This window comes from Chlorocebus sabaeus, chromosome 21 (assembly GCF_047675955.1).
Source record: "Chlorocebus sabaeus isolate Y175 chromosome 21, mChlSab1.0.hap1, whole genome shotgun sequence".
In the NCBI taxonomy this organism is placed as follows: domain Eukaryota; kingdom Metazoa; phylum Chordata; class Mammalia; order Primates; family Cercopithecidae; genus Chlorocebus; species Chlorocebus sabaeus.
The window spans coordinates 29,106,903-29,344,377 of NC_132924.1; the positions used below are offsets into that span (position 1 = coordinate 29,106,903).

General features: G+C 40.4%; 3 protein-coding genes and 3 pseudogenes across 14 annotated transcripts; 3 read left to right on the plus strand and 3 right to left on the minus strand.

Moving 5' to 3' along the window:
• Positions 1–230: 230 nt before the first annotated feature.
• On the plus strand, positions 231–1,860 carry LOC140709644 (protein C-mannosyl-transferase DPY19L1-like; annotated as a pseudogene).
• A 66-nt stretch (positions 1,861–1,926) lies between these two features.
• LOC103226253 (protein C-mannosyl-transferase DPY19L1) lies at positions 1,927–106,828 on the plus strand. Of its 10 annotated transcripts, XM_073008982.1 has the most exons (15): positions 1,927–13,330; positions 14,053–14,077; positions 14,658–14,745; positions 21,655–21,792; positions 23,876–23,996; positions 39,449–39,491; positions 53,827–53,918; positions 57,391–57,490; positions 70,137–70,212; positions 72,366–72,425; positions 72,956–73,036; positions 83,543–83,627; positions 85,641–85,837; positions 90,858–90,982; positions 106,725–106,828. In XM_073008982.1, exons 10-14 carry the CDS (start codon positions 72,378–72,380, stop codon positions 90,918–90,920), a joined length of 474 nt encoding a protein of 157 aa, XP_072865083.1. In that variant the 5' UTR covers positions 1,927–13,330; positions 14,053–14,077; positions 14,658–14,745; positions 21,655–21,792; positions 23,876–23,996; positions 39,449–39,491; positions 53,827–53,918; positions 57,391–57,490; positions 70,137–70,212; positions 72,366–72,377; the 3' UTR covers positions 90,921–90,982; positions 106,725–106,828. The 10 variants fall into 10 exon arrangements, with proteins under 10 accessions (XP_072865083.1, XP_072865090.1, XP_072865081.1 ...); XM_073008989.1 differs by lacking the exon at positions 90,858–90,982 and having other exon boundaries at positions 85,668–85,837; XM_073008980.1 differs by lacking the exon at positions 21,655–21,792.
• On the minus strand, positions 20,716–21,309 carry LOC103226254 (succinate dehydrogenase [ubiquinone] cytochrome b small subunit, mitochondrial pseudogene; annotated as a pseudogene).
• AVL9 (AVL9 cell migration associated) lies at positions 104,168–199,802 on the minus strand. 3 transcript variants are annotated; one of them, XM_038004802.2, is made up of 16 exons: positions 199,472–199,802; positions 148,604–148,724; positions 147,072–147,157; positions 142,882–142,953; positions 140,295–140,384; positions 139,434–139,500; positions 137,919–137,959; positions 137,098–137,136; positions 133,806–133,875; positions 132,965–133,500; positions 122,284–122,430; positions 119,654–119,873; positions 116,998–117,115; positions 112,562–112,615; positions 111,956–112,044; positions 104,168–109,038 (listed from the first exon to the last, which is right to left on the minus strand). In XM_038004802.2, exons 1-16 carry the CDS (start codon positions 199,562–199,564, stop codon positions 108,923–108,925), a joined length of 1,959 nt encoding a protein of 652 aa, XP_037860730.1. In that variant the 5' UTR covers positions 199,565–199,802; the 3' UTR covers positions 104,168–108,922. The 3 variants fall into 3 exon arrangements, with proteins under 3 accessions (XP_037860730.1, XP_007979849.1, XP_072865080.1); XM_007981658.3 differs by having other exon boundaries at positions 122,296–122,430; positions 199,472–199,800; XM_073008979.1 differs by lacking the exon at positions 122,284–122,430.
• A 5,225-nt stretch (positions 199,803–205,027) lies between these two features.
• Positions 205,028–208,415, plus strand: LSM5 (LSM5 homolog, U6 small nuclear RNA and mRNA degradation associated). The gene is made up of 5 exons (XM_007981666.3): positions 205,028–205,147; positions 206,105–206,200; positions 206,791–206,818; positions 207,692–207,764; positions 208,156–208,415. The coding sequence occupies exons 1-5, from the start codon at positions 205,102–205,104 to the stop codon at positions 208,186–208,188; spliced, it is 276 nt and encodes a 91-aa protein (XP_007979857.1). The 5' UTR covers positions 205,028–205,101; the 3' UTR covers positions 208,189–208,415.
• A 16,479-nt stretch (positions 208,416–224,894) lies between these two features.
• LOC103226256 (ADP/ATP translocase 2 pseudogene) lies at positions 224,895–226,207 on the minus strand (annotated as a pseudogene).
• Positions 226,208–237,475: the final 11,268 nt, after the last annotated feature.

Sequence of the window (237,475 nt, forward strand, 5' to 3'; positions counted from 1 at the left end):
TTGCCCGGCCGAGCCCCGCGCGGGCCCCGAAGAGGTGCGGGTAGCCAAGCGTCAGCTAGGTGGGCTCTTCCCGCGCCGGAAGTCCGCGCGTGCGCGCTGGCCGGCCTGGAGCGCGCGTCGGGCGCAGAGGGGCGGCGGGGGCGGGGCCGCGGCCGCTCGCAGGGTGTCCCCTTCCCCGCCCCCCGGCGTTGGGCGGTCGCCGTGACAACCGGAGCCGCTGCAACGGCGGCGGGCTAGCGAGTCACGCGTTGCCTCCAGGCGGTACTTCCAGGCCGGCAGCAGCCGCCCAGCCTCAGCGATCTCCCCGCCTCCCGGCCCGCTGGGAGGGGCTGACCTGCCCTCCGCCCGCCCGCTGGAGAGTGAGCGGCGCCCGGCCGCCCAGCCAGCCCGCCGTTCTCCGGCCGCCGTTCGGGCGCGCGCAGGGAGCGGGCGCGACTATGCCAAGATGGTCCTGCAGACGCAGAACAAGCACCGGGAGGCGGCCCGAAGCCGCCCCAGCAGCCCTGCATCTCGCAGTCGCCGCTGAGGGGGGCGCGGGACGTCGGCGCCGGGGAACCCGGGCCCGAGCGCGCGCCGCCGTCCGCAGGGCGCAAGGGCGCCGCGGGCAGTAAGGGGCCCCGCGCCGAGCCCGTCGCACCGCCCGCTAGGGGCGCCCTCGGGGGGCGCCTGGCCGCCCGGCTGCGCTGGGCTCTGGGCCTGCGGCGCGCGGGGCGCGGCCGGACCTGGACCACGCTCCTGTTAGGTGAGCAGCCCGATCGCAGGCGAAGCCGGGATGCGGAACTTTGAGGTGCGGGCCCCCTCCCCTCGCCTTGGTTCCCCTCCTCTGCTTCAGCCGCGTCGAGCCCCGCCGGCCGGACGAGCCAGTTTGCAGCCCTCTCCGACTTTTTCTCTGGGACGTTCTTACCTTCTCCTTCCCCCAATTCCCTGGCTCAGCTCTCCTCGCATGCTTCCCACCCGCGCTCTGCCTGGGCTTTAAAAGAATGGCCCGGGGATCAACAGCTGCCTGGCCTGGCCGCAGGCGGCAGGTCTTAGCTAACGAGACTTGGGCGCTGCTGATTGGCATGACCGGCCGCCTTCCCCGTTATCTCAGCCTCTGACCGCCAGGATGGTTTGCTTTGGCTTCGAAACGATTCCGTGGAGCTCAAAGCAAACGCACTTTCCATGTCCTAGAGAGTTGCTTAAACTTATAATTAAATTTTAGCGTGCTTTTTTCTTCTTGGCCGCAAACGCCGCTGGTGGCGCTTTATTTGTGATTCCCCTCCACAGGTCACTTTCTAGGTTGTGTTGTGTTTGGGGCGCCCGAGCCTTAATCCTCCCTGCTGGCCTGGGAACCTTTAGTGAGGAGGGCCCTCCTCCCCTCCGTCTGCCGTGCACCAAATGGATAATGTGTAATGATGTGCTGAAAAAAATAAAGTTGAAGCATTCGTTATGTTTCGGACTGACTTCAGGTTTCCTTTGTTTCCTGTTTGACATTTCGATAAGGCAAGTTATAGCAGTTTGGATAACAGGCCTAATTTTTATAAGTCAGCTAGTGAAATGCTGTAACATTGCTTTTCTATATTCCTCATTGGGCTTTTGGCTACTGAACTATTTATTTACTGTTGCTTTATCCCTTAGTATATTTTCAAATTACCTTGGTGACCCAAAGTTCCCTTAGCCAGGAGTTGGAGTACAGACGTATAAGTCAAGGAATAGGACACAGCAAATTGGCTTCCCCTGAGATCACAGCCACCACTAAAAGCCACTCAATCATAAAAAGCTAGTCATCTCTGTGTGTATGTTTTAATGGGCTCAAGAAGGTTGTTTTTAGGGTAGTTTTTTTTCCCTATTGCAGATTCAAGCCTAGAAAAACTGAGGTTTTTTTTCCCTAGCAAGTCCCCGCCCCCCCCCCCCCCTTTTTTTTTTTTTTCTCAGTAGTGAGCTTGAAAAGCTGGCTAGTGTGCAGGTTAGAAAAGCTCACCTTGGGGAGGCAGCACGTTACGGTGGATGAGGCAGAGCTTTCAGATCTAGTACACAGCGGTTCAGTTTGGTTTAAGTTTCAGGTTCCTGCCTTTGTGAATCTTCTCTGCTAGTCGGGGGTTATCACATGGCGAATTTACTCCACAGGGATCCACAGGGATCTGCTAAGGATCATAACTAAAAGGGGTGGGTGATACATGGGAAGATACTTTGTGTTTAGAGCACTTGACACATTGTAGTTGTTGTAATAAAAGCAAATATGTGATGCTGATTTGAGATCTGATGACAGGATGGAGTTGCATTTTTATTGAATGACTAGTATAAACATTAACCACTTTGTAGTAAAATATAGAATAGCATTGCTTCTTCAGGGATGGTACGGTAACAAATCTTAGAATAATGATATTTATTGCTATTTTCTGCATATTTTCCTTTTTGATTGCATTTCCTTTGTGTCTTCTTTGGATGGATGCATGACTTATATTTGGATGACTTATCTTTGGATTTAGTAATGCCCATACCTAAATACAGTTTTGTATTAATGTAACAGTATAGCACGTTGCTTGACTTGCCCCTTTGAGCATTGAAAGGAGGTACAGTGAATGTGGTAGACCGTATTCTTGGGTGTACCCTGGACCATGATCATCAGATGTGTGGAAGCTGGATGAACAGACCTAGGTCTAGAGACTTACTGTCCTTGTTAACCCTCTGCATGAGGCCCCAGGGCACCTTGAGAGATGATTCTGCTGAATGATTGGGCCTGGGTTGCTTCTTTCTCTGGCTCTGTACCCTCATAGACTGATGTCAGACCTGTTTCTTCCCCACGATTATGCCCTGCCACAGCATCAAAAAACCACTCAGATCCTGCAGAGAGGAGCAGAGTTTGGACATTTTTGAAAGCTGCCTTATTTCCTGTTTCCTTCCCGCCTCCCAGGGTGAGTGAGAGTTGAGCTGACATTATACAGTATTTCAGTGTGGGACTTTAAAATAGCTGTTTGGTTTTCCACATTGCATTGCATATTCTTTTGTTCATCAAGAGTTCATTTGTAACTGATCCAAAAAAGAACAGTTACAACAACTAAATATTAAGCTAGACAGAAATGGATTCATTTCTATTTAGAAAGTAATTTTGTAACTTGAAGCTCCATGATAGAGACACACATTTTTAAGAGTTAGAAACTGACTGGGGCTTTCCTCCATAGGTTCTAATCACTGATGAGGAACTCACTGCCTACCAACATGGTCTTTCCACTGTTGGGCAGTGTTAAGCATTGTTGCAAAGTCTGTTTTAATAACTATATGTTTTTCTGATTTTGGGGCATTATTTGCTACTTACTTAGTGGTAACATTTGTAAAGAGGGGTTCTTGACATGTATATTTTTAGAAGTTTCAACCTGATAGCTTCCTCATGCAGAGGCAGCTGTGACATAGTAAGAACCTTAACAATGTTTCCCAAACTTTTTTGACCACAGCCCACATTATAAACAATACAGTTTATATTAAACCTGTTCACACTTCCAAAATGCAACTCAGTACATATATGCATAAGTCTGTATGTTTGTTGATCTATTTATGTATGCCAGTGCTCCGTCAGGAAACAATGGAGTATTTTCAGAAGTGTGGGCAGGTTTAAAGAACCCACAAAGGATATTGAATCACCACCCAAGGATTGTCACCAACAGGAAGGTGCTACCACCTCTGGGTCTGAAGGGAAAGGGGAGCTTTATCAGAGGCTGCACTCAGTGAGAGCTGTGCTGGGGGAGCGAAGTCACTCCAGAAGAGTGACCTCAAGCACTTTCCCTGCACCCTCTGGTCTCCCTCTAGTGTCTCTCCCTGGCTGAAGCTAGTAGAAACCCTTGGGCAAGGGGCACAGCTGAAACACTCTGTAGGGTTAGCCTCTTGGGGCTGAGAACAGGGTAGAGAAGGGACAAGAATGGATTTGAAGAGGTAAATGGAGACTAACCAGCACTTATATGCATATATTTAAGACAAAAGTTTCATGTCACGATGTATATATTTTCTAATCTGGAGCTGTATCTATTTATTTATTATTATACTTTAAGTTCTAGGGTACATGTGCACAACGTGCAGGTTTGTTACATATGTATACATGTGCCATGTTGGTGTGCTGCACCCATTAACTCGTCATTTACATTAGGTATATCTCCTAATGCTATCCCTCCCCCCTTCCCCCACTCCATGACAGGCCCCAGTGTGTGATGTTCCCCTTCCTGTGTCCAAGTGTTCTCATTGTTCATTTCCCATCTATGAGTGAGAACATGCGGTGTTTGATTTTCTATCCTTGCGATAGTTTACTCAGAATGATCGTTTCCAGCTTCATCCATGTTCCTGCAAAGGACATGAACTCATCCTTTTTTATGGCTGTATAGTATTCCATGGTGTATATGTGCCACATTTTCTTAATCCAGTCTATCATTGATGAGCATTTGAGTTGGTTCCAAGTCTTTGCTATTGTGAATAGTGCCGCAGTAAACATACATGTGCATGTGTCTTTATAGCAGCATGGTTTATAAATCCTTTGGGTATATACCCAGTAATGGGATTGCTGGGTCAAATGGTATTTCTAGTTCTAGATCCTTGAAGAATCGCCACACTGTCTTCCACAATGGTTGAACTAGTTTACCCTCCTACCAACAGTGTAAAAGTGTTCCTGTTTCTCCACATCCTCTCCAGCACCTGTTTTTTCCTGACTTTTTAATGATCGCCATTCTAGCTGGTGTGAGATGGTATCTCATTGTGGTTTTGATTTGCATTTCTCTGATGGCCAGTGATGATGAGCATTTTTTCATGCATGTTATGATATTTAACCCTATAATGTATAGTACATTCTGATTTTCTATTCTTTTTAAAAAAATATTATTTTTAAGCCATTAAATTGATTTCATGATCCCGTGTTGTGACCCACAGTTTGAAAACACAGGAACTAGTTTCAGGTTCCATAACCTGTTTTAAATTAGTTAGGTGCCTGAGCAAAGCATTTAGTTTTCTGAGCCTCAGATTTGTACACATATAAAAGGAAAGACCTGGACCAGAACAGGGCTTCTCAGTCTTAGCTGTGTATTAGAGTCACTTGGAAACTTTAATACAGTTTGGTATCCAAGCCAACATCAAACCAGTTAAATCTGAATCTGGGATGGGGAGGGTAGTGGCAGCGGTGGCGGCGGTGGAGGCGGCGGTGGTGGTGGTGAAGGGAAGCATCAGTAGTTTTTAAAAGTTAATGTCCTGCCTCTTTTTGATAGTAGGCGTCTAGCATCAGTGAGCTGATGTTCCTACATGGCAACAATCTGCGAGAACTATGAATCTCCGTCCCCCCTTTCCCCCCATGAGGACATGACACAGACAGGCCAGTTTGCCACAGCTTCTCCTGATCTCTACAGTTTCCCCAAAACTGGGGCTGTTATTTGCCATTTATCACCTGATTAGGCCGTTATTTTAATTAGAGTTAAGAGAAGAGTGACGTATTTTTTTATACCCGTGTCCTTTATGAAAAGAGAAGACAAAAGGGTAGCTTTAGAAGGCTCTGTGTTTCAAGTGAAGATGGCAAGGGTGCTTTTCTTTGTGGTAGTAAAAGGTATACCCATTAGACATGCAAACAAAGCATCTGTGGTGAAAGACTCACATGAGATACGATTTACAAAACAATAAAAAAAGAACCTGAGTATGGAAAAAGTGGATGATAAAAACTACCTTTACCCCGCTTTGCATCAGTCCTGTTTGACTCATTCCCATTACCCACCTGGTTCCTGTGGTCAATGGCAAGGGTACCCCTGCTCTAACCTGGTTCTTTATTGACAAGGCTTTGCAGCCTCAGCATTGTGGCATTTTGGGTGGGATAATTTTTTTGTCATGGGGGCTGTCCTGTGCACTGCAGGATTTTAGCAGCTTCTTTGGCTTCCACCTACAAGATACCATTAGTACCTCCCCAGTAGTGACAACGAAAATGTCTCCAGATGCTGGCCATTATACCCTGGGAGGCAAAATTGCCTCATTTAGGACCACTGCTTTTATTCTCCACAGCTTATGAGAGGCTTGAAGCCCATATGATAGGAAACACTTGTGACTTCTTAGAGGCAGAAGTGGTCAGAAACTGGGTGGACGCAGAGAGTTGAATCTAGCTGTTGGGGACTAGATGGGGGGAGCAATGTGGTGTGGTGGAGGCAGCATAGCCATTTCAACACTGGCCTGCATTTGAATCCTGTTCCTGCACTCCCTTTGATATTTCTCACCCTTAGTTGGCTTGTCTTTAAAATGGGGATAATAAATGCTTTGTCTGATTATGGTAAAGAATAAATGAGATAATACATGTAAAATAGCACAGTAAGTTCATTCATAGTCAATCATACCATATCATTGAGTGTCTACTAAGCCAGATGCTAGTTGGTGGGGCTAAAATGTAGAAAGAGACTCTGTCACCCCTACCTTCACGGAACTTACATTCTAGAAAGGGGGATGGTAAATAAATGAATATAATTACACATTGTGAGTGACTGCACTGCGGGAAAGAAACAAGCTGAGACAGAAAAAAAATAAAAGGAAATACCCAGTTTAAGTAGCGTCAGGAAAGGCCTCTGGGGAGGTAGCCTTAAAGCTGAGACTGATAGAAAGAAAAGATGTCAGCTGAACAGAAGAAGAGAGAGTATTGTGAATAGCATGTGCTAAACGTAGGACAGAGCTTAGCATGTTGAAAGAAGAGAGGGCGGAGGTGCATCAAAGTGAGATGGGCATGGGCCAGATCTTGAAAAGGAGCTTGGGTTTTATTCTCAGTGCAAAAGGAAGCCATTGAGGAATGCTAAACAGGAGGAGAGTGACATGATTAAATTTTCACTTTGAGAAATCTGCTCTTGGGGAAATGGGTGGTTGCATTACAAGGACAAAAGCAGAGAGACCCATGAGGTGGCTGTTCAGGGACCTTGCAAGAGGGTTGCTGGCCTGGATGAAGGCAGTGACTGTGGAGATGGAGAGAAGTTGGTCGATTTGAGATGTGTTTTGGAGGTGAAAATGATAGGACTTATGAATTGGGCTTGGATTGAGGGAAAGGGAAGAGTTATGAATACTTTGTACATTTTTGGCTTCTCTAATTGGGTAAATAATGCTGGCATTCACCAAGATAGTGAAGACTGAAGACTAGGGGTATGGATGAGGGAATGGGTTTGAAGGAAAAGGTCAAGAATTTTATCTTGGACATGTTACTTTTGGGACACCTGTGAGATGTCCAAGTAGAAATGCCAATCAGTGGTGGGATATGAGAGAAAAGGTCTGAGTGGAGACATACTACAGGGAGTCATCAGCAAATTGGTTTTCACATTAAGGGGAATTGAATTCGTATTCCCATTGAACTTCTATTTCCATGCTTATGGGAACAATAGCATCTTATACTGATAGGGGGCTTACTCTTTACCAGGCTTTGTTCGAAGTGCTTTAGAAGAACTCATTTAACTGTTAACTCAGTCCTCACCGTGACTCTATGATTACTGTGCTTGTTTTAGCACGTGGGGGGAATCTGAGGCACACAGATGTTAAGTAACTTGTCCAAGGTCACCCCTAGAATGTAGAAGGGCCGGGATTTGACCCAGGCAATGTGTTTCCTAAGTTCATGCTATGTTTCGTCTCCTCTAGGGGGACAGTACAGCAAAAGCAATGAAGCCCTAGAGTCCAATTCTGAGAAACCCTAACATTTTGTGCTCAATGCATGTTAGTTTTCTTGTTTCTTCCTTCTCCAGGAAAAAGAAGGAAAAGAGGGTCATACTTAGAGATACAGGAACAAGAAGTAGAAAGAGCGTATTAGGGGTGGCATAAGGGCCAAGAAAAGCCAAGTAAGCATGAGGCCCAGGGACACAAGCCATCTTGGTGTGCTTGCTGTCAAACAGACACGTAGACCCACTGAGCACCAACTGTGAGAGTGTGTTTTTGTTAATTCGCAGAGGTCATGCCAGTGGGAATTTGGGATTTTAAAGAATTTCTTTAATGTTTCTAGCCACTTTTTTCTTTCTAAAATAGACTTCTCGCTAACTCTAAAGAATGTTTATAATCACCTAAACATATTTTATTATTAAAAGATGCAGTTAGAAGGTTTCTGAATACGTGATGCTCATTAGCATCCAAATAACAAATTTGGTGAGTTTAGTTTATATAAATATAAGCATATGTTATCTATTTGTGATTGATTTTTGGCCAATAATATGGCATCAATACTGAGAGCACATACAATTTTATGTACATATGGGTATTTGGATGTTGCTAATATATGAACAGTGGCTGCTTTGCATTGTAAATACTTATCCTATTAGGCTGTATTAATTTCTCTTAGTGTATTAGGTATATTAATGTTTCTTAAAGTTCATGCTAATGAGGCACAGTTGTTCCTTCGTATCCCTGAGGGATTGGTTCAAAGACCTCCCTCTGATATCAAAATCTGCAGATGCTCAAGTCCCTAGTATAAAATGGCATAGTATTTGCCTATAATGTACACACATACTCCTGGATACTTTAAATCATCTCTACATTACTTAGAATACCTAATAGAATGTAAATGTTACGTATATATTTGTTATACTGTATTGTTTAGGGAATAATATCTGTGTGTGTTCAGTACAGATGGATGTTTGCCCCCTACTATTTTCAGTCTGAGGTTGGCTGAATCCACGGATGTGGAACTGACAGATATGGAGGACTGACTAAATCTACATTGTCATGGAGACCATAAACCTGTGTACATACTTCCAAATGGGGTAGCTTTAGGCTTTATTATTCATATGTTTAATCCTAAATTCCTGTTTTGCTAGTTCTTTTGCCATCAGCTTGTACATTAGCCAAACCATTGGGACATTACTCTTCCAGGGGAAGAGGCTGCTAGTTTTATTTAGTTACTATTAGAACCATTTAGTTCTAATGGTTACCAGTCATCAAAGCTAGTAAAAATTACGTCTGTATCTAGGTCCAGATGTTGTTTAATCTCATAAAGGGCAGTCTTGTTTCACAGGGAAGATCAGTTCTCCATGGAGGACCTTTCGTAGTTCAATCAAGAATCATTGAATATAAATACATTTAAAAAGCGGAATAATTTATCTTCAGAATACATAAATCTACAACTATTGTAGCATGTTTTTGTGCTTTAATACTGCTTTCTATTTTCTCAGCATTCTCACTATTATTTTTGTCCTGAGGGCTCTTAAATGAATAGCTGTTTCTGTTTTTCTGGCATCTTTCTCTATATTTGTAGCTGATTGTCAGGTGTGTTTTTCAGCACGATCACTATCACCTAAAGAATGTTTGGATGGCACTTTGTAATTTTAACTTTATTATAGCAGCAAGTGTTAACATAATAGCGTAGCTGTCACCAAGACCACTTACAGAAGTTCTAGCGTGGTTTATTGTACTGATCATGAACGCGTGTGATTTTATCTACTAGTTTACAGTAGCACTAATTGTAAACACAGATTCTAAGTCACTTGACCAGTTACTTTTGAAAACTTGTTATCTAGACAAATTATTAGTTTAGGGAGATTGTTGTAATTGAGAAGAGTGAGGCTTTATCCATAGTTTTAATACTAAAATCTGCCCAAAGTGCTACTACTATGCCCTTCGGGCAAATACGTTTCCTATTTCCTAACAGTAATTACTACTTTTTATAATACAGCTTTTCAGTCCTGGAGTTGTCAACAGCAGAATCTTCTTCTGCAGGTTTTCATATTAATCATAAAGTTCTTATATAATTGTTTTCCACTAAGTTTAAAAAGTTGTTGTTTTTTGAAAATGAGACCTTATTTCTCACTCTTTTCTCATCTTTCATATCCATGGGAATATTATAAAAATGTAGAACTTAAAGGTTACCTCCTAGACTTTTCCTGTTGAGAAAACTAAAGTAGGGCCAGGTGAATGGCCCAGTATCATTATTGAGTTCAGCAGGTGAAATTTAGGATTGAAGTTGAGGTCTCTTGGCTTTGTTAATTACATCTGTGTAAAGTTGTAGGTTTCAGATCTAAAGTCTAAGGCATCTGTCAGAGGCACATTAGTGGGAGGTTGACCTCATGTGTCCCAAGACCCTATGGCTCTTTTGGCAAGAGCACTGCTTTGGCTTCTGGTTATTTGGGGGAATCACTCTTTTATATCTTTATGGTCAACCTGTCAGTCTCTTTTTTCTTTTTCGTAATTATTTTTGAAAACTAATCTGACTTTTTTTTATTGGTTTGTTGGTTTGGCAATGACATAACAACACAGTAAAATAGTAAAAACTATCACAGTTTTCTTAGTCACTTAAATTAAGAGATAATCAAGATTCGTGGTACCCAAGGGAAGCTTGCAATTTGAGGGGAATGCATATCTTACCATTGGAATGGGTTATCAGTTAATGAACTTGTTAAATCTCTTGCTGAATATGATGGGCCTGGGTGTGTGTTGTTTGTGTGTGTGTGGTTCTCTTTTTACTGTAGTGGAGAGATGCAGCTTCTACACTTTTTCCATTAGGTTTATTAAAGTTTTACAGCTTCTCTATGCATGCTCAGAAGCAGATCATATCATCTTGGTTGTGTATCTTATCCAGCTATTTGTTCTTAAAACAGTAAAATACATATTTTTTCAATAAGGAGAAAGTTAATGTATGAAAATTACTAGTGTAGATATTACTGTTTGATTTTGAAATGTTTGTGTCAGTGTCATTTGAATCAGAGCAACTCCATTTCGAATGGAGGCTGGGTAAAATAAGGCTGAGACCCACCAGGCTGCATTACCAGAAGGTTAGGCATCCTAAGTCACAGGATAAGATGGGAGGTCAGCAAAAGGTATAGGTCACAAAGACCCTGATGATAAAACAGCATGTGGTAAAGAAGCCAGCTGAAACCCACCGAAACCAAGATGGCGACAAACGTGATCTCTTGTTCTCACTGCTCATTATACACTAACTATACTACATTAGCATGCTAAAAGACACTCCTACCAGTGCCATGACAGTTTACAAATGCCATGGCAATGTCAGGAAGTTAGGCTTTATGGTCTAAAAAGGGGAGGAACCCTCAGTTCCAGGAGTTGTCCATACCTTTTCCAGAAAACTCATGAATAATCTACCCCTTGTTTAGCATATAATCAAAAAATAACTATAAGTATCCTTGGTTCAGTAGCCCAAACTGCTGTTCAGCCTAGGGAGTAGTCATTCTGTATTCCTTTACTGAATGAACTTGCTTTGGACTCGCCCAGATTTCTTTCTTGCGCAAGGTCTAAGAACCCTGTCTTGGAGTCTGGATCAGGACCCTTTTCTGGTAACATCTGTATTCATATTATGTGAGAATAAGACTTTTAAGGGAAATTAGAATTTATTGTCTTCAAAACACTTATGTTGAACAGTTGTTGTATTAAGTATTGCCTACTGTAATATCTGTACATATATACATATTTAAAATATGTGAATGTTTACTTAGTGTATTTCTCTGTTTAGAAGCCTAATTATATTCCGCTTTGGGATGGTGATGTATACTTTCCATGCTCTCCTGTTTTCATATACTGTATTCACTTTAAAATAAACGGTTTTGTCCTTGATGCTTTTGTGATTTCTAAGGCATTTCCTCCTGTGTGCCAGTGCATCCTCTTCGTTGAATGTGCTTAACATCTTCAAGCCTGAACTTGGAGTCAGAGAAACCCAGTTTTCCTCCAGGCCTAGCTGCATCCCAGTCATGTGCCCCTGAGCCTCATGGGAAAATGTGACCCGTATCTGCCTCAAAGGCACCCCTGGATCATTTTTGCTTAATATGTGAAAGGGCTCTCTCAACTGCAACTGACAAACAGATGTTAGACATTTTCATTGTAATTAAGTTTTCTAATTTTTTCTTAACTGTTGGAAAGCACAGTTTTGCTTAATGCAAAATATATGGAGGAGATTCTGATTAGCTGAAGTTGTCCTTAAAACTATCATCACGTAGACCACTGGTTTCTAGATCTTAGTAGGAGCAGTAGTTTCTTCAAATCATGACTGAATTTTATTTTATTTTTATTTATTTATTTATTGAGATGGAGTTTTGCTCTTGTTGCCCAGGCTGGAGTGCAATGGCGTGATTTTGGCTCACTGCAACCTCCATCTTCCAAGTTCAAGAAATTCTCCTGCCTCACCTTCCCAAATGGCTGGGATTACAGACATGTGCCACCGTGTCCGACTAATTTTGTAATTTTTTTTTTTTTTTTTTTTTTGAGACGGAGTCTTGCTCTGTCGCCCAGGTTGGAGTGCAGTGGCGCGATCTCGGCTCACTGCAAGCTCCGCCCCCGGGTTCACGCCATTCTCCTGCCTCGGCCTCCCAAGTAGCTGGGACTACAGGCGCCCACCACCACGCCCGGCTAGTTTTTTGTATTTTTTTAGTAGAGACGGGGTTTCACGGTGTTAGCCAGGATGGTCTCGATCTCCTGACCTTGTGATCCGCCCGCCTCGGCCTCCCAAAGTGCTGGGATTACAGGCTTGAGCCACCGCGCCCGGCTTTTTTTTTTTTTTTTTTAACGTAGAGATGGGGTTTCGCCATGTTGGCCAGGATGGTTTCGAACCCTTGACCTCAGGTGATCCACCTGCCTTGGCCTCCCAAAGTGCTGGGATTACAGGCATGAGTCACCAAGCCCGGCCTTTATGACTGAATTTTAAAAACAATCTTGCTTCTCCCTTCGAAACTCAGTATCTCTATTTAATAGAATGCATTCCTTCTTTTGCTATTCAAAATAGATTTCTTTCCCTATTCAAAATAGAAAACAAATTAAAACTGCCAAACCTAGCAAGGCTTTGTAGTTCGAAGAGCAGGAAAATCAAAATGAAAACAGAAAATTGTCAGAAAATAGCTGTGCAGTCACCTTGGAGGGTACAAAGTCCAGTGTGTTGGTGATAATAGCTGTAGGTAGCTACTGAAGGTCGTTAAGTGCTAGGGATGGAGATGACCAAAGAGAAACCCCTCATTTTTTTTTTTTTTGAGACGGAGTTTTGCTCTTGTTGCCCAGGCTGGAGTGCAATGGTGCAATCTCGGCTCACTGCAACCTCTGCCTTCTGGATCCAAGTGATTCTCCTGCCTCAGCCTCCTGAGTATTGAGTAGCTGGGATTACAGGCGCCTGCCACCACGCCCAGCTAACTTTTTGTGCATTTGTAGTAGAGACGGGGTTTCATCATGTTGGCCAGGCTGTCTTGAACTCCCACTTTTTTCCTCCTCCTCCTTTTTATCTTTCCTTTTTTTTTTTTTTTTTTTGTTTTTTGAGAAACAGAGTCTCACTATGTTGCCCAGGCTAGAGCGCAGTGGCTGTTAACAGTCACAGTCATAGCACACTGCTGCAGCCTTGAATTCCGGGGCTCAAGAGATGATGCTGCTTCTGCTTCCCCAGTAATGGATACGACAGGTATGTGCCACTGTACCTGGCTTGGGTTTCATATGTAGGAGTATTTTCATAGTTTGATTCCTTAGTTAAGAGTTATTTAATCAGAAGCCTGCCATCAGCTGTATCTTGTGATATAAGAAAATTGAATGGTGTCTTTCAGGTTCATCTTAGTATGTTCTTTCTACTTGGACAGATAGCAAGGTATTGATTCTCGTATGAGACTGATTTTATTTCTAGCTTGTTTTCTCTCTCTTACCTTTTCTTTTTTTCTCCTTTACTCGATTCCTTTTAAATTTGTTTAAAAACACAGGTAAGATTTGTCATAAAATTTCAGGCATTGCAGCAGTATATCAGAAGTGGTAGTTCCTTTTTTTCTCCCACCCCCAATCCTGTGCCCCTAAGCTACCATATTTCTTTATTCTAAGTTATCTTTACCTGTTGATTCCATTCCTCTCTCAGTTCTGTTAGCGATAGTTTCCATCTAATGGTTTCTGTCTATTAGCGGATATTAGGCCCTCATATATTTTGTTGAATGAGTGAGTGAATGAAAATGGTGGCTGTATGCTTAATTCCCTTATGAGCCAATCAATCACAATTTTAAATGTAGCCCTGGGGCTTTTCTTGAAGAGCCAGTATTCTTTTTTACACATTTCAGTATTTGAAATGCTTATCTTTGAAATGACTTTTCTGTAAGATGAACATGTTTATGCTAAAATTCTAATTTAAATTTCTTTTTCTTACAGCTGCTTTTGCCCAGTGTTGACACTGGTAAGATTGTTTTTTTCTCCTACGGTATTTTATGCAGATGTTTATAACTGACTAAAGCTATTTCCCACACATTTAAAGGAATAATTTCAGCATGATTAGTATGAATATGTATTACATGTAACATAGTAGTATAAAGAGCTAGTTTAATTGATAAATCAGGGTCAGAATAATTGTTTAATAAAAAAGAGAGGCTATATTTGAGACTCCACTCAACATTAATATGTTCATGGTGAGAGAGAGATTAATTTTTTTAATCTTCTAGATAGAAATATGAATTTCATTAGGTGTTTCTAAAATGGTAACCCAATGACATTTACAGTTTATACTTTTATTGTGCTTCACTTAAAATATTCTGGTTCATTTTAATTTTAAAATCTAATTTGATTTTTTATAGAGGGAAATTTTAGTATAAATGCAATATATACTGAGTGGAAAACAAATGTAGATACTATTGTATTTGAGTTTTATTACAAAATTATCTGCAAGTTAGTCGATACTTTTATTTTTGCTTTTAGCTTACTTTAAAAAATAATGTTTACAGTGTAAGTTTTAACACTGTTGCTTTGTTTTCTTTTTCCAGGAGCCATATAACAAACCTCTTTGAAAATGACCATCATTTTTCTCACCTCTCAACATTGGAAAGGGAGATGGCTTTTCACACTGAAATGGTTAGTTTTTATTTGGTGTTTCATCATAGTACTTTAGGAATTTAAAAACATTTCAGATTTTTTATTATGGAAAATTTGAAGATGTTCCAAAGTAGAAAGAGTGGATGCTCTAGCTTCTATAGCTGACAGCCACAGCCGGTTTTCCTTCGTCTACACCCCCACTCACTATGTCTTTTTATTTTTTTATTTTTATTTATTATTATATATATTTTTTGAGACAGAGTCTCGCTCTGTTGCCCAGGCTGGAATGCAGTGGCGCCATCTCGGCTCACTGCAAGCTCCGCCTCCCAGGTTCACATCATTCTCCTGCCTCAGCCTCCTGAGTAGCTGAGACTACAAGTGCCTGCCACCACTCCCAGCTAATTTTGTTTTTGTATTTTTAGTAGAGACGCGGTTTCACCATGTTAGCCAGGATGGTCTTGATCTCCTGACCTCGTGATCTGCCTGCCTCGGCCTCCCAAAGTGCTGGGATTACAGGCGTGAGCCACCGTGCCCAGCCAACTATCTCTTTTTAAAGGGAATCCTAGACATTGTATCATTTCATGCTTTCATACTTTCATAAGTGTCTCTAAAGATAAGAATTGTTTTAACTGTGACACAAAACCATGGCACAAGAGGTACTGGAAAACGTTTAACAATATCCTTAATATCATCAAATATAAATCACTATTTAAATATCCTGTTTGGCACCTTTAAAAAAAAAAAAGAAAAACAGTTGATATGTTTGAATAGGATCCAAACGGTGCCTACAGATTGCATGTAGTTGATGTGTATCTTAAGTCTTTTAATATGTGAATTCCTTTGCCTGTTTTTGTTTTGTTTTCCTGCCATTCGTTTGTTGAGAAATCCAGGCGATTTGTCCTATACCCACAATAATCCACATTCTTCAATTATGTTCCTGTATCCCAAGTTTCCTGAACATTTATGGATTAGAAGTTTTTTTTTTTTTTTTTTTTGAGACGGAGTCTCGCTCTCTCGCCCAGGCTGGAGTGCAGTGGCCCCATCTCGTCTCACTGCAAGCTCCGCCTCCCGGGTTTACGCCATTCTCCTGCCTCAGCCTCCCAAGTAGCTGGGACTACAGACGCCCGCCACCTCGCCCGGCTATTTTTTTGTAGTTTTTACTAGAGACGGGGTTTCACCGGGTTAGCCAGGATGGTCTTGATCTCCTGACCTCATGATCCGCCCGTCTCAGCCTCCCAAAGTGCTGGGATTACAGGCTTGAGCCACCGCGCCCGGCGGGATTAGAAGATTTGACTTATTTTCTGGCAGGAATACTTCCTAGGTGATGCTGTATACTTCTATTGTATCAGGCCAAGAGGCACATCGTATCTGGTTGTCTCACTTTCTGTGATGTTGAGATTGATCACTGGCTTCCGGTATTGTGATGCTGATTCCTCCTATAGCCTAGCCATCAGCCTAGGTTAGTTATTTCATTATCCTTCTCAAACTGTGATATCTAGTCTATCATTTTTTCCCCTGCACTTATTAGCTATAATTCTTCTATTAAGAACTTTCACACAATACCTTTTGATTTCTCTCTGAGGTATACTTCATAGAGGAAAGACAGGAAAATGCTTTATTCTTTCTTTTTATTTACCAATTTGCAGAAAAATGAGTAGCTTCCCTAGCATCTTCTAGTAGTGATCAATGGAGTACCTTCTTTTGGAGTATCATTATGACATGATGGATTTTAACATATTTTGTAAACCTTCTTGTGTTTAGCAAGTAAAGCCCTTGCAGTGAGAGACAGGACTAGCTGACTAAGAATCCCTAAGCCTAGCTGGGAAGGTGACCGCATCCACCTTTAAACACGGGGCTTGCAACTTAGCCCACACCCAACCAATCAGAGAGCTCACTAAAATGCTAATTAGGCAAAAACAGGAGGTAAAGGAATAGCCAATCATCTATTGCCTGAGAGCGCAGTGGGAGGGACAAGGATCAGGATATAAACCCAGGCATTCCAGCCGGCAAGGCAACCCTCTTTGGGTCCCCTCCCCTTATATGGGAGCTCTGTTTTCACTCTATTAAATCTTGCAACTGCACTCTTCTGGTCGGTGTTTTGTTAGGGCTCAAGCTGAGCTTTCACTCACTGTCCACTGCAGCTGTTGCGACTTCCATCCCTCCGGATCCAGCAGGGTGTCTGCTGTGCTCCTAATCCAGTGAGGTGCCTATTGCCACTCCCGATTGGGCTAAAGGGTTGCCATTGTTCCTGCATGGCTAAGTGCCTGGGTTTGCCCTAATTGAGCTGAACACTAGTCACTGGGTTCCACGGTTCTCTTCCATGACCCACAGCTTCTAATAGAGCTATAACACTCACCAGGCGGGCCAAGAGTCCATTGCTTGGAATCTGTGAGGCTGAGAACCCCGGGTCAGAGAACATGAGGCTTGCCACCATCTTGGAAGCGGCCTGCCACCATTTTGGAAGCAGCCTGCCACCATCTTGAGAGCTCTGGGAGCAAGGGCCCCAGTAACAACGGCTCTCCCTGTTTGCCCTTGATATGACCTCACTAGTATCCATAGGTTCCTTACTTTCAGGTACTACAAGGCATTTTCTTCTCAGACCTGGCATCAGCCAGTTTTCCAATGAGCCACCATTCCTGTCAGTGGCAGATGCTCGTTGCTAGTAGATTGGCCATTGTATTTTGGCCTTTTTACTGAACAGAATTAGGCTACAAAAATTTTTTTTTAAAGAGAAGATAGATCATGAATTTATATTAATTTTTAAAATGGAAACAAGTTTAATTTTTTTTACTTATTTGATATTAATCTTTTAGTTTGAGAATCTTGGTTTCAAATTATTGATTTGTTAGGAATAAAAGTACCAAAGATATAATTAAAAATATGATTACTGAAAAGAGTTTAAGATTTTCTTGCAGTTTGGTTCTTCACAGGGCAACCCCCAGAACTGGGTCTCAGCGCAGGAGGCCATGTGGGTTCTTGGCTTTGGGCAGGAAGGAATTCAAGAATGTGCCAACAGAGTAAAGTGAAAATGAGTTTATCTTAACAAAGTAAAGGGATGAAAGGGTGGCTACTCCACAGGCAGAGCAGCTGTGAGGGCTGCTGGATCATTGTTTTTAAGGTTGTTTCTTCATCATATGCTAAACAAGAGGTGGATTATTCATGAGTTTTCTGGGAACAAGGAGGGGAATTCCTGGAACTGAGGGTTCCTCCCTCTTTCAGACCATAGAGGGTAACTTCCAGAGGTTGCTATGGCATATGTAAACTGTCATACTGCTGGTGGGAGTTTCCTTTAGTATGCTAATGTATTATAATGAGCAATAAGGATGACCAGAGGTCACTTTAGTTGCCATCTTGGTTTTGGCAGGTTTTGGCCGGCTTCTTTACCGCATCCTGTATTATTAGCAGGGTCTTTGTGACCTGTAACTTGTGAAACCAGTCCTGCCAAATTCTTGGGCTCCATTTTAACCTTAGGATATAGTCCACTAGGGATATACAGTAAAAGTACAATATCTTACTGTTACTTGAAATCTTCTCCCAAGTTGATAAATAGTTCATTCCTTTCTTTCATTTTTATTTTGATATTTAGGGATTTTTAAATTTTTGATATGTTTCCAAAATCAAACCTACAAAAGAAGGAAGATATAGTTTCCTAGGGCTGTCATAAAGAAGTACAACAAGCTAGGTGGCTTAAAACAGCAGAAATGTATTTTCTCACAGTTCCAGAGACTAGCAGTGGGACGTTAAGGTGTTGATGGGCCTCTTGTCTCTGAAGGCTGGAGGGGAGAGTCCTTCTTTGCCTCTTGTCAGCCTCTGGTGGTTGTTGGCCATCCTTGGAATTCCTTGGCATGCTGATGCCTCACCCCAATCTCTGATCCATCTTCACACGGCCTTTTCCCCTGTGTGCCTGTAGCTTTGAGGCCACGTATTCCTCTTTATTTAGATTTACCAGTTGTGTTGGGTTTAGAGTCCACCTTAATCCAATATGACCTCATCTTAACTTGATCACGTCTGCAGGAATCCTATTTCCAAATAAGATTGAAAGGACACAAAAACACAAAGACTTACCTACCCCCTTGCTCCCTATGGTTACACCCTTTGTTCTGCTTCTGCTTTCTTATCTCTGCACATACCAGAGGTTTCGAAAGTTCTGTAAGTACCTGTTTTCTTCCCGGGGGTTAAGTCACAAGACATGTTTAAGTAAGATAAACCCCTGCTGCCATAAACTGGTTGTGCAACCTGACGCAATATGATTAACTGCCTTTGTGTAGAAACTGCTCTTCCGTCTCAGATGTTGAACTGAAATACCCAAAATGGCGGGAACCAATCATAACTAGCCAAATCGCCTTGTTTAAATACCAACCAATCATACATCTGATCTGTATAGTGATTCAATGACCACTTTTCTTAGACTATATAATACTGTGTAAAACTCTGGGAGGGAACTCTCTCTCTCTCTCTGGACCCTCTCATGCCAAGAGTGAGTGGGAGTTCTGGGTTCGAACCTGTAATAAAGATCCTTGCTGCTTAGCTTTGACTCTGGACTCTGGTGGTCTTCTTCGGGGAATAAACGGTCTGGGCATAACAAGATCACATCCACAGGGTCTGGTGGACATGAAATTTTAGGGGACACTATCCAAATCAGTACACAAGGAAACATAATTTTAAAAATAGTGATATCAGAGCTAATACATCAGACTATCAAGACCGTTTTTTTTCTTTTTCAATAAATTTCTGGGTAGGCATATCACTTTTGTGTTTATGAGTCTTAAACCCAGTTTAAACTTTGGCAGCTACTGGTACTGGCTACCAGGGCAGCTCCAGGCAAAACTGAAGATGCAAATACAAGACATAGATTTATCTTGTGTTTCTCTGTCTTCCCTCATACTGCCACTTAGACTCCCCGTTAGGCTTCTAGTATTTTCTTGTTTTTTTTGTCTCATATATTATTCCACCCTTGCTATCTTTCCAAAGTAGTGTGCCAAGCTAAAAAACTACCTCTTTTCTTCAAAATAGGACCACTTCCCACCCTCATCCCCAGTCCCACAGGGTTCTTACCTTATGCTGACTTGATAGGAGGGAAAGTAATCTGTAAAATTAGGTGGCACCTGAGTGAAATTCATCAGTGTGTAACCTTCTCAACAGTGTGTGTAACCTTCTCAACACATTTGCATTTTTGCATGTAAATCCGGAGGAAAAATGACTGATAGTGTCATTTTGGGGATTAAAATAAGCAGTTAGAGGAGCATTTTTGGCTTGAGATTTCTTGGTTCATGATAAATTTTAGTTCCATAATAAACCACTCACTCTTTTCATAAGATAGCATTTTTTTATTATACAACATTTTATTTAAAAAAAATTATCTTCATAGAATACATTTTCACAGTAGAGATTCCCATTGTGCGAAAATAACAATTTATTACTTATAGTTTTATATTTGTTTTAGAACAAGTAGAACACATTTGAGAATTAAATCTCAGTTTAGAATTGGAAATATTTTGATACATCTACAAGGGGAAACTTGCCCTTAAATGGAACTTCTCTATATTCAGAAGCATTCCAAGCATTTCTTCCTAGGATTTAGAAATTTATAATGTGAGATGTCAGCATTTCCTAATTTTAAAATTTCCCTAGTATATGTAACCATCAGTAGGTGGTATCTACTGACTAGAGAGGGAAGTTTTCAAAAATTAAACACTGTCTAATTTTCTGCAAAGTTTTTATTCATGAATTAAGAGTATTTCCCTTTGTCCATTATTGCCAGGGCAAATTGATCATCTACTAATAGTAATAAAGCTAGATTATCTTCAAGAGATTGATAAATTAAAAGGCAAAAGCTCATATATCATGTTTAGTTATACTGTGAGTCTTATGAGAAGCTGGGAGGCAACCCCATTAACTCACCAGAATACAGAACTCAGTCTCACAATTTCTTAGACACAATTCCTCTCAAACCTTTTCCTCAAAGATTAAATTCTGAAAATAAGATTAAGATTATTAAGAGAAAAAGGCTGTCCACAAATGGACTTATCTGTTATTTCTTCCTTATTGTGAGCTGAATGGCATGACAAAGCAGAGGCAAAGAGGCATACATCAATTCTTCAAAGTATGAAGTCAAAAAGCTCAGAGCTTCCACAGCATGGCAACAGCTTTGCAGATGCCCACGTCGTGATAGTTGAAATAGCAAAGCCCAGCAAAGGTTAAAGCTGAAAGTGCCAAAAACCCTGCCTTGGCAACTTTCTGTGAGGCATCCCCATGAACATAGTAACAACTTGTCCAAGGCCCCAGTGACCATGAAGAGTGAGGGCTGCAGCCAGGGAATAGTCCATCGCAGAACAAGGATTCAAATAAGCAGCCGGAAGCAGACCCAGGAGCAAAACACTGACAACCCTCTCGCTAGTCCAGTGGAGAGATGCAGCCTTGGAACCAGAATGGTGCCTGGGTGACAAGTGAATGTGCTGCACTCCACACCATTCTGGGATAGGTCGGTCCTGAAGAAATGCTGAGATATGAGCAGGTCTGACCACTGGGGTTCGCAGCAACAGAGCTCGGCCTCCTTGGGCACCGCAAAGGGCACTCAGCCTCCAGACAACCGCCATCTCGTTCCTGAGGATAAGATAGCATTTTCTAACCCATTTTCTAACCCATATTGGTATGGGTAATAGGATTTTCTAAGTTGAAGTATGCTGAGTCGTGTTATTTTTTAAATGCTGCAACTATTTTTGAAGCTATTTTGCATTCAGTTATTTCAATTAAGACAAGTTTATGTGAAAATACATAGTTTTTTTGCAACTTTAGGATTTATCAGTGATCAGAAACCTGTGAAATTCATTGTATTAATAGCTATTACGTGCTTAATTGCTTTGTTTTTCAAAAACAGTGTATTTACTTAGAAGAGGCATCATAATTATGTGCCTTTTGTTATTTTAACTGAGCATATCCTTATTTCAGGGACTATATTATTCCTATTTCAAGACTATTGTGGAAGCACCCTCATTTTTGAATGGCGTATGGGTGATTATGAATGATAAACTGACTGAATACCCCCTTGTTATTAATACATTAAAAAGGTTCAGTCTTTACCCTGAGGTAAGGCACTTTTTCCAATTGTGATTTTTTCACTTTTGTAAAACTTTTTTGTATTAAATGCTGATCCTAAATCTAAGATATAATTCAACATATTAAATTGTATTTCATTTTTTAAAAGAAAATATGTATCCTGGGGAGGAATATATAAAAAAGGTCATTATTGATTTTGAGGAGCATTGTTTAGAAAATACAAAAACTAGATTTGGTGTGCTTGTAGGGATTATACTAAGGGAGCTCTGTTACTTTTACATGTCATTTGTTAAATGTTTTCTTCCTTATCGTCATTTAATTAAGTGCACTTTCTTGAGTGGGGGTGGAGGGAAGGTGAGCCCAGTTCAGCAAGTGGAGATGACATTTGGCCTCTCCTTTATCCTCCTTGCAAAACTATAAATTTGTTGATGTGGAACTCTTTCATTCAATAGAATATATACTTTAATGATTTTGTCGAAAGGCCTTCCAGATAGATATTGAACTATCCACCAGCAGTGTCTTCGAAACTATTTATTTACCTGCATCTTTGTTAATTGGATAGACAAAGAAATTGAAGTCACATGAATGTGCGAATATTTCATTCGTTGATTTTATATATATTTCAGTGTTCTCTATGTATATATAACACATACATATACATATAATGCATTTTTACTTTTAAAATTAATGGCCAATTTTTGCCTTTTATCTATATTTCTATTAAAATTTTCTAAGAACTCATTTATTATATACTGGATATTAATATAATGCTATATAATGAAACATTTTCCCCAGTTGTTTGCCCTTCAACTTTGTGTATGTCTATGTATTTTTTTCTATACAGAAATATATCTATGAATCTTTTTGTCTTTTATACATACATGTAAAAAACTTCATTTTTATACTCATTATAATTATTTTTTTAAATTTACATTTTTAGTTTATCTGGAATTGGTTTTGATGCATAGCGTGGGGTAGGAACCTAACCTTGAATTTTTCTTTGAAAATGGTATTGTGTGTAACCCAACACTGATGAGGTGTCCATCCTCTCTCCACTGATTTGAAGCTAGCTAGCTTCTTTATACGCAAAATTATTATACCTACATGCTTGCATGTGTTTCTGGATTTTGTGCTCAGTATTGCCTTAGGTTGAGGTCATGGGAAGTGGACTTTGAGATGGAGATTTACATGCAGGAAGTAGTTGAGGGAGTGTCCTTAGGGTCAACACCTGAAGGGGGATGAATGAAGCAGATTGAGGCAGGAGGAAGAGGAGAGCTTTGATGCAGCCACCGTGAAGGCCTCATGCAGTCCCTGGCAGCTCTGGATCTGGGATGGCCTTGCAGAGTTGTCCTACCTTGACAGAAGGGCCTCTAGTATCTTTCCCTATTGACTAGTCAGTCATTGGATGCAGATTGCCCTTGGGTAGGGGGTGTCACTTTGAGTGAATTTACTTTCTTCAGCCACAGGCAGTTCCCGGGGAGGGACACAGCTTCGAGCTCTCAGGCACCAGTCTTCCAACCAGCTGGAGGAATGAGTGCCCCGGCCCAGAAGAGGGAATCTGGGGTGGCTTACCACCACCTGTACCATGGCTACATTGATCTGTCTAGCCATTCTTGTGCCAGGATCACACTATTTTAATTATTAAAGGTGATAAGACTTATATCTGTTAAAACATTCCCTTTAGTTTTCTTGTTTTCTAGATACATTTTAGGCACATGGAATTTTGATTAGAATTATTTTATGTTTATGAATTAATTTGAGGGAGAATTCATATGTTAAATAATTTGGTCCATTCCAGTAGGCCTAGTATCTTTTCCTTGTGCAAATCCTCTTTTTTGTCTCTTAGTAGAGTTGTATAGTTTTTGAAAAACATAAATTTAGCACTTTTTTTGGTCCCATATTTTGTCCTTACCCATGGATGAACAACTGAAAACTGACCAGTGAAGAATCTGCCTAGGAGATTCTGAGCCTCGTTTTACTAGATTTAAAGGGAGCCAAGTGAATGGTATAGAAAGGGAAAATATGATAATTGTCAAAATATCTCAAAAGTATTCTAGTAATGAAAATTGTTTAGTATATTTTCTCAAGATGCTGCTATATTTTTTAAAAATAGGTAATTTTGGCCAGCTGGTACTGGATTTATACCAAAATAATGGACTTGATTGGTATTCAAACCAAGATATGTCGGACGGTTACCAGAGGAGAAGGACTCAGTCCTACTGAAAGCTGCGAAGGTAAGTTTCTTTCTATAGTATTGTCCAGTTATCTGTTGTAAAATAATAAACTTATCCAGCATAATAAACTTACACTGTAAACTTAGTGGTAAAAACAACACCCATTTTATTATGCATATGGATTTTGCAGGTCCAGAATTTGGGCAGACTTTAGCAGGGCTGGCTTATCTCCATGATTTCAGGGACCTCTGCTAGTAAGACGCGAACATCTGGGAAGACTGGAATTAACTGAGAGGCTGCATTGCTCACATTTTGACTCGTGGGCGTGGAGGACTGTGAGGCTGAGCTCAGCTGGAACTGTCAGCTGGGACACCTACCTGTGGCCTTTCTGGGTGACTTGGGCTTTTTGATAGCAAAGTACCTCAGAGTAGTAGTAAGGATTTTCCTACGGCAGCTGAAGGTTCCAAGGCGGACGCTGCATGGCCTCTTATGACCTAGTCTCAGAAGTCACATGGTGTTGTTCTGCCGTACTCTGTTGAAAGAGTCACAAGCCCAATGAAACTAAAAAATGGGGTCTGTAGACCCCATACCTCCAGAGGAGGCGTATCTGTGAATTTGCAGCCCTGTTTTAAAATCACCATTGCTCATTACCCTGATCGCATTTATGTTCCGCAGTAGTGTTATGTTTTCATGTGGGAACCAAGGCAACTATTGAATATATCTGGCCACCATTTTCAAAATGAACACAATTTAATATAAATTGCTAGACACATAAGGTAATTTGGGTTAATGTGGTTAGAGCATATGTTTTGTTTATTTTTAAAAGATTGGGAGATCCTGCTTGCTTTTATGTTGCTGTAATTTTTATTTTAAATGGACTAATGATGGCATTATTTTTCATATATGGCACATATTTAAGGTAAGATAATATTTTAGCATGTGTTTATAAGATATACTAAAATAAAATAGTTGATTAGTTAATAATTAATCGTTGATTAATTTATAGTTCAGTTTTATGAAAATGTCCTAAAAAATCTTATTATCATAAAATCATTCATTATTTGCATACTTTTACCACTGCCATGGCCCATCACACTTAAGATAGTTTCAGAGGTATAAACAGAGTTGGGGATACTTGATAAATTTAATTATTATTATTTTTTGAGACAGGGTCTCACTCTGTCACCCAGGCTGGAGTGCAGTAGTGTAATCTCTGCTCACTGCAGCCTCTGCCTTCTGGGTTCAAGCGATCCTCCCACTTCAGCCTCCTGAGTAGCTGGGACTATAGGTGCACGCCACCAAACTCAGCTAATTTTTTGTATTTTTTGTAGAGACAGGGTTTTGCTATGTTGCCCAGACTAGTCTCAACTTCCTGGGCTCGCGTGATCTGCCTATCTCAGCCTCCCAAAGTACTGGGAGTACAGGCATGAGCCACAGTGCCTAAATTTTAAATATTCATAGGCATTTGAGCATAAACAATATATATTCCACAAATGGTTATGGAATATCTAATATATTGTTATAGAACAATATATTCCATTTGCTGTATGTATGTGTATATGTGTGTGTGCTGAGATGTGTGAAGTCCTACTTCTTACTATAGTTTTGGTGTAAAAAAAAGTCTGTAGACTACTGCTTAAGGTAGCATGAGGGAGCAGCGTTTACCTTAGAGCATTTGGGTCTTTCCAGATGGCTGACTCCAGTTCTTCTTCCAATGTCAATGGCTGTAGATTGTTTCCGCTCCTTCCAGTATATATTGTTTACATAATATATAAGGGAAAAGACCACTCATTATCAAATGATATTACTAATGTTAAAATAGAAGTATCTTCTATGCAATATTTAGAAATGTGTTCTATGCAGTATTTAATATCTGATCTGATTTAGTTTGTAGTTGAGCAGCATTCCTAAAACTAAAAGACTACTGTTTTAAGGCTTTTTATGTTTACTTTTCTCTTTCTTATTTTTTTGCCAATTTATTATACTCTATATATGTTTGAAGTATTTTACCTTGAGATTATCTTTTGAATTTTCTTCCCTGCTGCTTATTAATTCTTTGTAGTACAGAATTATGAGAATTGTATATGATTTTCAATTCGGGATAATGAGTTTGAATGTGCTATTATCCCATTATCTCCCTTCCTTTGGAAGTGTGGCATTTTCAGTTTAGTACCTCAAAGATTTGTTGAGTTTCTAGCCCACTCTTTGAGTATCTAGCAGTTACTTGATAAGCATTTGTCAAACGAGGAAGCTGTTAGAAGATCAATGTAAAATATATTTGCATATGGATTTAAGACACTTTGATGTTAATATTTCTGACTTAGGTCTAAGAAAATTCTTTTGTTTAATTGGGGAGACTAAAATAAAAATGCATAATTAAAAGGTGATGTGAAAGATTTTGTTTTTGAAACAAGACACAGGGAAGTAAGTTAAACCAAAAGACTATGGTAATGAGAAAAGGGGGCTGACTTGAGGGAAAGTGGGCCTGTGTGCTTGCATCCTAATGAGCCAGAGGGAGAGAAACTTGGTGGTGTCTATTCATTTTGCTAAGTACTGCCCATCTGTCTATGGGTAGCTTTATTACATTTGGGGGATTAGATTTTAAATAAGAGAAGTTAAAATATGAAACATGGCATGTTTGCTAAGCTGCTAATCTACACTTATGCTACCTTTTTTTAAAAAAAAATATGGGGTCTTGCTTTATTGTTGCCCAGGCTGGAGTCCAGTGACTGTTCACAGACGTGGTCACAGTGCGCTACAGCCTCAAACCACTGGCTTCAAGCAATCCTCCTGCCTCAGCCTCCCAAGTAGCTGGAACTACAAGTGTGTGCCACCATGCCTGGCTACTTTTTTAATTGAAAGAAGAATTTATACACAATTGTTAAATCATTCATATTTTCTTGTAATGCTTGTTATAACTGTTTTTTCAAAGGCAGAAGGTACAACATCTACTGAAGAGAATAGAAGTTTCTGGTTTCGGTTGAGGGGTTCTTGGTGGTTTTGGTCCTGACCTGACCTTTCTCAGTCTTTAACCCCTGTGGTGCCTGGTAGGCAGTTTTCTGTCTACATGGGAGATGCATATTCAGTTGTTCAGTCAACACATGCAATTCATACCAAGTAGTTTCTTAAGGCTGTTTAGGCTCTGAGAGCATGGGAGTGCGGCAGGGTGTGTGTGAGTGGAAGATAGACACGAAGGAAGGATAAAGTCTTTAGAACTCCAAAGGCAGGAGAAATTTGTTTTGCATGGAGGGGTTACTTCAGTGTGACCTTATAGAGTCAGAGGTATTTGGATAGGTGGAAATAAACCATGAGGATAAAAGCATACCAGGGAGAGGCAAAGGCCAAAATCTAGTATGTGGAAAGCAGGTAATAAGCAGATCAGTTTTGCTGGGATGCATGTTCTTCAGGGAGTGTTGTGGAGGATTCAGATGGGAACAGTGGTTGTGCTGGATGATGAAAGGCCTGGGTAACTGACTGGGTTGAAACCTATTCCAAAGCAAGTGAAATAAATACAAAAATTAACCAGTATGAAAACAGGATTCAAGCTGAAGTACGACCTCATGGAACACTTGACTTTCCCCATTCCTCAAAGTCAAGCAGTGACTACTTCAGCACGGTGTTTGTCAAATTGCAGGGCATCACTTATTAGAGAGTTTTACAATTGATTCAGTGGGTTGAGCCCATTTCATTTTAGATTAAAAAAAAAAACTACAAAATAAATAATATCATCTACCACACTAATAAAGATAGATACTATTTAGAGAAACTTCCATTTGCTGTATATATATGTCACTAGGCTAGGTCATGAGCTAGTCCTGGGATAAATGTGGGACTCAGTAGGTAGGGATATCTGACAGAAATGTAGTGGCCAGGTACTGCATATCCAGCAGAAATATCATGAGGGGAAGAGCTGTTCCCTCTTTCTAAATTCACCACTGTTTACCCTGGCTCTGTGGAGCATATCAAAGCAGAACAACTTCTGTCAGTGACATAAGTGTCTTTAACTGATGCCAGCAGTAAAGCATGTGGAGCCAAGATAAAATATGGGCAAGAATCTGGTCCAGGCTCATCCAGGCTCACACTAATAAAATGTAGAGATTTTGGGCCTGAGTCAGTACTTGGTTCTGGACTGGCCACCTTCCCTCGTGTGTGTACATCTGTCCTCTTGGCATCCCATTGGGATTTCCTTGACTGCTCTCCCCTGTTGAATCTCCTGTGCCCTTATCCTGTTTGTTCCTATTTCTTGGTTTATTTTCTCATTTTGGTAGACCTCATCTTCTGGTAACTAGGTCTTGAGAGTAGAGACCTGGGAGGTAAACATTTATGAAACTTTGCATATTTGAAAATGTCTTTATTTGCTTTCATATTTGGTTCACTGTTTGGCCAAGTATTGAACTCTAGACTTGAAAACATTGTTAGTTGCTTCAGATGGTGCTATTCAGATGTTCGTAAGTTATACGGATTTCTGAACCTTTGTATGTGACCTTTGCTTCCCCTTCCTCTCTCTGGAAGATTGTAGAATATCTTCCTTGTCTCTATGGTTCTGAAATTTCAGAGCAGTATGTCTCAGTGTAGATCTGCTTTCATGTGTTCTCTTGTACCCCTGATGGGTTGTTTCAATCTTGTAACTCATGCTTTTGATTTCTGGGAATTTTCTTGGATTATATCTTTACTTATTTTATTCCCTTTGTCTTCTGATTCAGAACTTTTATTGTTTGGATGTTCGTAGTTCCCAGTCCTCTAATTTTCTTTTCTTTTTTCCCATTTTTAAGCTCTTTGGCTTTGTTCTACATTCTAGAACATTTTATCAGCCTTATTTTTCCAACCCTCCTACTGAGTTTTTATTTTTGATTATCATGCTTTTTTTTTTTTTTGAGATGGAGTCTTGCTCTGTTACCAGGCTAGAGTGCAATCGCATGATCTCGGCTCACTGCAACCTTCGCTTCTTGGGTTCAAGCAATTTTCTCTTGCCTCAGCCTCCCAAGTAGCTGGGACTACAGGCACACACCACCACGCCTAGCCAATGTTTGTATTTTCTAGTTGAGATGGGGTTTCATCATGTTGGCCAGGACTGTCTCGATCTCTTGACCTGGTGATCCGCCTGCCTCAGCCTCCCAAAGTGCTGGGATTACAGGCATGAGCCTAGGTGATTACGTGCCTGGCCTAGCTTGTTTTTTTAAACATCTTTTGGTCTCTACCTTCCATGTTAGGTGCTTTCCTTAGATGTCTGGTAAACTTAGGCTGTCATGATTAAGGCTAGAAGATCAAAAAAGCTGTATAGAAGCTCTAAATTGTGGTTGGAATCTATTAAGGTTGATTTTTTTGTATAGTTTGAATAAATGATGTGAGCAGAACTTAGAGTGACTGCCAGTTCTTTGGTTTGCCTTTAAATGTAAAGGAAAATATAAAGTAACAGATGTCTTTTAGGATTGTAAAAGGGAGGTGCGATGTTTTATTAGGTTAACTAAAATGGAAGAGTATAGAAGATTTTTAAAGAAGTGATTGAGTAGAGGGGAGAATACCTAAATGAGTTTAAGAGACTGTCTTCTATGTGGAATGGAATAAGGTAGTGTTTGCAAAGGACCCAGAGGAATGCTTGCCTTCCAAAATATTTTTTGATTGAATAAATGAATAATTAATAAAATATTGAAAGAAAAACTTAGCTTATGGTTGCCATATGTGAAAGGCACAATAGAAATATATTATCTATCACATAAGCTTTACTAGCATTTACCAATTTAGCAAGTATTTTTCCAGTGGACTCATTCTGAAACTTTCCTTCTGCAGATTCCAGTCTTCCCTGAAGACTGTTTTTGATTGGAGAAATTCAGTACATTTGTGACACTTATGTGAGGTTCTAGTCTAAGCTCTTTACAATCAGAAACTCATTTAATCCATATAGTTACCTAATGAGATAGGTAAACCACTTTATAGATGAGGAAACTGAGATACAAGGATATTAAATAACTTTGCCAAGGTCACAGAGCTAGTTATTGGCAGAGTAGGGCTTTGAGTACTGACAATGGCTCCAGAGTGTGTGCTCTACTGTCTTTTTTTTTTTTTTTTTTGAAACAGAGTCTCGCTCTGTCGCCCAGTCTGGAGTGCAGTGGTGTGATCTAGGCTTATTGCAAGCTCCACCTCCCGGGTTTACTTAGGCCATTCTCCTGCCTCAGCCTCCCAAGTAGCTGGGACTACAGGTGCCTGCCACCACACCAGGCTAACATTTTGTATTCTTAGTAGAGACAGGGTTTCACCGTGTTAACCAGGATGGTCTCGATCTCCTGACCTTGCGATCCGTCCGCCTCGGCCTCCCATAGTGCTGGGATTACAGGCGTGAGCCACCATGCCCGGCCTACTGTCTTTGAGAATACATTTTAAGTATTCTTTCTACAGCAATTAATTTGTCTGCAGCTTTAGTTAATTTTTGTTTAAAGATCCTGCATAATGAAGAAAAAAGTGTTTATTCCATTTCCAAAGTGAGTAGTATTTATATTTCATAAAAAGTTTTACTTAAAATATTAAAATGTTTCAAAGATACATGATATTAACAAGGATCTAGACTTGCCATTCTCTTTTCTGTTCTCATGTTCCAGAATATTACCGTTCTGTAATAGTTCATTTCCGAAGGATTCTGAGGTCCCAGGATTTTGCTGTTCTTCAGCTGATATTTCTGTACCCATTGTTTTGGTTTGATAGGTGGAAGTTTACTCTTTCTAATATTGTCATTTTTCAGGATCCTATTTTGCTCCATTTTTAGCTGTTATACATGTAATTTTATATTTATTCTAATAGTTTCTTCAGTTAATTTTACTTAGAATCATTTATTGAACTAACGACACATTGGAGGGAAAGGTAACATACTGCGTGTTGGGGGGCGGATTCTTAAATGTCTGCTTTTGCGATTACACATTTCCCCAACTCCTCATCCTCTAGGTAAGATGACTGTAACTCTATACCTTTGCATGGTCTGGTAGTTTGTAGTTGGTAATTTCAGTATGGAAAGTTTCTCTTTTTTTGGAAGGTTTTTCTTTAATGGTTTTCAAGCCAAGGTTAAAATATACTGTATTATTTCTTTGGTGGTGACTACGAACATCTATTTTAATGTTATCTGGAACATTTTTATGATTTGTTCCTTATATAAGTATTTTTTGGCAAATATCAAGAGGTCTCCAAATAAGTTAATTGAACAACTTTCTTTCTATTAATGTGTCCTACAATGGGTATGTTACTTATTAGTATGTTTTTAAACTGAATTTTCACTGCTTTGTATATATATGCATATCTTTTGGCATTATTCAACTTTTTATAATCAAGTACATCAGTGGTCCCTTGCCCCATCTGTCTTCCCGACCCCACTGATCCCTTTGTCTAGGGAAAGCCGCTTTCAGCTCTTTGAAACCTCAGCAATTCTAATACGTAAAACCATGGTCCACAGTTACATTATTATGACTGTAAAAATGTTGCTCATGGCCGGGCGCAGTGGCTCACGCCTGTAATCCCAGCACTTTGGGCGGCCGAGATGGGCAGATCATGAGGTGAGGAGATCGAGACCATCCTGGCTAACACAGTGAAACCCCGTCTCTACTAAAAATAAAAAAAATTAGCCAGGCGCGGTGGCGGGCGCCTGTAGTCCCAGCTACTTGGGAGGCTGAGGCAGGAGAATGGTGTGAACCCAGGAGGCGGAGCTTGCAGTGAGCTGAGATTGCGCCACTACACTCCAGCCTGGGCGACAGAGCGAGACTCTGTCTCAAAACACACACACACACACACACACACACACACACACACACACACACACAAAAACCCAGAAAATATTGCTTATTGCTGAATTAAGTAGTATAAATAATTGTTTATTTAGTAACTGAAAAATTTTCCTGTGGTTAATTATTGCTAATACTGTGTTTTCCTTGGTGTTCTGTATGCTGATTAATTCCTTTCCAGATCTACAACTGAACTGTAAACACTTATTTTATACTTTGTCAAATGTATAAAATCCATTATTTCAATTTGCCCACTCCTGTTCCCTGGGGCCTCCCTCCTGGAGCCTCTGTCTCTGGTTCCATCCTAGACCCATCCTTCCCTGGGCTTCCGTATAGCGATTCCCTGGGAGTTTTGTTTGCCACCATCCTGAGAATTCCCCTTTCCTCTCTTGCGTTGGATTCATTGTGTTTTGGACCCCAAGTTGGTCTCCTTCTGGTCTGTTTCATCCTTTTGAGGATCATATCCTCAGGTAATTTCCAAGAGAGTCACAGAGATGATTTTTAAATACATTTTGTTTGGCATGTTTGAATATTTCCTTTTTTATTTTTATACTTAATTACTGGTTTGCCTGGTTGTTGATTTTAATTTTTCCTCAGACTTTTAAAGGCTTTGTTCGACTGTCTTCTAAGATGGAGTGTAGCTTTCAAAAGTCTGGTGCTATTCTACCATTAGTTCCTTTTGTGTGTGGCTAGTTTTTTTCCTCTGGCAGCTTTTGGGTTCATCTTTCTCTCTTTAGTCCCCTAAAAGGTCATGATGTGGCAGACATTATTTCATCCTTCTCATCGCATACTTTGTGTGCTCTATCAATCTGGGCATTTACTTTCTTCACTTTGGAGGAAAACTTTTTTTAGTATTATTTCCCTAATGACTTTCTCTTTTCCATTTTTTTTTCTTGTTTTCTTGAAAGTTATTGATTGGATATTGGACGTCTTGAAGTCGAATTTTCTCAGGGTTTTTTCTCCCTTATTTTATTTTTACATTTTATTGTCATTTCTGTTAGATTTCCAACTTAAAGAATCTTGAGTTTGAAAATTTCTCTGCCTGTTGCATTGTCTTTGTTACCTCTAGGTCCCCCTTCAATTTGTATTAGTTTCTATTTTTCACATTGGAAACTTCCATCCCCACAGCCTGGTGATTCCTAGCTTGACATTTGTATCTAAGAATGAGGAGCTGGTTAGAAGGTTGCAAAGTGGATGGGTCTTAACTGACTAGTGGCTTTTATTACAGCATGAGCAGATTGGAAACTGCTTTGTTTGGGGAGACCCAGGCTCCTTTCAACTTGTTGCTTTTTCATTTACCAGCCTCAACTGCCTCTACCTGTGGCCGGAGTCCAGGAGGCATATCTGATTCTTCACCTCAGTGCAGAAGTGACACCCAGTGCCAGTGACTCCTCCTCCCCCTCCCCCCCACTCATATGCAGACACTTATGCATGAGGGCTGAGCACACACTCACTGAAGCAGGGTCAGTGTTCCCTTTGCCTCACTTCCATCCCCTCTCTGGCAATGAGGTCGCTTTTTGAAGAGAACTTAAATAATAGTTTTCATGAACTTCTCTACATTTAATGAGGGCTGTCCAGAGTCCCTGGGTCCCCTCTGATCTGTTCCTGATCTCCTCCCCCTCTTTTGAACATTTACCCTTGTCTCTACCCAGTTCTCCATTGTTTCTGAGCTCTTGTGAGAAAAGCCTGGACATCCTTTTGTAGACATAAGTAGTCAGCAGAAAACGCCTTTTCTCCCACATAAGGAACCAGCTAGTCAGAGGACAATACCTTCATCTTCCGCTTTTCTGTTCTCTGTTATCTTCTTTGGTCGTTGGAGGTTCAGAGTTTTTCTTTGATACCTGACTTTTTTAAGCTGCTTTATTTCTAGACATTTTCCAGAAGCCCTGAGGGCCTGGAAGATTAGTCTGTATGTCAAAGCCCTTTTTAATTTTGCTTGATGTCCCCTTTTACATCTGAAGTGAATAGTCATCACTAACACAGTTAATTTTCCTACTGTCTCTTCCCATGATCCAACCAAGTTACCTATGAAGTGCTCAGTATTCTTAGGTTCTGTAGCAGAATGGAAGAACGTTTTGTATTAATTTTCCACTCTTCCACTGCCCTCCACCTGTTTTAAGGAAAAGTTGAATTTCTTAAATTTCATGCCAGTTTTGCTTCCATTGTTTTACATGATATTTTCTTATTCTTTATTTTCAAAAAATCAAGCATTTACTACTCATACAGGCTGGATTTTTGGCTGAAAACACGTCTTAAATAGGCTGTGAATTCCACCATCTCAAACTTTTCCAGCTATATATATATATTTTTAATATACTATTAACTTGGCTTGCTAACGCATCTTTAATCAAACCCATTTGATCTAACAGTTGTGTATGAATATTTAAAAGATAAGTATTTTTATTTAGTATGCATAAATTGATGAAAGTTATTGGTTGGCACTATTGGTATCTTTTCTCCAAAACCTTCCTCTTTTTATGTCTTCATTCTCTCAGCAAATGGCACTTCTGTCTACTCTAATGTCCAGTCTGACCTCTAAGAGATAGCCATGACTTTCCTCTTTCCTCTGTAATCCAAGGAGACACAAAATCCTATTATTATTGTCCTGCTTCAGAATATCTCTGGCGTCCTTCCATTTCTGTGCCAGCCCATCACCCTGGGATGACTCTGCATCAGCTCATGGGGCTCTGCTCCCCACTGGTCTTGCTCCCATGCTGCTCTGCACACTCCTGTCAGTGTGGTCTTATCATTTGAGGAACTGTAACCGAGGACAGTGCAGCTGGAGAACAGAGTGTGGGCAGGAGGAAGAATAGTGAAAGGAGTCGAGGTGTATGCAGGGGCCAGATCCTGCAAGGCATTTTGGACATGTTTTGGTGTTTGGGTTTGACCTTGTAGGCAGTGGGATGCCACACAGCAGAAGGGCTGTGTGGATGGAGTGGAATTGGGTCTATTCATTGTTAAAGACAACACACTCTGCAGCATAGAGGGAGCAGGCTTTGGGTGGGGGGTGTCGGAGGCTGTAGCAGCCCAGGGGAAGAGGATGGGAGCCTGGGCTGGTATGGCGGTGGTGGGATGGAGGGAAATGGACAGACTCTGGGATACTAGGAGGCAGAATTGTAGGGGAGGCTCCAGGGGAAGCATTTGTTCAGAGGAGAGTGATATTTCCGGGCAGGGGAGGGAGGAAGCATTTGGGAAGAGGCTGCAGGTGTTGGATAGGTAATTGTTCACCATGGAATGAAGGCCCTGAAGCACACAGTGGAGAGGTCTGCATAGGAGTTGAGGGTGTGGTGGTTGGGTCAGAGCAGAGGCTCACCTGAACACATGGCCCTGCCTGGTGTGACATGAGGTGTGGTGTGTTTGGCTGCAAGCTTTCAAAAAAAGGAATGCCAGCAGTCTTTTGATTGAATAGTTCTGTTTTCAGATACCCTTTCACCCTCTTTCATGGACAAGGCTTGGTCCTTGGTCCTTGGCACCATGGGTGAATTGAGGAGTTCACAATCTAATAAATGAAAACTTCTTTTAGAACTGGCAGATAGAGAGTTAAAGGCATTAATGACTTGCTTGAAACAGACTGGAAAGGACCAAGCTGAGAACTTTTCTCACCCTTCCTAATTCTTATCCTCATTCCTCATCTTTCTTTCCTTTTTCTTTCCTTAGTAACCAGTGAATGCCCTCTCCCCCTGCCACCGTGAGTATAGGGGAAGGTTCTCAGCTCTGAACCAGGCCTGCTTGGCATTTCTTCATTGGGCTAGGAAGGTGCCCAAGCCTTCAATCTCCAACTTAAGATTGGAAATTATCTTAATTTGGTTATTTCCAAATTTTTCTCCATTTTCTCTTTCTTAAGCATTTATACAACAATAAGAAAACTTACTCGTAAGAGTTATTTAATATAGTTTTGAATTAACTCTGCTTTTTTCTTTTCAAAACTTTAACTTTGGGTGGTTCATCATTTTTGTAAATAGAGATAAAAATGTCAATCATTAATAAAATCTATTAAAACTTGCTAATTGATTTAAATCTATACAACTGTAGCAGGTAAGAAAGAAGAGAATTATAGAATTCTTAAATTTTAGAACTGGAAAGTAATTTTAGGTCCTTCTTAGCTTTATTTTTTATTATCCCCTCATTTTATGTCTAAGAAAAATCAAGGTTTAGATGAATGAGATGTATGAGTAAATGTGGTAAATGTTTAACAAGCTTAGAATGTTTTAAAATTTGCATAATAGGAACTTTCATATTTTCTGACAGTAATATTACAGAAGAAACTTTTTTTTTTTTTAACCACTAGGGAATGCTAAAATATCAACTGATCAACTATAATGGGAATTTTTTTTTTTTTAATTTTAGGTATTCTGATTGCTGCATCTTTTCTGTTTAGCAAATTAAAAGGACTTACTTAGTATCCTCTATGGATTGGGGTGTGAGGGTGGACATCGAGAACACTATTTTAGATTTGTTTCAAGTCACATCATTTCACAGTGATTCTAACTCAGAACATTCCTTGTAGATAAACAAATTTTATTCTCTTCCTCTAGTTTTGCAGTTCTCAGAAATGTACTAGAAAAAAATCTGCCTCTTTTGTTAGTTAAGCAAAGCTGAGCCCATATTCATGTAAGGTGTTGGACCATAACCTGTATTTTAGTAATTTGGTGAAAAAGGAATGTTGTCACAGTGGCTCTGCTCTCAGGAAATTGTCCAACCTCAGAGCCTCCCAGGTTGTATGGCAACTGAGTGAGGGTATGCGACTTCTTAGGCAAACCTCATCCTGAGATTTGGTCAGGGAATTGGATTTGTGAGTCTTTTGTTCTTTCTCTACCTTTATTCTGCCATTTAGAAAATTAAAGTTATTACATTTTCATTTTGATTCCTCGTTGTTCCAGGGAATTTTTAAAAGGAAATTTTACATTAAATTCCTCAAGTGTCATTTTTTAAAAAACTCATCTTTCTTGTGACATAAGACAATGATGTGTAATCTCTGTATAGTCATAACACTGAGCTTGTTGATTGTCTCCTTCAAATCCCTAGTATGTTTCCTTTAGCTTACTTGACCTGTCAGATTATGAAAGAATTAAAATTTTCCACTGTGATCACATTTTATCATGTTCTGTTTGTATTTCTAGAAGTTTTAACTTGGTATTTGACTCTTACATTGGTTGTCCAAAATAAACTTTATTATTTTTGAGACAGTTTCACCCAGGCTGGAGTGCTGTGGCGCAATGTCAGCTTATTGTAGCCTCCGCCTTCCCGGTTCAAAGGGTTCTTGACTGTCATCCTCCTGAGTAGCTGGGACTAGTCATGCGCCACCACATGGCTAAATTTTTTTTTTTTTTTTTCCGTAGAGGCGGTGTTTCATCATGTTGCGCAGGCTGGTCTTGAACTCCTGGCCTCAAGTGATCCACCTGCCTTGGCCTCCCAAAGTGCTGGGATTACAGGCATGAGCCACCGTGCCTGCCCCAAAAATTTTTATTTGAAGGAATACAATTAGAATTGAGTAAATGGAAGGAGATATACTGTGCAACTGAATGGCCATCATATAAATGACAGCCCTTCCCAACCCAAATTATATATAAATTTAATGTCATTCTGATCAGAAGCCTGACAATTTTTTCTTGGGTAGGGGAGCAGGGTTGGGAGACTGGTTCAGATGTTATATGTAAGAATAAGTTGGTAAGAATTACCTAAATCTTAAAAATAAATGTAGTTGGGGGTGGGGAGCTTTTTAAAATCATGTGTTAAAATTACCATAATGCTACAGTAATAAAAATAGTGTGATACAAAAAAAAGAAACACACACACACACACACAGAATTAAGTCAGTTGCAGTTGAATGAAATAGAACAGAGTCTAGCATTGTAAGAAATTAGTATAAGAATTGACTGAATTTCGTTTCACTGGTAAAAGGGATGTTTACTTGATAAAATGATGTAATATAATTGGCTTGTTCAAGGAGAACAAAATTAGGGTGAAAGAGCTAAGTGGAAAATGCAATTAATAATATTAGAAGACATTTTAGGAGACTATAGTTCTGAGGTGCGGAAGGCCTTCAGAGACAAGACAGGAAGTGCAGAAGAAATAAAGGAAAATATCAACATATTTAAATGCGTAAAAGTTTAAAAATTCTTTCTGACAGAATACACCACAAATTATATCAAAATACTCTGTCATACATATGTGTTAACTTAAAATAATCAAAAGGATCAGAATCTAAAGAGCGTTTATTCAAGCACAAAATGTGAGGGTGGACCACTCAGGGACACCAACTCCAAAGGAATGAAGTCAGCCTTTGGAGGTAGGGAAGTTCAGGTTTCATTTATAGAGGCAGAGAGATATTTTTAGCAGGCATACAACATTGTTCATACGAATTGGCACGTAGTCACAGCAGTTTGATTGGTTATAGGTGGTATTTCTTTTGGGGAAGGGTACATTTAACTTTTTTTTTTTTTAGCAGAGGGTATAATAATGATGGATTTTCTATAGTTTGATGTAAGCAAAGTAAAACAACACGGGGAACATTAATCTATAACAGGGGTTATTAACTACAAAGGTAGGCTCAAACCTTTAATGCTGCCGTTGTTTCTCTCTAGCAGCAAGTGGCTTTGTCTTCTGCTCTGTGGGGAACATGGAAACTCCACAAAGTACTTGCCACTAAATATGCAATCTTCCTCCTCTTTCGCCAAGGCAAACAGGCCACCTGTGCTGGGTCGCAGCCCTACCTGTCTCCTTCTGGATACTCCCTACGTGGATTATCCCTGCTGGCCATTGCATCTCTTCCTCTTTTCCTCATTCATACATCACGAGAGTAAATACAGGGCCTTTGATGCCTATACCATCTCATTCTTTGTTTCCTCTCTGACCTCTCTGTGATATACCTATACTTATAGATAGAGAAAAAGAAGGAAGGATATTTGGGTAGAATAATGAGAAAGCAGCATGAGCTAAAACAAGTAAGAAGACCTCAAGAGTAAAGATGCAGAACATGATGAAATAAACCTAAATAAAGCCTTATGTCCCCTACCCAGACTTCGGGTATAGTAGGGAACATATTTCACTCTTATCTGAGCAAATGAAGGTTAATTGTTAGAACTACTGGATTATACCATCATAATTTCTTACATAGAGTTATAAGCCTGATTGTCATACTTTAATATTTATGTTCTCTTCCAGTTTTTGAAAACAAATGAAACATAAAACTTCATCTATAAACTGATATTCCTCAAGTGTATTCTGCAGAAAAGTAGCTTGGGGATGGGATTTGGGAAATATGAAATTAAATCTTTAATGTGTGGAAGTGCCTTGTGAATTTCTAGGAGCAGGTAGGCAGTGTGGGGTTTTCCATCCTCATGACCATGGATCCCTTTCCTTGTACATCTTTCTCACTCTTTTTCCTAATGTATATCATCTGTCCCAAGGAAAGCAGTTTGAGAAATGTTGAAGGATGTAAATAAATATGAGGTTATAAAGAAAAAAGAAAAATCAGGTTGTATGATGTACAGTAATATGACTAGTAAGAATTTTTTATTCCCTTTCAGTTTGCGTGCTTTTCTGAGTCTATACATATTGAAGATAGCAAATGATTTCTTAAAAATGAAAAAAGATTATTTTGACTAATGAAACTTTGGAGGAAATAAACTATTTTGTAAATAGGAGAGTTCTAGTGTGACTAAAATCTTTTATAATACCAGAGGTTATGATCTTGTGTATTTTAAGGTTTTTCTTAGGATTGACCTGAATTTTTGTTTTGTTCTTTTCCAGTGGCAGCCGATTAGGAAATATCCTTCCTTCATTTTCTCTGTCTGTAAGTATAGGTATACCACAGAGAGGTCGGAGAGCAAACAAAGAACCAGATGGTATAGGCATCAAAGGCCTTGTATTTTTTGATTGTTAGAAATTCTTTTTTTGTGAAATAGGATTGTTTAGCTTTTTCATAGTAAGATTTAAAAAAAACTATTACCAAGCATGATTGATTCTGTTTTATGTAAAACATAATTGCATATATAAAGATGTGCACATATGAAGAGGAAATTTCTTACTATTTTTTAAAAATAAATACTTTTTAAAAAAGTAATTCAAAGTGAATGAAAGGATTGCCTTGGGGTTCATATCTAATTAACCCATTTTTAGGACCCACAACATATTTCTGACCCATAGTTCTTAAATATTTTTGCACTGAACTGAGACTAAACTATAAACGTACATGTTCCTAATTACTTATTGACATAGTTATGCCATTTATATAAGATTTGGAAAAGAATTCTTGGAACACTTTGAAAACAATCTCATTAATCCTTATAATATTCCTATATGGTAGATTCCTAGTAAATATCCCAATATCATAAAAATGGAAGCAATAAAACATTAAGTGATTGGCTCAAGGTTACCCAGCAGGGAGATGATTTTATTTGTATTTTTAAAAAATTATTTATTTTAACTTACAAATAATAGTTGTAGATATTAATGGGCTACAATGTGATGTTTTGATTTATGTGTACATTGTAGAAAGAGTCAATCAAGCAAATTAACGTATCTATTCCCTCACCAACTTAGCTTTTTTTGTGGTGAGAATGCTAAAAATCTATTCTTTTAGCAATTTTGTAATATGCAATACATTGTTGTTAACTGTAGTCACCAGGCGGAGCAATAGATCATTAAAACTTATTCCTCCTGCCCAACTGAAACTTTATATCCTTGGATCATCTCCCCATTACCCATCTCTCCCCTGAGCCTCTGGTAACTACCTTTCTGTTCTGTTTCTATGAGAATGACTCTTAGATTCCGCATATAATTAATATCATACAATATTTGACTTCCTGTGCTTGGTTTATTTCACTTAGCATAGTATCTTTCAGTTCCATTCATAGTGTCTCAAATGACATAATTTCCTTCTTTTTGTAAGGCTGTGTCATATTCCGTTGAGTATGTATAGCACATTTTCCTTATTAATCTCTTTTTGGACACTTAAGGTTGCTTCCATATCTTGGCTATTGTGAATAATGCTGAAATAACCATGGGAGTGGAGATATCTCTGACGTACTGATTTCAGTTCCTTTGGATATATACTCTGAAGTGAGATTGCCAATTCTACTTTTAGTGTTTTTGAGGAAACTTACATGGCTTTCTAGAATGACTGTATGAATTTACATTCCCACCAACAATGTGCAGGAGTTTCCTTTTCTCCACATCCTCTCCAACACTTATCATTTGTGTTTTTTGATAATAGCCATTCTAACAGGTGTAAGTATCTCATTTTGGTTTTAATTTGAATTTCCCCTGTGATTTGAGAAGCTGAACACTTTTTTTTTCATGTATCTGTTGGCCATTTGTATCTTTCCTTTTGAGAAATGACTTCAGATTCTTTGCCCATTTTAAAAATTGAGGTGTTTTCTTGCTGTTGAGTTATTTGAATACCTTATATATTTTGAATATTGACCCCTTATCAGAGGCATGGTTTGCAGATATTTTCTGCCAATCCTCGGGTTGCCTTTACACTCCGTTCATTATTTCCTTTGTTGTACAGAAGCGTTTTAGTTTGATGCAAACCTATTTGACTATTTTTGCTTTCCTTGCCGGTGCTTTTGCAGTCTTATCCAAGAAATTATTGCCCAGATCAATATTGCACGTCTTTTTGCAGCGAGAGGATTACAAGTTTCTTGATTCCCCATTTGTCTCTCCAAACATGAAACTCTTCAGTAGGGGAGTAGCATTTCAAAGAAGACATCACTATAATTTATCTTTTACAAATGAAAGGTGCAGAGACCTTTTCTTGCCAATTTGTGGACCTCTTACTTCATTTTTCTTTCATTCTTTCTTCCTTTCTTTCCAGTGTTGGTAAGTTTTTGGCCTGTACACCAGGTACTTTTTGATGATTGAGTTATGTAAGTAAAACAAAGACTCCTATCCTTGTGGACAATCATGTAAACGTGGGATAATCTTCTACCTTAAAGCAGGAGAATAACTGGCTTATTTGGGCAGTAGCAAGGAGGAGCAGAGAGTGATAGAGGATGAGGTCAGACAGTTAATAATTGGAGGTAGGATAGAGTGAGAGCAGATTTCTGTAGGTCATTGTAGGGTCTATTTGGAGTGGATGGAATGCCTCTAGAGGATGATGACTAGTAGAATGACATGATTTAAATTATGTTTTACATGAATTTGGGAAACTGTGTAAGTACAAGATGTATAATTTTATAAAGGCTATTCACTGGTATGTCTATGGATTTGTGAACTTATATTAAACTTATAGTAACTTCAAAAGTTCAATAAAAACAGAGTGTGTTAATCTTAGCAGCATATCTGCTGATGTAAATTTGAAAAGCAGTTTACAATAGAAAAGTGGCCTACAACATTTTTTATGACCTTGCCCCAGCTGGATTTCTGGTTTTGTCTCACATCACTCTTCAGGCTATTTTTGTTTGTTTTGCTTCAGCCCTATTGGCCCTTCTTTCTCCAGTTCCCGGAAAGGACTATTCCTTTTTCTTCCTCAGGGCCTTTGCACACGCTGTTTCCTATGCTTTGTATATGCCTCTGCACCCCCTCATCTTGATCTGTGCCTAATTAACTCCTAGTCATCTTTCACAACTGGGCATTTCAGTTTGCATCTCAGTAGTGTCCTTAATTTCTTCCTGCAGATCTGGATTTCCATCTGACATAATTTCTCTTTAGTTTTAATTATTTTATTTAGCATTGTGATAAAGATCTGCCAATAAGTCCCTTAGTTTTTGTCTGTCTAAAAATGTTATCTTGCCTTCATTTTTGAAGTGTATGTTTGCTGAATAAGAATTATAGGTTGAGGCCGGGCGTGGTGGCTCAAGCCTGTAATCCCAGCACTTTGGGAGGCCGAGATGGGCGGATCACGAGGTCAGGAGATCGAGACCATCCTGGCTAACACGGTGAAACCCCGTCTCTACTAAAAAAATACAAAAAAACTAGCCGGGCGAGGTAGCGGGCGCCTGTAGTCCCAGCTACACGGGAGGCTGAGGCAGGAGAATGGTGTGAACCCGGGAGGCGGAGCTTGCAGTGAGCCGAGATCCCGCCACTGCACTCCAGCCTGGGCGACAGAGCAAGACTCCGTCTCAAAAAAAAAAAAAAAAAAAAAAGAATTATAGGTTGATAGCTTTACCTTTCAGCACTTTAAAGATGCCATTCCGTTAACTTCTGGCTTCCATTTAAGAAGTCAGCTATAATTTTTATTGTTGTTCCTCTGAATGTGATGTGTCTTTTCTCTGTTGTTTGAAGATTTTCGTTATGTATTTGTTTTTTATTGGTTGATGGTGGTGAACCTAGACGTGCTTTGTTCATTGAACGCTTTTGTTTTGTGGGTTGGTTTTTATTTTTAATCAGTTTTGGAAAATTTCTGGCCAAAATCTTCTTTTTAAATACTTTATTTTCTCCATTCTTTCTCTCTTCTCCTTTGGGGATTCTAATTACATGTATGTTCAACTTTTTAAAAATACTATCTCACGGATTTTTGACATTCTGGTTTTTTTCCCCTTTTTTTTTTCCTCTCTATTCCTCCCTTTGGGTGTTTTCTCTTGCCATGTCTGGGAGTTGATGGATGCTTTATTCTGATGCATGCAGTCTGCTATTATCACTGTCTGGTAAATTCCCTCCCTCCCTCTCTGCCTTCCTCCCTTCTTGCCTTCTTTCTTCCTTTGTTCCTTCTTAGGATTTCCATTTTTTTCCCCTAGAGTCTCCATTTTTCTGTTGAAATTTCCTATCTCTTCATTCATCTCACTAATATTTTTCTATACATTTTAAAATCTAATTATTGTAGTTATTTTAAAGTCTGTCTTCTAATGCCAACACTTACATTATCTGGGAATTTAACTCCATTGACTGTTCTTTTTCTCTTGATTGTGGATCGTGTTTTCCTGCTACTTTGCATGTCTCATAGCTTTTTACTTTATGGAAGACAATTTCTGTAAAATAATGATAAAGGTTGAACTAGATAATAATTTTTGCCTCAATTTCCCTAGAAAGGGAACATCTTCTTTTATGTCAAGCACCTGGGAAGACAGACTGAGAATCTGAGATCCCACATGAAGCCCTGCCAAACAGGGCAGTAGTATAGTTTTAATTTGTTTTAGTTTACTTCCAGTTTCAAATGAACTACAGCGGTCTCTTTTTTCTTTGTCTCAGTCTCCAACTTTCCAGGTGCTCAACTCAGGGGACGATTCCTTTGATCTCACCACTCTTTAAACTGGGAAGGGATTAGTTTTCAGCTTTTTAGTTAATTTTAATCCATCTCCAGATTCAGCCGTGGCAAGGCCCTGGAACCTAAGCGCTGTGTGTAAGATTGTGAGCTCACTGGGTTCTGACTCTCCCCAACTCCTTTGCCTGCCAGGTTCACGTGTGTGTATGTCTATGTGTGTCCCAGGTTGAGGGAGGGGTGGCTGTCACAACAAATACTCATTTTTGTGTTTGTAGCTTTTTCGGATTCTTGTTTATATGGTTAGAAGTTGTTTGGTTCCAGCAAAGACTCTCTGCCTATGGCAGATCCGTACCTAAATTATGCAGTTGTTCCCAGGTGTGACGGTAGAGCCAACAGCTGTTCTATATCTTCACTTGGGCTATGTCTAGTTCCACTGTAAATCTTGTACTAAAAAGGCAGTACAAGAAAATTGCATTTTTCTCTGTTTTTTCTCCAGCTTTTTATTTTGAACAAATTGAAACTTATAGAAATGCTCTAGATTCACTTTCATTTACCAGTTTTAATATTTTAACACATATGCTGTCTCTCTTATATGAACACCGGCAGACATTTTTCTAATCCATTTGAAAATGAGTTGGAGATATGATATCTCACCCCTAAATACTTCAGAATATATTGTCTAAAAGCAAGACATTTTCCTACATAATCACAATACTGTTATCATACTTGAGAAATTTAACACTAATAATTATACAATAATATCTTAATATAACCCATATTCTCATTTACATAGTTTATTCCCATAAATTATTTGATGCTTTTATTTTGGATCCAGAATCTGATTAAGGATCGTACATTGCATTTAGTTGTCATTTTGTTTAGAAAAGTTTATCTCAGTTTTTTTTCTTTTTATTTAATGGCCTTAACATTTTTGAGGAGTCTGAACTAATTATTTTGTAGAGGTCTGATAATTTGTACTTGCCTGATTGTTTCCTCATTAAAAGCTTCAGATTAGACCACTTTATTTTATTTTATTTTGAGATAGGGTTTCACTCTGTTGCCCAGGCTGGAGTGCAGTGTCACAATTTTTGCTCACTGTAGCCTCTCCCTTTCTGGTTCAAGTGATTCTCGTGCCTCAGCCTCCTGAGTAGCTGGGATTACAGGCATGTGCCACCATGCCCAGCTAATTTTTATACTTTCATTAGAGACAGGGTTTCGCCATGTTGGCCAGGCTGGTCTTGAACTCCTGGCCTGAAATAATCTGCCTGCCTCGGCCTGCCAAAGTGTTGGGATTACAGGTGTGAGCTACCACGCCCAGCCAGATTAGACATTTTAATGAAGAATGTGGCACATACGACGTTGTGTCCTTTTCTTTGCATTACATCTGGAGGCATACAAAACCAATTTGTTCCATAATCAGATTTACTAAGTTAAATCACACAGTTAAGGTGGTGTCTGTCATATTTCTCTATTATAAAAATGCGCTTTTCCTTTTAATAAGTGAAATGTGGGATGATACTTTGAGACACCAATACCCTCTTCCTCTATAACATTTACCAACTGATTATGCATCCGTTGATGATCTTTGCCTGAATTAATTATTACATTAGCCGTTGCAAATGGTAATTTTCTAATTCTAATTTCATCTGCATTTAATGGTGTTCTGTAAAGACAAATCCCCTGTCCTGCTGTTTTCTTTTACTGTATATGCATAGTTTTTAAAAAATTTATTCAATGTTTCATAATCCATCGCAAATCTTTTTGATGTTCTCATTGTCACACATTTGGCTGGTAATAGTCTCCCCACATTTTAATTATATATAATTTTCATACATTAAGATTTGCATGTTTTAACTATTCAGTGGATCTTTACATATGTATACAATCTTGTATCCAGGAACTAGATCAATGTATAGACTATTTCCCCAAGCAGGCTCACCTCTGTTCCTGTCCCATCTGTATCTTTCCCCATCCTTCAAAACAGGTAGCTACTCTTCTATCTCTATCACTATTGATTAGTTTTGCCTGTTTGGGGGTTTCGTATAGTGGAATCATACTTTCTTATGTCTTATGTCTTTCTCTCAGTGTGTGTCTGTGATATATTTCCACATTGTTTTCTAAAGTGATTGTGCCAGGTTTTACCCCCATTGGCAATGTATGAGAATTCCAGTTTCTTTTATCAATACATCCTTGTCAGTGCTTGGCATTGGCAGTCCACTTAATTATAGTCATTCTGATGAGTGAAATGGTACCTTATTATGGGTTTTGTTTGCATTTTCCTGATGAATAATGATATTGAGCACCTTTTAATATGGCTTATCTGATTTAGAACTTCTCTTTTCTTTAATACCTAAGTCTTCACCCATTAAAAAATACTTGGGTTATTTTATTCATATATGAGAACTCATTGTCAATTCCGTGGAGTTCTTTGTGGAATATATGTTCTGCAAGTACCCTCTCACCACTTATGACCTGCCTTTTCATCTTTTCAGATTTTGTGATTTTTATCTTTGTGTACACAGATCTTTTTGGGGTTTTTTGATGAAGTTCTTAATTTTCATGAAGTTCCATTTATCAATCTCTTATGTTCAGTCCTTTTTGTGTCTAATTAAAAACTCTTTGCCTACTGTAGGTCATAAAGATTTTCTTGTATTTTCTTTTAGAAGCTTAAAGAAAATATAAGGGAAAATCTTGGTGTAGCTTTCACATTTTGGTTTATAATCTGTCTAGAATCTTGTATAGAATATGAAATAGGTTCGAGATTCCTTCCTCCCCTACACCACCCCAAATAGGATGTCCAGTTAACCTAGTACCATTTGTTAAAAAGAAAATTCTTTCCCCGCTGAATTGTAGTGGGCCTTGTGTCATAAATAAAGTGACTATATATTTTTGGATTTATTTCAACACTCTCCATTATGTTCTATTTGTCCATTTATCTTCAAGCCAGTATCACATTGCCTTAAATATTGTAGTTTGTAAGTTCAATATCTGATAGTAAAGATCTCTAACCTTGTTTTTCGTCAATATTGCCATAGCTGTTCCAGGTCCTTTGTGTTTCTATACAAATTTTAGAATCAACTTGTCACTACTCCCCTGTCTTTCAACACATACACAACCTGTTGGTTGTGTATTGGATCTCTAGATTAATTTCGAATGGACATTGCTGAATATACTAAATCTTCCAATCCATAAACATAGATTTATATTCATCTCCTTTAATTTCTCTCAGCAATGTTTTATGTTTTGCACATATTTTATTAATCTCTAGATATTTTATGATTTTGGCACTATTTTCTGCCCTTTTGATATATCTCATTGGTGTGTGAACACTTCCTTTCAAACACAAAAAGATTCCAGAAACAAACACAAAATGGTTTCAGAGTTACTACACTAATGTCATTACCAATAACAAACCTACCAAGTATGGTTCAGTATTTCTCTACTTATTTTTCTCCTAAGAGTATATTCTACTAAGGAGGTCTAGTCAGAGTATAAAAGTTAAACAATTCAGAAGCAACCTGAATTGTTTTTATTTCTCCACGTTGTATTATCATTTTGATAGTGCAGTTTGAATCATTTGTTTCTGTTTCTATTTATATTGCCTTTATGCCTTGGCTAATGCTTTCATTTTGTAGTCAGAATTTTGGTTATGTTGATAACCTTGAGCAGTGTAGTTTATAACCACATGATAAAGGTGGTAGAGCCGATACTGATAACATCTTGCCAGATATATTTTCTATTTTAGATGAATAAGTAGTGGTCAAGTTCGAGTCATTGCAACAATGGGTGGAAACGTGGAGGTGTACTCACTGCTTTTTCAACAAAGTTGACTGCTTTCACAGAGGTTTTTTGTAAATTTAGGATAGGATATACTGATATCTTAGATTTTCAGACACAAAAAGATTCATGTTTTTTGTTATACAACCAGCTGAAATTCTTTATAAAGACAGTAAAGTTTAAAATAGCTTTTACATATCACTGACACATTAAACCCTCTATGAGCCAAAATTGTATTATAAGTTCAGATTGAAATATATAACTGGTTAATTGAGCAGCTTATCAGTACAGGCTGTGCATCTGTAATCTGAAAATCTGAAGTCTGAAATACTCCAAAAGTCCAAAACTTTTTGAATGCCAACATGACTCTCAAAGGAAATTCTCATTGGAGCATTTCAGATTTTGTTTTTTTGGATTAGAGATGCTCAGTCAGTAGGGAAAATGCAAATATTGCAAAATTTAAAAAACTCTGAAATCCAAAACACTTCTGGTCCCAGCATTTTGGATAAGAAATACTCAACCCGTGGATGGTACAAAAATAGACCAAAACTCCAAGAAAGCAACCAGGCTTACTTATTATCAAGATGCAGTGCCCTGAGACGCAAAAAGCCTACTCCAAACTAAGGGTCTTCCTAAATAATGGGACTGCCCTAAGAGCATCAAACAAGAGATAATCAAGCCATGTCTCTTAAACCTAGCATTTTTATGTTTGCTATGTGGATAGCAGGATTCTTAACACCTATAACATTTTCTGAAGAGAGGTAGCATAACCTTCATGGTGCCAGCAGTCTTTTAAGGAAGCACTGATAAACATAATGTTTAAAGCATTATTATAGTTAATATTAAGCAATATGAAGAAATAGTATAATCAATATAGAAAAGCAGCAGTCAGAGGTGGGTAATTTGTTTTAAACCTAAACTTTATAGTAACAAGTTAGGATTGATACAGCAAATAGCAACTCTAGTAAAAACTCTTGGAATAAATCTTAAACATGATCTGTTTGATACTAATACTGACCACAATTTATAACTCACTAGTCAGTTGTTCTTCTATTATTTTGAAGTTATGAAGATAAATCAATTAGATCATGCTGTATTTCCAATATTATAAGTTAATAGTTTGAAAATAGAGATTGGAAAATTAAGCTATTTTTGAGATTCCTTAGTTATTGATTCTTGAGTGAATGATTAAAAATTACATGGTGAAACCCCGTCTCTAATAAAAATACAAAAAACATTAGCCGGGCATGGTGGCAGGCGCCTGTAGTCCCAGCTACTTGGGAGGCTGAGGCAGGAGAATGGCGTGAAGCCGGGAGGCCGAGTTTGCAGCGAGCCGACAGCGATTGCGCCACTGCACTCCAGCCTGGGTGACAGAGTGAGACTCCGTCTCAAAAAAAAAATTATTAGGCGGAAAATAAAAGCCTGTTGTTAATATCTACACAGTATTATGTTGCAATATAATCAGTGTTATGAAATGTGTGCTAAAACTTATATACTAGATGATAGCAGTTTGTGCAATGTAAGATTTTTATTGAATTTATTTTCACAATAAATGGATTTCTTATACTTAGAGACGACATACATTTGTATAACCCTTTTTTGAAGCAGTTTACATTTATATTTCCTTTAATTCTCAAATTTCAAAATAATGCCTTTAAAAAGCATTGGCATTTTAAACTGTCACACTATTTTTATTTTACATTTAAAATTAGTGATAAAAAATATTTATTTGTTGAAACGTAAGGCATGACTAAACTAAATCTCTTCAGTATTTTCAAAGTATATGGGGTCATCTGGAATGGCAATTATGTTTGTACCAGATCTAGTAAAGCACGTTGTGTTACTAGAGAAACATAGAAAGCACTTTCATGGACATTTGATTTCATGCAGTCAGAATTTTGGAAGGAGAAGACCTTGCCCTTCATTACAGTCCTATAATTGGGTTTTCTTGTCCGTACTTTCAGAGAATGTAATTCAGTTTTGGTGAACTGAGTGACTTCAGCTATTAAATGAGTTTTGGAGAAATGATAACGTCATTGAATGTGGGTAACAAATGTGGGGGAACCGTCTGTATGAAGAAAATTCTCAAATTGTACATTGCATAGTTTGAATACTTGTTTGAATATTTGTTTTTGTACAGAGACTGATGACTTTACAAATTTTGATCATACAGGCATACTTCAGAGATATGCAGGGTTAGGACCAGACCGGGGCAATAAAGTGAATGTTGTAATAAATCAAGTCATACAAATTTTTTGGTTTTCCAGTGCACATAAAAGTTATGTTCACACTGTACTGTAGTCTGTTAAGTGTGAAATAGCATTATGTCTAAAAAACAATGTACATACCTTAATTTAAAAATCAGTCGCTAATCCCAGCACTTTGGGAGGCTGAGGCAGGCAGATCACCTGAAGTCAGGAGTTCGAGACCAGCCTGGTCAACATGGTGAAACCCTTTCTCTATTAAAAATACAAAAAAAAAATTAGCTGGGTGTGATGGTGGGTGCCTATAGTCCCAGCTACTTGGGAGGCTGAGGCAGGAGAATCGCTTGAACCCAGGAGGCAGAAGCTACAGTGAGCTGAAATTGTGCAGCTGCACTCCAGCCTGGGCGGCAGAATGAAACTCCATCTCTAAACAAACAAACAAACAAACTACCAATGATCATGTGAACCTTCAGCAAGTTGTTCAGATGGAGGGTCTTACCTTGATGTTGACAGCTGCTGACAGAGGAGTTGCTGAAGATTGGGAGAGCTGTGGCAATTTCTTAAGATAACAATGAAATTTGCTGTGTTGGTTGATTCTTCCTTTCACGAAAGATTCCTCTGTAGCATGTGATGCTGTTTGATAGCATTTTACCCACAGTAGAACTTTCAAAATTGAAGTCAGTCCTCTCAAACCCTGCCACTGCTTTAGCAACTACATTTATGTCATATTCTAAATCCTTTGTTGTAATTTCAACAATGTTTATAGTATCTTCACCAGTAGTAGATCCCATTTCAAGAAACCACTCTTCTTTGCTCATTTAAGAAGCAACTCCTTATCCTTTAAGTTTTATCATGATATTACAGCAGTTCAGTCACATCTTCAGGCTCCACTTCTAGTTATCTTGCCATTTCCACCACATCTGCAGTTACTTCCTCCACTGAAGTCTTGAGCCCATCTAAGTCTCCCATGAGGGTTGAAATAAACTTCTTCCAAAGTCCTATTAATGATGGTATTTTGACATCTTCCCATGAATCAGGATGATTTTAATGGTATCTGAAATAGTTAATCCATTCCAGATTTAAATTTCATTTTCCCAGACTCATCAGAGGAATCACTGTGGCAGTTAGAGCTTTATGAAACATATCTCTTAAATAATAAGACTTGAAAGTTGAAATGACTCCTTGCTTCATGGGCTGCAGAATAGATGCTGTGTTAGCAGGCATGAAACCAACATTAATCACTTCATCCGTCTCCACCCAAGCACTTGTGTAACCAAGTGCATTGTCAATGAGCAATTTGAAAAGAATTGTTTTTCCTGAGCAGTAGGTCTCAAGAATGGGTTTAAAATATCCAGTCAATCATGCTAAAACAGATGTGCTGTCATCTAGGCTTGTTGCTCCATTTGTAGATCACGTGCAGAGTAGATTTAGTGTAATTCTTAAGGGTCCTAGGATATTTAGAATGGTCAATGAATATTGGCTTCAAGTTAGTCACTGGTTGCGTTAGGTCCTAACAAGAGAGTCAACCTGACCTTTGATGTTTTGAAGCCAGCCATTGACTCCTCTCTGACTAGGAAAGTCCTAGGTGACATCTTCTTCCAATAGAAGGCTTTTTCATCTGCACTGAAAATCTGTTGTTTAGTGCAGGCACCTGCCTCAGTTATGTTAGCTAGATCTCCTGGATAACTTGGAGCTTCTACATCAGCATTGCTGTTTTACCTTGTACTTTTATCTTATGGAGATGGCTTCTTTCCTGAAACCTCATGAACCAACCTTTGCTAGTTCAGACTTTTCTTCTGCAGCTTCCTCACCTCTCTCAGCCTTCATAGAATTGAAGAGAGTTAGGATCTTGTTCTGGATTAGGCTTTGACTTAAGGAAATGTGGCTGGTTTGATCTTCCATCTAGTACATTAAAACTGTCTGCATATCAGCAATAAGGTGGTTTCACTTTTAATTTCCTTCAATAATTTTTCTTTTGCATTCCAGACTGTTAGGCATAAGAGGCCTAGCTTTTGGCCTCTCTCAGATTTTGGCGTGCCTTCTTCACTAAGTTCAATCCTTTCTAGCCTTTGACTTAAAGTGAGAGATGAACAACTCTTTCTATTAATTGAACACTTAGAGGCCCTTGTAGGCTTATTAATTTTCCTAATTTTAATATTGTTGCGTCTCAGGGAATTTGGAGGCCTGATGGGAGGGAGAGAGATGGGAGAGTGGCTGATCGGTGGAGCAGTTAGAACACACACATTTATCCATTAAGTTGGCCATCTTATTGGGCATGGTTCAAGGCACCTAAAGCAATTACAATAGTAATATCAGAGATTACTGATCACAGATCACCATAGCAGATATAGTAATAATGAAAAAGGTTGAAATAGGCCGGGCGTGGTGGCTCATGCCTGTAATCCCAGCACTTTAGGAGGCCGAGGTGGGCAGATCACGAGGTCAGGAGATCAAGACCATTCTGGCTAACACAGTGAAACCTGTCTCTACTAAAAAAATATACAAAAAAAAAAAATTAGCTGGATGAGGTGGCAGGCACCTGTAGTCCCAGCTACTCAGGAGGCCGAGGCAGGAGAATGGCTTGAGTCTGGGAGGCGGAGCTTGCAGTTAGCCAAGATTGTGCCACTGCACTCCAGCCTGGGTGACAGAGCGAGACTCTGTCTCAAAAAAAAAAAAAAAAAAAAAAAAAAAAAGAAAAGAAAATGTTGAAATATTATGAAAATTACCAAAACGTGACACAGAGACGTGACGTGACCACATGCTATTGGAAAAATGGCACTGATAGACTTGCTTGAGGCAGGGTTGCCACAAACCTTCAATTTGTGACAGACATTATCTGCGAAGCATAGTAAAGGGCAATGAAATGTGTTTTGCCCCTGTATCTTACTGTCAATCCTACTGAACTCTCCAGTTAATCCAATAAACTAACAACTTTTAAAAATTGCATTCTGGTTACAACAGTATACATTATCAACAGACATTCAGTAATATTCAGTAACGACGGTATACATTATCAACAGATCTTTTCAGCATTCCCTTGTGTGAGTAGTTCATTCACAAATAGATATGTATATCATTTTCATAGAGGATGGTGAGCTTGGTAGAAAAGAGGAGTGAATTGACTCAGTCTTTCTATAGCAGTATTAGAAATATTCAGTGGTCTGAGGTAGAGCTAAAATATAGGAAACACTTATTTCTGACATGGTCTTTGCCATTCTGTGGAGTCTTTGTCATCCCTGCTTGCACTGAAAGACATCATAATTTATTTTAGTGTGACTTAATAATATCAGATTGCTTGCATTTAATTCTATGTGGTTTTCTGTTGATGGAAGGATGAACTTACTAATATGTTTAGCATATATACAGAAAAATGACATTATTACAACCACGATAGTACATTGCTTAATTATGTCCAAAGTGAGCTTTTCAGAAAGGTTTATACTTAAAAATTTTAGGACTTTTGTTACTTAATTTGATTCTACCACCTACTTTTAAATATTTTGCAACCCAGGGTAGCTTGGGCAAAGAAGTAAAACCAAAAATGGAATATTCTTTTGTAGCAGCACTGAATGAAAATACTAAAATTGATGATTACAAAGAATTCTCAAGTACTGGTTATGGATAGTTTTGCTGAAATTCATGGGAAAGAAGACAAACAATAGATAAATAATCAACTCAAAATATTCTAAAATTTGGCAGAACGTTTTCTTGCTGGTACTTTCCTCCCTTTTAAGATGTAGTTGCATCTTTTTTGGTATTTTCTTGCTGACAATTGATGATACTGATGCTTTACCTGATCTTAAGCCACATGCTTCTGTCAGTCATATTTCTCACACGCTAGTTTTGCTGTCTGTGGAATAAAGCCCAGTAGTTCGTTTTACAACACGCCATTTAAATGATTTGTTAAAAATAATTTTATTTTATTTATAAATAGCAATTTTTCCTTGGAATGTCTGTCTGAGTAAATTTAGCAAGTGTACTATACTATGAAATTTTTTTTTCAGTGTACCCGTGTAATGTGGACACCACCTCTCCGTGAAAGCTTCTCATATCCGTTTCTTGTTCTTCAAATGTTGCTAGTGACTCATATTCTCAGGTAACTTTGACTTAACCTTATTTCCTTTTGCATTAAATAATTTAAACTAGAATTTCTTAAGCTTCCATAATAAAGTCAACGTAATAAAATAATTAACCAATATGATGCTGTTATTAGTAAAAATATTTTAAGAGTATAACTTAAAAATAGTACCAAAACTATTTCCTCTATCAGCCTTCTGTTCCTCTTCCTTTTTCTTTGTGGTCCACAGTGACTGCTTGAGAAGGAGCAAATTTGCTTTCACTTCTCCTGTGATTTCCACTTTCTCAGGTCTTCTTCTGTTACCACTATAGCCTCCTGAAAATGAGCAGAAAGAAGGTGAAGGCTGGTTATGCTATAGTGTATCCTGTAAGATACAGTCCTTTGGGGCAAAGTGTAATTCACAGAATTCACACTTCTCTCCCTTTCTGCTGACAAATATTGACCTGCCTTGCTTCAGAGGGTAAAAATGAAACCAAATGGGGGCTATGGAAAAATGGAACAAAGCATGATAAAAATCTGAAGATGACTCAGACTGATAACTCCCTTCAGTGATCCTCCAAATTCAGAAGAACTTTGTTGAAGTCTGTTATGCCAAACGCTTTGGGCAATCTGTTTCCCTCTGAATGTTACAGCAAGCATAGAACCCTCACGTGGCTTTTAGTCTCCTACGTAGTAGTGTCTTTAGACAGACCTTTCATAGAACATGGGATGAGTAATGTTTTTGCATTAGCTTTTTAAAGTCTGTGTAGCTCCAGCTTTATTGCTGTCCCCTAAACTCTTTTGTAGGGTTTAATTCTTTGGCACCTTCAAATAAGGTGAACCTCTATGAATTCATAACCTTTAGCTGTGCCCTGTTGGTTCTGAGGCATGTTGAGCAACGGTCCCTTCTCAAACATCTCTGTAAGAAGTGTCGTGCTATAAGAGTCTTTGATTCACCACCACAGATGCTGTTTTTCCACATTCACATTCTTGACCATGGCTTTTTTCTCCAGTGTAGTGCAGACAGCAGACTGCCTATCAGTCTCTAGTTCCTTCCTGCTTTTCTACCTCTGCTCCTGTCTTAAATCCAGTGAAGGCAAACCTTTGAATCTTCTTTCACTCACTGATCTGATCTGTCCCTGAGTAGCTGTGCGGATGCTGCTCCGGGGACTGAGCGCTGCTTCCTTTAGTCCATCTGCACCATGGAAGGTAGTGTTAGTTTCCTGTTGCTGTGTAGCCAGTCACCACATACTGGGATCTACTGTCTTGGAGTTCTCTAGCTCCGAAGTTTTACAATCAGGGTATTGGAGGTGCTACACTCTTCCGGAGGGCGCAGAGTGGGAGGGGAGAGAATCAATTTTCTTGCCTTTTCTAGCTTCTAGAGGCTGCCTGCATTTCTTGGGAGACCACCTGCCTTTCTTAAGAGGCTGCCTGCATTTCTTGGGAGACTGCCTGCCTTTCTTAAGAGGCTACCTGCATTTCTTGGGAGACCGCCTGCATTTCTTGGCTTGTGGCTCCTTCATCTTTAAAACCAGCAATGGTGGATTGGGTCCTTCTTTGTCAGTTCACTCCAACCTTCTCTTCAGCCTGTCTTCCACTTTTATGTACACTGTGGTTACATCAGGCCCACCTGGATAATCCAGGATACATTCCCTACTGTTGAGGTCACATGATTAGTCATCTTCATTCCGTCTGCAGCCCTAGTTCCCCTTTGCCATGCAACATGACATGTTCACAGGTTCCAGGGATTAGGGCACAGATATTTTTGGAGGCCATTATTCTGCCTTCCAGGATGGGGCCTCTCCAGTTGCTGTTTCCTGCCTTCAAGGGCTGCCTTCTGTTGGGTCCTTCTCTGTTTTTGGCTCCAGGTGCTTCTGTGACAAGCTTTTTATGTCTTCTTTAGCCTCTTATCATTGTCATTTTCAGCCTTACCCACCTCTTCATACCTGTCTTTACTTTTTGCTGAAAAGTTTTAGAAACTTTCCTTTCTTTAGAGCCTTCTTCATTGTCTCTGTTTATATTCTGGTTGACATTTCTCTTCTCATATTCCTGGCCATCTGAAGCTGAATCAGGGGCTGCTTTCACCACTCCTGGTTCAGATCCATCCCATCTTGATCTTCCTCGCCATCTTCATTGGCAGCTTGTCACTTCTGATTGTGATGGCTTTCCTGGTTATGCTCCTTAGTTGGTGTGGCTCCCTGCTTGCCTGGTGTGGCTGTGACTGCTTGCTTGGAAGTGTGGGCTTTCATTTTGCTTTCCTGGACACTGCAGTCTTTCTAGGAGGGAAAACCTGCTAACCCTCCTTTCTTGAAGTTTTGGCAGACATCTTGCCTTTTTTCTGAAGGATAGCAACATTCTCTCTATTGGCCATCTTCGTCTTTGGATATTTCATCCTTCTTACTGACATTGTCTCCTTTGGAAGAGCAGCCATTTCCTTTATTTCTTGGTTTCTACCTGTAGTTGACATATTGTGACATGAGAGGGAGGTGGTGGGTGGTGATGGCTTGGGGGAGCCAAGAAGAAGCTGAGCAGTGTTGATGCAGGCTGCAGTGCTGAGGATACTGTTATAAAACTGGAAAAGAGACTATTCGTTAATGCTAAGAATCATTTATAAGTAAGGTTAGAGGTATATTTTAACAAATTGGTTTTTGTCCAGTTTTGAATTTTAAGCATTTTTAGAAATTCAGTTTATATAATCACCTAATACTAGCACAGCTAAGCTTTTTCTTGATTGTTTTTAGCTTTTTTTTAAAATTATTCTTGGCAATATTTATGTTTCCATTTCTGTTGTCTTGGGTCAGAGCTATTTTGATCACCAATTGGATTTTCTTTGTATTCTGTTCATTCCTATCTCCCCATAGTGCATTCTTTACCCAACTGCCAGATTGGTATTAAATTCTGCTCAGAAATCTTAATGTCTCTTATTACCCATAAAATGAAAATCCTATTTAGTATTCAAAAGCAGTAGAGAAATGCTTTATTTTAGACAGTGGCTTTCAAACTTTGTAAGAAATAATACGTTTTATACTGTGGCTTAGTATACACATACATGTATGCACACAACTGAAACAAAAGTTTCACAGAATAGAACCCCTCGTAAGTAGTTGCACTAGTTGTCTGCGTAATATTTAGCACTTAGAATATACTGCTGTCATCTTTTCATAGGCATCTCCTGCCTTTCTAACTAATGAATCTGTTGAATCCATATTTTTAAATATTCAGACATGGATTCACCAAAATATAATTTGAAAAAAATGTTCATGGATATACTGACCCAGCCACCCTCCTTCCCTCTGTGTTATTATTAGCAATAATGGGTATTTACCTTTCAAAGAAAATGGTTGTAATTGAGTATCAGGAGGTATAATTTCTAACCCATTGGTTCATTTTATGTTTATGTTGTGTTATAACCAGATCATATATATTTAGAGATTCTAATCTGCAGCAGTTTGGAGCCAATGCTAGACTATTTTGTGTTTGAACTTACTAATGCTTATTTTATCTTTTCAAGGGCTACAAAACTTTACAGAGGAAGTGTGATTGCACTCTGCATTTCCAGTGTATTTTTCATGCTTCCTTGGCAGTTTGCTCAATTTGTGCTTCTTACTCAGGTGAGCTGATTATATTTTAAGCTGTTTTAAGCTTAGCATTTTTGACTATGTCAACTCATTTGCATAAAATTATAACTGAGATGTTCTATGATTCTAAGTCCTAAAACATTTTCTAGGAATGTTGAACAAAAGAAAGTTCAGGGTAGAGAAATATGTAGGATTATTTATTAATGATTGTTAATTATTTACTTCCTAACATAATGCATTTATTGAACTCAAATTTGTAAGAATGCTTATCTTTGTTATTCAGTATTGTTAATGTGCTTAAAAGAGGACTAGTGCTATAACTTTAAGTATTTCTCTTAAGTTATCTATAGTATTTCTCTTACGTAAAATGTTTCTTTTATGAATAGTTGTGTACATTCTTGCACGTAGAATAAAGACACATAGGATTACAGGATAAATAGTTAACCAATTCATCTCTTATAAAATTCTCTCTGTCTGGAAATTTATCTATTGTCTTTCCATGTACTCTTGCCCACTATAAATGGAGGTCGTTTGTTGAGAGAGGGAGTGAATTACATACTCATTTTTTTCCCTGCCTACTGTTTTTTTTATTGTACCTGGTATATTTGTATAAAGCAGTTGAAGAGTTGCTTTTTTATTTTTATTTTTTCTGAGATGGAGTCTTGCTCTGTCACCCAGGCTTGAGTGCAGTGGCATAATCTCAGCTCACTGCAACCCCTACCTCTTGGGTTCAAGCGTTTCTCCTGCCTCAGCCTCCCAAGTAGCTGGGACTACAGGTGCGTACCACCACACCCGGCTAATTATTTGTATTTTTAGTCGAGATAGGGTTCACTGTGTTAGCTAGAATGGTTTTGATCTCCTGACCTTGTGATCTGCCCACTTAGGCCTCCCAGAGTGCTGGGATTACAGGTGTGAGCCACCGCGCCTGGCTGCTTTTTAATATTTTTTAGAACGTCTTGCTTGGAAATGAAGTTAGACTTGGATTTGAGTCCTAATTCTATTCAGTAACCTCTTAATTTGGATAAAATAGTTAACTTTTCTTAGTTTAGATTTTCTCATTTCTGAAATAGAGATAATAAAAGAACCTACTTTATAGGGTTGCGGATAGGACCAGATGAAGTAATGTATATGATTCTTAACACGGTACCTGGTACTCAGTAGGTGTCAGTAAAGTTAGTTGGTTTTATCATTATTTTAAAAAATAGGCTTTATTTGTACTTACTTTTTATTTTGATCTTGTCTTGTAGACTCGTTTGTGTAACTTAGTTTGATGACATTTTCAATCAGTTTCTGGTTTAAAATTGTCTCTGAGATTCTGTCTTTAAAATTCCACCCTGTAAATGTACTGTGTGTTGCTTAGCCCTTGGGGTGAAAAGGGAGCATTCTCATTGCTTCCTGATAGTGGACACCGCCTGCTTTTCTGTGGAGGTGAAGGTCCCTGTGGGGCTTATGTTGAATAATAACACACACTTCCCCACAGTTGTTATGTCATATCAGGCACCCCAAGAAATGCAGTATTCTCCATGGGTAACTCTGAATAAAGGGAAACTGTTGTTTTTCTCACTAATGGAAAAATTTGTTGTGGATTGCTTTAGAGATAAAAAACTTGATGAATGAAACTTAAGTTATACGTTTAAGTATTCAGCTACTTTGCAATCTGTTTATGCTATGCTTTTGTAGTAGGACAGGGAGAGTTTAATTTGAGTTGCTTTCTCTATGAGGAAGGGTGTAGAGGCATTGTCTGACATATTACCTCTGTGTAAGAGGTACTGTATAATCATTTAATCAATTAATTCATCTAAATAATTCCAGTACTCTTAGAATTAGTGATATATAACATACAGTTTTCTTTCAAATAGAAAAGAAAGTTAAAAATACCTTTGCAACAAAAGTACTCTTGATATGAAATTGATAAATTTGATTATAACTAACTCTTGGATATTTGTATTAATGAAAGAACGCTAATAGAGATACTTGTAAAGAGCTAATAGAGACTAGCAAGGAGAAATTAAAGTATTTTTATGCACACATGCATTGCATAATTATTTTTCAGTTTAAGGTACCTTCCCCAATTATGTATTAGTTATCATATTATAATTACATTTTCTTATTTTTGATTGGACAAAGCACTTTTTAATTGTACGTATTGACAGTAGGGTTGACCTGAAATTAAAATGAGTATTGTTTTGGATGATCGACAAAGTAGACAATTCACATGATTGAGAGAGCTGTGTATCAGAGAGAAAAATCAACCAATATTTTCTATACTAATATATTGACTATATTTAATAATAAATTGGCAGATAAAAGGAAGACAAAAGAACTTGTATATATAAATCAGTTGAAACAACAATAAATATATTCTTCATTCTTGTAGCTATTCATTTTATCTTTTTTACTTTTAATTTCTTTTTAAATTTCAGATTGCATCATTATTTGCAGTGTATGTTGTCGGGTACATTGATATATGTAAATTACGGAAGGTCATTTATATACACATGATAATAATTTTTTATTGTTCTCTTCCATTTTTTGCCCTTAAACTCCTTATTAATATTTGATTTATTCATGGTTGAAACTAGTTGTAACAATTTCATGACTAAAACAAATGTTGTTCAAACATTGTGATATAATCAACAGACCTTGTTTTGATAGACCACTCACAAAAATTTAATTTGGGTCATATCATCTGATTGAAGTTGTGCCCAACTTAATGCATTATCAGTAAAAGAAATAATTTATGAAACAGAAACATGGGATTGATATATTATCTAGGAGCTGTCTGTTAAAATGAAGTAGAAGGGCCCAACATGGTGGCTCACGCCTGTAATCCCAACACTTTTGAGAGGCCAAGGTGGGGTTCACTTGAGGCCAGGAGTTTGAAACCAGCCTGGGCAACAGAGCCAGAGCTCATCTCTACAAAAATACAATAAAATTAGCCTAGCATGGTGACACATGCCTGTAGTACTAACTGTTTAGGAAGCTGATGTGGGAGGATTGCATTAACCCAGGAGGTTGAGACTGCAGTGAGCTATGATCATGCCACCGCACTCCAGCCTGGGCAACATAGCAAGACCATGTCTCTACAAAAAAGAAAAAAAGTTCATTTACTGAGTGTCAACTATCCAGGCATGTGGAACAAACCAGCATTCATATTACTACATTCTGACAGCATGGGGGAAGGAGGGAAGACAGAAGATAAATAATAAACATAGTAAATGGGTAAATTTATGTAGGATGTTAGAAGGTGATAAGGATTTTAGGCCAGGCATGGTGGCCTGGGGAAGTTGAGGCAAGAGGACATTTGAGCCCAGGAGTTTAAGACCAGTCTGGGTGAGACCCCATTTCTATAAAAAAATGCAAAAAAAGATTTTAGAAGAAAGAAAAGGTCAGGGTAAGGCAAATAAGGAGCACCAGAATCAGGGGGTAGGAGATGGAAAAATCAAATGAGGTGGTCAGGGCAGGTCTTCTTGAGAAGGGGGAGTAGAACAGAGATTGGAAGAAGGAGAAGGAGTTAACCGAGTAGATATGAAAGAAACTGATCTCTAGGTTGGTGGAACAGCTAGAACAAAGACCCTAAAGCCGGTTGGTTGATGTTCTTGAATGGTTATCCTTTAAAAACAAACATTTGTCCTCTCTTTCATTAGTTTTTATAATTTTGATGTTTTCTTTTCCTGATAATTTTACAGTTGTCATAATATCCCATTTTCATTTTCTTAATAATTTATACATATAAAAGAACATTTATAATGTGTAAGGAAGTTATAAACACAATCATAAAATAAACAACTGGGAGCCTATTCTCCAAATGGAAAATAGAACCTTATCGTTACTTTTAAGTCCTGTATGCCCTGAGCTCATCCCCTCACTGCTCCTAGAGGTAACCACTACTCTGACTTTTTGAATTGTAATCAATTTGCTTTTCTTTATAAGTTTACCATATGTGGATTACTAAATAATATATATTTTTATTAAATGTTCACATTCTTTGTAAAGTTTATACAAATGGCATTATTTTATAAATACTATTTTTTCACTCAGATTTCTGCTACTTATATGTAGCTAGAATTCAAATATTTTCACTGCTTTATAGTTTCCATCATATAAATAAAGGATAATTCATTTATTCATTTTCTTGTTGAAGGACATTTAGGTTCTCTCCTCTCCCCCCCAACTTCTTTTTTTAGTTACAAATAATTCTGTACATTCTTCACGTATCTCCTAGGGCACATACGTTGAGAGTATCTCTAGGTTGTTTTACCTAGTAGTAAACTTGTTGGGTGGTAAATTATGTCCATGTTCCACTTTATAAATACCAAGTTGTTTTTCTAAAATGATTGGACTACTTCCAAAAGCAATGTGTCATTCAAATAGCAGCTTATGTTATTCTACATCCTTTTTTATTTTATCAGTCTTGTTCGTGTAAAATGGTATCTTGTGACCTTAATTTGCATTTTCTCTGATTCATAATGAAGCTGAGCATCTTTTGGTATGTTTATACGCCCTTCATGTTTCCATTGTTGTAAATTCCTATTCAGATCTTTTACCAGTTTGTCTTGTGTCCAAAAGAAAACGACATCTATTTTAGTCAGTACAGTGTAATACATTATTTTTGTTATTTATGTTGATGCTCAAATTGTTCCACACTTGTCCAACTATTCAAGCTGACTTCTCTTTCCTTTTGACATGTCCTCATCATGCTTTGAGCACTTTTAAAAAGAAATGAATAAATGTTAAATTTCATGAAATGCTTTTCTATATCTGTTTAGATGATTCTATGTATTTCCCCCTACTTTAATCTGTTACTGTAATGAATTAACATTAATTAATTTTCTAGCATTAAATAAACTTGCTTTTCTGGGTTAAACACAATTTTTGCATGTTGCTGGATTCAGTTTGCTGTTATTTTTATGGATTTTTACATCCTTGTTCATGAATGAGTTAGACAGTAATTATATATTTTTTAGACTTGGCTTATTTTTTCCCAAACTATTTAAAATAGTTTTTTTATTTTGTAGTATAAATCAGATATTTAAAATGTTAAGCCTTTGGAGTTGGCTGGTCACATAGGCAACTATGGCTGAGGGCGTTGACTCAAAGTTATAGTTATAAAATTGTAAAATTACCCAGTGTAGTTTGTAGTAAAACCTACCTTGGGTAAATGATACATACTTTATTATATGACTTAGTATTTTCTGTCAGCTTCCATTATCACTTTATAAATTCCTAAATTCATATAGTAATAAAAAGAAAAATATAGAATTATTTCCAAAAAATTATTTTTCCATTTTTTATTGTGGTAAAATACGTGTAACTTAAAATTTACCACCTTAAGCATTTTTAATTATACAGTTCAGTGATATTAAGTACATTCACATTGTTTTACAGCCATCACCACCATCTATTTCCAGAACATTTTTCATCTTGCAAAACTGAAACTCTATACCCATTAAAGTCCTTATTCTTTCGTCTTCCCAGCTGCTGGAAACGACCATTCTACTTTCTGTCTTTGTGATTTTGACTACTTTATGTATGTCATGTAAGTGAAATCATACAGGTTTTGGCTTTTTGTGACTGCCCTACTTCAATTAGCCTACTGTCTCCAAGTTTCTTCTATGTTGAAGCATGTCAGAATTTCCTTCCTTTTTTAACGCTAAAAAATAATCCATTGTGTGTGTGCGCGCCGCACACACACACACACACACACACACACACACACACTAGATCTTGCTTATCCATTCAACCTGTCCATGAATACTTGGATTCCATTGTGTGTATACACACACACACACACACACACACACACACACACGATTTTGCTTATCTATTCAGTCTGTCCACGGATACTTGGGTTACTTCGATGTTTCAGCTATAGTAAATAATGCTGCTATGAACAAATATTTTTTGAGATCTTGTTTTCAATTATTTTGAGTATGTACCCAGAAGTGGAATTGCTGGACTGATCATATAGTAAATCTGTTTTCATTTTTTTAAGGAACTGCCAAACTTTTCCATAGTAGCTGTATATTTTACACTCCTATGAACAGTGCACGAGGTTCTATTTTCTCCCTGTAATCACCAACATTTATTTTCTGCTCTTGTGATGGTAGCCATCATAATAGGTATAAGGTGATATCTTTCTGTGGTTTTTGTTTCTTAATTAAAAATCTTTATTTTTCAGAGAAGTTTTAGGTTTATAGCAAAATTTTTTTTTTTTGGGAACGGATCTCACTCTGTCGCCCAGGCTGGAGTGCAGTGGCACGATCTCAGCTCACTGCAACCTCTGCCTCCCAGGTTCAAGCTATTCTCCTGCCTCAGTCTTCTGAGTAACTGGGATTACAGGCACGTGCCACCACACTCGGCTAATTTTGTATTTTTAACAGAGATGGAGTTTCACCATGTTGGCCAGGCTGGTCTCAAACTCCTGACCTCATATGATCTGCCCACCTCGGCCTCCCAAAGTGCTGGGATTAAAGACATGAGCCACCGCACCCAGCCAGATTTATAGCAAAATTAAGCAGAAAGTACAGAGTTCCCATATACCCCCTGCCCCCCAACCATGCACAACCTAGCCCTCTATTGACATCCCGCACCAGAGTGGTACATTTGTTACAATTGATAAACCTACATCACACATCATAATCACCCAAAGTATGTAGTTTACGTTAGGCCTCACTTTTCTATGGGTGGTTGTTGTTTTTTGTTTTTTGAGACAGGGTCTTACTCTGTTACCCAGGCTGGAGTTCAGTGGTGCAAGCATGGCTCACCATAGCCTCGACCTCCTGGGCTCAAGGGATCTTTCTTCCTTGGCCTCCCAAAGTGCTAGGATTGCAGATGTGAGCCACCACAATCGGCCTGGGTTTTGACAAATGTATAATGACATCTGTCAACCATGTAGTATCTTGTAGAACAGTTTCACAGCCATAAAGTTCCTCTGTGCTCCACCTGTTCATCCCTCCTTCCCCCTAACCATGGCAACCCCTGATCTATTTACTGTCTCCGTAGTTTTGCCTTTTGTTTAGTGTCCTGTGTTTGAAACCATACAGTATGTAGCCTTTCCATATTGGCTTCTTTCACTTAGTAAAAAGCAAATAAGTTTCCTCCAAGTCTTTTCATGGCTTGATAGCTCATTTCGATCTTGATTATTGTTAACATTATATGGATGTACCACTGTTTATTTTTTCACCTATTGAAGGACGTGTTGGTTAACTCCAAGTTTGGGCAATTATGAATAAAGCTGCTGTAAACATCTGTGTGTGGGTTTTTACGTGAATGTTTTAGTTCATTTCAGTAAATACCAAGGAAAGGGATATTTGGATGGTATGGTGAGAGTATGCTTAGTTTTTAGGAAATTGCCAAACTGTCTTCCAAAGTGGCCAAACCATTTTGCATTACCACCAGCAATAAATGAGAGTTCCTGCTGCTCCATATCCTTGTCAGCATTTGATGGTGTCACAGTGGGTTTTGGCCATTTTAATAGATATGTAATGGTATCTCATTGTTTTAATTTGGTTGAACATCTTTTAATATGCTTTTTTGGCCATTTTAATAGATGTGTATTGGCATCTCATTGTTTTAATTTGGTTGAACATCTTTTAATATGCTGTTTTTGGCCATCTGTGTATCTTTTTTGGTGAAGTGTCTATTAAGATCTTTTGCTCATATTTCCTTGGGTTGTTCATTTTCTTATTGTCGAGTTTTAAGAATTCTTCATATATTTTAGATAACAGTCCCTTATCAGATGTGTCTTTTGCAAATACCTTCTCTCAATCATTGTCCTGTCTTTCACAGAGCACAAGTTTGTAATTTTAATGAAGTTCAGCTTATCAGTCATTTCTTTCATAAATTGTACCTTTGTTGTTTTATGTAAGAAGTCATCACCATACCTAAGGTCATCTAGGTTTCCTCCAATGTTATCTTCTAGGAGCTTTATAGTTTTGCAATGTGCATTTAGATCTATGGTCTGTTTTGAGTTCATTTTCGTGGAGGGTGTAAAGTCTATATCTAGATTTATTTTTTTGTATGTGGATCTCTAATTGTTCCAGCACCATTTGTTGAAAGGACTATTTTTGCTCCACTGTATTGCCTTTGCTCCTTTGTCAAATATCAGTTGATGATATATGTGAGTCTATTTCTGGGCTCTATATTTTGTTCCCTTGATCTGTTCGTGTCTTCTTTCACCAATACCACACTGTCTTGTTTACAGTAGCTTTATAGTAAGTCTTGAAGTGGGGTAGTATCAGTCCTCTGACTTTGCTCTTCTTCAGTATTGAGTTGGCTCTGTACTGGGTTTTTTATATCTCTGTATAAACTTCAGAATCACTTTATTGATAACTTGCTAGGCTCATGATTGGGATTGTGCTGAATCCATAGATCAAGTTGGGAAAAACTGACATCTTGACACTATGGAATCTTCCTGTACATGGAATAACTCTCCATGTATTTATAAAGTTCTTTGATTACTTTCATTGAAGTTTTGTAGTTTCGCTCAGATAGATTTTTTTATATAAATTTGTATCTAAGTGCCTCATTCCAGGAATGTAGGAATGTGTTCATATTAGAAATTCTATTAATATTTATCACATTGAGAAGTTTAAAAAAATCTATAATAGGCCGGGCGCGATGGCTCCCGCCTGTAATCCCAGCACTTTGGGAGGCTGAGGCAGGTGGATCACGAGGTCAGGAAATCGAGACCATCCTGGCTAACATGGTGAAACCCTATCTCTACTAGAAATACAAACAATTAGCCAGGCGTGGTGGTGGGCACCTGTAGTCCCAGCTACTCTTTGGGAGTAGTCCCAGCTACTTTGGGAGGCTGAGGCAGGAGAATGGCGTGAACCCGGGAGGCAGAGCTTGAAGTGAGCCAAGATTGCACCACTGCACTCTAGCCTGGGTGACAGAGCGAGACTCCGTCTCAAAGAAAAAAAAAGAAAATCCATAATATAATAATTGCCTTTGATACTATAAAGGTATTTGATAAAAATCAACATCTATTTTTGGTGTTTAAGACCATAATCAAGTAAAAATAGATGGATATTTCATTGAAAATTTAAGATACCCACACCTCAAAACAAAAACTAGTATCACATAAAATGATGAAGCAATAGAACAATTTCCTATTTCCAATAATGCCAGAAGCATGATAAATATGCCTACTGCCTCTCTTATTACTTAACATTGTTGCAGAAATGTCAGCTAATACAGTTGACTAAAAAATAATTCAAAGGAAGATGTAAAAATATCATTGTTTGTAGTTGATATCATTTTTGAATACTTGAAAAATCCAAATAAACTACTACTAGAAACAAATCATATTCATTGATGCATATTTAATATAATTTTTCTATATACAATCAGAAAATATGAAGATTCTTGATACAACAGCAGCAAAAATTATATACTTTAGAATAAACTCAAAATATGCAGGATCTATGTAAAGAAAACTGTACTTGCTAATGCGTGTCAAAGAAGATTTAAAGAAATGGAAGGAACATGTATTGCTTTGGAATCTAAAGATTCAGTGTTGAGCAGATATAACTATAAATAACATACGTTATTGAATAAAGTAATTTTAATAAAAATTTTAGTTTTTGAAGCTTAATAAGCTGATTCTGAAATTCACATGGAAATTGATATATATGGATCAAAAATAAAACTTCTAGAAGAAAATATGGATTATTTTATTTTTAGTGCCTTTTTAAATGACATAAATCCAAAGACCTAAAGGAAATGAAGGATAAATTTGCTAACATAAAGATTTAGAAAATAACCATAATACAAAAAATACTACAAAGGTCAAAAATGAACTGAGAAAAATATTTACAATATGTTTACTTGATAAGGGGCTAGGTTCTTTTATATATATTATATATACATATATATATATGGGGAAAAGAAAGATCAGACTGTTACTGTGTCTATATAGAAAGAAGTAGACATAAGAGACTCCATTTTGTTCTATATTTGAGATGCTGTTAATCTGTGACCCTACCCCCAACCTTGTCGTTGCAAGAGACATGTGCTGTGGTGACTCAAGGTTTAATGGATTTTGGGCTGTGCAGAGTGTGCTTTGTTAAACAAGTGCCTGAAGGCAGTATGCTTGTGAAAAGTAATCACCATTCTCTTAATGTCAAGTACCCAGGGACGTGTACACTGCCAAAGGTCGCAGGGACCTCTGCCTAGGAAAGCTATGTATTGTCCAAGGTTTCTCCCCTTGTGATAGTCTGAAATATGGCCTCGTGGGAAGGGAAAGACCTGATTATCCCCCAGCCTGACACCCGTGAAGGGTCTGTGCTGAGGAGGACTGGTGTAAGAGGAAAGAAGCCTCTTGGCAGTTGAGATAGAGAAAAGCATCTGTCTCCTGCCCCTCCCTGGGCAATGGAACATCTCGGTGTAAAACCCGATTGTATGTTCTGTTTACTGAGAAAGGAGAAAACCGCCTTAGGTGGAAAGTTGGGACTTGCTAGCGCAATGCTGCTCTTTATGCACTAAAGAGGTTTATGGAGATGTTTACATATGCATATCAAGGCACAGCACTTTTCCTTAAACTTAAGTCACAGAGATCTTTATTCATATGTCTTACTGCTGACCTTCTCCCTATGATGATCCTATTATCCTGTCATTTCCCTTTTTCTAAGATGGTAAAGATGATGATCAATAAATACTGAGGAAACTCAGAGACTGGTGCCGATGTGGGTCCTCTGTATGCTGAGCACCGGTCCCCTGGGCCCACTTTCTCTTTCTCTATACTTTTTCTCTGTGTCTCATTTCTTTTCTCAAGTCTCTCGAGAAACGCCCACAGGTGTGGAGGGGCAGGCCACCCCTTCATATACATACACACACACACACACACACACACACACACACACACACACACATATACTTTAAGTTCCGGGATACATGTGCAGCAAGTGGAGGTTTGTTACATAGGTGTACACATACCATGGTGGTTTGCTGCACCCATCAACCTGTCATCTACATTAGGTGTTTCTTCTAATGCTATCCCTCCCCTAGCCCCCCACCCCCAATAGGCCCCGGTGTGTGATGTTCCCCTCCCTGTGTTCCATGTGTTCTCATTGTTCAGCTGAAACTTATGAGTGAGGACATATGATGTTTGGTTTTCTGTTCCTGTGTTAGTTTGCTGACAATGATGGTTTCCAACTTCATCCATGTCCCTGCAAAGGACATGAACTCCTCCTTTTTTTGTAGCTGCATAGTATTCCACAGTGTATATGTGCCACATTTTCTTTATCCAGTCTGTCATTGATGGGCATTTGGGTTTGTTCCAAGTCTTTGCTGTTGTGAACAGTGCTGCAGTAAACATATGTGTGCATGTGTCTTTATAGTAGAATGATTTATAATCCTTTGAGTATATACCCAGCAATGGGATTGCTGGGTCAACTACTGGTTCTAGATTCTGGAGAATCTTCTGGAGAATCACACAATCTTTCACAATAGTTTGAACTAATTTACACTCCCACCAGCAGTGTAAAAGCATTCCTATTTCTCGACATCCTCTCCAGCATCTGTTGTTTCCTGACTTTTTAATGATCGCCATTCTAGCTGGTGTGAGATAGTATCTCATTGTGGTTTTGATTTGCATTTCTCTAATGACCAGTGATGATGAGCTTTTTTTTCATACGTTTGTTGGCTGCACAGATGTCTTCTTTTGAGAAGTGTCTGTTCATATCCTTCACCCACTTTTTGATGGGGTTTGTTTTTTTCTTGTAAATTTGTTAAGTTCCTTGTAGATTCTGGATATTGGGGCTATGTTCTGTAATATATGAAGAGAACTGTTAAGGAAAATAATGAAAGCCCAATAGACAGATGAGCAGTGGGAAAAAGCAGTTCACACATACACACAAGACAACATAACCGGCAAATAGAATAAAGGGTGCTGTGTCTCATCTATTAAAAGAATGGAAAAGTGAAACAATGAGGTAACATTTTTTCCCTACTGGATTGGCAGGTATTTAAAAGAGGAATAAGTGTTGCAAGAATATATATCCATAGGAACTTTCCTGACCAGTTGGTGGAAAAGTGACTTAGCACAATCTTTTTGTAGGCCAGTTTGTCAATATTTGTATTGAATTTAAAGATGTGTATATCCTTGATCCATCATTTTCACTTCTAGTAATTTATTCGTAAATGTACTGACATGTACATAAAGTATACACATAAGGATATCTATCCTTATCCAGTGTTTTTATTAGGAAAATCCAAACAAAACAAAGTAGAAGTGGAAAGCACTTAAGTGTTTAGCAGTATTCAAAGGACTAGTGAAATAAATTAGGGTACATCTATAGAATAGAATACTTTTTCCAGTTCTTAGGCAGAATGTATTATTAGATTGGCTTGCATGCATATGGAAAGCTCTCTGAAACGTATTACAAATAAAAGCAAGAAAATAGTATAGCTTGTAGGGTAAGTGTCCATTTGTGGTTTAACAAAATATATACACTAGAATTTATACATATTGTCTGGAAGGATGCACAGGAAACTGCTGATGATGGTTCTGTCTGGGAGTTTGAAGTGTGGTGTGGAGAATGGGCTGTTTTAGTCTTACAGTCCCTTTTGAACAGTTTGAATTTTATTATGGGCATGTACAAATTTCACAATAAAAAACAAAGTTTTTTTTTTAATGTGCATTACTTATATTTTTTTCTTGGATTTTTTCCAGATTTCTCTTGCATTTTGTTTTGTTTTGATGTTTGGGAACTCAATGTTGTTATTATCCTTCTTTGGTAATTATTTGGGTAAGTATTCCTTAACACTTACATGGCTGTTTTTGAAACTAATGGTTTAACAATTTCTTCTTCACTGGCTTAGGATTCATGAGGGTTTTCTGTAGGAACCATCTTAAGTGTCTTACTGAATATTCTAGATGTGATGGTGTTCAAGTACTCACTTCTAAAACAGGAAAAAAAAACAAAAACAAAGTATCATTTCAGAAAGATTTCTATGCTTTCTTCTCCCTTCCTCCTTCCCATTTTTATCCAACTCCTGCTCCACTTTTTGAACCCCTTTCCTCAAACTGCAATCTTATCGTAGCCACCCCTCTTCATTCCACTGTGATCAGAAGATCAAGGCCTTGGTTACCTAGGGTTTTTGTTTTGTTTTGTTTTGGTTTTTGCCCCTTGTCTACTTGTATGGACTTATTCAGAAGGTGTAAGTAAGGTGATGATTCAATTTTATTTTGTAAATCACTACCGAGAACAGCTTTAGATTATGGAGAGATTCTTTTACAGAATTAGAACAAATTGGTGGAAGGTTATCTAATTCCTTCTGCTACATTTGGCAGGATGACTTTGTTTTTTGTTTTGTTGTGTTGTGTTGTGTTACTATTATTTTTTTTTTAATGGAGTTTCGCTCTTGTTGCCTACACTGGAGTGCAATGGCGCAATCTCGCTCACTCCTCCTCCTGGGTTCAAGCGATTCTCCTGCCTCAGCCTTCCGAGTAGCTGGGATTACAGGCATATGCCACCATGCCTGGTTAATTTTGTATTATTAGTAGAAATGGGGTTTCTGCATATTGCTCAGGCTGGTCTCAAACTCCCGACCTCAGGTGATCTGCCCACCTCAGCCTCCCAAAGTGTTGGGATTACAGGTGTGAGCCACTGTGCCTGACGGGCGGGATGACTTTGTAGGTCTAAAAGTCTTCTGAAATTTAAAGACTGCCTTTTTTTTAGTGGGTTTCTATTAAAATGTTTTGCAAACTTGTTATTTCTTATGTTTAAAGTGCATGTGCTTTAGTTTCCGATGACTTTAAAAGCGTATTTCACTGTTGTAATTGGAATGTATTCTACTTCTTGAGTAATTAAGTTACTCAGATCATTTGGGGTTTCTTAATTTCTAGAAGCCATTACATTTGAAACCTCTGTTTTCATTTATTTTACAAATAATATTTATTTAAAAACCCGTTTCTCAAAAATATGCCTCTTCCCGGTCTGGGCCACCACCCTTTTCAGGTTGTGCCTTGAGTATACTTAGCTACAGAAATTAGCAATTAGCATTATGGTATATTTTCAGCAACAACAAGAAAAGTCATAACTTTGGGATTAATAAGAATAGTTCTTCTGTTCTGTGTCAAAGTGACAAAGTACTCAGTTGTATGTTTTACATATGTACTTTGTCATGTACTGCTATCACCCAGGATCAAGTACATGAATCTTGGTACTATGGACAGGGAAACCATTGAATATTCTGGTGTATAAAAATAAATGATAACAGAGAATACAGCATGTTTGTGCATATTTAACTATAAACACACATTTGCATATATTTAAAATTAATCACTTTGAAACCTGAATCGTATCACATTTTGTATTCTCAGGTATTCAGAAACTTCCAAAAAGATTTAATTTGGTTTCAAGTATTTATGTTTTGATCTCTAATCGTATTTTTACCATGTTTGAAGTAGTTTTAGCTCCCCAAGGGTAATACAGTTTGGGAGCGTTACTACCTGAAAATACTTAAGATTTGACAAGAGAAGTATTTAGTTTATCCATTAAAATTTCATTTGTTGTTTACCCTGAGTCAGTAATTTTTAGCTAAAGGACAATCTTATGCCTGTATGACTGCTGTCCAAAATTCTGAAAATATTATATACCTCGTGGCTCAGAAATAAATCAGATATGTCAAATCAGTCGTAGACATTTACATATGGTGATTTCCTTTTTCAACTTTAAATAAAAAGTCGTGCACTCACCTAGTTGACTTTGTTTGGATAATAGGGCTATACCTTGAAGTCACTGACTGTAGAAATGAGCATGTGGATGGTATGTGAGAAAGTCGACTGTGTGCTAAATTTTAGATACTTGAGTATCTTATTATTTAGAAGAATTTTTTGGTACTTGTATTTATGTCTATAAATAGTAACTGTGTATACTATGTTATTTTTTCTACTCAGGGTAATCTGGCAATGAAACCACATTTCCTGAAAATAAATATATCTGAACTTAGTTTATGGGTAAGAATCAATCTATTTTAATGCTTATGTTTTTTCTTCTCTAAAATATATCATTGGTTTTATATTTTACTTTTAAGAAATGATCTATGTAATTCAGGGGATCCAACAGTTTCATAGTGTATTAGGGCTCAATTTTAATGTACCAAATTGCCCTTTTTTTGAAACAAGTTAAAGTGAATCCTGGGTATGTAGTTAAAAAATTCCAGTTTTATTTATTACTCGTGTTTCATCTGAGAAACAGTGCATGTATAAGAAACTGTTAAAGGGAATTTAACTGCAGTGGTTGTGTGAATCTTCTATAAAATATATTAATTTTGATAAGATTGTATGATTATATTTTTATTTTTAGTTATTGCCCCTTGATTTTGAGCAACACGCTTGATTTTAAATTGAGATGCATTTTTTAGCATTTTCTCTTGTAGATAGCAATATGTATTTCATGTATGATTAAAGTATTTATTTTTTTCTTCCTAGCCTATGTCTATGGAATATGAAGCATCAAAGTTATTTTTGTTTTCTTTTTTTTTTAGGTTATTCAAGGATGTTTTTGGTTATTTGGAACTGTCATACTTAAATATTTGACATCTAAAATTTTTGGTATTGCAGATGATGTAAGTGCATTTTTTGCTTAAACTTGAAGGACTTGAAAAGAATCGAATAGGCTAAGAATAAATTGAATTATTCACGTATCACTATTAAATGAAATTCTAGGATGAAGTCTGTTCACCTATTATTTTATGTATTTAATATAATAGAAAGTAAATGTAATTGTGTATAGATTTTTGTTCTCCAAAATTAGTTTCTTAAAACAATCTCTTATTTGTCCTTTTATATCACTAAAATTTTTAAATTTTAAAGCAGGAAAACTCTAGAGATTAAAGATCAAATTTTAAGGTCTATACAGACATTTTTCTCTAGCTTCTTTTTAACTGGTAAAGACACCATCTTCAGAGCCTTAACTGGAGATCGTATTATAGTCTCATTCTTTTTTCTCCCCAGTTTTCAAGTCATTACTTGTAAAAGGCTTTTATAAGCCTTTATAGATAATTTAATCCAAGTTAGTCTTATTTAGAGAAGATTTTTGTTTGTTTTTGGTATTAGGGTAGAAGGGAACATAAAATGGAGAAGTCTGTCTTATAATTTTAAGGATTTTCCTTGTCCATAATTGCTCTGCCTATTTTATTTTGGTGTTTTAATCAGCAAATCCTAAGTCAGGAGGCTGTCAAAGATTTAATTTAAAAAAATAGCACAAGAGCCAACATGGAAAAAATAAACTACTTTTTTTCCTATAATTTATTTTTAGTAATAAATTATAAATTTAAATAATTTATTACTAAAAATAAATTTATTAATCTAGTACAGAAAGAAAAATAAAATTATAGGATTTTATTTATATATAAATTATATTTGATTTTATATATACAGTACAGAAAGAAAAATAAAATTATAGGATTTTATTTATATATAAATTATATTTGATTTTATATATACAGTACAGAAAGAAAAATAAAATTATAGGATTTTATTTTTCTTTCTGTACTAGATTAATACTATGGTTTTGAAACTGGGTTGTGTGAAGTCCTAGGACTTCCCAGGACTCTTCCCTGAGGGCTGTCTACTCCCCCATTTCCTAGCCTCTCTTTTACCCAGGGCAGTTTAACCTTAATCTCTTTCATATAGGTTTTCATAAGAACAAGTGTTGTTTTTGATTAAAAGATTGAAAACACATAGACCATTAAATGGGTGGTCTACAATCTGTGGAAAGACTTTTAAAACTATAAAACTATAGTTGAAAATGTATTCATTCATTCATTCATTCAGTACCTTCTGTTTGCCTGACAGTGGAAAGTATCCTAGAGATACAAAACTGAGTAAGGTATGGTCTAGCAGAAAATTCAGAAAATAGGACCAATTTCTAGCAGTTATAATACAGCGTAATAAAGGCTATGATAAAAAATTAAGTACAGAGTGCTTCAGGAATACACAGGAGGAACATTAGGGAAGGATCCTGGAAGTCATCTGAGGATGACAGCTGAAAGGTGGGTGAGTCAGCCAGTATGCAGAGCACAAGCAGAAAGACAAGTAAAATAACCCTAGTCCTGCATTTATGGAATCTGTTTTCCTCACTGGGGGAAAATGAGCCAGTTAAGGTATTAATTCAGGTTAAAGCGATTATCGTCATTTTCTGTCATCGCCTAAAATTATGCCAGAGCCAAAACAAGATGCTATAAACTATGTTATTTGCAAATTAGAAATAACTTAGTTGTAACTTGAGTATTTTTAGAAATATGTAACGTTGATCAAGGGCATTGGCTCATAAATTCTTAATTTCGACATTAGTTAAAGGAAGAGAGTGGCAAGGCTACCAACCCTTTCATTTCCTACTGAGTTCTCTACTTTTACTGACAGTGCCTCTGAGCGTAGGCTTTTAGCTGTCCGCCCCAAATCGGGTCAGCCTGCTCCAGTGGTGAAAGTTCTTTTTATGACCAGCCGCAGTCTGTCCTGCCGCCTTCAAAAGAACTGTTGCACTAACAGTATGGGGGAGATGGGGGTCGTGCCGAGGTGGATGGAAGCAACCTAGGTAAAAATGCCGCAGACTCCCACTGTTTTTACCCAGAGTTTCTCCGTTTTTTATGAATGAATGCTTCCCACGTTGTTGCTTCCTTTTGGTTAATTTCTAGAACCTGTTATGAGTATGTTTTTAAATAATTTTGTCCAATTTTAAAGTTGTTTTGGAGAATGGGAAATACCAGTTTCTTCAGTCTGCCATATTTGGAAGTCGACACATTTTTTGATATATGAGTGTTGATCTAGCTTGTATCCTGGGATAAACCTCACCTGCTCAAATGTAGTATTTCTTTTCTATATTGCTGGATTTGGTTGGCTAATATTTTTAAGGATGTTCGTCTATTATTCATGAGGAATATTTGTTGTAGTTTTCTTTTCTTGTAATGATTTTGTCTGGTTTTGGCTTCAGGGTAATGTCATCTCCTAAAGTTATTTGCAAGTGTTCTGTCTCCTGTTTTCAGAGAGATTTTTGTGTCTAATTGGTATTATCTCTTCCTTAAATGTTTGGTAGAATTTGACAGTGAAGCCCTCACAGCCTGGAGCTTTCTTTGTAGGTAGATTTTTTTTTTTTTTTACTACAAATTCAATTTCATTAGGTATCTCTCCAGTTCATCTGGAGTGAACTTTGGTAGTTTATGTCTTTAGAGGAATTTTGCACATTTTATATATGTTATCAAATGGATAATGCTTTTAGAATTTAGTCAGTTAAAATTCTTATTGGAATTTTTGTGTATATGCATATATGGGAAGTGATCTTTTTGTTCTTTGGTTGGCTTCTCCTTATTTGGATTTAGAGTTAATATTGGTCTCCTATTAAGAGCTGTTGTGTTTGTTTGTTTTTGGTGGTCTTTTTAAAAAATTTTTCCTACTTTCTGGCAACTTGGGAAAGATTTTTTTGAAAGTTTAATAATTTATCTATGTTAACCATCTCAGTCTAGGGCTTTTTGGGAGGGAAAATACTTGATTTGTATTTCAGATATTTGAATGCTTTTTGTTCTATTCAAGTTTTCTGTTTCTTTTTGTGCCAGTTTTGGTGTTTTATGATTTTCCAGAAATGTATCCATTTTACCTAGGTTTTACAATTTATTAGCAAACTATGTAGCCTACTATTCTTATTTTAGTTATGTTGAGTCCATAGTTATTTCTGCCTTTTTTTGTTTTGCTTTTTGTTTGCATCTTTTGTTTCCTTTATTAGACTTGCTGTAGAGGTCTATTGTTTTAATATTTTTAAAGTTATACCTTTTTTTAGTCCTCTGGTTTTGTTGTGTTTCTCTTTGTCACCAATTCCTGTCCTTATTCTTACTTCTTCTTATTTCCTCTCTTCTGATGCCCAAGGGAAATGCTTAGCTCTGTTGTTTTCAGCTCTCTTACTTTCTGATCAATGCTTTTAAAGCTAAAATTTTCTTATGAGTATGTAGTACTTTTTTATGTATCTTATAGATTGGCTATTTGTGGTTTTTTAAAAGTTTAAGTTTTATGATATTTAATTTCTAATCAAAAGAATTTTTAAAGCAATTTCTAGTTATTTTCTGGATGACAGAGCAAGACTCTGTCTCAAAAAAAAAAAAAAAAAGAAGTTAATGCTTAATTTTCCCCTTGAATGTGGGCAAATAGAATGAATATGGTGGAAGTGACAGTGTATGACTTCCAAGAGTAGGTCACAGGAGGCACTGCTTTCTCCTTGCTTTCTCTCTGAGATCTCTTTCTCTAGGGGAAGCCAGCTGTCATGTCATGATGACAGTCCAGTAGCCCTATGGAAAATTCCATGTGATAAGGAACTGAGGCCTTAGTTCTAGCACTAACTTGCCAGGCATGTGAATGAATCATCTTGGAAGTAGATTCTGCAGCCCCAGGCAAGCCTTCAGATGACTGCAGCTTCTGGCTGGCAGCTTAAATGCAACCTCATTAGAGACCCTGAGCCAGAACCACCCAGCCAAGCCACTGCCAAATTCCTGACCCATAGGAACTGTCTGAGTTCACAAATACCTGTTGTTTTAGGCTACTAAGATTTGGCATAATAGCAGTAGGTAACTAATTACAGATGCTGAATCTAGAGGAAATTTTGATGATAAGCAGGATATTTCTTGATCTTGAAGTGTTGCCCCACAGACTGTTAATTATCTCTAAGAAAGAAATTGTACAAGGGTGAAATTGTACAGGGATGAAATCAGGCAACAGTAATTGTACAGGGATGAAATCAGGCAACAACCTTAACTGGTGATCAGTATTGACACTGGCCATCATATGCCTCCAGATGTGATACCCTGTAAAGGACACAATATCACCTAGTCAGTATACTGGCCAAGAGTGCACATCTTGAATCTAATCATAAGGAAACAGCAGACAACCTCCACACAAGGAACATCTTAAAAGGAGAAAGAAAGAGGAATTTATTTTTCCAAAAAGTCTATGTCATAAAGGACAAAGGTTTGGGAAATTTTCTTTTTTCTTTTTTTCCTTTTTTTTTTTTTGAGACGGAGTCTTGCTCTGTCACCCAGGCTGGAGTGCAGTGGTGCGATCTCAGCTCACTGCAAGCCCCGCCTCCTGGGTTCACACCATTCTCCCGCCTCAGCCTCCCGAGTAGCTGGGGCTACAGGTGCCTGCCACCACGCCCGGCTAATTTTCTTCCTTTTTTTTTTTTGGTATTTTTAGTAGAGACAGGGTTTCACCATGTTAGCCAGGATGGTCTCGATCTCCTGACCTTGTTATCTGCCTGCCTTGGCCTCCCAAAGTGCTGGGATTACAGGCATGAGCCACTGCGCCAGGCCAAAATTTTCTTAATTAAAAGAGACTGACAGGCTGGGTGCAGTGGCTCATGTCTGTAATTCCAGCACTTTTGGAGGCCGAGGTGGGTGGATCACCAGATGTCAGGAGTTCAAGACCAGCCTGGCCAACATGGCGAAACCCTGTCTCTACAAAAAATACAAAAATTAGCCAGACAATGGCTTGACCTGGGAGGTAGAGGTTGCAGTGAGCCAAGATCACCACTGCACTCCAGCCTGGGCAACAGAGTGAGACTCTGTCTCAAAAATAAATAAAATAAAATAATAAAATAAAATAAAATAAAACTGACAATTGAATGCAATACCTGACCTAAAACTGGATCCTGTAATGGAGGGAAAAGAAATGCTGTAAAGAACATTATTGGGGTCGGGTACAGTGACTCCCATCTCTGATCCCAGCACTTTGAGAGGCCAAGGTGGATGGATGGATTGAGTCCAAGAGTTCAAGACCAGACTGGGCAACATGGCAAAACCCCATCTCTATAGGAAAAAAATAAAAAATAAAAAAAATAACATTATTGGGTCAATTCACAAAATTGGAATACAAGTGGTAGAGAAAATAAAATGATTGAATTAGTTTACATTTATTGAATTTGATAACTGTACCATGGTACATAAGAGAATGTCCTTTTTTTGGGAAATACACATTAAGTATTTAGGGGTAAAAGATAATGATGTTTATAATGTAGCCTCAAATAGTTCAGAAAAAAGTGTGTGTGTGTGTGTTTGTGCCGGGGGAGATAGCATGTACAAATAAAGCAGAGGGGATACAATGTTAACAGGTGAATCTGGGTAAATGGTAATGGGTGTTCTTTTTATTATTTTCATCTTTGCAACTTACTTGTAAATTTGAAATTATTTCCAAATAAAAAGTTTAAAAAACAGCAAAAAATGTTATATGAGATATCGGGAGGAAAATGAGTGTGGGTAAATATGAAACAAGATCGGCCATACATTGATAATTATTGACACTGAGTGGTTTACTATAGTTTTACTATAGTATAAAAATAAGTTTATTATGCTCTTTGACTGCTATTGAATATATTTGAAATTTTTCATAATAGAAGAAAGTAAGCAATAATGAGGGCATCTGAACTTGAAGATTGCTAAGTGTATTTCCCAGCTCTAAAGCTCTCTGGCCATTTGAGTGTGATGAATTACGTATGTTAGGTATGATCCTTTTTTATTTATTTATTTATTTATTTATTTATTTATTTATTTATTATTATTATACTTTAAGTTCTAGGGTACATGTGTATAACGTGCAGGTTTGTTACATATGTGTACTTGTGCCATGTTGGTGTGCTGCACCCATCAACTCATCAGCACCCATCAACTCATCATTTACATCAGGCATAACTCCCAATGCAATCCCCCCCCCGCCCCCATGATAGGCCCCGGTGTGTGATGTTCCCCTTCCCGAGTCCAAGTGATCTCATTGTTCAGTTCCCACCTATGAGTGAGAACATGTGGTGTTTGGTTTTCTGTTCTTGTGATAGTTTGCTAAGAATGATGGTTTCCAGCTGCATCCATGTCCCTACAAAGGACACAAACTCATCCTTTTTTATGGCTGCATAGTATTCCATGGTGTATGTGTGCCACATTTTCTTAATCCAGTCTGTCACTGATGGACATTTGGGTTGATTCCAAGTCTTTGCTATTGTGAATAGTGCCGCAATAAACATATGTGTGCATGTGTCTTTATAGCAGCATGATTATGATCCTTTTTTTTTTTTTTGAGACAGGGTCTTGCTGTGTTGCCCAAGCTGGCTTTGAACTCCTGACCTCAAGCAACCCTCCTGCCTCGGAGGCGTTTTGAATAGCTGGGACTACAGGCTTACACCACTTTGCCCAGCTTGATCTAAATTTGAGTTCTACTTCGGCTCAAGTTTTTCCTGCAAAAATTGGGAAGACTTATCTACTAATAAGAGTAACTAAATATCTATTATGCATTTGAAGTTGTTAGCACATCTCCTGGCACATAGTGTAGTAATTGTTCAATATATGTTAGTGATCACTTATCGTTGGATGAGTGAATGAAACAAAAAGATTAATTTTCACTGATGGTTAGAAGATGGAGCATTATCGGTAAGGAATTTGACCTGCATAACTACTCTCATTATTGGCATGAGGTATTACAAGAGGTTCACAGAGAGGGGGTACAGAAAGAACAACCTCTTTATAATTTTTTTAGGTGGACTCCTATGTATTGAGAAATATATATTTCTCTTTCTCTCTCTTTTTTTTTTTTTTTTTTTTGTGAGATGGAGTCTTGTTGTTGCCCAGGCTGGAGTGCAGTGGCGCAATCTCGGCTCACTGCAACCTCTGCCTCCCAGGTTCATGCCATTCTCCTGCCTCAGCCTCCCGAGTAGCTGGGACTGTAGGCACCTGCTACCACACCCGACTAATTTTTTTGTGTTTTTAGTAGAGACGGGGTTTCACCATGGCCAGGATGGTCTTGATCTCCTGACCTCATGATCCGCCTGCCTCAGCCTCCCAAAGTGCTGGGATTAGAGGCATGAGCCACTGTGCCCAGCCTGTATTTCTTTTTTTTAAGCAGAATGTAACAGAGTCATTTATTTACCAAAAATTAATACATACAGAGAATAACATGTAATATCCCAGGAAAAGTAGAAGACATTTCTCTTTTTTAAGCAGAATGTAACAGAGTTTTTTTTTTTTTAACTAAAAATTAACACGTATAGAGAATAACATGTAATATCCCCAGGAAAAGTAGAAGACATAAAATTAGGACCTTTCCCATCATTAAACAAAGGCTCTGTGGAATCAAGCCTGAATTTTTAAAGAAAAAATTGTGGTAGGCTGGGCACAGTGACTGGTGCCTGTAATCTTAGCACTTTGGGAGGCTGAGGTGGGAGTATCATTTGAACCTAGGAGTTCAAGACCAGACTGGGCAACATGATGACACCTCATCTCTCAAAAAAAAAAAAGAGGCATGGAGGTGCTGGCCTGTGGTCCCATCTACTGGGGAGGCTGAGGCAGGAGGACTGCTTCAGCCCAGAGGTCAAGGCTGCAGTGAGCCATGATCACACTGCTGCACTTCAGCCTAGGCAACAGAGTGAGGCCTTCTCTCAAAAAAGAAAAAAATTGAGGTAAAATACACCTAACATAAAATTTACAACCTTAACCATTTTAAAGCGTACAGTTTGTTGATATTAGTACCTCCACAGTGTTGTATAACCATCACCATGATCCATTTCCAGAACTTTTTTATCTTCCCAAATTGAAATTCTGTACCCATTAAACACTAACTTCCCATTCTGGCTCCCTTTACCTCCTGGTAACCAGCATTCTACTTTCTGTCTCTAAGAATTTGACTGCTCTGGGTGCCACATAGGAGCGGAATTGAGGTAGGAGGTGGGACTCAACTCTAGAGACAGGGCTCATGCTCCAGACCAGATTGAACACTATCTGAAACAGGGAAGAGGCGAAAGCACCTTTCCATAAGACAGATCCATTGTCAGCTTACCATTGCCATGAAAACACCTGGAAGTTACCACCTATTTCCATGGCATGAGCCAATGACCCAGAAGTTAATCTATTTCTAGAAATTTCTGCATAATCTACCCCTTAATTTGCATATAATTAAAACTGGATATGAATATGACTGCAGACCTGCCTCTGAACTGCTGCTCTGGGCACACAGCCTGTTGGGGAAGCCCTGCCTCACAAGGAGCAGTGCCTCTGCTATTGCTGCTGTGTACTGCCACTTCAATAAAAGTTGCTGCCTAACACCGCCAGCTCACCCTTGAATTCTCTCCTGGGCGAAGCCAAGAACCTTAGTTCTGGGGCAAGCCCCAATTTTGGGGCTCACCTGCTCTACATCAGAATCAGATATAATAGTATTTGTCTTTTTGTGACTTGCTTATTTCATGAAATACGTCTTCAAGCGTCATTGATTTTGTAGCATGGGTCAGAATTTCCCTCTCACATGGATATACCACATTGTGTTTATCCATTCATTTGTCAGTGGCTGCTTAGTTTATTTCCATCCTTTGGCTTCTGTGGAAAATGCTTCTATGAACATGGGGTATAGATCTCTCTTCAAGCCCCTTTTAATTTCAAGCCTGGATTTTTACATATTTTGGAGAAAGAAAGTTATGTTTTAAGTTCCTCTTCCCATCTGGCATTTAGGGGTTTTTTGTTTGTTTGTTTGTTTTTTGAGACAGTCTCGCTGTGTCACCCAGGCTGGAGTGCAGTGGCGTGATCTCAGCTCACCGCAACCTCTGCCTCCCGGGTTCAAACAATTTTTCTGCCTCAGTCTCCAGTTCTTCCACAAGAACTGTGAGAACATGGGAAATGAGCTGATTTATTAGGGTGATTTACTACAGTGATTTTCTTCTGCTTTTAAGTTGTTACTCTTTGGGAGGGCAGGAGCTTAGAATCCAAGTGCAATAAAAGGTAGAGAAGACGCTGTGTGTGGCTAAAAGCAGCGCAGAGCTTCCTGGGCCATCTCAGCTAGACCAGTGCCTAGCTGAGTAGCTGGGACTACAGGTGCACGCCACTACAACCGGCTAATTTTTATATTTTTAGTAAAGACGGGGTTTCGCCATGTTGGCCAGGCTGGTCTCAAACTCCTGACCTCAGGTGATCCACCCGTCTAGGCCTCCCAAAGTGCTGGGATTACAGGCATGAGCCACGACACCCGGCCGGATTTCGTTTATATTTGATGTTTTAATTGGCTTTTAAGGGGATAGTGATTATGCTTTTCTTGGTAAAACACCAACATGAATAGCCTTGACCTGTTTGTAATAGCCAAGCTTCAGTTTAGTTTCCAGTGTGTTCCTTCCTGTGCAGTACTCCTCACATGACTATTTGTGTAATTTCTGCTGGAGGCAGTTGATAATAGAAACTTTGTTTTAGGTTTTGGACGTCCGGTGAACACAGAGAAAACACACTGAGGTTGGTCAAATTCATGAGAAAGGGCACATGAGCCCGATTCTCTTCAGTAACAAAGTCCTCTTCTTTGAGGGCTGAGAACTGTTATTTTCTCGAGTGAGCCCAGCTTTGCTTGTGCTCACATTTGATTTTCCCTGTGCACTCCAGCACCATAGTGCTTCCTGCCTCTTTCTTAAGGGGTTATATAATTATGCAGATCAACATTGTGAGTCTTTTTCCCCTTGGACAGTACTTTCTGGAACTGCTAGATTTCCAGATGAGAGCTGTTTATTCTGGATTAGACTTAATTTGGTCAGCTGAATTCTCTTGGGTATGAAGAGTTTTTCTTACCCTTGGCCTACTTTTTGTGATTCTAAATCTCCTTTTACAGTCTCAACAAGTATTCTGGAAAACAGAAATAGTTGAAAGCACTGCTTTCTTTTGCCTTCTTCGTTCCTTTGCTGTTTAATGATCTCAGTATGTCAGTTACATTGCCTTCTCTGAAAGCCAAAACAATAGAGCTCTGCATTACAAAGGAACGCTGTGTTATTGTCACAGTTTTCATCGAGTGCCTACTACGTGCCAGGCTCCTCACAGCTTGTTTCAAAACCAGATGGTTACCCCATGGCATTCAGGAAGGTGATGGAGATATATTCAGGGCCCAGGGGGAAAGAAAAAGGCACTGGTCTAGCTGAGATGGCCCAGGAAGCTCTGCGCTGCTTTTAGCCACACACAGCGTCTTCTCTACCTTTTATTGCACTTGGATTCTAAGCTCCTGCCCTCCCAAAGAGTAACAACTTAAAAGCAGAAGAAAATCACTGTAGTAAATCACCCTAATAAATCAGCTCATTTCCCATGTTCTCACAGTTCTTGTGGAAGAAATGGAGAAAAAATACAGGAAGAAGAGAAGAAGAAATGAAGACGGAAGCGAGTTCGACTCCTATTCTCCCAGGTGCCTCGTCCCTTTGTCTAATTTTGTATTCTGCATTTTCCTCTTTTCTACCTTCCCCCAGCATTCACAATGATTGGTTTGTTTGTTTTAAAATTTTATTTATTTATTTATTTATTTATTTAGACGGAGTTTCACTCTTGCTGCCCAGCCTGGGGTTCAGTGGTGCAATCTTGGCTCATTGCAACCTCCACCTCCCGGTTCAAGCCATTCTCCTGCCTCAGCCTCCCAAATAGTTGGGATTACAGGCATGCACCACCACGCCTGGTTAATTTTTTGTATCTAGTAGAGATGGGATTTCACCATGTTGGTCACGCTGGTCTCGAACTCCTGACCTTAGGTGATCCACCCGCCTCGGCCTGCCAAAGTGCTGGGATTACAGGTGGGAGCCACCACACCCAGCCAGCCACCACATCGGCCGTTTGTTTTTTGTTTTTTGTTTTTTTTTTTTTTTTTGCATAGAGATGGAGTCTCAGGCTGGTCTCAAACTCCTGGGCTCCAGTGATTCACCTGCTATGGACCCCCAAAGTGCTGAGATTATCGGTGTGAGCAAGACAGTCTCACTCTGTCCCCCAGGCTGGAGTGCAGTGGTGCCATCTCAGCTCACTGCAACCTCTGCCTCTCAGGTTCAAGCAATTCTCCTGCCTCAGCCTCCTGGGTAGCTGGGATTACAGGTGCCCTCAACCATGCCTGGCTAATTTTTATATTTTTAGTAGAGACAGGGTTTTACCATGTTGGTCAGGCTGGTCTCAAACTCCTGACCTCAGGTAGATTCACCCACCTCGGCCTCCCAAAGTGCTGAAATTACAGGTGTGAGTCCCTGAACCCAGCCTCACAATGCATGTTTTATTAGTTGTCCATCATCACACTGAGTATCACACTTAGTATTATACTTAAGTGCGTAACTCGATTCTCTGTTGGTGGTTCCCAATTTTCACTATTATGTAAAATGTTGTGACAGAGAACTTCATGCTTATAACTTTTCTTTTTCCTTTTGGATTATTTCTTTAATATAAGAATTTAGGATGGGAGTCAGTCCATTTTAAATGAATTATGCTTTCCTTATTAAGCTACAGGGGCATAAAAACATTCACTCCTGCTGTATTGACCATGCTTCTCAAAAGCACACCTCGTTTAAAGCAATGAAATAAGTATTAGCTTAATATTCAAATACACCCCAAAAAAGAACGTGGTTGAAGCAGGAAAGCCAGCTAGAGTGCTGGAAACCTTGAGTCACAGATCCCTCAGTGAGGGAGCCCGGACCGCCACGTGCTGGGGGAGCGCCCCCTTGCTGCCGTACTCCTCATTTTATCAGGGCAGGACTTTGTTTGAGCAGTCTCCCATCTGAAGAAATATTTGGAAGCCAGGAGTCCATTTCCTTCATTTTATTCAGGACATGGGCTCAGCAAGGTCTCTTTTAAAACGTGGCCAAGTTCCACAACAATCCAGGACTGCATTCTGCCTTCAGGTTTTGGGGCGCTCTGGACACAATTCCTCTCCTAGTAAATGAGGGGAACGGAAGGAGTGAGGGCCTGGGAGGCCAAGGGAGGAGGTTCACCTGGGAGGAGTCGGGCCTGTTTCTCCTCATTTCTTCTCTCCCTCATTCCTAGCTTCTTCCATGCGTCTGTGAGGACAGATCTTTCTAAAACAGCACATCTCGAGGCCTGGCACGGTGGCTCACGCCTGTAATCCCAACACTTTGGGAGGCCAAGGTGGGCGGATCACCTGAGGTCAGGAGTTCGAGACCAGTCTGACCAACATGGTGAAACCCCGTCTCTACTAAAAATACAAAAAAAAAAAAAAAAAATTGGCCAGGCATGGTGTCACGTGCCTGTAATCCCAGCTACTTGGGAAGATGAGGCATGAGAATCACTTGAGCCCGGGAGGTGGAGGTTGCAGTGAGCAGAGATCGCCCCACTGCACTCCAGCCTGGGTGACAGAGCAAGGCTCTGTCTCAAAAATAAATAAATAAATAAATGAAACAGCACGTCTCCTATGTCGCTTTCCTGATGACAGCTCTTCACTGCCTCCACTGCTCCCCAGGCACCTACAGCGTCCTGCGCCGCGTGACTTCTCCTCACCTCCAGCAACCCCTCACACCTCCCCCTGCAGGAAGCCTCCTGGCACAGGGACTTCATCCTCTGTTCCTTCCTCTCTGTTGTCCTTCTACCTGGAGCTGCCATCCTGGTCTCACTGGACTTTGCCCTTCACAGGTAAATCTTTCGCGAGAATCCCAAGGGCATCCTTCCCATGCCCATGGCTGTGGTGCTCCTAAGGCTTCTGGAAGGTAGGGCCGTGTCTGCTTTCCTCGGTTTCTCCAGCAGCCTGGGGCCAGGAGAAGGGCAGTACTATGAGAAAGAAGGGGAATGGGAAAGAGTCATTTGCTTCCTTAAAGATGGTGGGAAACTGTTTGAATTACATCAATGAGCCATCGCTGGGGAGGGCAGATAAGTGAGTTTTTCCCCAAAGGGAGTTTTTTTTTTTTTCAACTTTTATTTTCAGCTCAGGGAGTACATGTGCAGGTCCGTAACATGGGTAAAAGGCATGTCACGGGGGTTTGATGTACAAATGATTTCGTTACCGGGGTAGTGAGCATAGTACCTGATAGAAAGTTTGTTGATCCTTGCTCTCCTCCCAACCTCCACCCTCACGTAGGCCCGGTGTCTATTATTCCCCTCTGTGTCCATGTGGACTTCATTTATAAAGTGAGATAAATAAGAACGTGTGGTGGCTGGGGTGGTGGCTCACGCCTGTAGTCCTAGCACTTTGGGAGGCCGAGGCAGGAGGATCACAAGGTCAGGAGATCACGACCAGCCTGAGCAACATGGTGAAACCCTATCTCTACTAAAAATACAAAAATTAGCTGGGTGTGGTGGTGCATGCCTGTAATCCCAGCTACTCAGGAGGCTGAGGCAGGAGAATCACTTGAACCTGGGAGGTGGAGGTTGCAGTGAGCTCAGATTGCATCACTGCACTCCAGCCTGGGTGACAGAGTGAGACTCTGTCGCAAAAAAAAAAAAAAAAAAAAAAAAAAAAGAGCATGTGGTATTTGGTTTTCTGTTCCTGTGTTAATTTGCTTAGGTTTAGGATAATGGCCTCCAGCTCTGTCCATGTTGCTGCAAAGGACATGATTTCATTCTTTTTTATGGCTATGGTGTATATGGACCACATTTTCTTTATCCAGTCTACCATTGATGGGCATCTAGGTTAATTCCATATCTTTGCTATTGTGAACAGTGCTGCAGTGAACATATATGTGCATGTGTGTTTTTGGTAGAATGATTTATATTCCTTTGGGTATATACCCAGTAATGGGATTGCTAAATTGAATGGTAGTTCTTTTTAAGTTCTTTTAGAAATCTCCAAACTGCTTTCCACAGTGGCCAAACTAGTTTACATTCCCAATTCCCACCAACAGTGTATAAGCATTCCCTTTTCTCTACAACCTCAGCAATATCGGTTATTTTCTGACTTTTTAGGATTAGCCATGCTCGCTGGTGTGAGATGTTATGTCGTCGTTTTTTTGATTTGCATTTCTCTAATGATTAGTGATATAGAGCATTTTTTCATGTGCTTGTTGGCCACTTATGTGTCTTCTTTTAAGAAGTATCTGTTCACGTCTTTTGCCGATTTTTTTTTTTTTTCGAGATAGAGTCTTGCTCTGTCACCCCAGATTGGAGTGCAGTAGCGTGATCTCAACCCACTGCAGCCTCTGCCTCTTGGGTTCAAGTGATTCTTCCTGTCTCAGCCTCCCGAGTAGCTGAGATTACAGGCACCCACCACCACGCCTGGTTAATTTTTGTATTTTTAGTAGAGACGGGGTTTTGTCATGTTGGCCAGCCTGGTCTTGAACTTCTGACCTCAAGTGATCCACCCACCCAAAGTGCTAGGATCCAAATAGATCTCTTTCTTTTCTTTTTTTGGACAGAGTCTCGCTGTGTAATCCAGGCTGGAATGCAATGGTGTGATCTCGGCTCACTGCAACCTCTGCCTCCTGGGTTCAAATGATTCTCCTGCCTCAGCCTCCCGAGTAGCTGGGACTACAGGCACGTGCCACCATGCCCGGCTAATTTTTTGTAGTTTTAGTAGAGACAGGGTTTCACTGTGTTAGCCAGGATGATCTCGATCTCCTGACCTCGTGATCTGCCCACTTTGGCCTCCCAAAGTGCTGGGATTACAGGCGTGAGCCACTGTGCCTGGCCCCAGATATATCTCTTATACCACAATGATAATAATAGTAATAGCTTACACGTACCTAGCACTTCACAAAGAGTGTCTACATGCCTGTGTATCTGATCACTGCTAAAATAGACGGAATTAACGTTTGTTGAGCAGAAATGATTGAATACACGCAGCAAAGCCAGCCCCTTATTTTCCTCAAACAGCACTTTTGATTTATATAGTGATAGGAAGTTTTTAGGGAGATGGAGTGAAAACTCAATTAAAAGTCAGCAGTCCTGGGTTTGACCTTATTTCCTTATTTATAAAACTGGGATGTGACCTATTTTTGCCTTTTCCACAATGAGATATGCCATTCTGGCCAGCACAGATTATCAGTATCATTGTGTAGAAAGTCTCCCCCCATTATAAAATTATAAATTATTGAGTTATAAAGCAACAACAAAGACAGAATGGCTTTAATGCAGAGTTAGTAAAATTGACCAAAGGAATAGGAGGAAATATCTTGAGAAGGACCCAGGCTGCTTGTGGTGGCTCACGCCTGTAATCGCAGCACTTGGGGAGGCCAAGGCAGGAGGATCACTTGATTCCAGGAGGAGGAGACCAGCCTGGGCAATGTGGCAAAACCTTGTCTCTACAGAAACTCAAAAAAGTTAGCTAGGCATCATGGGAGGACATGCTTGTAGTCCCAGCTAATCAGGAGGCTGAGGTGGGAGGACCACTTGAGCCCAGGAGGTTAAGGCTACAGTGAATCATGATCACGCCACTGTAGCCTCAACCATCCAGCTTGAACGTCAGAGTGAGACCTTGTCTTGAAGAAGAAGAAAAAGACCCACATGTGTATCTGTTCATCCAAAGATACTGTAAAGAAAGCAAAAGGCCAACCCGCAAACTGGAAGAAGATATTTGCATCCACGTAACTGACAATGGACTAGTGCTGTGGTTTGAATGTCTTCTGCAAAACACTTGGGGAAATTATTTATTTTTGTTTATTATTATTATTATTATTAGTGTCAGAGTCTTGCTCTGTTGCCCAGGCTGGAGTGCAGTGGTACAATCAAAGCTCACTAAAACCTTGAACTTCTGGGTTCAAGTGATCCTCCTGGCTCATCCTCCTCAGTAGCTGGGACCAAAGCCATGTGCCACCATGCCTGACTAATTTTTTATGTTTTGTAGAGATGGAGTCTCACTGTGTTGCCCAGGCTAGTCTTGAACTCCTGGCCTCAAGTGGTCGTCCTGCCTTGTTCTCCCAAAATGCTGGGATTGCAAGCATGAGCCACCACACCTGGCCTTCACATTGAAATTTAATTGCATTTTGTAGTATTAAGAGGTGGAACCTTTAAGAGGCAGTGAGTTAATGAGTGATCTGTCCTCGTAAATGTATTAATGACATTACTGGGGGAGTGGGTTAATTATCATGGGAGTGGGTTTGTGATAAAAGGGTGAAGTTCAGCATCCATCTGTTCTTGCTCTTGTGCCTTCCACCATGGGATGAGACAGCATGAAGGCCCTCTCATACACACCTATCAGGAGACGTACACAAGACTGATCTTAGCAACCTGCTTGTACAGTAGTTCCCCCTTATCCAAGATTCCATGGTTTTAATTCCCTGCAGTCAACTGCAGTCTGAAAATACTAAATTGAAAATTCCAGAAATAACTTATAAGGGTGTTTTTAAAAAAATATATCTTTCTTTTTTATTTATATATTTTACTGTAAGTCCCGGGATACATGTGCAGAACATGTAGGTTTGTTAGATAGGTATACATGTACCTATAAAGATCCTGGGCCATCCTTTTGGACTTCACAGCCTCCAGAACTATGAGCCCAAAAAACTTCTAGTGTTTATACATTATTCAATCTGTGGTATTATTATAGCATCAGAAAACAAACTAAGACAACTAGTATTGAGAATATAGAAAGATTTCCACGAATAAGAAAAAGAGTACTCTGTAATACAAGGAATAAAAAACTTGAGCAAACATTTCACAGATGAGATATGAACAACCAATAAACATTTGAAAAGGTGCTCAAATTTCTTAGAAATTAGGAAATACAAAATAAGTCCACAACACTTGTATACTCACTTGAACAGCAAAAATTTGAAAGTCTGTCATGTGTTGGTGAGGTCAAAGAGCATATCTCGCTAGTGGGAATGTCATTGGTACTACCACTTGGGAAACCATTTGGAATTACCTCGTATGATACATGAAGATGGCCACATTTTCTGATACTGTTCCCATTGAGAGGTTGAGTCCCTTCTTCTTAAATCTGGGCTGGTCTTAGTGACTTCTTGGCCAATAGAATGCAGCAGAAGTGGCCGGGCGTGGTGGCTCATGCCTGTAATCCCAGCACTTTGGGAGGCTAAGGCGGGCAGATCATATGGTCAGGAGTTCGGAGACCAGCCTGGCCAACATGGTGAAACCCCGTCTCTACTAAACATACAAAAACGCTGTGGCATATGCCTGTAGTCCCAAACACTCAGGAGGCTGAGGCAGGAGAATCAATTGAACCTGGGAGGAGGAGGCTGCAGTGAGCTGAGATCACACCACTGCACTCCAGACCGGGTGACAGAGCGAGACGCCATCTCAAAAAAAGAATGCAGCAGAAGTAACAGTCTGGGACGTCAAATGCTAGGTCAGAAGAAGCCTGCAGCTTCTGTCTGTTTAGGTCTCTTGGAATACTTGTTCTTGGAGCCTAGCCACCATGCTGTCAGGAAGCCCACATAGTCCCAGAGAGAGGCTCCCTTGCCAGCCAGCACCAACTTGCAGTCATGTGAGGATCCTAGAATTTGGATCTCCAATTGACAGTTCATCCTGGGAGCAGATGAAACATCCCTGCTAATCTCTGCCCAAATACCAGATCCTTGAGCAAAATAAATGACTTTTATTGTTTTTTAAGCTATATAATTTTTAAAAAACAACTTTATGGTATAACTTATATACCATAGAATTCAACCATATAAGTGTACAGTTGGGTGATTTTTAGTACATTTAAAAAGTTGTGCAACCGTTACCACAGTTTTAAAACTTTTTTTTTTTTTTTTCGTTTTAGAGATCAGGTCTCACTCTGCCACTCAGCCTGGAGTGCAAGTGGCATGATCATAGCTCACTGTAGCCTTGACCTCCTAGGCTCAAGTGATCCTCCTACCTCAGCCTCCTGAGCAGCTGGGACTACAGGTACTTGCCACCATGCCCTCCTTTTTTTTGGGTAGAGATAAGGTCTTGCTTTGTTACCCAGACTGGTCTAAAACTCCCGTGCTCATGTGATCTTCCTACCTTGGCCTCCCAAAGTGCTGGGATTATAGGTGTGAGCCTACTGCCACTCTATTATGATTCACTATGAGGCCCCAAGTTTTGGGAAGGGTTGTTATACAGTAATAGATAGTAGAAACCTCACAAACTGAAGATACACGTACACTATGGCTTAGCAATTCCATTTCTAGGTGTGCACCCTAGAGAAACTCTCATACACACCTGTCAGGAGACATACACAAGACTGATCTTAGCAACCTGCTTGTACAGTAGTTCCCCCTTATCCAAGGTTCCATGGTTTTAATTCCCTGCAGTCAACTGCAGTCTGAAAATACTAAATTGAAAATTCCAGAAATAGCTCATAAGGGTGTTTTTTAAAAAATGTATCTTTCTTTTTTATTTATACATTTTACTGTAAGTTCCGGGATACATGTGCAGAACATGTAGGTTTGTTAGATAGGTATACATGTACCATGGTGGTTTGCTATACCTATCAACCCGTCATCTAAGTTTTAAGTCCAACATGGCATGCATTAACTGTTTGTTCTGATGTTCTTCCTCCCCTCGCCTCCCACCCCCGACAGGCCCCAGTGTGTGTTGTTCCCCTCCCTGTGTCCATGTGTTTTCATTATTCAGCTCGCACTGAGTGAGAACATGCAGTGTTTGGTTTTCTGTTACTGTGTTAGTTTGCTGAGGATGAGGACTTCCAGCTTCATCCATGTCCCCACAAAGGACATGATCTCATTCCTGTTTATGGCTGCGTGGTATTCCATGGTGTATATGTACCACATTTTCTTTATCTGGTTTATCATTGATGAGCATTTTTGTTGGTTCCATGTCTTTGCTACTGTAAACAGTGCTGCACTAAACATACGTGTGCATGTCTTTATAGTAGAGTGATTTATATTCCTTTGACTATATATCCAGTAATGAGATTGCTGAGTCAAATGGTATTTCTGATTCTAGATCCTTGAGAAATCGCCACACCGTCTTCCACAATGTTGGAACTAATTTACATTTCCCCCAATGGTGTAAAAGTGTTCCTATTTCTCCACAGCCTCACCAGCATCTATTGTTTCTTGGCTTTTTAATAATCGCCATTCTGACTGGTGTGAGATGGTATCTTGTTATGGTTTTGATTTGCATTTCTCTAATGATCAGTGATGTTGAGCTTTTTATCATATGTTTGTTGGCCGTGTAGATGTCTTCTTTAGAGAAGTGGCTGTTCATATTATTTGTCCACTTTTTGATGGGGTTATTTTATTCTTGTACATTTGTTTAAGTTCCTTGTAGACTCTGGGTATTAGACCTTTGTTGAATGGGTACATTGCAAAAATCTTCTCCCATTCTGTAGGTTGCCTATTCACTCTGATGATAGTTTCTTTTTCTGTGCAGCTCTTTAGTTTAATTAGATCCCATTTGTCAATTTGGGCTTTTGTTGCAATTGCTTTTGGCATTTTCGTCATGAAATCTTTGTTCGTACCTATGTCCTGAATGGTATTGCCTAGGTTTTCTTCTAGGGTTTTTATGATTTTCAGTTTTACATTTAAGTCTTTAATTTATCTTGAGTTTTTTTGTATAAGGTGTAAGGAAGGGGTCTAGTTTCAGTTTTCTGCACATGGCTAGCCAGTTTTCCCAGCACCACTTATTAAATAGGGAATCCTTTCCGCATTGCTTGTTTTTGTCAGGCTTGTCAAAGAGCAGATTCTGAGGTCTCTCTTCTGTTCCATTGGTCTATATGTCTATTTTGGTACCAATACCATGCTTTTTTGGTTACTGTAGCCTGGTAGTATGGTTTGAAGTCAGGTAGCTTGAGGCCTCCAACTTTGTTCTTTTTCCTTACAATTGTCTTGGATATATAGGCTCTTTTTTGGTTCCATATGAAATTTAAAGTAGTTTTTTCTAATTCTGTGAAGAATGTCAGTGGTAGTTCAATAACATTGAATCGATAAATTACTTTGGTCAGTATGGCCATCTCACAATATTGATTCTTCCTATCTATGAGGATGGAATTTTTTAAAAAATTTGTTTGTATCTTCTCTTATTTCCTTGAGCAGTGATTTGTAGTTCTCCTTGAAGAGGTCCTTCATGTCCCTTGTTAGCTGCATTCCTAGGTATTTTATTCTCTTTGTAGCAATTGTGAATGTGAGTTCATTGTGATTTGGCTCTCTACTTGTCTATTGTTGGTGTAAAGGAAAGCTTGTGATTTCTGCACATAGATTTTGTATCCTGAGACTTTGCTGAAGTTGCTTATCAGTTTAAGTTTTTGGGCTGAGGCGGTGGGGTTTTCCAAATATAGAATAATTTTGTCTGCAAACAGAGACAATTTGACTTCCTCTCTTCCCATTTGAATACCACTTATTTCTTTCTCTTGCCTAATTGCCCTGGCCAGAACTTCCAATACTATGTTGAATAGGAGTGGTGAGAGAGAGCATCTTTGTGTTGTGCTGGTTTTCAAAGAGAATGCTTCCTGCTTTTGCCCGTTCAGTATGATATTGGCTATGGGTTTGTCATAAATAGCTCTTACTTTTTTGAGATATGTTTCATCAACACCTAGTTTATTGAGAGCTTTTAACATGAAGGGATGTTGAATTTTATCAAAAGCCTTTTCTGTATCTATTGAGATGATCATGTGGTTTTGGTCATTGGTTCTGTTTATGTGATGGATTAGGTCTATTGATTTGCATATGTTGAACCAACCTTGCATCACAGGGATGAAGTGGACTTGATCATAGTGGATAAGCTTTTTGATGTGCTGCTGGATTCAGTTTGCCAGTATTTTATTGAGGATTTTCACATCGATGTTCATCGGGGATATTGGCCTGAAGTTTTTGTTGTTGTTGTGTCTCTGCCAGGTTTTGGTATCAGGATGATGCTGGCCTCATAAAATGAGTTAGGGAGGAGTGCCTCCTCTTCAGTTGTTTGGAATGCTTCAGAAGGAATGTACCAGCTCTTTTTTTGTACCTCTGATAGAATTCACCTGTGAATCCATCTGGTCCTGGGCTTTTTTTGGTTGGTAGGCTATTAATTACTGCCTCAGTTTAAGAACTTGTTATTGGTCTATTCAGGGATTCAGCTTCTTCCTGGTTTAATCTTGGGAGGGTGTATGTGTCTAAGAATTTATCAGTTTCTTCTAGATTTTCTAGTTTATTTGTGTAAAGGTGTTTATAGTATTATCTGATGGTAGTTTGTATCTCTGTGGGGTCAATGGTGATATCCCCTTTATCATTTTTTATTGTGTCTATTTGATTCTTCTCTCCCTTCTTCTTTATTAGTCTAGCTTGTGGTCTATGTTTTTTGTTAGTTTGTTTAAAAAAAAATCAGCTCCTGGATTCATTGATTTTTTTGAAGGATTTTTCATGTCTCCATCTCCTTCAGTTCTGCTCTGATCTTAGTTACTTCTCGTCTTCTGCTAGCTTTTGGATTTGTTTGCTCTTGCTTCTCTAATTCTTTTAATTGTGATGTTAGGGAGTCAATTTGAGAGCTTTCTAGCTTTCTGATGTGGGCATTTAGTGCTATAAATTTCCCTCTTAACACTGCTTTAGCTGTGTCCCAGAGATTCTGGTACATTGTCTCTTTGTTCTCATTGGTTTCAAAGAACTTCTTGATTTCTGCCTTAATTTCATTATTTACCCAGGAGTCATTCAGGAGCAGGCTGTTCAATTTCCATGTAGTTGTGTGGTTTTGAATGAGTTTATTAATCCTGAGTTCTAATTTAATTGCACTGTGGTCTGAGAGACTTTTATGATTTCAGTTCTTTTGCATTTGCTGAGGACAACTCGTAAGTTTTAAATTGCTTGGCACTCTGAGTAGTGTGATGAAATCTCCGGTTGTACTTTTCTATCCCACTCAGGACATTCCATCTCTTTGTCCAATGTATCCTTGAGGTCTACACTATTGTCCTGGTTGGTAGTCATCAATTTGGTTTCCTCCTGACACTCAACCATCAACATCATATGGCTCAATGATCCAGGATCACCTGAAGCAGGTGGTCTTCCTTTTGGCATATCATCAGAAGGTCAATAGTAGCCTGACGCTAGTCACAATGCTTGTGTCATTCACCTAATCTTGTAGGCATTTTATCATCTCACACAATCACAGGAAGGGTGAATGCAGTACAATAAGATATTTTGAGGGAGAGATCATATTTGCATCACTTTTATTACAGTATATTTTTATAATTGTTCTTTTTTTTTTTTTTTTTTTTTTGAGATGGGGTCTCGCTCTGTCACCCAGGCTGGAGTGCAGTGGCACGATCTCAGCTCACTGCAAGCTCTGCCTCCCGGGTTCACGCCATTTTCCTGCTTCAGCCTCCTGAGTAGCTGGGACTACAGGTGCCCGCCACCACACCTGGCTAATTTTTTTGTGTTTTTAGTAGAGATGGGGTTTCACCATGTTAGCCAGGATGGTCTCGAACTCCTAACCTTGTGATCCACCCACCTTGGCCTCGTGAAGTGCTGGGATTACAGGTGTGAGCCACCGTGCCCAGCCTCTATTTTTGTTGTTATTGTTAATCTCTTACTATGCTTAATTTATAAACTTTGTCATAGGTACGTATTGGGAAAAAAACATAGTAATATATAGAGTTCAGTACTATCTGTGGTTTCATGTGTGTAGTAGGGTTCTTAGAACGTAACCTCCAAAGGTATGGTGGGACTACTGTATTTTTTGTTTCTTTTTCTTTCTTTCTTTCTTTCTTTTTTTCAATTCCAGGCACATGATGCTCAAGGGGGGCCTACTATAATAGCAAACATTGGTTGGGGAGGGGAAGACCAAAAAAATTGTTTGTGAACTCATGAACAATTGAGTGTGGAAATAAACTGCAGTATATTCACACAATAGAATACTTCCTGGCAGTGAAAATGATCTACTGATAGACAAAGCGACATGACACTCAGAAACTTAATGTGCCAGAAAAAGCAAGTCACAGGGTAATATGTATGTATGATTCAACTTGTATAAAGTTCAATAATCTGACACACTAAACAATCTGTTGTTGAGAAGGGAAATATATGGTAATTTTTTTTTTTCCTTTGAGACATAGTCTCTGTTGCCCAGGCTGGAGTGCAGTGGCACAATCACAGCTCACTGCAGCCTTGACTCCCCTGGCTCAGGTGATTTCCCACCTCAGCCTTGTGAGTAGCTGGGACTACAGGCATGTGCCACCATGCCTGGCTAATTTTTTTTTTTTTTTTTTCTTAGAGATAGGGTTGCACCATGTTGCAGAGGCTGATCTCAAACTCCTTGGCTCGTGATCCAGCTGCCTCAGCCTCCCAAATTGCTGGGATTACAGTCGTGAGCCATGATGTCTGGACAAATTTTTAAGCAAAATGAGGGATGAGAGACACCCTCTTAGAGCTGGGTGATGGATTGTTCATTTTATTATTTTTTATATCATACACATTAGATAAAAATTCTTTTGAGTCTCTTCAGTTATTAATGTAAAGAATCAAAAATAGGCCAGCGTGGTATCTCACACTCATAACCCCAGCACTTTGGGAGGCTGAGGTGGGAGGATCGCTTGAGCCCGGAAGTTCAAGACCATCTGAGGCAACATACCAAGGTCATTTCTCTACAAAAAAATTTAAATGGCTGGGTGTGGTGGCTCACACCTGTAATCCCAGCACTTTGGGAGGCCAAGGTGGGCAGATCATGAGGTCAGGAGATCGAGACCATCCTGGCTAACACAGTGAAATCCCGTCTCTACTAAAAATACAAAAAATCAGCTGGGCATCATGGTGCATGCCTATAGTCCCGGCTACTCGAGAGGCTGAAGCAGGAGAACCACTTGAACCGAGAAGGTGGAGGTTGCAGTGAGCTGAGATTGCACCACTGCACTTCAGCCTGGGCAACAGAGCGAGACTCCGTCTCAAAAAAAAAAAAAAAAAAAGAAAATTAAAAAACATTAGCTAGGCCTGGTGGCATGCGCTTGTAGTGCCAGCTACTTAGGAGGGTGAAATGGGAGGATTGTTTGAGCCCAGGAGTTTAAGGCTGCAGTAAGCTATGATTGCACCACTGAACTCCAGCCTGGGCATCGGAGTGAGACACTGTCTCTAAGAAAAAAAGAAATAAAAAAAAGAATTAAAAATAATAGTAATAGCAGGCCGGGCGAGTGGCTCACGCCTGTAATCCTAGCACTTTGGGAGGCCAAGATGGGTGGATCACCTGACATCAGGAGTTTGAGACCAGCCAGGCCAACATGGTGACACCCCCCCTCTACTAAAAATACAACAATTAGCTAGGTGTGGTGGTGTGCACCTGTAGTCTCAGCTACTCAGGAGGCTGAGCTAGGAGAATTGCTTGAACTTGGGAGGTGGAGGTTGCAGTGAGCTGAGACTGCACCACCTGCACTCCAGCCTGGGTGACAGAGTGAGACTGTCTCAAAAAAAAAATAAAAAAAAAAAGTAATAGCACATGTGTATTCAGGGTCAACCATATATTAGACATAATGCCAGTTTGAGTATGTATAAGTTCACACTTCCTTTTTGTATCCAATTATGTCCTTCCTTTCTGATGCCCTCTTTTCTATCCACAGGAACTCACACCATTCTTTTCATTCTCCTTTGTTCTGCTGCTTCTCCCAGTAAGAAAACATCTCCCTTCTTCTCCATTTGCAAATCAGAATTGTCTATCAAGTCTATTCATCCAGTGTCCACTAAGTGCTTACTCTGCACCAGGCACTGTTCTAGGCTCTGAAGATAAATAAGAAAAACGCCCTGTTCACATGCCATAGAGGATGATGAATAATAGACAAATATGAAGATACACAAGTGCAGCCCCAACACACACGTCATCTCATTTAAACCCACTGTACTGAAGGAGAATGTGTGGTTCAGAGATGTCAAGTAACAAGCAAGTGTGGGCGCTGGGTTTCCAACCCAGGCCTGTTGACCTCCTATTTATGGCATCCCAACTTTATTATAAAGCCCTGAACAAATGCAAAGAGTGATGCTAATTATTGTTGCCAAAATTGAGTGAAATGAAATACAGGCAATTTTATGTGGAATTTTGATTTGTCAGAAACACGAGCCTCTTGGGTTTGTAGTTATCTTCAAAGATGTGTCTGAAAAGTGGAAGCTGTATTCCTTCCACTGATCATACTTCCCTAACTGAGAAGTAAATTACATTTTGAAATGATTGAAACATTTTTAATGATTAGAAACATTAAAATACATCTTACATGTACAGCTTGACTTTATATGTATACTTATCTAACCACCTAAATCAGGTGAAATAGTTGATTTTAATTAACATCTGCTTAGCCTTGAAATCTGTCGCAGCTTCAGACTGGATAAAACATCTTTCAGTCCCCAAGAAAAACATGTTTATTTTCAAAACGTTTTGGTTTGTGATATCGATATAAAGGCAGTTGCACTTTCCCAACCCTTCCAGCTTCCTTGGTGGAAGGTACTTCCCACGCTTGCCCCCGGAAAGGCAGCCACATCGTCACACACAGGTCCTCAGCACAGACTGCTCCTCACAGGCTCTTCTCTTTTCTCCTGTGTCCGCCAAGAGGGATTTTCCCCTCCTCACACTCTTCCCCTTAGTCCCTGTAGCCTCACCAAGAGAAACAGACTCCCAGGGGCAGAGCGGGAGGAGCTGGTTTCTGTCTTTCTCAGATTTCTGCTGGCTTTAGCAACCCCGCAGGCTGTTTCCTTCTTCAGTTCTCCTCTCTCATCACTCTTTTCCCCTCCTAGAGCCTCACTCCCCCTGACCTGCTCCTCTCCTGCATCTCAGGCCATGCCACCCCGGCCCGTCCCCAAGGCCGGAGGACGGAAAATCTGCTCTCATCTTCTTCACTGCCTCACCCTCACTTCAGCAGCTCAAATGACACTTCCTTGAGGAAGCTTTCTCTCACTCCCCAGCGAAAAGGTTGCCATGATGCACTTTACTGGACTTCTCAACACACTCATCTTTCTTTTTTTTGGAGATAGGGTCTTGCGTTGTCACCCAGGCTGGAGTGCAGTGGCACCATCATAGCTCACTGCAGCCTTGATCTCCTGGGCTCAAGCAGTCTTCCCACCTCAGAGTAGCTGGGACTACAGGCGCTTGCCACCATATCCAGCTAATTTATTTTTAGTAGAGAAGGGGTCTCACTGTATCACCCAAGCTGGTCTCAAACTCCTGGGCTCAAGCAATCCTCGTGCCTCAGCATCCCTAAGTGTTGGGATTATAGGTGTGAGCCACTGCACCCAGCCCCATCACTTTCTTTATCACGTATATGTACAGATCGAATCTCTTCTGGACCCAGACAGCCCTCACCCATAGCAAGTGGTTTTGTGTTAAGACAAGACTGAGTGAAGCTTTACTTACTCTGCTGGGGCTGCGGCGAATGGGAGTTATAGTTTCACCTGCCAGGTTGTCACTTAACATGTCTCCGTCTGTTGCTCAGTTCTCTAGTACCTTTATAACACACAGTCATGTGCCACATAGCGAACCTTTGGTCAGTGACAGACAGCATATACGATGGTGGTTCCCTAAGATTACAATACTGTCCTTTTTTTTTTTTTTTTTTTTTGAGATGGAGTTTTGCTCTTGTTGCCCAGGCTGGCGTGCAGTGGCGTGATCTTGGCTCACTGCAACCTCCACCTCCCGGGTTCAAGCAATTCTCCTGCCTCAGCCTCCCGAGTAACTGGGATTACAGGCATGTGCCACTACCCAGCTAATTTTGTGCAATACTGTCTTTTTACTGTACCTTTTCTATGTTTAGAAGCACAAATCCTTACCATTGTGTGAACACTGCCTGCAGGATTCAGAACAGTACCATGCTGTGGAGGTCTGTAGCCTAGGAGCAATAGGCCAAACCATATGAGCTAACTGTGTGGTCGGCTCTGCCATCTAGGTCATTGTAAGTATACTCTATGATGTTCACACAACAGTGAAATCATCCAGTGACGCATTCTGCAGAATGTTGTTAGTGACGTGTGACTGTATTTTGGTATCTACTCTGGCTGTCTGGTGAGCTGCCTTTTATGAGCGGAGACATAACTCCCATAAACAACACTGTCCATGTGGGAAATCCATTTTGAGTTCCCTATGAATTACATTAGAAGCTTTGGAAACACAATAGCCTGTTATTCAAGGGAGGGCGGTTACAGGGTTAACTTGACAGTTTAAAAGGAAACAAGCCAGGCATGGTAGCTCACGCCTGTAATCCCAGCACTTTGGGAGGCTGAGGCAGGAGGATTGCTTGAGTCCCCGGAGTTCAAGACCAACCTGGGCAACATACTGACACTGTGTCTCTATTTAAAGAAAAAAAATTAAGAAAAAAAAAAAAAAGGAAACAAAAGACACGTTTTCCAGCCAGAGGAGTGGTGACTAGTTATCCTTCATTTCCAACAAGGTCTCAAAAGAAAATTCTAAGGATTAAGCCCAGGTGCTCAAAGGAATGGAATTAACCACATTCAAAATAAAAATGATTTCCACTTTGAGTGTCAAAGTGAGGGTTCTGTCACTAATGAAAAAGCACACTTTAAAGGTCATAAAATATATAAGATTTAAAAATTCTAGTCCTGCTGACCTTGTGGTTTTAATGACCATAAAATGGGTGACACAAAAAAATATTCATCTTCATCTGTTAAAACTTTACCTGGGAATTTCCATTTGGAAAGTGTTTAGCGAGAGTGAGTGGTTTATCAAGGCCACAGAAGCTTTGGTTTCTAAATGGATGATCCTGTACAAAGAACCAATTCAGGCTGTGAGAGCCAAGGACGGGGTAATTTTGCTTCGGTCTCCATGGTTTCTAGGAAGTAACGGTTTTCTAGGGCAGTGCCTGAGGAGGCAGGTGGACAGCCTACTTCAGAAATTCTCCATTGTCCCACTTTTAACTTTAGCATTCCCGAGAGCATGAATGTGGTAACATTTTATCAGAAAAAATAATTCCATGAATTTAATATAATTGAAAGTCCAGGTGTTAGTGGCAGATGGGCTTTTTGAATGTATAAATGATTCCCTTCCTGCTTGTAAATGACATGAAGAAACAGCGGGTTTTCTCCAAGTTTAAACACGTCACCGCAGTGGTGGTGCCACATGTCTCCTGGGTCTCCACTTAGCAGAGAGAGTAATGGAACAGATGCTCCAGTGCGCTCTCTGCTCTTGGCTTCCTGGCAGGGACACCATCACTTGACAGGTTCTTTTCATCAACAACCTCCACGGACCGAATGCCTGGGGAAATCGGGAAAACTGTTCTCGCAGTAACTGGTTTTTGACTGAGGGCCATGCCACAGACTTTTGTTCTTGGCTTTATTGTGTTTGGGGCAAACGTGATTTAAAGTCAGTGGAAAACTGGGAAGGCCAGTGAGGAAGGGAAAGGGGCGGTGGTTGAGTTCAGAGGTCAGCTGAGGAACGTCACTAGCTTTACAGCAAAGGGCAAAGCAGAAGCAGTGGTACCCATGACTGAAAGAACTTTCCACAGGCAACACCCAGCCAACCTGCCACCCGCCTGTGGGAAACCCTTGAAGGCTTTCCCCTGTCCGTGGGCTGACAGGGCTCTCCTCCAGATATGGCCTTATTTCCTGACCTCATCTCTAGCCTGTCCTCCTTGCCATTTCGGTTTCGGCCACTCCAAAAAACATCCCCTCAAGCCGCGCTGCTTCCAGTCTTTGCTTGTGCTGCTCTGCCAGGCCCTGGAGCCCTTTACGTCTTGTGGTCTTTCCCCTCACTCCCATCTCACCTAGAAAACTCTCCCTCAGGTCTCAAATTAGACTAGGGGAAGAGACATTTATTGGTCCCTGTGAAAAAGCAGTTACCCACAGTGGTTTGCTGGTGCCACTCCTGCTCCCCCACCACCCAGCACTCTCCCCTCTACAGTGACTGCCCACCCCCACCTGCCGGACAGCAGGGTCCATGGGATCAGGAACTGCACGTGTCAGGGACTATGTGTGGCACTGTATGGCAAATCCCCAAGATTGGGAAGCACCACTTTACATAGTCCTCAGTAAGTACTGAATCCAGGTATTTTATTATTTTATTTTTTTGAGAGAGAGTCTCGTTCTGTTGCCCAAGCTGAAGGGCAGTGGTGCAATCATGGCTCATGGCAGCCTTGACGTCCTGGCTTCAGTGATCCTCTCACCTGAGCCCACCCCCTCACCCCCACGTAGCTGGGACTAGAGGAAGATGCCACCATCCCCAGCTCATTTTTTTTCTTTTTTTTTTTGAGATGGAGTTTCACCCTTGTTGCCCAGGCTGGAGTGCAATGGCTCGATCTCTGCTCACTGCAACCTCTGCCTCCCGAGTTCAAGCGATTCTCCTACCTCAGCCTCCCGAGTAGTTGGGATTACAGGCGCCCGCCACCACGCCCAAATACAAAAAGCTAATTTTGTATTTTTGGTAGAGACAGGGTTTCTCCATGTTGGTCAGGCTGGTCTCGAACTCCTGACCCCAGGTGATCTGCCCACTGCAGCCTCCCAAAGTGCTGGGATTACAGGTGTGAGCCACTGCACCTGGCCTTCAGCTAATTTTTAAATTTTTTGTAGATACGAGGTATCCCTATGTGGCCCAGGCTGGTCTCAAAACTCCTGGGCCCAAGCAATCTTCCTGCCTTAGCCTCCCAAAGTGTTCAGGATTACAGGCGTGAGCCACTGGCCCCTGAGAATTCAGGTATTAGAAAGGACTCAGAGTAGCCTGGGGAAGACTTTCAGTAGGAAGAGAGGTTGGGGCTGCGTCTTTGATTACTATGTACTACAGGTTCTCTCAGTAGTGCTCCTCCAACAACTAGAAGGATGGGAAGGCAACAGCAGCAGCCAAGGTTTCAGTTGGTAAGGGGGCTTGTGGAGGCCAGGGCATCTGTGGGGAAGCTACGAAATTAAGCCAATTCCTAAGTCAGGCACTCAGGGTCCGCCACACAGGAACTGGTGGCTTTTCATGGGTAATGAAGTTGTTTAATGGCTAGCAAGTAGTTTTTAACTCTTCATTATGGAAATTCTCCAACATACACAAACAGAATAGTCTTAGAAGCCCTTATGAACCCATCACTTGCCCTGAACAATGATCAGCATTTAATTAAATTAAGTGGCTTTCATCATTTTTCCAGGCCTGGCCTACATCTGTGTGCTCCAGGAGTGCAGCCCAGTCCAATGAAACATTTAAAAACATTTGAATCCTAATTATGTTATGTTGGGATGTCAGTGGTTCCAAAGGCAGGTGTTTATGGGATCAAGAACACAACGCGACCATTCTGATCTTCATGATCATACAAAGTGTCTATGCGTGCCACGTGAGGATCTGTTGGTGACATTGGACAGGTCAGTCCTGCTGCAGCGGCTTCCCCAACCCTGTGTACATTACCTCAGGCAGAGAGAAGCCCTTCATGAAGGATAGAAAGAACTTTCCTTGGAAAGAATAGGCTCCCTAATCACACTCCTTCCAGATGTTACCAGATTAACTGCAACTCCTATCAGAATGAAGGGTGGGCAGCTGTTCCCTGGTGGGTGATAGGGGACCCAGCACACCCCCACAGCAGAGCTCAGTCTGAGGGGGACATCTGCAAAGGGAAGGAGATGCCTTCCTTTCCCTGAGTAGAAGCACCTCCACTGTCCTCAAGTTATTTCATCAGCTCCAGGGCTCTCAGTCCACATCAAAGAACACTGGTAACTTCAGCTCAACCCTGCAGCAGCACTCGAAGCACCCATTCCCAGGGGGCAAGGAAGTTTGTTCACTTCTTCTGTGAAGCATATCCCAAAGCCCATTTTGTGGAACAGTTGTAAGGGAACCCAGTACATGAATGTATACATGAAAATGTGCCAGGAGTCCTCAGTGGAAATATCAAGGGCTCTCTTGACACTTATCGGTCCAGGTGCAAAATGGGTTGCTTGGGACAATGTCCTAATGAGACATTATCTTGTGACCAAGCTCTGCTTGATACTTTGTGCAGCTCCCTGCACTTAGCATTCCATAGAAGCTAAGGGGCTCTTCCTGCAGAGCTCACCGCCTTGAAAGCTGAGGGACCACCGTCAAAGTGATGTCAAAATGAGAGTAAATGAGTCATGAGTCTTTAGTTCATTCTGTGTGGTTTCTTAATAAACGAAGCTGCTGTTGAACTGTGAAGGAGGACAGAAACCACATGGACAACACACAGGGTACTTCTAGAAGGACAGGTCAAGTTCAACAGTAGGCAGGGCGAACAGGATCATTTTATTCTCATTTACGCTTAAAATAAAGATACAATAGAAGTTTTACAATTCAGTATGATTAGACGTGATTTATAATTTTAACAATTAAAAAAAAAACTAGTACAAACTTTAAAACTAGCAAAGAGAAAATACCTTTCTGATCAAAACACGTGACACGGGCTAAACTTCCTTAGAAAACTTTTTAAGTTTTCTCAGCTAAATTTTCTTAGAAAAGGTTTGTGAAAAGCCTTTAATTGTAAATATTTAAACTATTTTTGTAACCACTAAATGCCTTCACCAACTCATTAATCCAATGTTTCCTAAATTCGGGAACCAGTGACCAAGGGGCCTGAAACATGTAAGCCTTGATCTTATTCTTCCAGCTACAAAATACTATTATTTTAAGAAAACAACAAAATATTTTCTAAGCACAGAAGCTTTCTGAAAACTTCAATTACCTTTTCTGGCTCAGTATCTGACTGAAATGTTCAAATGTTCATATTGCACACACGAAAAAATCTGAGCAGCATACTACATGGGTGTGAGAAGCTGATGAAAAATAAGATCGGGAAAACCCCCTACACTGTTCCATTTACATGATTTAAATATATAGTTTCTATATCTTTCATATAAGTAAAAAGGTAAACTTTAGAACAGCACAGAAATACAAATGTATTTAGTTTTACAAAATATATTCAACCCCTCAGACATGCACAATTTTTTAACTTTGGAGTTACCATATAAGGGAGCTAGTTTCCCCTCCTTCATAATGAAAGCAGGAAGTCATGTGTACAAAGTCATTCATATGAAAAGAATACACATCCACATTCCTTTGTCCTTGACAAATATTTATGGAATGCTGGAAATTATGGAAAAACAATTCCAATGTTACGAAGTCCAAAGAACTGGAATGAGAAAACTCCTCGCGGCACATTACGCTGCATGGAATGACAATCATCCTCAGGGAATTAGGGTAGCATCTTCTACCACTTTTAAAGGCTACCACGAGACGGGGTGGAAATGCCACGAATGGCACCTCATCTCTAATCAAAGATTCAGAGCATGCAAGTGTTGATGCCATTAAAAGTCCCAACCATCTCCCCACTAAAATACCAGGCAATGCTTAGCAGCTGCTGTCCTAACAGGCTACTTTCCACAACTGCTGACACAGGTAAGTTCATGTGGTTAAAGGTCAGAACACTCACCCCTTCCAGAGCTGAAGTGCTCCAGCACTCATCACTGGCTCTGGAGGGAAAAGACCACTAGCTGTAACTTCTACAAAACGTTTATTCACAAAATATAAAACAATAACAAAACCTACCTACCAGGGCGATAATGCTATAGCGTGACTTTAAAACTTGTAACTAGCAGAGTAACATTCTAACTGCTTTCTAAAAGAATTCTTATAACCCTTAGCACATGAAATACTGCTCTCAAAATACTTTCATTCAGATTTTAAGCACCTTATTCCTCAGCCAGGCAACAATTTCTCACTTCTCTTCCGAATTTGCTTTCTCCTTGGCTTTCCAAAGGAAATTATTCTAAAAAACATCAGACGCTTCGTATACAATTTGGAAAGGAAGATAAGGTTGAGTAAGTCACATCATATGCTCAGGTTTGCTGCCAAAGTATATTGCTGCTGTGTTTCTTAACAGGAAAGTGGATGAGAATTGTTTTAGGGCTGTGCTTGGCCAGGGGGTAATCGCTAACGGATTTGGGAAGAGACTATTCATGCTGGTTATGTGAGCCAAATGCATATGCACAATCATTCTAAGCCGCCTTTGGACATGCAACTATTTCTGTTCCACAACTGGTAGCTTTAACTCTCTTCCTTACCTACACCATTGTCATTACAATATCTAGTAGGAATTGAAGTATACCAGGGACATTTTCCAAACTTTTAAGTCACCTGGATAGCAGTGAAGCCACCACCAAGACATTGATGTAGTGTGTGTGCCTGGCACATCTGAAAAAGGCTGGCTGACCCTGGTTCCCTCACACCTAGGTACAAATACTCAGTTCTTAGACACACAAGCCTTAGCAAGCACTGGGGCAAGTTTGGCCAACAACACACACACCTTTACCAGGGCTGTGTCAGAAGATGGCCTAGTGGTGGCTCCTATGGCTCACAGAGCCATAGGGTTTGGAGAGAGGCTGCTGCTTCTATGCTGGCCACTTGGAGCCTAGAATCCAAGCCTGAAGTATCTGGGGGGGGGGGGGGGGGGGGGGCGGGGGCGGTCACAGGACCAGGGGTGAGGCTTCCTGCCTTTGTGCGAACTGCCCTGGGGCTCCTGCCAATAATACAAGGGCCAGTGTTCCTTGAAAAACTCCACCTCCTAGAGCCTGAAGGAAATATAGCTATGGTCTTTTGACCACTTCTATGATGAAAGCTGTATTTTCTGAGATACTTGTTTTATGCTGAAAGTCAGTAAAGTGACCACTAAGAATCAAACTGTTAGCTAGAAATGTTAATAGAAAGTCCGATCAAAGTGTATATTCAAATGGGGAAAAAGTGGTATTAAAGAAAGTTAAACTTGATGTAACTATTTTTATTTCAGTGGATTCCAAAGCATGAGCTGGGCTGCTTTTGAAGGGTGAGAAATGGGAGTTGACCCCGATCATAGAAACCATACCAGCTGAAAGACAAATCAGCATCTCGCTGGATGACCCCTCACAGGGCTCCTAGATCCCTGAAGTGTGAACTTCAGCAGCTGAGAGGTAACAATTGCACACAAATCACACTATCATGCTCCAACGAATGATGTGGTCCTTGAGAAACAACAAGATGTTAGAATGAATTCAGTCTCAGCACAAAAAGATTAGAGTACTGTTTAAGGTTTTGTTTGGTATTACTTTCTTCTATTCAAACAGTATTTCCTGAGGTTAACTTTCTTGGAAGAAGTGGAATTAATGGAGTTCTTACATTCAGCCCTTCAGTTTATCATTGCTGAATTCTTGAGTTATGCTCAAATGGGTAATACAATTTGTGTTTAGAAAACACAAAGTGGAAAATTTAGAGATATTTAGATTATGTTTCTATGTTCATTTCAAATGCCTTGGGAGCATTTACTTCTTAAACATTTCGTGAGGAATAAACCAAATATAATCAGTGCCCTCCTTTAACTCCCCAGCAATCTGGGATAGATCATACTCACAATGTATTTCCCAAGTATCCTTTGTTACTGAAAAGGCAGTCTTTTCCCCGTAAGTACTCTCTGAGAACACCCATCCCAGGTCTCCTTGAAAAGCAAATGAGAGCTGAGCATGGCAAACACACAAGGTCCAGCTGTGTACAGATCATCAGTAGATGGCACGCACATGCATGTATGTACCTAACATGAAACCAGATGTCCTTTCTCAGATGACAGATGTCAAGGCTGCAGTTTTCTTCTCTTGCCTCTTACTTTGATGAATATAAACTAAGATGAGATTTCTATTTAATACAGTCACCTTGCTTTTCTTTTAAAATACTCATAGAAGCGGGTAGGGATTGATTATAGGAGGGCTTTCAGTTAGGGAAGTAGAAGACTAAGTGCTTTGAAAAGCTTTATGAAGAATAAGACTACGAGAAAAGCTGTAGGTCTGCAAACACCCAATAGAAAACTGTTTAAAAAAGAAACAGGCCAGGCGCAGCGGCTCATGCCTGTAATCCCAGCACTTCGGGAGGCTGAGGCAGACAGATCACTTGAGGCCAGGAGATCAAGACCAGCCTGGCCAACATGGTGAAACCCCGTCTCTACTAAAAATATAAAAATTAGCTGGGTGTGGTGGTGCATGTCCATAATCCCAGCTACTTGAGAGGCTGAGGTACAAGAATTGCTTGAACCTGGGAGATGGAGGTTGCAGCGAGCCGAGATGGCGCCACTGCACTCCAGCCTGGGCAATATAGCGGGACCCTGTCCCCGCTACAAAAAAAGTGAAACAGATGGCACAAACTCTGGATTAAAAAAAGTGCTTGTAAAAGACTGCAACATGACTGTGGTTGAAAAATAAACACATAGGTCTTTGAAAGTATTGCCCTACAGACACATTCATGTTAAACTGCTTCAGTGTCACTGAACCATCACTCTGCACTCCCACCTGCACGGTTATAAAGAGGAGGAAAGCACAGTGATACTCCTTGATGTCTGAAAGCAAGTTTTTAAGGATGTGGAAAGAACAAACTAAAAACATAAAACACCCAATCCTCAGAACTACTACCCCTGACTTTCATGTGTTTGGGAGGAAGTGAATTAATAAATGTTTTGTGGGTAGAAAGCAAAAAAAATCATCATAGAATTCAGCAAAATAATAAAGGCCCAACTGTATGACCCCTTCACTTTATAAGAACATTTTAAGGCCAACTTTAGAGAAAATGGTAATATAAATTAATTTTAGCAAGTATAAATTACAATGACCATCTAGATATTCAAACACCAAAACAGAACAAAATTTACATAAGTAAAAACTCTTCTAAAGTAAACCAATGTACAGTATCAGAACTCAAAATTCATTAGAGGGTTCACTGTATGTTTTAATCAGGCTCAGACTGAAATAAAAGTAGTCAATTGAAACCCCAACCTGGAAAGCCATCCCTGCTATGGCTGTGATTTCATCATTTCGGCATCCTGAAACATTCACTTAGAGCAACCGTCCATGTAAACAGTTCGACATACGGTCCCCTGCTGTGGATCTGTGGCTGATAACAGCCTGGGAGCAGCAGACAGACAGGGGACACTTAAACCTCAGAAAGCAATAGCAGCTTCTGACGCCCTGCTCAAGGCTTCCCATCCGGTGGCTCAGTGAGGCTTTGGGAGGTGGAAGTGGTGAAAGTGGAAAGCCACGAAGACATAGCTGTCTTTGCACTGGAAAAAGCTCCTCCAACTGACTGGCCTGGATGGAGAGGAGAAAAACAAAAGGAAAAATGTCTTAACTTTTGTTACAAGACAGTGAAAGACCAACATAATTAATACATTTTTAATTAAAAAATTTTTTGAAATGTTTTTTGAGACAGCGTCTTGCTCTGTCGCCCAGGCTGGAATGCAGCGGAGTGGTCACGGCTCCCTGCGGCCTTGACATCTTGGGCTCGTGATCCTCCCACCTCAGCTTACCAAGTAGCTGGGACCACAGGCATGTGTGACCACACCTGGGTAATTTTTTGGTTTTTTGTAGAGACAAGGTCTCATGTTGCCCAGGCTGGTCTTAAACACTTGGCTCAAGTGATCCTCCTGCCTCAGCCTCCCAAAGTGTTGGGATCAGAGGGTGAGCCACTGTGCCCAGCCAATAAATGTTAATTCACTAGAACTACACCAATATGTTAATAGTAGCCAAAATATCATTTAAATTTTTAATTTCAAAACAATCCCTTTCCATGGGAAAGTCTTAAGGAAAAATAGATGATTTTTTAGCATAGGAGCCTACTTGCCTAAGCATTATGAAAGTATACTGTTTCTTTAATACCCTCAGTGCTGGCAACACTGGCTATGTATCAGAATTATTAGAGAGCTTAAAAAGTCAAACTGCTTTGTGTATCTTAAATACCAACTTGATAATCAATAACCACCTAAACAGGGAAGAGTGGTTAGGTTGTTTTAGGGAAATGTGCTTTTGTCATCTAAAATGAAGTTATGTTAAACAAAGATGTATAGAGCTCTGTCTGCCCCAGGTCTATTGTGTTTTATAGAACATTATCTCAAAAGTTGATGTTAGGCCAGGCATGGTGGCTCACACCTGTAATCCCAGCACTTTGGGAAGCCGAGACGGGCGGTTAGCTTGAGTACAGGAATTCGAGACAGACTGGGAAACATGGCGAAACCCTCTCTCTACAAAAAATAGAAAAACTAGCCAGGCATGATGGCACATGCCCGTAGTCCCAGCTACTTGGTAGGTTGAGGCAGGAGGATCCCGCCGGGGTTGCAGAGGTTGCAGTGAGCCAAGATCGCACTATATTGCACTTCAGCTTGGGCAACAGAGTGAGACCCTGTCTCAGAAAAAAAGGTGATGCTAAGTGAAATTATTTAAGTTGACTAATACATTCCCACTGTTCTTGGAGAGGAGAGTATAGAAGAGATTTGCCTTTAGAATTTAACTATCAGTAGCAGCATCACTAAAAATTAATAATGTATAATAATGTATCTATAATAATCTATAATATAGCATAATTTTTCTATTAAAAAATAAAAATTCAAAATAAGTCAAAGGCATATTGTTTGGAAATAAATGTTTGTGTGCTAAATTCCATTCCTTTGCAATAAAACTAACCTAGTGGTAGTGCTGTGTGTTCTGTGTTTGTCTTTACAAATGAGTCTGTAGAGTTTTCTGTCTCTCTCTAGGTATTCAGAAAACTGGGGATATAAGAACCCCTACACAAAGATTACCTAGTTCTGGGGCTTTTGAATTGTGTTCAGTAATGGTTAGTCAACCTCTTTCAGAAGCTAGGGAAGTAGTAATGCCCTATTTTTACAACACATTGTATGACAAAGCAGATGGGGCAAAATGTAAATAATTGGTGAATCAGAGATAACTAGGATTTTCTTGCACTGTTGCAATGTTCAAATTTGAAACTACATCAAAATAAAAGTTAAAAATATAGAAAAGGAATGAAAAATGTTAGAACTGATGTGGAACAATATTCAAAATATTTTAAGCAAAAAAAGCTAGGTGCAGAAGAACATGCTACCATTTGTCTGACTTTGATATTAATACTGGCCTCATCAAATGAGTTGGGGAGTATTACCTTATTTAAAGATTTTGTATAAAACTAGTATTATTTCTTCCTTAAACATTTGACAGAGTTCAAACTGAAGCCACCTGGGCAGCCTGGTTTAAATTAAAAACCTTATGGCATTTCATTTAAAGTCAACTAATTTCTTTCTGTTTTTAAGACTCTTGCTCTGTCACCCAGGCTGGAGCGCAGTGAGCCTTGACTTCCTGGGCTCAAACAATCCTCCCACTTCAGCCTTTTCAGTAGCTGGGACTACAGGCACACACCACCATGCCTACTGACTTTTCACATTTTTTTGTAGAGATGGGGTCTCACTATGTTGCCCAGGCTGGTCTTGAAGTCCTGGACTCAAGCAATCCTCCCACCTCAGCCTCCCAAAGTGCTGGGATTACAGGTATGAGCCACTGCATTCAGCCCAATTTCTTTAATAGATAATAGGGCTATTCATATTTTCTTTTTGCAACTGTTTCAGTAATGCGAATCTTTAAAAGAATTTGTATATTTCATTTATGTTGTTAAATTTATTAGCATAAAGTTGTTCACAATATTCCCCTATTTTCTGTTCTTTTAATTTCTGTAAGAACTACACTAATGTCCCTCTTTCATTCCTAATGTTAGTAATTTGTATCTTCTTTCTTTTTATCTTTACCAGTCTGTAAAGATTTTATAAATATTGTTGACCTTTTCGAAAAACCAACTGTTGGCTTCATTTTCTTTATTGTGTAATACTACCTTAGAGGACAGTAGTTCCTAATGCCTACTTTTATTATGAGTCTCTGCCATTTATAAAGAACTGTGGACAGCACAGGGAATGGGGGAAGAAAACTCTGGTGAAGCTTGAATCTTGGTAACAAAACAGTGACTTCATCAGAAAATGCTGTCACTCTCTATTAGATGTAATGGAGTTTGACCTTTTGGAATTTGGAATTTTTCAAATGAATAAGACAAAAATTTTAAAAACTCTCGTATTACTATGTGATAACATACATCTTTACAACTTTATGTTTGTTTTATCAATTACATATTAAAGATAGAAAATGGATGTGTTGTGACTCCAATTTGTTCCTGGCTAAAGGCATGTCTTACCAACAGCTTTTCCTGTTTGCACAACATTCCGGCTAGTTGTGACCATGACATTTCCAATTTTTTTGCCACGTTCACTATTCTGAACAGAACTGGGTAAAAGATAAAAGAAGTGTTAAGTACAATTTTTAAAAAATCTCACACATGCATACAGACATATGTAGACACACACACAATAATCACTCTGTAACCATCCCAAATTAGAATTACTAAGAAGCTAAATTATTTGTTATGAATTTATTAACCTTTTAAGCATGTGCATTTTCAGAATACATGAGAAGAACATACAGATGAGCCAAAAAGTGGTGAGGACATAAGGATGTATGTATGGCTGGCTACATCTCTCTGACAGCCATGGTTTGCTAAAAGCACTTCACCAAAATAAAAATGGTAAATCCTATTACTAGTTCACACCATCCTCTATGGAAGAGTGGTGTTTTCACTTTGAAACATAACACACCGCTGAGCTAAAGAATGTTATGCACATATTTGGTTACTATTTGAAGCATAAGTCTATCAAGTAGAGAAAAACAATCCCCAAATAGCAATGAAACACATGGCATAAATTCAGAATTAAGAATTTTCCCAGTATTTTCTTTAAGTACTTACTGTGAGAATCTTAACTTCATGTCTGATACTGAGTATTGGCCCTGAAATGGATGGCTGTAAAAAAAAAAAAAAAAAAGTTTGCGTTTAAACTATCAGTATTTACCAAGAAGGCTGCAAAAAAGAGTTATCACAAGAAAATATTAGTAAACTTCTCATGGACGACACAGCTGGGTGGCAGTGCTGAATTTGGTATCAGGAAACTTGGCTTTGATCACAGCTCTCCACTTACAGTGATGACATCCAGAAAAGATTACCTAACCCCTCTGAGCTTTAGTTTCCTCACTTGTAAAACAGGTGTGTTATGTGTTTTGTGTGCGTGTGTGTGTGTGTGTGTGTGTAGCCTGTGTTAGTGCTGTCCTGACATTCTAATCTATTTGGTCTGTCTTGGGTGGGGCTCAAGCATCAACATTTTTTACAAGTTCCCCAGGACAGTCAAGGTGAGTCACTGGTTTTAGGACATGGTCATAGATCATACCTTGATCCTGGCCGTCTTACAAATGTGTGCTACTGGTTATGCAAGTATTTGTGGATGGATCAACAAAATCTCTACTTTCTGTTAGAAAAGCAGCTCAAAAGGCAGGTCTTAAAAAAAACCAGCACTATCGTTATTTTTGTAAGAAAATACATTATTCAGACTTCCCTATTTCCATTATATTAAAAGAAAAAAATACATATATATAAAAATCAGGCATTCTGCAATTATACAGGCAGTAGGAAAAAAAAAAATCAAGAAACTTGACCACATAAAATGGAGGGGTCAATAAATACCCAATTCTTATCTCAGGGGTCCTTCTGTCAAGGTGTAACAAAGAAAGTGACCCTAGTAAAATCCATAGCTACTTATAAAATTAATGGTTCTTCAAATGACAACAAACTACTCTTCATGGCGCAAAGTAAGCATATGCAACACTTCTTATTCCTAGATTCCTGAATCACAGGATTGGAATACTGACACATCACTTGATCATTCTCTATGTTCTGGAATGGCTATATTTAAGGGATGAAATATGCCTGCTGCTTGTTAAGTTAGAATGCTACCTTCCCTAATCTTTAAGAGTTAAAGGGTTTCATACTTCTCAAAAGTTATAATTAGTTTGAAATATTTCTAAATGATACCCTCTGATAACAACAGAAGTCTAGCATTTCTTATTTTATTTTTTTGAGACAGAGTCTCACTGTTACCCAGGCTGGAGTGCAGTGGCGCAATCTCGGCTCACTGCAACCTGCCTCCCAGGTTCAAGCGATTCTCCTGCCTCAGCCTCCTGAGTAGCTGGGATTATAGGCATGTACCACCATGCCCAGCTAATTTTTTGTATTTCTAGTAGAGACAGGATTTCACAATGTTGCCCAGGCTGGTCTTGAACTCCTGAGCCCATGTGATCCACCCCCCTCGGCCTCCCAAAGTGCTAGAATTACAGGCGTGAGCCACCAGGCCTGGCTGCATTTGTTATTTTTAATTTGGTAAAAACGTTGAAAATTTGCTATTGAAGAAAACTAACTATTCATCCCAAAATATACTTCTTTGATATATTTCAAGATGGCTATTCAGAAGGGCTGGAAATGCAAGCATAACTGAAAAGCTGTCTTTTTGGGGACAGATTTGCATCTGTGGAGAAAATCTGCATTAATGCAGCCTGGTTTGCTCTGAGGCCCTCCAATATCAAGATACAGGAAAGATGAACTGAGTGTCTGACACCTTTAAAGGTCTGAAAGAAACATTTACCATCAGTTCTCTCTGAGGGCTGCTAAGTGTGAAGCTGGGTACACAATCCAGTCACCCTGTAGCTCTCCCTCATGCACATTAATAAATTTGCATGCCATTTCTCCTATTAATCTGCCTTTGTCAGCTGACTTTCCAGTGAACCTTCAGAGAACGAAAAGGAAGTTCTCCCTTGCCTGCACTATCATATCTGCGTGATTTCCTTACCTATATATTTCAGTTAACAAGTCATTCTTCAGCCTTCTTTTCAATCTAAATAGCTTCAATTTCTTCACATGTTCTTCTAAGCACTATTTCATAATCCTTTTAAAACTCATTTCAGCTAAGGCTTTTTGGACCTGTACTAACATCTATAGAGCTGGTTCAAGTTAAAAGCACCAGATGTACTGACAGATAAAGATCTGACCAGGCCTCCCAGTGCAGGGCCCAGGGAGCAGACTGGGATGGCTCTGCGTGTTGACTGCTTGGACAGTCAAGGTTGACCTGCCTTCCCAGCACCACCCTGTGAGTGCCATCCTGCTAAGCACCTCCACATCTGTTTCCCTTCAGCATGTTGAGAATAGAGACTTTGTAGTCAGTGAGGGAGAACACTTTGAACTCAGCCCTTTCATTTAATACTATTAAAATGGTTTTGCCTTTTAATTTGCTGTTTTTACTATAGTCAAATGGCAATATATGATTCTGCTACAGCCAAGTGTGATGATTAAATTCACCAAAATTGGTGCTGAACCTAGTCATTTTTACTTTAAAAGATGGGGTCTCATTATGTTGCCTAGGCTGGCCTTGAAACCTTGGGTTTAAGTAATCCTCCCGCTTCAGTCTCCCAAGTAGCTGGGACTATAAGCACACGCCAATGTGCCCAGCTCCTTGGTTATTTTTCTTGATGCATAAGCAAAGCTTAACAGACATGTTACCCAAAACCCTCTGTGTACCACTTTACTCATGCAGATACTTCCCCAGGTTGCTATGGCTTAAATATCTGGGGTGTGTATGAGTGTGTGTGCAGCAAAGTATCCTTTCTAGCATGTCTTAAATCACATTAGAAAAGTTAACTCTAGTCCCAAGAAGTTTAAAATACAAATGAAAATGGTGCATGCTTGGCTGGGCATGGTGGCTCACGCCTGTAATCCCAGCACTTTGGGAGGCCAAGGTAGGTGGATCACGAGGTCAGGAGTTCAAGAATAGCCTGGCCAAGATGGTGAAACCCCGTCTCTACTAAAAATACAAAAATTAGCCGGACCTGGTGGGAAGTGCCTGTAATCCCAGCTAGTCAGGAGGCTGAGGCAGAAAAATTGCTTGAACCTGGGTGGCAGAGGTTGCAGTGAGCCGAGATCGCACCAGCACTCCAGCCTGGGCAACAGAGTGAGACTCCGTTTCAAAAAAAAAAAAAGGAAAATGGTGTATGCTTGTATCATTATAAAAAACCACATCATCTTTTTAATTTTTATTTTATTTTTTTTTTTTGAGACAGAGTCTCGCTTTGTCACCCAGGCTGGAGTGCAGTGGCGCAATCTCAGCTCACTGCAAGCTCCACCTCCCGGGTTCACGTCATTCTCCTGCCCCAGCCTCCCAAGTAGCTGGGACTATAGGCGCCTGCCACCACGCCTGGCTAATTTTTTTGTATTTTTAGTAGATACAGGGTTTCACATCATTAGCCAGGATGGTCTTGATCTCCTGACCTTGTGATCCACCTGCCTCAGCCTCCCAAAGTGCTGGGATTACAGGCGTGAGCCACTGCGCTAGGCCTTATCTTTTAATTTGGAAAACAAGTTCCTATATACACTATATCTCCTTCGATGCTCTCTGTTGTCTTCACACACAAATGTTATTGTTTCATAATGGCTCTAATCAACGGCCTTTTATGTCTATGTGGGATAAAGCCTTCATCATCAACATTCAGTATTGCAGCAGGTATTAAGTTTTGTTGAACCTTAGAGTATGATGTGGAAATCAGGTCTGACCATATATCCAGTAATCCAAATATTAACTTTTTTTTTTTTTTTGAGACAAAGTCTCCCTCATGTTATTCAGGCTGGAGTGTAATGGCATGATCTCGGCTCACTGCAACCTCTACCTCCCGGATTCAAGGGATTCTCCTGCCTCAGCCTCCCAAATAGCTGGGATTACAGGCACCCACTACCACATCTGGCTAATTTTTTTTGTATTTTTAGTAGAGATGGGGTTTCAGCATGTTGGCCAGGCTGCTCTTGAACTCCCGACCTCAGGTGATCTGCCCACCTCGGCCTCCCAAAGTGCTGGGATTACAGGCATGAGCCCAGCCCCAGATATTAACTTTAATTGGTTTCGCATACGTCATGTTTTAAAATAGCCTCCTAGTTTTACGCATGCAGTAAACCAGTGGTATTTCCTTCTAGGATTCTATCTTGTTGAACCATTCTGGTAAAGAACAGCTCTAGGGAAAGAGAGAAGAATCACTGTGTACTGAGCATCACCGAGTGCCAGGGACTTCCTCTCTGAATCACATCGAGAGCCAGGGAAATGTCAGTTCTTCCCATAATGCTCATGCTTTTTGAATAACAATCTGAATATGGAAGCAGTTTCTAAGCTGTTTCTCTATATTTGGGAGCCTTTTTATGACCTACTTAAGGGGATTCTTGAAGATATTCACAATATCAAAGTTAAAATAGATTTTTCTTTGTATTGGGCACTCGTAAACCAACCATTATGTACTACAATCTTCAGTGGATGTGCTTACTTTGGATTTATTTCTGCAAGTGCTGGATGCTTGTTGCTGTTCCACACCCTGTAGTTGTGAGTATTCTTCCATGCTGTAACAAAAGTTGTCCCATAGTCCGATAATATCTTTTCATTATCTGTCAAGTAAATATTTGAAAGAAGTTGAGCTGGGCTGTAGCCATTCAGGGATGTGAAGACTACAACCAAAAAGGGTCAAGGAATGAGTTTATCCCCCTGCCCTCCCATATTTGGGTGAGATAGCCTACCAGATGTCAGGAAACTTGGATCTAGTTCCAGATATCCTGTTAAGGAGCTATGTGGCCTTTGGCAAGTCACTTAATCACTCAGAACTTCATTTTCCTAACTGGAAAATAAGAGGGTTGAGCCAGATATTTTCCAAGGTTCCTTACAACTCCAAAATATTTCCATGTTCTCCTTACCATTATGAGGACAGTATTATTAATTAATCAAAAACTGTATGCTGACAGTGAATAAACATACTGGTTTATATGCATGGCATAGGCAATTGGGATATCTTTCTACTTTTTTATAAATGCCACTTTTCTACAAAAAAAGAGATTAAGAATGAATACACAAAGTGGTTCTTTCAGTCGTGATGTTCTCTTCTTTGGACTTTGACTTTTTGGTGTTTCATTCTTGAATTTCCTAGCATTTCACTGTCAAAAACACTTTAAAAAGGCCATGCACGGTGGCTCATGCCTGTAATCCCAGCACTTTGGGAGGTCGAGCAGGGCGGATCACCGGAGGTCAGGAGTTCAAGACCAGCCTGGCCGACATGGCGAAACCCCATCTCTACCAAAAATACAAAAATTAGCCGGGCGCGGTGGCAGGCACCTGTAGTCCCAGCTACTCAGGAGGCTGAGGCAAGAGAATCTCTTGAAACTGGGAGATAGAGGTTGCAGTGAGCCAAGATCACGCCACAGCACTCCAGACTGGACGACAAGAGTGAGACTCCGTCTCAAAAAAAAAAAAAAAAAAAAAGACATAAAAGAATATACAGATAAAGTTTTCAGCTTTATCAATACCATGGGAAAGTATCCATGTGTGTTTCCTCCACTTGGAAGATCAGAAATGGTTTGGAGAACTGATAAAAATGGCTATTACTTCATATATTAATTGCATGTTGTTTGCTTTGAAGGTGAAATACAAAGTACCTTTTGTTGGTAGGAAAGGAAATGAATGAGATACACAGTTCCATACACAGCATAAAGAAGTTGTTCTAAGAACACGTTCCTCAAGCAGTTCATTGGGCTGAATTTCCTCATTTGACCTTGTTAGTTGTTAAGAATATGGGCCTAAGCCAAACTGTTTGGGATCAGATCCCACCTAAGCCTCTTATCAGATGGATGAGCAAGCTATTTAACCTCTGTGGGCTTCATTTTCTCTTCTGTAAAAGGTGATGACAAGGTACCTACCTTCAGGATTGCTGTGAGGATGAAATGAATTACTAGAGGTAAAGTGCTCAGAACACTGGTCCCTGCATATATTTAATGTTCAAAAAAAAAAAGTGAGCTACTATTATTCAGTGCTTACAGCCTCCTGGGCAAATATTTTTAAAAAAGCCAATTAATTAAGCTACATGACAGTGGAGACTGAAGTTTTCTTTCTAGATTACTGAATGATTTGGGGTTAAAGGATTTAATTTTGGTGTCTCAGCTGCTACATTGGTAGTGGTGGCAAACATTTAAAAATATCCCATTAACAAACAAGGACTTGTTCCTCAGCTATCTTTTACAAATGAAAAACTCTCCTGAAACCTGATTTAAAACTCCTCATATGCACGGTGAACAACTAACCTGGGAGCATGTGGTGGCGGCGGCGGCGGTGGGGGTGGTGTTGATTAAAAAATCTACTGATACAACAATGTGAATGTATCTAATGCCACTGTGGAGCTGTACATTTAAAAATCGTAAAGATGGTAAATTTTATGCTATGTGTATTTCATCACAATTTTAAAAAATGGTTAATTGAAACAACACAAGCTCAACACATTTTTAACAACTCTAATGAATATTTGCCAAATGTCCAATGTGAAAAGCTCATTGCAGAGCTCCACTTTCACTATTTATATATTTTTTTCCCAAGGGGAATGAGATAGTTTTAATGCTGGAGTAAGTCCATGTTTACCTGCCCCATTTTAACCATTTAATAGGAATAATAATATTTCTTAGAATGGATTATAAATTTGAAAATTTAATCATTTACAACATGGTTTTCAATGATTTCTATTTTTTATATTCTTCTTTCTCCCTTTATATGTCTTAAAAACATGTAGGCAGTATTCATAAACAGCTGCCAAACACAGAATACGAAGCAGCCATGTAAAAGTGATGATGTATGTTCATGTTATGTTGATACATGTTTCTATTATAAAGTAATAAAAAGTTTCAGAAAACATGTATAAAGGGATCCATTTTTGTAAAAGGACCACCAAAAGTACCATGAAACCAAAATCCAAAATACCATGCATAGGAAAAGATCTGCAAGGCTATAAAGTACTCAAGATGTTAAAAGTGGCTATGTCTCTGTGAGGGAATAACTGGTAATTTTTCTATAAGGAATATGTATTTATTGTGCAATCCAAAACCTCATAAATGTTACAAAATGAAAAATTATAATAAAACAGTAGCTGTGTGCTCTGCGTGGTTTCTTACCTAATTGCAGTGTGGCAGCCAGCAGGGCATGAATGTAGACCGCAAACTGGGCCCGGATCCATTCGTCACCTCCCTCCCAGCCCGTGCCATCTAGGAAGACGTCATCCCGATTCTCAGTCACGTGCCTCACTAGGTAATCTGCGAACCTTAGGTCTGCAGTGGTTGGGTTAAGCAGCTTCCTGAGTTCTGGATCATGGATCTGGATCAGAGCTTCTTCTACCTAGAGGGTATCCAGGTACAAGTCAGAGTCTGGGCATTCACGCAGACATCCATGCCACACTTTACAGAGTAACTACGGGGAAGGTGGAGCTGGAAATAAAAAATATGAATAATAGCATTCTCAAAAGGTGAGTCTAAGAAAGAGGTCTGTACACTGAAGTTTTCTATTTATAAATTTTCTGTTTTTAGAAAATACACATAAATGTAGTATTTTAAACTATAAAATTACTCACATAGATTGCAAATATTTGGGAAAATATAGAAATACATGTAAAAATCACCTTTATTTCACTAGCAGAAATGAACACATTTAAAAAGTTTAATTCCTTAAATACTTTTTCTTTTGAGTGCAGATATTTTAGAATATTCTTTTTTTTTTTTTTTTTTTTTTTTGAGATGGAGCCTTGCTCTGTTGCCCAGGCTGGAGTACAGTGGTGCAATCTTGGCTCACTGCAAGCTCCGCCTCCCGGGTTCATGCTGTTCTCCTACCTCAGCCTCCTGAGTAGCTGGGACTACAGGCGCCCGCCACCGTGCCCAGCTAATTTTTTGTATTTTTAGTAGAGATGGGGTTTCACCGTGTTAGCCAGGATGGTCTCAACCTCCTGACCTCGTGATCTACCCGCCTCGGCCTCCCAAAGTGCTGGGATTACAGGCGTGAGCCACCATGCCCAGCCAGATACTTTAGAATATCTTATTATGTAGTATTTGGCATACTAAAAAATACATGTAACTTACAGATTAGTTTTGAAGTATAATAATAAAAGAAATTCCTATGAACCCACCAACCAACTACAGGACTAGAATGTAACCAATAATGTTGAAGCAGCTCCATGGTTCTCCCATCCGTATCCTCCTGTCTTGGAAAATGTATATACTTTTTCTTCTTCAAATTTGGGATTACAATAAATACATCTTTGAATCCTGAACTTTCATTATATTATAACCATTCGCCCAAGAAACATGTTTTCATACGTTCTGTCAGAAACTACAAAAACCTTAGTGTGACTGAATTCTTTTTTTTTTTTTTTTGAGACAGAGTTTCACTCTATTGCCCAAGCTGGAGTGCAGTGGCATGATCTCGGCTCTCTGCAACCTCTGCCGCCCGGGTTCAAGCGATTCTCCTGCCTCAGCCTCCCCAGTAGCTGCAGCTGGGATTACAGGCACCTGCCACCATGCTCAGCTAATTTTTGTATTTTTAGTAGAGATGGGGTTTCACCATATTGGCCAGGCTGGTTCAGCCTCCCAAAGTGCTGGGATTACAGACTTGAGTCACTGCGCCTGGCCTGTATATATGTATGTATGTATGTATGTATGTATGTATTTATTTATTTATTTATTTGGAGACAGGGTCTTACTCTGTCATCTAGGCTGGAGTGCAGTGGTGTGATCTTGGCTCAATGCAACCTCCACCTTCAAGGTTCAGGCGATTCTCCTGCCTCAGCCTCCCGAGTAGCTGGGCTACAGGCACGCACCACCATGTCTGGCTAATTTTTTTTGTATTTTTAGTAGACACAGGGTTTCACCATGTTAGCCAGGCTGGTCTTGAACTTCTGACCGCAGGTGATGCACCCACCTCGGCCTCCCAAAGTGCTGGGATTATACGTGTGAGCCACTGCACCAAGTCTTATGAAATTTCTCAAAAATTATTTCAGGCTGGGCACAGTGGCTCACGCCTGTAATCCCAACACTTGGGGAGGCCGAGGTGGGTGGATCACCTGAGTTCAGGAGTTCGAGACCAACCTGGCTAATATGGTGAAACCTAATCTCTACTAAAAATAGAAAAAATTAGCAAAGCATGGTGGCGGGCACCTGTAATCCGACCTACTTGGGAGGCTGAGGCAGAAGAATTGCTTGAACCCAGGAGGCGGAGGTTGCATGGAGCCGAGATCGCGCCATTGCACTCCAGCCTGGGCAACAAGAACAAAACTGTGTCTCAGAAAAACAAAAAAAGAAGAAAAAAAAAGATTATTTCAGTTGTAAAATAAATGATTTAAATTTCTTATATATTGATGTCAAATATTTATTCTTAGCTTCCTTCTTGGTATCAAGAGCATTCTAAACACGCTAGAAGGACTGAAATTACTTAAACAACAAACACATGTTAAAAATCGTGAGGTGGTGGCAGGCCCAGTTGCCCAGGTTGGAATCCTGGTTTACCCGTTTACTGGCTATTTGATATTGTACAAATCACTTCATCTCTCTGTTCCTTAGCCTCTGCAGGTATAAAATGTGGATAGTACAGTTCTATTGACTGTTTTTACGAGAATTAGACCAGTTAATACACATAAAATACTTAGAATACATGGCATGCAGTATGCAGTTACTATCATTACTAGTATTGTTACTATATATTCATAATTGTAGTTAAGAAAGGAAAACTGGGATGAGCAGGGCCAAATACACACACTCACACATAAACGTACTTCCACAATGGCATCACTGAGGTGTTTCTGTTGTCGAAAAAGGATGTTAGTAGCTCCAGCAACAAACCCCCGAACGGTGACATCGGAGAGAAGATGATGCTGCTGCAATGCCATGTAAGGCAAACACAGATATCCCTATGAATTAGAAGAGTAATAGAAAATATCAGAAAAGTAAAAGGTTACCCTTCTCTTTAAACTTAGAGGGCTAACAGTAGGAAAAGAAACTTCCATTCTTTCTTGCCCTGTCTGTAAGTCAGCTAATCTTTGACTCAATAAAATAATATTCCAGGGGAACTTCAAGTCTTGACTACAGTAATTCCAGTTAATGATTAGCTAATTGTCTCCATGAATGGTCAAATCTTGGCAAGGTGGTTTAATATGAAGGTTGTCTTTCTTGATCACTTTGTTCTCATTCAATTTAAAAGCCTCTACAGTAACTAATAAATTGAACCTTTTCATTTAGGAAATGAAGCATTAAGCCTGTTAATAAGTACGTTTTTTAGTAGAAGGCTGTTAAAAATTTAAAATACATGCATCTGCACATAACCACCAAAGCACTATTAGGAGAACAGCAAAGTACTGCATAGCATTTGTTATACTGTACTATGTTACAAATCATGCAAAAAGATTTCAAGGTATTTGCTACTAAATATTTAAAGCAAAAATGACACTGGTAGTATTTGTGTATTTAATTAATTTCCATTTGAATTTTATTTGAAAACAGCACCGCTCCAAAAATTACAGTGGAATTGCTAAACTGCAGGAGGCATCTAAGTATACAAAAAATCCAGCGTACTTCCTGAGAGTGCAAGTGTTAACACTGGAATGATTCACTGAAGGAAGATACGCAATTTCTGCTGAAAGATTCTAAATCAGAATAGGTTTTCAACAAGTGGCATGACTTGTACATACAGCCAGGAAGGCAGACTCACTGAGCCCCTGAACTTGTTTTCAGCCTCAAGTTCTGTAAGATTTTTTTTACATCTCATCACTTTTTAAAACAATTATGTCATCTGGACAATGTTGTGTTTACATCATGAGACAAATCTCTCTGAAGGCAGGAGATAGCCCCTTTGCAACTTGATATTCTTTATGGCAACTAGGAGAGTGCTTTGTGTGTAACTTAACAGGTGGTTGTTAAATACTTAATATGAAAGGGAAGACTTCCAAAAGTTGGAATATATGTCTAGTAATTTGGTTATATTCTTACTCTTGAAAATGTCTTTTGTTGCTTGATCAGACCCTAACCAGAAGCAGCGAAAATAAATCCATGCCTTTGCATTAGAGATGCTCAGCATAGAGCTTCTCAACCCAGGGTCCTCATTCAGAATCAGTATTATATTTCATAATAATAACAAAACTAAAAAGTGTGTTTTTAAAAAATAAAGTCAAAGCTTTTAAAAAATGTTTAAAAATCCCTTAAAAATTTCTAAATATATATGCCTTTTGGCCCAGCATTCTGCTTGTAATTTATCCTACAGTATCCTACAAATATATCATGTGTGATATTATATTTATGAAAATAAATGCAATATCAAAAAACTCAAATCCAAACTGTTCATGAATAGGGGACTAATAAATGTTCATCCATACAATGAACCTGCAGCCATAAAAAGCGATGATGTTCATCTCCAAAGAATATTATGGGCTGGACGTGGTGGCTCAGGCCTTGAATCCCAGCACTTTGGGAGGCTGAGGCAGGTGGATCACTTGAGGTCAGGAGTTCGAGACCAGCCTGGCCAACATGCTGAAACCCTGTCTCTACTAAAAATTCAAAAATTAGCCAGGCATGGTGGTGGGTACCTGTAATCCCAGTTACTTGGGAGTCTGAGGCAGGAGAATCACTTCAACCCAGGAGGTGGAGGTTGCAGTGAGCCAAGATAGCACCATTGTACTCCAGCCTGGGCGACAGAGTAAGACTCTGTCTCAAAATAAAATAACAAAAAAAAGAATATGATGTAACAAAAGAATAAGCGGGCTGGGCATGATGACTCACACCTGTAATCCCAGCACTTTGGGAGGCCAGAGTAGGAGGACTGCTTGAGCCCAGGAGTTCGAGAATGGCCGGGCAACATAGTTAGACACTGTCTCTAGAAAAAGGAAAAATTAAATTAAAAAAAGGGCTGGGCGCGATGGCTCACACCTGTAATCCCAGCACTTTGGGAGGCTGAAGAGGACAGATCATCTGAGGTCAGGAGTTTGAGACCAGCCTGACCAACATGGTGAAATCCTGTCTCTACTAAAAATATAAAAATGAGCTGGGCGTGGTGGCGGGTGCCTGTAATCCCAACTGCTCAAGAGGCTGAGGCAGGAGAATAGCTTGAAAAGACCAGGAGGTGGAGGCTGCAGTGAGCTGATATCATACCACGGCACTCCAGCCTGGGTGACAAGAGCAAAACTCTGTCTCAAAAAAACTGAATAAATAAAAATAAAATAAAATAAATAAAAAATAAAGGGCAAAAATGGGCACATTCCGCTACCATTTGTAAAAAGGGAGGGGAAAATATGCATTTGTTTCTGCATAGAATACCTCCAGAAGGAAAGATAAGACAGTGACAAACTTGGCTGCCACTGGAGAGGGCTGCTAGATAGCAGGGGATGGAATGGAAGGGAGACTTTTTATTAGTGATGCTTTGGAATCTTTCAAATATTGAACTATGTGGAAGCATTACATATTTATAAAAGTATTTAAAATAGTTCAAAATAGCTTTAAATTGTAGCATTACTTGCTGGGTGTGGTGGCTCATGTCTGTAATCCCAGCACTTTGGGAGGCCAAGGGGGACAGACTGCTTGAGCTCAGGAGTTTGAGACCAGCCTGAGCAACACGGTGAAACTCCATTTCTACCAATAATACAAAAATTAGCCGGGTATGGTGGCCCGCATCTGTGATCCCAGCTACTCAGGAGACTGAGGTGGGAGGATCCCTTGAGCCTAGGAGGTCAAGGCTGCAGTGAGCTGAGATCACACCACTGCTCTCCAGCCTGGGTGAAAAGCAAAACTGTCTCAAAAATAAATAAATAAAGTTACAAATAAAATGAAACTTAAGGGAATTCCAAATTAAGTCATCTTTTGGGGGAGGCAATTGTGTGTTTTTTTTAAAGAGTACCAGATACAATAAAAGCCAAACAAAGAAATGGCTACTGCTCTTTAAAAGTTTTAAAACGCAGCACCTATCCTCCTACATAATGAAATAATATGAAATAATCTTCCCTATCTCTCAAACACTAAAAGTAATTTTTTTTTTTTTTTGAGATGGAGTCTCGCTGTGTCCCCCAGGCTGGAGTGCAGTGGCGAGATCTCGGGTCACTGCAAGCTCCGCCTCCTGTGTTCACGCCATTCTCCTGCCTCAGCCTCCCAAGTAGCTGGGACTACAGGTGCCCGCCACCACGCCTGGCTAATTTTTTTTTTTTTTTGTATTTTTAGTAGAGACAGGGTTTCACCATATTAGCCAGGATGGTCTCGATCTCCTGACCTTGTGATCCACCGGCCTCGGCCTCCCAAAGTGTTGAGATTACAGGCGTGAGCCACCGCACCTGGCCAAAAGTCACATTTATTTGGCTACAGGTTGAGGTAACTTTTTAAAAAATTAAAATTGAAAACAATTCTATTTTTATTCTCAACCCCCAGTGCTTTATTTGGCTAGCCTTAAACATTATTATTTTGGCTGGGTGTGGTAGCTCACACTTGTAGTCCCCACTACTTGGAAGGCTAAGGCGGGCAAACTGCTTGAGCTCAGGAGTTCAAGACCAGCCCGAACAATATGATGAAACCCCATCTCTACAAAAAATTAGCTGGGCATGGTGGCAAGCGCCTGTGGTCCCAGCTACTTGGGAGGCTGCAGTGGGAGGATCGCTTGAGCACGGGAGGTGGAGGTTACAGTGAGCTGATATTGCACCACTGTATTCCAGGCTGGGCAAGAGTGGTGAGACCGTCTCCAAAAAAAAAAAAAAAAGATTAAAAAAATAATAATTATTTGTTAAGATGAGGTCTTGGTCTTTTGCCCAGGCAGGAGTGCAGTGGCATGACCATGGATCACTGCAGTCTTGACCTCCTGGGCTCAAGTGATCCTCCCACCTCAGCCTTCCAAGTAGCTGGGACTATTGGCACATGCCCCCATACCCGGCTAATTTCTTTTTTTTTTTTTTTTGGAGAGCAGTGGCAGGATCTCGGCTCACTGTAACCTTCGCCTCTTGGGTTCAAGCGATTCTCCTGCCTCAGCAGCCTGAGTAGCTGGGAATACAGGTGTGTGCCACCATGCCCAGCTTTTTGTATTTTTAGTAAAGATGGGGTTTCACCATGTTGGCCCGAATGGTCTTGATCTCTTGACTTCAGGTGATCCACCTGCCTGGGCCTCCCAAAGTGCTGGGATTACAGGCATGAGCCACCGCACCTGGCCCCAGCTAATCTTTTAATTTTTACTTTACTTAGTAGAGTTGAGGTCTCACTATGTTGCTCAGGCTGGTCTCAAATTCCTGAGCTCAAGTGATTCTTCTGCCTTGGCTGTTTCAAAGTTTTTTAATCGACAATAATTGCATTGAGGTAATTTCTTTCTTTCTTTTTTTTTTTTTGAGACGGAGTTTCGTTCTTGTTGCCCAGGCTGGAGTGCAATGGCGTGATCTCCACTCATCGCAACCTTTGCCTCCCAGATTCAAGCGATTCTCCTGCCTCAGTCTCCCGAGTAGCTGGGATTTCAGGCATGCACCGCCACACCCAGCTAATTTTCATTTTTAGTAGAGACGGGGTTTCTTCATGTTGGTCAGGCTGGTCTTGAACTCCCGATCTCAGGTGATCCGCCCGCCTTGGCCTCTCAAAATGCTGGGATTACAGGCGTGAGCCACCGAGCCTGGTCGCATTGAGGTTATTTCTAAAGAGTTCCATTATAGTGACTCAACTAATTTTACTAAATAATGGCAAAAATCTCATAACTAGAAGAGGGAGAAAGCTGATGCGTGAGATTAAGGCAGGTGAGACTCCGAGCTCCAAGGGCTCCAGTTGCTTCTGGCCAGTCCTCCATTAACTACTTTGCTCCAAAGTGCAGCCAATTCCAGAACACTTTCAGTAACAAGATGGGAAGACTTAAAATCAGGGAAGAATGGAAGAAAAGCCCTCAGGATTGTCTTTTCACATCAGAAAATAGCTACTGTATCTTCCTCTTTATCTTTTTTTCCACTTCCCTCATTCCCCTTCAATGTTTCTCTGGTTAGAAAGTGATGGAGCAGCAGAGTATAAATACTACACAGGCCCAAATCATCCTCTAATTTCCTACTTCTCCTTCAGTGTCCCAGTTACCTTCCCATCACCCTATGGGAAGCCTACCCCACAGCTGCCTCCAGCCCCACCTCTTCTTCCTTAGCACCCGTTTCTTCTCTACACTTCCTGAATCAGCTCTCAGGAAAGGTGCAAATATATTTTAGAAGCTAGTATCCACAGCATTTACATAGTAAGCCTCCTCTCTGAAACTGACATGAAAGGCATCAACCTCAGGCAAGTTCATGTACCAGAGAGAGGACTAGAAAGTCGGGGAACTGGAGACTTTCTTCCGGAAATAATTGTTTTATTGTGTAGAAATTTGTTTCCATTTATTCATATGATAACTACTCTACTTCAGCAATATTCCCCAGGTATCCAGGCATCGCTCCAGCTATTTCTAAAATTACTTTTCAAAATGTTTTGCTAACCTAATTCATTCTGTACAAGGATTTTAAGAGCTTCAAGAGAAAAAAGCCTAAAGACAATTTGGTTTTAAGAATATTTCATATTCCAAAGTTACTGACATGAAAAAGTCAGCATTGCCATTTAAAACTGTGATTAAAGAAATTAGATTTTCATCCAAACACTCAAAAACCATAAAACCAAAAAGACAAATATTTTATAGGGACGTTAGTAAGCCCATCATATATTTAATACTGATACTGTATATGGCACACAAATCTAATATTCCGCTAAACATGCTTTATTGACAAGACACAAAATATATCTTTAAATTGCTTTGTCAGCAACCTGACAAAACCAAAATCCCTCTCCAGTTAATTTCTCTCTTGATATCTTCACAATAGTAAAAATTAGAGGGCAGGTGGGTGAAACAGCAAAGTCAGGGCTCCGAAAGGTATAGGAAGTCATAACACAGCTCAGAAAGCCCACAATTTGTGGCTACTTGCTTTACCAGTAGTCTGAGAAACCCGAGTTTTCTCCCCAAGTTCTTAAATTCCAGTTTTAAGAAACTGCATTGGTTTAACCGTGAAATCAGTTAAGATAATTTCAGAATCCCAAGCAAGTTACAAAATGAACAAAGATGGCATTCTCTATTAACTGTTCACCAACAATGACTCTGGGCAAGTACATTTTTGCAAAGCTGGGTAAACCCAGAAATAATTTATCAAATAATATAGGAGAGGAAATAAATACATTGTTCAAGCCAACATTACCCATCTTTCTTTTCCACATAAAGTTTTGCTTCATAAATACCAGACAGTATTCAGGGAAAAACAGAATACTTTGTTCTAGTAACTGAAAAGGTGGTACATCTGCCTTTCATGGTAGACTGCAAGATCACAGATGACAAGAATTCAGAATCTAGTATGGTGTCTGGCTCATGGAAGGGCAATAAATACAGTTGGTTCTCCACATCCATGGGTTCCACATACCAGATTCAACCAACCTTGGATTAAAAATATTGAGAAAAATAATAATACAGAATTAACCCTAGCATAGTAACTATTCACATAGCATTTACATTGCATTAGGTATTATAAATAATCTAGAGGTGATTTAAAGGATATGGGAGAGGCTGGGCACAGTGGCTCACGCCTGTAATCCCAGCACTTTGGGAGGCCAAGGTGGGCAGATCACCTGAGATCAGGAGTCTGAGACCAGCCTGGTCAACATAGTGAAACCCTGTCTCTACTAAAAATACAAAAATCAGCTGGGCATAGTGATGGGCGCCTGTAGTCCCAGCTACTTGGGAGGCTGAGGCAGAAGAATCGCTTCAACCTGGGAGGTGGAAGTTGCAGTGAGCCGAGATCATGCCACTGCACTCCAGCCTGGGGGATAGAGCAAGACTTCGTCTCAAAAAAAAAAAAAGAAAAACCATATGTGGGAGGATGTACACAGGTCATATGCAAACACTATGCCACTCTATGTAAGTGACTTGAACATTCTCGAATTTTGGTATGGGATAAGTTCCTGGAACTAATCCCCCATGAATAATGAGGGATAACTGTACTTGTAGAATAAGAAATAAAAAAAAATTTTTTTTCTGCTCTACTTTGAAAATTCACAAATAGCAATAAAAGTTTTTCTGCAAAGGATGAAAAAAACATCCAAACAATGTAGCTTCCAGAATATGTCTCAGCATCAGTGTAACTTTATTTATTTTTATATAGAGACAGGGTCTTACTCTAAACTCTGAAGCTCAGACTGGAGTGCAGTGGCACAGTCATGGCTCACAGCAGCCTCAAAGTCCTGGGTTCAAGAGATCCTCTTGCCTCAGCCTCCCAAGTAGCTGTGACTATAGGCATATGCCACCGTGTCCAGATAATTTATTTTACTTTTTCGTAGAGATGAGGTCTTGCTTTGTTGCACAGGCTGGTTTCTAGATTCTGGTTTCAAGCAATCCTCCCTGCCTCGGCCTCCCAGAGTGCTGGGATTACAGGTGTGAGACACTATGTCCAGTCCAGTGTAACTTTTGACCCAGTGAAGTTGACTGCTTCATCTTAATGCATTACTGACATTAAGAAATGATATCCTGAGAAGACTGTGAATTAAAAATTCAATTTGATTTACTATGTTGTGTTTGTTATTAAAAAATTCAAATACATTCTGGTTTTTATAAAAAGATTAAAAAATAGTGTTAGAACAATTAGCCAAAACACTGTTATATTCAAATGAAGTTTACTAATATAAGTACACTTAATAAGTGTATGTATTAAGTATACTTAGTAAATATATATGTATATTTATTAGTTATAACTTACCTCACTTATAAGTGATATAAGTTAGACATCTAAGCTTTTTTCTTTTAAAATTGTAGTATTTTGATATATAGAGGCAACTCTTTTTATTGTACTTCACTTTATTGTGCTTTTTCTAAACTGAAGGTTTATGGCAACCCTGCAACCATCATCTATTTTTCCAACAGCCTGTGCTCACTTCCCTGCCTCTGTCACATTTTGGTAATTCTCACAATATCTCACACATTTTCCTTATTATTGTGTTTCTTACGCTGATCTGTGATCCGTGATCTTTGATGTTACTATTGTCATTGTTTTGAGGTGACATGAACCATGCCCACATAGACAGCAAACTTAATAAATGCTGTGTGTGTTCTGACTTCTCCACTGACTGGCCATTCCTGTCTCTTCCCCTCTCCTCAGACCTCCCTATCCCCTGAGATGCAGCAATATTTAAATTAGGCCAATTAACAACCCTACAATGGCCTCTAAGTGTTTAAGTAAAAGGAAAAGTCTCACATCTTATTTGAAATCAAAAGCTAGAAATGATTAAGTTTAGTAAAGAAGGCATGTCGAAAGCTGAGACAGAAATCTATGCCTCTTGCACCAGGTTAGCCAAGTTGTCGATGCAAAATAAAAGTTTTTGAAGGAAATTAAAAGTGCTACTAAAAGTGTTTTTTTTTTTAACCAGTGAACACACAAATGATAAGAAAGTGAAACAACAGCCTTATTGCTGATATGCAGAAAGTTTGATTGAGTGGTCTGGATAGAAGATCAAACCAAAGAGAACATTCCCTTAAGCCAAAGCCTAATCTACAGCAAGGCCTTAATTCTCCTCAATTATATGAAAGCCGAGAGAGGTGAGGAGATGCAGAAGTATGAAGCCAGCAGAGTTAGCTCACCATGTTTAAGAAGCCGTCTCTATAACATAAAAGTGCAAGGTGAAGCAGCAAGTGCTGACGGAGAAGCTATAACAAGTTATTCAGAAGATCTAGCTAAGGTCATTGATGATTTTGAATACAACAGATTTTCAATAAAGACAAAACAGCTTTCTACTGGAAGAAGATGCCATCTAGGACTTTTGTAGGTAGGGAGGAAGTCAATGCCTGGCTTCAAACCTTCAAAGGACAAGGTGACTCTTACTGGGGGCTAATGCTAATGCAGCTGGTGACTTTAAGTTGAAGCCAATGATCATTTACCATTCCCCAAATCCTAGGGCCCTTCAGAGATATGCTAAATCTGCTGCCTGTGCTCTAGAATGGAACAACAAAGCCTGGATGATAGCACATCTCTTTATGGCATGGTTTACTGTATATTTAAGGCCACTGTTGAGACCTACTACACAGAAGAAAATAAAAAAAGATTCCTTTCACAATATTACTGCTCATTGACAATGCACCTGGTCATCTAAGGGCTCTAATGAAGATGTACAAGGAGATTAATGTTTTCTTCATGCTTATGAACACAACATTCATTTTGGAGCCCATAGATCAAGTAGTCATTTTAATTTTCAAATCTTATTATTTAAGAAACACATTTCATAAGGCTATAGCTGCCATGGATAGTGATTCCTTTGATGGAACTGGGCAAAGTAAATTGAAAGTCTTCTGGAAAATATTTGTTACTCTAGATGCCAGGAACATTTGTGATTCACAGGAAGAGGTCAAAATATCAATATTAACAGGAGTTTGGAAGAAGTTGATACTACTCTCATGAATAACTCTGAGGGGTTCAAGACCTTGGGGGAGGTTTGGTGGAAACAGCAAGAAAATTAGAATTAGAAGTGGAATCTGAAAATATGACTGAATTGCTGCAATCTGCTGATAAACTTGAACGGATGAGGAGCTGCTTCTTAGGGATAAGGAGAGTGGTTTCTTGTGATGGAGTCTGCTGCTAGCGAAGAAGATGTTGTTGAAATGACAACAAAGGATTTTTATTCATTTATATTTAAGGATTTTTATTCATTCATATTTAAATAAATTAAAAATTAATGATTTAATAATTGTACTTCAGTTTATTGTGCTTTTAACATAATTATTAAGTTTTATTCACTTTGTGTTTTTAAAATATTAAATTTTAAATAATAAACATTTACTATTTAAAAAATAATAGAGTCTCCCTCTGTCGCCCAGTCTGGAGTGCAGTGGTGTAATCACAGCTCACTTTAGCCTCAACCTCCAGGGCTCAACCGAGCCTGCTAACCTCAGCCTCCCAAGTAGCTGGGACCATAGGTGTGAGTTACCACATCTGTCTAATCAAACTCCTGGCCTCAAGTGATCCTCCAGCCTCAGCCTCTCAAAGTTTTGGAAACAAAAAAACTCCTGAGACTCGTTTTATCACAGTGTTCTGTAACTGAACCATAGTATCTCCGAGGTGTGCCTGTATTTATTGAGCGCAATCAAGGCTGTCTGAACTTCCTTAATTCTTTTTTTAAGGAGAAACCTGAATAATTAAAAATAGACTCAAGAGAGTGATTGTGAATATGACTCATATCTACTAAGTTTCAAAACATTTACCAATCAAAATCCCCTATATACTTCCCTATAGACTTATACTATGGTCACAGATGCCACAGTACTATATATCTGGTATACATTTTACAGTTTTCAAGGAAAATTTTCTATCTGAAAATGCGTTGAATACCAAAAGTTCAAAAGTTAAACTCTAAAAGGATTTTTCAAATTCTTTAAGGAATTCGGTAAAAAATATTGCACTTTACCTTTGTGAAGATGGCCAGGGGCATGCCATACTGATCCTCTTCCAAACCCGAAATGAGCCCTGGTATCAGGACTACCTGTCCCGTATTAGCTTGAGGTTGTACAGTAATTGGAAGACTTTCTGAGGGGACAGAGTCCTTTGGAAACAAATTTGTCTGGTCTGATCCCAGCTGTTCCCTTTCTTTCAAGTTGGGGTCCTCTAAGACACTAGGATCCAAAGTTTCCCAGTCACTTTCTGAAGAATCTGGAGATGGGCGAGATGGAGGTTTCAAATATTGATTGTTATCATTGTGTTCCTGCCCTTTGCTGCTGTCTTCCACTTGGAACAAAGACTCTTCAGTCTTCACGGCAGCATCTTCTCCATGGTTTCCTGCCATGACTTTCCTGACAGATCCCAAGTTGGTATGTGAAACGTCAGAAGTGGATGCAGAATTAAAATCATCTGCACATGGGTTACTTTCCTGAAGTCCACCATCTTCAGACATACTCTTCCGGGGTCTATACTGAGAACAGTCACTGAGACCATGTTCAATCATGCCTAAAATATGCAATGTTAAAGAACAGCTTGGCTTATAATAATATGGAAGAACCTAAGAGCTATATATTTTATTAGTAGACTCTCCTATAAAATGTAATAAGCTATGCTTTTACACATTTTAATTAAGAACAAAAAGAACAGAAAGAAACCCAGACAAAAGAGAGAAACCTATTTCCAAAAAGCAAATGTCATATTAAAATAGAGAGGATAACCCTAATGAATTTATCTTTGAAACGTTATTTCTAAAAGTTTAGGTTCCAGTACAAGTTAAACAAAAGAAAGAGTAGATACTGCTGTTTTCTTACCTGGAAAAAGGGATAACACAGTCATCAGTGCACCCACCAATTTATTCACTGGAGAAATATAAAAAAGAACCTGGAATGGAGTCAATCAAAATCAAATTAGAAAACCCATGAAGCCATCCATAATGATAACAAATAAAAGAGAGGGAAAAATTCTTATATTAATAGCTGGCCGGGTGCAGTGGCTCATGCCTGTAATCCCAGCACTTTGGGAGGCTGGGGTGGGTGGATCACAAGGTCAGGAGATCGAGGCCATCCTGGCCAACAGGATGAAACCCCATCTCTACTAAAATACAAAAACTTAGCCGGGGATGGTGGTGCACGCCTGTGGTCCCAGCTAGTTGGGAAGCTGGGGCAGGAGAATCACTTAAACCCAGAAGGCAGAGTTGCAGTGAGCCGAGATCACGCCACTGCACTCCAGCCTGGCTAGACAGTGAGACTCTGTCTTATAAAAATAAAAATAAAAAATAAAAAAATAACAGCTACCAGGCGTGGTAGTTGGCTCACACCCGTAATCCCAGCTCTTCGGGAGGCCAAGGCGGGCAGATGACAAGGTCAGGAGATTGAGACCAGCCTGACCAACATGCTGAAACCCTGCCTCTACTAAAAATACAAAAATTAGCCAGGCATGGTGGTGCGCACCTGTAATCTCAGCTACTCAGGAGGCTGAGGCAGGAGAATTGCTTGAACCCGGGAGGTGGAGGTTACAGTGAGCCGAGATCGCACCACTGCACTCCAGCCTGGGTGACAGAGCTATACCCTGTCTCAAAAAATAAAAAGGAATTCAAAGTGTTCTGTGGCTGGATGGTGATGATGGCTGCATAACATGAATGTACTTAATACCACTGAATTGTATACCTTAAAATGGTTACAATGATAAATTGTATGTTATGTATATTTTGTTACAATTTTAGAAATTAAATAAAAATTTTTGAAACACCACACTAGTATGTTGGGTTAATTAAAAAAAAAAAAAAAACTATCTTTTTTTCTGTTTGAAGGAATACTCATTCATTCATTCATTTATTTATTTGGAGATGGAGTCTCGCTCTGTCACCCAGGCGAGAGTGCAGTGGTGCGATCTTGGCTCACTGCAACCTCTGTCTCCCGGGTTCAAGCAATTCTCCTGCCTCAGCCTCCTGATTAGCTGGGACTACAGGCATCTGCCACCATGCCTGGCTAATTTTTGTATTTTTAGCAGAGATGGGGTTTCACCATGTTGGCCAGGCTGTTCTCAAACTCCTGACCTCAAGTGATCTGCCCACCTTAGTCTCCCAAAGTGCTGAGATTACAGGCGTGAGCCACCATGCCCAGCCTGAAGGAATATATATTTCTTACAGAAAAATAGGATACAGAAAAAAATTTCCTTTAAAAAAATAACCTATGTTCTTGCCAAACTAGGCTGAAAGCTTTACTTCCAGTCCCTTTTCAATTAATATATATTCATTTATAAAATTGGGATCATGGGCTTGATATGTTGTAGACAAACTTTTCTCACTTAACATGCCATGAAAATCTTTAAAACAATAAAAACATCTTAGTATCTTTTTTATTGTCTGAAATTATATACAACATACAAGATAAACTAATAGTTATTCACTTATAATTTATTATTCTGTGACAGACTCTCTTAGAGCTTTGTGTCCAGTTCAGATTAATTTTGGAAAATAGATCTCTAAAAGGAGAATTACTCGGTCAAAGGAATATTTTTAAGGTAGTGAACTAAAGTGGATATTGTGCATGGTCGACTCCCCAATATTCTTTCCACCCCTACTCCTCTAGGCACAGTAATACGGTATATAAAACTGGCCCAGATCCAAGGATGGCTCCTGATTAGTCTAAACCAAAGGCTGGTGAACTTTTTATATAGTTCACCCTTATACCTATAAAAGGTCAGATAAATATTTTTGCTTGGTGGGCCATATGGTCTGTCACAACTACTCAACTCTGCCACCACAGTGTGAAAGCAGCCATAAACAGCAAGTAAATAAATGGGTCTGATTTCCAATAAAATTTTATGTATAACAATAGCTGGTAGGTCAGATTTGGCCTTGGGACTAAGCCAATCATGGCAAACCCATCCCTTTGTATTAGGGAGTGGTTAGGAACCCAAGTTTAAGCCAATCAGGGCAAGCATGTATTTGGCCACAGGAGTAGCCACATGTGTGGCCTGTAATAGGTCCAAACAAATTGAAGGAAAGAATTATTATTTTTTTTAATTGTTATTTTTTGAGACAGTGGCTGTATTCCCAGGCTGGAGTGCAGTGGCACGATCTCAGCTCCCTGTAATCTCCACCTCCCAGGCTCAAGCCATCCTCCTAACTCAGCCTCCCAAGTAGCTGGGACTACAGGCACATGCCACCACACCCAGCTAAGTTTTGTATATTTTGTAGAGATGGTGTTTCTTTCACCATGTATACCAGGCTGGTCTCAAACTCCTGAGCACAAGTGATCCTCCTGCTTCAGCCTCCCAAAGTACTAGCATTACAGGTGTGAGCCACTGTGCCCAGTCAAAAATTCTTATTAGATTGTTTAGGAGGAGGTATTATTTCTGCCGGCAGTTATGATTGAGGAAGCAAATAACCCAATTACTGTCGGCAGTTCCCTATACTACCAGGGAAACTAGGCTCTGGAACAAGCTAGCACTGTGTACTGTAGAGCAAAGAGATGGAAAAAAACCTAGGCACTTAATTACACTATGGAGCCACTGAGTCACACAACCCTGAAATCTAAAGTGAGCCAACAACACGTCCTTTTTATTTAAAGTCAGTTTAAAATTGAGTTTTCTGTTACCTCCAGAAAAGCTGCATGAATTTATATTTCTTTTTTTTTTTTTTGAGTCGGAGTCTCGCTCTGTAGCCCAGGCTGGAGTGCAGTGGCCGGATCTCAGCTCACTGCAAGCTCCGCCTCCTGGGTTCACGCCATTCTCCTACCTCAGCCTCCTGAGTAGCCGGGACTACAGGTGCCCGCCACCTTGCCCGGCTAGTTTTTTTTTGTATTTTTTAGTAGAGACGGGGTTTCACCATGTTAGCCAGGATGGCCTCGATCTCCTGACCTCGTGATCCACCTGTCTCGGCCTCCCAAAGGGCTGGGATTACGGGCTTGAGCCACCGCGCCCGGCCCCGAATTTATATTTCTATTGCAGAGAACAAGAAAATGTGCTTCAGCTCACCACAATGATAGGCAAAAAGTATCTTAATACTTTATCATTAGTTTCAATTTTATGAAATAATGTAAAAAAAAAGTCAATAAAAGTTAAATACTGCATCTTTCCTTTCATCCCTTAGGATCATACCTTTTTTTCAAGAAGAATTAGCTTAAATAGGATTAAGACCTGCAAAAGGGGAAAAAAAAAATGTATTGAAATGAGAAACTCAAGTCTGTAATTCATCTTTTCCCCTCCTAAAACATAACCATAGTCATTAATACTAAATACAGCACTTTAAAAAGTACATGAAAAATTATGAACTTATACTGAGAAGTGAAACATTACCTGTGTACTCTTAAATGTGAGAATCACTTAAATCTCTAACTGAAATGATTTTTTCTTGAAGGGGTGGTACCATCTTTGATTGAAGTATCTGTAAGCTCTTTAAAGGGGACCCTGCTCTTTAAATAAATATTTTACTTCTGGATGTCCAGAGTGTTCACAAAGCAGGTGCTCAGTAAATGTTAAATGGATAATCTGTGTTTATATCCTAGTCAACATCTGCTTTAATAATAAACATCAGAAGGTATAGGGATGTATATGTTTTACTGAAAAATGCTCCATTCTCAGGGCAACATATAAAATATTCTGCAAGATTAAACCATGTTTCTTTCCACTCTAATCTCATGAGAGATGAAATTGCAAAAACAATAGAAAAAATTACCCTATCCTGCAAAGAAGTAAACAGTATTTGTGCTCTTTTAAATTTCTATAATACAAGGACTACCAATACTTTAAATTTTGTATAGTTATAAGGCCAAGCACATCTTAGAAGAACTAAAGCATGGTATGCCACAATCTGCATTCAATTTAGCACACTGAATTTGGCAGTTAAATGTGCACACTAAGAACAGTGTTGGCCATTTTAGTACTGTACATCATAAATTTATTTAAATAAGGTACTATACCTTGTGTCGAAAATGAAGGACAAGATCTCGAGGTGACAGACCTACAATGTTAATAAAAAAGCTAAACTGTGACTACAATGTAATGTTTTTACTGAAGAAAGGTTATTTTCCCCTTAACGGAAAGAAAGATTAAAAAAAAAAGCAGGAATATGCAAATATTCAAATATTTATGTAATGTTTGATTAGGTCCACATAAACTCATATACAGTGCTGTTCAGTACAACTTTCTGCAAGGATGAAAATATTTTAAACCTGTCTTGTCCAATACAGTAATCACATGCGGCTACTGAGCAATTGAAATGTGGCATGAGTAACTGAGACAAACTGACTTAAGTTTTATTAAAATTTTATTAATTTTAATCTAAATATAGACAGCTATAGGTGGCTAGTAGCTACTGTTTTGGACAGTGCAGGTCTAACACATTTCCCCATTCTACAAACATAAACTATACAAGTTTAGAAATGATATAGCTTATATTATAGTGGCAATCAATGATTAAACAAGGTTTTTGGTCATGGCACTTCATACGCTGTTATTTCTGAAACACAGTCTTTTCTATCATCTGCCTGAAACAACACAGTACAAGAGAAAATAATTTAGATAAAATATGTTCTCAGAATAGGACCTCATATTATGCAGAAAAATAGTTTGCATTACACAGAGGATTGCAATCGTAAACTGCAATTGGCAACTGCATGCTGAAATTGGAATTGAGTGAGCATAAACTACTATGTGATTTAAAAGTTTTAATCACAAAATGGATATTTATTGAGTTGCCCATTGAATACCTTGGCTACCAATGCATATTCTGGGTTGTCAAGATAGTATAAATTAAACACAAATCCCTAACCCGAAGAATCTTAGAACAGGAAAGAGCTCAGCATCTTTTTGCTTCATCTGTTATGACAGGGAATTAAGCTGGTCAGCATTAATGCAAGGAAAAGAAAAAATAATAAAAAACTTCCATTACTATCCTAAAAGGTAGAAATTCCAGCCTGGGCACCATAGGGACACCTTGTCTCTATAAAACAAAAACAAAAACAAAAACAAAAACAAAAAACCCAAAACAAACAAAAAAATAACTAGCTGGGAGTGGTGGCATGCACCTGTGGTCCCAGCTACTCAGGAGGCTGTGGCAGGAGAATTGCTTGAGCCCAGGAGCTCAAGGCTGCAGTAAGCCATGATCACACCACTGCACTCCAGCCTGGGTGAGAAAATGCTGTCCATTTTCATTAATAATTGAGGTAGTTTGTCTCAAAAAACCAAAAAAAAAAACCCAGAAATTTACCTTGATTTACCTTGTACATTAACAGTTGTAAATCTGGTATGTTCTAATACTCTTCTCAACATAAACACTGGCTAAGAAGATACTTAAGGAAGAAACAGAATCAAATGTTAAAGAATTTAGATCCCATATAGAGATGTAATTCTAATGAAAGTTTTACATGCAACTCACTTTGCTAAACAGATAGAAATGAAGGAATCTCTTTTAACTTGTAAGTCAGTTAACTTACCAAGATATACTTGGGATCCTTCTAATGAAGCACCTCCCAAGGAACTATTCATATGTTCATAAAGTTCCTATAAAATATAGATTGAACTTAGCACATTTTACTATCATTTTAGATCTGAATTAGAAATATATTGATCAGAAAAAAACTTGGTTTCTTAATTGAGGCAGTTTGTTCTGCCAGGCGCTAAATTTAAAAACAAGCCTCGGAACCTTGCCAGTTCTCATTTCTTCTCTTCTGGATATAAGCAGTATCAGAAGAGATGTGGGCGGTGAGTACGAAAAACTACTCAGGGTATTCCTTTCTCCCTCCACATTTTAGAGCATGTCTCATTCACATAGTGGTATGAATTCCTAGTGTAAATTCCCTCTGCCCCTTGCTAAGTCCCTAGCTGTCCTATTCCCACCAGAATCCATGAGAGATCCATATTCTTTACATGAATGGTGGCATTGAGGAAAACATGCTATCCATTTTTGATAAAATAATCATGTGGTTTTTCTGGTCTATGTATTGGGAGCTAGGAACCAGAAACCTGATATGTAAAAATACTGTGCAGTTTATTAGTAAGATAAGCAAATTTATAGAAGCAATGCCATAGCAAAAGGGCTATTATCCACTAAGAGAAACATTACTGTTAGTTATAGTTATTTGTAGTCATTATTTCCCCCCCAAAAAAAAAAAAAAAGTTTGGTTAAATTTAGTATTTGGGCGGATTCCTAGTCTTTCAATGTTTTGATGCAAATGTGTTTTCACATTAGAATGTCTTTCTTAAGGTAATAATTATCCTTCATAGTATTACTGACAATATTTACTTGATTCATGAGTATATCTTCAGCCAAACACTATAGAGGGGTATAAAGTTACCTTTAGAATGGAAATTTGGGAAAAATCCTTCTCTTCAAAATATGCATGTGTAATGAGTTGAAGTTTTGCTTGAAGTAAACCATACAAAGGCTTAAAGGAAAACAGAGAAATTACCATTGATTGATAATAATTGGTTGATAACAGTAAAATTGGTTGATAATAGTAAAAGAAACAGAACCCCACAACTTTTAAATTTGAAGAGAACAGGGAGAAAAAAGTTAGTAACTATCAACTGTAGTGCGTATTATTCATAGTTGAAAGCTGTGAAGTCATCTGTTCTTTGGCTGCAAGTGAAAAGTACCTGAAACACAGTGCAGTGCTTAAGAGTGTGGGCTCAGACTTGCTGGGCCTGGCTCCATCACTCAGCTCTGGGGAATCTAACCTCTCCACCTCTGCTTGCTGATGTGAACATGGGCATATGAAAACAGTACCTCTTACTTGACTGTTTTAAGGATTAAATACCAGGTAAAAGCACTTGGTAAGAAGTATCTGACACACAGAAAAAATCCAAACATTAGCTATTACAGCATCCGAACATTAGCTATTACTATTATATGATTTAAAACATATTCTAAGTCTGCACACTGTTTTGCTGGCCTGTAGTGACATTTATTCATCCTTATAACAGTCTGTTTTTAAATCTATTTGAACATTCATGATTACATTTAAGTTCATTTTCCTTTTTTGTCCTCTGTGGAGGCTCACTCCTCTGGGAGTGGTGGCATGCACCTGTGGTCCCAGCTACTCAGGAGGCTGTGGCAGAAGACAACTAGTTTGTGTCCTTTATCATAATATTGTTTTATACATTTGAGCAAAGTTATCCTTTAATCCTTATTTCTCTATTTAGGATCTTCTTCTACTATTTTCATATTTTTATTTGTAATGTTCTTTTCTAGATGTTTTCTCATTTCTATGTCCATTTCAGGATGCAATGACCAATGATGTATATATACTCTAATTAATTAAAAACAATACTGGAAGAGTCTCTTTTCCAGTATCCCTGTTAATATATCATGATTCCCATCAAAGTATAAAATCATTTTATTTTTATACATAGACTTCAATACACAGACCAGAAAAACCACAACCAGACCTTTGAGTAAGCTACCCTCTTCCCATCTCTTGTGTCTGCTTTAAAAGCAGAGACAGATAAAACTTGATTTTTTTGCCCCAATTTTATCACTTAGTAGTTACATGTCTGTGAGAATTACACATTTTTTCTCTGAGATATGCCTTTATAAAGTGAGAACAGTAACTACGTCTCAATGTGTTATAAGGATGGAAATGACAATTACATATAACAAGTGTCTGGTACAGAATTAATGCCTGATACATAGGCACTCAATAAATGGCATCTTTTATTATTGTAATCGTCCTTTGAAGAATGATTACTCAGGAAGTCTCTTAACATGTTGCACTTCCTTTAATATCTGGTACTCTTATTCTTCGGTCATCTGGTCCAGTATAAACAAGCTATTCACTCATGTATATTTTTTCAGGCTACTCTTCTCAAAGCTGTGTACAGGAATCAGATGAATAATTGATCAATTTTCTGACATTGGGGTCTTTTATAACAGCCATTCCTTTTCTTTTCTCTGGTTTTTTTGAGACAGAGTTTCCCTCTGTCACCCAGGCTGGAGTGCAGTGGCTGATCTCTGCTCACTGCAACCTCCGCCTCCTGGGTTCAAGCGATTCTCCTGCATCAGCCTCCTGAGTAGCTGAGATTACACGGGCACGCCATCATGACTGGCTAATTTTTTTTTTTTGTATTTTTAATAGAGACAGGGTTTCAGCATGTTGGTCAGGCTGGTCTCGAACTCCTGACCTCATGATCCGCCCACCTCAGCCTCCCAAAGGGCTGGTATTAGAGGTGTGAGCCACCACACCTGGCCATAGCCATTCCTTTTCTAGGAGACTATTGTTGCCTTATATGTAAAATTACTTCTTGGAAGAAATATTCTTATCCTCCAAATTTTATTTTGGATAAAATAAGATTTTGGCTGGGCACAATGGCTCACACCTGCAATCCCAGCACTTTGGAAGGCTGAGGCAGGTGGGTTGCTTGAGCTCAGGAGTTTGAGACCAGCCTAGGCAAAACGGTAAAACCTCGTCTCTACCAAAAATATAAAAATATTAGCCAGGCATGGTAGTGCATGCCTGTGGTCCCAGCCACTCAGGAGGCTGAGGTGGGAGGATTGCTCGAGCCTGGGAGGCAGAGGTTGCAGTAAGCCAAGGTCATGCCACTGCACTCCAGCCTGGGCAACAGAGTGAAAGACTGTCTCCAAAAAAAAAAAAAAAAAAAAGATTTTGGACAAAACCAAAATGGATAAATGAAATATATCAGCTACCTCATTTTGTTTACGTGTCAACTTACTTTCCAATAGCTATAAGATCTCCTTTCTCTTACCCAGTCTTGGGTAGAGGTGCAAATGAAAACTGCTGAAAGGGAAAGAGAATGAGGAGATGCTAGAGCATAAATAATTTTAATATGTCATTTAAATCTCTTCTTATTCTAATAGTGCCTTATCCTTAAAGAAAGATCTGCCACGAAAGTTTAACATAATGAACGAGTTACTTGGTCTCTTACCAGCTTGCTTAGAACACAGACACTTTTCTGAACAGTCTCTCTGGTGATATCTGCTTGCCTTACTTTCAGTGCCTATTATAAACAAAGAGCGATTTATCAGAATATTTGATAGCAATATTTCAAAAATTATTTTTCAATATAAAAATAGCAATTATATGTAAGAAATTTCTTACATTCAGTTAAATTAAAAAAGTTATTAAGACTCTCAGGAAATACTGAACAAATAAATGTCAGTTTGGCCCTATGTGCCAGAACCTGTGGGAGGCACTGGGAATATAATAGTGAAGGGACAATCCCGAATCTTAAGGAATTTATAATCTGATGGAGAATACTTTATGTATAAGTCACCAGGCCCAAATCAACCATTCAATGCAAATCAATCACTGTTGATTCTGGTTATAAATGGACAGTCCTTTCAAAGACCATTGTTTCTGGTGAGAAGGGGCTAGTTCAAGAGACAATAAAAGGCCAGGAGCAATGGCTCATGCCTGTAATCTCAGCATTTTGGGAGGCTAAGGTGGGTGGGTCACCTGAGGCCAGGAGTTCGAGACCAGCCTGGTCAACATGGTGAAACCCCATCTCTACTAAAACTACAGAAATCAGTCAGGTGTGGTGGCACAAGCCTGTAGTCCCAGCTACTTGGAAAGCCGAGGCAGGAGACTCGCTTGAACCCGGGAGACAGAGGTTGCAGTGAGCTGAAATCGTGCCACTGCACTACAGCCTGGGCGACAGAGTGAGACTCTAAAAAAAAAAAAAAAAAAAAGAAAAAAAAAAAGAAAAAAGAGATGACAAAAACAGACAGCTTGTTCTCCAGAGATGGAAGAACTGTCAGTAATTTTGTTAAGTTAGTTGTGCCATGTTGCCTGGAAACTTGTATTGGCACACAGCACCAAACACAAGCACATAACTTATTTCTCAGTGATTGTGAGGATGACTATGTGAGATTTCTACAGTCCTCTACTAGTAGAGAGCAAATCTTGATTTGATTAACCTCAGGCAAGGCTGCAAGGGAAGAAAGACTTCCTCCTCTAGTGTACTGCCTGACACCTTCTTGGATCTGTCCTGAGGACCAAGGGGCCCCCATGTTTTCAACTGATGACTGATGAACAGGCTTTAAATTAGCTGTGGAGTTGAATCCTTCCTCCTGATTGGATTCATCCACTGTCTCATCTTCATTAAAAAGGAGTAAAGTCTTTCTTCCAGGCTCAAAGTCCCTCCAATAACTGGTTTATCTGTCTGCTTCTATTGTCTATTATCTATTGAGAAGGATAGCAATCATTGGAAAAATGGGCAACTCTAATGTACTCCTGAGTGGGTCAGAACCAGGGAGTGTGGAGACAGGCAGTATTTAAAGGCTATGCAGAGCACGAGGGCTGTTAAAACAGCACTGAGGGATAAGACCCACTTGGGAGAAATAATTTTACTAGTGCTTACATGACATATGGGTAATAAAAGGTATTAAAAGGAGCAAATTTCCAAGAACAGGCAGCAGCTCAATTCATCTCACATGTAAATATGTAAAGGTAATAGTGTAACAGTGAAATAGCAAGAGAACATAATTAACTGCATTTTTTAGGCAGCGTTTCCTTGTTCCTGCACATAGAAAAGGATAATTTTAGAGTACCAATATGCAAAAATTGCAATCATGCATGTTTTAAAACCAACTCTGGGATTTAAAAGGTATGTAAACAACTAACTATATTTTGTTAAAGACTTACAGGAGCATTGTGGCCTGACCAATGATAAACAAGTATCCAACCTCCTTGGACCCTTGCTGGTACCCAGATGTCTGTGTGTCACCTCATGACACTAACTTCCTCTTCTTCCCCATATCCCTCTCCCATAAAAATCCTCCAGACAGACTGAAAAATTTAAGATGCTACTTTAGAATGCTAGCTCACCATCTAGCTGGCTTTCCAAATAAATCTGCTTTTCCTCCCAGCAATTCTCTTCTCTCCTGTCTTTTGAGCGGAGTGCAGCCAAACCTGGGTTCGATTACAATAGTATATGAAAACATCAACTGCTCAAAGCTGTCAGTTGAACTCTTACTCTCAGGTTTCTTTTATCTTTTTTTTTTAAATTTATTATTTATTATTTTTTTGAGATGGAGTCTCGCTCTGCTGCCAGGCTGGAGTGCGGTGGCGCCATCTCAGCTCACTGCAGCCTCCGCCCTCCTGGGTTCAAACAATTCTTCTGCCTCAGCCTCCCGAATAGCTGGGACTACAGGGGTGCGCCGCTATGCCCAGCTAATTTTTTTATATTCTTAGTAGAGATAGGGTTTCACCATGTTAGCCAGGATGGTCTTGATCTCCTGACTTCGTGATCCACCCGCCTTGGCCTCCCAAAGTGCTGGGATTACAGGTGTGAGCCACCAGGCCCAGCCTCTTTTATCTTTATTTTCTCAGCTTCATTGAGGTATAATTGACAAAAATTGTACACATTTAAGGTGTATGCTATTATTTGACATAATATCTTTAGCTTTAGATTCAGTTATTCATGATATAACACGGATGGTTCCAGGTTCCAGGCCCTGTGCTTAGAGGGTTATTTCATGGTAGTTACCTACTTTGGGTATCCTGGAATTTACACCTGTAGTTTACATTTAAGTGGGTCAGAGGAAAAACAGACACACAGTCTATGAGTCTAGCTGATGGGTACACAGGTACTCAGTGTGCTATGTTTTCAATTTATCTGCATGGTTGAAATTTCCATCATAACAAGTTAGAAAAAGATTTACTAATTGTTCACCCGAGGAAGCTTTTAAAACTTTTAATTGTCCAGGCTCAAATCCCAGAGATTCTAATTCAGTCACTAGGAGGAAAGGCTAGGTACAGATATTTACACACACACACACACACACACACACACACACACACACACACACACACACACACACACACAAAGTCTCCAGGTAATTCTGATTAAAAATCATTGTTTTAGAGCAGTGGTTGTGAATCTTGACTACGTAGAAAATCATCTGGGGAGCTTTTAAAACATTCCCACCTGCCATGTCTAGATCATTAAATCAGAATCTTTTGGGGTGGGGGAAGACCCACTTATCCTAGCTTTTAAAGCTCTCCAGGTGATTGCAATGTGCAGCTGAAACTGAGAACCACTCACTACTTTAGACTATTATTGACCTTTTGAAAGAGCTTTTTACTCATTAAGATTATCCCCACCACAAAAAAACAGTGCTACACATAAGCAAATCATGAAAGGTGGGGCCACCATCTTGGCTTATCTGAATTTATTAATTAGAGCTATTATAGTAAGTCAGGCATTAAGCTAGCAGGTACTTAAGAATAATCAAGGCTGGGCACAGTGGCTCAGCCTGTAGAGGCTGAGGAGGGCAGATCACTTGAACTCAGGGGTTCGAGACCAACCTGGGCATCATGGCGAAACCCTGTCTCCATAAAAAACACAAAAATTAGCTGGGCATGGTGGCACAAACCTGTATCCTAGCTACTTGAGAATCTGAGCTGGGAGGAGGGCTTGAGCTTGGGGTCAAGGCTGCAGTGAGCCAAGATTGTGCCACTGCACTCCAGCCTAGGCAACAGAGTGAGACTCTTCCTGGAAAAAAAAAAAAAGAGAGAAAAGAAAAAAAAAGAAATCTTAGAGATAATTAAGACAACTTATGAGTAGTTGGGAGCCCCTCTAAGCATGTCCCACTACTTCTGAAATGCTGCTTAAAAAAAGGCAAGACACAGTGGTACACACCTGTAGTCCCAGCTACTCAGCAGGCTGAGGCAGGAGGATCCCTAGAGCCTACAAGTTTAAAACCAGCCTGGGCAAAATAGCAAGGTCCTGTCTTTAAAAAAATAAAAAAACTAAAAAACACACAGGCATTACCACTCAATTTTTCTAAGTTATATGCCAAACACTAGAAACAGAAAATTCAAAGACATCTTGAAATGTAAGTACAGTATTTAAAAGACAAATGGATAATTTATGTATCACTATCTAAAAACAATGTACAAAATATTATGATACAAATATAAGCATAGCCACCAATGTCAACTTAATAAAATGTTTCTGTGAATAAACTGGTACTAGTGGAAAAACAGCTACAAATTATATTCAAAAATCTAAAACAACATTACAGGCACCACTGAAAAATAAAGACTGTTTCTCTAAGTGTCCAACATCTAAGAAAGGACTTTGGAGTTGTTTTTCATTATTAACTATCATACCTTGGCTTCAATTTGTCGATAGCAAGAGATACCAAATACTGTGGCTCCATTTCCATTTCTGGGTGGCAAGTGAAAAAACACAGTATCTAAGAGATACATAGAAAAATGTAAATAGTGAGGTGAATTACCCTTATTAATAAGTAGTAAAATCTGAAGCTATCATAATGCAGTCATTAACACAAAAATGACAAAACAAGGAATCCAAATCATACTTATTTGTAGCACCACAACCAGTGGTTTCCTAGAATTTTTCTCATTGCCTTATGGTAAATACTCATCACAAAAAGCCCAAGAGGCTGAATTATAACAGGTCAAACTGAGACTACAATTACAGAAAATACTTAATCTTTAGGGAATCGTTCTAGATTAAAAGAAAGTAGACAGTCATAAAAGCCAATAGCAACACATGAACCTTGAGTGAATACAAGAAATCTGGGGGACAACTGAGAAAATTTGAACATAGATTGGATGTTAGATAGTATTATGAAATTACTGTTAAATCTCTTAGCTGTGATAATGGTACTGGAAGTTACACTGGGGAATGATCTCATTCTCAGATCTTAAGTATTTAAAGTGTCACAATGTTTGCAACTGCCTTTCAGATAGTACAGACAAAATTATATACATACACAAATACAAAGAAAATCTGTAGAACATTTGCTATAATCTTAATTCACATGTTTGCAGCAGTCCTTTCGCTGGGCATGGTGGCACCGCCAGGCATGGTGGCACAGCCAGGCATGGTGGCTCACATCTGTAACCACAGCTACTGGGAAGGCTGGGGTAGGAGAACTGCTTGAGCTCAGGAGTTTGAGACCAGCCTGGGCCACAGGGCAACAGTGAGACTCCATCTCCAGAAAAAAAAAAAAAAAAAAAAAAAAAAAAAAAAAAAACCAGAAAGAACAGCAGCAGCAACAATAACAACAAAAACATTTTTGTAGAGCATCAAATACCATAGTACAGTCCTTCATTAAGTCGGCAAAATATTCATTTATAGGGTGGTAGGAGATTTGGTAAGAACTTCACAGCCCTGCTTTTTTTGAGGGTGTTAACATGCTCTGCATGCAAGCAAGCAACCTTGCAAGCAGAGTACTTGTGACAGCAGTGGTTCCAGAGGCGCAAAAACAATCTCAGCTGCTTCTAAGGTGGGCACTGGAGCAATAACCTACTACTGCAAGTATGCAGCTAGAGTCCCAAGCAACGTACAGCTGGCGCTGGCAAGCCCCCTGGTTTGCCTCTGAGGAGTATGACGTATAGATGTAGGAACTGCTTCCAGTGGTGGCTGTCCTGCTCTGGCTAATCACTTGGCAGAGGCATGGCCAAGGTTCACTAGCCGCAGTCAATGTAAGCCTGGCACTCCTTTAGAGGTGCTCTAGTGAATGACTAGTTATCTCCAAACAAGCATGTAAATATTTTATAAACAGTTCTAACAGGCTGAAGGCCTTTAATTTCTCAAAGTATTTAGAACCTAAGATATTTTGGCAAATTTTTTCAAAAATGTCACCTAACTGTTTCACTGTCTTGTGACATACCTTCCTGGTAGTTGTGTGCGCCATCTGGTAAGGCAAGGAAGGGCAAATACTTCCATTCTTCAGGTAAAGTGTGGCTGTCATGTCCATCTCCTGGAATCAGGGGCGGGTAAGAGAATTCAACCTAAAATAGCAAGGAATGTTAGCCAAAAGGTGGTTGATCAAAGGAAGCATTTTATTCTGATATGTAAAAATGCTTTTAAACCTTGAATGACAGAAGTCAGGATAAGCCACACTGTATAATGTCATTTGATATCATCAGCAAACCTATGGCACAGAAGAGGGGAAAAAAAAGCAGTAAAAGGAGGAAAATTTTATAAGCTTTTCTCCACTTTCTGATTTAAGGGCTGTTAAACTTTAATGTGCATAAGGGGTAGTGGGGTTGGTGATTGGACTGCAGATTGATATTTGGGGGCTGTCACCAAACAAATGGTAGTTGAAGCCATAGGGCCCTTAGGAAAACCAACGGCCTACTGAATTGAGTAGGAGAGGTCCAACAAAGGACCCCCAAATTTAGCCCAGAATCACTTTTAGAACCAATCCTTAATGTGGAAAAATAGGATGGCTCATCTTTCCACATTTCAATGAAATCAAGCTGCCACTTCAATCACAGGAGAGTCAACTGTAAAAGGGTTTTAAAAATGATTAAAAATTTTTTTTTTGTCCACTGAATTTAAAATTCGTGATTCTTTTTTTTTTTTTTTTTTTTTTTTTGAGACAGTCTCGCTGTCAGCCAGGCTGGAGTGCAGTGGCATGATCTCAGCTCACTGCAACCTCCATCTCCCGGGCTCAAGCGATTCTCCTGCCTTAGCCTCCCAAGTAGCTGGGATTACAGGCGTGTGCCACCACACCTGACTAATTTTTTTGTATTTTCAGTAGAGACGGGGTTTCACCATGTTGGCCAGGCTGGTCTTGAACTCCTGACCTCAGGTAATCTGCCTGCCTCGGCCTCCCAAAGTGCTGGGATTACAGGCGTGAGGCACCGCATCCGGCCAATTTGTGATTATTTCTTTTTTTTTCTTTTTTTTTTTTTTTGAGACGGAGTCTCGCTCTGTCGCCCGGGCTGGAGTGCAGTGGCGGATCTCAGCTCACTGCAAGCTCCGCCTCCCGGGTTCACGCCATTCTCCTGCCTCAGCCTCCGGAGTAGCTGGCACTACAGGCGCCCGCCACCTCGCTCGGCTAGTTTTTTGTATTTTTTAGTAGAGACGGGGTTTCACCGTGTTAGCCAGGATGGTCTCGATCTCCTGACCTCGTGATCCGCCCGTCTCGGCCTCCCAAAGTGCTGGGATTACAGGCTTGAGCCACCGCGCCCGGCCCAATTCGTGATTATTTCTAAAGGTGATCCAATTCCAAATTTAAAATGTTTAAAGACACCAAAAAAAAGGACTGTAAAAAGACTGCCTCCCAAGGGTGCCAGACCCTGCTCCCATCTCCAGAAGCAATCAATGTTTTTCATTTAGAAGAACTCTTCAAAAGTTTAGATTAAGGAGTAAAACTTTTCTTCCAGAGATCATTTAAAATCAACTGAAAAATTGGCTGGGCACAGTGGCTCACACCTGAATTCTCAACACTTTGGGAGGCTGAGGCGGGTGGATCACCTGAGGCCAGAAGTTCGAGACCAGCCTGGCCAACATGGTGAAATCCTGTCCCTACTAAAAATACAAAAATGAGCCAGGTGTGGTGGCGCATGCCTGTAATCCCAGCTACTCAGAAGGATGAGGCAGGAGAATCACTTGAACCCAGGAGGTCGAGGTTGCAGTGAGCGGAGATTGTGCCACTGCACTGCAGCCTGGGCAACAAGAGTGAGACTCTGTCTCAAAAAAATAAATAAATAAATAAAATAATTAACTGAAGGTGAGGCAAAAATAACCTCCAATTACATTTCTCTGTATCTTCTCTATAATTTATCATACAGGTTTCACCCTAATTTGCTTTGCTGGACAATTTTTTTAAAAGGGTGAGGGAAGGCAGGATGTGACGAGGTAAGATACACACAAATTCAAAGCTGATGTTAAGTTGGCAATTTTAGAGTTAAAAAAGTTACCAATTCAGAGTTATTTAACACCAAAAATAAATGCAAGAAAATAATCATATTTTATGTAATCAGTACCAAAGTCCCATATATAGTGTATTTATCATAAGGAGTCCTGGTAATTATTACTAAACAATCTTTTAGAAAACCATTAAATTTTGATGCACAGATATTTACTTAAAATGAATTTTGTATGAAATAAACATGTTTTTAAATAAGCATAAACATCATGTACCCCAATTCTCATGATGCATCATGAAATATGTTTCTCTTTAGGGTCCAAAAAATTTAATATAGAAAATTCTAAAAAAAGTAGTACAACAATGCTTAATCTCATTTTTAATCACAGAAATACAATTTGAATTAATATAATTTTTATCCATCTATTGAAAAACATTAAAAAGAAGCCTGCTGTGGGAATGTACAGTACACTGGCACAACAGTTTGGAGGGCAACTTGGCTGTATTATCAACAACACATTTACCCTTTATTAAGATAACAAAATGAGAGGCCCTCAGACTGAGGTGGCTCTAAGGCTCAGGGTTCTACTTAAGCAAACCAAAACTGAATTTAAAAGATCACCAAGCTTAGCTCAGCCAATGACAGGCAGCCAACTGGGCATTAGTTACATTTTCTTGAACTTCCCACAGGCATGGCCCAAATAAGGCAACTGCTCAAATTTTAACCAAATAATTTCTTTGCTCTACATCTATATTCACCCTATAAATGCCTTCCCTCATGCTCCTTTAGTAGAGCCCCAACCACTTCTGGTTTGGAGCTGCCTGACTCATGAAGCACTGTCTGCTCACATATACTTCTTAAAATCTTAATGTGCCAAAATTCATCTTTTACCACTTTTGACTCAGCAATTTCAGTTTTAGAAATTTATCCCATAGATACTCTCACATATTCAGATACATACAAAAATGTTCATAGCAGTATAATTTATTTCAGCATGAAAGGGAAACCTAAATATTCATCATGAGTGGCTACATCGGTGGTTTCTATCAGTTTTGTCCAGCTGTTAAAAAGAATGTCAGATTCATATATACTGATAAAGCAAAACAGCCACAATATCCTGTGTGATAGGCGAAATAATGGCCTTCCAAAGATATGCTAATCCCCCAACTCTATTTGTTACCTTCCTTGGCAAAAGGGACTTTGCAGATATGATTAAGGATCTTGAGCTAGGGAATATCCAAGTGGGTAAAGTGTAATCACAGAGTCCTTATAAGAGAGGAAGAGGAATCAGTGAAAGAGTTATTTGAAGATGCTATGCCACTGGCTTTAAAGATGGAAGAAAGGGCCATGAAACAAGAAATGCAGGAGAACTTTAGGAGTTGGAAACAGTAAGATAATCAAGTCTTTCCTGGAGCTTCCAGAAGAAATGGAGCCCAGCCAACACCTTGACTTTTGCCCATTGAAACCCATTTTGGAATTCTGACCTCAGAACTTTAAATTCTGACCTCAGAACTTTAAACTTTAAATGTGACCTCAGACACATAAATTTGTGTCATTTTAAGGCATTACATTTGTGGTAATTTTTCAGCAGCAAGAGAAAACTAATACATACTGTTAAATTTTAAAAGCAAGTAGAATATCAGTAAACAGTGTCAGAGGCACCCTAACCAGAGTGACTCCATCTTGAATAAAGGCTGGATAAAGCCAAACCTGCTGTGGTATGTTCCCAGGGGACTGGGCACTCTTGGTCACAAGGTGTTTATGTTTGAGGGAATGAGTTAATGATGTTAACTAACTGAAGACCTAGGACTTATGGAAATGTCCCAGTACTTTAAGAACAAAAAGCATTCTTAGTTTAAGAATAGGTTTTGCTTTAAAAATAATAGTACACTCAAAAATTCTTGCTAAAATCAATAGTAATATAGGAAAATAACAATACTAACAGCCTGTCACAAGCTGGTCACAAGCCTTTGTAATGAAGCACACTTTTCTTTTCCTTTTTATTTATTTATTTATTTTTGAGATGGAGTTTCACTCTTATTGCCCAGGCTGGAGTGTAAAGGCATGATCTCAGCTCACAGCAACCTCTGCCTCTTGGGTTCAAGCGTTTCTCCTGTCTCAGCTGCCCGAGTAGCTGGGACTATAGGCATGCACCACCACGCCCGGCTAATTTTGTATTTTTAGGAGAGACAGGGTTTCTCCATGTTGGTCAGGCTAATCTCAAACTGCTGACCTCAGGTGATCCACCCGCCTCGGCCTCCCAAAGTGCTGGGATTATAGGCGTGAGCCACTGTGCCCGGCCGAAGTTCACTTTTCTTAATAACCTATATTAGCATTATATTTGAAATGGGTGCACCCTCCTCTTGCTCTCTGAGGATGCCCTATTCTGTAATTCAGCAGTCTGTAATAAATTCTTTTAACTTCACTCTACTCTGTGACTTGCCCTGAATTCGTTCCTGCATGAGAGCCAAGAACCTGCTCTTGGGGTCTTGGACAAAACCCCTCGACTGGTGACGGTAGTATAATTCTATATTTACTGTGATTCCATTTGTGCAAAAAAAAGTTTCTGTAAATAGATTTTAAAAACATGCTTGAAAAGATACTTGAAAAACTATATACACTGTTGGCAGATGTTTTAACTCTGGAGAGGAGAATGAGGTTGGGGACTGAAGATAAGTGAATACTCTTGTTACTTTAAAAAAAAATTGCCACCTTTTTTATTGAAATTTTCAAACTTACAGAAAGTTGAAAGAATATGAACAACCTAACAAACTTGATATTTATTTACCAACTGCATTGCTTCTCTTTAGCCACACTTGTTTTATCTGTGTTGTATGTGTACACAAAAACAATTTTCTAAATGATTTAACAGCAAGTGGAGCATACTACCTTTACTTTTAATTAAGTGTTTTTTAAATGGATATGTATTGCTTGCAGGATTAAAAACAAATAAATAAAAAAGACAGTCACAAGCAGTTCTTAACTTCTGAAGGAAATCTTATTTCCATCCTATAATCTTGGGAGTTAAGGGCAGGTGTAGAAATCTATCTTCTTTTCTGAAGATTTAGTTAACAGGTTGCCATTGGCCAGAAGTTTAATTAATATCTGAAGCTATGCTATGCTTAACATATTCTCCGAATTTCCAACTCTACTGAAGGAAGATCAGTTTTAGATGGTTCTAGCTGAAACTGAAGACGCAGTTGACTCAAAACTGTCATAAATAGAAGTGTGGATACTACATGTATTACAAGAATTCCATGGGTAAAATTAAGGTTGTTCTAGCCTGAGTTGGGCCCAGAGTACTTACAACATTGCTTCATTGGGAAAGTGTTCAGAATTTCAAACAGTCAACTTTTAGAACACAAGTCTTTCATAAATTGCAGACTGCCTGTACTGTGTTGGCAGCTTTCTATAATTCTCTTCTCCTGCTGGTAGATTTTTCTACCAACAAATATATCCATTTGGAAACTGCTGAAATTGCTAATCAAGTTCAAAACCGTTTATTAAAACTCCTTTGTGGCTGGGTGTGGTAGCTCACATCTGTAATTCCAGCACTTTGGGGGACCAAGGCAGGCGGATCACGAGGCCAGGAGATCAAGACCATCCTGATCAACACGGTGAAACCCTGTCTCTACTAACAATACAAAAAATATTAGCTGGGCATGGTGGCAGGCCCCTGTAGTCCTAGCTGCTCAGGAGGCTGAGGCAGGAGAATCGCTTGAACTCGGGAGGTGGTGGTTGCAGTGAGCTGAGCCGGCGCCAGGGCACTCCAGCATGGGCGACAGAGAGACTCTGTCTTTTTAAAAAAAAAAAAAAAAAAAAGATATATATTATTTCATCACTTTAATATCAATCTTCTATTGTTGAGTTTTTCTAGTTTTTTAAAACACTATACTACTGCAAACTGTTCAGAATATTCAAATGTGATATAATTAAAAAGACATATATTTGGTCTTTGTCCCTCATTCCTGGAACAAAACTCCTAACATCCTTGGAATTTCCTGAGTAATAGGAACATCTTTTGTTATTCATAATAAGCCCCAATCAATCATACTTGAGTTTATGCTAAGGTGACTCCAGTGGTAGGAGGACCTAGATAGCTTCAGGACAGGGGCTGATCACCAGAAAGATCAAGCCTTGATTAAAGAGATGTAACTTTCAGCCCTACCCCTTGACCTCCCAGGAACGGTGTTAAGAGTTTGAGTTCTATCACCAATGGCCAATGATTTAGTCAATCATGCCTATGTAATGAAACCTCCATAAAAACAATGGGATTCAGTGAGTTCCTGGGTTGTTGAACACATCAAAGTGCTGGGAGGGCAGCATGCTAAAGATGGCATGGAAACTCCCTGACTCTCCAACCAACATACTTGCTTTATTCATCTCTTCCATCTGGTTGTTCCTGAATTGTTTCCTTTAATAATAAACCAGTAAATGCAAGCAAAGAGTTTTCCTGAGTTGTATGAGTCATTCCGGCAAATTATCAAACCTCAGAGAAGGTTATGGGAAGCCCTGAATTGGCAACAAAGTCAGAGAGAGATGGGGTGGCCTGGGGCCCAGGACTTGTGATTGGTGCCTGAAGTGAGGGCAGTTTTGTGGGACTGAGTGGGCCATTACAGAGTTTGATGTTAACTGAGTAGTTAATGTCACAATATGACTTAATTGTAGAATTCCCAGTTGCTATCTGAGAATCCCTAAGAATCAAAGATTAAGCATGAAAAAAAAAATGTTATCTCCAAATTGATGGTATATTTAAATCTTAAACTGTATATTTTTCATATTTTAAATACTGACTGAATACTCTGTATGCCCCCTTTCTATATATCCAAATTAATCCACACAGACACAAAATTTCATGGCACAGAGGCTAAAGAGGAATTCTCTTGGAAGTTAACATGAGACTCTTAAATACTCAGTTGAATCAAGACAATTTAAATAGTAATGCCAATTAAACTAACCAGCACCACATAAGTGAAGGTAAGCGTGGTAGGCTGCCTCACTGCACAGCTCCAGGGAGAACTACGTTGTCATTTACATAAATGGCTCTCCATGGAACTGTGTCATGAAGTACATATAGCTGTACATGGCAGTCCTAAGTATACGTAAAAAACCACAGACAAAAACCAATGCTAAGTACCCAGATACATCAGTCCTCACGCTGCTATGAAAAAATACCTGAGACTGGGTAATTTATAAAGGAAAGAGGTTTAATTAACTCACAGTTCTGTATTGCTAGAGAGGAAACCTCAGGAAACTTATAATCATGGCAGAAGGCAAAGGAGAAGCAGGCGCCTTCTTCACAGGCAGTGGAATGGAGTGAGTGCAAGCAGCGGAAATGCCAGATATTTATAAAACCATCAGATCTCGTGAGATTCATTCACTATCACGAGAACAGCATGGGTGAAACTGCCCCCATGATCCAATTACCTCTACCTGGTCCTGCCATTGACACAGGGGATTATGGGGAATATAATTCAAGATGAGATTCTGGGTGGGGACACAGCTAAACCATATCACCAGAAATTGAGAAACACTTATTCTCATCCAGTAGGGTTATTATTAAATAGTGAAATTTAATGGCCCAAAATCTAAATCAAATTTGGGGATCAAAACAGAGTCTGCCAAGATAAATTTAACAGTTTATTTGAGCAAAGAACAATTCACCAGTCACGCAACCCTCAGAACAAGAAGTTGAGAGCTCATCTCCGCAATGTGGGTAGTGAGTATTTTTGGATGGGTAAAAGGCTGAAGAAAGCAGAAATAAGGAACAAAAAGTAAATTAGTACTTTCAAAGTTACTTTCCTTGTAAGGGTTAAAGCAGAGGAGGCTCCCTTACCATGCCAGCTAAAACTGGCCTGTTTGGGAATCTGACTTTTCTCTCTCTCTCCTGATTGATTTCTCAGGTCAGATAACTTAGATTGGTGACATCGAACTTTAGCAGGAGGGACGTCTATCTTGGTTTGGTCTGTTGGAGCTTGTGCAGGAACTCAGTGGAAACCAATGGTCTTCTATAGATTTTACTTACATTTCCACAAGGGGGAGGGAGCCAATTGTAGAGTTCAGGACATGACACCCCAAAGTATGTCTGTAGGACACCAGTATATGCCATTCCAAATATGCCTCTTTGGCATAGGATTACTTTAAACTGGTTATTTTGGGAAACAGACACAGGAGAAGCTCTGAAAACAGTAAAAGTTATATGTTTGTAAGAGAAATTTATTTTATAAAGAATATCTACATTTTTAAGTGTCTTCCTGTCTGTACCAGGAAGAGAAGGATGACTAAATCACTGGAAACTTTTATTTATTTGTTTATTTTGAGACAGGATCTGGCTCTGTTGCCCCAGTTGGAGTGCAATGACGTGATCTCAGCTCACTGCAACCTCCACTTCCCAGTTTCAAGCGATTCTCCTGCCTCAGCCCCCCGAGTAGCTGGGACTACAGGTGCCTGCCACCACGCACGGCCAATTTTTTTTTTTTTTGGTATTTTTAGTAGAGATGGGGTTTCACTGTGTTAGCCAGGATGGTCTTGATCTCCTGACCTTGTGATCCGCCCACTTCAGCCTCCCAAAGTATTGGCGTTACAGGCGTGAGCCACTGCGCCCGGCCAACAATGGCTGATTTCTAAAACATAAAAGCTGACTCTGATCACAAGGAATAAAAAAGCAATTTTTCTAAATGCTAAATGAACTATGTAAGAGAGGGTGACATGTTTGTCCTCCAGTAATAAAAATTACCATCCCTTTTCATAGTTTATAAACCAAATTGGTGTCCTCTAGTCAGATTCCATTTACTCTGTCCTAAGAAAAAAAGACTGAGGAAACAAGAAAAACTACAAAAACAAAACAACATAGTACCCAAGCATGAACTCTGAGTACTTCAGGAGTACTCTGTTCACTTTTTAACAATGCACTATGTTCCACTGCCAGAGAACCATATGGCAAATAGAAGCCACACTTCCAAACTATTAGCACACACATTAACCACATCCATGGACCCTACAGATATCAATGGCTTACAGAAGGAAGGAGAGTGCTTCACAGCTGCTCTGCCTCTTTGCTCCCTTTCTCGGTATCTCAGACATTTTTTCTTTTCACTCAGAAGCACAAAGTATTTATTTTCTTAATAGTCATAACATTTTAGGCAGCAAAATCAAAGCTCTGTCATATTTTCCACTTAAAACAGAAGAAAACGAAAAAGCCCTGGGCATCAGACATGTTTTCTTCTCAGCTATGGTTTCTTTCTCATATCTCTTGAAAAGTCAATACTACAAAGCAACTGGCATTTATTCCTCACTCGACTACAAAGTTGGCAACAAATCACTATTTGTCAAATGTAGATTTGAAACAGCTGCACTTAACACTCCTGTACCTCAATATGACATCGTTTTCATGACTGCACTAGATGTTCAGAAATATAAAGTGTATACTGCAGAGGTAAAATGGCACCTTTGAGACTTACCAATTAAAAGTAAGGTTTTTTTTTTTGAGACAGTCTGGCTCTGTCGCCCAGGCTGGAGTGCAGTGGTGTGATCTTGGCTCACAGAAACTTCTGTCTCCTGGGTTTAGGCGATTCTCCTGCCTCAGTCTCCCGAGTAGCTTGGATTACAGGCACCTGCCATCACAGCCGGCCAATTTTTGTATTTTTAGTAGAGAAGGGGTTTCATCATGTTGGCCAGGCTGGTCTTGAACTCCTGACCTCAAGTGATCTGCACGCCTTGGCCTCCCAAAGTGCTGGGATTACAGGCATGAGCCACGGTGCCCGACCTTGTTCTGTTTTTAAGAGACAAGGTCTTGCTCTGTCACTCAAGCTGGTATGCACTGGTGTGATCAGGGCTCACTGCAGCCTCGGCCTCCTGTGCTCAAGTGGTCCTCCCACTTCAGCCTGAGTAGCTGGGACTACAGGTGTGCACCACTGCACCCAGGTAATTATTTTATTTTTCGTTGCCCAGGCTGCTCTCAAACACCTAGGCTCAAGCAGTCTTCCCACCCTGGCCTCCCAAAGGGCTGGGATTACAAGCATGTGTCACTGAGTCCATCAAGAAGTTTGTTTTTAAATTAAATGGAAATAAGTATCTTAAAGCATGTACTTTTATACATTCAAGTGAATAAAGGCTGTTATCTTCTACTTTTTTCCCTAGAATTAAAGAGCTATTTATTATTTCACATCCCTTAAGTTGGAGTACTTGGATTATGAGCATGAAAACAGATAATGTGTATTTTAATTTTAATGTAGAAATTGTTATTATAATGAGAATCCCACCACAGTGAAACAGAATATCAAGACTCTATTATATAAGATAATAGGACATTTTGCTTGTGTCAACATATATTCATAGGGACGGAGGTAGAGATATTCTAGGCAGAAAAAGGTGGGTCCCCAATAAAACCCCACCTTGAAGTGGAAAAGCCTGAAATCTGCAGCCCAAAGTGAGAACTGCTGTTTTTCCACTCGAATACTGCCTTTCACCAAACTATCCATGGCCTGCCCAGCCCCCATCCTCAGCCAGCAGAGAGACGCAGCTGGATGTGGGGGACTATGTCTGGACACTGGAGAGAAGTGGCTTGACTTCAGAGGGACAGCTTGACGGTGTAACTTTGGAAAAGAACCTGATCGGAGATGGCTGGACTTCAGGGGAAGCTTACCCACCTGCCCCATCCCTTTTTCAGATCCCCATTCCACTAAGAGCCACTTTCATTGGCAATAAAATCCCCTGCATTTACCATCCTTCAATTCGTTCACGCGACTTCATTTTTCCTGGACGCTGGACAAGGGTTTGGGAGCCACAAGTGTGGATACAAAAGGCGGTCACACTGCCCTGGTGGAGGACAGCTGCCTCATGCGAAAAGGCAGAGGGCCCAATGATCTGTTAACACTTAAGCTGTCTGCAGATGGAAGAACGAAATGAACACTGTAACACACCCTCTGGGGCTTTCGGGGTCACAAGCACCCCCACCTAGATGCTGCTGCGGGGCCTGCACAGAGTTTGCTCCTGCTGGTGCCTAAAAGCGCTCACTTTGGCTCCTGTACCCACTCACCTGTGCACTCCCTCCACGAGGGGTGGAATGCAGTGGGTCTGAGTGAGTGGAGTTTGATCCCACCAGCTCTGAAGCAGCCAGTCAGCTCCAGCGCTCATGCACTCCAGTTCCCACTGCATTCGCCCGTGTGCTCCCTCCTGCGAGGAGTTGAGAGCAGTGGGCTCAGTAGGTATCCCTGTTGTGAGTCCCGCAAAGGGATGAGGGAAATATGCTACTTCAGTATTAAGGAAGCTGATTTTCATGCTATTGGTACTTGAGGCACTAACATTAAGACATTATCATTCTGTTTTTCCACTTTAAAGTCATTGGAATTTTATACGAATATATGTGTTAATGAAAATGTATATGAACATGTATATTCATGTTCATTAACATGTAACTGCATATACACAGCAAACTGAAGATTTGATAAAATAGAGAAAGAAAAAGAATACTTATCTGAGGAATGCAAGTCCCTTTAAATTATCAGGCCCAGAAAGGGGCAGTTATTCCCTCTTGAGCTAAATAGTTACCGCTTGAAGCCACTTGCTATGCAAGCTCTAGACTGAGGCCAAGTAGCCAAAAAATGCTTTACACCCTATAGTTCAACAATGTATAGGCAATCACTAATGCCATTTCTGTAAGCCAATGAGAATTCCTGAAGAACAACTTTTGTAATTGTCCCTGCCCCCCATTTGTCTTTTTTCTTTAAAACTTGAGCCTCTTGTTCTCTGGAGTACTTGCCAAGGCAAACTGGAAATGTGTCCTGGACTGCAGTCCTCAACTTCTGTTCTTAAATAAACTCTCTCTTTTTTTTTAATAGACGGAGTCCTGCTCTGTCACCCAGGCTGGAGTGCAGTGCGCATGATCTTGGTTCACTGCAACCTCCGCCTCCTGGGTTCAAGTAATTTTCATGGCTCAGCCTCCAGAGTAGCCAGGACCACAGGCACATGCCACCATGTCCAGCTAATTTTTATGTATTTTTATTAATAGCAGAGATGGGCTTTTACCATGTTAGTCAGGCTGGTCTCGAACTCCTGACCTCATGTGATCTGCCTGCCTTGGCCTCCCAAAGTGCTGGCATTATAGGTGTGAGCCACAGTGCCTGGCCAAACAAATTCTCTTTTAAACTACATTCTGACTTTTATTTTAGGTTGATAGAATCATGTTTGCTTAAAATAAATATTTCTTCTAAAAAGGAAGAGTCATCACATATGACTAGCAAAATCAAGAACTCTACTAAGTATTAATCTCTACCTGATATGAGAATAAACAGCATTGTTATAAGGATTTGGCATTCATTGAAACGTAAGTATTTGCAGATATACACCTTACAAAATCAGAAATACCCTCAGATATGGCATTAATACAATTTGATTTGTGTTTCCGAGAAATAATTTCCAGTAGTACCAGATTTTTTTTGGAGAGCTACTTTACATAAAGCTAGACAGCATCAAATACATTTACTAGTTATGAGTGAACTCTCACTTAAAACATAGTTATGAAGGATCTTAAATGTATTTGACTTTGACTTGATCTTTTATATTGAAGAAATCTGGAACTTCTATATTACCCTAAGTTCCAAGTTAAAACACACACTTTGGTCATGTAGCACAAATATGTATAACTATATGGAAAAAAATCCCAACTTTTATAAACTTAAATCTAATAATTAAAAATTTTTTTTACAATAGGATGCTTTTTGTCTTATTTGTAATAACCAAAAGCTGGGAACCCACATGTCCATTAATAGGATAATGGGTAAATAAATAAAGGTCTATGTATATAATGAAATACTATACAGCAATTACTGATACAAACAACATGGACTGATCTCAGACATAACACTAAGAGAAAAAAAGACACAAAAGAGACAGCATGGGTCAAAACATGGTTATTCTTGTGTAGAAACTGGATAGGAAAGGGTGCATAAGGGTATCTTCTAAAGCACTGGAATTGTTCTCTGTTTTGATCTGGATATTTGTCACATATACATATGTAAAAATTAACTGAACTGCTTTAAGTTCCATGCACTTTATTGTTCGTAAGTTACACCTCAATTTAAGAAAATGCTTAAAAAAATATGAAGATGAAGTGTGTTCAATGCATGGGCCTTTGAAACTTTGAGTTCCAGCATTGGGTTCCAGTCCTCGCTTACTACTTAGCTATGTAACCTAGAGTAAGTCACTTGTCATCGCTTAACTTCAATTTCCTTATCTATAAAGAGGGCTAATAAATCCTTGCTTTTTCTAAATGAAATTTAAGGGAAATAACTGTTGTGGACTGAGCTATAGGGTGTATTAGGACTAACAAACCAGACCAAACCAGAATGGAGTCACTTATTCTAGGTGCCATGTACTTCATAAACTGTACTTTGAAACCAGTTTCCCCCTAAAACCAGGAGATTTACAGCAACCAATCAGAAGGGACCCAGTTCACCTGAGCAGGCATGACAGGGGAGTCCCCTCTGTTTTAACCCTATAGGTAACTTTAAAATGACCAATCTGCCCTTTGTTCTGTTTCTGCTTTCTTCGACCATTTCCTGCCTACAAAGCCAACCTCTTCTGCTCAGTTCATCAGAGTGCCTTTCCTAATTCTTAAATGAGAGGCATCCCATTTATGGATTGCTAATGAAAGTCAATTAGATCTTTAAAGTAAATCTGATAAAATTCTGTTTTTAACAGTTTGTGGTAAAGAATAAATGATATCAGGCACACAACACAATGCTTAGTATATGATAAACTTTTTTTTTTTTGAGACGGAGTCTCGCTCTGTTACCTAGGCTGGAGTGCAGTGTCACGATCTTGGCTCACTGCAAGCTCCACTCCCTGGGTTCATGCCATTCTCCTGCCTTAGCCTCCTGAGTAGTTGGGACTACAGGCGCCAGCCACCAGGCCCGGCTAATTTTTTGTATTTTTAGTAGAGATGGGGTTTCACCATGTTAGCCAGGATGGTCTCGATCTCCTGACCTCGTGATCCGCCCGCCTTGGCCTCCCAAAGTGCTGGGATTACAGGCTTGAGCCACCGCGTCAGCCTATGATAAACATTTAATAAATGGCAGCTATTATTATTAACATCTTTGACTTATCAGAAAGATATCTAATCCAGAAGCAGTTTCTTTTCTGAAAAAAAGAGTAGTACCAAGGAAGCCTCGGCGGTCAAGCAGGAGCCCTACACCGAGCCTCTGGACAAAATGGTCTAGGTGACCACTCAGGGTTCGGGAAGGAGGCCTGTACCCCATTAAGGGGCTACAGTACTTCAGACAGGTTTCATCCCAGTTGGGTTGCCAGAATTGTTACTGAGCAAAAGGGGCTCTCTCCTCATTGAGCTAGAAGCTGTAAACCAAAAAGTATCTGAGACAAGAGACAAGTCTCAATTTAGAAAGTTTATTTTGCAAGGTTAAGGATGCACCCGTGACAGCCTCAGGAGGTCCTGAGGACACATGCCCAAGGTAGTTGGGCTCCAGCTTGCTTTTATACGTTTTAGGGAGACATAATACATCAATCAATACATGTTAAGGTTTACACTGGCTTAGTCTAGAAGAGCGAGACAACTCGAAGGCGTGGGTGGGGTAGGGGTAGGGGTCAGGGTGGGTGGTGTTTCCAGGTCATAGGTAGATTTAAACAATTTCTGATTGAAAATTAGTTCAGACAGTTACGCATAGAAAGGAATGCCTGGGTGAAGATAAGGGGTTGTGGAGACCTAGGTTTTATCATGCAGATGAAGCCTCCAAGTATCAGGCTTTAGAGAGAATAGATTGTAAATGTTTATCAGATTTAAGGTTTGTGTTGATGAAAATGCTGAAGGGGTATAATGAGGCATATCTTACCCCAACTCCCCCATTTCTTATCATGGCCTGAACCAGTCTCTCATGTTAAATTTTAGGGTACCCTGGCCAAGGAGGGAGTCTATTCAGATGATTGTGGGAGGTAGGTGGATGGGTGGAACACACTTTGAATTTTATTTTTGGTTTACATTTTCCCACTTCTGGCCAAGATTTGCCAGAGGCAACATCAATGGCCACCAAATTTTAATTCTGTCCCATAGTGTTGCTGGTGTGGCATAGCTGCCTGCCCTGGGCCCATTCTGTCCCTCAGTGGGACTCCCTATGGCCAAGGATGTTAGAGTCAACAAGACATACAGCCAATTAACTGTTCTAGGTCAGACAGGGTAGACATGGCCAGGCATTCATTACCCCTTAAAATTACTTTTTTTAAGTAGAAAGTCAACAATCAAAAAAACCAAAGGTGACGTTACAAAACTGATTTATTTTTAACTTGTATGTATTGAGCCACTGTAGTCTCGGTTTTAGTTACAGACTCACAGCAATTAGCTAAACAAAACATAAGCACTGTTTTGAAAAAAGTTTTTTAAAGACTTATGGAACTATCTGCACTCTTCATAATGAGGGTATTAACCCAGCAGGCTTTGTCACAAGTTATCTTTATCCTATCAGTCATTGAACTCTTTTGGGCACCATTATTTTCACTAGCATAGGGGTAGCTTCAGTAATTGTTTTAATTCTACAGGAAGCAGGAAATTCTTTATGGCTGAAGTGGATGGAAAGGTGCCACACAACAGCTCAGGAGGTAAAGTCCCTTGTTTTACCAGCTGTTTAGGCATCTTTGTACCCATTCTTGATTTGGAGGGTCTGACCTTGACCTAATTCTATCCCTCAAAACCAGCCCTTACAATCTCACATGCCCACTTCTCCTGTGATAGTCCTTGGGCCTAGAGGGAGGGTGCTTGCATAGTTTTGAGACAGCCAAGTAAAAAGGGGTCCCCGGGGAATATCCAACTGGCCTGCACACTGGGAGGATGGGGTGGAGCCTCAGGAAATTTGTGCCATTTGCAGGGGGGAGGAGTCTGGGCTCTCTTGTTCCTATGTGGTAACCTGGAATTCAATCTGTGAGGTGGGAAAACTGCTATTGGGACTCTTTTTCGCTTTGCTGAGGGTTCCTGTTTGCCTTTTTTTCCTTTCACCCAACAAACCCTGCCCTAGTCACCCTACAATATGTATGAAACCCCTGGGTCTCCTTTGAAAAAATGTCTTCTTTTTTCTTTTTCCTCCTCTATCCTCTCTTCACAGATAGAAACAGTATGCTTCCATAAGATGCACCCTCCAAACTGGGAAGAGTTAATTTCTCAAATCTTAAACTTGTTAGCTTAGCATTGGGCTTAGGGGAAGGGAACCCAGAAGCCTGACATGCTGACAAAAGGGTAAGTTTTTTTTAGCCAGTCAGGCTTTGGGCCCCTCTCTCCCTGTGCAAACTGGTAAAAGGCCTCAGGATTTTTGAAAGGTCCTTACCCTTCGCCACTTATTTCGTTTTGATATATGTTTTCTAATAACCCGATTTGTGTCTTCTTGCCTTCAGACCATGACACTCCAAGTGGTTATGAACTGGAGCCTTGGATGATGGCCCCTTTTGCTAGGGACCCTTAGATAGGTCTCTGAAGGAGATCTGACTGCCATTTTTCCCAAACAGCACCTCCTGTCAGCAGGAAGCAGTTAAGATTGGTCTACATCCTTATTCTTATCCTTCTTCTAATGGCAGTATTTCTTTAGAGGGGTGAATGAGACTAAGTAAAAAGGGGTCCCTGGAGAATCTCTGACTGGCCTGCACACCAGGAGGACAGGATGGAGCCTCATCAAGTTGATGCCGTTTGCAGCGGGGAGAAGCCTGGCCTCTCCTGTTCCTATGTGGTAACCTAGGTTTCAATCTGTGAGTTAGGAAACCTGCTAGCTGGACGCTCTCAATTTGCTGAGGGTTCCTGTTTCCCGTTTTTTTCCTTTTCACTCAATAAACCCTGCCCTACTCACCCTACTATATATCCGCATGCCTAAATTATCTAGGTTGTGTGACAAAAACGAGTTTGTTTTTTTCCCCCCAAAACAGTTTTAGCAGCGGGGCATTTGCAATGAAAAACAAATCAGGCCCAGTGGGATGCCAAAGGAGGGAGATTGGTTTCGTTTCCTTGAAAGTAAAACAAAGAGAAATAAATAACATTAATATTTTGACAATAAAAAGATTATGTGTCAGAACAGAAAAATAAATCTATTCCATTAGGGCACCAACTAAAGATATGAAAAAATTATAATCTTATAATCTGGTACTCTCTAGAGATTACTGTAGCCAAGATATAATTCATGATTCAATCTGCACTCAAAAAAACAAACGTTAGGGGTGAAATCTAGTATAGAGCGTTACATTTTTCCTTTGAAACAATTTCTCTCTAGCCCTCCTTTTCTATTCAAGAGAAATTATAGTAAGACCAATTTGTGTGCAAAATAAGTTCTAAGCTTATTATACTTTGCCTGATGATTTACATAAAGTGCAGCAAGAATTCATTGACTATATAGGCTCTTCTTAAGTTGGCTTTGCTGGAACTTTACCTGAAAATACGCTATTCTAGTGAAAGTCTTGGTAAAGTAACCAGTGTCTCCAACTGTTTTGTTCTAAAAGACTCTTACTAAACTTATGCAAACAACTATACTGTCATAAAATCACAATCTGAATTTTGGAGAACTCAGAAAAATGTAAATTTGCTTACAAAAATATACTTTACCCAAATGTTCTAAACTAGAAATAAAGGAAAAATAAATTTTTTGACCCTTCTTTAGCCAGAGCAGCAGCCTTCCAAACAAGATGTTTGTTCACCTTTGAATTGCCATTCACAAGCCAAACAGCTCATGAGAACCATCAGGCACTGTAGAATCTAGCAGCCCCTCATACAGTTAGAAACAGTCCTAGGGAAAAAAGTAACTCCCTGCTCATGAGTACGTCCTCCTTGTACATCCAGGTAGCAAGATCTACGTAAACCACTTTTATTTTACCATGGAACTCTTTTGGGCACCATTATTTCCATTAGCATAGGGGTGGCTTCAGTTAACATTCCACAGCAAGACAGTACATGCCCCTCAAGTGGAAATTCTCTAGTCCAGTAGTTATTACTGGGAAGTACTCACAGTCTTTTGCCATAAGCCCCAATAAATGCTCCACAAAAGGCTATGAAGTGGAGGATTTGTCCCAACTAGCACTCCGGTTTCTACCCCATATTCTGTGGGCTCAGGCAATCTTACTAGTTCCCATTTAGTGCGTCCAATTAACATTTCTCAAAGAGCAGATTTACACGCCTTCAGTTGTATAGCACTAGATAGGGGAAATATCCCCCAGTTAGATATAATATCCATTTTCTTTTCTGTGTGTGTGTTTTTTCCCACCCCCTGAAGACGGAGTCTCACTCAGCCGCCCAGGCTAGAGTGCAGTGGCATGACCTCAGCTCACTGCAACCACTGTCTCCTGAGTTCAAGCAATTCTCCTGTCTCAGCCTCCCGAGTAGCTGGGATTACAGACATCTGCCATCACGCCCTACTAATTATTGTATTTTAGTAGAGACGGGGTTTTGACATGTTGGCCAGGCTGGTGTTGAACTCCTGACCTCAGGTGATCCATCTGCCTTGGCCTCCCAAAGTGCTAGGATTACAGGCGTACGCCACTACACCTGGCGATATAATACCAATTTTCATAAGACAGGTAAAGGAGTCACAACTACCTTACATAAAGTCTGTTTAAATATCTCAAATTTCATAATTTGACAGGTGTGGTGGCTCAATGCTGTAATCCCAGCACTTTGGGAGGCCGAGATGGGTGGATCACTTGAGGTTAGGAGTTTGAGACCAGCCTGGCCAACATGGTGAAACCCTATCTCTAATAAAACTACAAAAAAAAAAAAAAAAAAAAAAAAAGCCAGGTGTAGTGGCACGCCCCTGTAGTCCCAGCTACTCGGGAGGCTGAGGCAAGAGAATCGCTTGAACCTAGGAGGCGGAGGCTGCAGTGAGCCAAGATTGTATCACTGCATTCCAACCTGGGCAATGGAGTGAGATTGTGTTTCAAAAAAAGAAAAGAAATTTATAATTCTATTAACACGTACATTTTTAATGTTTTGGTTCCAGGAACTTTTCTACCCCCAGACCATTTTACCTTACCTGGTAAAAAATGAAAAAAAAAAAAAAAACAAAACGGTTTGGGTTCCCAGCAGGGAGTCGAGCCAAGGGACTAAGGCTCTTTTGTTCATTTTTATCAATTTTCATCTTAATTGGCCTCAGCATTGCCCCAGGCAATGTCAGCTTTCTCACAACCTTTGCCTTCTGATTTTTTTTTCCCCCTTAATCTTCCAATCTGGGGCAAATGGTGAATAACCATCCCAAAATTTCTACATCCTTCTGGGGCTAGTCCTTTGGCTGCCTTTTTGCTTTCCTTTTCTTTTTGGTTAATTACCCCAATGTTTTATTAACCATCTGTAGACCCATGAGGGACAGCAAATTTGATAAGGCTTCTGTATTCAAGTCCATTTTCATGCTGCTGATTCATACCCGAGGCTGGGAAGAAAAAAAGGTTTAACTAGACTTATAGTTCCACATGGCTGGGGAGGCCTCAGAATTATGGCGGGAGGCAAAAGGCACTTACTACATGGCGGTGGCAAGACAAAATGAGGAAGAAACAAAAGCAGAAACCTCTGAGAAACCCATCAGAGCTCTTGAGACTTATTTACTATCACAAGAATAGCATAGAAAAGACAGGCTGCCATGATTCAATTACTTTCCCCTGGGTCTCTCCCACAACACATGTGAATTCTGGGAGATACAATTTGAGTTGAGATTTGGGTGGGGACACAGCCAAACCATATCATTCCACCCCTGCACCCTCCAAATCTCATGTCCTCCCATTTCAAAAACAATCATGCCTTCCCAACAGTCCCCCAAAGTCTTAACTCATTTCAGCATTAACCTAAAAGTCCACAGTCCAAAGTCTCATCTGAGACAAGGCAAGTCTCTTCCGCCTATGGGCCTGTAAAATCAAAAGCAAGCTAGTTACTTCCTAGATACAATGGGGGTGCAGGTATTGGGTAAATACAGCCATTCCAAATGGGAGAAATTGGCCCAAACAATGGGGTTATGGGTCCCATGCAAGTCCAGAATTCAGTGGGGCAGTCAAATTTTAAAGCTCCAAAATGATCTCCTTTGACTCCAGGTCTCAAATCTAGGTCACACTGATGCAAGAGGTGAGTTCCCATGGTCTTGGGCAGCTCCACCCCTGTGGCTTTGCAGGGTACAGCCTCCCTCCCAGCTGCTTTCATGGGCAGGCATTAAGTATCTGCAGCTTTTCCAGGCGCATGGTGCAAGCTGTCAGTGGATCTACCATTCTGGGGTCTAGAAGATGGTGGCCCTCTTCTTACAACTCTACCAGGCAGTGCCCAATAGGGACTCTGTGTGGGGGCTCCAACTCCACATTTCCCTTCCACGCTGCCCTAGCAGAGGTTCTCTATGAGGGCCCTGCCCCTGTAGCAAACTTTTGCCTGGGCATCCAGGCATTTCCATACATCTTCTGAAATCTAGGTGGAGGTTCCCAAACCTCAATTCTTTGACTTCTGTGCACCTGCAGGCTCAACACCATGTGGAAGCTGCCAAAGCTTGGGGCTTCCACCCTCTGAGGCCACAACCTGAGCTGTACATTGGCCCCTTTCAGCCACAGCTGAAGCAGCAGCTGGGACACAGGGCGCCACATCCCTAGACTGCACACAGCACAGGGACCATGGGTCAGGCTCACAAAACCACTTTTTCCTCCTGGGCTTCAGGGCCTGTGATGGGAGAGGCTGCGGTGAAGGTCTCTGGCATGGCCTGGAGACATCTTCCCCATGGTCTTGGGGACTAACATTAGGCTCCTTGCTACTTACACAAATTTCTGCAGCCAGCTTGAATTTCTCCCCAGAAAATGGGTTTTTCTTTTCTATCGCACAATCAGGCTGCAAATTTTCCAAACTTTTATGCTCTGCTTCCCTTATAAAACTAAATACCTTTAACAGTACCCAAATCACCTCTTGAAAGCTTTGCTGCTTGGAAATTTCTTCCGCCAGATACCCTAAATCATCTTTCTTAAGTGTAAAGTTCCACAAATATCTAGGGCAGGGGGAAAATGCCACCGGTCTCTTCTAAAACATAGCAAAAGTCACCATTACTCCAGTTCCCAACAAGTTCCTCATCTCCATCTAAGACCACCTCAGCCTGGACCTTATTGTCCCTATCGTTATCAGTATTTTGGGCAAAGCCATTCTCTAGGAAGTTCCAAACTGTCCCACATTTTCTTGTCTTCTTCTGAGTCCTCCAAACTGTTCCAGCCTCTGCCTGTTACCCAGTTCCAAAGTCGCTTCTACATTTTCAAGTATATTTTCAGCAGTGCCCCACTCTACCAGCACCAGTTTACTGTATTAGTCTGTTTTCGTGCTGCTGATAAAGACATACCCAAGACTGGGAAGAAAAGTAGTTTTAATTGGACTAACAGTTCCATATGGCTGGGGAGGCCCAGAATCATGATGGGAGGCTAAAGACAATTATTACATGGTGGTGGCAAGAGAAAATGAGGAAGGAGCAAAAGTGGAAACCCCTGATAAACCCGTCAGATCTCATGAGACTTATTCACTATCACGAGAATAGCATGGGAAACACTGGACTCCATGATTCAGTTACCTCCTCCTGGGTCCCTCCCACAACACATGTGAATTCTGGGAGATACAATTCAAGCTGAGATTCTGGTGAGGACAAAGCCCAATTACCCGAATGTTTTATTAACCATCTGTAAACCCATGAGGGACAGCAAATTTGATAAAGCTTCTCACACAGTCATATGATTCTGTGGGAGGGGTACCCATGTAAAAGGTGCCCCTCTCAGCCCAAAATTTACCATCACCTGGGTTATAGGCATATTCAATGGGAGAATAAGCCACCTATACTCCCAGGTACTCAGGAGGCTGAGGCAGGAGAATCTCTTGAACCTGGGAGGCGGAGCTTGCAGGGAGCCGAGATAGCGCCACTGCACTCCAGCCTAGGCAACAGAGCGAGACTCCGTCTCAAAAAAAAAAAAAGAGTAACAGCTAAGAAACATAGAAGTACTAATAGACAAATCACCATTTGGCATAATAGTTTTTAAAAGATTTTAAACTACTGCAGGGAATTTTTAGATTAAGTTTACCAAATTAATCTTACCAAAGACTGCCGAGGTCATGTGAATTAAAAGGCATCTAAGCTAGCTTCTATCAGTCTGAAAGCCCTTACGTTTTCTTTTTTTTTTTTTTTGAGACAGAGTCTTGCTCTGTCGCCCAATCTGGAGTGCAGTGGCGCAGTCTCAGCTCACTGTAACCTCCATCTCCTGGGTTCAAGCGATTCTCCTGCCTCAGGCTCCTGAGTAGCACAGGCACCTGCCACCATGCCCAGGTAATTTTTTGTATTTTTAGTAGAGATGGGGTTTCACCATGTTGGCCAGGCTGGTCTCGAACTCTTGACCTCATGCTCCGCCCACCTTGGCCTCCCAAAGTGCTGGGATTACAGGTGTGAACCACTGTGCCCGGCCAAGCCCTTACATTTCTTTAAGTCAAATTAGAACTCTTTCACACAGTTTAATAGTGAAATATCACTTCCACGACACATATAATCATAGATATAACAGATATGCAGACAAAAGCAGATCCAAAAGATTTTTCATTTGCTTTTCAAAAATTTTCTTCTATAGATTATTAAGCTTCTGAGACATCTGAATAGTTTCAAAAAGAAACAGATCATTGAATTTAAAAATTAAAAACTTCTTGCACTAAGAGTAACTCAATTTTTTCTAATGATATCTTGTTTTAACAAATTCTTGAGTGTATTTTTAATACTCAAGTCCAATTTTTGAAAAACTATTATAATTTCCTTTCATTATAGTCAATCACAAAACATTTTTATAAATTCCCTTTTTACTAACTGTATTATGACTTAGACCATTCACGACATGCTCGAACTTTCTGGTTTGTCCTACATATCCTTCTTTCTTAACCCTGTCATTTTATTTTAGGAAAAAGATTCACCATAAAAGATTCTTTCTCATATATTTTTCTTTGAGCTTTCTTACCAAAAACACCTCTTCGATTATGTAACTTCTTTATTTCCTGGTTCCTCTTTTCTTATACATAACCTTTAAAGCTTTGAATTAGACAAAAATTACCTTTTAATAAGAGCATACTTTTTTTTTTAGAAATAATGTTTTCCTACAATATAATTTTTTTAATTGGAAAATATCCAAACATTTAATGAAATATGTATTTTACATTCTAAGCTATGACAAGTTTGTCTATAAGTATTTATTCCATTACATTTTGATTTAATTTTACATTCTAAGCTATGACAAGTTTGTCTATAAGTATTTATTCCATTACATTTAACCAGTTATTTTATTTTAATCGTTTACCTAGATTATTTATGAAAACTGCAAATAGTCGTCATTTAAAGTTACTTCCCTGTCAACCAGTTTACAGTCTGTGAATTTCAGGTGTTTACCTAAGTAAGAAACTTAAGATTAAATATATGGTTATTTTACCACATAATTCAAGATTTGGTTATTTTCACTAAACTAATATTAATGTCTTCTTTATTAAAAATTACACAGCACAGCCAGGTGTGGTGGCTTACATGTGTAAATCCCAGCACTTTGGGAGGCCAAGTTGGTCGGATCACTTGATGCCAGGAGTTTGAGACCAGCCTGGCCAACATGGCGAAACTCTGCCTCTACTAAAAATACAAAAATAAGCCGGGCATGGTGGCACATGCCTGTAGTCCCAGCTACTCAAGAGGCTGAGGCAGAGAATCGCTTGAACCTGGGTGGTAGAGGTTGCAGTGAGCCGAGATTGCACCACTGCACTCCAGTCAAGGTGACAGAGCAAGACTCTGTTTCAAAAAAACGCCAAGAACCCAAGCAAAGATCATTCTGTTTTGGGCTGGGTTTATAGTTTAATAATGCTTATGCCAAATTTTGACATCTTATAGCAGGGATAAGTATGAAATCTCTTGATCAATAAATGTAAACAAAAATGTATGCTGACAATTCTTAGGACATTTCTAGTATTACGTTACCAGTAATTTTAAAGCTAGATTAAAGATTTTACTGTTGGCCGGGTGCGGTGGCTCATGCCTATAATCCCAGCACTTTGGGAGGCCAAGGTGGGTGGATCACGAGGTCAGGAGTTCAAGACCAGCCTGGCCAAGATGGTGAAACCCCGTCTCTACTAAAACTACAAAAATTAGCCAGGCATGGTGGCAGGCACCTGTAATCTCAGCTTCTAGGAAGGAGAACTGCTTGAACTCGGGCGGCAGAGGTTGCACTGAGCTGAGATCACGTCACTGCACTCTAGCCTGGGGGACAGAGTGAGACTCTGTCTCAAAAAAAAAAAGAAAAAAGAAAAAAGATTTTACCGTCACGTGAACTTGAAAAGCATTTGGGCTTATTTATGAGTACTCTGTAAGTTTAAGCCGCATTTGGTCCCTGTGGCCAAAACACATAACAAAATATGCATATGTACACATAAACACACACATATACACTCACACAAAGATTCTATAGCTTTTACTTCAGAACTCTAGCCAGGAGATATTAATACAAACTCATTGGTTTGCAAAAACAATAACAAAAAGAAATGGTTGAATGCAAACTGTGGATTTTATCTCAGTAGAAAAGTAACAGCAGACTTAAAGCAGGCTGAAAAGAAAGAGATAGATAACTTAGGAACCTTACAGTTGCAGGTTGACCTTTGGGTTCTGAAATTTCCTTGATGTAATTGTGCACAAAAAGACCATAAAGACCATTTTACACAAACACTTGCAAGCAGAGGTGCCATAAAACCAACAGAGTGCCTGAAAGGGGGTCATTCTCCTTGTTTTTCCTCATTCTTAAATTGTTTCCTACTGTTTTTTTTTTTTTAAAGCCTAGGGTTTAGTGGAATGGGTTGAAATGTGTGGGCTATTTGTAGGACTCCATAGCATGTTATCCACTGTGTCATTTTTGTCTCCAGAGGTCTAGCACCTCCAGGAGGGCTCAAAGCATGGAATGTCCAGCTCCTATATTCATTTCTTGGACAAGCCTTTCAAAATTAATTTTGCTGAGGGTTCCCTGTAAGGCTGCTACACGTTGCTGGGGCTCAACCCACCAGACACTCCCACTTAGCCCCTAGTAATCCAGGGGAGCCTTTCAGCTGGGAGAAGCAAAATGCCCTTTAGGGAGCTGAGGAAACTCATTATCTCATTTATGAAAAGGACAATTTCACTTCCTCATGCAAATGCCCAGAGAAGCCAATCAAGATTAATTTTGAGAGGCAAGGCAATGGAGATGACTCTGTAGAATGCACCTCTGAATTAGAATTAGGATCCTAACGAACTTCCTAGGTGGAAAAAACAGAACATTGAAGACTGCTTCCTTTAAACTGTCCTCAGTCAGATTTAACTTTGTAGCTCTCGTCCACCATTACACACACCAATGGCAAATCCTCTCACAGTACAAGGTAATCTCTGCTACCCACAAAAGCCAAAGAGGTGAGGTAATATAATACAGGAAAGCAGAACTTTACACCTAAGAAGAATCTGCCCATGACTCTTGAAACTCCACAAACAAAACAGAACACCCCCAAATGGGGTGAGTGGTGCCTTTGTTCTGCGTTAAGGGGTTTGAGTCATCTCTAGATTTTTCTTGGTATTGAATATGGCAAAGGGGGGAAGGAGGAATCAGGTAGAAGAAAAGTAAATGAAAGAACAATTTTTTTTAAAGACAGGAAGCAACCAGAAATGGATTTTTTTTTTCTTTTGCAGCAGCAAGAAATTTTAACTAATTCAGAGAGGCCCTGTTTCCTACAATTTGGAATTTCAGATTTACTAAGTTAGGCAGAATTGGTCAAATCTGATGTGAGAAAGACCAGAACAACAACAAAAACCCCAACAATATGATTACTGAGCACTGTAACAGTAAGGAGAAATTACGACCAGCTGGATCATAACTTTAACCAAGACGAAACCCCAATTCAGCTACTTACTTAGGAATGGGTCTCAGGCAGAATAGTGCTCTCTACCATTCTAGAAGCAGGAAAACTCAATCTTGCCTTCTCTGTTGGAAGTGAGCTCTAACTCCAGAAAGGAGTTACCTGCCTTCTATTGTCATGGAAGCAGGAAAACTTGCTTTCCTTGTTGGAAGCAAGTAAAACTCTAGAAAAGGAGTTGCACAGCAAAATACACTTTGGATCTCAACCAAATTTGGGGAGATCAGGGATTCTCTAGAGGGAGGAGGGCTCCCAGGCCTCAGCCAATTGTCCTATTGGTTTTGACCATAAAGGCTGCTAAAAGCTGCTACTAAATATCAATAGATTTGTCAAAGGTTGAGGCCACCTATACTCAGTCTCTTCAATTGATCACCAATTTGTAAACCAAAAAGTGTCTGAGACAAGTCTGAATCAATTTAAAAAGTTTGTTTTGCCAAGGTTAAGGATGCACCTGTGACACAGCCTTAGAAGGTCCTGAGGACACATGCCCAAGGTGGTTGGGCTCCAGCTTGCTTTTATACATTTTAGGGAGACATAATACATTGTGGGGAAAAGAGAGAGAGATCAGATTGCTACTATGTCTATGTAGAAAAAGGAAGACATAAGAAACTCCATTTTGATTTGCACTAAGAAAAATTGTTCTGCTTTGAGATGCTGTTAATCTGTAACTCTTGTCCCAACCCTGTGCTCACAAAGACATGTGCTGTATTGACTCAAGGCTTAAGGAATTTAGGGCTGTGCAGGCTGTGCTTTGTTACAAATGTGTTTGCAGGCAGTATGATTTGTGAAAGTCATCGCCATTCTCCATTCTCTATTAACCAGAGACACGATGCACTGTGGAAGGCTGCAGGGACCGCTGCCCAAGAAAGCCTGGGTATCGTACAGGTTTCCCCCCAGAGACAGCCTAAGACATGGCCTTGTAGGAAGGGAAAGACCTTACAGCCCCACAGCCCGACACCCGTAAAGGGTCAGTGCTGAGGAGGATTAGTGAAAGAGGAAGACCTTTATGCAGCTGAGATAAGAGGAACGCATTTGTCTTCTGCACATCTCTGGGAATGGAATGACTTGGTGTAAAACCGAGCATACATTCTATTCTGAGATAGGGGAAAACCACCTTATGGCTGGAGGCGAGACATCATGGTGGCAATACTGCTCTGTTACTCTTTACTGCACTGAGATGTTTATGTAAAGTTAAACATAAATCTAGCCTACGTGCACATCCAGGCACAATACCTTTCCTTATTTATGACAGATTCCTTTGCTCACATGTTTTTCTGCTGACCCTGTCTCCCCACCATCACCCTATAGTTATGCCACATTCCTCTCACCAAGATAGTAAAGATGGTAATCAATAAATACTGAGGGAACTCAGAGACCAGCACCAGTGCAGGTCCTAACTTGCTGAGCACCGGTCCCCTTGAGGAAAGAAAAAGACCTTCTCACGTTTTGTACTCAGTACCTGTTTTAAGAAAAAAACAAGGAAGTAAAACCAAAGACAGGCAGCCCGGCGCCAGGCCCAAAACCAGGCCTGGGTCTGCCTGGCCTAAACCCAGTAGTTAAAAATCAACTCATAACTTAGAAACCAATGTTATTCATAGATTCCAGACACTGTATAAAAGAACACTGTGAAACTCCCTGCCCTGTTCTGTTCTGACTATCAGTGCATGAAACCCCTGTCATGTATCCCCTAGACTGCTCAATCACGACCCTTTCCTATGAAATCTTTAGTGTTGTGAGCCCTTAAAAGGGACAGAAATTGTGCACTCGGGGAGCTCGGATTTTAAGGCAGTAGCTTGCTGATGCTCCCAGCTGAATAAAGCCCCTCCTTCTACAACTTGGTGTCTGAGAGGTTTTGTCTGCGGCTAGTCCTGCTACATTTCTTGGTTCCTTGACCAGGAACCCAGGTAACTGACAGAGGGCCGAGGCAGCCCCTTAGGCGGCTTAGGCCTGCCCTGTGGAGCATCCCTGTGGGGGACCTCCAGCCAGCCTGAGTGACTCGATCCAAAGAGCGCTCCTGGGTACGCAACTGCCCCAGTGGAACGCCTCACCACAGTAGCGTGTGGCAGGCCCCCGCAGAGGATTAACACAGTGGCTGAACACTGGGAAGGAACTGGCACTTGGAGTCCTGACATCTGAAACTTGGTTAGACTAGTCTTTGGAACTTGCCCACTCCATTTGAGTAGAAGCGTGGCCTGATCACCCATGGCATGCCTTTATTGGCACTTTGGTATTGGTTTTAGTTTTGACTTGGTTTGAATTGCTTGATAGGACTGGTCTTGGGAACTTGCCTACTCCATTTGAGTGGAAGTGTAGCCTGATCACCCATGGCGTGCCTTTATTGGCACTTCGGTGGACTGGTCTTGGGAACTTGCCTACTCCATTTGAGTAGAAGCGTGGCCTGATCTGGCACTTTGGTTTTTGTTTTTGACTTGACTTGACTTGACTTGGATTGCTTGATACTTTGGTTTTGGTTTTGACCTGGCTTGGATTTCCGGATCCTCTGATTTTAGTTCTGATTTTGGTTTGGTGTAAACTGCAGAAGTGTGTGTGTGCCCTTTCTTACCTGTTTTTTTTGTTGTTGTTGTTTTGTGGTGTGCGTGTGGTGTGAGTGTAGTGTTTCGTGTCGAAGAAGCATAGGTCAGGCACAAATAAGCCCACCCCACTAGGAATGACGTTAAAAAAAAATTTCAAGGGAAAAAAGGGAAGAGGCAGAATTTACATAAAAAGAATGTTATGTGGTAAATTCTTGTCCTGAAATAAATTAACCGGTTGTTTAAAGAAAAAAATGTTTGTAATAAGTCAGAAAGTTGAGACAAGTCAAAAAATTGTCTGCGAAAGTCATGAAAGAAAAAAAGTTAAAAAATTTTTTTATGCAAAAAATGTTGTATAATTTAAAAGTAACAAGGCCTCCTGAGTACTACTGAAGAAACAGTTTATGTGCAAGGTATATAAGAAAAGTAAAATATACCTTCGGTAAAAAGATTACAAGGATTGGGAGGCCGAGACGGGCGGATCACGAGGTCAGGAGATAGAGACAATCCTGGCTAACACGGTGAAACCCCGTCTCTACTAAAAAATACAAAAAACTAGCTGGGCAAGGTGGCGGGCGCCTGTTGTCCCAGCTACTCGGGAGGCTGAGGCAGGAGAATGGCGTAAACCCGGGAGGCGGAGCTTGCAGTGAGCTGAGATCCGGCCACTGCACTCCAGCCTGGGCGACAGAGCAAGACTCCGTCTCAAAAAAAAAAAAAAAAAAAAAGATTATAAGGAGGCATAAGAATGTGGATTTTTACCTACATTAAAAGGTTAAAAAAAATCTTGTTTTGAAAGTTTAAGCAAGTTTTAAAACGTTAATTGTAAAGAAAATTCTGTGTGTAAACATACTAGCTAAAGTTAAAAAGGTACTATCCAGTTTTTCTGTGAACTGGACATTAAAGTAAAATGCAACAGGTTTTTCTTAAAGCATCAACCTGCTCTTTAACAAAAATTATGAAAGGTTAAAAGGAGTCTATAAAATCTTACCTTATGGTCAAACATAAAAAATTGGATAAATATATCTACAAAGTTTTATTAAAATTAAGTTAAACATTAACAACACACTAATATAAAGGTAAAATTTAGCTTATCTGGTATAAAAATCATACAAGTAGCATTATTAAATATAAAATGGTGTTTAACTTTCTTTGGTCTAAAAACTAATAAAAATAGGTGCTAAAGGAAACATTCATTTTACTACAGGATCATAGAAGTTAAAGACTTAAAACAAACTTCGGCAATTAAGACAACATACCAAGATGCAAGTGCCTGGTTGAAATGGATCAAATATTCCATCTGGAGGTTAAATAAAAGCAATTGTTGTGCTTGTGCACATGGCAGGCCAGAGGCCCTGATTGTCCCCCTTCCACTAAGGTGGTCCTCCAGCCGACCAGGCGTAGGCTGCATGGTAGCTCTTTTCTGGGATTCTACAGCCTGGAGTAATGTCATGCCAAGCTCTCTCTGCTATATCCTGAAGTCCCTGCGGGTCAGCCCCCAAAGGCCATCCAGCTTCTGTCTCCCAACACTAAGTTCACTTTGTGTCTCTCACGGCAGGGAGGAAACTTAGCATTCCTTGAAGACCTGAAACGATGCAGTGAGCTTAAGAATTTTCAAGAGCTTATCAATCAGTCAGCCCTTGTTCATTCCCCACCGGATGTGTGGTAGTATTGTGGTGGACCTTTACTGGTCACTCTACTGAATAAACAGAGTGGCACTTGTGCTTTAGTCCATTTGGCTATCCCTTTCACCCTGGCATTTCATCAACCAGAGAAAGAAAAATGATATTAAGACATTGTAAAGCAAGAGAAGCCCCTTATAGGTCTTTCAACTCTCACATCTATTTAGATGCAATTGGAGCCCCGCAGGGAATACCAGATCAATTTAAAATCTGAAATCAAATAGTTACAGGATTTACGTCAATATTTTGGTAGATGACAGTCAATAAAAATGTACATTAGATAAACTACATCTATTACAACCAACAGCAACGAGCTTTTCATGAGTTAAAAAGAAAAACTCCTGTCGGCCCCAGCCCTGAGCTAACTGACCTGACAAAACTCTTTGCACTCTGTTTGTCAAAAAGAGAAAAAATGGCAGTTGGAGTTTTAACCCAGACTATAGGGCCCTGGCAGCAATGGCCCTGTTAGCACAAGAAGCAGATAAGTTAACTCTTAGGCAAAACCTGAACATAAAGTCCCCCCATGCTGTGGTAATTTTAATAAATACCAAAGGACACCATTAGCTAATGAATGCTAGACTAACTAGATACCAAAGCTTGCTCTGTGAAAATCTCCGCATAACCATTGAAGTTTGCAACACTTTAAATCCTGCCGCCTTGCTCCCAGTATCTGACAGCCCTGTTAAACATAACTGTGTAGAGGTAGGTGTTAGACTGTCTATTCTAGACCAGATATTCGAGACCAGCCATATGCATCGGTAGATTAGGAGTTACACGTGGACGGAAGCCGCTTCATCAACTCGCAAGGAGAAAGGTACGCAGGATATGCGGTAGTAACCTTAGATGACATCGTTGAAGCTAAGCCATTGCCCCAGGGCAATTCGGCCCAAAAAGCAGAACTCATTGCTCTAATTCAGTGAAGGCTCTGAAACTCAGTGAAGGTAAGACTAAACATCTACACTGATTCTCGATATGCCTTTCTAACCCTTCAAGTACATGGAGCATTGTATAAAGAAAAAGGCTTGTTAAATTCTAGGGGAAAAGATATAAAATATCGACAAGAAATTCTACAATTATTAGAAGCACCGTGAAAACCACAAAAGGTGGCAGTCATGCATTGCAAGAGACACCAGCGAGTTTCCACCTCGGTAAGCCAAGGAAATTCCCCAGCAGACACAGAGGCACGAAAAGCAGCATCTACTTCTTACCGGGGATCAGTCACAGTCCCACTACTCCCTCAAATGCTTGATCTGGTGCCAACTTGTTCTAAAGAGGAAAAAGATTTTCTTCAGACAGACGGAGGACAAACAATAAAGGAAGGATGGATAAAGTTACCAGATAGAAGAATAGCTGTGCTGCAGCTGTTAGGAGCCGCAGTCGTGCTGGCTATACATGAAACTACCGATTTAGGTCAAGAATCACTTGAAAAGCTGTTAGGCCGGTATTTCTACATCTTACACTCGCCAGTTCTTGCTACAACAGTAGCGTTACCTGTGGACAGCACAATGCAAAGCAAGGCCCCTCTGTGCCTCCGGGCATACAAACCTATGGAACGGCTCCTTTTGAAGATCTTCAAGTGGACTTCACAGAGATGCCCAAATGCGGAGGTAACAAGTATTTACTGGCTCCAGTGTGTTCTTACTCTAGGTAAGTGGAGGCTTATCCAACACAAACTGAAAAAGTTCGTGAAGCAACCTGTGTGCTTCTTCGAGATCTCATCCCTAGGTTTAGACTGCCTCTACGAATCGGCTCAGATAATAGGCCAGCATTTGTGGCTGACTTGGCACAGAAGACAGCAAAGGTATTAAGAATCTCATAGAAGTTACATGCCGCTTATTGACCTCAGAGTTCCGGAAAGGTGGAGTGAATGAATCGAACTATCAAAAATAGTTAAAAGAAAGTATGTCAAGAGGCAAGATTAAAATGGATACAAGCCCTTCCTATAGTATTGTTTAAAATTAGGTGTACCCCCTCTAAGAAAACAGGATACTCCCCCTATGAAATTCTGTATCATAGGCCTCCTCCTATACTGCGAGGACTTCCGGGTACTCCCCAAGAGTTAGGTAAGATTAAATTACAGCGGCAACACCACAGGCCTTGAGGAAAATAACCCAGACTATCTCAACTTAGGTAAATGAGAGGTGCCCAGTCAGCTTATTCTCCCCAGTTCACCTTTTTTCTCCAGGTGACTGTGTGTGGATCAAAGACTGGAACGTGGCTCCAGTGCGGCCACAGTGGAAAGGACCCCAGACCATTATCCTGACCACTCCCACAGCTGTAAAGGTGGAAGGAATCCCAGCCTGGATTCACCACAGTTGCATGAAGCCTGCAGCCGCTGAGACCTAGGAGGCCAAACCAAGCCTGGACAATCCCTGCAAAGTGACTCTGAGGAAAACGATAAGCCATGCTCCAGTCACACCCGGAAGCTGACTGGTCCACGCATAGCCTAAGCATAAGGAAAATCGTCGTGGGACTTATTTTCATTATAACACGGACCTCTGTGGTAAAAACTTCTACTGCTTCTTCCCACACAGAGGACTGCCGTCAGTGTATACATCAGGTCACTGAGGTAGGACAAGTTAAGACAATCTTTTTATTTTATAGCTATTATGAATGCCTAAGAACTCCAAAAGGAACCTGTTTGTATAATGACACCCAGTTCAAAGTATGTAATCCAGGAAGTGACCAGCCCTCTGAACCTTCCATGATTACAGTCTTTGAAGTAAGACTAAGGACTGGTTCTTTCCTAAAGGGCACAAGTAAAGTAATTGCTAGAACAGAAGAGAGGTCCCCAAAAATGTAACCTTAAAATTTGATGCCTGTGCCGCTGTTAATCGTTAGCAGCATAGGATAGGATGCGGTTCTCTAGATTAGGAAAAAAGTTACACAGCAAAACATAAGTATATCTGTCAAGAATCATATTCATGTGAGATGTGTCAGTACTAGTCTTGTGTCATTTAGGCTACTTAGAAAGATAAAAGAGATCCTGTTTGGCTCCAAAAAGGAAAAGTCAGCTCCTCCTGCATGAGTAGGAGCTGCAACCCTTTAGAATTAGTAATCACAATCCCTCAGACCCAAAATAGAAAAAAAGAAAATACGTAACATTAAGCATTGATGGAAAAGGACTAGATCCTAGCGTAAGCATCTTAATAAAAGGAGAGGTTCAGAGACGCTCTCCAGAACCAGTATTTCAGACTTTCTATGATGAACTAAAGGTTCCAGTACCTGAGATTCCAGGAAAAACTAAAAATTTGTTTTTGCAATTAGCCAAACATGTAGCCCAGTCTCTAAAAGTCACTTCTTGTTATGTTTGTGGAGGAACCGTAACAGGAGATCAATGGCCATAGGAAGCCCAAGAATTAGTTCCTACAGACCCAGTTCCTGATGAACTCCCAGCCCAAAAGAACCACCCTGACAATTTTTAGGTTCTAAAAGCCTCAATTATTAGACAGTATTGCATAGCTAAAGAAGGGAAAAGGTTCACTCATCCTGTAGGGCGGCTTAGTTGTCTTAGGCAAAAGCTGTAAAATGGTACTGCAAAAACAGTTACATAGTGGAGTTCCAATTACACAGAAAGAAATCCCTTCAGTAAATTTCCAAAGTTGCAGACTGTTTAGGCCCACTCAGAATTCCACCGGGACAGGACAGCTCCCACCAGGTTATACTGGATATGTAGATGCAGAGCTTATGCTAAGCTGCCTGATCAGTGGACAGGTAGCTGTGTAATTGGCACCATTAAGCCATCTTTCTTCTTACTGCCCACAAAAACAGGTGAACTTCTAGGCTTCCCAGTTTATGCTTCCCGCCAAAAACGAAGCATAGCCACAGGTGATTAGAAAGATGATGAATGGCCCCCAGAAAGAATCATACAATACTACGGACCCGCCACTTGGGCACAAGATGGCTCACAAAGATATCAGACCCCCATCTACATGCTCAACCGAATCATATGGTTACAAGTTGTTTTAGAAATTATTACTAATAAAACCGGTCAAGCCTTGACTGTTCTTGCCCCGCAAGAGACTCAGATAAGAAATGTTATCTATCAAAATAGATTGGCTCTCGACTGCTAGCTAGCAGCTGAAAGAGAGGTCTATAAGAAATTTAACCTTACTAATTACTGTCTACACATAGATCATCAAAGGCAAGCAGTTAAAGACATAGTTAAAAATGACAAAACTGACACATGTGCCCGTACAAGTGTAGCACGAATTCGGTCCTGAAGCCATGTTTAAAAATTAGTTCCCAGCGCTAGGAAGATTTAAAACTCTTACAATAAAAGTTATAATAGTAATAAGAACCTGCTTACTGCTCCCTTGTTTGCTACCTGTACTTCTTCAAACGATAAAAAAAAAAACTTCATTGCCACCTTAGTTCACCAAAATGCTTCAGTACAAGTGTACTATATGAATCACTATCAATCTATTGCACAAAAAGACATAAGCAGCAAAAACAAGAGAACTCCAACTAATGACTGAAAGTCTCAAAGGGGGGAAATGAGGAAAGAAAAAGACCCTCTCACATTGTTTTATACTCAGTACCTGTTTTAAGAAAAAAATGAGGAAGTAAAACTAAAGACAGGCAGCCCGGCGCCAGGCCCAAAACCAGGCCTAGGTCTGCCTGGTCTAAACCCAGTAGTTAAAAATCAACTCATAACTTAGAAACCGATGTTATTCATAGATTCCAGACATTGTATAGAACACTGTGAAACTCCCTGCTCTGTTCTGTTTCTATCAGTGCATGAAACCCCTGTCACGTCTCCCCTAGATTGCTCAATCAATCACAACCCTTTCCTATGAAATCTTTAGTGTTGTGAGCCCTTCAAAAGGACAGAAATTGTGCACTCGGGGAGCTCAGATTGTAAGGATTTTAAGGCAGTAGCTTGCTGATGCTCCCAGCTGAATAAAGCCCTTCCTTCTACAACTTGGTGTCTGAGAGGTTTTGTCTGCGGCTCATCCTGCTACACCCTGGGCCCACTTTTCTTCCTCTATACTTTGTCTCCGCGTCTTATTTCTTTTCTCAGTCTTCCATCTCCACCTTGTGAGAAATACCCACAGGTGTGGAGGGGCAGGCCCCCTTCAATACATCAATCAGTACATTAAGATTTACCTTGGTTTGATCTGGAAGGGTGGGACAACTCAAAGGGGGAGGCTCCCAAGTCCTAGGTACACTTAAACATATTCTGATTGGCAATTGGTTGAGTTTTTATCTATAGAAAAGAATGTCTGGGTGAAGACAAGGGGTTGTGGAGACCTAGGTTTTATCATGCAGATGAAGCCTCCAAGTATCAGGCTTTAAAGAGAATAGACTGTAAATGTTTCTTATCAAATGTAAGGTCTGTGTAGATAGTAACACTGGAAGGGTATAATGAAGCAAGTCTTACCCCACACCTGGCTTCCTAGCCTGAACCAGTCTTTTCAGGTTACATTTCAGGGTGCCCTGGCAGAGGAGGGAATCCATTGGGATGGTTGCAGGGAGGCCTTTCAATTTTATTTTTGGTTTACAAAGCCAATACTATGACACCAGGTTTTTGAGAAAGGAAAACTTTTCATTGCAGGTTACTCAACAAAGAGACACGAGTCCAGCTCAAATCCGTCTCTCTATGCTAGTTTTAAGGCAGTACTTTTATTAGAAAAGGTTAGGGGGCTGATTCTGGGATTAGCAAGTGATTGGTAGAAGGCAAAGGAACATCTGGAAAGTCCCTCAGACATGCACAACTATCTCTTCGTACCTCCTCATGGATCCCATATGCAAATTCAGGGGGAGTTAGTATGAAACGGGGGAGTTAGTATGAAACACGTGGTAGAAATTTGGGTTGTGATATAAGCAAGTTCACTCTGCATATACTCATTGGCCATGTTCGTTTTAAAGAATTTTAGCCAATTTCATTCTCTTAGAAGGGGAGGGAGTTTTATTTTAGCAAGTTGTTTCTTTTCTTATCTTCCATCCTGCAAGCTCGAAGATTTCTGTTATTGCTGTCTTCGGCTCTTTGGGGCACAGTTTCAAAGGGCAGAGAGTGTACCAGCTTTAGCCTTATGTTTCTGGTTCCAGTGAACAGAAAGGAATCAAACCAAGGGAACACAAGAACTAAGAGGTAAACTACGAAAAGTACAGTTCTGCTCTTAAGCTCCTCCTCCAAGATCCTGTCCAGAGACATAGGAGGAGGCAAAGATGCTGGTAAGCACTTTGTGCCATCTTGTGCTCCCTCCCACCAGCCCTCTATTTGGCCAAGTTCTAGTCCCACCTGCTTTGCGCCTACTGGCATTCGCTTTCTGGTCTTTAGTGTTCTCGTTGGTAAAATGAACGTAACATCTCTAATCATCTGCACTCACACAGCGAGGTAAATGATGTGAAAGGGCTTTCAATAAGGTAGTAAGGGAAAGAGATGAGGATACTGACTTCCCATTTTCCCAATTCCTGCTTCAGAACTGCTCTCCTAGGCCCCAAGCCCCTGCCTCTGTTAGCTCCTTGATCAATTTTTTGCCTTTGGAGGGGCAAAACTACATGGTATCCCACGAACAAGGACCAATAATTACAGACCCATTTATTTTCTTTGCTACTTCCCATGACCACTTTTGAACTGAGAAACTGGGATGATTTCCCTGATTGGTGGGGGCCTCCTCACTAGAACAAAAGGGAGCATGTATGTTTCATAATAGGCATTCCGTCAAGAAATGGCCCAAGAAAATAAATGTACGTTTCATAATAGGCATTCTGTGATAGAATGTCCTGAGGAGATAAATGCTGGAGTTGGTCTCAGCACATCTCAGTTATTCATTCTGACTCGTTTGGACAAGTGAGTTACTACAGCACTCATTTGGAAAAATGACCAGAAAGCTACCTCCAATCTCTCGGCCTCAACGCTGGCCTCCATTTCTTTCTGTTCCTTCCCGCTCTCGTGTTCCAGCCCTCCTTCCTCCCCTTACTCCTCAAACTTCCTGCCCTCAGCCTCCTCTCCAGGGCCGTCCAAATTGTTCAATTTTCCAGGCTACCCATTTCCCCCAGCTGACTAATGTTGCCCCTTCCCAGCACTCTACCCCCCGGAACTCCCTGCCCAGCTCTTCCTCTGTTAATTCCAGAGTGTCTGTATGCCACCGCCCCGCTTGTCAGGCACCCCTTTCCAAGTGTCCCCCTATCTTTCCCCCTTGCCCTCCTCATAGCCCCTCTTGCTAGTCCCCTGTACTCTAGTCCCCACACCCTAGTACCCCCCTGCATCTTATCCTGGAGAGATGGCTTCCCTCCTACTGGGGCAGTTCAGAGCTGCCAGGACTGTGGTCTTCCACAACCAGACCTGATGGCTCACAAATCTCACCCTGGCGAGATGGTTTCCCTCATACTGGGGCAGTTTAGAACTGCCAGGATTGTGGATTCTCCCAACGAGACCTGATGGCTCACGAATCTCACCCTGGAGAGATGGCTTCCCTCATACTGGGGCAGTTCAGAAGTGCCAGGACTGTGGACTCACACAACCAGACCTGACGGCTCACAAATCTCACCCTGGAGAGGTGGGTTTGCTCCTACTGGGGCAGTTCAGAAGTGCCAGGACTGTGGACTCCCACAACCAGACCTGATGGCTCACAAATCTCACCCTGCAGCGATGGCTTCCCTCCTACTGGGACAGTTCAGAATTGTCAGGACTGTGGATTCCCAGAAGCCTGATTTGATGGACGTAGAAAATGCAAGATGGTAAACCAACGTTCAGCCTCAGTAAGTTACAAGGACCCCTTTTCCATGACCAGATTCCTGGTTATCTTATTACTAACTGTATTTTGCCTTAATCTTCATTTTGTTAACCCTCTTCAGAATCTTGAGATTACCTTTTTCTAGACAATCTTTTTTTCTTTTTGAGACACAGTCTCACTCTGTTGCCCAGGCTGGAGTACAGTGGTGCGATCTTGGTTCACTGCAACCTTCACCTCTCGGTTCAAGTGATTCTCCCACTTTAGCCTCCCGAGAAGCTGGGATTACAGGCGCCCAACACCACGCCTGGCTAATTTTCTGTATTTTTAGTAGACATGAGGTTTCACTATGTTGGCCAGGCTGGTCTCAAACTCCTGACCTCAAGTGATCTGCCCGCCTCAGCCTCCCAAAGTGCTGAGATTACAGGCGTGAGCCACCAGCCTGGCCAACACAGTCTGTTCCTTTTCTCTCGTGTCTAGTCAGCCAGGATACACAAGCCTCTACCTTTGGAACTGGTTTCTCCATGGAACTTGGTCTGAAACCACAAAGCAAACTATAGGACTAGTGACAGAAAAAGAGGAGAGTGAGGAGTAAAAAGCATTAATCTGTTCTTAAGGAGGGTAAGTTGTGTTGATGTGCCCTAGGTTCAAGTCAATGAAAGAACAGGTGATCCCTGAGAACTCACACACAGGGTACAAGGCCCCTGCTATATAGATACAGAGGACTGAGTTTTGTTTTTTATTGTGTTTTTTTGGGTCTGGTTCCTCCCAGACTTAATTTTTCTTCATCCTAGAATTCCAGAATCTTGCCAGGGACTTTCTGCCCTTAAGACAAAGTCTTTTGTCTCCTGCAAAAAGAGGGAGGGGGCCCTCCAGTGCTCTCATCAAAGCTGAGGTTTGAGCCTCCCTCTCAGTTAGCTGCTTCTATCCCACAAAGGGAAAGGTAGCAGAGTCTGGAAGGCACAGCACATCCAGATCCTACCTAGATGAGAGCATCTGATGAACGGATAATACAAAAAGAAGTGCTCTCCTCAAACTGATCCTTAGATTCAATACAATCTCAATCAAAACTCCAAAATAAATTTTTGTGGAACCTGGCAAGCTGACTATAATTTATGTGGAAATGTAAAGGGTCAAGAGTAGCCAAGACTCTCCTAAGAAGAAATTCTTCCTTACCAGGTATCAAAACTTATTACAAAAATTATAATAAGATAGTGTAGTATTGGTGTAAGCATAGAAAAATAGACAAATGACATAGAATACAGAAACAGACTCACACATATGTGGACACCTTAATACCAAAGTAGCATGACAGAACAGTGGAGATAGGACTGTCTTTATATTCTATAAAGTGGTCTTAGGTCAACTGGATGCTTAAATGAGTAGCTAATGATTTCTACCTCACGATTCATTCAAAAAATCATTTTCAGGTGAAACATAAGATAAAATGGAAAGGATAAAAACAATAAATCTTCTAGAACTGCTCTGTCCATGTATGGATACTGAACATTTGAGATATGCTATTAAGTAAAATTTGCACTGGAGTTTAATTACTTAGTAGGAAAAAACAATGTGAAATATCTCAATTTTTATATTGAAACTTTGAAATAATTTGGAGTTAAATAACACAATATTAAAATTAGTTTTATCTGATTATTTTGTTCTCTTAATGTGGATACTACAAATTTTAAATTATGTATGCAGCTCAGTATTTTTATTAGACAACACTGATCTAGACGGTAATATAGAAAAATATCTTCAGGACATCAAATTAGTAAAAATGTCTTAAATGGCATTTTAAAAGTACTAACCACAAAGGGAAAGACTAATATAGTTGACCACATTTCAATTATGGTGTAAAAAAGACACCATTAAGATACTGAAAAGGCAAGCGACAGAGAGGGAAAAGAATTTGCAGCACATATAAGTCTTAAAGGGCTTTTTTCAATAATATAAAAAGAACTTCAACAAATAAAAAAAAGATAATCCAATAGAAAAACAGGAAAAGACTTGGAGCATGTACTTCACAAAAAGAGGACAGCCCAATGACCAGCAGACCTATAAAAAAGTGTCCAGCCTCATCAACAAATCAAAAAATGTAAAGTAAAACAAGAGGATGACACTACATACCCCACCAAAATTACTGTAATTAAAAGGATGGACAATGCCCAGTGTTGGCAAGGAGCATGAAGAACACCAGTAATAAAGTAAACTGGTTCCACTGTTTTGGAAAACAATTTGATATCATCTACTAAAAGCGAAGGTAGGTATTCCCTAGAATCCATCATTTCGACTCTTAAGTATATATCCAACAAAATGATTTGCACATGTGCACCAAGAGATATCTAAAAAATGCTCACGATAGCATTATTTGTAATAGCCCATGATGAAACAACTGAATGCCTGTCAACAGCTGAATAAATAGTGGGGTATCACCAAAGGGAACACTACACAGTTATGAGAAGAAATTAAACCACAGGAATATGCAATGGCATAGATGAATTCCACAAGCACAATGCTGAACAAAAGAAGCCAAACACAAAAGTATGCATAATACATGATTATATTTCTATAAAGTGAAGAAACAGCTAGAGTAATCTATGGTGTTACAAATGGATAGGGTGGTTAGTGTTGAGGAAAAAGAAGAGTGGGAAAGGATACAACAGTGGCTTCTGGGGTGCTGTCAATATTCTATTAATATTTCTAGACTTGTGAGGTGATTATACACATTTGTGATCTATATATTGGGAAGGGAAGCACTTTTCTGTGTATGTATGATGTTTCACACTAAACATTTTCTTTTAAAGAATGTGCCTATTGGCCGGGTGCAGTGGTTCACGCCTGTAATCCCAGCACTTTGGGAGGTTGGGGTGGGCGGATCATGAGGTCAGGAGATCGAGACCACAGTGAAACCCCGTCTCTACTAAAAATACAAAAAATTAGCCGGGCGCAGTGGTGGGCGCCTGTAGTCCCAGCCACTTGGGAGGCTGAGGCAGGAGGATGGCGTGAACCCGGGAGGCGGAGCTTGCAGTGAGCCGAGATTGCGCCGCTGCACTCTAGCCTGGGCCACAGAGTAAGACTCTGTCTCAAAAAAAAAAAAAAAAAAAAAAAAAAAAAAAAAAAAAAAAAAAAAAAAATGTGCCTATCAAGAAGGCCTAACTTTGAAAAGTGAGTTCTGACAAGTTGTGATTCTGTGTGGGAAGGTACAAGGTTATACATAAAAACCCCAGGAGCTTTCCCCTTCTACCTTCCCTTCCCATTTGCCAACCGCAGAGGACCATATAGCTTTACCCTATTATTTATTAATATTGTGAATGGATATTTTCAAATGTGAAATCAACCTGTGACAAACCCCATTTGGTTATGATGTATTATTCCTTTTATATATTACCAGATTTTTTTGCAACTATCTAGTTAAGGATTTTTCCATCTATGTTGATGGGGGATATTGATCTTCGTTTTTTTCTTATAATAATTTGTCTGGCTTTGGTATTAATGTAATGCTGGCCTCATAAAATAAGTTGAGAAATGTTCCCTCCTCTTCTGTTTTCTGACAGAGTTTGTGAAGGATTGGTATTTTCTTCATTACAGTACTCCTCCTGACCTGCAGTTTCACTTTTTTTTTTTTTTTTAAATAGAGACAGGGTCTATGCTGTCCAGGCTGGTCTCGAACTTGTGGCCTCAGGTAATATTCCTGTTTGGCCTCCCAAAGTGCTGGGATTACAGGTGTGAGTCATTGCACCTTGCCCAGTTTCATTTTCAATGGCTTCAGTTAGTCATGGTCAACCACATTCTGAAAATTGTAAATGGAAAGTTTCAGTAATAAACAATTCATAAGTCTTAAATTGTGTGCCATTCTGGGGAGCGTGATGAAATCTTACACTGTCCCTCTCCATTCCACTTGACTTGTGAATCATCCCATCGTCCAGCCTATCCTCGCTGTATAGGCTACCCTCTCATTAGTCACTGAATAACCATCTTAGTTATCAGATTGACTGCAGCAGTATCAAGGTGCTTGTGTAATTTTTTTTGATGCTTTGAGTAATTTTTATTTTACTTAATAACAACCCCAAAGCCCAAGAGTAGTGATGCTGGCATATAGTTATAAACATTCTATTTTACTACTAGTTTTGTTAATCTCTTATGCCTAATTTCTAAATGTTTTAAAATTGTTTTAAAGTTTAAAAAGTTTAAAATTTGTAAAAAGTTTAAAATTTTTAAAATTCAAAACTGAAACATTTTAAATTAAAAATTTAATTAATTTTTTTTTGTTAATCTCTTGTGCCTAGCTTTTAAACTAAACTATCATATGTATGTACAGGAAAAAAATTAGAAAAATATGTATCTTCATAGAATTACAATAATGAACTGCATGGTGACTCTCATGGATAGTTTTTAAAAATAGTTCATAACAAGCAGAGATTATGTTTAGGGCACACTTTATGGACTTAGAATCTTTGCTATTGCTTACAAAGAGCGAAGAAAACGACTCTACTTAATAGAAATTTATGCTCTCAGTACATAAATATATATATGAGCATCCAAGAGAGGTCTGGGTTCCTATACTAAGTCATGGCTTTTATTTCTCTAAGACACCATGTTTGCTTAGAACAGTATGTGAAAACAGAATATTAAAAAACAGCAGAGCTATTGTTTGAGCTCTTTTTTCCTAAAATTATATACTTGTAAGGCTCAAAATTAAAGAACGCAAGTGGAGAACTGTCACTAAATCCTAGCTAGCTCTGTACTAGTCTAAACAATTTAAAGAAAGAAAATCATATGAATTAAATGGCAGTTTTGAAAAGCCTCTTTCAAAAGTACTGAAGAATGAAGAGTTTTGTGATTTGCTACAAGGTAGAAGGGTTTCTTTTCCTTTTTTTTTTTTTTTTTGAGACAGAGTTTCGCTCTTGTTGCCCAGGCTGGAGTGTAGTGGCCTGATCTCAGCTCACTGCAACCTCCACTTTCCAGTTTCAAGCAATTCATCTGCCTCAGCCTCCTGAGTAGCTGGGGATCACATGCCCGGCTAATTTTTGTATTTTTAGTAGAGATGGGGTTTCACCATGTTGGCCAGGCTGGTCTTGAACTCCTGAGCTCAGGTGATCCGCCTGCCTCGGCCTCCCAAAGTGCTGGGATTACAGGTGTAAGCCACCACACCTGGCCTTTGCAAGGTTCTTAATGAAACCCATGTCTGCCCCATGGGACTTCACTGGTGATATTAGGAATGTGTTAGGCTCCCTTTGGTGGGTGTGATGCACTCCCAGAAATTATAATATCTCTATTGCCCCATGAAAGTTCAATATTGAAATGAAAAAAAATTGAAATGTTAAACATGAATTGATGTACAAAAGATTGCCAGGGTAAAGTTCATTAACATTTCAATTAAATGCCATGGCCAACAGACAGGGTGAAACCCTGTCTCTACTAAAAATACAAAACATAGCCAGGCGTGGTGGTGCACACCTGTAATCCCAGCTACTCGGGAGGCTGAGGCAGGAGAACTGCTTGTACTCAGGAGGTGGAGGATGCAGTGAGTGAAGATTGTGCCACTGCACTCCAGCCTGGGAGGCAGAGTGAGACTGTCTCCAAAAAACAAAACAAAACAAAACAAAACAAAAAAAACCGTGTGGCCACGTGCACATATATGAACAGCATACCTTGTGACAATGACCACAGTGGTGTGATGAAAGGCACAAGTGCAGAGGGCCATATTTCAAATATAGTTTTATTTTTTTTTCCTTGAGACAGAGTCTTGCTCTGTCACCCAGGCTGGAGTGCAATGGTGAGATCTCGGCTCACTGCAACCTCTGCCTCCTAGGTTCAAGCGATTCTCCTGCCTCAGCCTCCTGAGTAGCTGGGACTACAGGCACGTGCCACCACGCCCGGCTAATTTGTGTGTGTGTGTGTGTGTGTGTGTGTGTGTGTGTATTTTAGTAGAGACGGGGGTTTCACCATGTTGGCCAGGCTGGGCTTGAACTCCTGGCCTCAAGTGATCCACCTGCCTCAGCCTCCCAAAGTGCTGGGATTTACAGGTGTGAGTCACCACACCTGGCCCATAATTCAAATCTAAATGAACACCCAGAGTTTATTCAGAAGTCACACTTCTGACAACTTAATTACCTACAAAACTGCCAAGAACCAGAAACAAATGAAAAAAAAACATCTATCAGCAAAACCAGCTATTATAAAGCTCTTGACAGTGTACCAAGAAGGCTGTAGGTTTCCTTTCAAAACCCATGACTGAGTCATTTTATTTCACACAACAGATTCAGTAGACATGGTCTCCCAATCAATGGAAGAAAAGCATCAAATAAAAGGAAGCTGAAACCACCACCATCACTATGGATAGTACTGACATTGGGAAGTAATTACTAAGATCTCTGTCATCTCTCTGGCCGGCTAGGGCCCGATGAAGTCAGAGCCATGTGCAAATAACTCTATGTTAAACGGAGAACGCCACAGTATGAGTGACATTTGCTCTGAAGAGTCACCCAGATTAACTTAAATTGTGTTCAGTAAGTTGTTTCAAAATCCATTTTAATAAAACCTTCACAACAAAAAATAGCTACAATGAAGTGTCTATACTTATGAGAAACGGTGCAAAAAGCCACAAGGATGTTCTTTGCAGCACTATTCAAAATAGTGAAAAATTAGAATGCCACCTAAGTATCTAAAAAGGAGATCAGTTAAATAAATAACAGTATTTCTACAAAATACTATTTAGCAATTTTAAAACATAATTCAATTATTTACTAATATAGAAAATATTAATGGTATATTTCACATAAAAAGGTAGGCCATGAAACATGATTATGGTTTCATACCTTTTCTTTTTTTTTTTTTTTTTTTTTTTTGAGAGAGGGTTTTACTGTCACCCAGGCTGGAGTGCACTAGTGCCATCTCAGCTCACTGCAGCTTCGACCTCCTGGGCTCAAGTGATACTCCTGCTTCAGCCTCCCAAGTAGCTAGGACTACAGGCATGCACCACCAAACCTGGCTTTTTTTTTTTTTTTTTAACTTTTTGGCAAAGATGAGGTCTCCCTATGTTGCCCAGGCTGGTCTCAAACTCCTGGGCTCAAGCGATCTTCCCATCTTGGCCTCCCAAAGTGCTGGGATTACAGGCATGAGCCACTGCGCCTGGCCAGTACGTATTATTTATCATAAATGTTACTTTCAAAAATACTGAAATATGATTTAAAAACTGCCAAAAAAATCAGCTTAGATAACATCCTCTAAAAATATCTTAGGGAGAACCTGAGTTCTTAATCCATATAAAATAAGAGCAGTCTTAAAATTAAGTAGGTAAGTAGGCTCTTCTCCCTATGTGTTGGCATCTTCCTGTTGTCCATCCCTAGTAGATTAGGGCCCTTCTGCAGCCTTCCCTTTAGCAAAAATCTATGTTCAGCAAAGGATCTGAATCATATCAATGATATGAAGTAGACGATTACTCATGGTGTATATGTATTTTACTAGGGATCAAAGGTTTAAGCCAAAGAAAGGAATTAGGCACATTCTTGCTAGCTGGGAGGACCCATAAGAGAACGAAGGAATCTTCTTGATATTTTTATTTCTAAGTTCAGGTACACAAGTTGACACCCATTCCACTTAGCCACAATGCCAAAGCCTGAATGAAAACTATTCCATTGTTCTGTCACTGCTGCAGCCCTGCTAAGTCAGAGATTTTCATAATTTCACCATATACAAAAAGCATGGCCAAAATCGGGAAAAACTGTCTACCAAAATATTAAAGTTGAAGAAATAAAAGTGCAGTGAAGGGCCAGAAAATGCAATATTGTTTCAGAACAAAGTTTCTGTAAAACTAGCAGCTAAAAAGAATCTTAAAAGGTTATTCTTCCCTAACTGCTAACCCTTCAGTTTTCTTTCTGGTTCCAAAGAACTACTTATTTCAACAAGAATCAAACAAACCCTCCCAAATGTTTCATTATTGTCACCACAGGATTTCATTAATAGCAGGTGCCAAAAAAGGCTTGTCAGTGAGTCATCTGTCACCAAAACCTGAATCACTCAGGGCTTGAGTATAGTTGTATCACCCCAACATAAACAATCCCCCTAATATCAACCCATTTCTAAATTTGCAATGCAACATTCTGCTACCCCATGGAGACTTTGTGACCAGTTCACTCACACCGATGGGAAAATCTGCCATTCTCTTTACTGCTGCTGGTTGCTTTATTCACTGGTGGAATAGTGTTAAGATTAGTTCTAGCTCTTTTATACTTCTGCTTTTTAGACATATAGACCAATGGGACAGAACAGAGGTCTCAGAAATAACACCACACATCTACAGCCATCTGCTGTTTGACAAACTTGACAAAAATAAGCAACGGGGAAAGGATTCTCTATTTAATAAATGTTGCTGGGAAAACAGGCAAGCCATATGCAGAAAACTTTAACTAGACCCCTTCTTTACACCTTATACAAAAATTAACAGAGGATGGATTAAAGACTTAAACTAAGACCTAAAACCATAAAAACCCTAGAAGAAAACCTAGGCAATACCATTCAGGATACAGGCATGGGCAAAACTTCATGACTAAAACACCAAAAGTAACTGCAACAAAAGCCAAAATTGACAAATGAGATCTAATTAAACTAAAGAGCTTCTGTACAGCCAAAGAAACTAGCATTAGAGTGAACAGGCAACCTATAGAATGGGAGAAAATTTTTGCAATCTACCCATCTGACAAAGGTCTAATATCAAGACTCTACAAGGAACTTAAATAAATTTACAAGGAAAAAAACAAACCACCCCATCAAAAAGTGGGCAAAGGATATGAACAGACACTTCTCAAAAGAAGGTATCTATGCGGCCAACAAATATATGGAAAAAAGCTCATCATCACTGGTCATTAGAGAAATGCAAATCAAAACCATGAGATACCATCTCATGCCAGTTAGAATGGTGATCGTTAAAATGTCAGGAAACAACAGATGCTGGAGAGGATGTGGAGAAATAGGAACACTTTTACACTGTTAGTGGAAGTGTAAATTAGTCCAACCATTGTGGAAGACAGTGTGGCGATTCCTCAAGGATCTAGAACCAGAAATATCATTTGACCCAGCAATCCCATTACTGGGTATATACCCAAAGGATTATACATCATTCTACTATAAAGACACATGCACACATATGTTTATTGCAGCACTATTCACAATAGCAAAGACTTGGAACCAACCCAAACGGTCATCAATGATAGACTGGATAAAGAAAATGTGGTACATACACACCATGGAATACTATGCAGCCATGAAAAAGAATGAGTTCATGTCCTTTGCAGAGACATGGATGAAGCTGGAAACCATCATTCTCAGCAAACACAGGAACAGAAAACCAAACACCACATGTTCTCACTCATAAGTGGGAGTTGAACAATGAGAACACACAGACACAGGGAGGGGAACATCACAGACTGGCACCTGTTGGGGGATGGGGGGCAAGGGGAGGGAGAGCATTAGGACAAATACCTAATGGATACGGGGCTTAAAATCTAGATGACTGGTTATGCAGCAAACCACCATGACACATGTATACCTATGTAACAAACCTGAATGTTCTGCCCATGTATCCCAGAACTTAAGAGTATAATTAAAAAAAAAAAATTGTTACTCCTCTTTTTTTGTATTAGAAATACAGTTTGGTAAATCCAGTTTATTTAAGACAAAACTGCTAGCTATGTATACAAAACAAACTATCAGAAAAGTGGTCAAAAATTATTTTAACTTTTTATGACATCTCTTTGGAAAATAACCTATTCCCTTTTAACTTGAGTAGTTAAAAAAGTTCTATCCTGTTTGTGAAAAAAACCATAAGAGTTAATGAGTTAATGTGATATACATTTGACGCTACTTAGCAAAAAATTATGGTAGTTCGACAAATATACTTTATATATTGGAACAAACAAAACTCTGGAATACACAATCTACAACAAGCCAATTTACTACAGAGAAGGTATTCATAAATTATTTCATGCCAAAGGGTCTAATGTCAGATAAATTTTTGTTTGTTTTGTTTGAGACAGGGTCTCACTGTCACCCAGGCTGGAGTGCAGTAGGGAGATCTTGGCTCACTGCAACCTCCGCCTCCCAGATTCAAGCAAATCTCCCGCCTCAGCCTCCTGAGTAGCTGGGATTACAGGCAAACACCACCACATCCAGCTAATGTTTACATTTTTAGGGGAGATGGGGTTCCACTATATTGCCTAGGCTGGTCTCAAACTCCTGAGCTCAAATAATCCGCCTCACTTGAGCCTCCCAAAGATTACAGGCGTGAGCCACCGCGCCCGGCCACACTTATTATCCCTTGTTAATTATTATCCCTTGTTAAATATTAAATTTTAAACAATTCAGTAAAAAGTTGAAATGAGTAAATATTTTGAAACGACTTTAAATGTCATGGTAGAACTCAAAAAATCACTTAAAATGTTCTAAATGTTAAGTATATCAGTAAACTAGAAAAATGACATCTAGAGGCTAACACGCTATCTACAGAATAATTCACTTCCACAAGTTACCCAAATAAAAGTGAAAAAAAAAGAACAAATGATAAAGGTAATAGATGTTCATTTAAATTCCAATGAAAGATTTTTCATTTAAAACACATCTGAGGCCGGGCACGGTGGCTCAAGTCTGATGCCTGTAATCCCAGCACTTCGGGAGGCCAAGGCAGGCGAATCACTTGAGGTCAGGAGTTCTAGATCAGCCTGGTCAACTTGGAGAAACCCCGTCTCTACCAAAAATATAAAAAATAAGCCGGGTATGGTGGTGCATGCCTGTAATCCCAGTTACTCAGGAGGCTGAGGCAGCAGAATCACTGGAACCCAGGAGGTGAAAGTTGCAGGAGATCCCGCAACTGCACTGCACTCCATCTGGGGTGACAGAACGAGACTCCGTCTCGGGGGGGAAAAAAAATTAAAATACATTTGAGGACTTCAAAGGTGGGAAAGTGCAAGAAACAAGATGAATTAACATTTTCCACAAGCCTAGTTTTGGGTCTTCAACAGCAGTATTAGAAGATGGCTTTTACTTTGAGGTCCGTGTCAAATGACAAAGTTATCATGCTTAACCAAGTGGACTGTTGAAAGGCATCACTTTTAAAACAAAGGTTTTACTTTAGTCACTTGTATTTAAAAGTTACAAATTATGACCAAGTATAGGAATTTTCCCTATGCACAATCTCAGCGCACAGAAAGAACTGATGGTCAATATGACCCACGGCAATTTTGAATACTTGGAAGAGCAGTCTAAGTACCCTCACACAAGTTAAAACCACGTGAAGTCAGAGTCACGACTCAATGAGCCACGCACCTCTAATCCTTTACACCTGGAAGTAAAATAGTAACGTGGAGAATTAGGTAGCTGATTAATCTATCCTGGGGCAAATCTTACATACTTTAATTAAAGCCTCTAAAAACACCTGATGTACAGGTTATAAAGAACAGATTCTAGACCAGTCATTATAAGACTTATGCACGTAATACACAATTTTCAAAACTTTTTTTTTTCGCTCTTGTTGCCCAGGCTGGAGTGCAAGGCTCACAGCAACCTCTGTCTCCCGGGTTCAAGCGATTCTCGTGTCTCAGCCTCCCAAGTAGCTGGGATTACAGGCATGTGCCACCACGTGCGACTAATTTTGTATTTTCAGTAGAGGTGGGGGTTTCACCATGTTGTCCACGCTGGTCTCGAACTCCTGACCTCAGGTGATCCACTCGCCTCGGCCTCCCAAAGTGCTGGGATTAGAGAATTGAGCCACCGCACCCGGGGCCAAAATTTTCTTTTGAGACAGGGTGTTGCTCTCTCATAAAGGCGGGAGTGCAGTGGTGGGATCAAGGGCCACTGTAGCCTCAGCCTCCTGGGCTCAAGAGATCTTCCCAACTTAGCCTCCCGACTAGCTGGGACTACAAGTGCGCTATCACATGCAGCTAATTTTTAAAATTTTTTGTGGAGACAGTTTCCCTTTGTTACCCAGGCTGGTCTCAAACTCCTGAGCTCAAGTGATCCTTTCATATCAGTCTCTAAAAGTGCTGCCATTACAGGTGTGAGGATACATTTCAAAATTACGCACAGTTTTTTCACTCCCATCACTTTTCTGTTATTCCCTAGAGAACTTAATTTTTGCCAATACGTCTTCTAAAATGTTACATTTCCTGTGGAATGCAAGAACTAAATGCTTCATGAGCTAGTGGTGGCCATTACTATTTTTAATACTTCAAAAAAGCATTTCAATTTACTGTTCACTAGCACATTATGACATCATTCCCTTCCAGTGTTTGCTTGCTCATTAGATAATCCTGTTTCTATTTTGTTCTCTTGCCTTCAACATACAGATCGCAAATATTCCATTTCAGATGATGGATTAAAGATTCAGTGAGGCTGCTGAAAAACGCCTTTATATTTGAACGGTTTGGTCGGTAATACGCTTTCTCTTATTGCGGTTGATCTGGAGAGATTAATCTCTCACCAAAAGGTAAAATCCGGAGAAGATGAAATAGCAAAACTAAGGACCAATGGGAAGGGGAAGGCAGGGTTAATCGACAACCGTACTTAACACGACAGATTCCAAGGCTTCCATCAGATAAACAAAGGAAGCTGATTTTTCTACAGAGGCTGCAGGAGCGCAAGCTACCTGAAGCATTAGTATGCAAGCCCACTGAGCCTATTACCTTGAAAGCAGAGTCCAAGCACTGAATTTTTCTAGACTCCCATTATAGGTGGACACCCAGAAAGCCAGTGGAGACAATGATGGACGGGGAAGAGAGTGGGGCCGGTCTTCGATTCCTTCCTCCCACTCCACCAAAGCAGAAGCTAAAATCCTACAACCTACACATACCAATCTGCGCCTCCGCTGCTCATAACCATTTTTCAGGTGCAGAAGGAAGGGGTTGTGGGGGCTGGGCTTCATGTGGGGCGGATGGGAGGAGTTGCAAAGGAGTCAGGTTGAGAGGCGAAGGGTCGCGGGTGCTGTGGGGAGGACTGCACGACGCGAGCTGGGCACGCAGAAGGAGGGCAGGGGGCGCCGGGAGGGGCGAACGCCCGAACGGCCGGGGGCGGGGGCGGGCCCTTTCCTCACCTGGCAGCCCTTCTTATGGTGAAAGCCAACAACCACGATGTGCAGTACGGGCCCCCGGGGGGCGCCATCCCCGCCTCTCCTGGCCTTCTCCATGGGCGGCCGCCGCGGGCCCACACTACGACTTCGACCGCCAAGGGCAGCGGGTCTGACAACCCCACCGTGTGCGGAGAGCCGCGGATTTCGAGTGTCAGCGAGCGCAGCACATGAGGGCCGCACCGGGAGATCTGTGGAGGGAGAGCAGCTCCCGCCCCCAGGGCCGCGGCCGCCCTTCTCTCATCCGCTTCCGCAGCTTCCGGGCTGTCACCTGACGCGGCGGCAGCCGCCGGCGAGGCGAGGCGGGGCGGGGCAAGGCCGGGAGGGCCCTGACGGGGGGCGTTCTGAGAGACCGGGGTGGAGCCTGGGGGAGCGGGGTGGGCCTAGGAGAAAAGCGATCGACTGGACGGGGGCGGGGGTTCGGGGGGTCCGGGGGGGACCGGAGGGGGGCTTGACGTGGAGCGGCGGGGTGGGGCTTACGTGACCCGGGCGGCTGGGCCTGCGGAGCCTGTAGTGTCCGCGGGACCTGGAGGTGCGGCGTGGGACACCTGCTTTTTCCTCCCTGGATTCAATCTCAAAGCACTTCCTTCTCTTTTGCCTTCTCTTTTTCCTCCTTAAAGTTTTCCCCCTTCCCTCTTCTTTTCTGTTTTCCTTGCTTTTTCGCATCTTTTCGATTCACTCTCCGAGTGTCCGATTCCTTCACCTCCTTGCCTTTGCCTCTGTGGCCTCTGTCCTTATTCTCAAATATGTAATAACATGGAGCATACTGGTGAGGTTGCGTATCTGTGTATTCAGCCTTTAAATTACTTGCTTATCCGAGAATTCTTGTTTGTTTGTTTCTAGAGCTTTTTTCCCCTTCATTTAAATATTATGTGTAGGAATCTGAGACTCATTTAAAACCTGAAACCGAATATCCTTGACAATAAAGGAAGTTTACTTGGATACCTGTAAAATGGTTATTCTAGTCCTGCGATTTTAAAAGAATATTATTTTCATTCCATCTCTTTTTGGGTTTAGTACTCTGAGCCTATTACCTTGAAAGCAGAGTCCAAGCCTCTCAACCTGACTCCTTTGCAACTCCTCCCACCTGTCCCACATGAAGCCCAGCCCCCACAACCCCTTCCTTCTGCACCTGAAAAATGGTTATGAACAGCAGAGGAGCAGGTTGATACGTGTAGGTTGTAGGTTTTTAGCTTCTGCTTTGGTGGAGTGGGAGGAAGGAAGGTCAATACAAAATATATGGGTTCTGTTGTCACCAGGGTTTTTTAATTACTGACTGTACTGCAATTTTTTTTTAAGCAGTGAATCTCATGTCAATTTAAAGTGCATTCTAGAAACACTAGCAGATTTAACAAGTCTTATCTACGACAGTTTTCAAATAACCTAAAGGATAGGAGTCTGCTTCAAGTAGAATTAGAGATTACTACAGTAACTATGATATTTTGCACTTCTGGTCTTGAAAAATAAGGAGCTCTGTTCTAATCCAAGCATAGCGGAGAAAAACAGTAGGCTTCCTAAATCAAATTTAGTTTCTGTGATTCAGTAGAACTGTTTTAATGCTAATACTGTAGACATTTTTCAAGATGTTTCTATACATTTCTGTATTACAAAATTATTGGCATTGGCTCAGAAAACTGTAAAACTATATTGCTCCCTGTATGCAGAATATATTAACTGTTTTCTTAATGTATTAACTGTTTTGAGATGTCAACTGTGTGATGTGTTAACTATTAACATTTTCTTGATATAAACTGTCTTGATATTTTCCACAATTAACATGGCTAAAATTACTGTCTAATGAACACCTTTTAAAGATATCTATAAGGGCCGGGCGTGGTGGCTCACGCCTGTAATCACAGCACTTTGGGAGGCCAAGGCAGGTGGATCACCTGAGGTCAGGAGTTCTAGACCAGCCTGGCCAACATGGTAAAACTCCATCTCTACTAAAAAATACAAAAATTAGCCGGGCGTGGTGGCAGGCACCTGTAATCCCAGCTACTCAGAGGGCTGAGACAGGAGAATTGCTTGAACCTGGGAAGCGGAGGTTGCAGTGAGCCAACATTGCACCATCGCACTCCAGCCTGGGGGACAAGAGCGAGATTTCCTCTCAAAAAAAAAAAAAAAAAAGTGTATGCAAAAACAGGGCCAGGCACGGTGGCTCATGCCTGTAATCCCAGTACTTTGGGAGGCCGAGGCGGGCAGATCACTTGAGGCCAAAAGTTGGAGACCAGCCTGGGCAACATGGTTGAAACCCCATCTCTACTAAAAATACAAAAATTAGCCGAGCATGGTGGTGCATGCCTGTAATCCCAGCTACTAGGGAGGCTGAGGCAGGAGAATCGCCTGAACCTGGGAGGTGGAGGTAGCAGTGATCTGAGATTGTGTCACTGCACTGCACTCCAGCCCGGATGAGAGTGAGACTCCATCTCAAAAAGAGAAAGAAAGGGAGAGAGAGAGAGAAAGAAAGAAAAAGTAACTGGGAAAACTGAGAGAAAGTGAACAAGGGAATTTCCAGAATTTTTTTCATCTCTAAATATACAGACTGGGCCACTTAAGAGTTTAGAATATAAGTGGGGCTCGGCCGCTCACACCTGTAATCTCAGCACTGTGGGAGGCCAAGGCAGGTAGATCACTTGAGTCCAAGAGTTCGAGACCAACCTGAGCAATGTAATGAGACCTCATCTCTACAAAATATAGTAAAAAATAAATAGCTGGACTTGGTGGCACACACCTGTGGTACTGGCTTCTCAGGAGGCTGAGACGGGAGGATCGCTTGAGCCTGCGAGCACACCACTGTACTCCTGCCTGGGTAACAGAGTGAGTTAATAAATAAAGTTTAAAATATGATGGGGTGTTGCTATGTTGCCCAGGCTGGCCTCAAACTCCTGGGCTCAAGGGATCCTCCTGCCTCAGCCTCCTGAGTAGCTGGGGCTACAGTTGCCTGCCACCGTGCATATCTTACATTGCGTTTTAAATGAGTTGTGTTAATGTAGAATAAATTCATTAACAAGATATTGTCCACAAGGACAATTGTCTATTGGGAAAATAATAAAATTTCTCATTTAACTCAGGGGAGAAAATTAGAAATGCCTTTCTAAACATATAATACATCGAAGAGCCTTTGGTAGTTACATGTATTTTATGATAAATTATAAATTCTATTTTACATTTTCTACTTAAGACTTAAAAGGAGAAAAATCATTGAGACATAGAGCTATGACATATTTTCAAGTTCATAACAACTCTCCATTTGGAATTGGCCTGTTCTTCCTTTTTGAGTGTCGCCTCAGGAGAGAAAATAATAAAATAAAAATACCACTCCCTTCCTGAAATCCCCATTAACTCTACTGTGTAAGTGAACTATATATCACTCCTTTTTCAGATTATAAGATTATTCTTTATTAGTGGCATTCAAAATTGCTAATGTTTATTCTGTTCTTTTTTTTTTTTTTTTTTTGAGATGGAGTCTCGCTCTGTCGCCAGGCTGGAGTGCAGTGGCACAGCACGATTGGCTCACTGCAACCTCCGCCTCCCGGCTGCAAGCGATTCTCCTGCCTCAGCCTCCTGAGCACCTGGGACTACAGGTGTGTGCCACCACGCCCAGCTAATTTTTGTATTTTTAGTAGAGGTGGGGTTTCAACATGTTGGCCAGGATGGTCTTGATGTCTTGACCTCATGATCCGTACACCTCGGTGCCCCAAAGTGTTGGGATTACAGGCGTGAGCCACTGTGCCCAGCCTATTTTTCTAATTTTTAAACACTCTATCAAGTAACAACAATGTTTTGAATTTGGCCCATACTATCAGTATGGTATGAGGAAAATAAAATAGGAATAGGAATAGAAAAGGAAAACCAGGAAAAGAGGCGGGTTTCAACCAAATGAGGATTGGACAAAAAGAAATAAAAAAAGAGAAAGAGAAAGAAAGAAGTGTCACAAACAAATTTGACATTACTTTGTGTTTAAAATCTTATGAAGAGTAAGGAGAATGTTGATGGGTATGAATGAAATAGTGAGAATCAATTTAAAGAATATTCATTAGACCCTACAGTATGCCTGAAAATGTGTGCACAGTGTATAAAATAAGAAATTGCTTCCTTAAAGTGGCTTATGTCTGGTTATAAAAATAAGATGAATGCAAAACCAGCTAGCAATGCCAGCTTTATGTAGCTTCACTCTGAGCCAGACATCATGTATTAGGAAACAAGGATAAGTAATAACAGCTCACGTTTAAAAGGGCTTACTATGTGCCAGGTCCTATGCTGACCACTTTTCATAGATTATCTCAATTAATCTTCACATTAATCTTATAAGTAGATACTATTGTCCCCATTTTTTCCAATGGGTATATTGAAACTTAAAAAGTTAAAATAACTTGCCCATTGTCAAATAACTGACCATGGTATTTGAACCAAAGTCATTTAAATCAAAACGAAGAAATTTAATCATGTAAACTACTGCTTCCCATCATTCTCAGCCTTGAGGAACTCAGTCTATGAAGGAATGATGGGTGCTTAATGAATGATGTTCTTTGTGGCTGCTCAAAAAAGATAAGAACGATGAATTTCTTGCTTAGCTTTTTTTTTTTTGAGACAAGAGTTTCGTTCTTGTTGCTCAGGCTGGAGTGCAGTGGCATGATCTAGGCTCACTGCAACCTCTGTCTCTCGGGTTCAAGCAATTCTCCTGCCTCCCAAGTAGCTGGGACTACAGGCACACGCCACCACGTCCAGCTAATTTTTGTATTTTTAGTAGAGACGGGGTTTCACCCATATTGGTCAGGCTGGTCTCGAACTCCTGACCTCAGCCTCCCTGAGTGCTGGGATTACAGTCGTGACCACTGCGCCTGACCTAGACTGTTTAGCTTTAACTTCCTAGGATACAAATACAAAACAGACTAGGGCCGATAATTTGCTGTTTTCAAAACAGAAGTGGAAAGCATGATTTTCTACTTCTGGAATAATTTAGAGTGACATCTGGTGGTCGCCTGTTAGACAAGAATTGTTGAAGAAACTGAATTTAAAAGCCTATAATAAATAAAACTACCAGACATAAAAAGATAAGAACGATGAATTAAAGTAGTAAAAAGTTTAAAAAACGTATTTTAAATCCCCACTAAAGAAAAGTTTTTTAAAAAGGCTAGTTGCAGACTTTCAATCCACTGGACTTTAAAAAGTAACAATAGATTCTTTAATGAGTAGTTGTGACGAAAAATGTAACAGTTAATTGATGGCAGGAAATACGAATTGATTTATACTGGTTTGAAGATTCTGGCTTGAGAGGAAATGCAACTTTACGGGGGAAGACGACTCAAAGGTTACAGGAACAATTTATTCACAAGGCAAAATATCTTCAACGTCTCTCCAAAACTTCGAGGGCAGAATGGGTATCTGCCGAGATGGTAAAATGTTCAGTGAGCAGGAAATATTTCACCGGATCTCACTTGCTTGGGAAAAAAGGCAGTGAACGCGACCCACGCGACAGACTAGATCGCACGCTCGGCCTCAGATTGGTCGAGCCTGTTTGGGCTGCGCAAAAAGCGGAAGCGCGCTTTTCAAAGTCGTCCCACCGTCGATGAAGGCAGGCCACTTCCGGCGTAGCCATGGCGGCTAACGCTACTACCAACCCGTCACAGCTGCTGCCGTTAGGTAATCGCCGTCCTTTGGGGAGCAGGAACAGGGAGCTGAAGTTCAGGATTAGGGGCCGAGGGGCTGTTCCGAGGCAGGCCCTGGCCGAGTGTGGGGAAATGTATAGGACCAAATGCGGTTCGACTCTCGGCTCCAAGTCTTCAAGGCAGCAGGCCGCCCCTGCTCTTTAACGTGGTCGGGCTCCTCCGGGCAAGGATTTCTGACTCCTCAAAGCAGACCGTCACAGGAGAAGGTCCACATTTAGTGAACGTGTCGTCGGCCTCCTTTGTTGTGAGCCCGCCTTTGCAGTGTGATAGGTAGTAGGCCAACTTCTCAACCTGGCGTTTAAGATTCCCAGATTATATAGACCATGTTATGTTATGGTTGACACTAACACCCTGGTCCGGAATGAGCCTTAAATGAGGAATCTGGAAACTAGCTCTGTTTGTTATTTATTCATTCAATAAGTAGTAACTGAGTATCTATACACGAGATACCGTGCCTGGGCATTTTTCAACGATAAACTTAAACCGTAGCCATTGCTTTCAAATAGCACACAAGCCAGTGGAGGAGAAGTAGACATCCTGCTACATAATGCTAGGCTGGCTAAAGAGATGTTCAGGCTGCCGTCAGAGCACAGAGACAGAGTTGGGGGAGGGAAGCAGTGACAGGAGAGTTTCCAGTGAATATAATTATACCTATCTCCTCTTATGTTTTTGTAGCTGGTGAAGAGTGATTGAACTAGTGGTCGTGGCCGTGATTGAAAAGTTTTCATTCCTTCATGCCACAGACTCTTTTGGAATCCTCATTTCGCGCCAGATGCTGTGCTTAAACTGAGATTTGTATTATAAGACCTAAAGTTATTGAATGAATGTTTTTCCTGGTTTTTCTTTCACTATATGCAAGTAAGAGTGCCAGTAGGCACTCAAATATTTGTTGAAATAATGAATGGTAAAATAATATTTTTTCCCTCCTCAGAGCTTGTGGACAAATGTATAGGATCAAGAATTCACATTGTGATGAAGAGTGATAAGGAAATTGTTGGTACTCTTCTAGGATTTGATGACTTTGTCAGTATCCTTTTAAAAGGTGGTGGTGGTGGTATAGGTTTTCCTGAAGTATTTAATAACGTAAGAACTATAGACCAGTATATTTGTGATTATTATAATAAAATCAGTTCATTTTCAGGGAACTTATGATAATGTTTTAGGAGGTATGTATTGGAAGACGGTAAAGTTCCTATCAACAACAAACATTTTGAATTTGAGCTGTTGTGTTAAACATTATAATTAAAACTGAACAAGCGAGCCCAGTGGCTTACACCTGTAATCCCAGCGCTTTGGGAGGGCATGGTGGGTGGATCGCTTGAGCCCAGGAGTTTGAGACCAGCCTGGGCAACATGATGAAACCCTGTCTCCACAAACATTACAAAAATTAGCTGGGCATGGTGACATACACCTGTGGGCCCAGCTAATCTCTGGGACCGAGGCAGGAGGATCCTTTAAGCCCAAAAGGTGGAGGCTGCAGTGAGGTGTGAGTGTACCACTGCACTTAAGCTGAGATAACACAGCGAGACTTTGTCTCAAAAGAAAAGAAAAGAAAAGCTGAACAAAGGCAGAAGCTGGAGTAAATTCTCTATTTGTTTTCTTAACACCAAATTTCAGATATGGTACTGGAAGATGTCACTGAGTTGTGAGTAGTGTTAAAGAATTGGGGGGAATCTCTTCTTAATTAAAGACAGTTTTACTACTTTTGAATAAAATTATTTATGAGAAAACATCACCTGTTGGTGGAATAACCTTAAAGATAGAAGTTTTATCTGTTTGCTTGTAAAATTGGATCAGTGTTATTACCTTAATTTAATTATTAGTAAACTCCTAGACAATTAGTGGAGACACAGTTTTAAGGTAGAAGATAAAAAAAAGAGCTAGGAATTTTAGGGTTCAGGTCAAATCAAGGAACTGATAGTAAGAGCATTTAGGCTGGACATGGTCGCCCACCCCTGTAATCCCAGCATTTTGGAAGGCCAAATGAGGAGGATTGAGCCTGGGAGTTTGAGACCAGCCTGGCCAACAAAGGGAGACCCCTGTCTCTATAAAAAATTTAAAAATTAGCTGGGTATGGTGGGGGGCAGCTGTAGTCCTAGCTGCTCTGGAGGGTGAGGATCCCTTGAACCAGGAGTTCTAGGCTGCAGTGAGCTATGATTGTACCACTGTACTCAGCCTGGGCAATAGAGCAAGACCCTGTCTCTTAAAAAAAAAAAAAAAAAAAAAACCCAAAAAACATTTCATTTCATATTTGATTTCCTGGGCAAGCTTTGGCTTCTTTTTATGAAGCTCTGTCTGACAGATGTGGATCTTAGGTCAGTGAGTTCATTCTGTTGCTTTTAATGAAGGTTACATTACCTAGTGGATAACCTTTGTAACTGAAAATTGTCCATATAATTGCCCAACCTCAGAGTAATTTGTATACAAGGATCACCTTTTTTAGGGAGGGAAAGTATTTCCAAAATGTTGGCTTTGATTTTCACTGTTTATCCTGACTGTATTTTATCTATTCATTTAGTGAAATCACACCAGAAGGAAGAAGGATTACTAAATTAGATCAGATTTTGCTAAATGGAAATAATATAACAATGGTAAGACACATTGAAACTGTTTTGTTTAGATGGGAGCCCATTTTTCTGGGGCAGTGATTATAGAACTAACCTTAATGTTGCTTGCTTAACTAAATGATCATGTCCCAGTGGTGCGTAAGATGGGAAGGGTGTTCTCTGTGGTCAGGGCCCTAAAGCTCAGCTATTGAAGAGGCATTGGGTCTAAAGGTTAGTTTGCTTGGAATTTTTAATCACTGTTGAGATAGTAAGTATTAATTGATGATGTTGGAAATTGTGAATAGATATTGACAATCTGGAGAAAATGGGAATGTGGAGCGCAGGGGACAGGCAAAGGTGGCTTAAGGAAGAGCAAGGGATTTTTAGATGACATGGTTGTTGTGTTACTAATAAACTCTTTTTCCTCTTTATGCAGCTGGTTCCTGGAGGAGAAGGACCTGAAGTGTGAATGAGTTTCCTTGACTTAGCTAGATTCTGTTTTGTCTTTTAATGACAAGAAAATGGAATTTTTTTTTTCCCACCTCCTAATGTTTAAATCCCATAAAGCTAAGTTTCCCGTTAAAGGGAAGTGCTTTGAAGATGTGTACCCATTTTTGTAAGTTAATCATGATTATCCTGGAAAAAGAAGAAAAGAGCTTCTTCTTTGAAGACGAAAATAAAGGTGTTTTTGGTTAACTGTCATTTTATTTATTGTACTGCAGAAGCCAGTGGAACAAAGATTGTGGTTATTTTGCCACTTACTTTTCTGTCATTATATGCTTATTTGCTTTCTCATTTACATGACCATTTGATTCTCAAACAAAAGTCGTTCCAAACAAAATGATGAACTTTGATTTGAACAGGTGCATTTAAACAACTGGAAATGATCACTTAGAAAATTAAATTAAAATGCTGTTGTTTTGTAATGAGGATTTTTCTACTGATTTCAAATTCCATGAACTCCTATTGAAAACAAACAATATACAGGTAATATATGCACATTGTAGAAATGCAGGAATTATCTATTGGAATTTCCCTAAAGATACAAATTTTATCTATTTGTTTATAAAATTGGTTCAGAGGGTTATTACCTTAATGTAATTATTACTGAATTGCCAGGAAATTAGTGGAGACAGAGCTTTAAGGTAAAGGATACTAAAAACAGCTGAGAACTCTAGGACTCAGGTAAAATCAAGGAACTGATATTAAGATCATAGAACTGTATAAATTAAGTCAAAGAACTATTAAAAACAAACAGGTAATATACACACATCGTAGAATTATAAGTAAGCAAAAAGGAGAAGGTTGATCATGCTTTGCTGTATATCTTCGTAGTCCACTCTCAGTACACATTTTATTTTACTTGTTCATCCTGATTATACTGTTTTTACTCTCCACTTAAGCCATTTTTTGAATTTAAATGGTGAATATCTTTCCATGTCAAATATTTCAACATTAATGTATACATAATATTAAATGGATTTACTATAAATTATTTAGCCTATTCTTACTGACCACAGTAGTCTAACTAGATCTTTATACATTTTTATTTTTCTAGAATAAACTAAAAAATGTGTAAGATCAAAGGGTGTATATTGTGTTGCCAAGAAAAACTTTGTGCCAAAAAAAAACTTTTTGCCAGGTGTCTTTCATAGTACTATTTATATCCTTCCCAACATTAGCTGTGTTCTACCTTCTCTCCTCTTTGCCATTTTTACAGGCAAAACCTGGCATGTCTAAAATCTTCTTTTCCTTTTTTTTTTTTGGAGACAGAGTCTCGCTGGAGTGCAGTGGCATGATCTCGGCTCACTGCAACCTCCAGTCAGGCTGGAGTGCTGTGTCGCAATATCAACACGACCTCTGCCTCCCAGGTTCAAGTGATTCTCCTGCCTCACCCTCCCGAGTAGCTGGGATTACAGGTGGGTGCCACAACTCCCATCTAATTTTTATATTTTTAGTAGAGATGGGGTTTTAACTTGTTGGCCAGGCTGGTCTTGAACTCCTGACCTCTAGTGATCCACCTGTCTCGGCCTCCCAAAGTGCTGGTATTAAAGGCATGAGCCACCAGCACTTTGGTTAATTTTGATCTCATTTGTATTTTGTAAATGACTGATGAGGCCTTTGCCATTGATGTTTGTCTTTTTCTTACTAATTTGTAAGAATTCTTGATGGGTTTCTCTTAGTCATGTATTTTGCTAATAATTTCCCTAGTTTGTAGTTTGCCACTTAGTGCTATTTTTGACATAAATGATGTATTTTAATGTAGTTACATGTTGACCTAGGCCATTATGGTTTTTGTATTTGGTCCGCGTGGATTGGAAAGACCTTTGCTTTGATTATACTTTTCTTTGGGCACTTTATGTTTTCTGCATTTGATTTAAATCTGGAATCTATCTGGAATTTTAGTATTACCACATGGAAAAAGGATCCAACTTTATTTTCTAAAACACAAAGCACTGATTTGTAGTTTTTTTCTGATTTACATATTGTCAGTACTACTGCCTTGGCTAATTTCAAGCTACTGTGGCTTTAACAACTGGTTTGCAAAATTCTCAAGGATTTAACAGTTGATTCTTAGGAGACAGTATGTGCTGGTTGCCCCACACTTTGCTTCTAACTCTTGGGGGCAATGCTTTCCCTCCACCGTTGTGTCTTTCCCTTTGGTGGTGAGTAAATGATGTAACACCTGCTTCTTTCCACTCCTTTATTATTTGCTATCCTAGGGGAGCTAATGGTCATACCCAAGCTCTTCCTTTTTTCATCCTAGGAGTTAGGCCAGGTGCAGTGACTCATGTCTGTAATCCCAGTGCTTGTGGGTGGTCGAGGTGGGAGGATAGATTGAGGCCAGTTGGAGACCAGCCTGGACAATATAGTGAGACCCCGTCTCTACCAAAAATTTTTAAAAATTAGTGAGGTGTAGTGGTGTGCACCTGTAGTTCTACATACTTGGGAGGCTGAGGCAGGAGAATTGCTCAAGCCCAGGAGTTTGAGATTTCAGTGAGCTATGATTGCATCACTGTACTGCAGCCTGGGTTACAGTGAGACCCTGTCTCAAAACGTACAATGAAACACCATTTCATGGGTGCTATATGATAGCTATAATGATAAAAAAGGAATGTTACAAGTATTGACTGGGATATGAAGAAATTTGAGCCCCAGTACTTTGCTGGTGTGAATGTAAAATGATGCATGCACTGTGGAAAATAATTTGATGATTCCTCACATAGTTAAATAGAATTACCATATGACCCTGCAACCTCTCTCCTCAGTTCATACCCAAAAGAACTAAAAACATGTCTGCATAGAAACTTGTGTGAACTTTTCACGGCAGTGTTATTCCTAATGCCCCAAAGTGGAAACAACCCAAATGTCCATCGATGGATGGATAGATAAATGAAATGTGGTATATGCATACAAGAGAATATTATCTACCTGTAAAAATGAATGAAATACTTGTGTGTGCTACAGCATGGATGAACTGCGACAACATTATACTAAGTGAAAGAAGCCAGACACAAAAGACCACATATTTCATTTATATGATCCAGAACAGGCAAATTCACAGAAATAGACAACTGTATTAGTAACTGCTAATAGATATGGGTTTGTTTTTTGGGGTGATGAAAATGTTCTGGGATTAGATGGCTGCACGACCTTGTGAATATACTAAAAATCACTGAATTGTAACCTTAAAAGGGTGGATTTCATGTTACATGAATTACATCTCAATTTTTAAAAAGTGATGTATCTGAGGCATATCTAATGTAACTTCTGAGGCCCTAAAAGAATTGCTTTCCCATGAGTGACAGCTTGGGTTGTGGCTGCTGAAAGGACTTTAACCACCTAAGCATCAAAACCCTCTCTGGTTAAGACTGAACAGAATAAGGATTTGGGGAAGATTGTTTGGGGCATTTAACTTAAGAATGTTGGACATTTTTTGTTTGTTTTGAGACAAGGTCTTGCTCTCTCACTGAGGCTGGAGTGCAGTGGTGTGATCAGCGTTCACTGCAGCTTCAAACCACTGGGATCAAGCAGTCCTCCCACCTTAGCCTCCCAAGTAGCTGGATCCACAGGCACATGCCACCATGCCCAGCTACCTTTTCTCTTTTTTTAAAAAAAGACAGGGTCTGTCACCCAGACTGGAGTGCAGCAGTCATGGCTCACTGTAGCCTCGACCTCTCGGGCTCAGGTGATCCTCCCTCACTACAGGTGCACACCACCACACCTGGCTAATTTTTTGTATTTTTGGTGGAGACTGGGTCTTGTCATATTGCCCAGGCTGATCTCAACCTCCTGGCCTCAAGCGGTCAACTTGCCTTGGCTTCCCAAAGTGCTGGGATTACAGTTGTGAGCCACTGTGCCTGGCCTAATTTTTTAATATTTTGTAGAGACAGGGTGTCACCATGTTGCCCAGGCTTGTTGATTCTTAATTCACAAAAATAAGGGTATTTAGTTTTGGATTTTAATTCTAGTGGAGTTTAACATGTTTGGACTTTGATTTGGAAAGAAATTTAATTATTGAATTCCAGTAAATTTGATAATGGGAGAGGATTACATGTAGATTTGGGCATCTCTGTTGTTGGCGTTTTATTATTGGATGTTGGTGTGCTGATATGCCAGGTTAGACCATGTATTAGTTGGGGTTCTCCAGAGACGACCAATAGTATATGTATATAGATGTATAAGGGGATTTGTTAGGAGAATTAGTTCATGCTATTATGGAGGCTGGGAAGCCCCAAAACAGGCCGTCTGCAAGCTGGAAACCTTAATGTGGCTAAGTTGAAGTCCAAAGACCTCAGAACTCGGGATGCTGATGATAAAATTCTCAGTCTGAGGCTGAACGCCTGAGAACCCAGGGGGCTACTGGTGTAAGTCCTGGAGTCCAGAGGTCTCCTAGAGTTGGGATCACTCTTCCTTCTCTGTCCTCAGAGGACAACTTCATCAGAACATCAGGAGTTCTGATATCCAAGGACAGAGAAGGAAGAGTTGTCCCAGCTCTAGGAGGGAGACAGACATGTTGCCTTTTCTCTGTTTTTGTTCTCTTTGGACCCTCTGTCAACTGGATGCTGGCCCACGTTGAAGGTGCATCTCACCTAGTCCACTCAGACTCACACCCTAAAGTAGTCTGGAAACACCCTCAAACACAGCCAAATAATGCTTTACTAGGTTTCTAGATATCCTTAATCCCGTTAACTTGACACCTAAAATTAGCCATCACAGACCATGTTGCAGGATCAGGAGGACCAGAGAGAGACCTTGAGGTGTATACAGGAGGATATATTTATTATTGAGTGCACTCAGACCCTGCAGACTTAACGTCCAAAGACTGGGCCCAGAACAAAGACAGCACTTGACTTTTATGCACACTTTACAAAATGGGGTGGCTAGCTTGAAGCAAGCTTACAGTGGCTTGAAAGCAGGGATACAGAGGCAGGACAAAGAATTAATCAAATTGTAGCAGATCGTAACTCAGGATTACACATGACCATTCCCAATCAACCCAGATGTCTGTTATCTAGGTTTTGCCTAAGCATGGGCTTATCCTATAACCTTCACTGTGGTGCCCAGGTGGCCATCACTCAGGCCTGCTCAGAGGCTCATGACCTTCACTCTACTGCTTAGATAAAATAGAATATTTGAAGTCACTAGTTACAGAGAACAGGAATCTATGAACTCATTCCATAAAATGAAGGAACATTTGTTTTTCTTTTCCCTGTGTTGAGGGAACGCTGGGAGAGTTTCCAGAGCACATTAGATAATATTACCAAGACTCCCTGGGTCTGGGCTGTGCCTGTTGCTACCTCTGGGACAAGTCAGCCTAATACAGGAAAACTTATTTCTCTTTCTTTTTAAGTTTACTTTAATTTCCCGCCTCAACCATGTGGTGGGGCGTACTTTGGGGTGGGAGATGGAGTGAATTTTCAGACTTAGAATTACAGAAGCCTTGGAGTTGCCTTAATTCATATATTATTCTGACTCCGTTCAGAGCCTTTTGGGGCAAAATCTAAACTCCTTCCAGTGATCCCAATAGCAGTTGGATTTGGGAGTGATAAACTGTTCTTCTCTATGGCTTTAATGGTTAAGTTCAGTGGGTGAAAAGAACAAAAAGATGGGGAATGTAAGGGAATAATGCTTCTTTTCTATCTCTGATGTTTTCTTCTACATGAAAGATTAATTAGTGTAACACATCTACCCTCTCTCTGTTTTATGCCCAGAGACATGCAGACTGAGTTGCCCGAGGTAGTGTGGGTTCTGCTCTGCTTTTTCCTGTAAGTTTTAGAGGTGTCTGCTTTCACATGAAGAAGTCTGGGGTGGTCACTGATGCCTGTGGTTTGGTGGGTACATCTGAATAATTCTGGAGTTCCAAACAAAGAAGTTAACTACAGTCTGTAGATAGAAGACATCATCCACTTAGCCTGTGTCAGTACTAACAATGATCACTGTCTGTTTACTAGTTTGCCTTTGTTCTCAGTTGGTTCAGAACTCAATTGTGGAAGAGGAGTGCTAATTATTGGCCCCCTTAAGACTCCAATAGCCCTCGAGTTTCTGCTGTACTAAGACAAAAACCTCCTCTGCCTTCCTGCCTGCCTCCCATCTCTACCTTGTCTTATCTGTCCATCCCAGCCATCAGGCCATCAGAGCAACTGACTGATTGATCTAAAATGCAGGATATGGTCATGCCATGTTTGGCCTTTTTTTTTTTTTTAGATGGAGTTTCGCTCTTATTGCCCAGGCTGGAGTGCCATGGTGTGATCTCGGCTCACAGCAACCTCTGCCTCCCAGGTTCAAGCGATTCTCCTGCCTCAGCCTCCTGAGTAGCTGGGATTACAGGTATGAGTTAACCATGCCTGGCTAATTTTGTATTTTTAGTAGAGACGGGGTTTCTCCATGGTGGTCTTGAATTCTCGACTTCAGGTGATCCACTTGCCTTGGCCTCGCAAAGTGCTGGGATTACAGGCTTAAGCCGCTGCACCCGTCTGGCTTTCAAACCTTTCAGTAAGTTACCTTCTATATGATGAAAGGCCAGGTTCCTTAACAGGTTACCATGAGGGGTGCCTATTGACCTTCTCGACCACATCTCAGTCTTGCCTTCATAGCACAGAATTTGTAACACTGACTGTTTCTCCTCTTTGGCCTTTGGCTTTACTCATGTTGGACTTTATGGGAAGATCCTTATCTCCAAACTTCTCTTCACTTGGTTTACTTGTATTCAAGACTAGGTTCAAATGTTTCTTCCTCCAGAAAGTCCTATGGGATCCCTCAGCCCTCTATCACTACTCAATGCTTATATGGGACAGGTCATAGAGGCTTTTCTTATACTGTGAAACTGTCTTGAGTAGCTACTCTGTCCTAGAAAAATAACAGCCTCAAGCAGTTCATACCATGCACAGTCCTGGTTTCAAAGGAAACAAATCCTGGTACACTCTTGGACCATAGACTAGAGTATGGGCCACCATCATCTGAGTATGTTGAGTTTGGCTGGTGTGGTCGATTGGCCCTCAGTGCAGTGATGCAAGTGGGCTTCTGGCTGTTACCTGGGAAGATCAGAGGCAGAAGCTTGGGAGCTCTAGCAGGGTCCTGGTGCTCTGTGAGTACCACTCTTGGAAGACAGCAGGCCTCCTGGCTGACATTTCTCTAAGAAGTAGAACTGGTACTTCTCAGATCAGCCTGACACCCAAATTCACGCTCTGTGTACTTCAGTCACAAGGAGTTGAGGTTAGTGGGCATGAGGCTGCAATAGAGAGTGGTCAGAAAACAGATCTTATCTACTTTATCCAGGAGCGACTCTGACTGAATCTTCTCTTTATTAGACATTTCATTCTTGAATTCAAGAAAAATCATGCATGACAACAGCTGACCACAAGAGGGCACTGTGGAACTAGCAGGCAGCTAGTTGCTGGAGCCAAAGCTTTTTAGTTTTCCCCAGAGCCTCATTTGAACTCAGATTTCTGGTCTCCTACTCTGCTGAACTTACTATTGGATCACACCACAAGGGTAGGTAAAGGGTTAAATATACCACTATTTAACACTTCCCCAACTCTTTTTTTTTTTTTTTTTTTTTGCAAAAGAGGAATCTGTTTTTCATTCATTTATTTTTTTTTATTTTTTTATTTTTATTTTTTTTTGAGACGGAGTCTTGCTCTGTCGCCCGGGCTGGAGTGCAGTGGCCGGATCTCAGCTCACTGCAAGCTCCGCCTCCCGGGTTTACGCCATTCTCCTGCCTCAGCCTCCCGAGTAGCTGGGACTACAGGCGCCCGCCACCTCGCCCGGCTAGTTTTTTTTTGTTTTTAGTAGAGACGGGGTTTCACCGTGTTAGCCAGGATGGTCTCGATCTCCTGACCATTCATTTATTTTATATTTTCTACATGAGGTGCCTTTTCTATTGTGAAATACCGTCTTTCAGCAGGTAGTGTTGTGAATGAAAACATGGGCTGTAGAATCAGACTTACCTTGACTCTAATTTTACCTTGATTTGTTAATCATGTGATTTGGGGCAGGTGTCTCAATTCCTTCATTCATAAATTGGGAATAATAAGCACCTCTCAAGGTTGTAACGATTGACAAATATAAGGTATGTAAATTATCCAGTATAGTTTCAGTTACACAGTAAGGGCTCAATAAATGGTGCTAGTTATTATTATTTAAAGAGCCTCTGAATCAACTTATTTTTACAGGTTTTCCATCACAGCAATTCCTTGTCAACAGTTGGAGCTGTCATTTAGTCCATAACAGTTACCTCTAGAATAGAACCCCTAGTTATTTTTTTTTTTTTAATTTTTATTTTTTCTGAGATGGGGTCTCACTCTGTCACCCAGATTGGAGTGCAGTGGTATGATCTTACCTCCTGGGTTAAAGTGATTCTCCTACCTCAGCCTCCCGAGTATCTGGAACTATAGGCACGTGCCACCACACCCAGCTAATTTTTAGTAGAGACGGGGTTTCACCATGTTGGTCAGGCTGGTCTCGAACTCTTGACCTCATGATCCTCCCGCCTTGGCCTCCCAAAGTGCTGGGATTATAGGTGTGAGCCACCGCTCCCATCCCCTAGTTATTTTTAAATCTTCTATTACACAAAGCACAGTACTTGGGGCACAGGGGATCATAATATTTGCTGAATTAAGATGGTGACTAAGAATGCGGGCTTTATTAATTGGAAAATAATTGAACTCACAAAGCAACTAGGTGTAAGATAGTAAGGGTAGTGAAATAAAGAGGTGGAAGATTTCAAAATATGTTCATGGTTATCATTAATTCATTAATAAAACAATCATTTATTGAGTACCACTTTGTTTCTGCCCTCCAGAAGCTCAATGCCTGGCCAGGGAGCTAGAGATTCCCTACATGTGATATGATGTCATGAATACATTAGCCTTTTCAGCTTGTAAAGAGGAGAGGGCTGGATTCTGCTTGTGGTGGGAGGGGGAAGCAGGAAAGACGTCTATGCTAGATATTCTCTGTCTGCCCCATCCATTCCCTGCTCTGTGTTCTGGGATGCTGAATCCAGCCTACTGTGCGGCCTGTGCTCAGTTGCTCTCTGGTGACAGGTTGGGAGATCAGAGGGTGGGAAGAGAGAATGGCTGGAGCATTTCCTCTCTGGCACGTTCTTGCTTCAGCGCTCTGTCTCAGCAGTGGCTGAACCTCCCCATGACTACAGCACATACTGGCAGCTCCTCTTCCTTGTCTCTAGCTCTCTTTCTTTTTTTTCCTTTTAAGCTCTGGCAAGAAGTCTGTAGCTCTCTCTTTTTTAAATTACAGCAACTATTATCTGATAATAATAATAATTTTATTTATTTATTTATTGAGATAAATTATTCAGGCCAGAGTCTTGCTCTGTCACCAGGCTGGAGTGCAGTGGTGTGATCTCGGCTCACTTCAACTTCTGCTTCCTGGGTTCAAGCGATTCTCCTGCCTCACCCTCCCAAGTAGCTGGGGCTACAGGCACATGCCACCACGCCCAGCTAATTTTTGTATTTTTAGTAGAGATGGGGTTTCACCATGTTGGCCAGGAAGGTCTCGATCTCTTGACCTCGTGATCCACCCACCTTGGCCTCTGAAGGTGCAGGATTACAGGCGTGAGCCACCATGCCCGACCTATTATTTTATTAAAGCAAAGAAGTCGTTAGCTCTCAGAGGGCTCTAGTAACACTGTCTCCTCTCCTAATCCCATTCAGTCCTGGGGTAGTAATGGCTTCCCACATTTGCCATTGTCTGGGGGCCTCACAGTTCCTCGTTCATTTTTTAATACTGCCTTTATCTTTGTGAGCAATCCTTTCATTGAAGTCTCTTCATCTGAACCTTGCTGGGCCAGACTGACATAGCATCCTAGAAGAGGAGATCCTTGAGCTGGGCCTTGGCAAAGGAGCAGGTACTTGTCAGGCAGAGAAGAGGGACAAAAGGAATAGGAAGGGAGATGTGAAGGATTTGGCATTAGGGGCTGTGAGTGATGTGGAGTAGCTGGAATACAAGGTGCATCTGAAAATTGGGTTTGCCTGAGTCAGAATGAGCCTTGGCAACTTCTGGAGGGTGGAGTTAAGGGATTTTCTTTTTTAAAGGATCTGTTTGCACCATCTGGTTTACGAGGAGGACGGGGAATCTTTTGGGGGTTGCAGGTTCAGACCTATTCAGCCTTACCTGGTGAATTTAGAGGAGGGTGCTTTGGAAGCCAGGATGAAGGGATGATTTCAGAGATCTGGAGGTTTTATCACAGGGGAATAAAGAGTCATAGGTATGATGAAGTGGCTTCAAAAAACAGCATGAGTTCAGAAAGGAGTAAAGATCCCAGGAGAACATAGTAACTCTGCCTGACAAAGCTAAATCTCCTCCCCTGGAGAGGAGAGGGGTTAAGTAAAAACCAAAACCAAACCAGTGACAAGAGTTGCACAGCTTTCCAGATGTAAACTATGTATCTTCTGGGCCCACTATTTTCCCCTGGGCCCCTTGATAGGAAGGAGTCTGGGGACTGTGTCAGCCACACACAGGAGAAGCAGGGAGGTCAACAGTTTGGAGAGGGAGATAGAAGGGCAATCAGGAAACTTGAGTTTGTCACCAAGTGACTGTGTAACCTTGGGGTAAGCCACTCTTTTTTCTTTCAGGGCTTCAACTTTTTTACCTGTAAAACAAGAGTGAAGTTGAATGTTTGGGTTCCTTTCTAGCACTGACTCTCTGCTTTGATTGTCTGCACTTCAGTGGAAGAGCACATCAGCCTGGGGCCCGAGGCCTCAGTTCGGGGAAGGGAAGGCTGACCTCTGGTGAGGGGTCGTGTCCTTGGGGCTCAGGCATTCTCCCTCTTCCCTCTAACCATGGGTACCCCATGACTGCTGGCCATGCTGTGTTTGGAATCTGAGGTGAATTGGGAGCCTTTGGGAACTTGGGAGCCTGTCCCCACATCTGTGTATTGCTCTGACTTAATGTCCTGTGGGAATCTAGCAGTTTTGGATATGGCAACTAATATTTTTTTTTTTTTTTTTTTTTTTAGCCAGGGTCTTGCTTTGTTGCCCAGTCTGGAATGTGGTGGCACAATCTTGGCTCACTGCAACCTCTGCCTCCCAGGCTCAAGCCATCCGTCTGCCTCAGCCTCCTGACTAGCTGAGACTACAGGCATGTGCCTGGCTAATTTTTGGTATTTTTTGTAGAAATGGGGTTTCACTGTCTTGCTCAGGCTGGTCTGTAACTCCTGGACTCAAGCCATCCTCCTGCCTTGGCCTTCCAAAGCACTGAGATTACAGGCATGAGCCACTGCATCCGGCCACTGTAGCTAATCATTTTAAAGCTATAATGCTCCTTGCTTTCCTTGCTTCCTTCTCCTTTTCTCTTCTGTTTCAATGAGAACAAACTTGAAAACCATCAGACTAAAAGCCACTTCAAGAGGAATCATGGTCTGGTGTAGAAGCCCTAATGCTACAGACTGAGTGAGCTCCAGCAAGCCATTTTCCCTCTTTGGGTCTTGGTTTCCTCATCTTTTAAGCCAAAACAGTAACTCATGCCTTTCCTACTCCACACAGTTATTCTGGAGATCCAAAGGGCTCATAGATGTGAAATGCTTTAACTTGATTAACTTTCCATGTTGACATGAGGGCTAACTGGATCCCTCTTCCTTCATCATTGGATATCAGCTGGTAACTTCCTGGCTGACTTTTACATCTATACTGCTTTCCAAAAAGAGCTGTGGCATCCTATAAAATAATTTATCATTGTATCTGCTATAACAATAGGGAAATGTACTAGAACAGAAGATCATGACCATGGGGTGTGGTGACTCAGATGTGGGTCATGGGCTCTCCTGCCTCCTCTCTTCTCTGGGAAGGACTCTGCTTACCTCCTTTCATGCATTGTTTTTGTGTCCATAATTGCTGCTTCTTGGGCCATAGGTCCCATTCATACTTCCTCATAGAAACCATGTTATTTGTCATTGGTTTTAGCCAGCTCCACAGTGAGCATCTCATGAGGGTAATAAGAAGTGGGAAGGCCCTTATTTTTTCCTGTACTGAATTGCCTGGAGAGTGTCTCTTGCTGATTGCAGCTAGAAGTGTGACATTTTAGTTAGTGGAGAAACTTGAGTCAGGCAAGCAGCAGCCTGTGCCAGCAGAAGGGTGAGAAAGGGCTGAGGAAGAAGGGAAATGCTCAGTGGAGTAATTTGGCTCAGGTGTTTTCCTGGATCCAGGTTGGGTGTTCACATCACCACAGGTGGGGATTGTAGATGCTCAAGGAATTTTCCATTGTGATAGAAACCATAAATAAGCATCCTTAGACACCTAGTTTCTTCTATTCCACCTGACACCTGTGTTGGGAAAATAAACTCTGAGAGGTGAGCACCTCACCCGAGGACTTCCAGCTGTCCCAGTGACTGGTGCTTGAGGATGACACAAGCCTGCATTGAGATCTGTGGTTTCTCAAGGCATGGGTTGAGAGTCGGATGAGCTGGAAGGGAGCTTACATCACCTCTAGGCCCAGTCCCTCACTTTATAGGTGGGGAGACCTGGGCTCAAAGAGAGGCATTGACTTGATAAGGGACTCAGGGGCTGTGCTGGAACTGGTGCTTAGATCATTGGAACCTGATTCAGAGCTCTTGGCTGTGCCACTCCACCTCTGTGACTGGATGGTGATGGTTGGGTTACCCCGGATAAAATTACCTTCCTCTACCCCAGAGGCTGAAACCACTTGTGTCCGAACTCTTGCACTTTCTCCATTGGTATCATAGAGATACTCATTTCTAGTTTATTTCTAAAGAGCCATCTCTTCCCTGCAGGTGGATTACTACTCAGACTGATGCCTCTTCCAACTCACAGCCCCTGGCACCTTGAGAAATGCTGACAATCAGCAGCAGAAGACAAATGATGTGAGGGGATCAGGAGGAGGGACTTAGATGGGACAAGAGCCTGCAAGGAAGAGGGCCCAGAGAAGAATTTAAAGGCAGCCTGGGGATAGGGTGGGGGAATCTGGCTTCTAATACCTGTTTTGTCATTTCTTAATTGTGTGACCTTGGAGAAGTTACTTAATATCTGTAAGCCTCGGTGCCCTACTCTGCAAAATAGGGATGGTAACATGTACTTCAGGGTTATATGAGAATGATATGAAATAATGTATTTGATAATATATATTATAACATATAAGGGCTAATATATATGAAATACATGTGATATGAGAGCACCCCACGGTGCGGGGTGGGCAGTAGGTGCTCCACAGGAGAGAGTTTCTTCACTCCTGGCAATAGATGCAGTGCCTGGAGCGCCTCCTATCTTCCTGCCTTTGCAGAGCTCCTATCCTCAAGACTTCTCCAATTATGCAGGTGACATGTTACAGTGACAAAGGTCAAGCCGTATTTTTTTTTTAAGAAAAAACAGGGTATATTTATTGGTTCATGTAGTTTAACCTTCCAGTTCCTGGCATTCCTAGCTCCATGGGCTCTAAAGATGTCATCAGGATGCAGTCTCTCCATCTCTTCACCTTGCTCTCCTCCTTGTTCTTTCCATTCTCAGGCACGCTCTCCCTGATGGAGATAAGAGCAAGGATGCAGACCCACATTTTGGTGTCAGCAGAAAGACCACCAATAGAAATGATATTAATATACCATTTTGTAGGGGGTCCTGGTCACCTGCTTTTTGCCTTTGACCATCTACCTCTTTCTAAGTGGCCCCCAGGAAAAACATATGCACAGAGGATTATAGCTTTTTTTCTTGCTTGGGCATGGTGGCAGAAGTGGCTGGTTAGCTTCCATTTTTCAAACTCTTTCCTTCCATGGCTGCCCGGCTAAAGACTACATTTCTATGCCTCCATTGCAGCAAAGTTTAATCATGTAAGAATCATGTCACAAGATCGTGGCCAATGAAGTATGGATGAAGTGGTAGAGGATGAGATGAATGCTGCAGAGGAAAAAGAAGAAGGCAATAGTGGTGCTGCCATACCAGTCGTAGACCACCTACCTGGCTATTTGCATGAGTAGGCCATCTTATTTAACCCGCTTGGTTAAGGCTAACGGATACAGGCACAAATGCAAGCCATAGCATCCTAGTGAATGAGATCAGACCATACAGAAGATTTCTTCTGCCCAGGTTCGAGGCTGGTTTGGGCCTGGATTCAGAGCTGAGTGGAGACAAGCCAGAATTTTCCAAAGCAAGAAAATTTGCAACAGCTTGCCTCAGGGGAATTCCTGCTCTTAAGTTGGTTCAGATGTCTGTGGCCAATGAAGCTTTCAAGGGCTGGCTCTCAGAAGCCTGGGAAAAACTACAGGAATGAAATGAATCCAAAGATTGTTTGACATTATTTTTATCAACTCCTTTACATTTACTTTCCCAGAAAGCCTTTTGAAACCCTGTTTTATTATGAAAATATTCAAACATTCACAAAACTAGAGAAAATACCTATTCCTATATTCAACAGGGATCAACATAATGCCATATTTGCTTCATCTTTCATTCTTCCTCCTCCTTTTCTCCCTCCCTTTTTCTCTCTGCCCTTCCTTTCTCTCTTTTGTTTTTTCATTTGGCTGTGGCCTTTTTTTTTTTTTGAGACAAAGTCTCGCTCTGTCGCCCGATCCGCCCGCCTCGGCCTCTCAAAGTGCTGGGATTTCAGGCGTGAGCCACCGCGCCCGGCTTGGCTGTAGTCTCTCTCTCTCTTTTTTTTTCAGACAGAGTTTTGCTCTGTCGCCCGGGCTGGAGTGCAGTGTTGCAATCTCGGCTCATTGCAAGCTCCGCCTCCCGGGTTCAAGCAATTCTCCTGCCTCAGCCTCCTGAGTAGCTGGGACTACAGGCGCCCGCCACCGCGCCCGGCTAATTTTTTTTTTTTTTTTTTCATTTTTAGTAGAGGTGGTGTTTCACCATGTTAGCCAGGATGGTCTTGATCTCCTCACCTTGTGATCCAACCGCCTCGGCCTCCCAAAGTGCTGGGATTACAGGCGTGAGCCACCGTGCCTGGCTGGCTGTAGTCTCTTAAAGGAAATCTCTGCCAATATATCTTTGTATCCCTAAATACTTCTGTATACAATTCTTAAATATAAGCGTATTTTCTTATAGGACAATACCATTATTACATGTAATAAAATTAGAAGTAATTCATTCATATTATTTAATACCCAGGATTAAAGCTGGATTAGATTTACCTAGTTGTCTCAAAACTGTGTTTTTACAGTGGGTTTCTGAATTAGGATTCAAGCCAAGTCTACTCATTACATTTGGTTGTTACATCAACAAAACTTTAACGAGAGCTGCCGCAACAACAGGATCTGAAGGCTAGGGTTATTATAACTCTGCTTTTCTTGGAGAGTGGACAGCCAGAGGGAGGTGAAGAACAACAGGTCTGGGATGCACCAGCCAGATAATCCCGTCCACAGGTCCCTGATTTGCTCACAGATACGTGATTTCTTTCATTTTTTATGTTTGTAATAATTCCTTCCTGGAGTGGTTCATTGAAAGTGGACAATGCAAGGGTGAGACACTTCTACCGTCTGATTTAAATCCAGCCCTTGACTTAACTTATTTAACATATGGGTTCATTTGAAACAAACTGATCTATGGCCTCTTATGTATGTTGAGTGCCCATTATATGCCAGTGCTGTTTAGAGGCAGCACAAAGAATGGCAAGAGAAGCTAGCAAAAATGTTCTTAATTAGACGGAGGACACAGGCATGCCCTTTCAGCTGCAGGGCGCTGTACAGAGGAGTGGAAAGAAAGTGCCGTGGGTGCACAAAGGGAAGGGGAAGTGTGATCAGCTCCCCTGGGAGAGGTCAGGAGAGGCTTTCCTGAAGAGGTAATCATGGAGCTGCACGTTAATATTTTCCTGCTAGGGGGAAACGCATTCCAGGCAGTGGGAACAGAATAACCCAAGGCACTAAAACTCTAAAATGCAGCAATGATCTTGAGCAGCAGTGTTTCAAGTCACATGATGGGTATTTGCCCCTATGAAAATAATTCAGTTTTATCTACAAAATGTGCCTTCAGATTTCAAATAGAGATGAACGTACTGTTTAGAACACGTTTTGACAACGTTACCTTTTTTAAAACTCTACTGGGTTGTGCACCATTCATTCCTACCCTGCCTGCCATCCCTTATCAGGTCAAACAAACAAGATTAGTTTTAAAAAAAATTTTAGATATTTTTATTTCTCCGAATTTGTTATTTATCAGGTGTGAATGAAATAAAAAATATAATTGAGTCCCATCTTCATCATCATCATCATCATGAAAATGACTTTAAGAGAAAACTGGTCAGATGAATATTATTGCTTCCCATTTTCTTTTTTTTTTTTTCTTTTTTTTCTTTTTTTTTTTTTGAGACAGAGTGTTGCTCTGTTGCCCAGGCTGGAGTGCAGTGATGCCATCTCGGCTCACTGCAACCTCTACCTCCCAGGTTCAAGGGATTCTCCTGCCTCAGCCTCCTGAATAGCTGGGATTACAGGCGTGTGCCACACGCCCGGCAATTTTTTTGTATTTTTAGTAGAGATGGGGTTTCACCATGTTAGCCAAGATGGTCTCGATCTCCTGATCTCATGATCCACCTGCCTCGGCCTCCCAAAGTGCTGGGAATACAGGTGTGAGCCACCGCATCCGGCCTGCTTCCCATTTTCAACCAGTAAATAGTTGCCACTGATAAACTGACAGCCAGGAGTCTGTCAAGAATGCTCAAGATATGTTATATAATACAACATGACTGTTCATAGCGGGAACAATCCCAGGAAATAACTTACATGTACTTCCTGATTTCGTCATACAAGACAAGCACAAAAGCATCACCCATGCCTCTGAGAACACTGGACCGTGCACCCTTGAAAAAAACTTTACCTCCTTCATTACCAGCAATCTTCCTCCAGCAGTCAAGTGTGCCTGTGTACATGATGTCAGTTCCTTTGCACCCTGACTGCATCATCATGCAGCATTGAACGCTGTCAAATGGATAGGAAGTCAACCCAGCAATAGCAGTGACAGTCTGTGCGATCATCCAGCTGATGACGATGTGGGTGTTCTTGGGATCCAGAAGCATTCCCTTTGCAGTGTCATAGATACTTAAGTAGGCAGCTTGGTAGATGACAATACCCTGCACAGACTTGTTAAAGCCTTGGTACAGGCCCTTAATCCCATCAGTTTTGTAGATCTTAACCAGGCAGTCACTGAGGCCTCAGAATTCCCTTTCAGCTCCAGCTTTACCCGCATCAGCTGCTAGACAGGTACGGGCAAAATCAAGAGGGTACACAAAACACAAGGATGTGGCCCCAGCGGCACCGCCTGATGCCAGATTCCCTGCAAAGTAGCTCCCAAACTGGGTCCTCTTGTCCACATCACCCAGGAATATCTGCTTGTATTTATCTTTGAAGGCCAAGTTGAGAGCCTGGGTGGGGAAGTTATCTGATGACATTGACCAGGTTACGGTGCTGGAAGGACAGGACTCCCTGCTCCTTGGGAATATGGACCACGCAGTCTATAATGCCCTTGTATTGCATATCTGCGGTGATCTGCTTGCTGGCATACTGTACCTCCAGCAGCAGCTTGACTCTCTTGATGGGCGCTACCCCCATCTTGGAGATGGCTACTGCTACTACACCTGCCAGGAAGTCCTTGGTGAAGGACGCAGCGGCATCTGTCATGTTGAAAGGAAAGAGGAGGCAGGCTGCTGCAGGACAGGACTGGGCCGGGAACTAGCTTTCACGCCAGGGCTATGGGGCAACAATATTAGTTTTTGTCAAATTCCAAAGCTTCATTTTTTTCCTCAGGTCCCTTAATAACTTCCCAATCTCTCTTCTTTGACTGCTCAAGATAAAACAAAAATATAATGCAAAAAATATCTCCATTCTTTTAACAAATAAAAACTCTTAAATCAATTACTTTTTACCTTCATGGTTTTGATAATCTATTCGTCATGGGTCAATGACACTTGATAGAAAAGTGGACTTCTGGTCTGGTTTAAAGTCAAATCAAGGTTGTGTCCTGAGGAATTCTTGAAACTCCTTGAATAACCCTGATGCTGTTAGGGAGGAATGAGATGACTGAGTCTAGTGAGAGTGCTATCACCTGAGCAGTGGGACCTAGCTACTTTGTGCAATCGACTGACAAAGTAGGTGGCCTGCAACTCGGAAAGTGTGCACTCACATTCTCATTCGAGTAGCTCTGCAAGGCTAGGACAGATAGGCATGACTGTATGCAACGGGCAGAGGAAATACGTGGTGTGGTGTCAAAGTTTTGCACTTGGGGACTTGTCCTGGCTCACAGCCACCATCAAAGTGATATGAAGTAGGTGACATTTAGAGTGTTTTTTCCTTGTGCTAGGCACTGTTCTAAGCATGCTGTTCACAACAGCTCAGTGAGGTGGGTTGCATTATTCCCCTTGTATCAGTCAAGATTCTCCAGAGAAACTGAACCAGTAGGATGTATGTGTGTATATATTTATCAGGTTGGTGCAAAAGTAATGGCAATTTTTACCATTACTTTTAATGGCAAAGACTGCAGTTAGTTTTGCACCAACTTAATATTTATATGTGGGTGTGTGTGTATGTATATATTTATATGTGTGTATGTGGGTTTGTGTATATATATAGTTCCCTTGAATAAAGTCTGCCTTATTCTTTTTTTTTTTTTTTTGAGATAGGGTCTCTCTCTGTCACCCAGGCTGGAGTCTAGTTGTGTGATCGTGGCTTACTGCAACCTCTATCTACCTCCTGGGCTCAAGTGATCCTCCCTACTCAGCCTCCCATATAGCTGGGACCACAGGTGCCTGCCACCATGCCCAGCTAATTTTTTGCATTTTTGGTAGAGATGGGGCTTTACTGTGTTGCCCAGGTCTGGAACTCCTGAGCTCAAGTGATCCGCCCACCTGGGCCTCCCAAAGTGCTGGGATTATAGGCATGAGCCACTGTGCCCTGTTTATTGTTCTTTAACAAAGGTCACAGATTTATTTTAACTAAATATATACATATTATATATATGAACACATGTATATATAAATAACATATTTATTATATATTAATAATATATAAATATATATCATATGTATAATACATATTAACCACTATTCTGCACCGTGGCCTAACTGGATGCAACTTCCTCAACTAAATGTGAGGTTTATATGTATACACATACATATATGTGTGTATATATTATATGTATTATATATATGTTTAAAGAAAAATCTGTCTGCGACCTTTGTTAAAGAACAATAATGCAGACTTTATTTAAGGGGACTATAGAGACAGATACGGGAACTACCAAAGTGGGGTTTTACAGTAGGAGTGAGAAACTGGGCTCAACTCTGAATACAACAAGGAAAGGTGGGAATGTATAGCCAAGGAACAGAGTTGGAATTCCAACCCAGGCTCCCCAGCACATGTCCTTAACTCCATGCTGCACCACTGCCTAACTGGATGCAACTTCCTCAACTAAGTGTGAGGTTTATAATGCCTGCCTTTCTCTATTCACAGGATTCCTGTCCTTAGTTATTTGCTTTTATTCTGTCTCATTCCAAATTGGATTTGCAGAGGCCCTGAGAAACCAAAGATAATTCCCATAAAAGTATTCTGAAGACTATTAAGGGAACAAAAGGAAATTAGCATTTACTGTACACCTGTATGTGTCAGACACAATGCCAGGCACCTTCACAGTTGTCAAATTTAGCACACACAATAAATAAGAATCTCCATCAACTGAGATCCTTGGAGGACAGGACTAGACTTTGCTCTCCAAGTATCCTGGATGCTTTTCATGGGGTCTGGAGGAGTGTAGGTGCCCGTTAAATGCCTATGAATGAATAGGGTTACTGCCCAGTGATGTAACTTGAAGCCAGACAGTTGTTGCTAGGAGCTTCTTGGGTGGGGCAAAGGATTTTATGTTGGATCCAATATCTTCCAGGAGATGAAAGAATGATCCCAGCTCATGTTGTTGTGGAGAGGGAAGGAGGAGTTTTCTCCAGAAAGCGGCTCACTGGGGAAAATATTTGCAGGTGATCTTGTTAAAATTATCCAGTCCTTTTGTGCAACACAATCCCCAGGCTGGAAAACACTGCCTCATATGTCATATGGACTTTATAAAACTTGTTCTTCCTGTAGGAAAGTCTCTCCACTTAATAGATACTGAATTCCTTTAATCCCCAGCCCTGGGAAGTGTCCCCCTGGAGAGAGGTAACATGCATAGTTTTCTGCTCTGTGGCTTGTTCCATATCAATCCTTCCTCAGAGAAACAAGCAACAAAAATAGCCCCTGGCCTAACATGCAAGGGGCTTTGTTTAGGTGCACGTATATCATGGAGTGGTTTGCATGCAGGCAGTGTGCAGGTGGCTATTTCAGTGTTAGTGAAAGATAGCCTGGCAGACATTCAGGTCTGTGTCACCTGAGGCTCTGGGAGGACTGGGACTTTCTGAAGCTCCCAGGAGTTCTCTAAACTTTGGTCTCTTGATCTAAGGGAAATACTCTTCCTGGGTGGTGAAGAGGCATTGGCTTCTATTCCTGTGTCAGGAAGAAAGAGCATGAGGCTTTGGAGTTAACCACACTTGGTTTGGGTCTTGGCTGCGTTATTTTCTATCGTTTGAGACAAGGCAAGTTACCTCCCTCTCTAGGTCTCAGTTTCCATACACATACACACTCATTGTCTCTCTCTCTCTCTCTCTTTCTTTCGATGATAATATATACATCAAAGGGCTGTTTTGAGCATTACCATGAGACAAGATATGTATAGGACCGGCTTGTAGTAGGTACTCAGTACATGTTGAGTCTCATTCTTTCCAGATCCACCACTAGGGATTATCCCAGTGCATGCAGTGGGGAGCCACTCCTCCCCTGCTGCTGTTTGAATCCAGATGAAATCTAGTTTAAATGGACACCAGGGCATTCTGAGAGGGGAGAGTGTGGTTGAAGGTACAGAAGTTGGGGAGGGTTGCCTGTGGAATGGGTTCTGGGAATTGTAGTAGATGCTGTCATGTCCCTGCAATATTCCCTTGGCCTATCCTGTAGGTCATGTGTAACTTGATGGAAAGTGTCCATATCATGCCAATGACTTCCTACCTCAAGCACATGATTCTTTCTGTTTAAAGGTTTTTCTCTGGCCTCATATGCATGTTCTGCCTGAAAGTGCTGGGAAATTAACGTCTCCAGGAACAACTCTTAACCAATGGAGACAGGAGTTGATGGATGAAAATCCCAGCTTTTTGCTCCTTGGTGGGAGACAGTTCTGAGCTGTGCTCTACACAGTTTCTCAGAGGGTCTCCAGTGGGATTGAGCCATAGTGGACCATAACAGCGTGCAGTTATTAACACACCCACTTGCAGAGTTTAACATACTTCTCTGCCCCCTCACTTGCTTCCTGGGATGACCTCCAAAAGTACTTGTACACAAAGCTTTCTCAGGATCTGCTTTTGCAGGAACCCCAACCAAGAGAGAAATCTGTAGCCCAGTAGCCTTTAGGGATGTAGGTCCTGCTTATCCAACCTGGGCCAGCTCCATGCTAATCTCTTCTTTCTTTCTCACAAACTTCTGCTTCACTTCACAGCTGCTATCAGTTTTGTGGGAGGGGAGGGCCTCATGGATTATGGAAAATAACACACTGTTCTTAATTCTCTCCTTTTCCTTGTTCCAGAAACAAGCCAAAAGCATCCCTTACCTTGAAAGAAACACAAGAAGAGGCCTTGTGCTTTACCAATCTTGACTGCAGTTGTCAGGGTCCACTTATTATTTATGATAATACTTGTGGGGTTCTTTTTATAAAATATTTTTGCAACTGAAGGATCTCTCCTCTTGGAGGGAGGACTCTCTGCAATGTCTTTTTTCTTTTCTTTTCTTCTTCTTTTTTTTTTTTTGAGACAGAGTCTTGTTCTGTTGCCCAGGCTGGAGTGCAATAGTGCAATCTCAGCTCACTGCCACCTCTGCCTCCCGGGTTCAAGCAATTCTCGTGCCTCAGCCTCCTGAGTAGCAGGGATTACAGGCCCCTGCCACCATGCTCAGCTAATTTTTGTATTTTTAGTACAGACAGGTCTTTGCCATGTTGTCCAGGCTGATCTCGAACTCCTGACCTCAAGTGATCTACTTGCCTTGGCCTCCCAAAGTGATGGGATTACAGGCGTGAGCCACTGTGCCTGGCCTGACTCTACAATTTCTTTTCTTTCTTTTTTCTTTTTTTTTTTTTGAGATGAAGTCTCATGCTGCTGCCCAGGCTGGAGTTCAGTGGCTCAATCTCGGCTCACTGCAACCTCAGCCTCCCAGGTTCAAAGGATTCTCCTGCCTCAGCCTCCTGAGTAGCTGGGACTACAGGCACATGCCACCACACCCAGCTAATTTTTGTATTTTTAGCAGAGACAGGGTTTCACCATGTTGGTCAGGCTGGTCTCAAACTCCTGGCCTCAAGTGATCCACCCACCTTAGTCTCCCAAAGTGTTGGGATTATAGGCGTGAGCCACTGCACCCAGCCTGCAATTTCTTATACAACTGGGTATAACTATTACAGTGGATTGTCCTTTACGGTCCTTTTTCTAGGAACTGCCTTTTCCTTCATCCATGGAATTAGAACAGAAGTTGGCATGCTACCGCAGAGTGACTCTCAATCCCTGGCTCCAGTTAATTTGTTCAGGGATTGGCATCTATATCAAGCTCAGCCAAAAAGGCTCTTTCCAAATATTTTTGAACTTGGAACCAGAGAGACCTTGAATTCAGTCTCTCAAGCTGTGAGACATAAATCTCAGGAGCTGTCAGGAGCCAAGTTTCTTGCTATGTGACAAAAATCAGCCTGATTGGGAAAGAGTATTGTCAATATGCAAGGAGGAGCAAACATGAGTGATAAGGGAGAGCCCTGAGCACTCATGGTTCTACTTCAACTATAGCCCAGCTACATCTTTGGATATTCTGTTCAGTTGGCTAAGAAGAGTTAACCCTTTCTTAGATGCTAAGAACCAATCAATTCCATGTTTTCCTTAAGCTGATTTGAGTTGTGTTTCTGTCACTAGCAACCCAAAAGTCCTCAGTGATACAAAGATAAATTTTAAACTCTTAGGGATATATTATGGGGGGCTCCAGCACTCGTTCTTCCCAAGATATTGTTGGGAAACCATGGTGGACTTTATGGTATCTCTTTAACATCCAGCATACTCTTCTACCATTGGAGAATAGCTATGCTATGTGGGCAGTTTTCTGTAGCTCCAGGGAAGGGCCTGGATTGTTGAAGGCAATAATAATTATCCTAACCCCATTTGCAGTGATTGTCAGAAATGGGCATGTGACTCAATTTGAGGAAGTTTGCTAGGAAATTCTGGGAAGTTTATTGACTCTTAAGAGAGACCCACAGGAGAATATGTTCTTTTCTTATTCAGGGCTATGTTTTATATGTTGAGAGGCTGGAAACTACGGTAGCTATCTCTTTACCAGTCTGAGGATAAAGCAAAGACATGGAGAAGGTCAAAGAAATGGAGTTAGAACCACTCTGTCTGGTCTTCCAGTTTAGTGGGTCAATGCATTTTCTTATAATTTAAGCTAATTTGGATTGGGTATTTTTGTTCTGTTTTGTTTTGCTGCTGAAACCATGCTGACCAACACAAAACTCTCAGCCAATGAACCACAGAAATAGTCTGTGTTCATATCAAGTCTTTGGTATCCAGAATCTGTTTCCCCTCTTCCATTTGTCCTATGCCATTCTCATTCTACTGGGATTAACCCCAGTTGATGGTTCCCTGGGGTGGGTGTTAAGCCATTTTTGTGTTCCTATAAAGAAATGCAGGAGACTGGGTAAGTTTTAAAGAAAAGAGGTTTTATTTTGGTTCACAGTTCTGCAGGCTGTACATGAAGCGTAGTGCCAGCATCTGCTTCTGGTGAGGGCCTCAGGAAGCTTACAGTCATGGTAGAAGGCAAAAAGGGAGCCAGCGCATCACATGGTGAGAGAAGAGAGCAAGGTGAGAGGTGCCACACTGTTTTAAACAACCAAATCTTGTGTGAACCACCAGAGCAAGAACTCACTCACCAACAAGGAGTTGGCACTAAGCCATTAATGAGGGATCGCCTCCATGATCCAAACACTTCCAACATGAGATTTGGAGAGGACAAACATCTAAACTGTATCACCTTGTTTCAGGGCCTCTGACATTACTTTTGCAATTTGTAAAAAGTCCATGTTTACTCCAGCTTCCATAAGTTGATTTCTGTGGAGGCTCGTTTCTTCCAGTATGTGTTGCAAAATGTTAAGGTCATTCTGTTTTTGCTTTTCTGGGAGTGCTTTTATCTGTTTGCCTGACTAAGAAGCAGTCTCTCCAATGTGCTGCTTTGTCTGATGCCTGTTTCCCACCTCAGTAAACTTTCTCTGCCTTGTTGTTGTAGTCTCTGTGGCAAGAAGAGACCCTTTCTGATAGCAGTCTTGGTGGGGAACAGAACTTGCCCCTCCTCAACCCAACCCCATTGCACACCACCGTGATGCTTCCTGTGTAACATGGTCTACCCCTCTCTAGCAGCACTAGCACAAGGACATGCTCTGTGAACTTGAGGCTCTTAGTGCCTGGGCCACACAAGCACACAGGCCAGGCTTTTCCTGCCAATCATAAGGGAAGAAGCGACCAATATAACATGTGGGGAAGTTACAATAGTTTAGGAAACCTCAAAAAATTCTAATGGTAGTGATTTTACAGTCTATGCTAAATATTAATGACTTACTTTCTTTTAATGTTGTAGTCCTTTTCTTTGCTCACATGGAAAAAGAACGAGGTGGAACAGCATGTAGCATCCAAAAATAAGAATATCTCTTCCAGAGCTGGGCTCCCTGCCCCCAGCCAGGCCCCAAACCACCTCCCCAGCCCCTCCTCCTCCTCTTCCAGTGGCAGTGGCAGTGGCAGTGGCAGCTCTTTCCTTGCTTCTGCCATCACTACCTTGAGCATCCCCTGGCTCCACCAAGCTCCAGCTATATCCAATATGGTGCTGCTTGGCAGCAGGTAATTGGGACTTGCCCAGAAAGTGGTGAAAAGGTGGGGGTTGGAGCTGGGCAAGGTGGTCATTAAGAAGTTCAGCAATCAAGAGGTTAGCATAGTGACTGGTGAAAGAATGAAAGACCTAGCTGTCTATGTCATTGAGAGTAGCCATGGGAAAATTAATGACACCTTGACATCTCTTGCTATGACCAATGTGTGCAAAGCCACACGGTCCTCTGGCATGAAGGCAGTACTCTCATGTTCTCCATATGCCCAATGAGATCAAAAGGACAAGAGTCATGCTGCAGTTTCTGCAAAACTTGTAGCCAATGTGTTTTCAGTAGCTGGGTTGGAGCATGTCAGTACTATGGATCTGCACACTGTTCAGATACAGGGATTCTTCAGTATTGCTGTGAATGACTTACATGTGCAGCCTCCAGTTCTGTGGTAGACCTGAGAGAATATTGTAGACTGGAGGAACTGCAGCATTGTTTCACCCAAAGCAGGAGGAGCCAAAAAGACTCCACCATTCATGGACAGACCTAACATGGCTTGCCTTGCAGGAGAATTGTTGGGGTAGATAGGATGTTTCTGGTTGGTGATGTTAAAGATTGGGTGGCTGTCCTTGTGGATGACATACCCAATGCATGTGGCACAACGCATGACTCTGCAGACGAGCTACTGTCTGCTGGAACCACTAAAGTTTGTACTACTTCAGCTCTGAGGCTTTTGATTTTACAAACACCATTCCCCAACAAGACAACATGATTCTGCTCTATGATTCAGCTATTGACATTTCAGTGATTTTGGCTGAGTCAATCCAAAGTTCACAAAACAGCAATTCTGTCTCTTACTTGTTTAGCCATGTTCCTGTATAGCTCCATGTATTTGTCTGTTTTCATGCTGCTAACAAAGACATACCTGACACTGGGTAATTTACAAAAGGAAGAAGTTTATTGTACTTACAGTTCCATGTGGCTGGGGAGGCCTCACAATCATGGCAGAAGGTGAAAGGCACGTCTCACATGATGGCAGACAAGAGAAGACAGCTGTGCAGGGAAACTCCCCTTTTAAAACAATCAGATCTTGTGAGACTCATTCACTATCATGAGAACAGTGCAGGAGAGACGGGGTTTCACTATGTTGGCCAGGCTGGTCTTGACCTCCTGACCTCAAGTGATCCACCTGTCTCGGCCTCCCAGAGTGCTGGGATGACAGGCGTGAACCACCGTGTTCAGCCTTGAATTTCTTAGAGAAATGGAAATATAGTTTTTGACCTGCTTATGAAGATTCCTTGACATGTAAATATAGACTAAACACAGAATTAGTTAAATGTAGTTCATTTAGAGATAAGTATTCTGCTTTGAGATATTTAGAATCTAAGGATATACTGAACCAGTTTTAAAATAGTGACCTTCATACAGAACACATGACTTAAAAATCTGCATTGTCTTTCCTTGTCCCGAGAATTTATTATTTTATCATTACTTAACAGGACTTTTGTATTTTAAAGTATTTTATGCACAATGTGTATAGGCTGGATTTGGCCATACTCAGGGGCCAAGTTTTAAAGAGATTTGGGGGTTGCAATCCAACCCAGTTAATAAAGATCCTCTGTAAGCAGCTGATCCCAGTGTTTGCCCACATTTTGCTTCTCATTGTTCTGGAAGCTGTGATACAAACCACAGTTTTCTGATCATGTCTAAATCTGCTGAATGCAGAGAGGCTCAGGCTCTATCTAGTAAAATAAGGGAGTCAGAGAAATATGAACATGTGAAAGTCATTGAGGCCAGACTAAAATTACATCAATCAACTTACAAGTATTTATATCATACCATATTATATGTCAGCAATATTCAGGAATAGTATATTGTGGTGTGGGTATAGAATACAGTGTTCCTCCAAAACTGTGCTAAAATATTTTAAATAAAATCATATAGCAAACTAAAAATAAAACAGCAAAAAGAAGATCCCTTTCTTCTTAAGAATATCTTATTCCTTCTTACTGGGGCTTCCTTGGAAGTTGTTCTAGTCAAGTGTTTTTCATGAGCTGAAAGAGGGAAGAGGCATATCAAAAACAGTTGGGATCCATGTAGAAGCTTGTACATGAATGTTTATAGCAGCATTATTCAGCATAACCAAGAGATGGAAACAATCCATATGTCTGTCAACAGATAAAATCAACAACTTGTGGTATATCCATACAATGGAATGTTATTCAGCCATAAAAAGGAATGAGTAAAGTACTGATTTCTGCTATAACATAGTTGAACCTTGAAATCATTACACTGTGAAAGAAGCCAGACAATAAAGGTCATATACTGTGCTTCCTCTTATAGGACATATCCAGAACAGACAAAGTTGTAGAGATAGAACACAGGTTAAAGGTTACCAGGGGGTGGGACTAAGGAAGAAGGGGGAGTGACTACTTAATGGGCACAGGATGTTTTTATGCAGTGGTAAAAAGTTTTGAAATTAGCGAAAGCCATTGGTTGTACAGCATTGTGAGCACACTAAATACCACTGAATTGTACATTTTAAAATGGCTAATTGTGTGTTATGTGAATTTCATCTTAAGTTTTTTAAAAGTTGAAAAGGCTTTTAAAAAATGTGAGCTCTTATCACCCCCATCCTGCACGTACTGATTTGCCTCCTAGGGAGCATACTAACATGTAAGTTCACTTTATAAGGGATGTGAGGTGACTACCTGGCTTAGAGTGACTCATCCTCACTTATTACGCACTTTGGAAACTTGAGAGCAGTGCATTTTGGGCAATTTGCTGATTACTTTAGGCAATCCTAATGCTGAGCCCCGTGGGTAGCAAGAAATAGCAGGTGATTAGAACAGAAGCAATTACTCTCAGAAAAGCATCATTAATTTCAAAAGCTCTCATCCTGAGATATGTGGCTAAGTGGGGACAAATTAGGATGCTATCTAGAGGACAGAAAGTGAAGTAGTTTCCCCCTCTTTAGGACAGAAAGGAAACCTAATGTCATCTGTTCCAAGTAGTTAACCCTCCTCTGGGGGTGGGAATGGCAGACTTGGGATTGACCGGTTGTAGGAAGGTCAGCCATGGGAGGCCTAGGGTCTGTCTGTATCAATTCTACTTTAAGCTGCTGAATTAGTTTTTTTCTTGCTTTGCCTCCTCCACAATGAAAAGGGCTATTTCATGTTTCCCATTTGTCTGCATCACAGTGCCTTTCTGGGGTTTAATTAATACCATAGAAAAGGCAGGAAACATTCTAAGCAGACTGGGCTTCTAGAGTCTCTTTTGGAATCCACTGTGTCCAGCCACAAGTCTCATCCTTTTTCTGCATTCTGCTCTTCAATAAAGCAAATCAAAGCAAAGGAAGGTCACCTTCTTCTTAACAAGGTACTCAAAGCTTTTGGGCAGTGTGCTCTTTTACTCTCCACTTCTGGAACTCCACCCAGGCAGGACATAAGACAAAAACAAAGACAGAAAACAAAATGCAAACCTCAATCACTAATGAATGCAGTGAGAGTTTGTCAAGATTATCCACATGACTATGCAGGTAGTAGTTGCTGTCTCTCTGAGGCTTAAAATTACACATATTGGGCACATAGTATGTACTGGACTTTGGACTATGTTCTTTCACAAAGATTATGCCATTGAATGATATTTTGAGGCATTACTGTCCCCTCTTTACAGAAGAGGAAACAAAGGTGCAAATAGAGTGCATGAGAAGCCTTACATCTCATAGCCAGGATTTAAATGCAAGTTTTAAACTCCAAATCTAGTGCTTTTTCTACATCATAATAGGTATATAGGTGACTTTTCTTTGGGTCATGACTTAGTGGTTGTACCTACGCTTTCTCTTCTGATCCTTCTCTTTCTAGCTCCAATAATAGAATTCCCACTCCTTCCAAAGAAATAGCTCTACATTTTATTTGATAGCCAGGAGTAATATAACTTCTGCCTCCATCTTCTCATTGAAACACTCTGCAGAGTTGGGTTTCCAAAATAAATGTGCATAGTTTCTGTTCTTACTGGACCTCTCCATAGAGGTTGCTCTCTGGACCACCACTTGCTCCTCCTGTGTTGCCTTGTCCTGCTTTCTTCTGGTCCTCCTCTCTCTCTGAGTGTTCCTCCTCAGTCTCCTTTGAGGGTTCCTCTTTCACCCAGAATGATCAACAGTAAAAATGTCCATGAACTATGAAGAGAAGCCCCCATCACCACTCACAGTTACATGGTGGTGGCACATCAGTGCATTTCCCAAAGTCTAGATGATTCAAAGTAAATAGCACTGCCCAAAGAACGAGTTCCTGGTCTAGGCTGGGACCTAGTCTGTCTTCTCCACTTCTGAATCCTCACTGCTTGGTCCATCATTGGTATAGAAGGAAGTATTTGCTGAGTAAATTGAAATAATAATGAGTAGGAGGTCTTCTA

What these genes read in the sequence shown, in the direction of transcription:
- LOC103226253 (XM_073008982.1), top strand. Translation starts at nt 72,378, where the DNA reads ATGAAACCACATTTCCTGAAAATAAATATATCTGAACTTAGTTTATGG. An exon ending in TTTTTGGTATTGCAGATGAT is followed by an intron (nt 73,037 to 83,542) that starts GTAAGTGCATTT and finishes ATGTTCTCACAG; the next exon opens with TTCTTGTGGAAGAAATGGAG. An exon ending in TTCGACTCCTATTCTCCCAG is followed by an intron (nt 83,628 to 85,640) that starts GTGCCTCGTCCC and finishes TCCTGATGACAG; the next exon opens with CTCTTCACTGCCTCCACTGC.
- AVL9 (XM_038004802.2), bottom strand. Translation starts at nt 199,564, where the DNA reads ATGGAGAAGGCCAGGAGAGGCGGGGATGGCGCCCCCCGGGGGCCCGTA. An exon ending in TCCTTCATTTTCGACACAAG is followed by an intron (nt 137,137 to 137,918) that starts GTATAGTACCTT and finishes CCCCTTTTGCAG; the next exon opens with GTCTTAATCCTATTTAAGCT. An exon ending in TTGTGGAAGTACGTTTATGT is followed by an intron (nt 119,874 to 122,283) that starts GTGAGTGTGTGT and finishes GATACCCTCTAG; the next exon opens with GTAGAAGAAGCTCTGATCCA.
- LSM5 (XM_007981666.3), top strand. Translation starts at nt 205,102, where the DNA reads ATGGCGGCTAACGCTACTACCAACCCGTCACAGCTGCTGCCGTTAG. An exon ending in GTCACAGCTGCTGCCGTTAG is followed by an intron (nt 205,148 to 206,104) that starts GTAATCGCCGTC and finishes TTCCCTCCTCAG; the next exon opens with AGCTTGTGGACAAATGTATA. An exon ending in AGGATTTGATGACTTTGTCA is followed by an intron (nt 206,201 to 206,790) that starts GTATCCTTTTAA and finishes ACCAAATTTCAG; the next exon opens with ATATGGTACTGGAAGATGTC.